This window comes from Chiloscyllium plagiosum, unplaced genomic scaffold, assembly GCF_037043375.1.
Source record: "Chiloscyllium plagiosum isolate Xiang-an unplaced genomic scaffold, Cpla_swu_hap1 HiC_scaffold_6, whole genome shotgun sequence".
Taxonomy (NCBI): domain Eukaryota; kingdom Metazoa; phylum Chordata; class Chondrichthyes; order Orectolobiformes; family Hemiscylliidae; genus Chiloscyllium; species Chiloscyllium plagiosum.
In genome coordinates, this window is record NW_028270144.1 from 70,142,301 (window position 1) to 70,405,996 (window position 263,696).

At 39.7% G+C, this 263,696-nt stretch overlaps 3 protein-coding genes and 1 pseudogene across 8 annotated transcripts; 2 read left to right on the forward strand and 2 right to left on the reverse strand.

The window, feature by feature from the left end:
• Nucleotides 1–1,642: 1,642 nt before the first annotated feature.
• txndc9 (thioredoxin domain containing 9) lies at nt 1,643–9,135 on the reverse strand. Of its 3 annotated transcripts, none has more exons than XM_043691685.2 (5): nt 8,919–9,135; nt 5,809–6,029; nt 5,378–5,496; nt 3,438–3,692; nt 1,643–2,316 (listed from the first exon to the last, which is right to left on the reverse strand). In XM_043691685.2, the coding sequence occupies exons 2-5, from the start codon at nt 5,995–5,997 to the stop codon at nt 2,202–2,204; spliced, it is 678 nt and encodes a 225-aa protein (XP_043547620.1). In that variant the 5' UTR covers nt 5,998–6,029; nt 8,919–9,135; the 3' UTR covers nt 1,643–2,201. The 3 variants fall into 3 exon arrangements, with proteins under 3 accessions (XP_043547620.1, XP_043547618.1, XP_043547619.1); XM_043691683.2 differs by having other exon boundaries at nt 8,892–9,135; XM_043691684.1 differs by lacking the exon at nt 8,919–9,135 and adding an exon at nt 8,690–8,824.
• Nucleotides 9,136–14,899: 5,764 nt separating this feature from the next.
• Nucleotides 14,900–16,928, forward strand: LOC148149783 (uncharacterized; annotated as a pseudogene).
• Nucleotides 16,874–111,682, forward strand: eif5b (eukaryotic translation initiation factor 5B). 2 transcript variants are annotated; one of them, XM_043691680.2, is made up of 24 exons: nt 16,874–16,989; nt 32,582–32,683; nt 32,773–32,869; nt 34,033–34,663; nt 54,142–54,356; nt 56,212–56,362; nt 57,512–57,616; nt 59,535–59,624; nt 62,461–62,535; nt 62,798–63,093; nt 65,128–65,235; nt 68,000–68,110; nt 68,220–68,287; nt 70,427–70,568; nt 76,900–77,031; nt 79,607–79,789; nt 86,235–86,396; nt 89,965–90,096; nt 91,037–91,168; nt 91,261–91,337; nt 94,654–94,818; nt 95,504–95,642; nt 95,817–95,978; nt 106,613–111,682. In XM_043691680.2, the coding sequence occupies exons 1-24, from the start codon at nt 16,955–16,957 to the stop codon at nt 106,718–106,720; spliced, it is 3,618 nt and encodes a 1,205-aa protein (XP_043547615.1). In that variant the 5' UTR covers nt 16,874–16,954; the 3' UTR covers nt 106,721–111,682. The 2 variants fall into 2 exon arrangements, with proteins under 2 accessions (XP_043547615.1, XP_043547617.1); XM_043691682.2 differs by having other exon boundaries at nt 32,773–32,863.
• Nucleotides 111,683–114,229: 2,547 nt separating this feature from the next.
• rev1 (REV1 DNA directed polymerase) lies at nt 114,230–239,716 on the reverse strand. 3 transcript variants are annotated; one of them, XM_043691688.2, is made up of 23 exons: nt 239,587–239,716; nt 223,088–223,154; nt 222,373–222,505; nt 221,939–222,107; nt 213,832–213,978; nt 210,882–211,588; nt 206,337–206,444; nt 193,571–193,678; nt 192,016–192,148; nt 191,102–191,230; nt 184,912–185,066; nt 177,351–177,470; nt 175,248–175,468; nt 170,612–170,784; nt 166,373–166,475; nt 162,173–162,335; nt 157,383–157,567; nt 155,268–155,501; nt 155,015–155,096; nt 151,077–151,264; nt 150,736–150,892; nt 141,910–142,012; nt 114,230–114,670 (listed from the first exon to the last, which is right to left on the reverse strand). In XM_043691688.2, the coding sequence occupies exons 2-23, from the start codon at nt 223,142–223,144 to the stop codon at nt 114,559–114,561; spliced, it is 3,687 nt and encodes a 1,228-aa protein (XP_043547623.2). In that variant the 5' UTR covers nt 223,145–223,154; nt 239,587–239,716; the 3' UTR covers nt 114,230–114,558. The 3 variants fall into 3 exon arrangements, with proteins under 3 accessions (XP_043547623.2, XP_043547621.2, XP_043547622.2); XM_043691686.2 differs by having other exon boundaries at nt 193,562–193,678; XM_043691687.2 differs by having other exon boundaries at nt 193,562–193,678; nt 239,650–239,672.
• Between the last annotated feature and the right edge of the window lie 23,980 nt (nt 239,717–263,696).

The window sequence follows — 263,696 nt, forward strand, 5'->3', positions numbered from 1 at the left end:
ATTTATCTTTTGAGAACAATGACTCTTTTGTATAGGGTTAAGCTAAGCAGCAATAACTAAAAAGGTGTTATAACAACACATTACTGCTTCATCTGCCAATTTTCAAATGCTAGCACAAAATGATAACAGTAGAATTACTAAAAGGTGATTGGCAACTCAGCACAACAGAAAATCTAGACTGGGTTGCCATCATAGAGATTACTACAAATTTCTGATGTCCCATTTGCAACATGATCAGTGGGCATATTCTCTGCTGTTTTTGGTAGTTGAATTGACTGAAATTTGACTTGGCCCTAATCTCCCAGCAAAATGAGATTTCTTATGGTGCAGGAGGCTACAACCCATAATACCTACACCAGCTTTCCAAGTGAGCAACTCCTGTCATGCTGTTCTTCTGCCTAGTCTCCGTAACTGCACATTCTTCCATTTAAGATTAGTCTAATGTACTTTTCAACACAACTTGAACTGCCTTCATCACAAGCTCCCCCTATGATCAGCATTGCTACACTCCTGGCCCAGCTGACATTCCAGCTTCTACTCCCTCTCACCATGCTAACACCAGCTCTGCTTTGATAGTTACTCACCTGAGTACCTCATGAATATATCTCCTGCAACTACTGTGAGGTAGCCTTGACATCTCTACTAAAAAAAACCATTGAGCTTGCATATCCTTAGTCTTTACAGCCAATTTAGATTGGCCAATCTGGGCATTAGCACATCTTTGGACTCCCAGCAGACTCTCATGCAGCTGGGGGAAGGACGTACAAACTGTTACATTCCCTTTTGTTAAAAAGCCACATCCTATTTCTTGCTTAACACATTGTTTAATAGTGTGATGATTGTTATGGGGCCTGCAAACTACTCCCGCCATTTTCTGAACTTTGTTATTCCTAATTTCCATCTTCTTGACCATCTAAACCAAAATCCTTTCTCACTTCTACCCTTGTGTCCTCCTTTCTTATCTGCTCCTTCCCCAGGTTGCCTCAACAGCTGTTACTACAATGGTTCAAGGAGCAGCTCACCCTGTTTGAAATTTCACCACCATTATCTACATTCTGAATTTATTAAGTGTTTTTAAATTAGTTGGCTGCAGAAGGATAAAAAGGAGAATGCAATCCAATTTCAATTTGCAGGTTTTAGTTTGGAATACACCTCCATAGTTGACAGCAATAGCTCAGTATTTATCCAAATGGCTGCTGACAATGAAGCATATTAAAAATATCCTAATGTTAACAATATTCCAGCCCAAGCAGGTTCACAATAGATCAACTACTCATCACAGCTTTTGTTTTGTTTACTCCCCTCCTCAACCAGCTATTGAGGGACTGATCTTGCTCCATAGCATGAACCATGCATCTTACTAAATTGTGTAAGCTAGTGGCATACAAAGTATGTTGACCTATGTTTAAAAAAATAAATCAACATTTAGGAAACACAGTTATGGTTAACCAGCATCCATGGAACATGAAGCAATGTCATTTGACTAGTAAATAATGCAAGTGTTGTGCATTTGTCCATCTATGAAAAAAACTGAATACAATTGCATCAAAATAGATGACTTATTTGTATAATATTTCTACAAGAAAAAAAGCTCAACATAAGTCAATACTTGTCAAAGCAATGCAATAGCAGACAGGAGAAATACATTGCTATTTTTATTTTAATCTAGTCATTCTTTATAAAGGGAAAGCAAAGTACTCGGACAGAAACAGTTTTGACAATGATACTCTCGATAATTAAAAAAAAACTGCTGCTTAATGGCTTAGCTATAAGAATAGTTTTGGCTGGTTGACATCAGATGCCAAACAGTACCTAGAACCCTGTAACCTAGAAAGGCAACAATTCAAAATTTCAAAACATTGGCAAATAAATGATTGCGTCCTTCCAGTTTATTTTGAGTACAATGTTTTACATAAATATTTGACTAGGAAGTGATGCAAGTGTTGTGCATTTGTTACAAAAAATAAATTTGCAACATGATTGCAGCAAAATAGATGGCTCTCTAACATTTCTATAAAGATCTTTTCAACCATCAATATATGACAAAGGCAATGTTTACAGTGTCAATTGTATGTGCAGTTTTATTAAACTACAAAAATTAAAATTTGTCATCTCTTAACATTAAAAAGTTGACAATGAGTAGGATGGGGAAAAAAGGTTGAATTGGAAGCAAAGATTAGGGTCAAGAAATGCACTTCAGTTTAATCATCATCTGAATCTGAATCATTGCTTTTTCCTCTAATTGCTCGTTTCTCCATCTTTGTGATGCATCCACTTCTTCTTTGCAGCTGGAAAGGTGGTTCCATCAAATTTCCACTGAATGAAGGAATCAGATGTTAAATCAGTTGTGTTTTATTATTAAACAGAAAAATAAACATCAAGATGTGTGAATGCTATTTTGCACCTGATGCAAAGTTGCAGCTTAATTTTTGTGAGCAGAGCTACAAGCTGTAGTAACGTTGACTTTAAATAGCCTGACATAGCTGCAGATGTGAACAAATAAAGCTGCACCATTTTCACTCACATCTGTAATTCTTGTTCTATCAGCTGATCTTCCAGTTCAAACTTTCTTTTGCAACCACCTTCAGTCACTGCTACATATAAACTATTGGAACTGCTAGTTTATTACTTGGCATTGTTTTACATACACAACATTCATTAGGGAAATGAGCTGTCTGAAAAATTGTGTAGCAAGTAAACAATGGATTCAACCTCATTTTGCTGGGAGATTAGGGCCAATTGTCACTAAATATCCACATGAACATAGTTGAACATTCTTGGCTCAGTAGTAGCACTCATATTTGAATTCAGAAGGATATGGTTTTTGTCCCACCTCAGAGACTACAGGGTATAAGGCTCATTGTTTAAAATCTGATTGGCAGCAGCAGTCTCAAAAGGTCTTATTGTCCTGTTAGATGGACATAAAGTTTCGTGTTTTTAGAAGGTAAACCCAGTATCCTACCCAACATTTATCTCTCAGTTCACTGCAGTGAACAGCTGAAATGTTCTGTGGATCTTCTGCAAATTGGTTCCTGTCTTTCCTTTAAAAAAAAAAATTCATTAGTTCTAAAGCTCTTCAATAATGTTGGGGAAGGGAGGTGAAGAGAAAAGAGGAGAAAAGAGTATCACAACAAAAAACTGCTTTTATGGAGAGTGGGCAAATAGTATGGTAATGGTATGCAATTTGCACTTATTTCCATAAAGCAGCTAGGGCATTTTAAGAGCCCAAAAGGCCTAACCAATTAAAAAGTTTAACATGGAGAAATAGATTGTGGCTTTTAGAGATAAAACATGCCCAAAGTCATAGGATTTTTTTTGTTAGAACATCACATGTTTCATTCAATCAAAAGCAGTTATGGTTTCAAAGGTACTTTTTGTCTCCCAAATTGACAGACATACTAACTTAATTCATTTAAGTGAAGATCAGAAAGTTTTACCTGTAATTAATGATTGCAGCACAACCCAGTCGCCATTCCAAAGCTTCAGTTGTAAAGTTGTCTGTGCAACCAAGGTCATCAAACCCAACTATGTGGTCTTTAGCTTTTCCATCTTTCACCAAAACCATGGTTGGGATTACTTTGATTCGTAATCTTTCAGAAAGGAAAGGAGCCTTTTCGGCATTTAATTTGATGAACTTGGTTTCAACGTGCTTTTTAGCCAGAATTGCTAAGTGCTTGTCTACTATCTTGCATCTGCACTTAAGAACAAATTAAAATCAGTGAATTATACTGAGCACAGAGAAGAAATACAAAGATGTTATAACGTAATAAAATGATCCAACCACATCACATTTGAATCTTGGAGAAAAAAATGAGTTGCTTTACATACTGAAGAGACATTAACATCTGATTACAATCTTCCAAGCTGAAAATTTTGAATTGAAAACAATGCCAATCTCAAGGTAAGCATAGCGCATGCAGAGAAACATTTTCATACAATACATTTTTGGAATACTTTACCAGAATAGTGTGACTAATGTTAAAACTGTATTTAAATAGTTACTGTATAATTATTTTAAATGATATTTCAAGATGATAGTAAGTAGGGTTCAAAGTTTGTGAGAAGATTTGTAGCTCGGGTGCTCGGTGTTGTGGTTCTGTTCGCCGAGCTGGGAATTTGTGTTGCAGACGTTTCGTCCCCTGTCTAGGTGACATCCTCAGTGCTTGGGAGCCTCCTGTAACGCGCTTCTGTGATCTTTCCTCCGGCATTTGTAGTGGTTTGAATCTGCCACTTCCGGTTGTCAGTTCCAGCTGTCCGCTGCTGTGGTCGGTATATTGGGTCCTGGTCGATGTGCTTATTGATGTGCTCAATCAATAAGCACATCGACCTGGACCCAATATACCGACCACTGCAGCGGACAGCTGGAACTGACAACCGGAAGCGACAGATTCAAACCACTACAAATACCGGTGGAAGGATCACAGAAGCACTTCACAGGAGGCTCCCAAGCACTGAGGATGTCACCTAGGGGACGAAACGTCTGCAACACAAATTCCCAGCTTGGCGAACAGAACCACAACAGTAAGTAGGGTGCTGTAATCCCTAAAGAATTAGCTTCAGAGTCACTTTTTTTCCTAAAAACCAATAAAACTCATACCACTCCATGTTGCAATAAAAGTTTAGGAAACTAACAGGTAATGGGAACCTAGAAAATCACTGTTGCCAGCTTCTTTCACTTCCTCACTCACATCTGTAATTCTCATTCTTCAACAGCTGATCTTCCAGTTCAAACTTTCCTTTGCAACCTGTTTCTTCAGTCACTGCTACATCTAAACTATTGGAACTGCCAGGTTATTACCTGGCAATGTTTTACATACACAACATTCATTAGGGAAATTAGCACATTATTAACTGAATAGCTTCCAGTTTCAAAGTTCATTTGTTACAATTATAATTTTAGAAATTGATGCATTGCCTGAGTGGCCACATGCACTAATGCTGACCTTCAGTGGATCTTGAAGAAGCAGATTGGGAAGGATTGGATTTAGGGAAGTACTGTTGAACTAGACTAGCAGCCGCTGTCATGTACAAATCCTATAATATTCAAGTGGAAATGTTTTTATTTACAATTTTTAACACAAGTTAACAGAGCAACTGTGTAACACTAAGTGATCTTGTCCACAGCAGTGCTAAAAAAAAAGTAATGCTAATTGGATTTCTTTGTTATCCACCAAGTGGAAACTTGGAGGATGGCAGAGAAGAGTCATTTGTTTTTGTACCATAGTACTGAATCTTCTGAAGAATCAGAGGGTAATTACAATTGGCATTATTTAAGTATAAGATCACCAAATCATGTCTGTAACTCAAATACCCTTTGGTTCTTAAATTCAAAATATTCTGCTTTGTTGTCTTGCTTGGAAAAAAAATAGCTCCTCACCTAAATGTGGTATCTCTGTAAAAGTGGCAAACCACATTTTTACTCTCTTTAACCTCTTGAAAAAAATCTTTTTCACTGGGAATCTCCTTATATTCACCATGGCCCTTAGAAAGCCATTCCTGTATTTGGATTTAAACAGAAAATGTTTAAGTACTTTACATCAAAAAATTATACTTAAAACATTGATATATTAGAAGAAAATCAACTTGAAAACAACACTCCAATCCCACAGCCCACTCGAAGAACAAACTGATCAGTAGTTTGAAATCTCAAACATTCACTTGAATTTTTATACTGAAATTTTTCATCGCCATTTAAAAGAACAATAAAATTAATGTCATTTCTCACATGCTTCAAAATAATATCTTGGTTTGCTAATATGGAACAATTTGGAGTTGACAAAAAATACGTTTGCTTAGTGAAAATTTCACCTGTTTCTGATGCTGTGCTTTCTTCATTGATTCAAGCCTCTTTTCTCTGAGTTTTTCTAGTTCATCTGCATCCATCTTTTCAAACTTTTCAATCTCTGTATCTAGATGCTGTTCCACTATCTCAGTTGTTTGGAGCATTTGCTGCTCAAGGACTTTACTGAGCATAGCCACTGAGGGGTTAGTTGCCATTCTTGTTAATTAGGAGTACACTGTATACAATCCTGAAGGAAAATTCAGGGAGACATTTGTTCAAACAAAAATTAACTATCCTACATTGCTAAGCTTATTACTGTCTATGAGCAATATTTCACCAAAATTAGCTGACTGCTTTTAATTCCATAATTCATTAACCACCATAACCATTTAAATTCTCTGTACAGTAAAGCCTTGGTGCACAAAAATCTATTTTCTAAACAATTAAAAGGTAAACTAACTTCAATATCTGCACATCTACAAAAAGAAGTTCCTTTCTTCTAGTGCCCCCATACCCACTTATTCCTAATTCAGTCTCAAAGGGTCCACTGGTTCCACTTTCGCCTTTACCATTCTTTTCACGCTCAGCTGCTTCATTATTATAACTCAGCCCTCTATCAGCAGTTTTTCTTTGTACTTCCGAGGAAAGAAAATCCAAGAAAACTAATAAAGGACAAATTTAAAGGAGATGAAGACAATAAACATTAATGCAAGTAGGGAAAACATATTTTTGTAACACTCCCAATCGTCAGACTTAGCAATTTTCCTTTCATCATGAAGATGGCCTGTTATGAAAACCGCCATAAGTCTTGCAATAATCAAAAACAAAGCCCAGGATGTCAATGTGAAAGTCACTATTTTTCTGTAATTCCCAAACTGAATGTTTAGAAGAACGAGCAGGAATTTATAGAAACATATACACATTCTGAGATGTTTTGACATGGAAGATACTCAGTGTTTGCCCTTATGGCAAAGACTAAAAAATAGAGGATATGGTATTAAAATAACGGGTCTCCCATTTAAGACACAGGGATGAGGCCTTTATTTGCTTTTATTAGTCAAGACATTGAATACAAGAGTAGAGATGTTATGATGGGATTAGTGTAGATAGGTGCTCAATGGCTGATACAGATGCATTGGGCTGAAGGGTCTCCTTGCATCTTATTCAAGTCTGACTATGAGAAATATTTTCTCTTCGCAAATATAAGTCTGTTGAATTCCCTTCCACAGAGTGCAGTTTGAGCACATTAGTGCAGACTTTTAAGCGCCAGATTCTTGATAAAGAGAGTTATCAAGCAAGTAGAGTTGCAGTCAGAAATTAGATCAGCCATGATTTTATCAAATAGTAGAGAAAGCAGGAGACAACAGCTTCGCTTCACTTGGAGGTTGCCACTGATGATGTTACCTAGCCAGATAATGAAACATCTGGATATCAAACCTACAGCTCAACGAGCAAATCTACACCCTAAATAGTAGAGGTTTGAGGGGCTGGATGCATAAACTTGCTCCTAATATGTACATTTGTATTAAAATAATATTAATATCTCCCAAACAGTATTGCAGTTTTGGGTAGCTGGGTTGCGATGCAGGATGGCACCAACAGCACAGGCTCAATTCCTGCACCAGCTGAGGTTACTATTGAAGCTCCTAATTTTCTCAATCTTATTCTTTGCTATCTTCCCTCACCCTCCTCTCTGACCTATCACCTCCATCCCCACCCCCCCATTCACTATTGTACTCTTTGCTACCCCCCCATTTATCTCTCCACCCTGGAGGCTTCCTGCCTCTATTCCTGATGAAGGGCTTTTGCCCGAAACATCGATTTTCCAGCTCCTCGGATGCTGCCTGACCTGCTGTGCTTTTCCAGCACCACTCTGATCTAAACTCTGGTTTCCAGCATCTGCGGTCCTCACTTTAGCCTAACCTCACCCATTGTCTGAGGCATGGTGACCTTCAGGTCAAACAACTACCAGTTGGGATTATGGCAACTTGATCTTTAGGACTGACAATACTTTAAAAGATTGAATTCAAATGTTATCAAAATAATTTTGGCTTAAATTTGAGATATTGGGATTCTTTTCCAATTTTGCTAAGATTCTTGAAGTTTTCTCTCACAATGGTGAGTGAGATAACAATTTATCATTGGTTGTTCTATCTTGAACAGAAAAACAAAACAATAACAGAAATTGCTGTCTCCAATAATTTGTTTTTGTTTCAAATTTCCAGCATCTGAAATTTTGTTTTACTCCAATGTTGAATACTATATGCCAGCATGTTTAAAATCTAATAAGTCCGAATAAAGTAAGTTCAGATTTAATTAAGTTAAATCGGAGTGTTTCTTATTTTAATGAATTGTATATTTAAAATCGGAACTGTAACGGCAAAAGCACATTCCTAATTGTCGTACCTATTCCAGACTGATTGTTTAGGTTAGCAACCACACCTATTTCCGGAAACGAATGAAGGCGGAGATCAAATATTACCAACCCAAAATAGTATTAACGAGTAGGATAAATGATCTATCAAACAGCGCCTCGGCTCTTTACAAATGATGGAAAATTGAGACTGTGAACAATAAAAAAGGGACAACCTGTCATTATTAGCCTTAAACTGTAAGGTACGAAACCTCTAGTTAGCCTCTGATACGGGGAAACATGAAACATGCGGAGTCACGGAGAAGTATTTGAGCAAGTGCTTTGTAATGGGGAGAGTCTTTGGGCACCGTGAACCGACAACTTTCCAACTGCCAACTCCACGCCGAGGCCCTTCCCTTCCTTTCCTTCCCTTCCGCCCAAATAGGCCCCAGCACCAAACAGCGATACCCCCACCCCATATCGCGCTCTCAATCTAAACTCAGTAGCTTCACTCCTCACCCGCGACTGTCAACCCGTCTTCACTCGTTACTTACCCCGATCTATACCGGCCACATTAACCCACCGACTGCTTCCTGTGTCTGTCTGGCTCTGGGGTTAAAGGTCACCGTCTGCTTCCCTGGCAACGGACAGAAATTCGGGGAGGGCTAGGCCGCGGCTGTCTGTTTACCCTTTAATATGTTAGTAATTTATCACTGTACCTCAATTCGACTACGGTTTTGGTATTTTATTGCTTACAAGTAATCGCGTAAATCCCGTTAATACCGAGTTCCGATGGCCGGCTGTGGCTTGTCTCTGTAGTGTCGTGGTTATCACGTTGGCCTAACACGCGAAAGGTCGCCACTTCGAAACTGGGCAGAAACTGCTTTGTTCTTCAACTGCAGCCTTTTAAGCACTACCGCACTTAGGTGGTAGTGTGGGGGTTAAATTAAAAAAAAATAACCAGGAGTCTCCTCGTGGGTCTGCTCCTGGGCCTGGCAAAGAAAAAAAAATACCGAGTTCCGCTCTTTTCCCTGTCCTATGTTAATCTCAGTTTCTGCTGCATGAAAGTCTGGCAAAGCTGCGCTCAAATGGGCGTATTAAATTACAAGTAAAATGGTTTATTATGTGTCATATTTTTAAAAAAATGTTCTGCTTTCCACACTCCTGTGGTGAATAAAAGGGGAGACAATAAAGTAATATTTCCCAGCGGAAAGAAAAGCGTATTTGACTCTACTTAAAAGTGCATCACTATTGAGTACCTTCGATGTAGTAAGACGACCTAAAATGCTTCTCAAAGAAATCAAGCAAAATTTGGCAACGAGCATCATAAGGACATATTGGAACAGTTAGAGTAAAAGACTGGTGTGGGATATAGGTAAATTAATGTTACTTCTGCAGTTCTGCAATTATAATTTCTGATACAAAGTAAATGAACTCACATCAGTGTGTAATTGTTTCAGCCAAGAGCTGAATCAACAAGAATGGAAACTATGTGGAGGAAATATATAATTGTTTTTGTATTAGCTAAAATTGTATGCTAGCATGAAACGTGATTGCAAAACAATGGTAGATATTATGGGCAAATAGATAAGATGTCGTGAGGGGATGAAGTTAAACTAGATACGCCTGTACAAACAGTAGGTATAAACATCTGTTTCCAACTTTTACAGAGACACAGGAACAAACCCTAATTAAAGAGGTCATAGGGATCAGAGTGGCTTCGGGAGAAGCCCAGATGGAAAGAGTAGATACTGATGAAGAAAGAATATGCCTAACAATGACTTGCAGTAGGATGAGGTCAAACGGCCTTGTGAGGCCAGAAATAAGCATTTTGTCACAGACAAGGCCAGATAAGGCAAGAGATGAACAGGAGTGGGGGGACCAGTCTTAGGGAAGTGGAGGATGTAAACAGGGGGGGAACAATGAAATAAGAAAAAAAATGTAGGAACCAAATTATATAAATATCGAGAGTTTGTTGAATTTGGTGTGTGTATGTGCTCTGCCTTGCCTGGCACTGGACATCACACCCACTTGCAAGTGTAAAAATAAAGGACACTACTGATTCAGATTTTGTCTCGGACTGCAATTATTGAAGTGTGTGAGCATTATTTCTCACATTGGTTTTACCGAATCTCTCAGCAGAATGTGGCCCGTGACGTAAAAAGTTTAGCAACGGGCATTCATGTAGATTAGATTAGTTAAAAATCACACAACACCAGGTTATAGTCCAACAGGTTTAATTGGAAGCACTAACTTTTGCTATAAATTCTGTGTCTTACAATTGTGCCCTCCACAACCACCTGATGAAGGAGAGGCGCTTCAAAAGCTAGTGTTTCCAATTAAACCTGTTGGAATATAACCTGGTGTTGTGTGATTTTTAACTTTGTACACCTTAGTCCAACACCGGCATCTCCAAATTTAGATTAGATTAGATTTCCTACAGTATGGAAACAGATCCTTTTACCCAACAAGTCCACTCCGACCCTCTGAAGAGCAACCCACCCAGACCTATTCCCCTACATTTACCCTTAACTAATGTACCTAACACTATGGGCAACTTAGCATAGCCAATTCACCTAACCTGCACACATTTGTAATTAAGTCAAAATTGGAGTGGAACCAGTGGGAAGCTCCTTAGGAAGTACTGTATAGAGCAAAGAACATTTAACATGAAACTGCCACACTCCTGTCTTGAAAGAAATGAAACCATATTGTGTTTTAAGTCAAATTTGAATTTACACATTTTTACAAAACAGGTGAGGGTGTGGCATCATGGGAACAGCAATTAAAAAAATACATAAGGCACTGTGGGCTCTTATTGTGCAGTGATAGTGTCCATAACTTTGGGCCAACAGGTCCGGATCCAAATGCCATCCATGCAAGATGTATGTGGAGAATTGGAAGACTAGAGAGCTCCAAAAGTTGTTGGGTGAGAGAATGAATTGGCAAGGACCAAGTCGTGAGACTTTGCAAAAATTTGGAAACACAATTTTAAAATGGATGCGTTGTCAGACTGAGAAATCAATGTAGATGAGCAAGGGTGATATGCTTGGCAGCAAAGTGATGAGCTCATATTCATATAGGTTAGGAGATGAAGGACTGGTCAAGATAACATTAGAATTGTCAAATCTATGATTTGATGATAACAGCATGAATAAGTTTTGGCAGCAGATGAATTGGTCAGGGCTGAAACTGGGTCATATTACAGAAGTGGGTATAAATGGTGTTGAAGCAGATATGGTCAGAATTTCAACCTGAGTTAAATATGACATCAATGTTTAAAACAATTTGGCTTGGTGCCAGGACAGATGCCAGGGATGTAATTGGTCACTAGAGATGAGAGGTTGTGAAAGGGGTTGCAGGCAAATACTTCACACTTCTAATATTTGATTAGAGGAAATTTCTGATCATCCAAGACTGGGTGTTGGATGAGAAGTAATGACATATCAGAGATGCTGAAGGGGATGACAGATGTTTTGCAGCTCCACCTCAAGCAAGAGTGCTCTGCAGATCTAAACAGATATCGTGTTGAGAGATCACTTGGAAGAATTCCCTCATTCCCAATTGATTGGAGTATTTTTAATTGAATTGCATTGATGACAGCAAGCTCTCTGAACAGCCAATCACATTAAACAATACTGACAGAATCAACCAGAACATGAAAAACACAAATAATGAAAACACGTTTTTCAAAAAAAAATGTGGAGAACAAAATAAAGCTGGGTTGTAAACATAAGGTTAAGATAGAGGGTAAAATATGTATAAATGTTTAAAAAACTAGTTTTAAAAACCTATTAATGAAGATTAACGATTTTAATAACATAGAAGGAGGCTGCTGTAGACCACAATATAAAAGGCTGCAGAGAGATAAAGAGATGGACAGACATTGCTTTTGTCACAATCACAGAAGATATGAATTGTGAGTTTGGTGAGAACCATTTTTATGCTAAAATGACCTGAAAACTTGACTGGACTTTTCAAATAAAGGTATGTGGTTCCAGAAAAAAAAATGGAAAAAATTTGGGAGTAAACATGCTCAAAGACCTGAGGGTGAAGTGAGTTTGGAGATGGAGCACAAAATAAAACAAAAAACTGCATATGTTTAAAATCTGAAACAAAAACAGAAATTGCTGGAAAGACTTAGCAGGTCTCATATCTTTATTGGAGAAAAAACAGAGTTAATATTTTGAGATATTTGAGACTGGTTTTTCTGTATAGATGCTGCCAGACCTGCTGAGTTTCTCTGTTCAGATGCTGCTAGATCTGCTGAATTTATCTAGAAATTTCTGTTTTGTTGGAGATAAAGCAGTTGTTTGTAAGGGTAAGTTAGTTTTTTTTAAGGAGAGGGGTGATGATGGCAGATATTAAGGAGATCAGGACAATACCTGAAAAGAAAGAACCATTATAATTGCTGTTAACATAGGGATCAGGGAAGAAAGTTGATGATCAACGATTTAAAGGAAATAGGACAGAGGGCGTAGGAGTGTAGGATATGGAATGATGTTGCGAGAAAAGTAAATCATTACAATAATTACTGCACAAGATCATAAGAATTTAAGTGTGTGTGTGTGTGTGTGTGTGAATGTTTGAGAGGGGGCATAAAGACAGAGGGCAAAAATGATCAAGGATTGTAAACTTCCAAAAATCAGATTTCTATCTTGCATTGGATACCTCCTATCACCTTGGAAGACCTAACACCAATTTAAAATAGGGATCCTTAAAATAGATGCTGTGCAGATCTGATGTAATTTACCGTTATATGATATGCATACTTATTTGACTTTGGTGCTTCTATCACCACTGGCCTTGCTAATTTAGGATGTGAACTCTGCACATTGCTGTCAAAACAAGAACTCTATCTGATTTTTCTTTGCCTCAATTGGTGGTAAACAAAATAAAAAACTCAGCTCATGTGTCTCAAATTATGCAACTTTATAAGTTTCAGGAGTTATACTTTTCCATTGGTACAAAGATGCTACCCAAAACAATAACTAAACAATGCTCATGGAAGAAGCCAAAGGAATATGGTGATATTTCAAAAGCTGTCCTCCAGTTTATATTGAGTGTAATGAAACACACATCTTACTCAGTGCAATAACTGACACTCAAGAATCTAGCATCTAGTGTTAAGCAATTTTTGAACATCGCATATGCCATTGTACTCAACATCCTTCCATTTCACCCCTTCACCTGTATATAAGGTGATGGTTCTGAAAAAATGAGTGCTCATATTACATTGAGCATCACCATTGTGATGTAGAGACAAGTTCTGCTCTAGTTTTGGAGGGACCAAATGTGCCTGTACAAGTTTTCTATGGTGCTAGTAATTATGCCTGATCAAATATAGTTGCACACTTTGCTATTATGCAATAAATGTTGTTATTGAACAACACAGCCTCTTCTGTAGATAGTCCATGGTGATGAATCCTCCTACCAATAATCACTAGGTAGGAAGACAAAACAAAGGACACTGTTTGCAGCAGACTACCTTGAACAATCCTGACTCAGCAGAACGTACTGTAGAGGTGGTAGTTACCATATGGTATTGGAATAGTCATCTGAGAAATAACACATACCCTTCACTCTCACTTTGTGGCAGTAATGCAGTTAATTGTAAGAAAGCAACTCACTAAGTTTACTTAAGCAATGTTTTCTAATCCTACTACTAATGAGAACATAACAACATAACACGCAGAAACCATCACTTATAGGTTTTCCTCCAAATCACAAGCTATCTTTGTTTTGACATGTACTCCTTCACCATTCTGAAATTTCTTATGGCAACCTCACTACCAAGATATATAAGGCCTCAGAAATCAAAAGATGAACAAAAATGTCACCTTGTTTAAGCATGTAATATCGTGAGAAAAAACTTCGCTAAAATTGCAATCCACCTGTTTTCAGTACTAAATAGTCACAATTTAAATGGAGGAAAGAGTAAATACATTACAACAATCAGCTTGTAACCATTGTTAAAATAAGTAGCAACATGATTTTGTGAATGAGAATAGCATATTGATATTTTAAAAATTATAACATTTACCTGATGTCTCCCTTGATCTATATAGACTTCAGTAAGGCATTTGACAAGGTTCCCCATGGGAAACTGGTTAGCAAGATTAGATCTCATGGAATACAGGGAGAACTAGCCATTTGGATACAGAACTGGCTCAAAGGTAGAGACAGAGGGTAGTGATGGAGGATTGCTTTTCAGACTGGAGGCCTGCAACCAGTGGAGTGCCACAAGGATCGGTGCTGGGTCCACTACTTTTTGTCATTTATAAAAATGATTTGGATGTGAGCATAGGAGGTATAGTTAGTAAGGATCCAGTCCTTCAGAGTTCCCTACATGCCCTTATCCCACGTACTTTTTGCGTAGACAACTTCTACTGCCTTCTGAAGATAGACAAAGCCAACACACCAGGACATCCGATCGTATCAGGCAACGGGACCCTGTGTGAGAACCTCTCTGCCTATGTCGAAGGCATCTTGAAATCCATTGTACAGGGGACCACCAGCCTCTGTTGCGACAATACAGACTTTTTACAGAAACTCAGCACCCACGGACTGGTCGAACGGGAACACTCCTCGTCAGAATGCTACACCAGCATTCCCCACAATGACAGCAGCACAGCAACAGCCTCAATAATCAATATCAACAACTGCTAATCTCCAACACCATCCTACAACTCATCCGCTTTATCCTTGACCACAATATTTTCACCTTTGACAACCAGTTCTTCATCCAGACACATGGAACAGCCATGGGGACCAAATTTGCACCCCAATATGCCAACATTTTCATGCACAGATTTGAACAAGACTTCTTCTCTACAGTGGACCTCCAACCAACACTATACACCAGGTACATTGACGACATTTTCTTCCTCTAGACCCATGGCAAGGAGTCACTGAAAAAATTACACATTGATATCAATGAGTTTCATCCCACCATCAAACTCACCATGGACTACTCTTTACTCTCTGTCTCATTCTTGGATACAAGCACCTCACTCTACTGTAAACTCACGGATAACCTCACAATGCTGCACTTCTCCACCTTCCACCCAAAACATATTAAAACAGCCATCCCCTATGGACACGCCCTACGCATACACAAGATCTGTTCAGGTGAGGAGGAACATGACGGGCACCTGGTGGTACTCAAGGATGCCCGCATAAGAACGGGGTACGATGCTCAACTCATCGACTGCCAGTTCCAACGTGCCACAGCAAGAAACCGTAATGACCACCTCAGGAGACAAACACGAGCTGCAACCAACAAGGTACCCTTCATTGTCCAGTACTTCCCCGGAACTGAAAAACTATGCTATGTTCTTCGCAGCCTCCAACACATTATCAATAAGGATGAACATCTCGCCAAGACTTTCCCCACTTCTCGCCTTTAAACAACCACCAAACCGCAAACAGATCATTGTGCGTAGCGAACTGCCCGGCTTTCAGGAGATCACCATACAACCTTGTCATAGTAGACACTGCAAGACGTGTCAGAGTGTCGACTCGGATACCACCATTAGGCGTAGAGACACCACCACCCACCGTGTACGTGGCAGGTACTCGTGTGACTCAGCCAACATTGTCTATCTCATACCCTGCAGGCAAGGATGCCCTGAGGCATAGTGCATTGACGAGACCAAGCAGAGGCTACAGCAACGGATGAATGGAATACCACACAACAATCAACATACAGGAGTGTTCCCTCCAAGTCGGAGAACACTTCAGTGGCCTGGGACATTTGACCTCTGACCTATGGGTGACCATCTTCCAAGGCATACATCAGGACAGGCAACAATGCAAAGTGACTGAGCAGAGGCTGATAGTCAAGTTTGGTACCCATGGGGATCGCATCAACTGGCACCTTGGGTTCATGTCACACTGCAGGTGACCCCACTGCACTATACACACACAGACTGGCGTACACACACAGACAGATGCACACTTTACAGATAGATCCTCCTATATACACACTCCAACAGAGACACACACACTCCTACAGACCCATACACGCATGCAGACCCTCTCTCATATAGTCACACATACACTCACGCATACACGGACTTATACCTCTTTACACTCATAACACCACCTCCCACCACCACCACCACACACACCCACATAAGCTTGTGGGGTGAATTTGTACTTGCAGAATTACATTTTATTCTGCTCAAAAACTGCATGAATCCTTGTGCGATTTTATAAATCTGTTTTTTAGATAAGAATCAGTCTGAACATCGTGGCACAGACAATCTCACACAGCGTACCTCACACCTTCAATGCATTACCTGGACTGATATGACACCAATTGTTAAAGTTCATATGAGAATGTAACTTTAAAAAAGTTCTGCTATTTACGTATTAAAGAACTGAAACCAACATATTCATTCTGAAAGATCAGAGACAACAGTACGGGTCTTTTTCAATATATAATTTCAGTTACATCACACTATAAACGTTTGTTATAAATTCTGTGTCTTATGATCTTATACTCCACAACCACCTGATAAAGGAGCAGTGCTCCGAAAGCTAGTGCTTCCAAATAAATCTGTTGGAGTATAACCTAGTGCTGTGTGATTTTTAACTTTGTACACCCCAGTTCAACACCGGCATCTCCAAATCATGTACAATACTACTTGGACTTTCTGCTTCCGCACGAATGATTGACAGGCGGCACGCAGCCAATCAGAAGTCACAACAGCCACCGACGCAACACGTCGTAGCGCCTGCGCAGATTCAGGCAACTACCATATGTCTGAAAGAGATTTTAAAAAGTGACAGAGTGAGGCAACAGTGTGAAAAACATGGGGAAAAAACAGAAAAACAAGAGCGAGAATAAGTGAGTGTGCAGCTATTTACCATTTTGTTTATTTGCCGTATATGAGATCGGTTGCTGCGGGCGATGGGAGGAATTAAGGGAGAGGGTTCCTTGACTAGGCCGCTGGACGGATCTGGTCCTCCTGCTCGAGTGCGGAGAAGCCCGTGTCCCTACTGCTGACATGACGCAAGACGGTCAAGTTGGTGTGCTACTGATTGGGGTTAACATTACTTTGTTTTATGGAAATGGGAGGCTCTCTTCACTCCTTTCCTCTATGATCCTACGTTACGTTTTTAAGGAATCGCTTGAACTAGAATTTTGTTTCTACGTATAGTTTTAATCCAGTAGTTTTAGGGTCATGTTAAAGGTACATCACAAATTTCTTGCCCTCAAGATTATGGGCCATAACCAGAAGATATTAATCCGATGCAGACTTTATATAGGTTTGACTCATCATGGATTTTTAAGTATGTTAACAATCCTGTTGAAGTGGCAAAGACAGGCTGTGTGAACATGATGTTACCACCATAACTAATAGATTGAAGATTAGTGTAGAGTATAACTTCATCCTTTATTATGATATCAGTTGCAAATCTTAGTCAAAACGTGGCTGCTTATGTTGCCTTGGCCTTATCCATTTGTTATCTTCTGCTTTGTGAGCCTGGATGATACTGAGTACTGTAAACTAATTGCACAATCAACCTGTTCAGATGTGTTACAACATACCTGTGAAGCAGGTGGGACTTGAAACTGGATGTTCTGGCTCAGAGGTTGGCATACTATTGCTATGCCACCATACCCCTTCCATAATCCTAGTTACAGTCAAAAATAGAACTTACAAGCTTATCAGTGCACTTAGTGAGCCCTTTGCTAACTTATTCATGTTGCAGTATGTATCTAATTAGAGTAGTTCTAGCATCTAAGGATCTAGTTAGATTTGTCTTATTCTGAAGATTGCCCCAGTTTCAGTGATCAGTTTGTCCATTGAAAAGGATATCTAACATTTTCAGATTCTGTTTGATGAAGCTCAACCGTTAGCCAGGAAGGACCCAAAGAGAGAGCTAAGAAGAGCCAGGAGGGGACATGGGAAGTCTTTGGCAGGTAGGATCAAGGAAATTTTCTATAGGTATGTCAGGAATAAAAGAATGTCTAGGGTAAGATTAGGGCCAGTCAAGGACAGTATTGGGAAGTTGTGCTTGGAGTCCGAAGGGAGAGGAGAGGAGAGGTGCTAAATGAATATTTTTAATCAGTATTCTCACAGGATCAAGATCATGTTGGTGAGGAGAATACTGAGATACAGGCTATTAGACTAGGCAGGATTGAAGTTCACAAGGAGGATGTGTTAGCCATTCTGGAAAGTGTGAAAATAGATAAAACCCTTGGGCCGGATGAGATTTATCTTAGGATTCTCGAGCCAGGGAGGACATTGCAGAGCCTTTGGCTTTGATCTTAATGTCATCGTTGTCTATAGAAATAGTACCCGAAGACTGGAGGATGGCAAATGTCCCCTTGTTCAAGAAGAGGAATAACCCTGGTAATTATTGACCAGTGAGCCTTACTTCGGTTGTGGGTGAAATTTTGGAATGGCTTATAAGAGAGAGGAGTAGTTTGATTAGGGATAGGTCGTACCTCACAAACCTTATTGAGTTCTTTGAGAAGGTGACCAAACAGGTGGATGAGGGTAAAGCAGTTGATGTGGCGTATATGGATTTCAGTAAAGTGTTTGACAAGGTTCCCCACAGTAGGCTATTGCAGAAAGTATGAAGGCATGGGATTGAGGGTGATTTAGCGGTTTGGATCAGAAATTCGCTAGCTGTAAGAAGACAGAGGGTAGTGGTTGATGGGAAATGTTCATCCTGTTCAATTTGTAGTGGTGTACTGCTGTTTTAAAAAATTCTCAAGGTCAGGTTCGTAGGAGAGTAGTCTGACACAGAACAAACGACCAAGAGGCGAGTCTGCTAGAATATGGGCATTTTATTCCCCGCAGCGTCGCCAGAACGGGTCTGGCTTATACTCACTCTACATGTTACCAAAACTGGGAGCCGTCAGTTCTCGTAGAGCGGTTGCCAACAACCCACGCTCGGCGGTTAAACGTAACCCCGGAGCAGACTCACCGAACTGGAGACTTTTCCAGCTGATATACTCTTTTCCAGATATAAACATTCATGTGAACAGCAGAGCAAGGCTAAAAAACACATTCCATTCTGGTTACATACAGATAAGAAGATTCACACGGGACTAAGCAACACCTCCATTCCGGTTAGATTCACACATGTATTGGGACATAATTTTTAACCGTTTCACCACATTCCACTGCTTGGAATTTTACACCACAACTGCAAGGAACTGTTTTGGGGCCACTGCTGTTTGGCATGTTTATAAATGATCTGGATGAGAGCGTAGAAGCATGGGTTAGTAAATTTGCGAATGACACTAAGGTCACTGGAGTTGTGGACAGTGTGAAAGGTTGTTGCAGGTTACAGAGAACATAGATAAGCTGCAGAGCTGAGCTGAGAGGTGGCAAATGGAATTTAATGCAGAAAAGTGTGAGGTGATTCACTTTGGGAGGAGTAACAGAAATACAGAGGACTGGCTAATGGTAATGTTCTTGGTAGTGTGGATGAGCAGAGAGATCGTGGTGTTCATGTGCATAGATCCCTGAAAGTTGTCACCCAGGTTGATAGGATTGTTAAGAAGGCGTACAGTGTGTTTACTTTTATTGGTCGAGGGATTGAGTTTCAGAGCAGTGAGGTCATGTTGCAGCTGTACAAAACTCTGGTGCGGCCACTCTTGGAGTATTGCATACAGTTCTGGTCACTGCATTATAGGAAGGATGTGGAAACTTTGGAAAGGGTGCAGAGGAGATTTACCAGGATGTTGCCTGGTCTGGAGAGACGATCTGATGAGGAAAGACTGAGGGACTTGAGGCTGTTTCATTAGCGAGAAGAAGGTTAAGAAGTGACTTAATAGATGCATACAAGATGATCAGAAGATTAGATAGGGTGGACAGTGAGAGCCTTTTCTCTAAGACAGTGATGGCTAGAATGAGGGGGCATTGGTTTAAATTGAGGGATAATGGATATAAGACAGATGTCAGAGGTAGTTTTTTTCCCAGAGTAATAAGGGTGTGGAACGCCCTGCTTGCGATAGTAGTAGACTCACCAACGTTAGAGCATTTAACTGATCATTGGATAAACATATGGATAATAATTGAATAGTGTAGGCTAGATGGGCTTTAGATTGGTTTTACAGCTTGGCGCAACATCGAGGGTCGAAGGGCCTGTACAGTGCTGTAATGTTCTATGTTAACATGAAAAGCTTTGAAAATTAGTTTGCCTGTATAATTAATCACCTGTTCAATGACTATACCTGTATTATGTAATTCCATGGGAATTTTACCTCTATGTTAAGAAATATAAATAAGTTCACCTTTCTATTGATAGGCTGGAATGAACCCGCACATCTTGTGACCTACATGTAGCACTTGGGTGCAGTTCCTTGCACCTTATCAGGTATTCAATCCTGCTATTAACAACATAAAAGTGTTCACACGCAAGTTTTTAAACTTCTGAGCTAGCTAGAAAATTTGATGATCAAAAGGGAGGCAATGGACTGGTGGTATTAGTGGCAGACTGTTAATAAGTTGGTGATCGGAGTTCAAATCCCACTATGGCAAGTGGTGGAATTTGAATTAATTTAAAATCCTGCAATTAACACACTAATGATGACCGTGAATTCATAGAAACAGAGAAACAGGAGGAGGCCATTCGGCCCTTCAAGCCTGCTCTGCCATTCATCACGACCATGGCTGATTATCCAACTCAATCGCCTAATTCTGCTCTCTCCCCATAACCTTTGTCCCGTTTGCCCCAAGTGCCGCCCCTTGAATACATTAAATGTTTTGGCATCAACTATTTCCTTTGGCATTGAATTCCACAGTCTCACCACATTTTGGTGAAGATATGTTTCCTCATCTCCATCCGAAATGGTCCATCCCAAGTCCTCAGACTGTGATCCCTTTTGGACACACCCACCATGGGGATCATCCTGTCTGCATCTACCATGTCTTGTCCTGTTATGATTTTATAAGTCTCTATGAGATTCCCCCCCACCACCACCACCACTCGTCTGACCTCCAGCGAAAACAATCCTAACCTAGTCAATCTCTCCTCATATGTCAGTCCCGCCATCCCTGGAATCATCCTGATAAATCTTTGTTGCACGCCCTTGAGAGCAACAGCATCCTTCCTCCGAAAAGGAGACCAAAACTGCACAGTATTCTATATGTGGCCTCATCAAGGCCCTGTATAACTGAAACAATGCATCCCTGCTCCTGTACTTGAAACCTCTCGCAATGAAGGCCAACGTACAAATACAATTTGCTGCCTTTACTGCCTGCTGCACCTACCTTCAGCGACTGGTGCACACTTCCCTCTCCCATTTTACAGCTGTTCAATCAGTAATCTGTCATCTTGTTTTTGCTTCCAAAGTGAATAACCTCACTTATTTATCCAAATTATACTGCATCTGCCATTGATTTGCCCACTCACTTACCCAGTTCAGATCATGCTGAAGCATCTTTGCATCCTCGTCACAGATCATTCTCACATCCAACTTGGTATCATCTGCAAAATTTGAGATGTTACATTTTGTTCCCTTGCCCTAATCATCAATATCTAAGGTGAATAACTGAGGTCCTAGCACTGATCCCTCTGGCACCCCACTAGTTACTGCCTGCCAATTTGAAAAGAATCCATTAATTCCTACTCTTTGTTTACTCCCTGCCAACCAGTTTTCTATCCATCTTAATACGCTCCCCCCGGTTCCATACACTTTAATCTTGCACAATATCCTCTTAAGCGGGCTTTGTCAAATGCTTTCTGAAAGTCTAAATGTACCTTATCGACTCTAGTAGTTACATCTTCATAGAATTCTAACAGATTTGTCAAGCATGAATTCCCCTTTATAAATTCGTGCTGACTCTGCCACTGCTTTGTAAATGCTCTGCTATAAAATCCTTGATAATGGATTTGAGAGTTTTCCTCACTGTTGAAGTTAGTCTTATTGGTTGAGAATTCCCTAATTTCTCTACCACGTCTTTTGAATACTGGAGTAACATTAGCTACCCTCCAATCTACAGGGATTCTTCCAGGGTCTATAGAATCCTGGAAGATGACCACCAATGCAGCCACTATTTCTAGAGCCACTTTAAGTACTCTGGGATGTAGAACATCTCGCCCTAAGGATTTATCCATCTTCAATCCCATCAATTTTTCCAACACCATTTTTCTACTAATATTGATTTCCCTTAGTTCTTCTCTCTCAATAAGTTTTGCATTCTGTAACATTTCTGGTATCTGATTTGTGTCCTCTTTTGTGAAGACAGAGCCAAAATATATATTCAGTTACTCAGCCATTTCTTTGTCCCCTATTATACAGTCTTCCATTTCTGTCTGTAGGAGACCTACATTTGTCTTCACTAACCTTATTCTGTTCACATATCAATAGAAATTCTTCGTGTCTTTCATTATGTTTCCTGCAAGCTTACTTTCGCACTATATTTTCTCTTTCTTAATCAATCCCTGGATTCTTCTTTGCTGAATTTTAAACAGCTCTCAATCCCCAGACATATTGTTTTTCTTAGACAATCTGTATGCTTCTTCCTTGGTTTGGATACAATCTCTAATTTCCTTTGTAATCCATGGATTGGCCCTCTTACCCATTTTGCTTTTGTGCTGGACAGGAATAAACAGTTACTGCAGTTCCTCCATGCATTCCTTGAATGTTTGCCATTGCCTATCCACTGGCATCCCTTTCAGTAACTCTCCCCAATCCCTCATTCCTGATGAAGGGCTTATGCCTGAAACGTCGATTCTTCTGTTCCTTGGATGCTGCCTGACCTGCTGTGCTTTACCAGCAACACATTTTCGGCTCCAATCTATCAATGCTAACTCACACCTCATATCTTCATAGTTTCATTTATTAAGATTCAGCAGATTAAGATTCTGAATCAACTTTCTCACTATCCATCTTGATACAAAAACAGTGTCAATTGTCAGAAAACCCATCTGGTTCACTAATGTTCTTCAGAGAAGGAAATCTGCCATTCTAACCTGGTCTGGAATTTGTGTGATTCCAGATTATCATCTGTCCTCTGGGCAGTTAGGGAAGACAATAAATTCTGGTCTAGCCAACGGTACCCTGATCTCGTGAATGAATATTTTGGAAAAGTATCATTTAATAGTAGCCATTATATTATATCTGGCAGCAGGGTCGACAGCATATTTCTGTTTTTTAAAATCATAGACGTTGACAACTGCAATTTGCTCATTGATCTATTGCTCAAAGTTATGAAACAAGTCATCATTAATCTTCAGTGACAGAGGTTAAATTCATAAAATGTGACACTGATAAAGATCGATTTATGGTTGTTTGTGTGAGCAGGACTGAGTGTAAGAGGAAGGAATCTTGAGAAAGATTACATTGATGTGTATAGATCAAGAAATCTGAGAGGAAGTGGTGCATGACTGAACAATCTAGACTTCAGGGATTGTAAAATATAAAATGTGCTATGTTTTGAACACAAGCAAAATACTGTGGATGCTGGAAAATAGAAATAAATGTTAAAATGCTGCAAATACACATTAGGTCTGACAGCATTGTGGACAGTAATAGTTAACATTTCAAGTTGTGACCAACATCAGACTTGGAGTCAGAATCATCATAGCTTTCAAGTAGAAATATGAGAGGGAGGTTTAAACAAAACAAAAGGGAAGCTTATTAATTGGAGAAAATCACAATCTCAAAAGAAGTGGATCTTGGTAAATTGTTGGAACTGTGGCCTGTCAAGTGCTTATGCCTTGATGAGCTTCAGCCTATGATCTTAAAAAAAGCAGCTAATGATATAGTTGATACATGAGTTTTAATTTCTCAAAACATCTTTGATTCAGTGGCAGATGAAGTTCAGTTCAGAGAATTTGCATTGATGAACATGGACAGACAACATAAAAGAACTGTGCAAGACTTAAGAGGGTGCTGGAGCAGTGGGATGTGGGTAGATAAATGCATAGAAATTGGCAGGAGAGCAGTTTTTAGAGCAAACAATAATCTGGACTTTATTAACAGGGTTCAAGACTAAAGAGGTTTGGCTGAACTTTTTATATGACACTTGTTAGACTCCGACTGTAATTTCATGTGTAGCTTTGGGTGCCATTCTATTGTTATTGGCAACCACTCGCTAACCAGTATGATTGTCCGTCTAGGAAATTCTGTGCTACTGGTCAGTTACACCACAGGAGTGATGTGAAAGTTTTGGAGAGAATCTGGGAGAGATTTACAAGAGTTGTTTCGGGGATGATATACTTCAGTTAAAATGGTAGATTGGAGAGGTTGGAACTGATCATGAAGAGAAGCAGGCTAAAAGGAGATTTAATAGAAGTTCTCAAAATCATGAGGCTGCATAGAGTAGCTAGGGAGAAATTCTTCCCATTCATAAAAGGATCAAAAATGAGATGGTACAGATTTCAAGTGAATTGCAAAAGTCGTAAATGTGATTTGAGAGAAGAATTACCTCACATGGGTTAAGTCTGGAATAAGCTGCCTAGAAATGTGGTCAAAACTGGTTTAATTGAGGCATTCAACAGCTTTAGATGATTATTTCTATTTTATGTGTAAGGATATGGGAAGCAGGCAGGGGAGAGTGGCACTAAGTCATAATTTTCCTTTGCAAAGTTACTGAAGACGGCATGGGTTGAATGGCCTCCTCCTGCACCATAATACTTCAGTGATTCTGAAGAGAAATATAAAATGGGGTGCAGCAACAAGATATCCTCTGGCACAAAGTGGCAGAGATAGAAATGTGTTTCTTTTAGAAAGATAGCACCATTCAGACGACTAATGAGTGGGTAAGTTTCTTTCAGAGAGGTAAGTACGTTCATTGGAGAATTAAGGCCTGTGCGAGCTTTGGTTTACCAATGCATTTCAGCAGTCTCTGAAAACAGTCAGTGCAAAAGAAAAGTTCTGTGTGGTGAAAGCTTAGGTGATATAGAAGAGAATATTCTACATGGCTGTTGAATGCATAAGTTAAGTGACCCCCTGGTGAGGAATAAATCAATTATGTTAACAGCTTAATGGTCTCTTGAAGAGATATGAATTAGAGACATGGTGTAGAGTGAGTACAGAAATTTGCTGTTAAGAAACCAAGTATAGCCATGCCTACTGAATAAAAGCTTTATGTGGAAACAGGCTAACTCTGAGTTTTAAGGTGAGGATAAGAAGATTGAAACTTCTTGTTGAAACACCCACCCCCAGTCCTGAAGAAGGGTTAGACCCGAAATGTTAACTTCTCCACCTCCTGATGCTGCCCGGCTTGCTGTGTTCTTCCAGCCTCCTGTTTGTCTACCCACGGGCTAATTGGCTAACAAATGCTATATAAATGGGGATCAGGTCTGGAGCCTTTCTAATTTTCATTTTTAAAATTTTGGCTGAAACCGTTATTGAACGAGCTTAGCATTGCAAGCCTTTGGTCTTAATATTGTCATTTATAAAAAGAAACACTTCTTGCACAAAATACATTCTGATATTTTTTGAAGCAGATTTTAAAAAGCTTGACATGGTCTTATTCACCTTGGTAGGTGCAAATGAACATTTCCTTTGGCTACATTAGTAAGTAGAATAAGCAGACCGAGTTGGGGAAAGGTGTAGAATAGGTTCGAGTTTATATTTGTCCTTATTATGACAAATTCCTTTGGTTATTTGTTTATGGAAAGAATGCAGTGGAAGTAACATGCTCCTCTTGGCAGGAGTGAAAAATTTGTAAGTTAACTCATGCTTTATTTTTGCAGTTTGCTACTACAATGTATTACTTTGTGGCTCACTGCTGCCTCTCAGTGCCAAGGACCAGGGTTCAATTCCAGCCTTAGGCCACTCTGACTGTGTGGAGTTTCCACATTCTCTTTGTGTTTGTGTGGGTTTCCTCCGAATGCTCTGATTTTCTCCCGCAGTCCAAAGATGTGCAGGTTATTTGGAATGACTATGCTAAATTGCCCATAATGTCCAGGGATGTGCAGGCTAGATAGATTAGCCATGGGAAATGCAGAATTACAGAGATAGAGTAAGGGATGTGGATCAGTGTGGACTTGATGGCCTGAATGGTCTGCTTCCACATTGCAGGGATTGATTCTGTGATTCTATGATTTATTGACATTACAGAGTATTGTGATAATCAGAAGCTACTGACTTTCATTTTGGCTACAATTTTTTTATTGAGATTCCATGGTGAATGAGGTGGTGCATTATGCTCTTATAAAAGGAAATATTTTTGTATTTAAAAACAATTGGTTCCCATTTTCCCACTGAGCCCATTTTACAGGATAGGTGAAACTTGCTGTTGGAAAATGTATTTAGAAGGCTTTTGAAGGCACAGACAAAAACATGAAGGTGAAATGGCTTTATTAGTGAATTGTAGAGATATGTGACAAAACAAAGCATCATGGCAGAGAGAAAGAAATGGATATCAGAAGAGACCTCAGTGTCCGAGAAGCCATGGTATATGAGTTGGCAGCATCTAGTTGGAGAGGATTGCTCAGAAATGGTAGAGCAGGAATGTGGATGAATTTGACAATAACACCTTGAAATTCATTCATTTGGGGAAGAGAATCAATTACACCAACTTGTATTGTGCCTCTGCTGTAGATGTGCACAATTCACTAAGTAAATATTCCAAGATCCAAACTGACAGAGCTCATCAATAATGTGGATCATGAAGCTTGCATAAGTTGATTTTTAATGGATGCTTGGCCTGAAGTGTGGACATTGGGTAAATTAATCATTGAAATGATGTGTGTGTGAATTAGAAGATTTTTCTCCCCCAATGATCAGCTGACAGTTTTGAGATGTTGAGGAAAAAAAAGAGATTGGTCTCTCAGCAACAAATAGAGTGTTTTAGTAGCTGATAATTTGAATGCTGAGGTTGCACAACTTGTATACACTCCTTTAAAAAAAAGTACCCTTTAGAATAAGGCATCCATTTTAACATATTCGAATACACCTGACAAATAAAAGTTCTTATTAAGGCCTGTGGAGTATTTGAGAGCTAATAAATGAGTCAATTTGAAAGTGTTGAATAATTAGTGAAATCCAAGGTACCTGCAAAGTATGATTAGAAAACATTGTATTTATTCCACCCTTAAAATTATTAAGCTAACTCCAACGAGATTAGTGGGTACAGAAAGTCATGTAAAATTCATTTTATATTAAAATTACTCAGCCTGTTTATATCCAACTAAAATTAGTTTTTTGACTAATTTATTAAGCAATTTGCCAAAATCCTTAAAATGGAATTTGCCATATTTAGTAAAATTATTTTTATTAAATTAAGTTTATTTTATATACTGTTAAGACATCTATTCAGGTATAATTACATACATGATCTAAGATTTTCAATGCAAAGTTTAATTTACTGTTACTAAAGAAGCACTATGTAACAGACAAGCCAGGGTATGTTAACTTCTGTGTTAAGAGTTTACTCATACATGATTTATTGCATGATATATGTAATGTCCAGACCATGGACAAGGTTCCCTAATTCATTTATAGTTACAGATGGGATACACCCAATTATTAAGCTTGAGGTGAAGAGGGATAAACCATCCAGGAGATGGTTTGCTGTATAGTGGGTCATCAGCCTCTCATCTTTGTCATCACAAGAGGTTGCAGTGCAGTCTGTTTAGCAATTTCTTTGACCGTTTTAGTTGATGTGTCCCTTTGATTCCATAAAGAATTTTTTTTAAACTCCTGCAGCTATTGTCTCCAGTAGTCCTCAAAAAAAAAACACTTCGGCATTCAGGGTGACCGTGACACACAGGATGAAATTTATGAAGTGTTCCCTGTTCCCCATTGGCATCAATAATTTTAACCAATGTGCCTCATTGCAACTTTTGGTCATCAACAAGCTCTCAGAGAGGATCTATTCAATTAGTGTGCATTTTGTATGGGGAAAAAAAATTGCCTCAGTCTCGAAAAGTCTAATTAGCAGAATTGGTACAGCTGTACTTTCAAGAAAGTGTTATGTTTTGTCATTAAGCTGGCCTAAATTGTGAAGTTTCTGCCTTCGCCTTTTGATTTTTCAGTTTGGCTAAATAGTCAACAAGATGCAGTCCAAGAAAACACGTACCTTGTTTGCAGAGCACCAATATCCTATTAATTTAGGAATCATCATTCATAGGCAAAGAGAGTTTGATTCAATTTTTTTTCATTTCACAATTCACCATATCATTCAGAATTAGAGCAGACCTCTTGTCATTTTGTCATGTTACAAATTGTAATGGCTAATTGTTGTGGAGCTAGTTCCTGTTTGGCAATTAATGATTTTGACTTGGTTTCTGTTTGGCTGATTTTCTTATAAAAGTCTGCTGAAGGATGCTTACTTTTTGAGAAGTTTGACTGTTTTCCTTCACGTTGTAAGCCAGCAGGATTGCTTTTCAGTACAGCATTCATGTATATAAATGTGGCAAATCTGTTAAATATCTAAGCTGTGCATGAATGCAACTTGAAACTGAGGCGGCAGAGGGTGACCAAGAAGGAGAGGCATCACTTTGGTGCATACATTGCAGTCTGGAAGCAGTCACCTGCACTGGAGGGAGGATCATCTGGCAACAGCCCCCCTGATCAGCAGCAGAAAGAGCATCGAGCACCAGGCAGCTGAGAGGGAGAGGCATCACTTCAGTGCATACATTACAGTCTGGAAGCACTCATCCGCACTGAAGAGCAGAAAGTCATGAGCCTGATATCAAGGAGCTGGATGCATTCAGGATCATCCAAGATGCTGGGCGCTTCATGGATAAGAGTGATGTGGGACACCGTGCTCTATGGTCTGTTCCCCGGGGTGTGAACCGACACGAACATCAACTGTGCCTGGAAGACCATCAACTCGATGAAAGATGCTGTTTGGTCTGCCCGAAACCTGCTGGTCTTCCAGCTCAAGGAGTTGACCCTGATGGAATGTGCCAGTTTGCAACACTCAAAGGTCCAGGACTATGTGCTGAGCGTTGCACTGAAGCTAGGGGCAAGGCACAGTCGGGAAAGACCACTGTCCTTCTGCTGCAGAATAATGGGGATCCGTTCGGTAATTGGGCCCTGCTGGTGCCGCCACTAAATGCCAAGCGGTTGAACAGTGAACATAAAGAATGGTAAATATCAACGACACAATTTGCTCTTGGAAAGTAAAGACAGTACACATCTAAATGGCATCAATTGTACATGTACCAAAATTTTCTATGAATAAAGAATATTTTTGAAATAAACAAATTTTTAAAAAATTAGTGAAATTGTTGTTACATGTGGGACAGGTCTGGCCTGTTCCGCACGACTGTGCAGCGGCAGTCACCTAAGCTATCTTCCACTTCATGTGGAGACCGAAGACGGACTGTGTCCGAAGGGACACCTTTATAAAGAACTGGACAAAGGGGGGAGACAACACATCCATTACTACCCTCATCCTGATGGCCTCCTTTGTATGTGCTGCATCAAGTTGTGTGTGGATCTCCGGTATGCAAACACGTGGGCGGCACGGTGGCACAGTGGTTAGCACTGCTGCCTCACAGCGCCAGAGACCCGGGTTCAATTCCCGCCTCAGGCGACTGACTGTGTGGAGTTTGCACGTTCTCCCCGTGTCTGCGTGGGTTTCCTCCGGGTGCTCCGGTTTCCTCCCACAGTCCAAAGATGTGCAGGGTCAGGTGAATTGGCCATACTAAATTGCCCGTAGTGTTAGGTAAGGGGTAAATGTAGGGGTATGGGTGGATTTCGCTTCGGCGGGTCGGTGTGGACTTGTTGGGCCGAAGGGCCTGTTTCCACACTGTAATCTAATCTAATCTAAACCATGATGAAATGTAGCTATTTAATGAAACTGTCATTTCCTGATTGCCAACTGTAATGTCACTTGTATCTGCTCTTTAGAAGCTCATATTACTGTAAAAAATACATTTAGCAGAAAGATTAACAAAAATCTTTAGTGTTGTCTTTGAAATCTTCAAACGTTTCTTGAAATCCTTCAATGTTCTTGACTAATCCGCTTTTTGTGGCAGAGAATTCAGTAGGCTCACCACTTTCTGGATGAAGAAATTTCTCTTCATCTCAGCCCTAAATTACTTATCTTGTGTCCTTAGATTGTGACTCATGCTTCTGTACTCCTTCGTCATTGGGAACATCCTTCCTATGTTTACCCTGTCCGGTCATAGAGGTGTACAGCACGGGAACAGACCCTTTGATCCGCTTCGTCGATGCCAACCAGATATTCTGAATTTAGGGCTAGTCCCATTTGCCAGAACTTGGCCCATTATCCCTCTGAATCCTTCATATTCATATACCCATCCAGATGAATTTTAAATGTTGTAATTGTACAGCCTCTGCCACTTCCTCTGGGAGCTCATTCCATGCATGCACCAGTCTCGGCATAAGCCTATGCACTCTAGTTCTGGACTCCTCTTGTGGTACCTTTATTGAAAGCCTTCCAGAAAGTCCAAGTAAACCACATCCCCTGGCATGCGTTTATCAGTTCTGCCAGTTACATCCTTTTAAAGTGGACGACACGGTGGCACAGTGGTTAGCACTGCTGCTTCACAGCGCCAGAGACCCGGGTTCAATTCCTGCCTCAGGTGACTGACTCTGGAGTTTGAACGTTCTCCCTGTGTTGCGTGGGTTTCCTCCGGGTGCTCCGGTTTCCTCCCACAGTCCAAAGATGTGCAGGTCAGGTGAATTGGCCATGCTAAATTGCCAGTGTTAGCTGAAGGGGTAAATGTAGGGGAATGGGTCTGGGTGTTTTGTGCTTCGGTGGGTCGGTGTGTGGACTTGTTGGGTGAAGGGCCAGTTTCCACACTGTAACTAATCTAATATTCCAGTGGATTTGAGCATAATTTCCATTTTGTTAATCCATGCTGATTCCGTCAATTAAATGTGTTTAATTGTTACTGATTACAATTTGTCCTGTTTCTGACTGAGGGACCTATGTTTTTCTTGACCAGGCTTTTTTTCTCTGCAAAAGCTTCTGTGGTTATGTGGTTATGATTATATTTTTCCTGTGAGCTTTTGCTCATTCTCTATTTCCCCGCTTTAATTAATACTTTGCTCTCCTTTGCTGAAATCTAAACCTCGTGTTCCCAATCCTTACGTGTGCTTTTTTGGCCATTTTGTATGGCCCTTTTTGTTCTAATACTATCCCAAATTTCCCTTGTTAGCCGTGGTTAGCCATCTGTCCTGTTTTTATTTTTGTGCCAGACAGCATTGAACAATTGTTGCGATTCCTCCATATGCTCTTTAAATGTTTGCCATTGTCTATTCATCATCATTCATAACGTTCACACCTCATGCCATCGTACTTTCCTTTATTTAGATTCAGGACCTATGTCTCAGAATCAACTGTCACCCAACATATTTATTGATGTATATAGATTACATTAATTATGCCCATCAGGGATGGGGATTCAGATTCTGTTGCATTCCCTATTAATATTGGTATTCTTGTGTAAAAATTGGTATATTGTCACCCATCACTGTAGTAGTACCCTGGGAATCAAGCCCTACTGTTCTCAGACTTGTCACAAAAGTTATAGGCTTTATCCACATATGTACAATTCTCCAATTTACCTTTTCATTAGACCAAGGTTAGCAGAAAGCACAGACCAAGTTTTCTTTTCTACCCAACTAGAATTAATATTTATTGCAAATAAATAGGTTCTAACTGCAGGTACGTAACTATGAATTGTTGACATTTAACTCCATGGGATTCACAGATGTGATCGTTTTTCCTTGCTGTTCATCAATTTCTCATCTCCAGGTACTTTACATTTCCTTGCAGGAGTCACATAGTGGTTGGTTCGCAAATTGCAAAATCTTTTAGCTACTGGTTAAAAACTATAAATTTTCCGTCACTGAGGGGAAAAATAAAATGGTTTTCTTTAGCCTTTTGATATTGCTATTTTTTTCCAAAGATAGAATGAGAAACACCATCTTTCCTTCTGGTGTTCTGTTCGCACACCTTTAACTACATAGGAGCCAATCACTCCACAGACCAATCAGCCAAATCTCATTTTTTATACACCCCCAGATAGTAGCGCATCGGTAACTAACCTTCCCGTAATGCATGAAAAAGCAGCAGTGTTAGTTCATTTGTTGCTTGGGTCATAATTTATCGCCCATCCCTAATTGCCTAGAGGGCAGTTGAGTTAATTACAATGCTGAGGATCTGGCGTCATAAGTAGTTTGGAGCAGATCTGATTGGTGGATTTGCTTCCCTAGAAGACATTTGATGAATCAGGAAAGTTGTTGTGACCACAAACAATGGCTCCACAGCCAACATTAGGCTTTTAACTCCAGATTTTTATTAAATTCAATTTCCCAGAACATTATCTTGGGTCTATGGATTTTTCATCTAGTGATGTAACCACTACACCACTACCTCCTTATTTATAATGAGTGAGGGTAACTTTTTTTTAAAAAGTGCAGCAATCTCTTTCACAATCCTTTTTCTCCCCGGCAGTTCTTTTTCCATTTCAGTCCACAATCAAAAATACAGAAAAATAAACAATACAATCTTTACATTATTTGTTTTTGTTCCTAGTGCCAAGGATGATATTGATATTGATGCATTGGCAGCAGAGATTGAGGGAGCAGGAGCTCCCAAACCTAAACCAGTTAGTAAAAAGAAGAAAAAGGATTTTGAGTAAGTATTAGTTTTGGATTGCTTTTTTTTTGTGTTTGTGTTCGCATGTTTTCTTCTGTACTGAGTTTCTCTTTGTTCTCAAATTCCAGGGAAGATGATATACTAAAAGAAATTGAAGAACTTTCTTTAGAGATTCAAGAAACAAAGGGTCATAATGAAGCAGCCAAATCTTCAGCCAAAGTAAAGGTTTAACTTAATTTTACCATTTTGAGAAGGATACTTCCAGAATTGTACTTCTTTAGCTTTTGCCCTGCAGTGTTTATTATCACAAAGGGAGTGACTAATTGGCACTGATATTTTAGTTCTAGATAAACTATATTGTATGTTCTCTGATCTGAAGTTTCTGATCCCATACCCTGTATGTGCCAAATATCATTTACTTCCTTTGTACCATCACCCATTTCCACACCATCTCCAGCTGATTTACTGTGAAAAATTGCTTGTATTGAACACTCCCTTTTAACACTTTAGTTAATTCTAGACATGGATTCTCCAGTCTTCTCTGAATTTGAGCTCACTTAAACTTTATCCATATTGCAACAATTTTTCTTATTCATTGCTCTGTTCTTGCTGACTCATATTGGTGTCTGATATGACATTGTCTGATTTTAAATTCTCATTTATGGTAAGTCCCTCTGTATCCTTAGAATCTACTACATTTGTACCTCTGCAATTTTTCAAGTCTCCTAGAATTTTCTCCTCTGCCCACTGTTGCTCTCCTCCCTTTGTCATCCCCCATTTACCATTCCACACTTTTGTCTCCATAGCTTGCCTACCTGTGTGAAAAAAATTTGGCAGAATTTCAGCACAGGACTATGCTAAGTGCATTGCCCATAATGCGAAATGGGTTTGAATTCTTTTGTTCCCTCTTCATTTCCATTGACTTAATTTTTTCATTCATCTTTAAATTTTCTAGGTTTTACTGTTCTCAATTATTTAGAAATGTCAGAAAAACATTATATCATATAAAACATACAAAAGTCAGCACAAGTTTTTTTCTGATATTCATAAGAGCTGACGGCATTAGTTTGTGTCCAGTTGCAGATGTGTACAGAAATTCCAAAAGGTTAAAAAGTGTGCTTTTTTGAAAATTTCAATTAGACTTAAAATCATTCCTGTACTAGCAGGATGTGTTTAGTCCCTTTTGACTTAAAAGCTGCTTGTAGTTTTAGCCATTTTGGATCTCAAACTGCACTCTAGGTCAAGGCTGAATCTTAATTCTATCTGAAAAAGCCCTTTCTGCTAAATTGAATAAGTTGGCTCAGACAGGGCTGGCATAATTTTCAATTTCACGTTTTGCAATGGAATGAATGTTCAATATTTTATTGAAACTATTTTTATTCTAATAGAAAGAAGAAAAAGATGAATCTGAACCAATCAATAAAAAGCAAGATAAGAAGAAGAAGGGCCAGAAAGTCTCAAAATCTAGTTTTGAAGATGATGAAATGGAAGGTAAAGAGTTTGAGCTACCAAAAACCAAAGGTCAGAAGCAAAAATCTGAGCAATCAGATGAAGAAGAGTTCATTGAGATACCTAAAGGGAGATCCCAAAGTCTTGCACAAAAACTAGAACTTTCAGAAGGTGAGGAAGTTGATACTAAGAACTCAAAAGCAAACTCGGACAGTGATGAAGAATGCAGCGAGTTCCCTCAAAAGAACAAGAAGAATCAAAAAAGTAATCAGGCGAAGAAAGATGAAAGTGAAGGGGAGGATGGAGGAGATTCTGGATTCAAACTAAAAACAGCTGCACAAAAGAAAGCAGAAAAGAAAGAAAGGGAGCGCAAGAAACGGGAAGAGGAAAAGGCTAAACTTCGTAAGCAGAAAGAAAAGGATGATTCTGAGCGACAGAAAAAGGAAAAAGAGCAGGAAGCTAAAACTCAGAAAGCTGAAGCTGAACTTGTTTCTAAAAATGTCAGTGAGAAAATGGATGTTACTCCAACTGCTGAAGTTAAGGGAATTGAAGATACTACAGGTGCAGAAGGTACTGTTTTATATATCTGATTTCTATTTGTAAAAAAACTGGTTGTTGGACCATTTATTTTTACCTTCTGAGCTATTTCCTTAAAGTATTCATTTTGAAAAAGGTCACATTTGGTTGTCAAACCTTGCATTGGAAGCCAAATGGCAATAACATTTCATGGTTTTCAGTTGGTTTTCTTTAAAAAAAAAACTAGTCAATTTCTTCTGTTCCTGTGTACAATAAGGTGAAGAATGTGATCACACTTTACCTGTCACTGTCTTCATGCCCCTTGTTCTTTAATTCTTTTCTTTCTAATCCTGACTCTTTTATTTTGTTTTCTTCTGCATATTTGTTTTTGTGTGTCTGTTTTTTCCATTGTCCTCTCTCTTTTCCTTTTGTTTTTGGCTGATGTTGTGGGTAGTGTGCCATTTTGTTGTAGGAAAAAGGCAACAAGTAGATGCAGGCAACATTAGGAATCGGGATTTAATGGAAGTCAGGCCTTTTCCTCTAATTTGAGGAAATTTTTGCTTGCTAATGTTAGTAAATAGTTAATGATTTAAACTTGAGAATCTGATTATTATTGAAACCACATTGTTGGCTAACCAATAAAGTTAGATTTGCTACCAACCACGCCATGCAGCAACCCACAAGATCGTGCATAGGCCCTATTTGAGTTAATGTTTTTAGGTGAATGTGCACCTCGGGCAACACTTAGAGTCATAGAGATGTACAGCATGGAAACCCTTCCTATTCATATACCCATCCAAATGCCTCTTAAATGTTGCAATTGTACCAGCCTCCACCACATCCTCTGGCAGCTCATTCCATACACGTACCACCCTCTGCATGAAAAAGTTGCCCCTTAGGTCTCTTTTATATCTTTCCCCTCTCACCCTAAACCTATGCCCTCTAGTTCTGGACTCCCCGACCCCAGGGAAAAGACTTTGTCTATTTATCCTATCCATGCCCCTCATGATTTCGTAAACCTCTATAAGGTCACCCCTCAGCCTCTGACGCTCTAGGGAAAACAGCCCCAGCCTATTCAGCCTCTCCCTGTAGCTCAGCTCCTCCAACTCTGGCAACATCCTTGTAAATCTTTTCTGAACCCTTTCAAGTTTCACAATATCTTTCCGATAGGAAGGAGACCAGAGTTGGAAGCAATATTCCAACAGTGGCCTACCAATGTCCTGTACAGCCACAACGTGACCTCCCAACTCCTGTACTCAGTACTCTGACCAATAAAGGAAAGCATACCAAACGCCTTCTTCACTATCCTATCTACCTGTGACTCCACTTTCAAGGAGCTATGAACCTGCACTCCAAGGTCTCTTTGTTCAGTAACACTCTCTAGTACCTTACTATTAAGTGTGTAAGTCCTGCTAAGATTTGCTTTCCCAAAATGCAGCACCTCGCATTTATCTGAATTAAACTCTATCTGCCACATCTCTGCCCATCTGGACCCATCTGGTCAAGATCCTGTTGTAATCTGGAGGTAACCCTCTTCGCTGTCCACTACACCTCCAATTTTGGTGTCATCTGCACACTTACTAACCTCTTATGCTTGCATCCAAATCATTTTTGTAAGTGACAAAAAGTAGAAGGCCCAGCACCAATCCTTATGGCACTCCACTGGTCACAAGCCTCCGGTCTGAAAAACAACCCTCCACCACCACCCCCTGTCTTCTACCTTTTGAGCCAGTTCTGTATCCAAATGGCTAGTTCTCCCTGTATTCCATGAGATCTAACCTTGCTAATCAGTCTCCCATGGGGAACCTTGTCGAACGCCTTACTGAAGTCCATATAGATCACATCTTCTGCTCTGCCCTCATCAATCTTCTTTGTTACTTCTTCAAAAAACTCAATCAAGTTTGTGAGACATGATTCCCAAACACAAAGCCATGTTGACTATCCAGAATCAGTCCTTGCCTTTCCAAATACATATACATCCTGTCCCTCAGGATTCCCTCCAACAACTTGCCCACCACTGAGGTCAGGCTCACCGGTCTATAGTTCCCTGGCTTGTCTTTACTGCCCTTCTTCTTCAGTGGCACCACGTTTGCCAACCTCCAGTCTTCTGGCACCTCACCTGTGACTATCGATGATACAAATATCTCAGCAAGGGGCCCGGCAATCACTTCTCTAGCTTCCCACAGAGTTCTCGAGTACACCTGATCAGGTCCTGGGGATTTATCCACCTTTAACCGTTTCAAGACATTCAGCACTTCCTCCTCTGTAATCTGGACATTTTGCAAGATGTCACCATCTATTTCCCTACAGTCTATAATCTTCCATCTCCTTTTCCACAGTAAATACTGATGCAAAATATTCATTTAGTATCTCCCCCATTTTCTGTGGCTCCGCACAAAGGCCGCCTTGCTGATCTTTGAGGGGCCCTATTCTATTCTCTCCCTAGTTACCCTTTTGTCCTTAATATATTTGTAAAAACCCTTTGGATTCTCCTTAATTCTATTTGCCAAAGCTATCTCATGTCCCCGTTTTGCTCTCCTGATTTCCCTCTTAAGTATACTCCTACTTTCTTTATACTCTCCTAAGGATTCACTCGATCTATCCTGTCTATACCTGACATATGCTTCCTTCTTTTTCCTAACCAAACCCTCAATTTCTTTAATCATCCAGCATTCCCTATACCTACCAGCCTTCCCTTTCACCCTGACGGGAATATACTTTCTCTGGATTCTTGTTATCTCATTTCTGAAGGCTTCCCATCAACAAATTTCTTGTGCATTCCAAAAACAATTCAAGGCTGGGTTGCAGCTCATTTGCTGTAAATGCCACAAGTGGAATTTTGTGGGTAGCATTGTGATCCAGACTATTGTTTCTGTGAAATGTCTGTAGTTGGAGGAGCTTAAGTTTAAATGTGTTGATCTAGAATCCCTCATGTTGTGGGGTTTCAGGGAGTGTGACGAAAGACACCTTTTAACCTTTATATTTAAATAATCTTTAGAATTATTTAATGATAGGGGTAAAAAAAATAGCGTTCCCTCTAATTTTCCTTCCTGCTGTGTGGACCTCTAAGTGGCAGTGACATCCAGAGCCTGAAGTTAGTGCCAATCATTGTGTGTGCAACCTTGGAGCAGGTACCTGTATGCACAGATGCACACCTTAGTCACATCTGTGCTGTGTAGGTACAAGGATTCAGTTTGTAATGGTCGAGTCTGTGCCCTTGATTTTGGCCAACAGGGTATCCAAGGTACTTGGTACCTGCATGAAGTAGAAGAGAGACTAAAGGGGAAATTAACCATTGAATAAGGGTGCAGGAAGCTATTCAGTTGTGGTCAGCATAAAGGTTTGTTGTACTGATAGGAAACTGTATGCAATCAATCCTTTTGTACTGCAATGGTTACATTTTTGTTACAGGCAACATGCATTTTAGAAACAGCGCCCTCACTTAGTCAGTTGCGTTACAGCAAATTCGCATTGATGGAATGCACGTTGTAACGGAAAGGCCTGTACTGCAGGGAATAAATACTGTTCTCTGAAGCTCCATTGGCAAGTTCAGAAGTTTGCTTAACTCCAAAGTGCCGGGATTAAAGATATCTGTTTGTAGATGGGAAGGATTCAGTTGTTGCGGTGCACTTGGAAACCAATGTCATGTCTAGAGTTAAGAATAATATTTTACTGAAGAATAGTAATCTTGGCATGGTTACCTAAATCATAGTCCATTTGACATGGGGATAAACAGATTAACAATTTAAATGCAAGGCTGAAGGAATGGTGTAGAAGACAATGGTTTTGTTTTTAGGCCACACAAAGGGAGCTGTTTTTTTGGGGGGCATAAAATTCACTTAAACTAGGTTGGTACTAGTCATAGTCACAGAAATCATTGTGTTATAGAATGCAGAAAAGGCTCTTCAGCCCATTGACAGTGTCCTGGTGAATTGAATAACTTGGAACAGTGGATGGCGTTTTAAGCTACTTAAGCAGGCTGATGCGTGAGGATTCAGCTAAGAGTGACTTCAGAATGAGCAAAGCAATTATCGTCTTTTGGGGATGGTGTGGGGAAGAGAATCAAATCTGAATGGACACATTCACAACAAATGTAATCTGTTAATAGCATAATCGTTAATTGCTTCGATCTACTAGTCATTTCAGAGACGTGATCGCATGATCACATTTGAAAGTCAAAATTCCTAAATGCTTTCTATTTTAGAAGGGATAGGTGACATTTGATAAGCAGGAGTAGCAGCCCTGGTGGGAAAGAAATGGATAAAGGTGATTGTGAAAAAGGAAAAAAATCATGAACTAGAATCAGTTTTGAGTGGAAGTCGGAAACAAAAGGACAGAAAGTGCTCTACAACCCCAGCCTGTACAGCCTCTCCTTATAGCTCAAATCCTCCGTCTTTAAACGACGGAGTTGTTTAAAGACTCCGTCATAGTAGTTGAGGTGAGGGGAGGAGTAGAAATCTGGAAATTTGAGATGCATGTAGTGAGGGCAATGCAGTAATCGTGGGGGACTTGAATCTTCAAGTAGATTTGGGAATCCAAATTTTCAGTAATCACAAGTACAAGTTTATAATGCGATATGAGTGAGTTTTACAGATAACACGTTGATTCTTCCATGAGGGAACAGGCTATTTAAATCTAGTATGGTATGAAATTGTATTAATATGCTTTTTTGGTAGTGTAATACTTAGATTTTGCTGAATAAAAATTGCATTACTATTCTAATGGATGCCCTAATGAATTCGGAATGAAAAGATTTGACAAAATCTTTCTCTTTCATCACCAAAAGCTTGTATTAAAAGTGTCTCCAGTACTAAAATATAGTAGAATTTCATATTAGGTTTAAATGTGAATGGGTAAATGTAAAACTAGGTTGTTAAATGAAACCAATGCAAATATGTCAGTTTGATGGGGAGGTCATCAGGCAGATTGAGAAAGTAAATTAAAAGACATGACATTAGAATGACTAGCATTTAAAGAATGAAAACATAATTTATAACAAACAGACATGCCTTTTAATGAACTTCCTTGATGCATAAAACCACCACAGAAAAAATTTCTCCAGTTTTAACTAATGAGGCCTGCTTATTCTGATGTCAAAAGGAGTAGTAAACCTCATGATTGTGAATTCTAGAATTGAGAGTCAAGAAATTTGATTACAAAAAGAGAATATGAGATTTGATGAGCAAGAGGCTAGAAAACAAATTGTTAGTACTTCCCTGGTTTGTGAGTGGGAAAAGATTGGTGAAGGTAAATGTGGACATTGCCTCAAGGGGAGGTAGTGGTATAGTGATTGTTATAGCACTGCTAATCAAAAGGTCTAAGCCAGAGGTGGGGAACCTTTTCATGTCGGAAGGCCACATTATGTTAGTTGTCATCTAATAAGGCCGCATCCAAGAATCTTCAATTATATTTTCTTCAAAATTCACATTTTTAAAAATTGTGACGGTCAGTCTGTGAGGATTATTTCGCTGAATTTTCTTTTACTCTCTGGTATTTTAAATACATTCACTTTAAGATTAAAATTAAAAATAATAAAGGATGAAAAAACATATTAATAAAAGATTTGTTCTGCAAAATTTGGATTCATTCAAAAAACCACACACAATGGCCTAGAAGGCCGCAGGTTCCCCATCCCTGGTCTAAGCTAATGGTCTGGGCATGTGGGTTCAAAGCCTAAATTGCCAGCTAGTGCAAATTTTTATGCCCTGCTAAGGTAGTGTGTTGGAAATGATGAAATTATGAACCATTATGTAGCTGTATTAAACTCTACTTCCCTTATAAACTGCTCTCCCCAATCCATGCATGCACATACATAGATAACATCGATGTTATAGTTGGAGGGATGCTACAAGAGCTTTAGCTGAGAAATTATGTCTTGGGCCCAAATGTTTTCAGCTGCTCCTTCAATTACCTTATTTGTCAAAATGTCAGAGGTGGAAATGATTGTTGGTGATTTCACAATATTTAGCACTATTCACGATTCCTCAGATACTATATCAGTCAATGTCCCTTTGCAGCAAGACCTGGATAGTCTCTATGCTTGCACAGATGTTGCTTGCCACTTAAGTGCTAGGCACTGTTATCTCTAATAAACAGTGGCATTGCTATTGCTGAATGGACTACTGTCAGCATCCTTGCTGTTACTATGACAGTAAACTGAACTGGACTAGTGAAATGAATAATATTTACGGTTCAGGTCAGAGGTTCGGCTTTTTGTAGTGCTTGACTTGAGCTCCACTCAAGCAACATTTAAAATTCAGTGTCAGCCTGCAGATTGGCACCCTGTGCACCACCTTCACTCACTCTCTTTAGTTGAAACTTTACTGCTGGAACAGCACAGCAGGTCAGGCAGCATCCAGGGAACAGGAGATTCGACGTTTCGGGCACAGGCTCTTCTTCATTCCTGAAGAAGGGCCTGTGCCCGAAACGTCGAATCTCCTGTTCCCTGGATGCTGCCTGACCTGCTGTGCTGTTCCAGCAATAAAGTTTCAACTTTGATCTCCAGCATCTGCAGACCTCACTTTCTCCTCACTCTCTTTAGCCCTGACACACTGGAAGTTGTCTTTCATCTACAAGGTGCACTGCAAAATCTCTACATGCCTCCTTTGACAACCCATTCTGTGTTCTCACCAACTAGAAGCACAAGGGCATATGTTAACCTCCAAGCCACCATCCTGATTTGTGACAATATTGTAGTTCCTTCACTGTTGCCATGTCAAAACCTTGGAATTCCCTCCTTAACAGCAATGTGGGTGAACCCTACGAATCAAGAACTCTAGTGGCTTAGGAAGAGAACTCACCACTACCATTGCTGCTGTGGTATTTAGGGTTGGGCAATAATCTGGGCCAAGCCAGCAATGCCTGAATTCTGTCAATGAACATTCTTTTTAAAAAAAAAAGACACACCGAGGAGTTAAAATTATAATAGAGTCATAGAGATGTAAGGCATAGAAACAGACCCTTTGGTCCAACTCGTCCATGCTGACCAGATATCCCAACCCAATCTAGTCCCACCTGCCTGCACCCAGCCCATATCCCTCCAAACCCTTCCTATTCATATACCCATCCAAATGCGTTTTAAATGTTGCAATTGTACTAGCCTCCATCACTTGCTCTGGCATGAAAACGTTGCCCCTTAGGTCTCTTTTATATCTTTCCCCTCCCACCCTAAACCTATGCCTTCTACTTCTGGACTCCCCCTATCTCAGGGAAAGATTTTGTCTATTTATCCTATCCATGCCCCTCATGATTTTGTAAACCTCTATAAGGTCACTCCTCAGCCTCCTGACGCTCCAGGGAAAACAGCCCCCACCTGTTCAGCCTCTCCCTATAGGTCAAATCCTCCCAACCATGGCAACATCCTTGTAAATCTTTTATGAACCCGTTCAAGTTTTGCAACTTTCCGATAGGAAGAAGACCAGAATTGGAAGCAATATTCCAACTGTCACCTAATGTCCTGTACAGCCGCAACATGACCTCTCAACTCCAGTACTCAATACTCTGACCAATAAATGAAAGCATACCAAACGCCTTCTTCACTATCCTATCTACCTGCGACTCCACTTTCAAGGAGCTATGAACCTGCACTTCAAGGTCCCTTTTTCAGCAACAGTCCCTAGGACCTTAGCATTAAGTGTATAAGTCCTGCTAAGATTTGCTTTCCCAAAATGCAGCACCTTGCATTTATCTGAATTAAACTCCATCTGCCACTTCTCAGTCTATTGGCCCATCTGATCAAGATTCCGTTGTAATCTGAGGTAACCTTCTTCGCTGTCCACTACACCTCCAATTTTGGTGTCATCTGCAAACTTAGTAACTACACGTTTTATACTCACATCCAAATCATCAATCCTTGTGGCACTTTACTGGTCACAGGCCTCCAATTTGAAAAACAACCCTCCACCACCACCCTCTGTCTTCTACCTTTGAGCCAGTTCTGTATCCAAATGACTAGTTCTTCTTGTATTCCATGAGATCTAACCTTGCTAACCAGTCTCCCATGGGGAACCTTGTCGAATACCTTACTGAAGTCCTTATAGATCACATCTACTGCTCTGCCCTCATCAATCCTCTTAGAGTCATAGAGTCGTAGAGATGTACAGCACAGAAACAGACCCTTCAGTCCAACTCATCCATGCCAACCAGATATCCTGATCTAATCTAGGCCCATTTGCCAGCACATGGCCCATATCCCTCTGAAACCTTCATATTCATATACCCATCTAGATGCCTTTTAAATGCTGTAATTGTACCAACCTCCACCACTTCCTGTGGCAGCTCATTCCATATATGCACCACCCTCTGCATGAAAACGTTGCACCTTAGGTCCATTTTATGTCTTTCCCCTCTCACCCTAAACCTATGCCCTCTAGTTCTGCACTCCCTCACCCCAGGGAAAAGACCTTGTCTATTTATTCTATCCATGCTCCTCATGATTTTACGAACCTCACCCTCTGATGCTCCAGGAAAAACAGCCCCAGTCTATTCAGCCTCACCCTATAGTTCAAATCCTCCAACCCTGGTGACATCCTTTTACATCTTTACTGAATCCTTTCAAGTTTCACAGCATCCTTCCCATGCAAAGGAATAAAAAATATCGTGACACTGAGGAGCTGGTCACTTAAACCCATAGTTTCCATGTCATGTGCTTCGTGTGCACAAAAGTAAATCCGTTTTATACCACTCCCCTATCCCACAACCCTCATTATAATAATCAAACACGGAGTATGATTTGCACTTTTGAGGGCTGTTTCAATTTTACGGTAAGAGTAGCAATCAGATGACGAAATCCCAAACATAAAGCTCCAGCAAAAATTTAGTAAAGTTAACTCAATAAAAGGCAAAGATATCTGCTCTGCTGGTTTTGCGCGCATCAGGTTTATGCGATAAAATAACTGAGGTGCAAACTATTTTAGTGCATATGCTTTGCTTTATACAAGGTTTTGGACAGTTATGTTAGCTAGTTGTGTGCTTCATAACACTGAATATTGTTCCAAGAATTTTAGCAGTTACCTTCTGCAAATGTCTCTAAAATGTAAATTTTCTTCAAATTTTCTCCTCCATCCATTACCCTGCACCCACTCTACCCTCACAGAGAATGAGAATGTTCACGGAGCATCTGCAGTTCATGAATTGCTGATCTCTATAGTTGTGATGAGATGTGGGGGTACATCTCCAGTTGGTCCTCATGTAAAGTGATCATTGTGTTCCTGAAAATCATGAAATCAAATGAAACAATTTAAAGTGAAATATGGCTTCCCATAAAAATCAATGTTAAAGCCCAAGTTAGGTTCCTACAGATAGTCTTTGCTGAGAAAAGACAGTATACATGTATAAATGCTGTACCATATGTTTACTCTCAGCTGAAATAATTTTCAAGTAAAATAAATCACAAAATATAAAATAGTGTACAATCTGGTATGTCAGGGTGTTTCTAAGCAGAAAGCATTAGTTGAGTACATTCCTCAATGTTCATATTTAAATACAATAACTTTCAAAATAAAACTTTTTACATAAAAATACAAAATACAGAGAAAGGTTGATTATCCGAACAACACGGGCAGGGAGTATTTTGTTTAAATAATTGAATGTTTGGATAATCAAATGCCGGAGAACGTAGTTTAGCCAAGCATTGGGACCTTGTGAATTTACCCGGATAATCCAAAATTGGGATAATCAAATGCCAGATAATCAAGGTTCCTCTGTATAGAGGACAATACAAAAGGACAAGTTTAATAAATTAAAGTTAAACATCTATCTGATTATGTTTTAATTGACTGGGCTCCATCTTTTGACAGAGCTATTGTACTCAAGTATACATTTTTGACCACACGCATGTGTGGTGAAATTGTATCAGTTATAATTCTCAATCTCTCAGAAGCTCCATTACAGGTCCGTCTACAAGAAATCTTCTAATATAAGACTGAGTGACTTTGGCATCCGCAATCTTATCAATTAACCATTTAGTTGTTTTCGTGACATTTTTGTAATCTGAATTTAAGTCCAAATCTTTTCCAGCCATAACTTTGCTTTAATTTATCACAGCATTTTGTTCAAATCAAATGTCTTTACAAATAACCAACTAGCCAGCTTTGGCTTTGCTTTACCAATGTGACATTATTGTACCCTGGGCAAGTAAAACAGAAGAAGCCCCATGTCCTTTTCTTCAGTTGCAGGTATTGCTGGCTGGCTTACATTTATTGCTTGTCCGCAGTTGCTAGAGGGGGTGGTGATGAGCTGCTTTCTTGAACCATTGCAATCCGCGTGCAGTTGGTAGACCCACTATGCCCTTAAGGAGGGAATTCCAGATTTTGACTCAGTGATGCTTCAAAAAACTTTATCAAGTTTGTGAGACATGATTTCTCACGCACAAAGCCATGTTGACTATCCCCAATCAGCCCTTGCCTTTACAAATGCATGTACATCCTGTCTTTCCGGATTTCTTCCAATAACTTGCCCAATACCGACGTCAAGCTCACTGGTCTCTAGTTCCCTGGTTTGTCCTTAACATCTTTTTTAAACAGTGGCACCACGTTAGCCAACCTCCAGTCTTCCGGCACCTCACCTGTGACTATTGATGATACAAATATTTCAGTAAGAGGCCCAGCAATCACTTCCCTAGTCTCCCACAGAGTTCTAGGGTGCACCTGATCAGGTTCTGGGGACTTATCCACCTTTATGCATTTCAAGACATCCAGACTTCCTCCTCTGTAATATGGACATTTTTCAAGATGTCACCATCTATTTCCCTACATTCTATATCTTCCATATCCTTTTCCACAGTAAATACTGATGCAGAATGCACGTTTAGTATCTCCCCCATTTTCTGCCTGGTGAATAAGAAAATGACAGAGGCTTTATTAGTCTTCAGGTAGAACATGTAAAAGCATTCTGGAAATAAATAGGGAACCATGGGTCTAGTGCGAATGGTGGATCTTGAAGAAATCAGTGGGAGTAAAGATAATAGTACTGGAGAAATTAATCAGTTCTCTTGGTCTTGACAGCCTGCAAATGAGGGTTTGCATTCATTTTGATTTTCCATAGATCAAAGAATGGTAAAACAGAAACAGAGGGCCAGATGTCCGAGAAGTTTTGAATATTTTAATAATTCCCGGACAGTAGGGGAGTTATCTGACAATTTTCCAGCAATATTTATTTCTTAATTAACATCAAGATGCGGTCTGGTCATTTCAAATTGTTGTTTGAATTTATGTGCAAATTAGCTACCTCACTTTCCTGGTCATGTTCATCACTATACAGTGACTAGAGCACTGAATTGGTTTTAAAATGCTCTGAGACTTTCTAAGGTTTTGAGAAGTGCCTTATAAAAATGTCTTTCTCCTCCTTTGTTATGTGTAAAAGAAGAGGACAGTAGGTATATGGGACCATAAAAATTGAAAGTTCCACTTCAAGTCAGCGCCTTCCTGATATGGAGCTATGTCCACCTTCACTCGTTGTTACTGTGTTTAAATCCTGGAACCTGTCCCTAACATTGCATAAATGAACTTTTCCTAGGGGTTCAAAACTGTGTTCACCATCACCTTCTCTAAAGCAATTGGGGACCACACTAAATACTGGCCTTGTCGGTAATGCTCTTCTCTGTTTCCCATATGATTGACTGTTGAACGGTCAGAAATTATTTAGTAATTTTGGAATGCTCAACTATGGAGACTGATACCAAGTATTTATTCAGCTCCTGCCACTTTGATTCCCCATTGTTATTTCCGTTAATGTTGTTTCCTTTGTTCTGCGAGGGGTGTGTGTTCACTTTAGCTTTTTTTTTAATAGATATTTTTATTAGAAATTTAACATTTTTACAAGTTTACAAAAATAAACAAAACTCTCAGATATAAACATTGATATACAATTAGCTCAAATATACAATAGCCAAAATTTGACAAAAAAAAACAAAACAACAAAAAAAAAACCAAAAAGAAAAAAAAACAAACAAACAAACAAAACTCAACTATCTACTAATCTAACCTACAACTAACCAGGGTGTATATTTAAGTCTCTTACATGCTCGGGATGTGTTAGCATCAGATATGATAAAACCCGTATTTGTGCGGGATTCCTCCCCCAAGGGGCCGCGGACCAGCCAGGTTTGTAATCTCAATTAAATAAAAGCCCTTGTTAGGATAGCCGAAATATCTGTATTTATGTAATTCAAAAAGGGCTGCCATATTTTATAAAATAATTTGGTCTTTCGGTGCACCATATTTGTAAGGAAGTCAAGGGGAATACATTCCATAATTAGTCTGTGCCAATTTGAAAGTCCAGGGGGGCCCTCCGCCACCCAGTTCATCAAAATATTTTTCCTTGCACAGAAAGAAAGAATAGAAAATAGTCTCTTCCCGTACGTGTCCAGGGAGGAAAAGTTCGAAAAGCCCAAGAGGAGAGATACGGGGTCCACTTTTATTTCCGTTCCTAAAATTTCTGTCAGGGTACTTGCTACTTTAGTCCAATATCTATGGATCTTATGACAGGTCCATAAGCAATGTACAAGAGTGCCCACCTCTATTTTGCATTTAGGACACATTGGAGATGCTCCTGCCTTAAATTTTGCCAATCGAACCGGTGCTATATGGGCCCTATGAAGTATCTTCAGCTGGATAGCCTGGGTTCTGTTACAAATAGTAATTCTTCTAGCATTTTCCCAGATATCATTCCACGTTTCTGTGGAGATTTCTAGTCCCAGATCCTGATCCCATGTTTTAAGCAGATTATCCATATCTCCCGATACTTCATCATGTAGTAAATGATAATTATTACTGACGGAAGATACCCCCACTGGTCGTAGGACACTACATTCTCTATCGGATTTATAAAGACCAACTAATAACGTAGTCTTCTTCTGTATATAATCTCGAATTTGGAAGTATCGAAAGAGGTCTCCATTGGGTAATCCGAATTTCTGACGCAGCTGTCCGAAAGACATCAGGACCCCATCTTTAAATAAATCCCCGAGACATGAGATACCCCTGGATCTCCAGAGTTTAAAAGTGGCATCTGTTAACCCCGGTTGGAATCCCCATGCTCCCACTATCGGTGCATAGGGGGATGTTTTATGTGAATTACCCTCATTTTGCCGCATTATATTCCAAGCCTTGATTGTATTTAGTATTATAGGATTTTTACAGTGATCTGTAATGATTTTCCTCTTGTCTGAGAATAAAAGGTTAATAAGTGGGTATTTTACTTGAGAAGCCTCGATGTCCAACCAGATTGATTGTGGATCAGACAAGACCCAATCAGCTATGTAACTTAATAGGGAACTTAATTGATATTTCCTAAAATCTGGGAAGTCCAATCCACCCCTTGCCTGTGGAAGCTGTAGCTTCTTCAGCTTAATGAGGGGCTGCCTATGATTCCAGATAAAGGAACTCAGCCAGCCGTATAATTTACATAAAGCCGTCCTCGGCAGCATCACCGGAAGCATTCTCATAGGATATAGGAGACGGGGCAGGATATTCATTTTGATTAATGCTATTCTACCCAACCAGGAAATTGGCAGGTCTCCCCATCGCTGGAGGTCCTGCCTTATCCTTTCCAATAAATACACAAAATTAGCCTTATACAACTGACCAAATACTGGAGTAATAAAAATGCCTAAATATAAGAAACCCTCCAGGGACCAGCGAAAGGGAAAAAGGGAACCGTCCGCTAAGCGGGGTATCACAGCAAGGCCACCCATTGGCATAGCCTCCGATTTTGAAAAATTAATTTTATAGCCTGAGAATGCACTAAATGTATTAATAACTTGGATTAAGCGAGGTATGGACATCAAAGGGTTACTGAGGAATAGAAGAACATCATCTGCATAAAGGGTAATTTTATGTTTACCTGTACCAATCCTTGGGGCCACTATATTAGGATCAGCTCGTATAGCTTCTGCGAGTGGTTCAATTATTAGCGTGAATAACAATGGCGAGAGGGGACATCCCTGACGGCAGCCCAAACCCACACTGAAGCTATCCGAGCCTAATCCATTGGTAACCACAACTGCTTTGGGATCACTATACAATGTTGAGATCCATTTGGTAAACACCTGTCCAACACCAAACCTCTCCAATGTGTAAAACAAATATGACCATTCGACCCTATCAAATGCCTTTTCTGCGTCTAATGAAACCACTACTCCTGGTATCTTTCCCTGATGACAAGCTTGAATCATATTCAGAGCCCTTCTAACATTATTGGATGATCTACGGCCCTTAATAAACCCCGTCTGATCCTCCTTTATAATATGTAGCAGTATCCTTTCTAATCTCAGTGCTAACGTTTTAGAGAGGATTTTAAAATCTACATTTAGCAAGGATATTGGTCTGTATGATGTACAATCTTCTGGGTCCTTTCCTTTTTTAAGGATAAGAGAGATATTTGCCTCTTTCAGCGAAGGCGGGAGACAGCCCTGACTATATGCATAGTTATACATGTCCATAAGTGGACCAACCAGTATTTCTGTAAATTCTTTATAGAATTCAGCTTGAAAGCCATCTGGGCCCGGCGCCTTACCATTTTGAAGGTGCCTAATTGCATCAACTATTTCTTGGGGTGTAAGAGGAGCATTTAGGACCGATACTTGTTCTGGAGTTAGGTCTGGAAAAGTCAAAGTTTTAAAAAATGACTGCATCCTCTTTGTCCTATCTTCACAATCCTGTGATTTATATAACTCAGAATAGAATTCTCTAAAGGTCGCATTAATCTTTTTATGATCATGAGTCAAAATACCCGTACTTTCCTTGATAGACGTAATAGTCTGAGGGGCCTTTTTTTTCTTTGCAAGAAATGCTAAGTATCTACCCGGTTTGTCGCCATATTCATATAACCTTTGCTTTGCAAATAATATTTCCCTCTTAGCCGTTTGAGTAAGTGTAGTATTTAGAGCTGTCCTAAGAGCTGTAATCCTTTGCAATTTAATAATAGAAGGTCTATCAGTGTATGCTGTTTCAGCCGCTTTTAAGCGGGCTTCAAGCAGACGCTGTTGTTCTCCCTTTAATTTCTTCTGGGTCGCTGAGTAGGAGATGATCAAGCCTCGCGTGTAAGCTTTGATGGTCTCCCACATCATTGACGGGTTGCTAGCTGTACCTGAATTAATTTCTAAAAAAGTTTTAAATTCTTGAGAGAAGTACTTTACAAATTTACTATCTTTCATTAAGAAGGGGTCCATACGCCAATGCCGAGGGGATGTCCCACTGTTCCTCGCCTTAGTTTCCATATATACAGCAGCGTGGTCAGAAATTGCTATATTACCTATTTTACAGGATGATATGGAATTTAAAAAAATCGAGGGGGCAAAAAACATATCAATTCTGGTATGACATTTATGTGGATTAGAGTAGAAAGAAAAATCTCTACCCTGTGGATGAAGACATCTCCATACATCTACTAATCCTAATTCTTTGTTCAGATCCATCAATTGTCTAGATCTGGGAGATACTCCTGCAGTACTCTTGGGAATCCTGTCTATTTCCGGATCCATAATACAATTAAAGTCTCCCCCTATAATTATATGACGGGCATCAAAAGCCATCAATTTTGAAAAGGCTTCCGTTATAAATTTAAAGGGGTGTGCCGGGGGGCAGTACAAATTTAAAATCCCATATTCCTCTCCATTTATGAGGGCTTTAATCAAGATATATCGTCCAGATTCGTCTTTTATCTGCTTTAGGATTTTGAAAGGGAAATTCTTCCGAACAAGAATAACAACTCCCCTGCTTTTTGAGCTAAAAGAAGAAAAAAAGGCCTGATCAAATCCGCCCTGTCGTAATTTCAAGTGTTCTTTATCTGACAGGTGTGTCTCCTGTAGGAGAGCTATATCAACTCTTTCCTTCTTAAGATTTGATAATATTTTCTTCCTTTTAAGTGGCAAATTACTCCCCTTGACATTCCAGGTGCACCACTTAACCGACTGATCAACCATAATCCTCTGGGCCAATCCGAGACCCCTCGGGAGGGGGAACCCTATCCAGAACATCCCGAGCGTGGAACATGTAAAATTTACAAAAATAAAGCCTCTTTAATACACCCACAACAATACAGTAAAAAACTATTTCTAAATAAAAAAAATATAAAACGTATCTAAGTGGAGACTTCAAAATACATATATACACATACACACACATATACATACATCCCTCATATATACATAAAACAATAACAGAAAACAACTCCGGGGGGGGGGGGGGGGAGAGAAAATCAAATCCCTCTCCCCACCCCCCATGATAATATTAAGCAGTAAGGTAAGAAAAAAAAGGGAGGGGATATAAACCAAGGGGGGGGGGGGGGGGGGGAGGCAGGCAGACCAACATCCATTATGTCCTACAGTTTATCTAAGAGAGTCCAAGAATTCCTTAGCCATTTCTGGTGATCCAAAGTTATATACGGATCCTTCATGGTTAAAGCGTAACATCGCTGGGTAGCGTAAGGAGTACTGAACATTTAAGTCCCTTAAACGCTTCTTCGCCTCGTCGAATGCCTTCCTGTTTCGAACCAGTGCCGGGGAAAAGTCCTGAAATAGCATGATCTTGGATCCTTTGTAGATCATAGCTTGGGGGTCTTTTCCGAGATTTCTAGAGGCTTCTGGGAGTATCTGCCTCTCCCTGTAGCTCTGCAGCCGGAACAGGACCGGGCGTGGGCGCTGGTTCGAGCCGGGCCCGCGTATTGCTACCCGGTAGGCCCATTCCACCCTTACCTGGCCTGATCCAGCTTGCAGATTTAAAAGTTGTGGCAGCCACTGCTCCAGGAATGCTGTAAGCTGGCCTTCCTCTTCCTATTCGGGAAGGCCCAGCAAACGAATATTTTTTCGGCGACCTCGATTATCGAGGTCGTCAATATGATTTTCCAAGGTCCGGACTCACTGCTCGAGAGTCCGGACCTGATCCACGGCCGATTGAGCGGTTGTCTCGGAGGTCGCGGCCTTTAGCTCCGCCCCTCCGACTCGGCGTTGAATTTCTTCAATCTCACGGTCGTGCTTCTGCAGCGCGGCCGAGAGCGACTCCCAACGGTTTCTGGATTTGACGATGAAAGCATCGATCTTCGAGTCAAGCTTGGAAAGCATTTCTGCAAGACTTGCTACTGTTGGTAAGTCCCCCGGGCGGCTGTGGACGCCTCTGCTGCAGCTGGAGAGTGTGGGGGAGGGGTTCCTGCTTGCTGAGAGCTGCGGGCTCCCTTCCCTTTAGTCATTTTAACTTAGGATTAAGTTGTTTAAATGTAATATTACACAACTAATTGAGTTACTAAACTATTATAAATGATTTATAAATGATTTGGTGAGCTTGGTAGGGGGTAGGTGTGGTGAAACGGTTAAAAATTATGTCCCAATACATGTGTGAATCTAACCGGAATGGAGGTGTTGCTTAGTCCCGTGTGAATCTTATTACACACCTCCCCGTGTGAATCTTCTTATCTGTATGTAACCAGAATGGAATGTGTTATATCTGGAAAAGAGTATATCAGCTGGAAAAGTCTCCAGTTCGGTGAGTCTGCTCCGGGGTTACGTTTAACCGCCGAGCGTGGGTTGTTGGCAACCGCTCTACGAGAACTGACGGCTCCCAGTTCCGGTAACACGTAGAGTGAGTATAAGCCAGACCCGGGAGTCTGCTCCGGGGTTACGTTTAACCGCCGAGCGTGGGTTGTTGGCAACCGCTCTACGAGAACTGACGGCTCCCAGTTCCGGTAACATGTAGAGTGAGTATAAGCCAGACCCGGGAGTCTGCTCCGGGGTTACGTTTAACCGCCGAGCGTGGGTTGTTGGCAACCGCTCTACGAGAACTGACGGCTCCCAGTTCCGGTAACATGTAGAGTGAGTATAAGCCAGACCCGTTGTAAGTATGAGACCTGGTTGTGGCGACGCTGCGGGGAATAAAATGCTCATATTCTAGCAGACTCGCCTCTTGGTCGTTTGTTCTGTGTCAGACTACTCTCCTACGAACCTGACCTTGAGATTTTTTTAAAACAGTAGGTGACCCACTGTGCCCAAGTCTTGGGAGGAGCACTATAGACTCAGTCTTACTGGGTCGCTGCCATCTTGGATCCCCCCACTTTAGCTTTTGATCAAATCACTTCTTAGCCTCCCAAATTTCAGGAATAACAGTCCAGCTTTGGGTGGTCTTAAAATTTGTCAGAAAAAAATTGAAGTCTTTGCAGACTGTATGTTTAGTGCCTCAAATCTGACTCCATTTTGTTAGTGGATGAACTTTGACAAAGAACATTTGAGAATTATCGTGCCTGCTACTGTCCTTTTTATCATAGTCATGGACATTTCTCATGCCTTGCATTACAAATGCATTAGTATTTGTCTGAATCAGTGGGTTTTTTTCTTACCCATTTATACTAACAATGACCCACATCCACTGGTTGTAACCTTTTATTTTACTCAGTGGTCTAGCAAGTTCTGTGGCTGAGTCAAGCCTTTTCTGTTTCCATGGTGATGACCTAACCCAGGACTCCATGTGTTAGTTTTAAGCAGAATCTGCTTTTTTTTTCTCCCCACATGCTGTACACTAATTCAGGAATAAGATCAAATTAATAAAGTTGTAATAACATGAGAAGTAAATTTGTCATCTTACTTTAAAACAATGAGATATTGAAACTTAGTGCTGAAAATAAATAAGACAGTTGATTAGTTAGCATTCAGTTTACATAAATTTCATATTTCCACAAATTTTAACTAGTTATGAGGTACAACTGAGACAGTTCTAAACCTCCCTCTAAACGTACTGAGTACCTTGCGCTTTCAAATCACCGTAATATTGCAGAACAGTAATTGAAGAAAAGCTTGCATTGTTTAATTTGTGCATCTTTTCAAAAGAAACCTAATATTCTGCCTCTGCTTCAGAGTAATCCAGATTTTCTTTTGCAAATTTCTTTCTTTTTTACCAACTTGCAAAAGCCCTGAGAATCTCTGTTGTATGTTTTTATTTTATGTTTGGTTCCCAATTTATCATTTTGTTTCCTGTCCTTGTTTTTTTTTCTAAACCTTAACAATTCTCAATCTTCTTACTCTTTTACATAGGATGTGGGAAAGATTAGTGGTAAATCAGAGGATTAGCAAAGTTTCAAAGACCAACAAAAGATGACCAAAGACATAATAAAGAGGGAGAAAATAAACTCTGAAGATGCTGTGTGAATTTATCCAGTTAAACTACCAAGTGCTTCTAAAAAGATGTGGAGGAGCCTTATAAAATTGAAACTAACAGCTTGGAAATTGAACTGTCTTCCGTGCTAGCCAAGCAGAAGTTGCTGTGAATTAGATTAGTAATATGAGGATGGGCACTGCCTACATTAGACACCCAGTTGATGTTCAAAAAAAAATTCACCAGTATTTTTGGAGGAAATTATTTTGTTAGAATGTGACAGGGGCAAAATGAAGTTTGCATAATATTTAAGCTGTATAACAATTAGGAAAAAGCAAAACAAACTCTAGATTTCGGTGTCTTTTCTAATGGGTTTCTCCTTGATATGTGAAGGTAATGTTGGGTTGAGCAGTTTGATGAGGATTTCAAAATGGTTCCGCTTATTTTAACTTGCAGGTGAAGAAAATGATGGGGAGAAAAAGAAAAAAGACAAAAAGAAAAAGAAAGATAAAGATGAAAAAGAGAAAAAGAAAGCTGGTCCCAGCAAGGCTACTGTAAAAGCTATGCAAGAAGCACTTGCAAGATTAAAAGAAGAAGAAGAACGACAAAGAAGAGAAGAGGAAGAACGTTTAAAACGATTGGAAGAACTGGAAGCCAAACGTTTAGAACAGGTATATTATTAATTAATTGATGGAATGTTCAAAAATTGATTTTTGCTGAGAGGCAAATGGGGAACATTCCATTTGCTTTCCCTATTAACTGCTGAACTTGGATGCTAGCTTTGTATGATTTGTTCAAAAGGACCCTCCAATTCCTCTGTACTGCAATTTTCTGCAGTCTTTCTCCATTTAAATAATATTAATCTCTATTCTTTCTGTCAGGTTTAAAGTGTCACATCTTTTCCACATTGATTTCCTTCTGCTGAGGTTTTACCTTCTCACTTAACCGGTCTGCATACTGTGTTCAAGTCATCCTCAACACTTGCATTCTCACCTGCCTTTTGTGTTGTCCAGAAATTTGGACATAGTATTTTCATTTCTTACTGCATCCACAATCTCTTTCACCTCCCCCCCGCACCTTACTTCCCCGCTCTCGCTCTCGCTCTATTAAATGAGATACAAGTGTTTCACTGCAAAACTCTGGAAAAGATTAGTCTAATAGGACATGGTATTATCAGTTCAGTAACTTCTATTTGATTGCAATCTGTAGCAACATCAACTGTGATCTCTATAACAAAAAAACTGAGTCTCCGACAGCAACTTCAGGGTTTCTGTATATAACAATACACTCAGAGCCAAGTCATTGTTGTCACCTTTAGAAAAATAGTTATGAGTGAATGCTAAGTTTTCTTGTCGATGTTATCATAAAATCAAGTGGTTTCTGGTTCTTTAAAACCTGCTTTTATTGAAAAAATATGGGTATTGCAGTAATTTGCAGTAGGTGTTCTCAAGAGATGTGTCAAGGTGTGATATTTCTGAAACATATTACCTTTTGAAGGCACAATGCTGCATCCTGGTTACTAAGTTTGTAATACTTAAATAATCACATGCCTGGTAATTCAACAAATGCAGGAAGATTAATAAAACTACTGTATGCAGTAGTTGTGGGTTTGTTCATCGGGCTGGGAATTTGGTTTGCAGACATTTCGTCCCCTTTCTAGGTGACATCCTCAGTGCTGTGGAGCCTCCTTCTGTTGTTTGTTGTTCACGGCAGTGGTCGGTGTATGGACCACTGCAATTAACAACCAGAACTGGCAACCGAAGCATCAGAAACAAAACTAAATAAATTCCAACTGATGCAGTACAGCGGCGCTTCACAGGAGGTTCCACAGTATTGAGGATGTAAACTAGAAAGGTGATGAAACATCTGCAAACCAAATTCCCAGCTCGGTGAACATAGCCACAACAAATGCAACTGACACCCGAGCTACCAATCTTTACGCAAACTTTAAACTACTGTATCTCAACACAGCAAAAACATGGATGCTACAATAAAACAGGGCAAATAGAAAATTCCACAAAGCTGGTGATACTCTGTTTAAAATCTCTGCATCATCAGATATGTACCAGTTGGAACTTTGAAATGTATTTTGGACAGTGAAAATTTCCTCTCAAGCATTTCTGAATGAGAAAGTGAGAGTATGGCCTGCACTCCTAAATTTGCCAGTAAAGCTTTTGAGCATATAACTTTGCTCTGTAAAGTTAGTCCTGAATTTCCTCTGTTTGCTACATCCGAAATTAAAATGTGACTAATCAAAAACCTTGAGACAAAACTGACTTCAACACTGGAAAATCTTTTTGATTCATTCCATTGCTAAGTATGATGAACATGGGCTAAATTTTGAATGGTTTGTTTGAACATTTATAAAGCTGAAAATAAATAGCTACAAGTAGACATTTTGAGGTAACTTCTAAACTGACTATGAAGTGACCTTGTAGCTTGAGGGTTGTGTGCTTCAGATGTAGTGAATCAAGTGTGACTTACTAGTGATCATCTTTAATAATATGCAATATCTTTACTTTGCAGGAGAAACTAGAACAGGAGCGTAAAGAAAAAAAGAAACAAAAAGAAAAGGAAAGAAAAGAACGCTTGAAGAAGGAAGGCAAATTGTTGACAAAGTCCCAGAGGGATGCGAAAGCAAGAGCTGAGGCTACACTTGAACTTCTTCGTGCTCAGGGTATAAATGAAATTGGAATATTTATATTGTTAAAAAATATTTAATAGTATTAAGATAACTGGTGTATTTACTGTAGCACTGAATGTACTTCATAGCTAATGCAGCTAAAACCACAGGAGGCTTTTGACCACTTAGTATAATAGTATATCTTTCTGTGCCTGTGTGCCACTGAAGTGGTTCAGTGTTTTGAGTGGCACTTTATAGCATGTAAGAAAAAAATGGAGTTCAGGCATTATGATCAATATGTGAAATTGTTGAATTCAGTGTTGAGTCCTAGAGGCTGTAAAGTGCCTAAGTTGCAAATGAGGTGGTGTTCTTCAAGCTTGCATTGTACTTTATTGCAACATTACTGCAAACAATGTTAGCATATTAGCGGGAGCAAGGTGGTTTATTGAAAAGGCAAGTAACTTTCTTTCACCACCGGTAACAACCCCCTTGTCTTTTCATTGGAGAAAAGAAGGTTTAGGGGTGACTTGATAGAGGTGTACAAGATGATTAGGGGTTTAGATAGGGTTGACTATGAGAACCTTTTTCCACGTATGGAGTCAGCTATTACGAGGGGGCAGAGCTTTAAATTAAGGGGAGGTAGGTATAGGACAGATGTTAGGGGCAGATTCTTTACTCAGCGAGTCGTGAGTTCATGGAATGCCCTGCCAGTAGCAGTGGTGGACTCTCCCTCTTTATGGGCATTTAAACGGGCATTGGATAGGCATATGGAGGATAGTGGGCTAGTGTAGGTTAGGTGGGCTTGGATCGGTGCAACATCGAGGGCCAAAGGGCCTGTACTGCGCTGTATTTTTCTATGTTCTATGTCTTTTGCATCGGGCCTCCATGCTACCTGTTCCATTGTCTCTCTGCTTCTATTAAAAGTATTTTTTTTTAAAATCCAACCCCTTTCAATTCTGAAGAAGTCATACTGGGCTTGAAATGTTAACTCTTTTTCCAGAGATGCCGTCAGACCTCCTGAGTTTCTTCATGCTTTCTGATTCTGACAAATCAGTATTGTAATTCATGAATCTTCTTGATTCGTGACAGCAAAATGTTGCTTTGTTTAAAGAATGCTGCAGATTATAGAAAAAACATTTATGGATGTGATTGCCACAAGGGAAAAGATTGTCCTGAATGCATTTCTTGACTTTGGTTTCAAAGGTGTTGATGTGCCATCCAAAGATTCAATGCCAAAGAAGCGACCAGTATATGATACCAGAAAAAAGAAAAAACAGCATGAGAGCAAAGAGGAGGAAAACAAAGAAGGTGAGTGCTTAGTCTTCGGGTAATTTTCCCAATCTACAATATTTAATAATATGGATCAGTCAAGCAATTTGTATAAATCAGACATAGTTAACTATGTGAACATTAATGTTTTGAATTAGGTCCCAATGCAAATCTTCAATAAACTTTATTTAAGTTAGATGTGCTATTGTCTCAAAAGTACACACAACATACAACAGTCATTGTAGTGCAGAGAACATCTCCAATTAGGTAAAAGAGGTGAGTTTATTAATTATACATCCTATGCAACAGTCTCTTAGAATTTGCCACTGGAGTGAATGTATTGAGATTATTTCCTAAATTGGTCAACGTTTTCTTTTTGTATTCATTTACATTATTCAGAGAGGGTGGTAGTTGGGGTAATGGTACTTGTGGGCTCTACCATGTCGCGATGAAATAAATCAGATAGATTATGTAGACTTTTCCCTATGAGTTTTCATGAGTTACTTTCTTTCAAGTTTAATAGTGTAATCTTTGTTTTAAATTTAATGAGGATAGTCCCATTTTGATTAATATTTCACATATCAACTCTTTGTCAGGACAAAAGCAACACAAGTCACAGAATTATAGTTCATCATCAGTGACTAACTTTGCAGCATTAGTGACTTATACATTTTCTGAGTGAAAGGTACCAACATATTCTTGCTTTGTCTGTAGAAGCATGTTACATTCTCATTGAATCATTGTTATCTTGGGCAGTCCATTGGCATTGAGGATGATCTTCCACCTGGTTCAGTGCATTTTTATATGCCTGAGTCTGTTGCCAAAGTCCCCTCCCCAAAAGGCAGGTAATCTTTGGGGCAGAAAGGCAAATCAGGTATTTAGGGAGCAATATACCCTTTATTTCTGCATCCTGAACTTGGCCTCCATTCAGTGCCTTCCTATATGTTATTTCTTCATTTTGGGCAAATTACTGTTGACTGCTGGGGAGTCTTTTGCCATCATATGGTTTAGAGTAGAGCAATTGTTCTGAGAGGCTATTGTTAGGTATATGAACAAGATGATCCACCCAACGAGTTTGGTTTTGGGTAAATACAAACTTAATGATGCGAATGTTGACTTAGGAGAAAGCTCTACCATTAGACTCTATTCAATCAACAAATTTGGAGGATCTTATGGAGACAGTGGTTTAGTATTTCTCCAATACCTCGAGGTGGTTTTTGTAAGCAGTTGTGTCTTTGAAGAGCACAGAAGCACCAGCAGCACTGTTGTCCAAAAACCTATGGTCTTAGTTCCAGGTTTTGAAACTTGACTACTTTATTCATCAGTTATCTGAAGGCTAAGCTGATGCACTGAAGGTAGTGTTGCTTTTGTTATCAATGTGTACCTTCTTTAAGATGAAATGTCCGCTACGTGGGAAGTTATCCATATTTCCAGAGCCTTGGATGATCTTGATTAACTGGCAATGATGTTGTACTTAGGGGTTGGTTAGAAGAGGATCTTAATTTTCTGGCTGTTTAAGGTAACTCCTGTCCTTTTATATCCATTGGTGAAAGAGTCAATAATGACATGGCGAGCAGCCTCTGATTGCGCACAAATATGAACATTGTGTGTGCGTGTGTTGATGACTGAAGTTTGAGGGACCTTGGTTTAGAAGTGGAGATGACCAAAGTTAAATAATTTTCTCCTTGATCCTTAAATAAACCTGTAGAGAGCTTGCTTGGAGTTGAGTTGCAGAATTGCAGTAAGAAAGGTGAAGATGATAATTGGTGCAATGACTCAATTAGATCATAAAATGATGCTCATAATTAACAAAGAAAGCCACATCAAAATAAAATATAGAAATAGAACAAATATTTAACTGCATGCTCCAGTACAGGAAATTGATGATTTGTTTAACATGTTTGTTTCCTGGCTTAGTAAAATGCCAAAGTATTTATGGTATTTTATCACTTTTCAGAAGCTTTGGAGGTTATTTCAACACCAGTACATGAAGAGCTTGAAGTAGAGATGACAGAGGCACCAGATGTAATTTCAGAACCCACACCAGGTTAGTTATTTAATTCATGACTTTTTCAGAAACTCTGCTATCAGTTAGGATTTTGCTGCTGCAGACATTTTGTTTGATTTGGTAATGCAAGTCGATCCCAAAAACAATTTGGTTTTATTAGAATTGACATTTACTGTCCTGTATGCACCTGTATGGTAGTAAGTCTGGTAAAGATTTATAATATACTGTTATTATTTGGGAACTTAATTCTAAAGTAGACATTTGTGGGATTTTGGTTTTCAGTTCTGTGAAGGTGAATATTTAAAGATTCAAACTTTTTTTCGCATTGGGTCAAAGCAGTATTTGCAAGAAAGCTTGTGATTTAAATCAAATGACTTGACAAACTACCAGGTGAGATAATCATAGAAGTGTTTACTAAATTGTACTTTTATCACTGAGAAAGGAGGACTAGAGGCCAGAAGCAAGTTCAGTTCAGATGAAAAGATCTTTACTGCTAGATTTGCTGTTGAGCAGTCTCAAAGTAGTCAAAATCCAAAAGGTATTCTGGCTGTGCGCCTTAGCAAGTGCTGAAGAGAATCCTCTACTTAATGTGCAGAAATTTGGGAGATCATAATGCAGCTGTACAGAACATTGGTTAGGCCACTTTTGGAATACTTCTGGTGTCCTTCCTATCGGGAGGATGTTGTGAAACTTGAAAGGGTTCAGGAAACATTCACAAGGATGTTTCCAGGGTTGGAGGATTTGAGCTACAGGGAGACGTTGAATAGGCGAGGGCTGCTTTCCCTGGAATGTTGGAGGCTGAGAGGTGACCTTATAAGAGGTTTATAAAATAGTGAGGGGCATGGATAGAGTAAATAGACAAAGTCTTTTCCCTAGGGTAGGGGAGTCCAGAACTAGAGGGCATAGGTTTATGGTGAGAGTGGAAAGATATAAAAGAGACCTAAGGGGCAACTTTTTCATGCAGAGGGTGGTACGTGTATGGAATGGGCTGCCAGAGGAAGTGGTGGAGGCTAGTACAATTGCACCATTGAAGAGGCATCTGGATGGGTATATGAATAGGAAGGGTTTGGAAGGATATGGGCCAGGTGCTGGCAGGTGAGACTAGATTGGGTTGGGATATATGGTCAGCATGGATGAGTTGTACATCTCGATGACTCAATGACTCTATGTGCCAAAAGGCCAAGCCTGCGAACTTGTCAGTTTAATAAGCATTTAAAGAGTGGTGAAATGCTTCACCTAACAAACCTGTTTTTATTCTGTTTCAAGAGCTTGACATCCTTGTTAGTGTGATTCCCAAGTCTGGATACAGTATTCCATCTAAGGCCCAGATTCAGTATTACTGGCTTGTTTCCTTAATTATAAGGTCAAGTTTCCCTACTTACTTAACTTGTACTACTGCCTTTAAAGATTTGTGACTATCTATCTCCAACATATCTACCCAGTTTAGTAGTATGTCTCTGCTTTCTTCAAGAATTCTCCTAACCTGCTTGCTATTTTATATTAGGAGAAAGTGAGGACTGCAGATGCTGGAGATCAGAGCTGAAAAATATGTTGCTGGAAAAGCGCAGCAGGTCAGGCAGCATCAAAGGAGCAGGAGAATCGACGTTTCGGGCAGAAGCCCTTCTGAAGAAGGGCTTCTGCCCGAAATGTCGATTCTCCTGCTCCTTTGATGCTGCCTGACCTGCTGCGCTTTTCCAGCAACATATTTTTCTGCTATTTTATATTGTCAAGTTTATTATCGTTCCAAGCTTCAAAATTACGCTCACTCCATTTCCCTGTTGTTTACTTACTCCGTGCCCTATCATTCTATTGCACAAACATTCCTACTCTCTTCCCTCCCAAAACCCAACTCACCTTGGTCTTTATTGCATTAATTAAGAACAAAACGTGAACAGTCTGGATAGCAGCTACGAAGATTTCTTTACACAAAAGGCCCAAGTATTTTTGTCATTAATTGCTGCTGTGGTCTTTGTCTTCTGTATCAGGCTACTTTGTCTTCTGTGTAAAGAACTTTCTGGTAATCACTACCCACACTATTAATTTCAAATGGATGATTCCACGTTACTGACCATAAGCAAGAGAAACAGTGCCTTCTTAGTTGCTCTATCAGCACTTGCACACCATTTCTGTTTTGGAATTTGCTCATCTAACCTGACTTGCCATGTTGAAAATTACTTTAAGGTGACTACCTCTATAGTCTCCAGTTGACAGTCACTTTTGTTTGATTTTAAAGGATGGATCAGCTTTACCATTATCACATATTTCTCTCAACATGCCAATGCAAGAAATTAAACCATCAATTAATTGTGAAATTTTAATTGAGATATCAGCAATCATGGACATATCTCAGTTGATAAAATTTGGACTTGTTGCTGTATGCTGTACAGTTGCCTGCCAATACTATTGAAGATCACTTGTACGATTTCAGTAAGGTGACGGGAGAAAACTGGGATAGAAAACTTCTTTTAATATTTGGCACTTTGTGCACCAATTTGATTAGCCAAAAAAATCTGCATTAATATGTTTGGGAAAGTTACTGTACATAGAAGATGGTTCTGTGTTTAAATTGCATTCTTTGAAATTTAAAAACAAACATTATTAGTATAACACATAGGGCTTTTGTTTTTAAGAGTAGTATTTTCATTGACACAAACAAAGGTTATATGGTCCCTTATAGAACTCTGTATTTTCATAAATGTATATATCTTTCTAAATTCCTAACCTTAATAGTTATTGATTATTGAGAATATACTTTTGTCTTTTACTTCCCCCAAGTGCAAAATTCTTGTTAATTAAAAAAAAACTTTGGATGTTCATTGATCATATTTTTAGTTTAAAGTTGAATGTTTAGTTTGTTTGAAATCTTGTTTTGTAGAACATGAAGAAGAAAAAGGTGAGGTTGATCTTGATGATTGGGAAGCTATGGCAAGCGATCATGAACAAGATAAAGGTAAATAAATGCTGCAATTTCTGCAAACCGAAAGACTTCAGTGTGAAACTAGAGTGCATATGAATCTTGTAAAGTTGTAATTCCACAAAGAAAATCTATTGAATCTATTTCTCTCTCAAAATGTAAAACTTGCCCATTTAAAATGATATTTGCCCAAATTATTTTAGGTATTTTTTCACCAAGGATGCCTACATTGTGATGCGATGTTTTGAGATTAAACCATTTCTGTGGTTAATCACAGTAATTTAACAAATCTTTTCAGAAGTGAAAACTGTTCATATTGAAGTACAAGAGGAGGCTGAAGATGAGGAGGAGGAGGAAGAAGAAGAGAGTGATGATGATGGAGCAACTGAGGAAAGTGAGGATGATGAGGAAAAGCAAGTTTTTGATGAAACTAGGACAGCATCACTAAAAATGGAAAAAGAACCCAAAGTGGTAACAAATGAAAAAGCAAAACTGCCAAAAGAGTTTAGCTCAGATTCTGAAATTGAATCTGATTCAGATGATGGCCGAACAAAAGAAGAACGAATTTATGATGAAGCAAAGCGACGTATTGAGGTATTGTTACAGAATTTTCTGTGTGGCCTTAATTAAGTTAAGGAAATGTCTCGTATTCTTCATTCATTTTGCAAGCCTGTTGATACGATTGTTATTTTAAATTTTCTTTGTCTTCTTCCCTCTTTGTCTCTTAAAGATTAATTTATCCAAATGTTTTCAGAGTGAAAATGTATTTGATAAATTTTTCAGAATTCTTACAGCATGAAATAAGCAGAATGGATGAACAGGAACTAGAAAATGTACTGCATTTAGATTTCCTAAATCCACTTGACTAGGTGCGACATGCAAGGTTACTTCAAGACATAGGTGCATGATATAAGACAGTGGGCTAACTAAGCAACTAAGAGGGTCAGGATAAATGGATTATTTTCAGATTGTTGAGCTATAACTAGTCGAGTGCCACAGGAATCGGTGTTGGGGGGACTGTGTATGTGAATCACTTAAATCACTTAGATGAAGGCGCCAGGTGTACTATTTGTTTTAAAATACATTAGGCAGGGGAGCCAATTTTTAAGAAGATGCAAGAAGTGTGGGAATTAATATAATTTGTGGCAAAAATGTGAGCTTATTTATTATGATGGAAGGAATAGAAAAGCTGAATGTTTTTAAATGAATAGAGACTGCAGCAACAAAAATACAGAGCGATCTGGTTTTCTGTACCTGAATCTCCTCAAAAAATAGAATGTAATTACAGCAAATGATTAGGAAGGTAAATGTTGGGCATTTATTGCAAGAAAACTGGAGGATAAAGCTAGGGACGTCTCCCAGTGACTATGCAAAGCATTGGTGCAACCACAACTACAGTATACAGTTTTTGACCTTCTGAAAGGAGGCACTATGTTATCTCTGGAAGACATCAGACAAAATTCACTTGGCTGGCTAGTAGAATGAAGGGATTGTCTTTTGACGTTGGTAGTCATTGTAGATTAAAAGAATGAGAGCTTATCTGATTGTGGTGCACAAGGTTCTGGGGGGATTGGCAGGATAAAGGCTGGGAGGAGATGTCTCCTGATATGGTAATCTGGAACCAAGGGGCGCATGTCAAAATAAGGTCTCACCATTTAAGATGGAGACGGAGTGGGTGTTTTTACTGTTTGGAATTCATTACTTGTTGAATTGTTCAATATGGTTAAAGCTGAGTTACATTTTTGATCTACAATAGATCAAGGATTGAGGGGGATAGCAGGGAAGTGAACTTAATATCATGATGCAATGAAGTGTTGGAGCAGGCCTTGGGGACCAAGTTGCCTAGTCCAGCTCCTCTATCTTATGTTCTAAGGATAATTTGTAAGCTCCAATTAATCATCTTTCACTTATGATGCTTAGCAAATAGTTGTTTGAATTTTCAGCTTTTTGATATTGTCACACTGGGACCTTGCACCCTGTTTACATTTGCATTTCGCATTGAAATGAACAAATGATGATGTAGGAAAATTAATCAGCGATATTAAAAGAACTTTTAGCTTCTCTACACTTATCCTGGCAAAGATGAACTAACTCAGCACGTGCCAGGAAGTAAACTGGAAGCCTCCGGACTCCACTCCGTACTTTTACCGACTAAGTCAATCTCTTTCTTGTTTGCTATTTAGCAGCAGTTAAATAACAAGTCTGTAACATATTGACCTGGACAGTTTTGAAGATAATCTAATATAAGCATCTTTCCTGTATGATGTTTACTGTTGTGGAGAAAGCCAGACCCAGAGCATAAACTTGAAATTAGTGTTTGGTCATTTTGGTTTGATATCAGTTTATAACAAAACGGAAATCTGGAACATATCTAACTTCCAAACCAATCACCACCCAATTGAGAAGCAGTGGATTTTGGATGAAGTAAAATTTTCAGGAATGAGATTGATCATACATTTGATTTGTAAGGGTATCAAGCTATGAAACAAAGCTGGTAAATGTCAGAGGTAAGTGAACCTGTCGCTATTTCTCTTTGTTCATTATAGTCTGCATTTGAGTTATGCATCATAGACTTGCTGACTATGTTGATTGCTTTTCATTTTGGATATGTCTTCTATGCTTTCTCAGAAACGTAGAGCAGACAACATTATGAATATAAACACTGAAAAGCTCCGAGCACCAGTTATTTGTGTTCTTGGGCATGTTGACACAGGGAAGACCAAAATTTTGGATAAGGTATGTAAAATGGATCCTACAAATATTTTCACAATTAGCATAAAAGAATAAGTGAAGCACAGGTTTGAGTCAAATGCCTGCAAGTTGACTGCCCGTTATTACTGCACACAAAATTAAGGCTAAGTGTTGCCCTCGATTAAAGTTCGTTTAGGTGTTTTGAGTATAATTGGACCAGATTCACGGTTATAGTTCAGTTAAAGTCATATATTCTGTAATATTCTAATTATAATATCGTTATTGTTGATTATTAAATGGATGTTTTATTGTAGCACTTGGAGAAGAAGAGTTACTTAAATAGATTGCAGTGTGCATTTACGACATGGGAAATTTATATTGACAGATGTTATTTTAAATATGGGCAAAATAATTTATAAACAACAGCTTGACGGAGGAATAATGTTCAACGGTAAAGTTATTTTGCTTTATGCATGTTCATATTCCTGTGGCCTAGTTCACATTCAGTGAGTTGTAATGTCTTTAGTTGTACTCACCACAAGCAGTGCATTATTGAGTTACTTTTAAATGAAGGAGAATAAGATGTCAGGTATCATTAAGATTCATGCATGAATGAATGAGGTGACCAGGGTAAGTAGCCAAAATTATGGACTGAGCTCTACCATAGAGTTTAAACCCGATAACTTGCCAAAGTTGGATCCCAAACTCCACTTGATTTATTATCACATGTACCTAAGTACTTTGAAAGCTTTACGTGCGAGCAGTATAGCAGATCATAGTAAGCAAGAACATACAGATCATAAGGTGCTTGAACAGAGTGAGTCATGCAGGTTACACTGCACAGGAGGTACGTGAAACAAGATCAACCTTATTTGAAGTCCATTCATCAGCATAATAATGGCAGGGAAGAAGCTGTTCTTGAACATGTGTGTGTGTGTCTGTGTGTGTGTGTCTGTGTGTGTGTGTCTGTGTGTGTGTGTCTGTCTGTATGTGTGTGTGTCTGTGTGTGTGTGTGTAAAAAAAAAAGCTTCTGCATCTTCTGCTTGATGGAAGAGTTGTGGGAAGGACAGTTGGTCTTCTGATAGTACTGTACTGGCTCTGTAAAGTGGCCATTGATACAATCTTCAATTATTGCAAAATATGAAGCATGCAAACACTGATCAACTTCTAGCACCAGTCATTTTCGTTTCAGTCATGCTGACACACAACCCCCTTGGGGTTCACCACTGGAAAAACTCCCAGTGGAAATGTTGTACTTTGGCTTCTGTCTATTTAAGCAGACCTCTTTCCATTACCATCTTCGTTCCTGCCACCTTTGAGCTATTGAAGTCATGCCCTTTGTTTCAGAATTCCATTGAATATGGATGTTTAGTGAAGGATTGGAGAGTGGTCAATGTGTCACATCTTTATGAGATAGGCAATGGGTTAAACATTCTTGGATGTGAACGGGTTGTCTTAAGGGGAAATGCTAAACAGATTTAATAAATACTCACTGGAGTTTAGAAGCATAAGATGAGCAGACTAAAACACATGAGACTCTGAGGGGACTTTGAGGCAAATGCTGGGGCAATTTGTTCTCTCCACTTCTCCTCTCCCAACAATCTTCATAACTGAAATTTATAAACCCAGAAACATTCTTTTAAGTTTCATTTGGACTTTCTCCAATGCATTCACATCCTTGCTGAAGTATAGTGCACAGAACAATACTGCAGCTGATGTCTACCTTGTGTTTATACAAGTTCGGCATAGCCATGCTCTTTTACTCTGTGCCCCTAAATTAAAAAGAAACCCTAGGATCATGTACATTTTATTGATCTTGCTTTCCCTGTATTCTGCCATCTCTTAATGATCTATGCAAATACACTCAGGACGTTCTACTCCTGCACTTGTAAGACTAGTACCTTTTTATTTGTACTGTCTCCATATTCTTTCTACTGTAATGGATCTCTTCACTCTTCTCAAAATGGACCCTGCACTTTGACCCCATCCTGTATTTGTTTTAGCTCTCCCTTCTTTGACACATAATAATAATTAGTGTTATTATTTTTGATGTACCTAATTATTGGCTATATTTACTTGCAAAATTGTTGTAATTTTTACCAACAGTTAAGTCATCACTGTTGAGGCTGTCTGTCTTATAATTATGAGGCAGATGGAGGAAGAAAGGTTGCTTGGGGATGTGCTGTAGTGTATCCACATTGTGTTCTCTTGTAGACAAACCTGTTGGGGTATAAATTGTTCTCTACAAATGTGGCTGTGTTCAGGATAAGGGCAAATGAAGCCTGCACAGTCTTAGCTGCATTTCCTGTAATTTTCACTGTTTGCAGGGCCTACCTCTTTGGTCCACCATTCAAAGCTCGGTAGTGAAACTGCTGAGGAAAATCTTGAGGATTTTTGCAAGTGTTCAGTGCAGCCCCACACAAGTTCCATTGTTAAAAGAAGATATTTCAAGTTTCTAAAAAAAAAAGCACTTCACTGCTCCTTTCTTTCCTTCTGCACCAGGCACTTGACACATGCTCAAACCAATCTCTACCTGTGCCACTCTCTTCTTATAGACACTAGCAATTCCAGTTACAGAGAAATGAACAATCTCTACACATCATTTAGAAAACAATATCAGTCACTTGATTGGTTCATCAATGTATGTTGGTGGATTGTTGACCTGCTGATCAGAATATTTCCATGATGTGTATTAATACAGGGTGCATGATGTCTAGACAGAAATTGCAAATACTCATAAATCTTTTAATGAGGTACATAGTTGCTTATAGACTTTATAGTACGGTATCTTGATTTTCTTTGTAAACAGCTCCGCCATACTCACGTGCAGGACAGTGAAGCAGGTGGTATAACTCAGCAGATCGGTGCAACCAATGTTCCTCTAGAAACCATCAAAGAGCAAACTAAAATGGTGAAAAATGTAAGTTTATCAAATGTAGTAAGATTGCAGTTTCAACTCCAATTTATTTCTAAATGAATATTTGTGAAGCAGTGTTCAAATTAATAACTCATTGATAACTCTCTTTTAGTTTGAGAAAGATGAAATTAAAATACCGGGTATGCTGATCATTGATACACCAGGTCACGAGTCCTTCAGGTAAACCCTTTAGTTTTATTCTAGGTGTTTGATCTTGAGGAGTGATTTTTTTTTCCCCAATTACAATGGAACTAATACAAAAGTTGATCCATAATAAGTAGGGGAACATGCAATTTAAGACTGTAGCAATTTTCTGAATGTATTTATGCTTTGAGCTATGAGGCGAAGAAATACCCATTGAAGTAGATAATGTGAATTGAGCAATGATGTCAAAAGACATCTGACATCGCAACAATGTTTCATGCTGACTAGTATTTGTTTTCATTTGTAATTTCATTTGTAGATGAAACCAAATTTGTTCAGTCGAACAACTCAAGAATAGTTAATTAACTAAGTTTAACATGTAGACACAGATTTTCATACTCAAGGCAGGTCATGCAAGTTGGGAATTTCCCAACTCATGAAATCACCTCAGGAGAGAAACTCACCTGAATGGAATGATCTTCACCCAGGGAGAGGGGAGGTGAATGCAGGATACAACCGGACTCTTGCCTGGATGCAGATCAGACCACAGAAGCTGCTAAGTGCCAGTGCTGTTTAAAAGACCTGCCTTATTTATCAGGACCTTTTTTATTCCAGTTGTTTTATTTAAAGGTAAGGCGTTTCAAACCTCATAACCTATCATATCCCTATCCCCTGCCCAACCATCGCAACCTGATCACTGTGCCTCCTCTCTACTAAGCTAAATTCAATCCATGTTCTCCTAGCAATCTGTATCAGCTCCATGCCAATCCTTTGGATCCGTTTAGCCAACTTGCCAATTTACTGCCAACCCAACTACCATCCTTGGCCTTTTTCAACATTCAAATCATCTCATGTCTACCATGGGCAGGCCTATGAAAATTAAATTAAAAAGTGTCCAAGTATCTCTTCCAACCTTTACTATATATTTTTCAAAAAACAAATTCCTGTTCATGAAAACCAATTCAGAAGTTTCAAATGCTGTTAAGTGTTTAGTCCTTTACATAATCAAGCAAACTTCTAATTATAACCCATCAGCAAAGAGAGTTAATTCTTTAATAACCTCCTGAATTGTCATCAGTGGAATTAGGACCTTATGCTGAAGTTCTTGGAAAGCAACCAAACATTTATAATGTAATTATAAGCCTTGAAGAAATATCAGCAAACTTGTCATTGTGATTCCAAGGACATTTTTTCAGCACTCCTTGATGCAGGCAACTTTTGTTTATATTTTAGAGGGCTGAGGATTTAAATAATAACACAGCATGGCCATTCTACAGAATGTATCTTCCTAGCAAGAGCATTTATATGGTTTAAAAAAAAGCTCTCTAGTTTGTTACAGTAAAAATGGTGTCTCTTTGAACTCTACCAGTCCAGTTGAGTTTAGGTTTCTTTCCTGTATGAGGTGGCCAACCCACGCCCGTACTGATGAAACTGTGGACAGTATTTCCTCATCCCAGACAGTATATTTACAGGTCCACAGATTATTGCTGGTCTTACTTTTTGTTCTTTCTCTAAACAATTTACTGAGCATTTTTGTCAACTATTGATTGACATGTTGTGTCATGTTTGCAAGCTAAATTTAAGTATTTTCTGGTTGTCTTTATTTTTCTGCCCTGAAAATAGCAACTTTAGTCAGACTTGTTTGAAATCCAAGGTGTGGTCTAAAATTCACTAAAAATGTTGTGATATCTGGACAGGTAACTATGATACAGGGTCTGTAGTTATGCTCCATAAAATCTCCTCTCTATTCTTTGCTAATACATTTAATTTGTTACACAGCTGATCAAATAATTGATTAGCAATAATGTAGCTTGCTTTTGCTGAATATTCACCTACATCATTCCTTAGGTCTTTCATCATGGCAAGTAGTTATGAAGAGTTCAATACCTGTGGATGTGCCATGCAATTGCCGCATATGTAATAACTGATTTATTTTGGTGTACTTGAACATTTTTTGATAAAATAAGATTCAAGTGCACTCAGCATGAGAGCTTATTTTTAGTTGTTCCTCTCTTCCAGTTTCAAGGCTAGTAGACACTGATGATCAAACTTTTACATTCTTGAAACAAACATTTTTGTATGACTCCATATCTTCTTTGTGATGCAGATTTTAAACTCTTAAATTAGAGATAACTATATTGAAAATACTTTCTTTTTTTGTTGTTCCTCTTGCAGTAACTTGAGAAATAGAGGAAGTTCTCTCTGTGATATTGCCATCCTTGTGGTTGATATTATGCATGGATTGGAGCCACAGACAATAGAATCCATTAACCTTCTAAAAACAAAAAAATGTCCTTTCATTGTTGCACTTAATAAGGTGAGTAAAGGTTTTAACTTAAGCAATGCAAATCTAGACCATTGCTTTAAGAATGAATTGTAAAGAAAAATGCAATTGAAATCATTTCAGTTTGCAACTTAAACTCTGTGGCATATCTGATAGGTGGAAAGGTGATATTAGCAGAGGAGAAAATTTCCTGAAATTCTCATGCTTTTCAAAAGATCCCTCATGGTTTTGCCCCTGTCTAGCTCCATAATGACTAACTGTACCACCCTTTGATTTTTTTTCTGTGCTCTTTCAATTTTGATCACGTGTACATCCTGAGTTTTCAATGTATCACTTTTGATTGCTGTTCCTTCAGCACTCTTATGGCCATAGTCTGGAAATTATTATATTCCTGCCTTTGTACCTCCTCCTTTTAAGACATAGCTTAAATCCTATACTTAGGTGAATATTTTTAGTCACTTAGTATCTCCATTTGTGCTTCGTGTCAAAATTTGTTCGCTAACATTTCAAGATGAGCACTGGGGCTTTTTAACCTTGTAGTTTAGACATCTTAACAAGTTGTTGTTACTGTTTTTCCAACAATTTTAATTTTAATTTGGCTAAGCAATCCTATAACCAATCTATGGTCTACAATTCTGCCACATCCAATGATTAATGGTGGTGGACAATTAAAAACCTAGCAGCTCCAGGGGGCAGCTCCACAAATAACCTCATCCTGACCAATGATGCATCAGTGCAAAGGTCAAAGCTGAACCTAATTAATTGACATCTCTAAGGTCTCTGAGGAAGCTTGGAGGAGTCTCTACTCAACACACCTGATCAGTCTTCGATGAACCAAGGTTGACCCCTGGCTTGGTTATAAGTTGTATGGTGAAGGATCTGCCAGGCCACGAGGTTCCAGATGAAAGTATATTTTGGTAGTTCTGAGTTGTCAGATTAATTCTAAATTCCTCTTATTTAGCATGGTGTTAATGCCATCAAATATGTAATAAATGGTTTCCTGAGTATGAAAGCAGGATTTTGTATTCATGTGGACTATATGGTCATCACTCTTTGCAGATCTTTCATGGATCAATGCTTTTGTGCCACATGGATTGGTGATAATAAGATCATTTGTGGTTTCCCTTTATAATGGTGTTCTCACCCACTGCTGAAGGGCCAGTTTGGCAGCTTTGTTCTGGAGTAAATGTTAAGAACTACCAGTTTCATTTCTTTCTGATTGAAGTTCATTGCAGAGCAGTGTGAAATTATACACTTTGGTATGAAGGACATGAAGAACCAGGGTAAAATAAAGGATATTATTCTACCCGATTTTCAAAAGCATATAAGTATATATTAGGCATTTGAGGGAGCTGCCAATATAATTTAAAATATTCTAGACTTTATTAATGGGAGAAAAAAAGAGTACAAAAGCAGTAAAGTTATGAACAACTAAAATAGAACTCTAATTATACCTCAGCTGGATGATTGTGTACTGTTCTAAGCATCACACGATAGGAAGGGTGAAGCATTGGAGAGAGTGTAGTGTAGGTTTATTAGAGTGGTTCCAGGGATGAGATATTTCAGTTATGATATAAAATTGAAGAAGTTGGATTGACTTGACCAGAACTTATGACAGCCCTGACAACCCTGCAAAGTTCTCCTTACTAACATGTTGAGGCCAGTGCCAAAATTTAAACACCTCACTCACAGACTAGTCAAGCACAGCCTGATATAGTCATACTCATGGAATCATAACTTGTTAGAGACCATGTCCTATATAATCACTGTCATTAGATATATCCTGTCCCACAGATAGGACAGCCTCACTAGAGATGGTGGCACAGTGGGGGTCCTCAACATTGACTCTGGGCACCATGATGTGTCAGAGCATCAGGTTAAGTCATAGTCATAGAGTTATAGAGACATAAGCATGGAAACAGACCCTTCGGTCCAACCTTTCCATGCCGAACAGATATCCCAACCCAATCTAGTCCCATCTGCCAGCACCCGGCCCATATCCCTCCAAACACTTCCTATTCATATACCCATCCAAATGCCTCTTAAATGTTGCAATTGTACCAGCCTCCACCACATCCTCTGGCAGCTCATTCCATACACGTACCACCCTCTGCGTGAAAAAGTTGCCCCTTAGGTCTCTTTTAGATCTTTCCCCTCTCACCCTAAACCTATGCCCTCTAGTTCTGGACTCCCCGATCGCAGGGAAAAGACTTTGTCTACTTATCCTATCCATGCCCCTCATAATTTTGTAAACCTCTATAAGGTCACCCCTCGGGCTCCGACGCTCCAGGGAAAACAGCCCCAGCCTGTTCAGACCAGAATTGCACGCAGTATTCCAACAGTGGCCTAACCAATGTCCTGTATAGCTGCAACATGACCTCCCAACTCCTGCACTCAATACTCTGACCAATAAAGGAAAGCATACCAAACGCCTTCTTCACTATCCTATCTACCTGCGACTCCACTTTCAAGGAGCTATGAACCTGCACTCCAAGGTCTCTTTGTTCAGCAACACTCCCTAGGACCTTACCATCAAGTGTATGAGTCCTGTTAAGATTTGCTTTCCCAAAATGTGACACCTCGCATTTACCTGAATTAAACTCCATCTGCCACTTCTCAGTCCATTGGCCCATCTGGTCCACATCCTGTTGTAATCTAAGGTAACCCCCTTCGCTGTCCTCTACATCTCCAATTTTGGTGTCATCTGTAAACTTACTAACTGAACCTCTTATGCTCGCATCCAAATCATTTATGTAAATGACAAAAGTGAGGGCAAGAAAATCACCCTTGGTTGATGCATCAAGTACTCCTCCATGGTGAACATGCTTGGATATGGCACTGAGGACGGCAAGGTCACAAAATAAAGTCTGGATGGCTGATGGCAACGTTCAACAGCAGCATCACTGATTGAGCTGGTCGGGTGCTAATAGGCATGGCTGCTAGACTGCGTCTGTGACAAAAAGGAAAAACATGCATGACCACCTTCTTATCAAACTACCCACTGCGCATGTATCTGTTCATGACAGTATTAATCATGACAGACATAAGAGTGACCATGGCACAATTCTTATGGAGACGAAGTCCCAACTTCATATTGAGAATACCCTCCATCTTGTTGTATGGTACTATCACTGTGTTAAATGGAACAGACTTCAAATAGACTTAGGATCTCAAGATTGGACATTCATAAGGCACTGTGGGTCATCAACAATCATACTCCCAACACAACGTGCGTCCTTTTGGCTGGGTTTATTCCCCACTTAATCATTGCCATAAAGCCAGAGGATCAACTCTTAACGGAGCATGCGGAAGGGCATGTAAGGAGCAGCACCGAGCATAGCTGTAAAGGGGGTGCCGACTTGGTGACGCTACCAGAAAGGATGACTTGTGTGCCCAAACTGCATAAGCAGCAAACGATAGACAGAGCTAAGCAATCACACATCACCATCAGAGTCAAACAGTCATAGAGATGTACAGCATGGAAATAGACCCTTTGGTCCAATTCATCCATGCTGATCAGATATCCTAAATTAATCCAGCCCCATTTGCCAGCATTAGGCCCATGTCCCTTTAAACCCTTCCTAATCACATACCCTTCCAGATGCCTTTGAAATGTTCCCTTCACCATTTCGTCTGGCAGCTCATTCCATACAAAAAAAGAGTATAAAGGTTGCCCCTTGGTCTCTTTTAAATGATGTGCAGATTAGGTGAATGGGCAATTTAGCACAGCCAAATGTTCAGGGATGTGTAAGTTAGGTGTTTTAGGGGTAAACATAGGGTAGGGGGAAGGGTCTGTTTCCACACTGTAGGGAGTTCTAAATCTTTCCCCTCTCACCTTAAACCTCTGCCCTCTAGTTTTGGACTCCCCTACCATGGTGCAAATGACCTTGACTATTCACCCTATCCATGTCCCTCAATATTTTGTAAGTTTATATAACATCACCCCTCAGCCTCCGATGCTCCAGGGAAAACAGCCCCAGCCTATTCAGCCCCTGCCTATAGCTCAAACCCTCCAATCCTGGCAATATCTTTTCTGCGCCCTTTCAAGTTTCACAACATCTTTCCTGTTAGCAGGGAGTCCAGAATTGTTCACAGTATACCAAAAATGGTAAAAACAATGACTGCAGATGCGGGAAACCAGATTCTGGATTAATGGTGCTGGAAAAGCACAGCGGTTCAGGCAGCATCTGAGGAGCCGTAAAATCGACGTTTCGGGCAAAAGCCCTTCATCAGGAATACAGGCAGAGTGCCTGAAGGGTGGAGAGATAAATGAGAGGAGGGTGGGGCTGGGGAGAAAGTAGCATAGAGTACAATAGGTGAATTGGGGAAGGGATGAAGGTGATAGATCAGGGAGGAGGGTGGAGTGGATAGGTGGAAAAGAAGATTGGCAGGTAGGACAAGTCATGGGGACAGTGCTGAGCTGGAAGTTTGGAACTGGGGTGAGGTGGGGGAAGGGGAAATGAGGAAATGTCTAACCAATGTCCTGTACAGCTGCATAATAACTCCCACCTCCTACACTGAATGTACTGACCAATAAAGACAACCATACCAAATGTTGCCTTCACTGCCCTGGTTTCCCTTTCCAAAATGCAGCACCTCACATTTATCTAAATTAAACTTATCTACCACTCCTTGACCTATCGGCCAATCTGATCAAGGTTCCATTGTACTCTGATGTAATTTTCTTCGCTGTCCACTACACCACCAATTTTGATGTCGTCTGTAAACTTACTAACCTGCTATATTCACATTCAAATCATTTATGTGAAAGATGAACAGCAGTGGACTCGGCACCAATCCTTGTGACACATCGCTGATCACAGGCCTTCAGTCCAAAAAGCAACCCTCCCCCACCACCCTCGGTCTCCTACCTTCGAGCTAATTTTGTATCGAAATTGCTAGTTCTCCCAGTATTCCACGCGATTTAACCTCGTTAACGAGGTTATCATGTGGAACCTTGTGGAACCTTGTGAATGCCTTACTGAAGTCTCTGTAGACAACATCCATCGCTCTGCCTTCCATCAATCCTCTTCATCAGCAGATCAGATCTAAACTCTGCAGTCCAGCCGCATCCAGTCATGAATGGTGGTGAGCAATTGAAAAACTCACTGGAGGAGGTCACTCACAAATGTCCCCATCTTCAATGATGGAAGAGTCCAGCATATTCGTGCAAAAGATAAGACTGAAGCATCTGCAACAGTCTTCAGCCAGAAGTGCCAAATGGATGAAGTATATGCACAGCAAATGCAAAGAAACACCACCACCTGCAAGTTTCCCTCCAAGCCACCCACCTGGCTTAGAAATATAGCCTTGTTTCTTCACTACCTCCGGGTCAAAATTCTGGAATTCCTTCCGAAGGGCATTGTCGGTTTATCTGCACCACATGGACTGCAGCTGAAGAAGGAAGTTTGCCAGCATCTTTCCCAAGCTGACTAAGGGTAATGTGATGATATTGTGGCTTTAAGAGGTTATATTGTTCTTTTTTATTTTGGAGAGGTTTAAAGGCAGAGGTGGCAAGCAGCATACAGACCCACGAGAGGAAACAACTAGTGAAGCCTTGGGTTTTTTTCAAAATGTTGGAACAATAGAAGCAGCCTGAATGGGTGTGGGCACAGAACCAGAATTTTTAGTTTTAACTTTCAGCAGAATTGTTGGGATCTAGGTTTTACCCTTCTTGCTTATAGCTAAAAGCTCTTCCAGCTGCTGCTGGAGTTGCATGTGAGTATCTGTTTTCTGAATTTACCTTTTGCTAAGGGTGTGTTTGTGGGAGGTTATATATTGGAACAGTTAATTAGTAAGAGTTACAGTATATTATTCTGTTAAGTTTCCAATAGAGTTAAATTATTCCGATTTGTTTCTCTTTTGTTGTATTTTAACTATAGTGGATGAATAAAGTGTCTTTTGCTTTAATTCCAGTAGTTTGCCAATTGAATTGCATCTGGAGTGCAACATCTTACATTTACCTTTAAAATAAGAAATTAGACTGTCTTCTGAATATTTTTAGGAGGTTTGGAATAGCCCATAACAGCGAATGCTGGCCAGCCAGCAATGCCCACGTTCCATGAGTGAATAACAATAATCATCTTCAGCTATGCAGCAGAACAATGGATACATTGATTGCTTTTCCCCTTTGTGACTTTTCTGTCTTTCTGGTGCCCTTCTTATTTGGATTGTTCTGAGGAAGGGTCACCAGACCTGAAACGTTAACTCTGATTTCTCTTCACAGATCCTGCCCATACTGCTGCGTTTTTCTAACAACTTCTGTTTTTGTTTCAAATATAAAACTTCTGGCAGATTGTAAACATTTTGCTGCTGAGTGGTGACTTAATAAATACTTCAGCTCTGTATTTTTTTGTTGCAATAGGTTGACAGGTTGTATGATTGGAAGAAAAGTCCTGATACCGATGTAGTTGCCACGTTAAAGAAGCAAAAGAAGAACACAAAAGATGAATTTGATGAGAGAGCCAAATCAACTATTGTGGAATTTGCACAACAGGTTTTGTGACCTTTTCTGTAGTGTATTACGTTTTTAAAAACCAATTGGCAGGGGTTGGTGTATGGAATAGGTGGAAAATTTCAGCTTAAGTTCAGAATATGCTTTCACCTAAATTGTTATGCCTTTTATTTACTGTGATACAGCAGAGAAAACAGCTAGTCAGTCAGTCATGAATGTATCAGCTCTACGGGGACACTGTCCTACTAATGCCACACTGTTGTTCGTATGGTCTTTCCACTTTGTTCTTGCAAATGTTTATATAATAATCTTTCTCGTGTTACTGTTGAATCTGTTGTTTTCAATTCTTAGACAGTACGTTTCGATTATGTCAGCTCAATACTTAAAAAACAGTTTCTCTTTGCTACCTCTGAATCTTCTGCCAGTCACCATAAATCTGCGTCCTGTGGTTACTGGCCCTTATGCCGATTGAAAACAATTTATTTTTTACTTTATCAAAAGCATTCATGCTTTTAAACAATTTTGTCTTAGATTCTAACCTCTGCTGTAGGAATAAGACCATAAATAGAAGCAGAAGTTGGCTGTTTGGCCCCTTGAACCTGCCCTGTCACTCAATAGGATTGGCTGATATCATATTCATTATGCCCACTTTCCTCCATAATTGTTGATTCTTCTACTGATCAAGAATCTATCTATCTCTGCCTTAGCCTTAACTGTAGGACTCTGCACCACAGTTCTCTGTGGCAGAGAGTTCCAAAACATTCCTCTGAGGGAAGGAGTTCCTCATCATTTGTGTTGCATTGGTTCTTTTCATCCAGAAACTGTGCCCTCTGGTCCTAGTCTCTCCCAAGAGAGGAAACACGCTCTTAGCGTTTACCCTGTCAAGCTTCTTAAGAATCCTACGTGTTTCAATGTGATCACCTCTCATTCATCCAAATTCAAGTGGGTATTTTCCTGCTTTTTTGCTTCCCTCCTATTTTTGAACAGGAGTATCACATTGACAGTTTTCCAGTTCTCTGATATTTCTCCAGAATCTGTGGAGTTTTGGAGAATTACAACCAACGCATCTGCTATCTCTATAGCCAGTTCTTTTATGATCCTAGAATGCAAGCCATCAATATCACAGACTTATCTGCCTTTAGCCCTGTTAGTTTATCCAGAACTACTTCTCTAGCGATGGTAATGGTACTTAATTCCTCCCCCATATTCCATTGTATTAATGAGATGATCAAAGTATCTTCCACCGTAAAGAGTGATGCAAAATATCTGTTTAACTCCTCTACAATTTCCTTGTTCCCCATAAATTATCTTCTCAAATTCATTTTCTAGGAACCTGTGTTTACTTTGATCTCTCTCTTTTTATATATTTAAAGAAGCTCTTATTGTTATAGTCCTTGCAAATTTGTCCTCCTCGTTTATGTTCCCTGTCTTTATTATATTTTTAATCCTCCTTTGCTGGATTGTAAAATTTTCCCAGTCTTCAGGGCTATCACTGAATTTTGTCCCCTTTTAATATGCTTTTTCTTTCTACTTGACACTCTGCTGAACATCCTTGCTTGGCCATGGTTAGTTTATTCCTTTCTCACAATTTTTCCTTCCTACCAGGATATATTTTTGCTGCTACTGATTGTATAACCCCGGCTTCTCCGCTATCTCCACATAACTGATGCCTCTCATCCCATGTTAGCAAATTTCTTCATCATCTTTAGGGCCTTGATATCCTTTTGAATGTTTAAATGCCAGAACTGTATACTGTTCCAACTATGGTCCAAGCAGATTTTATAAAAAATTGAGTATAATTTCCTTTTTACCTCACATGACGCCTCTACCAATACAGCCAAAATTTCGATGTCTATATTTTTTAAGCAGCCTTTTCAGTTTGTTCTGCCAGCTTCCGAAATGTGTGTTATTTATGCCTCAGGTTTCTCTTCCATTCCCTCCCACCCCTTTCAAAATCATGACAAGAAGGATGAAGACAGACCATTCATGCTTAAAATATGTATGATTTTGCAAAACTCTGCATTAAATTTGCCATATAAATAAATGTATGCAGACATATAAAATAGAGCAATGTTTCTTTGGAACACTACTGCATAATTACCTCTAGTCTGAAAGAAACAGCTGTTCACCATTACTAATACAAAGTACTGCTGAAACCAAGCTGGTTTGGTAGCATCTTTGGAGCAAAGCACCAAGTAAATGCTTTGCATCTGATATGACCCCTCTTTTGAACTTAAGCTCTGAAGCGGTCATCCGTTAACTCTGCTTCTCTGTCCACAGATGTTGTTAGACCTACTGAGTTTCTCCTGCATTCTGTGTTTACTAAATACCATTTCTGTTTCTAACCTGGTACATCTTTCTTTCTTTCTTTCTTGTGCTGTTTTCTTTTTAATCCCTTGATTTTTTTTCTTTTAAAATGGACTGTGCAGGGAAAGGATGTCTAATGAGCAATGCCATGAGTCTTCCACAAATATTGGAAGTGATTGGTTTTCATCTGTGTGCCAACTTTGCTTACTATTGTTGATAGGGTGAAGAAATTCTAACTTGATGTCTAAGCTATTTTGCAGTTCGCACATTTATCAGTACATTGCTAATGAGTTAAATGATTCATTTTTAGGGCCTGAATGCTGCTCTATTCTTTGAGAACAAAGATCCACGTACATTTGTGTCATTGGTTCCTACATCAGCTCACACTGGTGATGGCATGGGAAATCTTATTGCAATGCTGGTAGAACTAACCCAGACTATGCTTGCTAAGAGACTAGCATATTCTATGGAACTGAGAGCTCAAGTTATGGAGGTAAGTACTCCTGATCAGTTGTAATTTTAAATAATTTCCAGTTCAACTTAGAAAACATTCTGCAGCAGTGTACAGTATTTCTAACTTTTGTTATAAATGGTACAGATTTTCAAAAAATTTAATGAACAAATAAGTGACATTCCTTCACTTGCCAAACTGAAATAGTCAAGCTCACCAGCTATCAAGTATCTTGCTTGATGTAATGACCATTCATCTACAAACTTAGAAGCTAGCGTTCGAAGACTGACTGTGTAAGTAGAATGGCAACCTACCCAATTCCTGTCACTGGGTCAAAATCCTTGAATTTCCTCCCTAATGGCATTGTGAGTCAACACAGAGCAGGTGGACTGCAGTGGTTCAAGAAGGTAGCTCACTACCACCTTCGGAAGGGTACTAAATGCTGACCAGCCAGCGACAGTAACATCCAACAAATGAATACATTGCAGTCACTGTCAATAGACATGTCTCACTGAAGAGGTTATTGGGTAGCTACCAAGAATAAAAACCTTGTTGCCATATTTTCACCGAGACTCCCTTTTTCCTAGCCTTGAGATTGAGAGGCGAAATTTAGTGTTCTGATTGCTGTCTTAATTGAGTCGTCATAGATCAGGTATTGAACCAGTAGTTTTTCTGGTGTAATAGCACACAATAAGTTTTCAGGGAAGTTCGGGATAATCCTTTTCCATACTATTTATTTTGTTTCATTTTAGAATCTTTTACATGCTTGCTTTCTTTGTTGGTTGGTCAATTTAAATGCACAGTAAAGAGCAGTAATGATTATCAGCAGCTGTCAGTGTTGGGTCAGTGATAGCATTCTCATCTGAGTCTAAAGGTTGTGGATTTAAGCATCACTCCAGAGCTTTCAGGAAACAATCTGAGTTGGAACTTCAGTATAGTCGTGAAGGAATGCTCCATTATTGGAAGTGGCTTCATTCCAGTTGTTCTATTAATTGAGACCCGGTTTTCTTGTTATTTGAGGAACCAGAAGTTATGATTTTCTCCGCAACATTTATCACTCCTCCTGCATTATTGAAACATGTTAGCTGGTTATTTATATGAATGGTGTTCATGAGATCTGTGCAAATTGTCTGAGGTGCCTTTCTATATTACAACAGGGACTGCAACTCAAAATACTTGGCAAGTTGTGGGGCAACTTCGTGTATTTTTCTTTCTTTTTGCTTTTTGTACGAGAAACTCATTTTTGATCGGCATTAAATGCATTTTAAGTTGACCCTATATTTCTGAAAGGCTGTATGAAGCTGCTGGATTTACTTGTCCAAGTGTCCAATCTAGTGAAAGTGAAATTTCATCTTCCAATCCAATTAATGAAGATTAATAACTAAACAATATTCACTGTTGTCCCTGTAATCTGCAAATGCAGTTGTCAGATGGAAACTATGTGTTCAAGTGTTCTATTCAGTTTTTTGTGTCTCAGCATTACAGCATCACTGTCTTGGCTAGCATTTATTTCCTGTTGCTATTTGCCCATGAGAAAGAGGTGGTGAGCAATTGCCTTGAACAACTGCATTTCATGTGCTGTAGGGACACCCACTGTGCTGTTTGGAAAGGCAATGCTGCATTTTTGCTTAGCAATAGAGAAGAAATGGCAATATAGTCAAGATGGTATTTGGCTTGGATTAGAACTTGGGAGTTTGCCCACACATTTGCCCTTGATCTTGTAATAATGAAGGTTGCAGGTTTGAAAGTTGCTGTCAAAAATGCCTTTGTGAGATGTTGCAGTGTGACTTTCAAAGAATTAAGTACCTGAACCCCTAGGTCTCTCTGACAACACTATCCAGGGCCCCACTGTTAACTGTATAAGCCCTGCCCTATTTGTTTTACCAATATGCAGCTCCTTGAATTTATTCAAATTAAACCACATCTGTCACTTCTTACCCCATTGGCTCAGTTGATCAAGATCTCTTTGTAATCTGAGATAACCGCCTTTACTTTCAAATGTACCACCAATTTTGGTGTCGACTGCAAATTTACTACCCATACCTCCTAAATTCTCATCCAAATTATTCATATCAATAACAAACGAGTGGACCCAACACTGAAACCTGCAGAGCACCACTGGTCACAGGCCTTCAATCCTAAAAACAATCCTCCACTACCACTCTACTACTGTGAAGCTAATTTTGTATCCAAATGACCAGCTCTCCTTGAATCCCTAATTTTTCTAATTACTCTAACATTTGAACCTTGTCAAAGCCTTTACTAAAATCCATGTAGACAATGTCTATCGCTCTGCCCTTATCAGTATTTTTGGTTGTGTCCTCAAAAAACTCAGTCAAGTTAGTGAGACATGATTTCCCACGCACAAAGCCAGGCTGACTATCCCTAATCAGTCCTTGCCTCTCCAAATACACTTCTGTTTAAAAAGACTAAGGCAAAAGATGAAAAATTACAGACAGAAAATTAGCCTAACCTTGATCGTGGGTAAGATCCTGGAATCCATTGTGAAGGGCGAGATTTCAGAATATTTGGAAGTGTATGGTAAAATAGGGCAAAGTCTCCTATCTCTTCCAACTTATTCACCACCGATGTCAGACTCAACGGTCTACAGTTCTCAGGCTAGTCCTCCAGAGTTTGTCTTAAATAAAGGCACAACATTAGCCACCTGCCAATTCTCTGGCACCTCACCCATGGCTGTAGGTGAAATAAATATCTCTGCTAGGAGCCCTGCAATTTCTTCCCTAACTTTAAATAAGGTCCAGGTAGACAGGGTAGTTAAAATGGTGTTTAGCATGCTTGCCCTCATTGTTCAGAGCATTGAATGTAGGTGTTGGGATGTTGTGTGGTTGGAAAGGGCGTTGATGTCATTTTTGAAATGCTATGTAAAGTTCTGGTTGCCCTGCTATAGAAACGATATTATGAAAATATAAAATATTTACCAGAATGTTGCCAGAACTGCTGGAGATGAGTTGTAAGGAGAGGCTGGATAGGCTGGGACTTTTTTCACTGGAATATAAGTTGAAGGGGGGGGGGTGCCTTTAGAAGTTTATAAAATCATCAGGGGCACAGATAAGGTGAATAGCAAAGGTCTTTTTCCCTAGGGTGAGGTGAGTTCAAAGCTAGAGGAATATTTAAAAGTGACCTACTGAATTTCTCCAGCATGATTTTGTTTCAGATCTTGTGTTTTATCTGAATGCACTCTGTATAAGATCAAAACTGGCTTGTGGACCAGATCGAAATTGGCAAGTATGACATTGTGGGCATCACGGAGACATGGTTGCAGGGGATCAGGATTGGGAGCTGAATATTCAAGATATACATCTTATCGAAAAGATAGACAGGTGGGCAGAGAGTTTGGGGTTGCCTTATTAGTAAGAAACAAAATGAAATCAAAAGTAAGAAACGAGGTAGGCTCAGATGGTACAGAATCTGTGTGGGTAGAATTGAGGAACCGCAAAAGTAAAAAACCATAGTTGGAGTTATGTACAGGCCTCCAAACAGTAGTCAGGAGCTGTGGTGGAAGATATACCAGGAGACAGAAAAGATGTGTAGAAAAGGCAAAGTTATAGTGATCATGGGGAATTTCAATATACAGGTGGATTAGGAAAATCAGGTTGACAGTGGATTGCAAGAAAAGGAATTTGTGGCGTGTCTACGAGATGGCATTTTGGAGCTGCTTGTGGTGGAGCCCACTGGGGAACAGGCAATTGTGGATTTAGTGATGTGCAATGAGGTAGACTTGATAAGGGAGCTTAAGGTTGAAGGAACCCTTAGGAAGCAGTGATCATAATATGATTGAATTTACTCTGCAATTTGAGAGGCAGAAGATTGGAATCAGAAGTAATGGTGTTACAGCTGAATAAAGGTAGAGCCATGTGGGAGGAGCTGGGTAGAATTGACTGGGAGAGGACCCTAGTAGGAAAGACAATGGCACAGCAGTGGCAGGAGTTTCTGGGAGTAATTCAGGAGACACAGCAGAGATTCATCCTGAGGAAAGAGAAGCATGGTACAAGGGGGATGAGGCAAACGTGGCTGACTAGGGAAGTGAGGGATAGCATAAAAGTAAAAAGAGAAAGCATGTAATGAGGCAAAGAGTAATGGGAAACCAGAGGATTGGGAAGCTTACAAAGGGCAACAAAAAATGAAATAAGGAGGGAGAAGATTAAATCTGAGAGTAAGTTCACCAGTAATATAAGCGAAGACTGTAAGAGTTTCTTTAGATATATATAGGGTAAAAGAGAGGCAAGAGTGGGCATTGGACTGCTGGAAAATGATGGTAGAGAGATAGTGGGGAACAAGGAAATGACTGAGGAACTGAATAATACTTTATGTCAGTCTTCGTGGTGGAAGACATGAGTAATATCCCAAAAATTCAAGAGTGAGGGGATAGAGCTAAGTATTACAAAGAAGAAGGTGCTAGAAAAACTGAATGGCCTGAAGACAGATAATTCACCTGGACCAGATGGACTACACCCCAGAGTTCTAAGGGAGATAGTGAAGAGATACTGGAGGTGTTAGTGGCGATCTTTCAGGAATGACCAGAGTCAGGAAGAGTATCAGAGGACTGAGAAATCACTAATGTAACACTTATGTTTAAAAAGAGTAAGGCAAAAGATGGAAAAGTACAGACAGAAAATTAGCCAAACCTCAATCGTGGGTAAGATCCTGGAATCCATTGTGAAGGTCGAGATTTTGGAATACTTGGAAGTGTATGGCAAAGTCAGCATGGTTTCATCAAGGGGAGGTCATGCCAGACAAATCTTTGAGGAAGTAACAAGCATGATAGATTAAGGAGAGTCGATAGATGTTATCTACTTGGACTTCAAGGAGGCTTTTGACAAGGTTCTGCCTAGGAGGTTACTGAGTAAGATAAGGGCCCATGGTATTAGAGGCAAGGTGCTAGCATGGACAGAGGCCTGGCTGGCTTTAGAAAACTGAGAATGGGGATAAAAGGGTCTTTCTCAGGATGGCAGCCGGTGGCAAGTGGTGTTCCGCAAGGCTCGGTGTTAGGACCACAACTTTTCACTTTATAGGTTAACAATATAGATGAAGGAACTGAGGGCATTCTGGTCACATTTGCAGACGATACAAATATAAGTAGAGGGACAAGTAGCATTGAGAAGGCGGGAGGCTGCAGAAGGATTTGGACAGATTAGGAGACTGGGCAGCGAAATGGCAGATGTCTTACAACATGGGAAAGTGAGAGGTAGGAAGAATAGAAGTATGGACTGTTTTCTAAATGGGGAGAAAATTCAGAAGTCTGAAGTGCAGAGAGACTTGGGAGTTCTAGTCCAGGACACTCTCAAGGTAAACTTGAGTCAGTAGTTAAGAAGGCAAATGCAATGATTGCATTTATTCTGAGGGTGACTTGAATGTACTTCTGAGGATCTATAAGGCTCTTGTCAGACCATATTTGGACTATTTTGCACAGTTTTGGGCTTGATATCTCAGGAATCATGTACCGGCCTTCGTGTTTTCAGAGGAGGTTCATGAGAATGGTCCGAAGAATGAAAATCTTAACATATGAGAAATGTTTGACGACTCTGGGTCTATGCTGGATGGAATTTAGGAGGATGAGTGGGGGATCTAATTCAAACTTTCAGAATACTGAATGGCCTGGACTGAGTGGATGTTGGGAAGATGTTTCCATTGGTAGGAGAGACTAGGGCACAGCCTTTGAGTAAAGGGAAGAGATTTTAGAATGGAGGTGGGGGAAACGTCTTTAGCCAGAAAGTGTTGAATCTATGGAATTCATTGCTACAGAAGGCTGTGGAGGCCAGATCATTTGAGTGTATTTAAGAATGCAATAGATAGGTTCTTGATTGTCAAGGGGAACAAGGGTTACGGGGCGAAAGTGGAAGAATGGGGTTCAGAAACTTATCAATCATGATTGAATGGCATGGGCTGAATGGCCTAACGTCTATGACTTATCATCTTCTCTGCAGTTCTTTGTTTAATTTCACTGTTCTTAATTATGTTGGAAGATGTGTATTGAGAGGATATTGTATTGGAACCAGAAATTTCTGTTCATCTTCAAAAGGTGCCAGAGGGTTTTATTGATGTTTGCCTGAATGAATAATCATGTTCTTGATTTTAAACCTCTGCTGGAAAATGGCCCTTTCCGTTTGAACTATTAATGCACAATGCACTGACCAATCATGAACACATGCCTAGAATTTCATATAATGGGCTGGATCTGTGCTTTTCAGGCATGTGTGTTTTGGCAATTGACTAATATTGATGCATGTCCTCAATAAGATGGTAACCAGATCCAGTTCACCTGTTGGTGCTAATATCTAAGCATATAACCAGAGATGACAAAACACCAGCTGACTGTATATGTTCATTGAACTGTATGATATTATGACTCACCAGTCTTTGAAAAAGGGAGTTGAAGCAAAAGAAATGACCCAACACAGACATGATTGTAACCTCAAAATACATTTTGCAACAGTAAATTTGTGTCTTTTGTTTGAATGTTTCTTAGGTGAAAGCACTTCCCGGAATGGGAACGACTATTGATGTGATTCTAATCAATGGGAACATAAAGGAAGGAGATACTATTATTGTTCCTGGAGTTGAAGGTCCTATAGTTACACAAATCAGAGGTCTTCTATTGCCGCCGCCTCTCAAAGAGCTGAGAGTAAAAGTATGGAGTTTTACTTCTTGTGGAAAGTAATGCTATGTTATAAACATATGTTGATGTTTTACCTAGTATCTGTACTTTGATAAAACTTACTTATGTTAATCTTGTATGGGGCTTTTGTGATCACTGCCAACAAAAAGTTGCAATGCTGTGTCTGTCTATCTCTCCCCTAATACTGACCTATCCTTTATATAATCAAATTTCGTTTTGCATTTTTCAATACCTGTTAGAATAACTTTCAGTCGACCCTTGGTCCATTTCAGTATTAGAGGAACTGTAAAACTGTATCCACATCTGTAAACTGAACACTTGTGACTCTGGAAAGAATTCATTTGTGAAGCTAAATGACTAAATGACTTTCTCTTCTCTGATATCTAATGAATAACAGAAACATTTAGTGGAATCTGTTAATTTTATTGTATGCAATTAAACTTGAAGAAAGTAGTTACAGTATACAATTTGACAACTGTCTCACATTGAAGAATACATACACGTTGGTCATGATTTGGAGAGGAGATGCAAGACTAATAATCTTCAGAATCGGGTATGAAAAAATATAGAATGTTAATCTCCAGAGAACAATTGGAAAGAGATTTGAGGGAATACTTGTTAAAGTATGTAAAGTATTACAGGGGATTAATAGATTGAATTCTCTATCAGAGATGGCTCTGGAAGCTGAATCATTAAACATGTTCAAGACACCATTTGACAGATTCCTGGACATCAATAAACATGGAAAAAACAAGGGGGAAGTAGCATTTGAGGTAGATCATTAGCCATGATCTAATTGAATGGGGGAGCAGGCTCAATGGGCTGTTCCGATGTAATTCAGGTGAATACTTTAAATCAATTCATTTGGATAAGAGACTGCTAATTTCAAGACAATCATAGTTTTAAATTTAATATACAGGAAACAAAACTGCAGTAGTCACACAGGTAATACAGTAGCGTCAAGCACAGGACAAGGAAAGTGTATATGACAAGGTGAGTTGAGTACTAAGTAGATGAAGTTCCCTCAGTTAAAGTTCTTGGCTTTATATTTTCATTTCAGCTATATAGTAACAGCAATTATATTTCAAGAAATGTACTTAGTGATACAAAACTGATATTTCTGGAAATAAGGACATTGGACGGTTCCTATTTATGGTCAAAAGTGTGGTGCTGCAAAAACACAGCCGGTCAGGCAGCATCCGAGCAGCAGGAGAGTCGACTCTCCGCTTCAGCTTATGCTCGAAATGTCAACTCTTCTGCTCCTTGGATGATGCCTGACTGGCTGTGCCTTTCCAGCGCCACACTTTTAGACTCTGATCTCCAGCATCAACAGTCCTCACTTTCTTCTTGTTCCTATTTATGGCTGTATATAATTTTCATTACTATGTGTCTATTTGTTGAGAATATAGTACGTTTGTAGGATCACACTGTTTTAGTGCAGGAATTTCTTTGTGTTACTGGTGAAATATTACTTTATTGAAGAGATGCACATGTTAGTAAGTTAAATTTACTCCTCTTTTATGACAATAAAATCTTCCTTTGATCTTGTTGTGCCATTCAATAAGTTCACAGCTGACCATCAACTTCAATTTTTTTTATGAAGTATGCTCATATTTCTTCCTCTTTGTGTCCAACATCAACTTATTTCTGTTTTGAACATACTGAACAACGAAGTGCCCACGACCCTGTGTGGTAGAGAATTCAAAACGTTTTGGGGCGCATGCCTTGAATTGATAGCTAGCACCTTCCATACCTTGCAAAACAAAAGTTTAAACTGAGTTTGAGTTTTTCTGTTAGCATTATTGAGCGAGCTGACTTTACCCTGTGTGGTTATTACTCATATTAGAGAGAATAAAATCAGACAGCATTATTGCACCTGATCACTATCCTCTAACTACGCTTTCTGAAAGTGAATTGAAATGTTCTTTTTGGTTAATTTGGTTGACACTATTTATTAGGAAATGAGCAGATACTTTGTGTGTGACTCAAAGAAAATGTCATTGCTTTTGTCACCCACCATTGCCACACCCCAAAAATGGGCAGCACAGTGGCTCAGTGATTAGCACAGCTGCCTTACAGTGCCAGGGTCATTGGTTCAATTTTCACCTTGGGTTACTGTCTATGTGGAGTTTGTCCATTCTTCCCATGTCTGCGTTGGTTTCAAAGAGCAAGGAACAAAGAAAATTTACAGTCCAGGGAAAGCCCTTTGGCACTTCAAGCCTGAGCTGATCCAAATCTACTATCTAAACCTGTTGTCCAATTCCTAAGCATCTGTATCCCTGTGCTCCACGCCTGCTCATGCATCTGACCAGACGCATCTTAATGAATCTACCATGCCTGCCTCAACCAGCTCTGATGGCAATGCATTCCCGACACCCACCACCTTCTGTGTGAAGTACTTAAACTTTTCACCTTGAAAGTGTGATCTATCGTTATTGAATCCTTCACCCTGAGAAAAAGCCTATCTCTATCCACCCTATCTATACCCTTCATGATTTTGTAAACCTCAATCAGGTGTCCTCTCTCAATCTCCTTTTTTCTAATGAAAATAAACCTAACCTACTCAACCTCTCTTCATAGCTAGCACCTTCCATACCAGGCAACATACTTGTAAACCTTCTCTGCACCGTCTTCAAAGCGTCCACATCGTTTTGGTAATGTGACGACCAGAACTGTACATAATGTTCTAAATGCGGCCGAACCAATGTTTTGTACAATTTTAACATGACTTGCCAGCTCTTATACTCAATACCCCGTCCAATGAAGGCAAGCATACCAAATGCCTCCTTGACGACTCTATCCACGTGTGCAGCAACCTTCAGGATACAATGGACCTGCACTCCTGGATCTCTCTGCCCATCAACGTTTCCCAAGGCTCTTCTGTTCATTGTATAATTCACTCTAGAATTTGACTTGCCTAAATTCATCATCTCACATTTGTCTGGATTGAATTCCATCTGCCACTTTTCTGCCCAACTCTCCTGTCTGTCTATATCCTCCTGTATTCTTTGACAGTCCCTTATGCTTTCTGCTACTCCACCAATCATCTTGTCATCTGCAAACCTGCAGATCATACCAACAATGACCTCTTCCAGATCATTTATGTATATCACAAACAACAGTGGCCCCAACACTGCCCCCTGTGGAACACCAGTGGTCACCTTTCTCCATTTCGAGAAACTCCCTTCAACTACTACTCTTTGTCTCCTGTTGCTCAACCAGTTCTTTATCCACCTAGCTAGAACACCCTGCACACCATGTGACTTCAGGTTTCCTCCAGATCTTCTGTTTCTTCCCACAAAGATATGCAGATTAGGGGGGTTAGCCATGTTAAATTGTCCCATAACGTTCATGGATATACAGGCTAGGTGGATTAACCATGCAAATTTGGGGGTTATGGGGATTGGGTGGGAACTGGGTCCGGATGGGATACTGTTCGGAGAGTTGGTGCAGACTCAATGGGCCAAATGACCTCTTTCCGCACTATAGGGATTTTATGATTCTATTGGCTCAGTGAAAAAAAAATAGAGTTTGTAATGACGTTTTTACTTTAAGGTGGTTATCATGTTTTTTTTTCCAGAATCAGTATGAGAAACAGAAGGAAGTCTGGGCTGCACAAGGTGTAAAGATTCTTGCTAAAGATCTGGAGAAATCTCTTGCAGGTTTACCACTACTAATAGCCCACAAAGACGATGAAATTGCAGTTCTAAAGGTTTGAATTTTTGTCTGAAAGCATTATCAGTATATAAAACTTCATCTGGGGTCTTGTACAGTGGCAGTGTCTCTACCTCTGAAGTAGGAGGCTTGTGTTCCAGTCCCACCTACTCTGGGAGTTGCGTTGTAACATGTCTGAACAGGTTGATTGAAAATACATGTAAATTTTAAGAATTGCTGAAGTACCTTCAAAATCTTATTGCTATCCATGTGGAATTGATTGTCATTGTAGATCCTTAGAACTCCAATAATGCATTGCTCAAAATGAAGTTTCTGGGATCATAAAAGCATAAATTCAATATTTACTATCAACTAATAAATTTCTCTATATGATAGTGTTTGAAATCTGCACCATTTTCTCCCACCACACATGCTTTCTGTTTTTTTTTAAATCCCGATTATTAGAAGTATTATTCATCTAGATTGGAAATCAGATTGAATAAGAATCTTTTTGAAACATCTGCCTCCATAATTTCTGATTTTCCCGTGTTCATGTAACAAATAGTATTAGTCTACTTCAGTTAGTCATGCTTGAGTTCTTGAATATTCTGTGTCGTAACTGCTGAACTGCTATTCGGAATAATATATGTAATTTCACTAAATAAACTTTTTTTAAATTGTGAATGCTGAGTTTATTTTAAGATTGAAAAGCTTTTAATGGAAAATCAAATATTTTAGTATTTTAGATTTAGCATTTTGTCTGGTCCTTGTTTCCATTGCCTTGTGGACATTGTGTTGATGCTGATGTAAAATTAAGAATACATTTGCAGAAGCATGTGGTGTATCTGGAAATGTACATTTCTTTACAATTTTAATTATCCTTGCCTGTTATTGTACTTGCCTGTTTCTATCTTCAAAAGTAACATCAAACAGTCAATATTTAGTTTGAAAATGTGGCCATAATGTGATTTGAAATCTTGTCACGGTACTGTTGGTAGGATGAACTTGACCACGAACTGAAGCAGACACTGAATTCTATTAAACTTGAGGAGAAGGGTGTTTATGTACAAGCCTCTACATTGGGTTCCTTGGAGGCACTCTTAGAATATCTTCGGGCATCAAATGTGCCAGTAAGTATTGTAGTGTGAAATTTCTACTATTTCTCATTTGTTTGCTTTATTTTCAATATGAAATAAAATCTGTCCTCCTCTTTCTGTTATAGTATGCTGGAATTAACATTGGACCTGTGCACAAGAAAGACGTGATGAAAGCTTCAGCGATGCTTGAACACGATCCTCAGTAAGTTCTAAACACAGCTGTTGCAATAATCCAAACGTTTTTTACATAAAGAAATTGTTGCCTCATGTTGACTTAAAGTGCCGTGCAAAGTTCTGAAATTTGAAACCTTTTTAACTTGTCATTGTTCTACCATTGTAACAAGTTTTCAATGTGGGAGGTGACCTCTAGAGTTCCAGTGGCACTCATGTGCAAATCCAAAGCTCTCATTGTCATTGTCCCTGTTTTTACATACTTCCACAAACCATTCTTTACTGCCACGTTTTCCTGGCTGTCACAGCTAGAAGAGTTTACATAGCAACATAAGGAGCAGGAGTAAGCCATTCGGCCCTTCAAATGTGCTGCACCATTCAGGATGATCAAGGCTGATTCTCAACCTCGATGCCTTTTCCTTTGTTGACATAACTCCTTGGAAAATTTCTAACAGGCTCAACAGGTTGGTGTAGGGACTTTTTTTTTCCCTGTTTGGGAAGTATAGAACCAGGCATTTATGGTTTCAGGATAGGTGTAGACATTTACGACTGAGATGAGAAAAGTCTTTTGGAGCATGGTCAACCTGTAGAATTTGTGACAGAGGCTGGATGCCAGATTACTGAGTATTTTCAAGAAAAAGATTGCAAGTTTATTTAGATAATAAAGGCATGAAAGATTATGGCGAGAAAGGGGAACTTAGCTTTGAGATGGAAGATTAGCCATGATTCTATTGAATGATAGAGCAGGCTCAAAGAGCTGAATGGCCTACTCCTGTTCCTAGTTTGTGTTTACATCCATTCAAGCATTATCGTCGCCATGAGCAATAGCTATTTTGTCAGCCTGATTTTACATTTGAAAATTACCGTAGACTTTAATGTTTTCCCATCAAGGGTGCTGTGAAGTTTGACTTGTCATAATCACAAGAATTGTTTTTGAATGGCTCCACTCCATGGTTTGGCTGCTGGCCAATTTAAATTTGCAAATGTTTCATCCTTATTGCCGACGTGAGCTGATTGATCCTCATTTTTGCTACAGTCTGATGATAAATTGTTGGAAAGTAGGAGTTTGGGGATTCAGGTGGCTTGTCAATCATCAGTTGGGAGTGTCTTTCCAAGTCAGACCTTTGGCTTGGGCCATCATCAGTCCTGTGGGTCTGTTCACTGAAAGTTGAAGGAGGTTTCAGCAGCCATTGCTGTGATGGGTAAGTTGGGAAGTCATTTGTGGGGATTAGAGACAACAGGTTAGGATGCAGCATAGGCAATAGTTGTGAATAGGAACAATTTCTCATAAGGTTGAGATGATATAGCATTTGAAGGCAAAGGTTAATCAAAGCAACGTGGTAATTGATCACACCCCCTGGCTTCAATAGTGGGAAGCAATGCAAAACACGTCAGCATAACTAATCTGTAGACAGGGAGTTTATGGAGTGGGGTCAAGTGTTTTGGTTTTATCCTAACCTTTTATACTTGTTCATCAATAGATAATCCTGGTGAACCTTCTCTGAACTGCATTCAATGAAATGCTATCTTTCCTTAAATAAGTGGGTCAAAACTGCTCTAAGTACTCCAGATGTGATCTCACCAGCATCATGTAAGGTTGCAATAAGACTTCCCTACTCTTATACTCCAACCTTCTTGAAATAAGGGCTGTTATTCCATCAGCTTTCCTAATTACCTGCTGCTCAATCAATCTTTCTATCTAAACTGTTTGCACCCCTCTCACATCTTGCCTGTACACCCACTTGTTTGTCTGCAAATTTGGCTACAGTTTGTTTCCTTCGTCCAAGTCTCAATCAGTTCTGCTCACCCCACCTTCCTCTTTGTCAATAGCATGATGACCATTTATTTCCAGACTCCTTCAGTTTTGAAAAAAGGGCCATCCATTCATTTAACAGAAAACAGCTACAGAAGTTCATTACTTTTCATTTGATTGTATTTCCCAACGGCATTCTGAGGAGTTAGCCATCCTAGGTATGGTTTCTTGATCAGATGGAAATCTTAATCTGTTAGCCATCTTAATAGTTGCACAATCTTTGAAGATCGATGTCACTAGCCATCTCACATGCTTTTGCTCCAGCTGAATTCTTCGTGTCCCATATATCACATACTTTTCATTTTACTGAAATTGACTTTTCTAGCCTTCTGATGGAAATTTGCATAAAATTTGAAAGATTGATCATAGATTTATACAGAATAGGAGAGGCCCTTCAGCTCATTGAGATTATACTGCCAAAAATACACTAATATTTATGCTAGTCCCATAGTCTTGAATGTTATGATACTTCACATCCCTAAGTATTTTGGAAAGGTTGGGAGGTTACCTACCTCAAATACCACCCAGGCAGTTCATTGCAGACCCCACCACCCTCTGGGTGAAATATATTTTACTCCAATCCCCTCTCAACCACCTACCTTTAATTTAAAAGTATGCTCCCTTGTTCTTGACCTTTTGACTAAGGAAAACAACTGCTTTCTACCCCTCTGTCCATGCCCTTCATAATCTTTTACACCTCTATCAGATCCCCTCTCAGCCTTCTCCATCACAGGCAACATCCTGGTGAATCTCCTGCTGTATTCCCTGCAGTGCAATCATACCCTTTCTGCAATGTGGTGATCAGAACTGCACACGGTACTCCAGCTGTGGCTTATCTAAAGTTCTGTGTCCTAACTACAGGCAAGTGTCCCATATATCTCCTCTAATAATCTATCCTGCCACCTTCAGGGATTGATCATTTTGTCTTGAAGTTAAGTTACTTATATTAGAAGTTGACTTGTGCTAATCTCCCAATGACACCAAAATGCAAGTGCAACTAGTATAATTACAATTATACAGTCAAGTTGGTAAGGCCTAAATTGGAAGCCTCGATCTGTTTTGAATATCACGGAAGAAGAATGTATTGGTTTTGGAAGTAGTCTGCTGATACTTTCTGCGGATTTACCTGGGAGAAAGAAACTTAAGAAACCGGAGTTGTGTTTCTTTAAGATTATACTTGTAAATAAAATAATGAAGGAAATGCACAAAGTAGGTGGAAGAAGATTTCTCACTTTAAAATGTGGCCATATCCAATCAAAGCAAAATTTCATTAAAGCACATCTAGGATTTCCCCCCACAGTTAAAAATTTTGATAGAACCTTCCCGGAAGTTTATGAGAGAGTGATAAGAGTACTGATGGATAGAGGGAGAGGACAGAAAATACAGCATCTGTGTCTAACAAAGTGATGGAAGAAGCTTCAAGATGTAGGTTCCTTTAAGTTATAAATTTAAATTTGTATACTGTGACAATATCTGATCTTCAACATTGAATAATGTAATGGTCTAAAGTAACTTCTCATTCCTATTTTTAAAGGTATTCAGTTATCCTTGCTTTTGATGTGAAGGTTGAGCGAGATTCCCAGGAGCTTGCTGATACACTCGGAGTCAAGATCTTCAGTGCAGAAATTATCTACCATTTATTTGATGAATTCACAAAATACAGACAAGATTACAAAAAACAAAAGCAAGAAGAATTCAAGTAAGTTCATGACTTAAATGACTGCTTGGGGTTATACACTCGTTATCATTTAACTTCTATAAAAGAGACACGACTAGTTTTTGATGGTGACTTCTATTGATAGGAGTCATTCCTTTAAAAAAAAATCACAAAATGTTATACATTTTTTTTACTGGGGTGCTCACTTCTTTACAAATACAAACGTGAATGATTGAAACAAAGTTGCATCATAATCTGAAACAATTGGTCCTGCAGACATGGACTGAATTGAAATGAAACAACAAATAAGATCTGATGAGAGAAACACTTTGAAATAGCAAGCCTGGCAGCATCTACATGAGTGGGAAGCAGTGAATGAAATGTTGATCTGATGAAAGAAAGATTACAGGCCTGACAAGTTAACTCTGCTTTTTCCCCATGGATACAATTTGCTTTTGTTTAAGATGACCAGCATCCACAGTTCTTCAATTATATTACTGAACAGTTTCAACATTATCCTATTTTTATTTCAGATTTCTAACATTTGCAGTATTTTGATTTTGTTCCTCATATAAATGAGTCCAGGTTGTTAACTGGGAAGTGATGTACTTAGTTATTTTAAGGTTTGAACATGAGAATTTTTCATACGAAGATCGAATATCCTAGGTCTTTAATTTTTTTGCCTCTAATGTGTGTTTAAATATCTAAATTTTTCTTCCTTTTGTAGACATGTAGCTGTTTTTCCTGCAAAACTGCGCATTATCCCTCAGTTCATTTTCAATTCTCGTGATCCAATTGTAATGGGAGTTTCTGTGGAAGCTGGCCTTCTGAAACAAGGCACCCCCGTGTGTGTTCCTTCAAAAAATGTAAGTTTACACAAGGTTTTGTTTTCCAAGTGATGAAAAAATATATTGTTTTTACTTTTTAGTTTACGTTGATTCGGTTTATATTTTTGAGCAGATTTCAGTTGTTAACATTTGTAAGTCTATCCTGTTTTTAGTCAGACTACTCATATAAGTTAATTATTTATCCTTTTCCAGTTTGTTGATATAGGAATTGTCACTAGTATTGAAGTGAATCATAAGCAAGTTGAGGTTGCTCGAAAAGGCCAAGAGGTCTGTATTAAAATAGAACCCATTCCGGGAGAATCGCCAAAAATGTATGGGCGGCATTTTGAAGCTACAGACTTCATTGTCAGTAAGGTATGATGTTGTTCTATAAAGAAAAATATGCAAGCATATTTTCGTATCTTTCTACAAAATGGATTGTAACTTTATGGTTGCAACTTAGGAAAGCAAGATTAAAAAATAAGCATGTGTTGCTAGATGTATTGCTGGACCAGGATAGAATATGGTGCCCATTAAGTTTAATATTCAAATTGCAGATGCATACATCTGAACAGATGTAATTGTTCACTGACTGGGGTAAAAGTAGAATTCAGTATCTACTTTAGAAACCACTAAACTTCAGCCAAGACATTTAACTAGCTTCTTTACCTTAGAATTAATTATGTTACTGTGCTGGTGGAAATAAACTAATCCATTCTCCTGTCAACTACAACAATGTTCACCATACAAAGTTTTCAAGATTTTCAAATCTAATTGAAATTGTTTGTAGTCATAACCACTTGCAGTTTGTATTTTTCCTGTGTTTTCAATGAATCAGTTTACCTTGGCTGGAACAGCGCCTCATTTTCTGCTTGGGAACTCTTCAGCCTTCTGGACTCCATATCAAGTCCTACAATTTTAGGGTTTGAGCACTTTTTCCCATATCCTTACCCCAACCCTCACACCAGACCTTGTCATCGGCTACTATAAACCGCCTATTGTTAGCTACTAATAGTTCCTGTTAGCAGCTATTCACACTCCTAGGCTGATCTTTACCCAGTCCTTTGTTTGTCCAACAGGTTTTCTCTCTCTTTGGGCTCTATCTCCACCGATCTGCATAAATACCAAACTTTTCCCAGCTACAATCAGTTCTGAAGAAGGATCAGATGCAGCCAGACTTGCATTTTTTCAGCAATTTCTGTTTTTGTTTATAAATCCTTCATTGTTCTGAGGAAACAGCTTTTTGAGCAAGCATATGAAATGTTGTGGTTCTGTTCGCCGAGCTGGGAATTTGTATTGCAGACGTTTCGTCCCCTGTCTAGGTGACATCCTCAGTGCTTGGGAGCCTCCTGTGAAGCGCTTCTGTGATGTTTCCTCCGGCATTTATAGTGATTTGTCTCTGCCGCTTCCGGTTGTCAGTTCCAGCTATCCGCTGCAGTGGCCAGTGTATTGGATCCAGGTCGAAGTGCTTATTGATTGAATCTGTGGATGAGTGCCATGCCTCTAGGAATTCCCTGGCTGTTCTCTGTTTGGCTTATCCTATAATAGTAGTGTTGTCCCAGTCGAACTCCTGTTGCTTGTCATCTGTGTATGTGGCTACTAAGGATAGCTGCTCATGTCGTTTCCTGGCTAGTTGGTGTTCATGGATGCGGATCGTTAGCTGTCTTCCTGTTTGTTCTATGTAGTGTTTTGTGCAGTCCTTGCATGGGATTTTGTACACTACATTAGTTTTGCTCATGCTGGGTATCGGGTCCTTTGTCCTGGTGATTTGTTGTCTGAGAAATTGGGAGAATGTGCAAACTCCACGCAGATACTGGGAGAATGTGCAAACTCCACACAGACAGTTGCCAGAGGTTGGAATCAAACCTAGGACCCTGGTGCTGTGAGGCAGCAGTGCTAACCACTGAGCCATGTATATAAAGCGTACAACAGTACTGCACAGGAACCAGCTGTTTGACCCACCGTGTCTGTACTTACCATGATGCCATTCGAATCTAATCCCATCTGTCTGCACATAGTCCATGTCCCTGTATTCCTGACCTATTCATGTCTGTCTAAATGCCTGTTAAACATTGCTATTGTATCTGCTTCTACCACCTCCCTGGCAACTCATTCCGAGTACATACAACCCTCTGCGTCCAAAAAAAAAAATTTCCCCACACGATTCCTTTACACTTTTCCCTCTCTCATTAAATCTATGCCTCCTAGCATTTGATATTTCCACTCTGGGAAAAAGACTCTAACTATCCACCCTATCAATGCCCCTCAATTTTATTTGTTTTTAGTATTATATACTACATTATGGTCACCCCTCACCCTCCAATGCTCCAGTGAAAACAATAAACGTTTGTCTGACCTCACCTTATAGCTAAAACAATTCAATCTAGGCAACATCCTGCTAAACCTCTTCTGCACCCTCCACCTCCTTCCTATAGTGTGGACACCAGAACTGTAAGCAGTTCTGCAGATGTGGCATAACTAAAACCTTATACAACTGTCAACTTTACACTGTTGAAGTCATGTGTGCCACATGCCTTCTTTACCACCTTATCCACTTATGTTGCCACTGTCAAGGAGCAGAGAACTCGCACCCCAAGATCCCTCTGTATATCCAAAGCGTCCTGTCATTTATATACATTTTGCTTTTGCAGTTGACCTCCCAAAATGCATCATTGTGGGTCGGGATTAAGTGCCTTCTGCCAGTTCACCACTTAATTTTTCAACTAATCTATATTCTGCTGTATACTTTTGATAACATTTCTCAATATCCACAACTTCACCAATTTTCATGTTTTCTGCAAACTTATTAATCAGACCACCTACATTTTCATTCAAATCGTTTATATAAATTACAAACAGCAGAGGTCCCAGCACTGATCCTTGAGGAACACCACTGGTAACAGACATCCAGAAAAACATGGAAGAGGAAGTGAGGACTGCAGATGCTGGAGATCAGAGTAGAGAGTGTGGTGCTGGAAAAGCACAGCAGGTCAGGCAGCATCCGAGGAGTAGGAGAATCGGTGTTTTGGGATAAGTCCTACATCAGGAATAAGCCTCATTCCTGATGAAGGGCTTTTGCCCGAAATGTCGATTCTCCTGCTCCTCGGATGCTGCCTGACCTGCTGTGCTTTTTTAGCAACGCACTCTCAACTTCTGTCTTCTATGACCAAGCCAATTTTATATCCAACTTACCAACACACCGTGGATCTTATGTGATTTGATCTTTTAGACCAACCTACCATGAAGGACCTTGTCTGATGCTTTAGCGGAGTTCATGTAGACAACATCCACTACCCTGATCAGTCATCCTTGTGTGATAAGACATTCCCTGCATAAAGCCATGCTGACTATCCCTAATAAGTCCTGCCCTTAAGAGCTGTCTTTAGTAATCACTAAATGTAAGGCTTACCAGCCTATAATTTTCTGGTTTATCCCTATTGCCCTATTATGTAAAGAAGCAGCATTGGCTGTCCTCCAGTTTCCTACTACCTTGCCTGTGGCTAAAGAAGATGCAAAGGTCTTTGTCAGGATCTCAGCGTTGCCTCCTTCAGTATCCGGGGATAGAAGCCATCAGGCCCTGGGGCCTTATTTTCCTTAATGTTTTCGAAGACACCCACCGTCATCACCATCTTGATATTGCAGGGCAGATCAATATTAACATACTCTTACTATCTTCTGTGTCCTTCTCAATAAATATCAATGCGAAGTACTCATTAAGGACCTCGCCCATTTCCTCTGGCTTCTCGCATAAAGTCCCTCCTTTGTCCTTGAGTAGGTACACCCCTTCTCTAGCTCTTGCTCCTGTTAAACATTCAAAATGCCTTGGAATTTTCCTTAGTCCTATTTGACAAGAATATTTCTTGGCCCCCTTTTAGCCCTCCTAATTCCTTGTTTAAGTTCTTTTCTGCTGCCTTTATATTCCTCAAGGGCCTTATCTGATTTCAGCTTCCTAAGCCTTATATATGCTTCATTTTCCTTTTGGTTCTTGCAGGGAAAAAAAGTCAATAATACAATCAGAAAGAATGCCAAGGTCTGATAGATATGGGATGTCTAAGTGAGATTTGTATTATCTGTGTCAGGTATTTTATGTGGTCACTTTAAGTGTGTCTGAATACTGCTGCAGCTACTGTCAACCACTGGTGCCATACGTGTGAGTAGGATTCATACAATATCCATGGGACTCTGATGATGGATTTGAATGTAGGATTCTTCTGTATCCACAGTTATCTATCTCCTGCAGGGTTATGGATTTTATTTTGCTCTAATATATGACTGTTCCGTTGCCTTGTCTGTACTTTAATGTATGTTCAATGCACTTGTAAAGGCCATGGTTGTTTCTGAGTTGAGGACAGCTGTTTGGTCTGTAACCAGAAATTTTGTAAATGATGTTTCTTTTAAACTTACATGATGTAGTAATCAGTACAGATTCATGCTGTTTGGTGTGCTGTTGAGTTTTGAATCTTAGCAAGATTATTGAACTGACAACAAATGTGTTTGTTAGTCTGCATTAATTGAAGTGAACTTCTATCGATCATTCTCATACCATATGGGATATTTACAGCAGAATTCAAAATGCTGCTCTCTGATTGGTGCAGAGCATTCTTATGTCTTTGCAATGTAATGAAGAACGACACACCTGCATGCTGTCTGTCAACAGCATCAAGCTTGTATGTAAAGTATAATACAACACCGATTTGTTCATAGCCGGCTGTCATGATTGAGGACAGGGAGGTGCATGAATGCTTGCTCGAGCTTCATGGTGGAAACATGCTCTGTTCTTAGATATCCACATTTCTGGAGAACAATTCAGAGTCTCTCAATTTATTGATCCAAATGCTTTAGTCAAGTTGATGATGCAATGAAGAATTCTTGGTGGTGTTCTCAACCTTTTTTTTTTATTTGTCTGGCATTGAAAACCATGTCAGAGGTTCCTTTGCAAGCTCTCAATTCACTCTATGCTTCTGATAGGATTGTTTCACCCACATGAAGTGGACACTCTAGTGGAGTGGAGTTTTAGGATTTTCCCTAGTATGGAAAATCACTCAATAGTTTCCATAGCATGATTTATCACTTTTCTTGAAGTTAGTATAATTCTGGAAGTCAGGGCTGCTTTCTTTTCCTCCCAAATCTGCAGAATGAGTGCACGTCGTCTTGATTTGAGTATAAGGCTGACAGCTTTGAAGATCTCGATTGGGATACCATTATTGCTACAGACTTTGTTGTTTTTAATCTGTTTGCTTGTTGTAGTTTTACTACTGATGAAGTTCCATCCATGGATTTTACCACAGGATACTGGAGGATAGATTGTAAGTTGACTCAAGGTTGAGATGTTGATCTCTCTCTTGAACATTTTGTTCTTATGATGACTTTGTGCTAGGTAGATGTTCATTACTGACGGAAGAAGTCGATCATCTGCTCAGCAAATATTAGTCCTGTGAATGGAAAAAAATGATACAGACATCACTTAACCTTTGACTCAAATAATGGCAGAAGGAAGTTTGACAGCCTACTTTGGCACATCTTCTAGTCCTTCCTTCACTTCAGGTGAGTGGAGGATATCCAGGTGACAGTGTTGAAAGGCATCTCTGTCCCAACACAGACATCTACTGTTAGTGTGTATATTCTTGACGAAGGTTTCCTAGGTTTGCAGACCTGTCCCTGTCTCCAGATCTCATTTGTCACTGATATTGGCAAATACACCCTGGTAAAAGTCAGCTTGTGACTTTGATAACATGGGCACCTTGGACGCCATTGACCATGGAATCTTGATAGGTTGGTGGTCAGATTATTGCCACTGCAGGTTTATTCTGCTTTCACAGCCAGTATGGTGCACACTTTTTGTTTTGGACAGCATTTTGTCTGATACTGCTGTCATGGGTGATCCTATGAGGACCACGACAACATTCCTCAGGGTACTTTTGGAACACAAATATCTCTCCAGTGTGTCAGGATGATGATTTGTAGGGAAGATAACTGATTATAATATCAGTAAGACTTGAGTTATAGCATGAAAATAAATTGTATAACCCTGCTTTGTACTACATGAAATCTGCAATGACTGATATATCTATGCCTCTGATACATGCTTTTACACTATCCTTTGAGTTTTGCTTTACTGTACCCCTGCACTGCCCCCTTGGCTCTGTCCAGAGTGCCTTTCATTAAATCATATTTCCAAAGTTTAAAACTACTAAATTTTGCTACACCAGAACCTTAACTTGTGTAGCTGTCCAATTACAGACATACAAGCACACCACGTCCTTGTTTACTCATTTTGATTGCTAGTTTTGACTTTTGGGCCTGTCATCAGTACTACTTCTGTTATTTAAAAAAACATCATCACTCTGGGGCATTTGACCCTTTTATCACACCCAAAAATGATTACTTGCCTGTCTATTCATAGGAACATAGCTGTTTCTATTTACTATCCTATTCATATTACTTTTTATAATTGTGATTGCTGACTTTATAAATAACCTGCCTATATAGTTTTTAAACCATCCTTTTTAATTGACCAGTTTCCTACTCTATTCTTGTCAGTTGAGGGACAACATTTTTTCCACAGTGGTTTGTGTGTGGAATTAACTGCCAGAGAAAATGGTGTTTGTGTACAGTTGCAGCATTTAAAAGATATTTGGATAAGTACATGAACAGGAAATGTTTGGAGAGAAATGGGCCAAAGGCAGGCAGATGGGACTAGTTTAGTTTGGGAACGTGGTCAGCATGTACTAGTTAGACTGAAGGGTCTTTCCCTGCTGTGTGAGTCTTAGACTATAAGTCTATAACTTGCCTGAAAACCTGCTGATTCCACCAGGTCTAAGATTAGATATTTCAATATTTAACTAGTTTAATGTACCAGCATGTGCATACCTTAAACATTTTACTCTGATTAGGCAAAAGTCACTGGAGAATTCTCTGGTAATTCTATCATGTTGGACTTTTAACTATTTTGGCAATGGAAAAAGATGGGCAATTGAAATGATCATCAACACTGCAAGTTCCCCTCCAAGCTACATATGATCCTGACTTGGAACAATATAACTATGGGCAACAAATGCTGGCCTCGTCAGTGACCCCCACAACTCTTGAATGAAGCAAATTCGCACCCCTTGAATATAGGGAGAAAGACTCAACAGGCAGCAGATTGTCAATCACTTATTGCATAAATGGATTGTGGTGGTGATCAAAGTTTTGCATCTAAGTTTTCCTTTATTGATGTCTACACTAGTTCATCTATCCTTTCAAACTCCTGTGCTGACAGGATGGCCATTATCACCTTGAGTCTCCAGCTACAGCTCTGGAATTATTATAAATGGGCAAGGGGTGTATTTATTCCAGTCCATCCGTCCATAACCAAAATATTTTAGTTGCGTGAAAGAGGGTGTATTTATTAGCTTATGGATGTAGACATGGCTGGCTGGCTAACATTTACTTCCCATTCCTAGTTGCCCTCAAGAAGGTGGTCTGGGCCGCTGCAGTCTTTGCTGTAGGTAGACCCACAATGCTGTTAGGGAGTTCCTGGATTTTGACCCAACAACATGTTTCCACCAATTCCTCTGTCTGTGAAGAACAATTTTTAAATAATTCTCTTTAGGGTTAAATCAAAGTATGGTTTACTTGTACATTTCAACCTGAAATGATTGCAACACTCTTGCAAATGTAATAGGAGAAAATGAGGACTGCAGATGCTGGAGATCAGAGTCAAAAAGTGTGGTGCTGAAAAAGCACAGCCAGTCAGGCAGCATCCGAGGACCAGGAGAGTCGACGTTTTGAGCATGACCTCTTCATCAGGAATGCTTCTGATGAAGAGCTTATGCTCACAATGTCGACTCTCTTGCTTCTCGGATGCTGCCTGACCGGCTGTGCTTTTCCAGCACCACACTTTTTGACTCTACACATGTAATAGTGGAGTAGGTCATTCAATCCCCTTGAACCTGCTCCACCAATTGAGATCATGGCTGATCATCTACCATATTCCTGTGCTATCCTCCTATAACTTTTAAATCTGTTGTCTACATGATCTTGCCCACTTGCCCTGTTTAATTCACTTGAAGCCCCTTGATATCTTCCTCACAACTCTTTCTTGTCAAGTTTTGCATCATCTGCAAACTTTCTGTTGTAATATTATGTAAAGATGTTGGTGATCTAAAATAAAAACAAAGTGCGATAGAAATTCAGCACCAGCAGCATTTGTGGAGAGAAAAAAATCAAGTCTGATATTCATTGTCTTCTGAAATGGAGAAGAATTTTGGTTCAGAAGAAGTCACATTGGACTTGAAATTTTAACTTTTGTTTGTAAATATTTGAGGACCTGGCACTAATCCCTGTGGCATTCCACCAGTTACAGCCATTCTTTTCCTTTTGTATCCTGTTAGCTTAATCCCTTGATCCATGCTGATATCCTTGCACCTTAGTTGAGGAAAACCAGCATGGATTTAATGAAGGTAATCATATTAAATTATTTTGATTGTGTTTGAGGTAACAAAGGGCTGTTGGGTGTAATGTAGTTAATGAGATGTCCAAAGATATTTTAATGAAGATAACAATTGATATGTAAGCACGCTCCAAGCCCATGGAATAAAAGTAACAGCATAACAGGAAGCAGAGATCAGTGGTGAATGGTTACTTTTCAACTTGAAGTAAGATCTAACGTGAGATTTGCGTGCTTCAATATCTCCTTGTTTCTTTGATTATTTTGCATATCAACAATGAAGGAACGTGTTGCCTATTTTCTGATACAATTGCTTGATGGTTTTACAGTTCACTTGGGGAGACTGTAGTACCATGCAATTTTAGGATGTATTTTGTAATATGGAGCTGTGGATGGTGATGTTAAAGCTCCAACTTTTTTTTTGTCACATGTCTGATCAGGAATCTTTTTCATTTTTACCACCCACCATTTACACAAATATTTGGCCACATTACAAATGCACTATTATAGATCATTAAGTTTGAGGTATTGTGATAGGATGACAAATAGACCAGAGTTTCCATGCAAGACCAATTCCCTGCAGCTTGTTTGTTGTGTTCAACTAACTTGTAACTGTGTCTATTATAGAATACTAATTGCCTGGTCTCAGATTTGAAGAATGGCTTCTACTTGAAAGACGGAGCAGCAGATTGTTGCTCAGAGCCATATGAGTTAATTACAAGTTGTTAGGCAGCCTGAGCAGCAATGATAGGACTGAGTTGAACTATAACTTCCAATGAATGTTATCTATAGCCAGTCTTATCTTTAAATACAGAGTCCACATTGTTGTTTCACCAATCCTCGTTTGTGATTTTGCATTTATGTTTAAGAGCTTCTAGGTCAGAGACCATGAGAGTTCCTCTACAATTGCTGTTTTGTTATTTCGGTTATTTTATGTTGCGTGTTAAAAAGGATCTGGATTAATTTGCTGAATGTGCTAAGTAATTGCCATTCTGATTTTAATGCAAATAAAAATAAAATTGCAATAAAATGTGCACAAAATTGTATGTATTGTTTAGTCTATTCCAAAACATTAAGATTTTTTTGTGAACTTATATTTAAACCTTTGCCGATGCTTTAAAAAAAAATCATATGTGGTTACAGATTGGTTATACCAGTGCTTAATGTGAAGCTTTTATCAGTAAATGGACTACAATACTTGGTTGGAGCTCAAGGACAATTTGTTCAAGTCAAGGCAAATCATGCTGGCCTTGAATAGGAAACTGACATTAAATGAAATTTTGAACACGTTGCCTTCAAGCAGACTTTGATGCTTTCAAGAAGATTGAAAGAAAAACCAGGAAAATAACTTAATGACTTAGTAGAAATAGGAAGAAAGGTACCTCTTTTGTCTGAGTATCAGCTATAGAGAAGAAACTTTGAGTGAATAATTTTACTTCAAATAAAGAGCTGGATAGATAAAACAAGTTGTAGGAATAAGTACAGTACAAACAAGAGTAAGCAAATGCTCCATAGAACAAATTTAAATAGAAGTAAAAGTTTTGATTTAATTGAGCCTAATTTTTGACCTTGTGTCTAATAGAGGAGAAAAAGTGTAATCCTTCAGAAATGTGGAACTTGCTTTACTTCATAATTACCATTAATAACAGATTAAATTATTCCTTGTATATTGATGTCAAATGTTAATGCATCCCAATAATCCATCAAATTACATACTTCTTTTAATTAAACAAGGAATCTAGGAAATGCAGCAAGTTCCAACAACATCTGAAAGAGTTGATTTTGCTGCTTTATCCTGGAGTATTACAATAGTTGGACATCACTTAATGCTACAAAGGTTGGGAAAACTGACTAGATCCAAACTAGTATATATGATCCTGACCTTTAACCCTGCTTTATTGGTATCGCACAAGAATTAACATTTTTTCAAGGAAGTAATATAACTGTTTGAAACATCTGTTCCCTGTGGAGCTTCATATAAAAGCAGAATCTGACACATTTAGAGACCAGACAAATGTCAAATTGAGAATTAGGTAAACTAATACTGAGTGCAAGTACATGAACACTCATTGATTAAGTAGGACAGTCTTTTTTTAAACAAAAACATAGCTGGAGAAACTAAGGTCTGGCAGCACTGTGGAGAGAAAGCAGAGTTAATGTTCTTGTGACTCTTCAGAACTGAAGCTTTTATTAATTCAAAGTTTGTGAAAAGATTTGTAGCTTGGGTGCTCGTTGCTGTGGTTCTGTTCGCCGAGCTGGCAGTTTTTGTTGCAAACGTTTCGTCCCCTGTCTAGGTGACATCCTCAGTGCTTGGGAGCTTCACAGGAGGATGTCACCTAGACAGGGGATGAAACGTTTGCAACAAAAACTTCCAGCTCAGCGAACAGAACCACAGTTTTTATTAATATTGAGCAACCACTAGCTGGGGGCAAGAATAGGTGAAATCAAATTTACAACAGTTCTTGTTGGAGTTACTTCTTTGCTCAAAACAATTGTAGTTTTTGTGCACACTGTTAATTTTAAGCCTGCTATTCAATAATTTATTGAACTTTTCACCAACTTTTTTTTTAAATTATAGATCAGCCGACAATCCATTGATGCTTTGAAAGACTGGTTCAGAGATGAGATGCAGAAGTCTGATTGGCAGCTTGTTATGGAACTGAAGAAAATATTTGAAATTATCTAAGTAATACAGTTTGTTTTCATTTAAAACTTCAGCAGTGGGAGGACTGATTGTGATTTATGGTCTGTGCTTGAACTGGACCTATTATTAAGCCACGCTGGAATGCTGAGAATCAGAATCCAGAGTAAAAAGTGGTTATAGTTAGTAAACGTTTTCCATGACAAACCAAAACTCTTGCACTGGTTTGACAGTGATATGTTTTACATATTCGTACAGTTCTCAATGTGCCTGTTCTTTTTCTTCCTGTCCTTTGGCTCCCGATATTGGCTGCTATTGTTAAATTTCCCTTCCATCACACAGAACTTGTAAGCAGCACTCCCTGATTCTAATTTTAACTGTATGAAATAATGAATAAAGTGTTTGAATCCTGTGTGCTATAGTGCAGAAGCAGTGTACAGCCTTTTTGACAAATAATTTCGGGTATGGAGAAGTTTTCTCTGTTCCAGGAGCTGCTTTTCTCAGCTACTTCATGATGCATACCCTGCTTTTGTGCCTATAAATTTTTATAAATAATTAGGTAAAAGGAGAATTCCACCTGCATTGTGAGAGAAATAACAAAGCAACCTTGTAATGGTTGTGACCCACACTGTAAACTTTCAAAGCTGAAATCACAAATAAAGCTGAAGCTGATGAGATTTATATTTCTGATATCATACCTTTTCAAAATCAACTATAATTGATAGCTACCATTTCATAACTTTACCTAATTCATGTGTAAAAGTAAGCACATACTTTTGCAGAAAACAAAAGACAGCCAGATTAGTTATTGCAGTTCAGATAATTTCATTGTGTATCATGCAGGACTGTTCTGTCTGTTCGACTAAGGATGAATCAAAGGGATAGGAGGAATGAATTTAGAATTAATATATTGATTTTAATTTGAGACATTACCTGTAATATCATTGCTTTATGCAGTTTTCTTTCACCATTCTACCCTAATTTTTCTGCTCTTCTAGTCTCTCAACTGTTTAATCCATTTTCTACTTAAAATGGAATTGGATAGAGAAATATTAATTTAACCAAATATTTAGCATTCACTGATTTTCAGGTAGTGTTCCTATTCAGTATGAAGCCTATATCACCTGTGACAATCATTCCCTTCCATTTCTGGAAAGGAATCTTTCTATTTTAGAAACTTTAAAAACATACTGCCTTTTACATTACTTTCCTTTTTTTCCATTTATGCATTCCTGAATCTTCCCCTTGGAAGTTATTTTCTTTTGACTACTTTTTCCATTTTACCCAATGCCATCCAGGTGCTTTGAAATTAATAGCCTAGGTTAGAGCTCTGTTTTGTAACAGATTTCACTATAAGCCAGATTCATGTGATAATCATGATGTAAAATATTTGTATCCCATTTTCATCAGGCTTCTTGGTGTTCTTAACCAATTTTATGTATTTGTGAAGTTGTCAATAAATTAGGTTTCCTGAATCAAAGCAGTAGGCAAACGCTAGGTAATGTTCATGGGACAGATGTGTTTTGTTTGAGGAAATAAGCTATATATTTCCCAGAGATTATCTCAACAAGTGATTTTTGTTTATGGTTAAAATGGTTGACACTGCATGTGTAGTAAAAGGTTCCTGTATAACTGCCTTACTGAATTATATGCTCAAAAAAATTCTTAATAAGTTTGCAAAAGGGAATTGCTGATTGACAAAGGACTTTTCTAAGGGCATTACTAAGACACTCTTCCTTCAGGAAATCCTCATAATTGACATGATTTTACGTGGAAATGGTCTTTGCGTTTAGATGCACATTAATGCCATTTCATGAAGAGAGTTCCATACTCTGACTCACACCATTTTGGAACAGCCTCTCCTGTATCCTAAAGGGTCTAGAGTGTAAAGCTACAAGGCTACCAAAGAAGTTTAAGACAATAGTTCACCCTCAGAAGAGTATTGCAACCTGTTGTTGCTAACACACTTTTTAGGAGGATGTAAAGACATTGGAGTGTAGAAGAGTTGTGTTCTGCACTTGAACAAGTGGGTGCAGATGAAAATTAGCAATGTAATTCTTGTAGACTGCTCAGGCAGATACAGGGGTCATCTTGCATTTCAGATTTTGAGTAGCTGAGACTAGTCAAAGTCTTTACTTGAGCTTGTTGGAAGTGCTTGCTGTCATCTGTTAAAAGCATACTGAGAAGGGTTCAGCAATAATTACTGACATTCAAAAAGCAGAGGTTCAGTTCCTGAATTTTTATAACTGGTTTTAACTTAAGGAAATAAAGCTTTTGCTTTCTGAACTTGATTTAAAAATGAAAGAAAAATCTTTTTTTAATCCATGAGGTGAAAGTGACTTGTCATCAAGTCTATATCAAGTTCCTAGCAAACCTGGAATCCAAGGAGGGAGAAGAAAAAAATGTGCAGGACTTCCTCCGTGTCTGAGGCTCAACCATCTTCAACTGCTTAATAAATAGCCTTCCCTCTAGAATGAAGATCAGAAGTGGAGATGTTCAACACCATTCACAACTCAACATCCTTAGGGTTACTAGAAACGCAACTAGACTCCTCAGTAGCTAGGAATACTGTGGTGAGTGTGTGTGTGTGTGACTTAGGACAAAGCAGCTTGCTTGATTAGCATCATATCCACAAACTTTCTCCTCTTCCACCACTGACACTCAGTAGCAGCTGTGTGTACTTTCTACAAGATGCACTGCAGAAATTCACCAATGCACCATCCAAATCCACAACCACTTCCTTCTAAATGGACTTGGGCAGTAGGTACATGGGAACACCAATACCACCACCTGTAGTTCCCCTCCAAGCCACGTACCATCCTGACTTGGAAATATATCACTGTTCCTTCACTGTCGCTGGATCAAAACCCTGGAATTCCCTCCTTAACGGCATTGGGGAATCAGAAGAATAGAAGTAGGCCATCTGGTCCTTCGAACCTGGTTCACCGTTCAATAAGATCATGGCTGATCTTTTCATGATCTCAGCTCCTGCTTACCCGCCCTCTCACTATAACTCTTAATTCATTTACTGTTCATCTATCTTCGCTTTAAAAAACCTTTGAGGAGGTAGCCTCAACCACTTCACTGGGCAGGGAATTCCATAGATTCACAACCCTCTGGGTGAAGAAGTTCCTCTCTACATCTATTCTTTTCATAATTTTATGTTTCTATAAGATCCCCCCTTTCATTCTTCTCAATTGCAATGAATATAATCTCAGTCTCTCCTCATAAGCCAACCTCAAAGTCCAAAATCAACCTAGTGAATCTCTAATGCCAGTACATTCTTCCTCAAGTAAGGAGACCAAAATTGCACGCAGTACTCGTGGTGTGGCCTCACCAGCACCCTATACAGCTGTAACATAACTCCCTGCTTTTAAACACAATCCCTTTCTCAATGAAGGACAAAATTCCATTTGCCTTAATTACCTGGTGCACCTGCAGACCAACCTTCTGTGATTCACGTAGAAGGACACCCAGGTCCTTCTGCACAGCAGCATGCTACAATTTTTTTGCCATTCAAGTAATAGTTCTTTTTACTGTTATTCCTATCAAAATGGATGATTTCACATTTATGAACATTTTACTCCATCTGCCAGACCTTTGCCCACTCAAACTATTTATGTCCCTCTGCATAGTTTCACAATCCTCTGCACACTTTGCTCTGCCACTCATCTTGGTGTCATCCGCAAACTTTGACACACTACACATGGTCCTCAACTCTAAATAATTATGTAAATTGTGAATAATTATGGTCCCAACACTGATCCCTGAGGCACACCACTAGTCATTGACTTGCCAACCAGAAAAATACACATTTATCCCCACTCTTTGCTTCCTATTAGTTAACCAATCCTCTGTCCATGCTAATACATTGTCCGTAATGCCTTGCATCTTTATCTTATGCAGCAGCCTTTTATGCAGCACATTGTTGAATGCCTTTTGAAAATCTAGATCACCTCATCTACTGGGTCCCTGTTGTCCACCCTGCTCATAATGTCTTCATAGAATTCCAGTAATTAAACATGACCTGCCCTCATGAACCCATGCTGCATCTGCCCAACAAGACAATTTCTTCCTTGATAACAGACTCGAGCATTTTCCCCACCACAGAAATTAAGCCAACTGGTCTATAATTCCCCATTTTTTGTCTACCTTTTTCTTTAATCAGTGGTGTCACATCTGCTGTTTTCTAATCTGCTGGATCTGCCCAGAGTCCACTGTATCGGCCTACAGAATGTGGACTGAAGCAGTTCAAGGCAGCAGCTCACCACTGGCAACTAGATGGTAAGACAATGAATGCTGGCCAGTCAAGGACGCCCATGTCTTAAGAGTGAATAAATATAGATTGAATTTTTTTTTAGTTTATTAACTTGTAAATCAATTAAAGTGGTCATCTTGCCTCATGTCCATATACCTTCATTAGGAGAATGCCTAATGTGAAACAGTAACAAAGAGGTTACCTTATCCTAATCATTGCCCAGAACATTTCAATTGATCAGCGCTAAGCACAGTCTTCAAAGTTTTATGCCATCTTTCCAATGCACCTTAAGATTGTGGATGGTGCACAAAAGATCCAAACGGTTTCATCCCTGAACTCGTAATAATTTCTTTAATTATCTACGTAATAAAAGTTTAATCTTGATCTGATGTATTTCTTTGGGTAATCCATAACTTAATAAAAAATGTAATAGTTCCACTACTATTTTTGCTAAAGGCAGGAAAACTTCAGGAAATAGCTCTAATTTTTAAATGTTATATTTAGACTTATCTTTCAAAATTCCAATGATGGGTCAATTTGATATTTAAGTCACTTGCAAACTTCCGTTATGATACCCAGATGGACACGTGTGTGTTCCTCATTGGTTGGTATTTGAGGTTGTCATCATTTTCTCATCAAGACTTCAGATATTATTTTTGATTCAACTTGACTGTTTTGTATAACTTTTTCAATTGTAAATCTGTTTGTTGCTTTCCTAGTGAAGACGAAAATAAATAATCTGCCTCATTTTCTTTGCCTTCACTCTTATGAATAAAATTTTCAAAAATTAGATCCAATAGCTGGATTTCTAAAGAATCAGCCTGTTTGGTAGACACCTTTTCTTTTTGCCTGATTTTATAAGCCTAACATCTATGCGTAACGGACTGGAAGCTACCAGGAAGTTCTTCTCAGTTTCTTTTACCTCCACTATTTGCTCTACCATCCTTGGTGAAGGCAATAGTTTTCAACCTGTCAGGTCATTTCTCTCTAAAGGGTAAAAGAAAAATATTGTGGATGCTGGAAGTCTGGAAAAAAAGAGACATTGCTGGAGAAAGTCAGCAAACCTGGCAGCATCTGTGGAAACAAAAAGGTAGTTTTGCGTCTGGTACGATACTACTTCAGAATTCTCTATTGGGAATTTGATTTACTATTATAACTACTCCGTCTCCATTTGTCACATCACTATTGTCAACCAGAGTCAGATTACTAATATGTACCTCCAGTTAATATTTTCTCCTTTTTCAACCCTTCAAAGTCAAATAGCATCATCAGTTACCAATCAATGCCTTTGTTCAGTGCTCTGATTTTCCTTGTTCATCTGTCCAAAAAGAATAATTTTATAACTGCCCTGACCCATCTTTACAAATGTGCCAAAATTCAAAGTAAAATAAAAAAAATTGTGAAATATTGGGGATGACATGGGTTAGAACGAACTGAGTTTTAGTTAGCCGAATAAGTAACAATCATTTAAGTTTCATTTTCCATTTATTCAAAGGTAGCCAGGTTGAAGAGAGTTAAAACACACAAGTTCAGTGAAATCTGAAGAATTACTGGACTTGATGCTAACTTGGCTTTTTCTCCACAGAAGCTGCCACATCTGCTGAGTTTCTCTAATTTGCTGTCATTTCAGATCTGCAGCATCCACAGTTCTTTGTTTTATTTAAGACCCTTTACTAGAATAGATAAAGAACTGGTTTATAGAACAGGAAACAGAATAAGAATAAATAGGTCATTTTCAGATTGATAGGCTGTTCCTAGTCAGGTGTTGCAAGAATTCAGGCTGGGTCTTTGGCCAGTTAGAGTCTATTGATGACTCAGATGATTGAACAAATGTAGTGTCAGACATTTGATGACAATATGGAACCATGTTGGAAAGTAAACTGAGAAGGACAAAAGGTTTACAAAGAAACACATTGTTTGAATGGGTGGATAAAAGAATTAACATTTGGAGTACAATCTGGAAAAATTAGTTTCTTATTAAATGGTCAACTTTGCGCACTTGTACTTGAAACAAAGTCAATGTGAAGGTACAATGAGCAATTGGGAAGACAAATAGCATATTAACATTGATTAGAAGGGATTAATGTAAAATTATTGCTGAACAAGATGTTGGAACTAAGTGAACAAAAACAGAAGGTGGTGAATAAACAAGCTTTAAATTTAGGATTTTTTTCAAACTGTTAATTGCTTTCTATCTTGATCTGTATTTATTCAGTGTTGGCATATCATTTACTGAGGAGAAAGTGAGGTCTGCAGATGCTGGAGATCAAAGTTGAAACTTTATTGCTGGAACAGCACAGCAGGTCAGGCAGCATCCAGGGAACAGGAGATTCGACGTTTCGGGCAGCTGAAGAAGGGCCTGTGCCCGAAACGTCGAATCTCCTGTTCCCTGGATGCTGCCTGACCTGCTGTGCTGTTCCAGCAATAAAGTTTCAAATATCATTTACTGAGGCAACTAAACTATTAAATGTTCACTGCCATAGGAAATAATACACAAATGTTTGACAACTGAAGATTTCGGCAGTAATCAAATTAACTACTTTAACTGAGAATATTTCTGGCAGTGATATCATTATCAGTTTGCATTTGAAATGCCTGTTGTGGCCTGAATGATCTGTCTCTGAATCCCTGTATTTAAACCGGATCAAACAAAGTTTGCTCACTCACCAGGAATTTTCCAGCTGGACATATGATGGAGAATCCATCACAACAGCTACAATGTAGCAAACCATCCAGACAGCATAAGAGTGAAACAGCATTAAAAGCATATCACAATTTTTATGGCTTGCATAACTTACAAATTCCATATTCTAGAAAACAAAATATTTAAAGGTCCCGCTTTGTGGTATTACTGAGAGAAGGTAAATGGGCAAGGTGCCAAGTGAGGGCTTAGGGTGGCAGATGAGTCAGGTTGGGTAATCATGTAAGGTTAGGTGTTTGGTGGTAGTGGTGGTTAGGGAGGGAATGTTAGTTTTATTCTAATCCAGAAGTTATGGAAGATTTTAATTCTTCAAATGTTTCCTGGTTAACTGTTATCAAGATAAACCAGTTGGAACCCACCACAGCCTGACTCTAACTCTGTACGGGACTTTGTCAGAGGATTCCAGACATCAGCAAATTGCAAACCAAAATTTTACACATGCCAGCCAATTAAAGTATAGTGAGCTTCCAAGAGATCTTGACACACATATTTCAGGGTACTTCCAGTCTCTGATAGTTTGGAGATGGGAAGATCTGAGTCTATGTCTTTTAATTTCCTACATTCAAAAAAATTAGATCAGAGAGTTCTGTTATAAATTCACGACAAACATTTTTTATTAAATAGAAGTAAACACTAAAAAACAAACTTTATAAACAACAATTTTTTTAAATACAATGTATTCTACATACATGATACTTTTTACAACACAATTATTTACATGCAACTCCAACAAGAATTTGGCACACAATTTTTGCCAAGAAAAAAACCTACAAAATGTTTTTTCAATATCAGAAATGTTTTCATAAAAACACAATGTATTACTACCATGCAAATTTTAAGAGCTTCACAAAGGATTTATGGCACAAGATGGGAGCTCCAGGCTCCAGTGTTTCAGATTTTAAAAATTTCACTAGCGTTGTCCTTTCATGTAAATTTTAACGTGCTTCCATAGATTTGCTGCATCACAACTTGAACATTGTCAAGAATGAAATCAAAAGCCATGTTCCACAGGGAGTCTGCTGACTGTTGGATTAGCCTGCCAGGAAACAGCAAATACATAACTTTCAGAACATAGTTTTTCAAAACTAAGCATAAATTTATTTGAATTACTCTCTCAGTGGTAGCAGCAACTGAATACCACATACACCATATATTACACACTGCAGCATAAAATAGACAAATGCTGAGCTACACCAAATTAGGACGTAAAGTATTATATTAAGAAAGCTTTGCTGTGTGCATATAAAGGCTGGCAAATTAAGTATTAAAAAACAAAATAACACCTCACTGAAATTATGATTTGCTGACAGAGAAAAATTAATGTTCCAGAGGTGGACCTGAAGCCAAAATGTTAATTTCTCTAATGTTTAAGTGCTCCTTGACACACTAAATATCCCCAGTGCTGAAAGGAACTGAATATTTGAAAGAATTCAAGGTCAAAATGATGTTAGTCTGAAATTACTTGTTTTTCCACTTAGGAAACAGGATCACACTATCACTGGTAGCAGCAATCGATTCTGAGAAAGAGAATTTGACAGTTTGACATGAAAATGAATCAAACAAAGCTCTATGATTTCGACTATTTTTCGGAATTACAATACTTTGCAATGATAAACAATTAATAGTCCACAAAAGACCAAATCAGTCTGACAGCCCTTATTGTTATGGCTCTGATGCACCTAGAATATTTTCAATATTGAAAGTGGTCAACTACCCAAGTCAGTGAGACATTAATATATTGCTGCAGTTCTTCCTCTGAAGTCAAGAAATGCAAACATCTTTGTCAGATTTCACCAAAATCCATTTTAGTCTATTAAGAAACCACAGTGAAGGTCCAAAACTCATCATACAAAAGCAGAAAAATTAAGCTATAAGAGCATGATGATCTGGATCAGGATTTAGAGTCATAGAGATGTACAGCATGGAAACAGACCCTTCGGTCCAACCCGTCCATGCAGACCAGATATCCCAACCCAATCTAGCCTCATCTGCCAGCACCCAGCCCATATCCCTCCAAACCCTTCCTATTCATGTACCCATTCAAATGCCTCTTAAATGTTGCAATTGTACCAGCCTCCACCACATCCTCTGGCAGCTCATTCCATACACGTACCATCCTCTGTGTGAAAAAGTTGCCCCTTAGGTCTCTTTTATATCTTTCCCCTGTCATCCTAAACCTATGTCCTCTAGTTCTGCACTCCCTGATCCCAAGAAAAGACTTTGCCTATTTATCCTATCCATGCCCCTCAATTTTGTCAACCGCTATAAAGTCACCCCTCAGCCTCCGATGTTCCAGGGAAAACAGCCCCAACCTGTTCAGCCTCTCCCTATAGCTCAAATCCTCCAACCCTGGCAACATCCTTATAAATCTTTTCTGAACCCTTTCAAGTTTCACAACATCTTTCCGATAGGAAGGAGACCAGAATTGCATGCAATATTCCAACAGTGGCCTAACCAATGTCCTGTACAGCCGCAACATGACCTCCCAACTCCTATACTCAATACTCTGACCAATAAATGAAAGCATACCAAACACATTCTTCACTATCCTATCTACCTGCAACTCCACTTTCAAGAAGCTATGAACCTGCACTCCAAGGTGTTTTTGTTCAGCAACACTCTCTAGGACCTTGCCATTAAGTGTATAAGTCCTGCTAAGATTTGCTTTCCCAAAATGCAGCACCTCGCATTTATCTGAATTAAACTTCATCTGCCACTTCTCAGCCCACTGGCCTATCTGGTCCAGATCCTGTTGTAATCTGGAGGTAACCCTCTTCGCTGTCCACTACGCCTCCAATTTTGGTGTCATCTGCAAACTTACTAACTGTACCTCTTATGCTCGCATCCAAATCATTTATGTAAATGACAAAAAGTAGAGGACCCAGCACCGATCCTTGTGGCACTCCACTGGTCACAGGCCTCCAGTCTGAAAAACCACCCTCTGTCTTCTACCTTTGAGCCAGTTCTGTATCCAAATGGCTAGTTCTCCCTTTATTCCAAGAGATCTAATCATTCTCCCATGGGGAACCTTGTCAAATGCCTTACTGAAGTCCATATAGATCACATCTACTGCTCTGCCCTCATCAATCTTCTTTGTTACTTCTTCAAAAAACTCAATCATTTAAGATTATACCATGTATAATTTGAAATTTAAAAGGGATAGATTCAGAGGGAGCATTCATCACTTTGTAGAAAGTGAGAAGCCTCATGCATTGTACAAGCTTTTTCTTGTATCATGTCGTTTCTTGGGATGAGAGTTACTCCCCACAGATCTAGTAGCTGCCCTGCTACAGTAGCCACAATACTTAAATGGTTGGTCTAGTTACATTTCAGGTCAATGGACTAAGTCTAAAGTTCAATGGCTTGAAGGCAGTAGACAGGGTGGTGGTAGAGGTTGGCTTTGCAGACTGGAAGCCTGAGACCAGTGGTGTGCCATAGGGATTGGTGCTGGGTCCACTGGTTTTTGTCATTCATATAAATGATTTTGATGTGAATACAAGAGGTATGGTTAGTATGGTTGTAGATAGCATCAAAATAGGTTATGTAGTGGACAGTGAAGATTATCTCAGAGTACAACGGGACGTTGATCAGATGGGCCAATGGATCAATGAGTGGCAGACAGAGTTTAATGTAGATAAATGTGAGGTGTTGCATTTTACTAAGACAAATTAGGGTAGGACCTCTCCAGTTAATTGTAGGGTCCTGGGGAGTGTTACTGAATAAAGAGACCTTGGGATGCAGGTGCATAGTTCCTTGAAAGTGGTGTCGCAGGTAGACAGGTTGGTGAAGATGGCATTTGGCATGCTTCCCTTAATTGGTCAGTGCATTGAGAATAGGAATTGGGAGGTCATGTTGTGGCTGTGCAGGACATTCGTGAGGCCACTTTTGGAATATGTGGACAATTCTGGTCGCCTTTTTATAGGAAAGATGTTGTTAAACTTCAGATGGTGCATTAAAGACTTAAAACTGAACTGTTTCTGTAAATGTTTCCATATCTGTGGAACCATAAATGGTGCTGAACACTGTGCAATCATCAGTTAACATTCCCACCTCTGACCCGATGATGGGCAGAAAGTCGTTAATTAAGCAGTTGAAGTTGGTTGGACTGAAACTCTACCTGAGGAACTCTGACAGAGATATCTGCCCTCCAGCAACCACCACCGTTTTGCTCAGAATGATTCCAATTAGCTGCAAGAATTCCCCCAGATTCCCAGAGACTCTAGCTCTTCTGGGGCTACTTGAGCCACAGTTGGATTATCTGAATGGCAATAAATTTGGAAACGGTGAGATGCAAGTTCTTTGTACACTAATCTTTGAAACTAATCAAAGTACAGCAGGCATTCAAGGTGGCAAATATTACGTTGGCGTTCAGAGCGAGAGGATTGGAGTACAAGAGCAGGGATGTTTTGCTGCAATTGTACAAGGCCTCAGTGAAACTACATCCGGAGTACTGTATACAAGGTTTGTAGCTCAGGTTGAGGTTTAGGGTGTAGGTTTGCTCGCTGAGCTGTAGGTTTGATATCCAGACGTTTCATTACCTGGCTAGGTATCATCAGTGGCGACCTCCAAGTAAAGCGAAGCTGTTGTCTCTTGCTTTCTATTTATATGTTTGCCCTGGATGGGGTTCCAGGGTTTGTGGTGATGTCATTTCCTGTTCGTATTCTGAGGAGTTGGATAGATGGTATCTAGATCTATGTGTTTGTTTATGGCGTTGTGATTGGAGTGCCAGGCCTCTAGGAATTCTCTGGCATGTCTTTGCTTAGCCTGTCCCAGGATAGATGTGTTGACCCAGTTGAAATGGTTTTTTGCCTCCGTGTGTAGGGCTACGAGGGAGAGAGGTTCGTGTCTTTTTGTGGCTAGCTGGTGTTCGTGTATCCTGGTGGCTAACTTTCTTCCTGTTTGGCCTACGTAGTGTTTCTGGCAGACCTTGCATGGAATTTTGTACTGTATACAGTTTTGGTCTCTTTGTTTGATGTTCTGGCTATTGAAGGATTGCTGTTAAGGTTTACCAGACTGATATCTGGGACTGATGTACAAAAATAGCCTGGATCATTTAGGACTATATTCACTGGAGTTTAGAAGAAAGATGGGGAACTCTCAGAAAACTATAAAATTCTAAAAGGACTGGACAGGATAAATGCAGGAAGGATGTTTCTGATGACAGGGAAGTCCAGAATCAGGGGTCACAGTCTAAGGATAGGAGAATGGTGAGAAAATATGGAATTCTCTGCCATAGAAAGAGTTGAGGTGAAAAACATTGAAGGTTTTTAAGGAGTTAGCTATCGTTCTTAGGGCTAAAGGGATCCAAGGGTATGGGGAGAAAGAAGAAACATGGTACTGAGTTGGATGATCAACCATAATCATTTTGAATGGCAAAGCAGGCTTGAAGGGCCAATGGCTTACTCTTGCTCCTATTTTCTATGTTTCTAAATCAGCACAGCCAGCTTATGCTGAAGCTGAGGGTGAAGAAGTTCTAAAGATATACTATGTTAAAAATGGAGTTGGAATGAGGAAGTGAAGACATCCTCTCAGATCTGCAGATGAAGAATGGATGGCTGTTCATCAAATAGTGATATTGCTCAGGTTTCGCAAGAAGATATTATGAGTAGTGAAATTCCTTTGACATATAGAAATACAGAAATTGCAGGCATCGATAAACAGGTAGTTTACATGGCTATGACTTGGTTAAGATGTCCAAGGATATACTGCAGTTCTGTAGAGTGTGTCGTAGATGTCACATAGTGGGAAATCTCAACATGCAATCAAAAAAGGATCTTTGACGCAACGTTTTGATGAACCATTTAGTTGTGTATTTACAGACTACATAGAACCATTATTGAAAATAATTCCCAGTGGCTGAAAAACTATGCCACCTTCTTTGCAGCCTGCAACACATTATCAATGAGGATGAGCACCTCGCCAAGACCTTCCCCACACCTCTGCTTCTTGCCTTTAAACAACCACCAAACCTCAAACAGATCATTGTTCACAGCAAACTGCCTGGCTTTCAGGACAACACCATACAACCCTGTCACGGCAGGCACTGCAAGACATGTCAGAGGTTTACACGGGGTGGACAGCACCCACCATGTTTGTGGCAGGTACTCGTGTGACTTGGCCAACATTGTTTATTTCATACGCTGCAGGCAAGGATGCACTGAGGCATGGTACATTGGTGAGACCAAGCAGAGGCTATGGCAACAGATGAATGGACACCGCATAACAATCAACAGACAGGCGTGTTCCCTCCCAGTTGGAGAACACTTCAGCGGTCCGGGATGTTCTACCTCAGACCTTCAGGTGACCATCCTCCAAGGTGGACTTTGGGACAGGGAACAACGAAAAGTGGCTGAGCAGCAGCTGATAGCCAAGTTCAGTACCCATGGGGATGGCCTCAATCGGAATGTTGGGTTCATGTCACACTACAGGTGACCCCGCTACACAAACTCCTACACTCACACATACACACGCACTCTCTCACAGACTTATACCCCTTTACTCTCAAGACACATGCACACTCTCTCACAGACACTCATACTGTCCCCCCTCACGCACATGCACACACACATACACGTTTGTGGTGTCTATACTTGCAGAATTACATTTTATTTTGCTCAAAAACTGCATGAATCTATGTAAGATTCTGTAAATCCCTTTTTTAGATTAGAATCAGTCTGAACATTGCAGCACAGACAGCTTCATACAGGGTACCTCACACATTCAATGCGATATCTGAAATGACATGGAACCTATTGTTAAAGTTCTATTGAGAATGTAACTTTTTTTTTTTAAAAGTTCTGGGGTTTACACAAGAAAGAACTGAAACCAATGTAATTATTCTAAAAGATGAGAGACTTAATAAACAACCTAGGTCTTTTCCAAAATGTAATTTCAGTTGCATCACACTGTAAACCTTTGCTAATAATTGTGTCTTACGATCTTATCCTCCACAACCACCTGATGAAGGAGCAGTGCTCCGAAAGCTAGTATTTTCAGATAAGCCTGTTGCGGACTACAACCTGGTGTTGTGTGATTTTTAACACTGAAAATGAACACAGCACATCAGTACACCCTTAAAATTTTGGATATGACAACAACATTCCCAGAGGCTATTCCTTTAAAGGACAATTACAGCTAGGGCAGAAATAGAAAAGTTAATTCAATTTTTAATTTGTTACAGGCTACCACATGAGATACAATCAATCAATCAGAGTAGGGATCCAACTTCATGTCTATGTTGCTCCAGCAGATCGTTAACATTTTGAATATAAAGCAATTAAAGTCAACTGCATGTTATCCACAAACACAAGAGCTTTGAAGAAAAAATATCAGAATCTCAAAACCATGATTAAGGTCTGCTGTCATGAATATCCACAGAATTGGGGCAAAGGATTAGATTTCTTACTATTTGCTAGTACTCAGAGGTTCCCCGGATGAACTTATTGGATTGCGACAATTTGCGTTGATTCATGGTTGAGGTTAACGGTCCATTAAAGTTGATTAGGGAGAAGTTCTTTAACCAAATAGTTGTATCCTCAATGTTAGATTGCATGTCCATATTTCTAGAAAGCCTGACAAGAGCATGCAAGGTAGCACAAAAGCATTTGAAAGTTTCACAAGCAAAAAAGAAAGAATGGAAGGTAAACATTCGGCAACTAGAATCAGAGTAGTAGTTCTGGTCATAGGAAGAAGAATTGGTTACATCACATATACTGTTAACAAGCCTCATCGTAGGGAAGAAGATAAAGAGGAACAAGTGTGTCAGGTGGCAAGTGTAGTGGAAGATGACAAAGACAATGAGAGAAAGGTGGAAGAAGCGATAAATAGTTCTCAAGGCAAACCTCCTACAATTCAACTAACACACCCAGAAATACTGGGACAGTATTTCTTGATCTCTCAGTTAGAGGAAGGACAACAGGAGGATCTTATACTACTTAGAAAGACTACTTTAGAAGTATAAGGTAATCTGTAGAGATACCCATGGCTGTGCACTACATTAGCTAGGCATGAAATGGATATAGGAGTGTCAGGACTGACAAAACAGCAATCTTTTCAGTTAAGCACAAAAAAGCAAGCTCAGGTGTAAACAAAGGTACATGTTGGAAGATCATTTGGTTAAATGTAGTCAAAGAAGCTAGAGATCACTGGTAGTGTTAGTTCCTAAAATGGATGTATCAATTAGACTATAGATTACAGAAAGGCAAACATGGTCACAAAGACAGAGTCTCACCCATTCATTGAGCAGAAGGCTACACTGATAGAAAGGAATCAGGGACTGCCTATGCTTAGATCAATCTACTGAATGGGTACTGACAGATGCCACTGACATCAAGGGCGAAGTACTATCCCAGCTACTTTTCAAAACCTTATGGAACAAGACTAGATGAGATTCATAACTACGTAGTTTCTCTAAACGATGTAGTGGCACACAGTAATACTTGGGAACAGCATATGAGGCAGGTAGAAGACCTATTCAAGCAATTACAGTTGGCCAGCTTGGTAACAAGTTTAGACAAAAGTGAATACGGAAAAACAATAGCAACTTACCAAGGACACATTGAAGGACAAGGACACGGGAAACATCATTTGGACACATACACCAAACAACCCCATCACCATGTGGCCAACCACTTCAACTCTACCTCCTACTACCCTAATGACGTGCAAGTCCTGGGCCTCCTCCACCACCAAATCTAAGCCACCAAGCAACTGGAGGAAGAACGCCTCATCTTCTGCCTTGGTACCCTTCAATCACACAGCATCGGCATCAACTTCACCAGTTTCCAAATATCCCCAAACCCCACCTCATCCCAGATCCAACCATCCAACTCAGCACCACCCTCTTGAACTGTCCAACTTGTCCTTCCCACCTATCAGTCCACCCTCCCCCAAAGACTTATCACAATTTCCTCCTACCTGTACCAACCTATTGCCTTCCCAGCTACCTTGCCCCAGCCCTGTCCCACCCCCTACACTGTCCACATTCCTGATGAAGGGCTTATGCCCAAAACATCGACTCTCCTGCTCCTTGGATGCTGCCTGACCTGCTGTGCTTTTCCAGTGCCACACTTTTCGACTCTGACTCGCCAGCCTCTCAGTCTTTACTTTCTCCAAGAGATATGTTGCCAAAGGCAGCAAAGGTGAAGACTCTAATAGAATGCTCTGTCCATAAAAACTAAATGAGAATTCCTGCGACCTTTTTGGAATGTAAAAGTTTTTAATTGGAAATTTGTGCATAATGTCAACATGGTAGTTGAACCATAACAATCAGATAGTCTTTGAGAAGCTGAAAGCAATCCTAATAGATGAATCTGTGTTGTTTGTGCTGGATTTTTTCAGACCTTTCAAAACAGCAATTGATCTTTGAGATCTGGGGTAGATGCAGTCTTCATGCTGGATGAGGAGTCTGGACTAGAGAAGTCTCCAAGAAATCCAACCAGGGTTAGAAGTACTCTTGTCTACAAAAGGAGCATTTGGAATTGTTTGGCTCTTTAACATTTTGAAGACTATATCCAACATGGTAACAAGGAATTAATCATACAAACTGATCATAGAGATCATTCAAATGAAGTCTTTTGTTACAACCATTCAATGTAAACACTGTTCACAACTTCACATTGCTGGAAAAGAATCTCATTGCCAATGTATTGTCCTGAGTGTAAAATAAGTTAAAGGTTTAAGAAATACTAGGATTGTATAAGGAGGAAAAAGGATGGATGAATGAATGCAAGTCTTGCGTATTATTGTTTGAGTTTTGCAAATTTTGTGATGAAGCACATTTTCAAGATGGAGATTCATCTTACACAGATGGAGATATGAGAACACTTTCTTTTTTGTTTTTCTGTATCTCTGATTGAAAACTGAACTGGGGAAAGGATTGTTTTGAAAATCAAGCATGTTGAACAGTTCTATATGCTTTTTAGAAACAAACTACCTGCTATTAATTATAAATGCTACCTGCATTGTTTGTTCATGCAGTGGAGGAAAGAATACCGAAAGGTTGGAGCCAGAGGTATGTACAAAGATAGGTTCAGCTGGAAACAAGTAGCTGATTGATTTCTGGTATGGTGACCAGTTGTTGATAACAAAGATTTTCTGCCTGTGACCACTATATGATGAATGCTGGATAGTTGAGCAGCTTATGGGTGTCACTATTTCATCAGAAGCTATTGGATTTTCAAAAAGGAAGGTGCACTTCATTCTTCTGCAATAAAACAAAATCTCAAGCCTGAAGCAAACCAGTTTGTTTCTTTTTAGCAGTTGCTGTATGCTGTAACTTTGAACCAATACGTCAGAGACTTTATAATGAGCCTGCGAAGGAAGTTCAAAGAAAACAGCAATGCTGTACAAGCCAAAAGGATCATCAGAGCAAAACATGCAGCAAGCACCAGTGAAAGTCTTCCCAGTTCTTCCTACTGCCCGTAATGCCCTTAATGTCTACCCAAATGTGCATGTAAGGGGAGTGATATAAAGGGCTTACAGTTTTAACTAGGGGGGGTAAGTGTTAAGGGTTCAAAAGTTTTTACTTGTAGCTAGAATCTACATATTTGTGAAAAATTAGTAATCTTTGTCTGGTCTCCTTATTGGAAGGATGTTGTGAAACTTGAAAGGGTTCAGAACAGATTTACAAGGATGTTGCCAGAGTTGGAGGATTTAAGCTATAGGGAGAGGCTGAATAGGCTGGGGCTTTTTTTCCCTGGAGCGTCAGAGGCTGCAGGGTGACCTTATAGAGATTTATAAAATCATGAGGGGCATGGATAGGATAAATAGACAAAGTCTTTCCCCTGGGGTGGGGGAGTCTAGAACTAAAGGGCATAGGGTTTAGGGTGAGGGAGGAAAAATATAAAAGAGACCTAAGGGGCAACTTTTTCATGCAGAGGGTGGTATGTGTATGGAATGAGCTGCCAGAGGATGTGGTGGAGGCGAGTACAATTGCAACATTTAAAAGGCATTTGGATGGGTATATGAATAGGAAGGGTTTGGAGGGATATGGGCTGGCTGCTGGCAGGTGGGACTAGATTGGGTTGGGATAACTGGTCGGCATGGACAAGTTTGACTGAAGGGTCTATTTCCGTGCTGTACATCTCTGACTCTAAGTACAGATATCTGGCCCATGTCTTCTATTAATCTGGTCGAAAAGATGGGTAAATTGGGGAATTCAGCATACTTCTATAAAATATTTAACTTTTCATAGAATCCTTACATTGCAGAAAGAGGCAATGTAGCCCACTGAGTCTGTACTGACATTTCGATGAGCATCGATTGGCGGAGTGGACTCGATGGGCCGAATGGCCTTACTTCCGCTCCTATGTCTTATGGTCTTATCCCCACAGACCCACCACACACACCATCCCCATAACCTCACATGGAGTTTTGTGACAACTCCCAGAATTTCCAGTACCCTACTCTGGTGAGACTTTTTTTTATAGATTAATTTTATTAAAAAAAGAAAATTTAAGATTTTTTTACAAAATTACAAAAATAATACAAACTAGTTTCTTCCACTTTACAATATATTAACAACACCAATATAAAATAATATAAAAGAAACAAACTACTAATCTATTTTACAAACAACCAAAACATAAAATAGGATATCATACATTACTAACAGTAAACAACAAGGTAACTAAACTAGATACATACTCAAAATAGATTTGTATCAAATCATAATAAAACCAGTATTTATACGGGATTCTTCCTCCTGGGGGCCCCCGAACCAGCTACAACCATCACCATGGCTAAGCAAAAGCCCTGGACAGTATGGCCAAAATATCTGTGTCGATGTAGTTCAAAAAGGGCTGCCATGTTTTTTGGTGCACCATATTAGTGAGGAACTCAAGGGGGATATATTCCATGACTATCCTGTGCCAGTTTGGAAGTCCTGGAGGGGGGGGGGACCTTCGGATACCCAATTCACTAAAATATTTTTCCTCACACAAAAGGAGAGGATAGTAAATAATTTCCTCCCGTATACGTCCAGGGAGGGAAGATTTGGAGAGCCCAAAAGTAGGGATCCGATTCAATCTCAGTACCCAAAATCTCTGTCAAGGCATTCCCTACTCTATCCCAATACCTACAGATCTTATGGCATGTACACAGACAATGCGTGAGAGTGCCAAGTTCTATTTTACATTTAGGACACATTGGGAATGCTCCTACCTTGAACTCTGCGAGTTGTTCAGATGCCATGTGAGCACTGTGAAGTATCTTTAATTGAGTAGCCTGAGTTCTGTTACAGATAGATATCTTCCGGGCATTTTCCCAAACATCCTCCCACATTTCTAAAGAGATTTCCAATCCTAATTCTTGATTCCAGGTTTTATATAACCATTCCATGTCCTTCGATACCTTATTGCATAATGAGTGATAAAGAGTACTGACCAAGGGCAGCCCCATTGGCCAAAGCACTCTCCTTTCCATATCTGATTTATAAGGATCGACCAATAGTGTGGTCTTCTTTTGTGTAAAGTCTTGCATTTAAAAATACCGAAAGAGGTCCTTGCTAGGCAGTCCAAACCTCTGGTGCAGCTGCTCAAAGGACATCATAACCTCCCCATTGAACAGGTCTCACAAACAGGAGATACCTCTGGACTCCCAAGTTTTGAATGTAGCATCCGTCAGCCCTGGCTGGAATCCCGATGTTCCCACTATGGGGGTATAAAGGGGAGACTTTTTGCAGGTTACCCTCATCTTGTCGCATTATTCTCCAGGCTTTGATTGTATTTAGTACAATAGGGTTTTTACAATAGTCCATAATAACTCTCATCTTGTCCATAAATAATAGATTGATGAGGGGACATTTTGCTTGGGAGGTCTCAATATCTAACCAGATTGGGTCTCTTGTGACCCACAATCAATCAGCTACATAAGATAATAAGGAGCTCATATGGTACCTCCTGAAATCTGGAAAGTCCAGTCCTCCCCTTACTTGTGAAAGGTGCAGCTTTTCTCATTTGATAAGGGGCCGTCTGTGATTCCAAACAAAGGAGCCGAGCCAACTGTAAAGCTAACGCAACACCTGTCATGGCAGCATCAAGGGAAGCATTCTCATAGGATATAGAAGACAAGGTAGAATATTCATCTTAACTAAGGATATTGGGAGACCTTCCCAGCGTTGAAGGACCTGCCTTATTTTCTCTAATAAGTGTACGCAATTGGGTTTATATAGCTGACCAAACACTGGAGTAATAAAAATACCTAAGTACAGAAAACCTTCTAGTGACCACCAAAACGGAAAATAAAATCCGTCCGGAAAATTGGACATACTGGCAAGGCCTCCCAACGGCATGGCCTCCAATTTCATAAAATTGATTTTGTAACCTGAAAACATACCAAATAGATTGACGACTTGAATTAATTGGGGCACGGATGTCAAAGGACCACTTAAGAAGAGGAGGTCATCATCCGCATAGAGAGTAATTTTGTGCTTGCCCGATCCAACCCTCGGAGCCATTATATTAGGGTCAGCTCGTATAGCTTCTGTTAGTGGTTCAATCACTAGTGTAAATAATAATGGTGAGAGAGGACATCCCTGGCGACAGCCTCTGCCAATGCTAAAGCTATCCGAACTTAAACCGTTGGTGATCACTGCTGCTTTGGGATCATTATATAATACTGAAACCCATTTAGTAAAGACCTCTCCAACACCAAACCGTTCCAGCATATAAAAAAGATATGGCCATTCTACCCGATCAAATGCTTTCTCTGCATCTAGGGAGGCAACTAAATCCGGTATTACTTCCTGCTGGTAGGCTAGTATCATATTTAAGACTCTTCTAATGTTATTAGTTGACCTGCAACCCTTTATAAACCCCGTCTGGTCATCTTTTATAATGAATGGTAAAACCGTCTCCAGTCTTAATGCTAACATTTTTGAGAGAATTTTAAAATCCACATTTAACAAGGATATGGGTCTATATGAAGAGCAATCTTCTGGGGCCTTTCCCTTCTTAAGAATGAGAGAAATATTTGCTTCTCTCAATGAAGGCGAGAGTGAATAGTTGTGTGAATAGTTGTACATATTTATGAGTGGCCCAGCCAGTTCCCCTATAAATTCTTCATAGAACTCAACCTGGAATCTGCCTGGCCCAAGCGCTTTGCCACTCTGAAGCTGCCTAACCACGTCCTGTGCTTCATGGGTTGTCAAGCAGGCATTCAAGAGCGACACCTGCTCCGAGGTTAAGCTCGGAAGGGCCAGATTTTTAAAGAAAGACTCCATCTTCCTAGTTCTATCCTCACAATCCTGCGACTTATACAATTCAAAATAGAATTTTCTAAAGGCTGTATTGATCTTTTTATGATCACAAGTCAGGGTAGCAGCACTCTCTCTAATGGACATAATAGCTTGAGGAGCCTTTTTCTTTCTGGCAAGGTACGCTAGATACCTGCCAGGCTTCTCACCATATTCAAATAATCTCTGCTTCGCGAATAATATTTCCCTCTTTGCTGTTTGAGTAAGTGCAGTATTCAAGGCTGCTCTAAGGACTGTGATCCTCTGTAGCTTAGTAATGGAGGGTCTATCAACATACGTAATTTCAGCTGCCTTCAGGCGAGCCTCGAGCAGGCGCTGTTGCTCTCCCTTTTGTCTTTTCCGGGTCACAGAACATGAGATGACCAAGCCTTGCGTATATGCCTTAGTGGGCTCCCACATCATCGAAGGGTTACTGGCAGTACCTGAGTTGATATCCCAGAAGGTTTTAAATTCCTGCGAAAACTACTTTATAAACTTGCTATCCTTCAATAAGAAAGGATCCATATGCCAATGTCAGGGACCTATCCCATCATCACTAGTCTTAACTTCCATGTATACTGCAGCATGATCAGAAATAATTACACTATCTATTCTGCAAAACAGTATCGAATTCAAAACGGTTGAGGGGACAAAAAATATATCAATTCTGGTATGGAACTTGTGTAGGTTAGAGTAGAAAGTAAAGTCTCTACCCTGGGAATGGAGACACCTCCACACATCTACCAGTCCCAGCTCCTTGTTCAGATTCGCCAGTTGCCTAGATCTCAAAGATATGCCCACAGTGCTCCTAGGTATCCTGTCCATCTCTGGGTCAATAACACAATTAAAATCTCCCCTTATAAGTGTATGGCTGACCCCAAAAGCCATCAACTTAGAGAACGCTTCCGTTACAAATTTAGAAGGGTGCGCAGAGGGACAATAAAGATTCAAAATCTTGTATTCCTCTCCGTATATTAGGGCTTTAATCAATATATACCGTCTAAACTCATCTTTTATCTGGCTTAACATTTGGAAGGGAAGGTTCTTACAAATAAGATTGACAACTCCCCTGAGTAGTCCAATTGAGTCCTCCAATTGAGCTGAAAGATGAAAAGAACACCTGGCCAAACCCACCCTGTTGCAGCTTCAAGTGTTCCTTATCAAGTGGATGCGTCTCCTGTAAAACAGTTACATCAACCCTTTCTTTTTTAAGACTTGATAATATCTTTTTCCTTTTGATTGGCGAATGGCTCCCCTTGACATTCCAGGTGCACCACCTCAACGAATGGCTAGCCACAATCATCCAGGCAGGCCTGAGACCCCCCAGGAGGAAGAACCCCACCCAAAAGACATTGAATAAAGACCATAAAAAATTCACATATAAAAGAGCTCTTTAAAAGTTAAATCAACACTATTAAGAACTACTCCTAAGTAAAAATAACACAAAACATATTTGAAAGGAGACTTTCCCCCTTGCTCCCAAGGGGCACTACTACCTTCCAATAACCCCACCATAACCTCTCCCAGCTAGGGCCCTGCCCTTGGCCTAGGCATTATAAAATGGAGTAAATAAATTCCAGTATCTTATAAAACAGGACTTAAAAGTGGGCGACCCATCCACCCCCCCCCCACACCATCACCTAGATACGCTTAATAAAACAATACAAGATAGAAATATATCAATTTACGAAATAACAATCATAGCAAGTATTAGGCAATTCAGAAAAAAGAAAGAAAACCCCACTCAAAAACATCCCCAAAAATCAAATAAGCCACACAAGCTATAGATAGGAAACCAAAGAAAGAATAAAGAACAACCCCCGCTCCCCACCCCAAACAGGTAGTGTCACAGAGATGTACAGCACAGAAACAGACCCTTTGGCCCAACTCATCCATGCCAACCAGATATCTTAACCTAATCCAGTCCCATTTGCCAGCATTTGGCCTGTATCCCTCCAAACCCTTTCTATTCATATGCACAGCCAGATACCTTTTAAATGGCTGTAATTACATCATCCTCCACCACCTTCTCTGGCAGATCATTCCATACACGCACAGCCCTGTGTGAAAAAGTTGCCCCTTAGGTCCCTTTTCTATCTTTCCCTTCTCACCCTAAACCTACGCCCTCTAGTTCTGGACTCCCCCACCCCAGGGAAAAGACCTTGTCTATTTATCCTATCCATGCCCCTCACGATTTTATAACCCTCTGGAAGGTCATCCCTCAGCCCTCGACGCCCCACATTCTAAATCTTCCACGTCCTTCCCCACAGTAAACACTAATGCAAATTACATGTTTAATATCTCCCCCATCTCCTGCGGCTCCACACATAGGCCGCCCTGCTGATCTTTGAGGGGCCCTATTCTCTCCCTAGTTACCCTTTTGTCCTTAATGTATTGATAAAATCCTTTTGGATTCTCCTTAACCCTATTTACCAAAGCTATCTCGTGTCCCCTTTTTGCCCTCCTGATTTCTCTCAAGTATATTCCTACTGCCTTTATTCTCTAAGGATTCATTCAATTTCTCCTGCCTATACCTGATGTATGCTTTCTTCTTTTTCTTAATCAAAACCTCAAATTCTCTAGTCATCCAGTTTTCCTACACCTATCAGCCTTTCCTTTCACCCTAACAGGAATACACTGTCTCTGGACTCTATCTCATTTTTGAAGGCTTCCCATTTTCCAGCCGTCCCTTTACCTGCGAACATCTGCCCCCAATCAGCTTTTGAAAGTTTGTGCTTAATACCTCAAAATAATACCTCAAAATTAGCCTTCCTCCAATTTAGAACTTCAACTTTTAGATCCGGTCTATCCTTTTCCATCACTATTTTAAAACTAATAGAATTATGGTTACTGGCCCCAAAGTGCTCCCCCACTGTCACCCCAGTTACCTGACTGAACTGATTTCCCAAAAGTAGGTCAGATTTTGCACTTTCTCTAGTAGGTACATACTAAATCAGAAAATGTTCTTGTACACACAAATTCCTCTCCATCAAAACCCTTAGCTCTATGGCAGTCCCGTACCATAACCATATTCTTACAGATAACGGAAATCTCCTTACAAATTTGTTTCTCAATTTCTTGCTAACTATTGGAGATCTATAATACAATCCCAATAAAGTGATCATCCCTTTCTTATTTCTCCACCCAAATAACTTCCCTGGATGTATTCCCAGGAATATCCTCCCCAAGTACAGCAGCAATGCTATCCCTTATCAAAAACACCACTCCCCCTCCTCTCTTGCCTCCCTTTCTATCCTTCCTATAGCATTTGTATCCTGAAACATTAAGCTGCCAGTCTTATGCATCCGAGACACTTTTCTGTAATTGCTATGATATCCCCATCCCATGTTCCTAACCATGCCCTGAGTTCATTTGCCTTCCCTGTTAGGCATTTTGCATTGAAGTAAATGCAGTTTAATTTATCAGTCCTATCTTGTTCTATGCTTTGTTCCTGTCTGCCCTGACTGTTTGACTCTCTCCATTTCTCAACTGTACCAGTCTCAGATTGAGCTCTTTCCTCACTATTTCCCTGGGTCCCACTGCACCCCCCTCAGTTTAAATCCTCCCGAGCAGCTCTAGCAAATCTCCCTGCCAGTACATTAGGCCCCTTCCAATTCAAGTGCCATCAGTTTTTCTCGTACAGGTCACTTCTATCCCAGAAGAGATTCCAATGATCCAAAAACATGAACCCTTCTCCCCTGCACCAGCTCCTCAGCCACACATTTATCTGCTCTATCCTCCTATTCCAACCTTCATTAGCTCGTAGCTAAGATATTACTACCCTTGAGGACCTCCTTTTTAAATTCCTGCCTAATCTTCTATATTCTCCCTTCAGAATTTCATCCTTTTCCCTTCCTAAGTCAGTTCCGTTTGGCCTTTTGAATGAAAGGACAATACAAACAAGGATTCGGAGGCTTCGAAAGAAAGGTAAACAGGGAACCAAAATAACAAAATGCTGGAAATGCAAGAGCAAAAGTGTCTTTAAAATAGAGTTGAATTTAGAACATCTGATAGTGAATTTGTAAGGGTTACCTACAATGATAAAACAGCTTAGATACTTTGGTCTGATCGTCACAAATCCTATAGGAAGGATGTTTACAAACGAAAACCAAATAGCAGGCACTCCTGAATTAAAAATGCACTGCCAGATGTGAAAGACCGAGTTACGAAATATTTCATTCCAATTGTCTCTGATACAGTTATCATGAAAGTTAAAGTACCAATACGATTGAGAAAAGCAAAGAAATCTTAAAGAATGATCCAGATGGTCAACTTGAAACATAAACAAGAATAGGCTGTTTCACTGAATATGGTTTGTTACAGACTGCCGTACAAGATGTCATATAGATGTCATGATAGCCCAAAGCTGAGATCGATAATATTCATCCTTCAAAAGGATGATCACAGCAAACAAACATGAACAAATCTTCATTTGAAATTGGCGTAGAGAATAGAAGTTGAAAATTTAAACAGAAGGAAGAAGTAACTCCAAGATCTGAAATATAGACTTTAGTGTAAAGCAGCAAATTAATTTTGATGGTAACAGGATGGATTGAGATCTTTAAGAGATGGCCTAGATGTTGAAATTTGAATGAAGTAGGAATAAATACAGTATTACATTTTTGGCCCACTTGAAATCAGAGGCTGTTACAACACCAGACAGATGCCATTTTAAATTCTTCAGTTCCAGTGATACTAAAGAAATTTCAGAAATGAGTAGGATAAGACAACAGAAAAGGACAAGAGTCTACTTAGCAGTCCAAAACTTTTACAACATACAGTAGGGAACAATAACATTTGTTGTTAGATCAGTAATGTTACGATACAGCTGGCTAGCAGGTTATTTTTGCGTCTTGGATCTGGGCTTGAAATCAATCTCAATGATCAGTCAAAAGCTTCTGACTTTTGGTTGTGGTAAATACAAAATAAAATTTGTCAATTTTGACAACTTTTCACCGAACTTTAGAGTTGTTATGATGCAGGAAGAGGCCATTCAGCCCATCAGCTTTATTACTTAGTGGCTGTCTCCTGGCTTTTCCTTGTATCCTTGCACACCACTTCTGTTCTGATTGTTATCTAATGCACTCTTAAATCTGCCTCCGCTAATTTCCAGGCAGTGCACTCCATACCCTAACTACTTGCTGGGTGAAAAAATATTTTTTCTCGCGTCACCTTTCCTTCATTTGCATATCACTTTAAACTTATACCCTCTTGTTCGTTTTTCTTTTGTGAGTGGCATCAGCTTCTCCAATCTAATCTGTCTAACCAGTTCATGATTTTGAAAACCTCTTTCAAATTTCATCTCAGTCATCTTCTCTCTATTGAGACCAACTTCTTCAATTTATTCTCATGACTGAAGTTTTTAATTCCTGGAACTATTATAGTGATGTACAGCATGGAAACAGACCCTTTGGTCCAACCCGTCCATGCCGACCAGATATCCCAACACAATCTAGTCCCACCTGCCAGCACCCGGCCCATATCCCTCCAAACCCTTCCTATTCATATAGCCATTCAAATGTCGCTTAAATGCTGTAATTGTACCAGCCTCCACCACTTTCTCTGGCAGCTCATTCCATATCCCTACCACCCTGTGTGTGAAAAAGTTGCCCCTTCGGTCTCTTTTATATCTTTCCACTCTCACCCTAAACCTATGCCCTCTTGTTTTGCACTCCCCGACCCCAGGGAAAAGACTTTCACTATTTATCCTATGCATGTCAAATCTCTATAAGGTCACCCCCCAGCCTCTGACGCTCCAGGGACAACAGCCCCAGCCTGCTCAGCCTCTCCCTATAGCTCAAATCCCCCAACCCTGGCAGCATCCTTGTAAATCTTTTCTGAACCCTTTCAAGTTACACAGCATCTTTCCGATAGGAAGGAGACCAGAATTGCATGCAATATTCCAACAGTGGCCGAACCAATGTCCTGTACAGCCGCAACATGGCCTCCCAAGTCCTGTACTCAGTACTCCTACCAATAAAAGATAGCATACCAAACGCCTTCTACACTATCCTATCTACCTGCAACTCCACTTTCAAGGAGCTATGAACCTGCACTCCAAGGTCTCTTTGTTCTGCAACACCCCCTAGGACCTCACCATTAAGTGTATAAGTCCTGCTAAGATTTGCTTTCCTAAAATGCAGCACCTCCCATTTACCTGAATTGAACTCCATCTGCCACTTCACAGCCCATTGGCCCATCTGGTCCACATCCTGTTGTAACCTGAAGTAACCCTCTTCACTGTCCACTACATCACCAATTTTGGTGTCATCTGCAAAATTACGAACTGTATCTCTTATGCTCGCATCCAAATTGTTTATGGAGAAAGTGAGGTCTGCAGATGCTGGAGATCAGAGCTGGAAATGTGTTGCTGGAAAAGCGCAGCAGGTCAGGCAGCATCCAGGGAACAGGAGAATCGACGTTTCGGTTCCTGAAGAAGGGCTTATGCCCGAAACGTCGATTCTCCTGTTCCCTGGATGCTGCCTGACCTGCTGCGCTTTTCCAGCAACACATTTCCAGCTCCAAATTGTTTATGTAAATGACAAAAAGTAGAGGACCCAGCACCGATCCTTGTGGCACTCCACTGGTCACAAGCCTCCAGTCTGAAAAACAACCCTCCACCACCACCCTCTGTCTTCTACCTTTGAGCCAGTTCTGTATCCAAATGGCTAGTTCTCCCTGTATTCCATGAGATCCAAACTTGCTAATGAGTCTCCCATGGGGAACCTTGTAAATCACTTCTCCAAGGCATGCACATCTTTCCTATAATGTGGCAGCTAGAACTGGACACTACATTCCAGCTGAGGTCTAACAATTGTCTCATACAACTTCAACATTAGAATCATAGAGTCGTATAGCATGGAAACAGACCCTTTGGTCTTACTCATCCATGCTCACCGGATATTCCACTGACCGAGTCCCATTTGCCAGAATTTGGCGCATATCCCTCTAAATCCTTCCTATTCAAATATTCACCCTGATGTCTTTTAAATATTAATTGTACCAGCTGCCACAACTCCCCCGGCTGCTCTTTAAACCTTTCTCCTTAAGCCTATGCCCTCTAGTTTGGGGCACACCCACCAGAGGAAAAAAGACCTTAACTATTCACCCTATTCACGCTCCAGAGAAAAAGGTCCCAGCCTTTTCAACTTCTCCCTATAGCTCACACCCTCAGTCCCAGAAACATCCTTGTGCATCTCAAGTTTAACTAGATCCTTCCTATAGATTAGATTAGATTACATTACAGTGTGGAAACAGGCCCTTCGGCCCATCAAGTCCACACCGACCCGCCGAAGCGCAACCCACCCATACCCCTAACCTAACACTATGGGCAATTTAGCATGGCCAATTCACCTGACCTGCACATCTTTGGACTGTGGGAGGAAACCGGAGCACTCGGAGGAAACCCACGCAGACACGGGGAGAACGTGCAAACTCCACACAGTCGCCTGAGGCGGGAATTGAACCCGGGTCTCAGGCGCTGTGAGGTAGCAGTGCTAACCACTGTGCCACCGTGCCACCTATAGAAGGCTACATACAGAAGGCGACCAGAATCGTACACAGTATTCTAAAAGTGGCCTTACCAATGTCTGCACATGATATCCCAACTCCTTTAAATATTCTGACCAAGGAAGGCAAGCATGCCAATTGCCTTCTTCACCACCCTGTCTACTTGCGAGTCCACTTTCAAGGAACTACGCACTGGCACCTCTAGATCTCCTTGTTCAGCAACACTCGCCAGGACTGTACCATAAACTCAGTCCTGCCCTGGTTTGTCTTACCAAAATGCAACACATCACAGTTATCTAAATTAAATTCCATCTGCCATTCCTTGGCCCATTGATCAAGGGCCTGGTGTACACTGATATAAACTTCATCACTGTCCACTACACCACCTATTTTGGTGTCATCTTCAAACTTACAAACCACACATCTTACATTCACATTAAATTAATTTACATAAATGATGAAAGTCTACGGAACCAGCTACTGATCCTTTTGGCACATCACTTCTCACAGGATTCCAGTCTGAAAACAACCCTCCACCACTACCTTCTGTCTTCTACCTTCAAGTCAATTTTATATCCATTTGGCTAGCTCCCCAGGATCCCACCTAACCTTACTAAACAAATTTCCACATGGAACCTTATTGAATGCTTTGCTGAAGTCCATATAGATGTTTACCACTCTGCCTTCATTAATCTTCACCTCTTCAAAAAAGTCAATTAAGTTAGTGAGACATGATTTCTCACATACAAAGCCATGCTGACTATCCCTAATCAACCCTTGCCTTTCCAAATGCACGTCAATACTGTCCCTCAGGATACCCATCAGTGATGTAAGGCTTACCTGGCTACAGTTCCCCAAATTTTCCTTAGACCCTATTTCCTTACACTTGTACTCAATGCCCCTATTAATAAAGCCAAGAACATTGCGCTCTCCATCTGTCCTGCCACCTTCCATTATCTATGCACATGAACGCCCAGGTCCCACTGTTCCTGTACTCCCTTTAGGATTTACCTATTTACATCATTTTTCAATATCCTTTTGAGCAAAGTGCATCACCTCACACATCATTGCACTGAATATCATCTACCACCTATCTACCCACTCCACCAACTTATCAATGCTTTCCTGGAGATCCATACTGTCCTTCTTACAGTTTACAATTTGTCTATTTTAAGGTCAGCCGCAAAGTTTGAAATTATCCCTGACACACCAAGATCCAGAACAATAATAAGAAAAACAAGGTCCTAATTCTGACAACTGGGCAACTCTATTTGAAATTTTCCCCCAGGCTAAAAATTATCCTCTGACCATTACACTCTGTTTCCTATCACTCAACCATTTCTGTATTCACATTGCTCCTGCCCCTTTTATATCATGACCTATAATTTTTCTCATTATGTTTGCTGTATATCTCATTAACATTTCTGTTGCCTCATTGTGAACGAGACAAAACACCCTCAAAATATATTAAGAAGATAGTCTAGATGCAAATCTTTTCTCATTTTAAAGGTAAGGTGTTGCATTCTAGATGCAATTCAAACTACTCAACCTTAAGCAAAATAGGCTTTATTTTTACATCACAATTAAAATACAGACAAAATAAAAAGAAAAGGATTGGCTTAACTGTAAATGTATTGAAATGCTTAACAAAATACATATTATTAACTACTAATCAACTGTTCCAATATAATAACATCCCATAAACACAGCTTTGACAGAGGCAAATTCAGTAAAGTTTATTGTCTCAAATGCAATTCTAACAGCAGGAAGAGAACCTCAGCTTTTAGCTATAACAGCTATAACAGAGAGAGCAATAAGAACTCCACATCCGGCTTCAAGAGTCTAGGAACCGCAGAAAGCTAAAACTAAAGATCATGGTTCTGCGGGTGCTTGGCCTCACCCATTCAGGCTGCTTCTATTATTCCAACTTAAAAAATACAAAGACCTCACAAGCTGCTTAATTTATTGTCATGGAGCAGACCAGTCAGCATTTCTGTCTCAACCTTTTTTTTCATAATAAAAACCAGGGCAAATTACACCACTTAAAGCCAAAGTATCATCACACCTACCCTCTTAAAAAATGAACTATATGCAAAGATGGCTTCATTTTTATAAACCTTTAGCCTCACGCTATTAGTACATTATAATACACATACATTATATTGTCTTTAAGCATGCAAACATTCACTACAGTCCATTTCAGTCAGTTTCTCTCCGTCTCTCACCAAAATCTCCATCTCCCTTCATCAAAGTCACGACAATGCGTTGGAAATTACATTCTCTTCTGACACATTTTAATTTTCAAATTGAATGGCTGCAATAATATGCTCCATCTAAATAGTCTGGAATTTCATCCTTAAATTTTTTCAAATCTTTAATGGGTTAGTATCAGTATATACAATTGTCTCAGACACATTACTAGCAATATAAATGTTGAAATGTTGCAATGCCATCACTAAACTCGAGGTCTCCTTCTCAATTGCGGAACTTTTCTGTTGATGGTTATTCAATTTTCTGGAAAAATACCCAATAGGTCTTTCTATCTTCTCATCATCTTGCAAGAATACACTAATTCATAATCATCAGCCACTTCAGCTGCTAATCTTATCGTTTCAACTCTCTGCTCTTCCATGACTTCACACTACGACAGGAAGTGAATTTTTGAACTCCTTCAAAATGCTCCTTTCTAAAAACGTCATATGTTTGATCTATTTTCAATGCCCTTATCCACCTACTAAAGTTACTTTGTTTGATCATTTCAAACTTTATATATGTTTGACTAGGTTTTCTCCTTAGATTCATAAAACATTGTAGGCTTCTGGTACTAGTTCATATGCTCAAGATGGTTTTTTTTAACCTCATCATAGTCCCCAGATATCTCCTCTCATAGTAATGCAAATACCTCACTAGTTTACTTACCAACTTTGTTTGAATCAACAATACTCACACGGTGACCAGCCATTTCACTCGTTTAATCACCTTCTCAAATGAAATGAAAAAGGCTTCAACATTGTTCTCGTTGAACTTAAGCAATACTTGGACAGGCTTAAACGATACCCATCAGGCCTCTAGTCACAATGGGATTGTGTTCTATCACTGTCCTCATTACTACTCCGACCTTTCACCTCTACCTCTACCACTTTAAGTCGACTTCAAGTTTCCAGTTCCAACCTGAAGTTCAAAAAGACCCTTTCTTCTACTAGGCCTTTCCTTTTCTTTTCTTTTTGTTCTGCCAGAACTATTCTTTCTTTTTACTTTTTCCTCTGCTAGAATTATTCTCTCTTTGTTTTTCTTCTGCTTTCAATCGCAATTCAAATGGTTTAATTTCCTTTTCACGTTCAAGCTGCTTCATTTGCAACTGAATTTTAACTAATTCCAATGATTCCGATGGCATTTCTCGCAATCATAAATATTGAGTTGTTGCTGCAATTACCCCCTCCCCCTTTTTGCAAGGACAAAGGCAACCCAAACCCAGCCTTCCTGCCAATTCAAAAAACGTTGCCTTGCTCACTTTCTGCAAAACTCCCAACGTGACTTCTTCCTCCTCCAGGAAACTCTTAGTGACAGAAAGTTAAACTAACTGGTCTATAATTTCTGGGATCATCCTTACAAGCTTTCTTGATCAAGGCCATAATGTCTGCAGTTCTCTAGTCTTCTGGCACCGCCTCAGAGTCCAGGGAAGCATGAAGGATTAAGACAGTCATCCCTGCAATTTCTACCCTCACGCCCTTCATAATTCTTGGATACACCTCACTTAGTCCTAGTACCTTGATGATGTTAAGTGCCAACAATCTATCCAAGATTTCTTTCTTATTAAGTTTGAACCTTTATAGCAATAAGAATTTTCTTCTGTCACCATGACAGGAGCAGCATCCTGCTCTTTTGTATAGTGGGATCAAAGTATTAATTTAATGGTTCTGAAGAGTCACCTGACTCAAAATGTTGACTCCTTTCTTCCCACAGTTGACGCCAGACCTGCTGAGTTTCTCCAGCAGTTTCTGTTTTGTTCATTTAACACCTGAGCCATGCCCACTGCTTCCAGGTGAAAATTCTCTTTTTGGTCTCTAATTGGCCTTTTTCCTCCTTTAATCAGTTTCGTACTGTTTATATGCCTATTGAAAACTTTAGGATCACCTTTATGCTAGTTGTAAGTTTTTTTATAGATTAGCTTCGTTTTTCTTATTTGCTTTTCACCTTTCCCCAAAACCTCATTGATTTTGATTCTCAATGACATCAGTCATAAGACTTGTTTTCTAATCATGGAATCATAGAATCTCCATACAGGGGAACTTCGATTATCCAAACATGATGGGCGGGTACTATTTCATTCGAATAAACAATTATTCAGTTAATTGATTAAATGCCTTTCCTCCGGAGCTTGGAGCTTTTAAAGTCTGCTCCCCATTCAGGAGACTGCAGCAGCACACAACGCGCGAGGCCCCGCACCCAACCCCGTGCAACACCTCTCCCCTCGCCCCAACCCCGTGCAACACCTCCCCCCCCCCAGCCCCCAACCCCGTGTAATACCTCCCCTTGCTTCCAAAACCGCCCCCAACACTGTGCAAAACCTTCCCCCAGCCAAAACTGCACCCTCACCCCCTTCCTCCTCACCCCTCTCCAGGGCGGCTGGACCGGACACCAACAAGAATGCTGCAGCTGCCTTTGTGCGGTAAGTCTCCAAATAGCACACATAGCCACAGCCACACACACACAACTTTTTGACAGGTTCCACCTTTGCCTGTACAGGACAATGGAGGAGAGATTATCTTGGGAAGGGGGGGGTGTTTAGGGTAGAACTCCAGGGAAAGTGTGGGGACAGAGAGAGGGCAGGCAGTCAGTCTTTTGGAGACGGTGCCTGTTTAATCATTGTAAACAAAAGACACGATTACTGTTGGAAACACGCCTTTGATGTAATGTTTCCATCGGGACCTTGAGATCTCCTTCGGATAATCCGATTTTCAGATAATTGAGGTTCCCCTGTAGTGTGGAAATAGACTTTCAGTCCATCGAGTCTATACTGACCCTCCAAACAGCATCTCACCCAGAACCTGCCCCATACTCTATCCCCATAATCCTGCATTTCCCATGGCTAATCCACCTAGCCTGTACATCCCTGGACAGAATGGGCAATTTAGCATGGCCAATCCACCTAATCTGCATATCTTTGGACTGAATTTGAATTACCAAATTAATGGTAATTTCTACCTCCTTTGTCATGCAGGGAATCTGGATTTGTTGATCTTATTTTTTCCATAAAAGGGTGTGTACCTTGACCGTATCCAAACCATCTACTCTTTGAAAGTGGAACACTGTTTTTCCCACCAACCTCTTATTTCCATCAATTCTTCCTCAGCTCGATTCTTGCCCCATTAAACTCAGCTCTCCACCAACAGATTTTTCTTACTTTTGAATGGTGGTAAGTCATTCTTCAACACTGCCCTGAAACTCATCATACAATGTGTGCTGTCTCCTAAATATTTCCTTAACAGGAGTAATTCATTTTTATGGAGTAATTCTATCGCCAAGGAAAGGTCAAGGAAAATATTATATTACTAAACTGTAATGGCTTCCCAAGATTCATCCTCAATCACCTTAGAGCCATAGAGATGTACAGCATGGAAACAGACCCTTCGGTCCAACCCGTCCATGCTGACCAGATATCCCAACCCAATCTAGTCTCACCTCCCAGCACCCGGCCCATATCCCTCCAAACCCTTCCTATTCATATACCCATCCAAATGCCTCTTAAATGTTGCAATTGTACCAGCCTCCACCACATCCTCTGGCAGTTCATTCCATACACGTACCACCCTCTGTGTGAAAAATTTGCCCCTTAGGTCCCTTTTATATCTTTCCCCTCTCACCCTAAATCTATGCCCTCTAGTTCTGGACTCCCCGACCCCAGGGAAAAGACTTTGTTTATTTATCCTATCCATGCCCCTCATAATTTTGTAAACCTCTATAAGGTCACCCCTCAGACTCCGATTTCTTGGAGAAGACTATCAAAAACATGACTTTGCATCTAACTTTACCATATAACTGAGTGCTTGAAGGAAACAATGAATTCTGAAATAGAAATGTTTTCCATTCTGATAGCCTTCAGTAAAGCAAGCATAAGACCACAGAAGAAAACTGAAAGTCTTAAAAAACTGCATCATTCAAGTTTTCTCAACAAAACAATCTGAGCTTATTCCTGTGATGTGCATAGGATATATACAGAAGTGAATGAAGTAACGTATTATTGAAAAAATCAATTAAACATAAAAACATATTTAATTGCAGGGCCAGGATAAATTCAAATCTGGTAATACGAGGAACAATAAAATCTAAACTTGTATTCCTCCATATTCGCCAACCAAGATTAATGCTATTGTCCTACAATGTACAAAAATTAAGAATATTATGATTTGTACACTATGAAGTGTTTTGCAAAGAGAAAAATTATTCTTAAATGGAGTCCAACAAAAAGAAGAAAAACTATTAAACTAGAAATCGTAAAACATAACACACATCTTGAGAGATAAATGTGTTACCTTTTCATGTACTTAATAACCAGATCCAACTTTTCCAGATCTTTTTCTTCAATGAGATCAGTGCAATACTTTACAACCTGCAAAATGTCTTCTTCCACTGGCTCTGAACAAACACAAATGATGCTGCATTAGAAATGAAAATGCTAAGAAGTTCATAAACATTCAATTGCAGTTTTTTTTGTAAAAGATTTTATACACTCCATCGCATTATATCCTTGAAAATACTGCATACCATATGCAATCGCAAACTAAATATCTAAAGTCATTAAAGCTGCTATTTTTAAAAACAAATTAAACAAAATGAGTAACAAGTAACGTCTCCGGTCAAGTGACCCTTCCGCAGAATCAGACCCAAAACATTAACTCTGATTTCTCTTTCCAAATACTGTCAGATCTGCTGAGCATTTCCAGCAATTTCTGTTTTTGATTCTGATCTACATCATCGACAGTTCTTTCAGCTTTTAAACAAAATGAGCAGCTTGCAAATGGTTCCAAATCTGTATCAAATGATTAGCCTAACAACCCAGTAATTCAAATCCATCTGAGCATTGTACTATATGGTTGTTCAGCTGGGTAACTCCAAACATTCCAATTCAATGCCAACTCATGGTCAGCTACACTAAGACAATTGTATGAGCAAGGCATAACTAGTCACTCATACACAGAACCCTTGTGGCTGGTTTCTATTTTCTTTTTCATTTAACAATGCTACGGAAAGGTAGAATAAAACTTCTGTAAGAACAGCTGTACCTGAAAATGCATGATGCAATGAATCTTGAGTAGTTTTGTATTTCCCAATATCACACCAAATTCCAAGACTTAGGAAGATATCAAAAGAGTAAGGTTGCTGAAAATCAATTTGATACAAGGGATAGGAAGGGAGAGTGGACAACTAATAAATTGTTTAAAATTCATTCATGAAAACAGAAGACTTCAGTTTTTCCCTGGTCATTGTCAACAATTATAATTTAAAGAGAAGTACAGATGATTTTGATTCACAAAAACTTAAATTATGAAGAGTCATCAAAATTTATTTCACTTTCACTCTGACCCTAATTTTTTTTGAATACTAAAATAAGAATGTTAAAAATCGCACAACACCAGGTTATAGTCCAACAGGTTTAATTGGAAGCACACTAGCTTTCGGAGCGACGCTCCTTCATCAGGTGATTGTAGAGGGCTCGATCCTAACACAGAATTTATAGCAAATTTTTGCAGTGTGATGTAACTGAAATCATACATTGAAAAATTGATTGTTAAGCCTTTCATCTGTTAGAATACAGTGATAGTTTCACTTCTTTCATGTGTAAATCACAAAACCCTTTTTTTTAAAAAGTTGCATTCTCGGGTTAGCTGTTAACAATGGTGATAGCTGGACAATATGTTGAAGGTGTTAGCCCCCTGTGTTCTCTGTCTATGACCTGATGTTTAGATTGATTCTAATCTAAAAAGTGAGATAACAGAGTTTTACATAAATTCATGCAGTTTTTGAGCTCAGAGTTCTACATGAATGTATGCAGTTTTTGAGCAAAGTACACACAAGGTACATACAGACGCGCACACAGACACCCACACACACCCTTATAGACACACACACTCCCACATGCACCCCCTCACAGACTTAAGACACTGTTTTACTGTTACTTTGATTCAAGAGTTCCCAGATACTTTCCAGAATTTTGAAGGTTCCTTCATTCCTCCTGGAACCAAACCAAGATGAGCCATAACTCAGATACTTGATCCTAGAGGTATGAGATATTTTGGGACCCTTCCATGATAATTTGGTCAGGCAACCCTGTAATTCTCCTTAAGCACCTCATGACTGGAGACACCCCAGTTCAAGTATGGGCTTAATTGCTTTGTCGCTTAGTGGTCTGCCAGCTTTCTCTCGCTCTAGCCCTTTCCAAGCTGTGCCAACTTCAGAGAACTGTATATTTTCTGTGGCAAGACACAGATAATCCCAAAACTAAAGGGTACTTTACTGCAACCCATCTCCATACCTGGGGATGAGCCAGATAGAGATTTCAACTATTTCTCAAACATGTTCTTTGATCTGAAAAGACTAAGATCTTTGCTTGTTTACTAGTTTTCCAACCTTGCTTTGATTTGGGGTACCTCAAATAAGGTGAACCACAATCTTAACAGATTGACAATTTCTATTCCTAAACTAAAAGAGGACCTATTTCTATTCCAGCCCATTTCAGTAAAATAGACCACCCTCTGAATGGCAATTATGTCAGGTCTGTTTACCAATCTTTCACCAGAGGTTTCCACTATCTTCTTTTTAAATACTTCAGTCTCAGGCCAAAAGTTATAATCCTGCAATATATGAATTGTGAAATTGGGTGTTTTTAAAAACATCTTAAACTCTAAACATGGAGCTCATTAGATTTAATTTTGCATTATAACAAAGATGCATAGTTCACTACACTACACTCCTATATGCAGGGTATTGGTTAAAAACAGGATTATCCATTGTGTTATCAAATATATATTTGCACCATTTAGAGTTTTGTATCAGTCTTATTAGTGTGCTCCAGTTCAAAAAATGCAAGTGCTGCAGAAATTATATTCGAGTTCTCCAGTTGCAGCAGTGTAAATCTTTTCTGCGACAATCTTTAGAGAATTCATTTCTTTAGACAAGCAGACACAATAAGAGTGAGGTGGCACACTGAAAATTAGCAGCCTTTGCTGTTAGAGCGAAACGGTTGAGGAATTAGGAAGTAATGCAGGACCACAACACATTGCAAACAGAAAAACAGCGTAAAACAGGAATTAGAGGATGGTAGCGAAAATCTCGGCAATTTTAAAAGTCACCAAATTTGTGGATTAAATGGCAAATGATAAATATGCATTCAGCTCTGATCTCTGCTGTCACTTATAGCAAAGGTATAAAATATAGCAAAAGTAAAAATATGAACTCAGTGAAAATTATGTAAATTGGGATCATTTGAACCGAGGAGCTTCATGCTACCACAGTCTCACGTGTAATGAGGTTGCACCTAGCAAAGTGCTACCAGCATTCTAATGCTACTCAATACAAAGGAATGGTGTAGCCAGTGATGATAAATCCTTGTTAGTGCAAGATATAGACAAGCTGTTATGGAGAACAGGAATGGTTGATATCTTATGACACTATGTTCTTTTCATAATTACACAGGGAGTTAATGAAAAATAGAAGGCACTTAGATGCTTGCAACTGATGATTGTATAAGTATTATGTTAATGGGCTTCTCTTTCTTCAAGATGGAACAATTGAATAGTTTGGAACAAAAATGGATTTGCTGACTGTACTCCTCACAATGCTAGTCCATTTAAATTCACAACTAATCTAAGATTAGTATGAAATTAGCTACTTTACTGACAACCTTGCAGGATAGCTCCTCTGATCATGTCGCTGGCCAACCACTGCCTTAATCTAAAATGTGAGTCAAAAATACTGAAATGAGAAGGACAGACAGTAAACAGACTAAAAGTCACGTGGCATAAAGAAAATGTTAACCAAAAAATTTAGAAAACAAAACTCAGTGATGATGATGCAATCTGTGGCTTCTTAAGGAAGTTAAGGAAAGTATTAGATTAAAAGTAGCAAATTGTAACATGGTCATGAACAGGTGCTGGCCTGAGAATTGGGAGTGTTTGAGAAACCAAGAGAAATTAATAAAAAGGGAAAAATAAAATGATTGATTGATTTATTGTTGTTACATGTATCAAGACAGTGAATAGTGTTTTTGTGCTACACAGGCAGACTGTACCATACAAAGTACATCAGAGTAGCAGAACAGAGTGCAGAATACAGTGTTACAACTGCAGAGAAGGTGCAGAGAGAGAGAGATCTGAATTAACACTTGAGAGGTCAGCTCAAAAGTCTGATAACAGCGGGAGAAAGCTGTTCTCAAACTGGTTTGTACAACTATTCAAACTTCTATATCTTCTGCCCAATGGAAGAGGGTGGAGAGTAAAACCAGTGTGGGAGGGGGTCTTTGATTATGTTGGTTGCTTTCCTGAGGCAGAGGGAAGTATAGATGGCATCAATGGATGGAAGGCTGGTTTGCATGATGGACAACTGTGTTCATGACTCTGTAGGTTCTTGCGGTTTTGAGAAAAGCAGTTGCCATACCATGCTTTCTATGGCGCATCTATAAAAATTGATGGACGTGCCAAATTTCCTTAGCCTTCTGAGGAAGTAGAGATATTGATGTGCTTTCTTGACTGTTGCGTGAATGACCATCATTCCCAGGAACTTGATGATCTCAACCATCTCCACCTCAACACCACTGATGCAGATAGGAGAGTGCCCTCCATTCTGCTTCCTGAGTGGAATGACCAGCTCCTTCATTTTTCTTCCACTGATGGAGAGATTAACATCTTTATACTGTGCTGTTACACACTTGCTTGCTTTCCTGTACTATGCCTTGTTGTTGTTTGAGATCCAACCTACAATGGTGATGTCATCAGCAACCATGTAAATGGAGTTAGGGGGTGGAATTTGCCCACACAGTTATGAGAGTATAAGGAATATTTTAGGAGGCTGAGTATGCAGGGCACTGGTGTTGAGGATTATTTTGGAGATGTCGTCGCCTTTTACAGATTGCGGTCTGTGGGTCAGCAAGTCAAGAATTCAGTTACAGAGGGGCCAGCCAAGGACTAGATCATAGAGTCATAGAGATCTACAGCACGGGAACAGACCCTTCGGTCCAACTCATCCATGCCGACCAGATATCCCAACCCAATCTAGTCCCATCTGCCAGCACTAGATCCATACTCCTCCAAACCCTTATTATTCATATACCCATCCAAATGCCTCTTAAATGTTACAATTGTACTAACCTCCACCACTTCCCTCTGGTAGCTCATTCCATACACATACCACCCTCTGCGTGAAAAGGTTGCCCCTTAGGTCTCTTTTATATCTTTCCCCTCTCACCCTAAACTATGCCCTCTAGTTCTGGACTCACCCATCTCAGGGAAAATACTTTGTCTATTTACCCTATCCATGCCCCTCATGATTTTAGAAACCTCTATAAGGTCACCCCTCAGCCTTTGACAGTCCAGGCAAAACAGCTCTAGCCTATTTAATCTCTCCCTCTAGCTCAAATCCTCCAACCCTGGCAACATCCTTGTAAATATTTTCTTAACCCTTTCAAGTTTCACAACATCCTTCTGATAGGAAGGAGACCAGAATTGCACGCAATATTCCAAAGTGGTCTAATCAACATGACCTCCCAACTCCTGTACTCAATATTCTGACCAATAAATGAAAGCGTACCAAATGCTTTCTTCACTATCCTATCTACCCTGCAACTCTACTTTCAAGGAACTATGAATTGGCATTCCAAGGTCTCTTTGTTCAGCAAAACTCCATAGGAACTTACCATTAGGTGTACAAGTCCTGCTCTGATTTGCTTTCCCAAAATGCAGCACCTCGCATTTATTTAAATTAAATTCCATCTGCCACTTCTCAGCCCATTGGCCCATCTGATCAAGATCCTGTTGTAATGAAGTAACCTTCTTCGCTGTCCACTACACCTCCAATTTTGGTGTCATCTGCAAACTTACTAACTATACCTCTTATGCTCACATCCAAATCATTTATATAATGATGAAAAATAGTGGACCCAGCACCGATTCTTGTGGCACTCCACTAGTCATCGGCCTCCAGTCTGAAAAACAAGCCTCCACCACTACCCTCTGTCTTTTACCTTTGGACCAATTTTGTATCCAAATGGCCAGTTCTCCCTGTATTCCATGAGATCTAACCTTGCTAGCCAATCTCCCATGGGGAACCTTGTCGAATGCCTTACTGAAGTCCATATAGAGCACATCTACCGCTCTGCCCTCATCAATCCTCTTTGTTACTTGATCAAAAAAACTCAATCAAGTTCGTGAGACATGATTTCCCACGCACAAAGCTATGTTGACAATCCATAATCAGTCCTGGCTTTTCCAAATACGAGTAAATCTTGTCCCACAGGACTCCCTCCAACAATTTGCCCACCACTGACATCAGGCTCACCGGTTTTTAGTTCCCTGGCTTTCCCCTACCATCTTCCTTAAACAGTGGTACCACATTAGCCAACCCCCAGTCTTCTGGCACCTCACCTGTGACAATCAATGATACAAATATCTCAGCAAGGTGCCCAACAATCACTTCCGTAGCTTCCCACAGAGTTCTATGGTACACCTGATCAGTCCTGGGGATTTATCCACCTTTATCAAGACATCTAGCAATTCCTCCCCTGTAATATGGACATTTTTCAACATGTCACCATCTATTTTCCTACATTTTATATCTTCCATGCCCTTCTCCACAGTCAACACTGATGCAAAATTCTCATTTAGTATCTCCCCCGTCTCCACACGTAGACCACCTTGCTGATCTTTTAGGGGCCCTATTCTCTCCCTTGTTACCTTTTGTCCTTAATGTATTGATAAAATTCCTTTAGATTCTCCTAAACCCTATCTGCCAAAGCTATTTCATGTTCTCTTTTTGCCCTCCTGATTTCCCTCTTAAATATACTCCTACTGCCTTGAGACTCTTCTAAGGATACATTCAATCTCTCCTGTCTACACCTGACATATGTTTCCTTCTTTTACTTAAACAAAACCTCAATTTCTTTAGTCAACCAGCTTTCCCTACACCTACCAGCCTTTCCTTTCACCGTAACAAGAATATATTGTCTCTGGACTCTCGTGATCTCATTTTTGAAGGCTTCCCAATTTTCAGTCTTCCCTTTACCTGCAAACATCTGCCCCAGTCAGCTTTTGAAAGTTCTTGCCTAGTACTGTCAAAATTAGCCTTCCTCCAGTTTAGAACTTCAACTTTTAGATCTGGTCTAACCTTTTCAATCACTATTTAAAAACTAATAAAGTTATGGTTACTAGCCCCAAAGTGCTCCCCCACTGATACCTCAGTCACCTGACCTGCCTTATGTCTAAAGAGGAGGTTAAGTTTTGCATCTTCTCTCGTAGGTACAACTACATACTGAATCAGACAATTTTCTTGTACACACTTAACAAATTCCTCTCCATCTAAACCCTTAACAGTATGGCAGTCCCAGTCTATCTTTGGAAAGTTAAACTCCCCTACCATAATCACCCTATTATTCTTGCAGATAACTGAAATCTTCTTACAAATTTGTTTCTCAATCACCCGCTGACTATTAGGGGGTCTATAGTACAATCCCAATAAGGGGATCATTCCTTTCTTATTTCACATGTACACCCAAATAACTTCCCTGGATGTACTTCCGGGAATATCCTCCCTAAGTACAGCAGTAACATTATCCCTTATCGCTTGCCTCCCTTTCTATCCTTCCTGCAGCATTTGTATCCTGGAACATTAAGTTGCCAGTCCTGTCCATCAAAGTCACGTTTCTCTAATTGCAATGATATTCCAGTCCCATGTTCCTAACCACGCCCTGAGTTCATCTGCCTTCCCTGTTAAGCCTCTTGCATCGAAAGAAATGTAGTTTAATTTATCAGTCCTATCTTGTTCTCTGCTTTTTCACTGCCTGCCCTGACTGTTTGACTCGCCTCTTGTCTCAAGTGCACCAATCTTAGATTGATCTCTTTCCTCACTATCTGCCTGGGTCCCACTCATCCATCCACCACCCCCCGCATCGCACCCCCCCCCCTCCAATATCCCCACCTTACGAGTTTAAATCCTCCTGAGCAGCTCCAGCACATCTCCCTGCCAGTATATTAGTCCCCTTCCAATTTCGGAGCAATCCATCCTTCTTGTCCAGGTCACTTCCACCCGAGAAAAAACTCCTATGATCAAAAATGTGAATCCTTCTCCCATATACCAGCTCCTCAGCCATGTATTCATCTGCTCTATCCTCCTACTCCTACCCTCACTAGCTTGTAGCACCTGGAGTGATCCAGATATTACTACCCTCTAGGGCATCCTTTTTAAATTCCTACCTAATCTTTTATATTCTCCCTTCAGAATCTCATCCTTTTCCCTTCCTATGTTGTTAGTTCCAATGTGTACAATGACCTCCTGCTGGGCCCTCTCCCCCTTGAGCACATTATGCACCCTCTCAGACATCCTTGATCCTGGCACCAGGGAGGCAACATACTATTCTGATTTTTCGCTGCTGGCCACAGAAACATCAGTCTGTGCCTCTGACTAGAGATTCCCCTAACACAACGGATCGTTTGGAACCCGACATACCCCTTTTACATTCGAGCCTGTCGTGAAAACAGAAACCTGGCCGTTCGTGTTACATTCCCTTGAGAATTCATCACCCCCTACATTTTCTAAAACAGCATATCTGTTTGAAATGGGGATGGTCACAGAAGAATCTTGCACTAACTGCCTAGCTCTCTTACCTTCCCTGGAGTTAACCCATCCATCTGACTGTATCTGTGACTTTTCTGTCTTCCTATAACTGCCATCCATCACATCCCTTTGCTCTTGTAAATTCCTCATTGAAGTTGACCCAGCTTATGTCCACAAATTGACACCATTAGTAAGCTATGTCCACCAGACAACATCATCCAATTCCTTTGCTTAGGCTTTTATTATTTCCGGATTTCATTATTCTGCTCCTGATTGGGCTTCTATTTTCAAACCTCAAATTTAAACTGATTCAAATTTCTGCACACATATCTGAACTTGCATCAAGTCCCACTCACCTATTACCTCTGCGCTCACTCACCTAACACTAGCTCCCAGTTGAGCAATACCTCAATTACATTCGCTTTTAAATGGCAAGTTGTTGCTGTCTTTCAGTTAGCATTGTATTTCTATTTCGATTCTTAATGGCTATTTTGAAAGCTGTACCTTAACCTAAGCTATCATAAATAACTTAGACCTACCCCCAATAGTTGTAACCCATTCTTTCAGAAGTGATTTTACATCTTTCAATTCATAGGCTCCAGCGAGGTTAGCTTTTAAATAAACTGAGTCGGTGCTAATTTCACCCTGTGAGGACAGTTTATGTTGTTGGTCTGAAGTAGAAATACCAGGGTCAACCTGTAAGGAAATAAAAGGCAATCATTTAGAATAATGATTGTTACTAATATTGAAGTATTTGACATTCAATAACATTACCATAATGGAAAGCGATCTTCTTAACAGAAATGAATGGTATTACAGTTACAATTAAGACACTTGGCTGCATGATGGCATTATAATGGCAGAACTTTAGTGTCTCTACCTGCAGCTTTTCTTCAACTTGGTGTTCATGTCGGATCAAGTCAGGCAACACTTTATGTGGACTAATCGTTAGCTTATTTTTAAGAGGATTCTGAACTTTAGTGGGACTGGTCTGATTCTTCTTCTTGAAACGTTTCTTTGACTTTTCAGGAATGGTACTCTTTAACTGCAGCAATGGATTCTTCATGCCTAAAACAGTAAAATATGGCTTTTAATCCCATTGTGAATTACTTCTCCCTTTATAAAAACACTAAACTTTAAATTACAAAGGTCTAACAACATTCATATACATATGTTCCACACACACTCTTCATACTATGTTTGTTACTTTTGAAATTTATATGCCCTGACTGAACTCATCATCACATAAGCAATTATCACACATCCACTTCTTTTTAATTCTCATTTTTCTGCCCATTTTCTCCCCTCCACGATTCCCCATCTCTGTCCTTCATGTGTGAAACAAAGTGGATTGAATAGCCAGCCCACTTATGTTCTCTATCTAAACTTTCAACACCAGAACTATCTCCTGGAGAAGGCACTGAATTCTGACTAGCATTTGAGGAAATGGGAATATAAATTATTCTCACTTTGAATTTCCTCAGTGGCATTTGCAGTTCACTACTTGGTGCCTCCCTACTAAAGTGTAGTTAATATCACAAACTTAATACTTGGTTCTGGGTCAGGGATGCAAGAGAGATGGATGTGAGAAAGAGGGAAGTGGAGCAGATTCCATTGGTGCAAGCCTCCTCTTCAATGTAGCATAGTGTGAATCATATGGGCTAAATTATTCAAGACTTATTCATGCACATTCCACTCAAAGGTTTCTAGAGTTTTCTGAATTTTTGACAGAATTTAATTTCAGAATTAAATTCTGTTCTAGGAATCTAACATTTAGGTTGAAAATTAAGTACTGTCTACAAAATAAATGGAAACACTCGACTGAAAAACTAGCAAACAACCCTGAAGTTTGTGCAATTCAAACAAAGCTGAGGTAATTAAACTTCAAAGGAGAAAGATAGGTCAAAGGATGGTGAGAAAAGTATTCATGTCGAGTATTATAGTAGCTATTTTGGATTTAGCTGGAGAAGCCAATTTGCCTCAAGATATCTTGGAAAATGCTTTGAAGTGAAGTTTAAACCGGAGAGATTTAATTTATTCATGTAGGTTCCCCAGATGTCAAAAAAGTTAAAGTCAATTTGTAAAGTTATCTTCATTAGAAATATAATTATTCATGTCAGTGCAGAAAGCAGCCATTTGGCCCCATGTGTCAGCATCAGCTCATTACCTGAGCAGTGTTACCAAATGCCAATCTCCTGTTTCTTCCACATAACCTTACTAATTACTTTTACCTAAAAAAAATCATCCAATGCACTCTTGAATGCCTCAATCAACTCTGCCTCCATCACACCCCCAGGCAGTACATTCCATACTAAGTCGCTAAATAGAATGGAAGTTTTTTTCTCACTTCACCATGGCTTCTTCTGCATATCACTATATCACTTTAAATCTAATGTTAATCTCCCTGGTCCACTCAAGATTCTGAAAGCCTCAATTAGATCTCCTCTTAGTTGCCATTTCTATGGGAAGGACAGTTCCAACTTCTTCAATCTGTCTTCATAACTGAAGTACCCCGTGGACAACACACCTTTTGGAGTTCTTCCTATAATGTGGCACCAGTATTGCACACAACACTACAGCTGAGGTCAACAAGTGCCTTTACAAGATCAGCATCACCTCTGTGAGATACTGTGTTATGACATATTGTGATATAGAATCATAGACCCTTTGGTCCGACTCATCCATGCCGACCAGATATCCTAACCTAATCTAATCCCATTTGCCAGCACTTGGTCCATATCCCTCCAGACTCTTCCTATTCACATACTCATCCAGATGCCTTTTAAGTGCTGCAATTGTACCAGCCTCCACCACTTCCTCTGGCAGCTCATTCCATACACGTACCATCCTCTGCATGAAAATGTTGTCCCTTAGGTCTCTGTGATTGTTGAATAAGAGAGACTATTTTCGGCACTCACCGATTCCTTTCATTACTTTAACACACCTTCTTTCTCTTGTACTCTCTTGCCCTATTTTTGGTGCCAAATGTACCACATGCTTCATTAAATGCTTTTTCTCCCTGTTCTGCCACTTTCAATCATATGTGTACATATACAAGCAGGAGCTGTATACCATATCTCATGTTGCCTTTCAACATTCTTCCAATTAAAATGCATCACCTCACATTTCTGTTTTTAAGCTCATCTACCACCTATCTGGAGTTCGACACTGTCCTCACAGTTTACAAATTCTTTCAAGTTTTGTGTCATCTGCAAACTTTGAAATTATTTCCTGCATATCAAGATCTAGGTCATTAATATCTAAGGAAAAGCAAAAGTCCCAGTATTACAAATATTACAAATCTTCATCCATCCTGAAACATATACATTAACCACTCGGTTTCATATTACATAGCCACTTTTGTATCTTTTATTTCATGAACTATAATTTTCCTCAAGTCTGTTGTGTGACAATGCATCAAAAGACCTCAAAGAGCATGGACACCAAATCTTTTGGAGTATAGTTCTGGTCACTTTGCAATAGGAAGGATATTATTAAATTGAAATGGGTATAGAAAAGATTTACCAGGATGTTGCTGGAACTAGAAGGTTTGCATTATAGGGAGAGTCTAGATAATCGCAGAATTCTTACAGTTTGGAAACAGACCATTTGGCCCAACAAGTCCACACCAACCCACCAAACAGTATCCTACACAGACCCAGTATCCTATCCAGACCCACTCCCCTACCCTTTTACTCTACATCTCCCCTGACTAATACACCTAACCTACACAACCCTGAACACTATGAGCAATTTAGCATTGCCAATTCACCTAACCTGCACATCTTAGGACTATGGGAGGAAGATGGAACACCCAGAAGAAACCCATACAGACATGGGGAGAATGTGCAAACTTCACACAGACAGTTGCCCGAGGCTTGAATCGAACCCGGGTCCGCGGTGCTGTGAGACCACCTTATAAATTGGGAATTTTCTCACTAGGAACTTGAGGGGTAACGTTATAGAGATTTATAAAATAACGAGGATAATAGATAAGGTGAAAAGCAAAGGTCCTTTCCCTAGGGTTGGCGAGTTCAAAACTAGAGGGCATAATTTTAATGTGAGGGGAGAAAAATTTAAAAGGGACCCATGGGGCAATTTGTTCTACACAGATGGTGGTTTATATGCCAGAGGAAGTGGGAGATACGGGTACAATTACAACATTTAGAAGAAATTTGGACACATTGCAGCTGTATAGGACACTGGTTTGGCCACTTTTGGAATGTTGCATGCAATTCTAGTCTCCCTCCTATCGGGAGGATGTTGTGAAACTTGAAAGAGTTCAGAAAATATTTATAAGGATGTTGCCAGGGTTGGAGGATTTGAGCCGTCAGGAGAAGCTGAATAGGCTGGGGCTGTTTTCCCTGGAGCATCGGTAGCTGATGTCTTCAATTGTAAGTGCTTAGAGAATTACAAGTTAGCCTGTCCAAATACTAGCCAAAGAATCTTACAGCTGGATATTATGTCTGTGAATAGTTGACTGCAGGAGTAAAGAGTAAAATTTCTAATACAATTGTGTTCATTATTTTAAAATTTATGCTGTTCTGTAGATTGGAACAGAATCAACAGCATGTAGTAAAACCAAATTGTTACACCTAAGTCTACTTAAGAGTCTGTAAAATTCCCAAGCTTTTGTCTTTAAATTCATACATTAGGAATCACTCCCATCAAATATTATTATAACCTATCATTGTTTCTCTCTATTAATTTCTCCCTTATGTATTTATCTATTTATGAAGCTAAGTTCAGCAACTTCAGAATTCTGAGAGTTTCTACTATGAGGGTGTCATAATAATATGAGGGTGTCTCATATTCTACCTTGCCGATGTCTTTGATCATAAGCAGCTCTCAATTCTTCTTGTACATCAGTGGGCAAGGCTGCAAAGACTTCAGGGTCAACCTGGATTTAGAAACAAGACATCCTGAATAGTAAACCCTCTTTGTATGATTAAAATTCCATTGTTTATACAATTACAATAATGTTTAATCATGATTAGACACTTATTACCGAATTTAAACATGATGTATATAATAAAAGGAACACAAGGAGGATAAACAGAAGATATCTTACCTGTGAAAAAGCTGGGAGGGCTACAACCATTCCAGCAGTGTTGCTTGGCTCCTGAGGTCCAGGTAATTCAAGAATCACTGTCGCCATTGACACAGGTACTTGTCCAGTAACAGTGCCTTTCACTGATTCTTTGACAGGGGCAGCAGTAAAATTAGGCTGTTGTTGAGCAGCATACGTCTGTTCTACTTGTTCTCTAATATCTGGAGGGAGTGCAGCCAAAACAGAAGGATCTATCTACAATGAGAGTGTAAAACAAAGCATTATCCTTCTTAAGTATTTTTTCCCTAAGTGGGTGTTCTGGAAAGTTTAAGTTTTCATTTTCTTTGGTGTATAAGTAGCAAGAAAATAGAGTGCAAAATTACTCGTACTTAGAAGCTGTGTATCATAGACACATATTAAATTTCATAAAACATCACTAACTGAATTATTAGCACAATACTAAAATATCCCTGCTCGAAATAACACAAAAAATTATGCAGCTAACTTCCTTCAAAACTGGCCTTTAATTATTGCTTTAACACAAAGCAGCATTTCATCACCAAAGTAAATACAAACAATGCAGTTTTAACAATTCACTCTTTTTCATGATTCCTAAAACCCATTTGCCATTCAAAGTAAAACGTATGTAGAAAATAATTCTTTGTAAACTTTTCAGCAGAAATTATGCACACAGTACGTTGCCAAGTTTATTCAGCAAAAGGTTAAATCCACTCTCTGCATGTTGAATGATCCTTAAGTTTGGTTTAAAGGTATATTAGTGTATACTGGAAGTACCTATCAGCACCTTGGAAGAAAGACGGCCTGGATTCCACCTTCCAAAATGTACTGGTGAAGCAGTTGGAGTTACGTGCAAATGTACAGAAAGGAAAGGACAGAATGAGATTTTATATGATACTCCAACAGTTCAATAGTGTGTCAGTGCTTCTCTTTTTCAGATGAAAAACAGCCACTTTGGCAAAGTACCCAGGGAACTGCAACCTGCCAAGGAGTTAGTTGGTTGCTCCAGGTAAAATCAAAAAGGGGAAAATGATGAGAATTTTAAAAAAAAGAATTACTTCTTTCTACTTTTGGAAGGCACTAAAAAGGTTACAACAAGAATGTGCATCCGAATATATGAGGTGGAATGGAACTTCATGAAATTTTTATTAAGTAGGGTGTCATAAATAGGAATTCCATACATCTAACATTACAACGTACTTTTTCAAAGTTAGGCACTCCAAGGAAATAAAAATACCCATTTAGCACCCTTAACATAATAAATCAGCCCCAGGTGATTCACTAGAGTGTTATACAGCAAAATTAGACCACAGGTCAAAGAAGGCAGCAGCCAAGCGATTGGTAAAAGAGATTTTTATGGGAGAAAGTTGAGGTACAGAGGTATAAGGAAGGAATTCCAGTGCTTCGGTTGAAGACTCCTCATTTGAAGACTCAGCTAACAATTAGAATTGAAGGTGCACAAGAGAACAGAATGGGATGTGAATCTTGGAGGATTGTGGGGCTGCAGGAGATTAGAGAAATAGGGAGGGAAAAGGCCAGGCAAGTATTTGAAAACAAAGTTGAGAATGTTACAATCAAGACATTGTTCGACAGGAAGTCCAAGTAGGTGAATGAGTATTGGTAAGAGTGAACAGCACTTGGGGAAAACAAGGATATGGGATAGCAGAGTTCCAGATGTTGTCCAGTCTACAGAGGGTGAAATGTGGCAGGCCAGCCAGAAGAAAGTTCGAATGGTCAAATCTACAGGTCAAAGAAGAATAAATGAGGGGTTCAGCAGCATATGAAATCTCATTTAATGATCCAGACAGATATGCTGCTTTTCAAACCTCTCAATGCTGCAAAATTTAAAACAATTGAAGACTTTGTTGCATTATTACCTTAAAAAAGAGCCAGTGTGAAATTAGTTATGCATTACTTTTGATTTAAAATCAACCATGGTGAACATGTATATCACGCAGTCTCCTACTGAGCAGGAAGATATTGCTAATCTCTTGACATGAAGTTATACAAATGTAGGCTTAAATTCAAAAAAGGAGTCACCCAGTTTGAAGACTCATCATACTGTGACTACTGTATGTGCATAACATCAGGAACTTGTTTACACATTGATCTTTGTACCTGAGAAGGGGATGGCACTTCAATACTAAGGTCACGTCGGAGCTTATGGATAACTGTATTCTCAGGGGTATGTGCCCCACCAGCTTTTATTGAGATGTCTAAACCATTGAAATTTGTATCTTGATGAGGTGGAAGCAAAAGAGAACCTCCTGCTTCTGCTGTCTTCTTCTGCATACATTCTGGATCTGCAATCAAATTTAAAAAGAAAACACAGTAATAACAATGTTATAAGTGAATACTGTCCAGGAAAATAAAACACAATTGACATCGTACAAGTATGAAACGTCACATAATTTATAATAGTAGCAGTATTCAATAAGTTGTGATTTTTGTAAATGTCTTTCAAATGGTCTCATGTGAATCAACTACATTTATGCATTATGAGCAGAACAATTTTCCTTAGTATCATGCAATATTTGACACAGAAGTGAACATCTAAAAATAACAAATTGCATTCCACTAACTATTAACAGTGAATCAGATGTAATGAGAAACAAATTAATTCTTCTCATTCCCTACCTTATACAGCACCAAAAAGACATTTAAAACTGACAGATAAAATTGCAAGAAACTCAATCTTTCATCTAGGAATTGACAGGAGTGATTGCAATTTCCTTGAAATGTGGTCCCATTTTAAGTATGTTGAACACATCTGTTGGTAACTGGACAGAGTTACCAGAGAAAATATGAAAATCTAGTCTAGTTTGGTCCAATTGTCAAAGCAAAGCAGTTTTGATATTGGCATCTCTAATTCTAATAGTAACAGATCCCAGACAGAAGAATGTTCTAATTAGTTTTGTTGTAATAGTCTGGTGACTGGTGAAAAAAAATTCAAGAACTACCAAATAACTTAATTTATTACAAGAATATGAAAACTATTCACACGTGCTTGATTAGCAACTACTTTTGAATATAATGATTCTTTAAATTTAATCTTATAAATATAAATTTCAAAGGTACTTATTAATCTTTTTTTTTACAAATTGGTGAATCTATTGGGAGTATTTGAAGTTTCAGGCCAGGGGCCTTTGTCAGGGCCCCCGCCTAAAACGTCGACTCTCCTGCTCCTCTGATGCTGCTGGACATGTTGTAATTTTTCCAGCTCTACATTTTATCGACTCTGACTTTTCAGCATCTGCAGACCTCACTACCTCTAAGCATTTGAAGCTAGCTTTCTCCAAGTGCGTTTGGGAAGAAAACGGTGATAATCCGTTAAATTTTGTGATTCATGAAAACAGAAAACTACCATGTAATAAACTAAATTACAGTATATTTGAGCAGAGAAGTTGCAAACTTTTTTTTCCTGTTATAATGAAGAGTTCATTAACTTTAACATTTAGAAAAAAGGTTGCAATTCTTAGCCTTTCAATTACTTGAGCTTGTAGTAAAATTCATGGGGCAAAATATTATGAATTTTACACTGAAATGGAGGGATTGAAAAGTGCTTTGGGCTGAATAATGTATTCTTGTTCCTAATTTATAGATAGCAATGTACTGTTATTGTGAAGTTTTGTTTTTCAACCAGCTGCATATGGGCATTGGTTTATTTATATGAAGGGATTTAAACTTAGCTTGGTCACTCTTTCCCAAACTATGATTTTAAACCAGTACATGTTGTGTTCATGGAAGTTTGCTGATGCTGTGAGTGTTTACAACAGGAAAAAGAATTCATTGCAAGATATTTGCTTACTTTTGGTTTGGAATAATCAAGGAAAGATTTTAACATAGAAATAATCCAGAGACTGGAGGCTTTTAGGCAGTTGGGGGAGACCTGACTAGGATCAGATGCCATAATCATTTATAGAGTCATTGAGTGATACAGCACAGAAACAGACCTTTCAGTCCATCTCATTCGCACCGAACAGATATCCTAAATTAATCTAGTCCCATGTGCCAGCATTTGCCCCATATTCCTTCCTGAAGAAGGGCTTATGCCCGAAACATCGATTCTCCTGTTCCTTGGATGCTGCCTGACCTGCTGCGCTTTTCCAGCAACACATTTTCAGCCCATATCCCTCTAAGCCCTTCCTATTCATGTACCCATCCAAATGCCTTTTAAATGTTATAATTGTATGCGCCTCCACTATCTCTTCTGGCAGTTTGTTCCATACATGCACCGTACTATGTGAGAAAGTTGCCCTTAGGTCCCTTTTAAATCTATACCCTCTCACCTTAAACCTATGCCCTCTAGTTTTAAACTCCCTTACCCTGGGGAAAAAAACCTTGGTTATTCACCTTATCCATGCCCCTCATGATTTTATAAATCTCTGTTAGGTCACCTCAGCCTGACACTGCAGGGAGAAAAGTTGATCAAGGGATCGCTTAGCTCTGCCTATCACTTGCTGCTTTTGCTGTTTGGCATCAAGGTGGTCCAGTTCTGTAGCTTCATCAGATAGATAACTCATTTTTCGTTATGCCTGGTCAGGCTCATGGCATGCCCTCCTGCATTCTCTATTAAACCAGATTTGATGATAATGATGCCGTGAGGGATAGTCCAGGTCAAGAAGTTGCAGATTGTGTTGTAGTATGATTCTGCTGTTGTTGATGGCCCACCATGCCTCATGGATGCCCAGTCTTGACTTATGAGATCTGTTTGAAGTCTCTCGCATTTAGCGTGATGATAGTGCCACACAAAGCAACGAAGAGTGTTCTCAATGTGAAGGCAGGCCTTTGTCTCCACAAGGACTGTGTGGTGGTCAGAGACAGCAGGCAGATTGGTAAGGATGAGGTCAAGCATGCTCTTCCCTCTGGTTGGTTCCCTCATCACCTGCTCAGAGCCAATCTAGCAGCTACGTCCTTCTGGAACTGACCAGCTCAAGCTACAGTGTGGCCACTCCACTCAGAGTATATTTTGTGCCTTTGTCACCGTCAGGGCTACCTCCAAGTGTCGGAGGAGTACTGATTCGTCAACCAAGGGACAACAGTACGTGGTAATCAGTAGTACATTTCCTTGCTTATGTTTAACCTGATGCCATGAGACTGCATGAAGTCCAATGTCAATGTTAAGATTTCCCAGGGCAACTCCCTCCTAACTGTATACCACTGTGATGCCACCTCTATTAGGTCTGTCTTGCTGGTGCGTTAGGACATATCCAGGCATGGATTGAAAATGCCTCGGACATTGTCTGTAAGGTATGATTCCATGAGTATGACTATGTCTGGCTGTTGCTTGACTAGACTGGGAGATATCTATCCCAGTTTCTGGTGTCCTCACACATGAATCACTTTATAATTAGTGTACCAATTGCCCTATGCCTCTTGCAAAGAAGTAAAAGCTGGAGAAGGTGGCCAGCGAGCAGAAAGTCTTGGGAAGCAAAGAGTATCTCATCCAAGTCTATGGACTGGTCCTCGGTTTTCCCAGTTTTATTTTTTCCTCTACCAATATTACCAATTTTTTTTTTGGGTCTGTCTCTGGGTCTGTCAGGGTTTTAAAAGCGAGGTTAAAATTTTAGTTAGCAAGAGTTATAAGTAGATAGTTTGTAGTTTTGTTTTGACAGCAGTTCGTATTTATTTATTGGTAATAGAAACATAGAAAACAGGAACAAAAGCAGGCCATTCAGCCCTTCAAGTCTGCTCTGTAATTCAACATGATCACCCAACTAAGTATCCTGTTCCAGTTTTCTTCCCATACTGCTCGATCCTTTCAGCCTTTAAGCATTATCTCAAACTCCTTCCTCAAAATATTCAATGTTTTGTCGTCAACTACTTTACATGGCAGATAATTCCACAGGTTTGCCACTCTCGAGATGAAGAAATTTTTCATTTTACTCACCCTGTATCCTTAGACTACGGCCCCTGCACTGGATTGCCCGCTCATTGCGAATATCCTTCCTGTGTGTACATTGTCTAGGCCTGTTCGAATTTTACAGATTTCTAAGAGATCACTCCTCATTTTGCTAAATTCCAGCGAATATAGTCCTAACTAATCCAGTCTTTCTTCATATGTCAGTCCTGCCAGCCCAGATATCATTCTGGTAAATCTTCATTGCACTTCTTCCATAGTCAGAAAATCCATCATTAAATAAGGAGACCAAAACTGCATACCAACTTCGATGTGTGGTCTCACTAAGGCCCTTTGTAATTGCAGCAAGTCATCCCTGTTCCTGTACTCAAACCATCTCATTATGAAGGCATGGTATTTGTCTTCTTTACAACCTGCTGCACCCGTTTGCTTACTTTCAGTGAATGGTGTACAAAGTCACCCAGGTCTCACTGCACCTGCCTCTTTTTCGATCTATCGCCTTTCAGATAATCTGCTTTCTTGGTTTCTTTTTTACTATCCCAAGGTGGATAATAAGTAGTACTGTTGTTAAGTACAGGAACCTAGTCAGTACTTTCTGGTAACTTCTATTCCATTAACAGGTTAAATTGGGATCTTGGTGTACTTGATCAAATCATTAACCTTTGTGGTTACCCCAGGAGCTGTGCAGCTCAAAAATTAGTGCACTTTCCCAACTGGATTGTAATAACAATTTCAATATATTCACCATCTTTCTTGAAGCCTTGTTTCCTTACCAATTTTCAAGTTAAAATCTCCCAGTAAATCACTTTGCTGTTACTACACGCTCCTCTAATGCTGCAATATACCATCTACCATTCAGAGGTGCTACCAGGGAACCCACACACTATTTCTTCATTCTCTTTCCCACTACTCCTCTCTCGGCATCTCTCTCATTCCCACCTTTTTTCGACTTTCTCTGTCGACTTCCCCCATTGTTCTCTCCCTCCTTTCCAACAATTCCCTCCTTCGGTTTATGCAAGGTATCTCATTTTTATCAATATTTCCTAACCTTCTGAAAGCCTGTTTTCCATAGCTTCTTTGGTTCTTGATGCCTGAAAAATGCCCATCTTTGAACACGAAGCCCCAATAGTTGAGTTATTTTGCACAAATGAAGACATGGGAGCAAAAGAAGCTTTAGAGTCTGGGATTAAATGATGCATCTGAATTCCAACCTAAAAAATAAAAAGAAGAAAAAAAACTAGATTCCATTCAAATACATTCCCATATGATTAAAATAATTATTTCACATTTCATTCACTATTGTTTTAAAATTTACAATATATATCTTACAAGATGTATATGCATTCCTCAATTCACTCTAATATTGCAGTTCATTGTAACTGAAGCCAAACCATAAAATGCAGTGAACAGAAAAACTGTGTAACAAACAACAAATAAATTAAAACAAATATTATACAGGGTAATTCAAATGATTTGTCATATTGAGTTCACTACATCATGTGAATACTGAAGCTCTGCGGGGTACATTATGTATAATGTGAAATACTAAACTTATGGTAATTAAAACATGACTTTTAGTTATTAGTCAATTATACTATTACCATCTTGTAAAACTCGACAAAAGCTCTGATATTATTTAACCTACTCTTTTCTCTTTCTTAAGGAGTTTCAGTAATGTATGTTCAACTGTTTTGCAGTTACACTCACTAGTTTTATGAAAAGAGAAACTAACTTTTAATTATATTGTGCATTGTCAATCAACTTGAAATTCATTGCAATTGTTTCTGTTTAATGCATTTGATTAGATTAAAGGTAGAATGTTGTTTTGCAGAAAAATACTTTGATAGCAAAAACAGAAGTTTCTACTGGCATTAATTACTGTAAACTGTAGTCAGATTTTTAGTTTTATCCATTGCAGTAAAGAGATTGTAAATCCATTAAACACATCACATCCAGTATATTGAGTTGTACACATCTAGAATATTTCACCTGTTAATTAAAAGTCTATTCCACACATTACTTTGGAAATGACATCATCATTATGGTGATAATAAATAGTCCAGCAGGTAATTATCTTTAATTAGGGACAGAACTGGTCAAGTAAGAGGGGAAATTTGTTGCTTCAATTAGCTAAGCATTTATTGCATTACAATAGATTTTGCATTATTTATGAATATATCATTATGATTCTATGAAGGCAGATTTTATTAATGACTAAGTAGAGAAGGAAAAAGTGAAAACTCAACTTTAAATGCAATCCTGCCACATTATATTGATAATGACACATTTTAATTAACGCTTATTGGCTGTCTGATGGATCTCTAGCAAATAATCTGGCAAGTTAGGTTAAAAGGCTGTCCATAAGAGATAAAGTGGCAGATGTATCAGGGATAGTTCCGAACTCAGAATCAGTACATCCTGTTGAAAAAGGATATTTCCAAATTTCTCACCTTCAGTGGTTAACTAAAATGTTAAAGAGAATATTAAACAAAGAAAAAAAACATATAATTACATGAATTTAGTTGGCATGTCAGGAGATCGAATAGAGCAATAGAAAAGCAAAGAATGACAAAAAGGAAGGAAATTACAGTATGAGAAAAATCGAGGAAACAAACGTACGTAATGAAATTTAAAAATGAAAAGTATTAACTAAGTGAATACTGTTCCTATAGAAAGTGAGCCTGAGAATTTATAATGGAAAATAAGGAGATGGCAGATGAACTGAACAGCTATTTTGCATCAATCTCTACTGTACAAATTACAAGTAACATCACAAAAATATCTGTGAATTGGAAAATGCAAGGGAAGGAGGAACCAATAAAGTTATACTGAGAGAATTGTTGGAACTGAGAGAATTGTTGGAACTGAGAGAATTGTTGGAACTGAGAGAATTGTTGGCAGGTCCCAGGTCCTAATAGACTTCAGCCTATGATCCTAAAAACGGTGAGTAAGATACTTGTTGTATTGGCTCTAATTTTCGAATTTCCCAGATTCAGGCAAGTTTCTATTGGACTATAAGTCAGCAAACGTAACTCCTTTATTTAAGAACCATCAGTCATCAGGAAAACGTCAGCAGCTATCATGAAAGCAGGGTACTTAAAAAAAAATTAATGTAATCAGACAGAATGAACCTAAATCATATTTAATAAATTACTGGAACTTTTTGAAGGAAAGAAGAATGCTGTGAATAAAGAGGAACTGGAAGATGTACTGAACTTGAATTTCCGAAGCATTTAATAAGGTGCCACATGAAAGGGTACTGTGAAAAATAAAGGCTCATCATATAAGCAATAACATATTAACATGGACAAAAGACTAACTAGCTAATGGGAAGTAGTGAGCAGACATAATAGACATTTTCCTGGTTAGTAAAATGCAACAAACTGTGTGCCACAGGGATCAGTGCAGGTGCTTCAACATTTTACAATGTATATAAATGCTTTTGATGAAGGGACAAAAATATGGTTGCCAATGTTGCTGATGGCACAAAAGAAAGAACTAGTTGTGAGTGAGACAAAGATACAAAGGGATATAGATAGGCTAACTGAATGGGCAAAGATCAGGCACATTAAGTATAATGCGTGAAAATGCAAAAATTGTCCATTTGCACAGTGTTATATAGCATGGAAAGAGACACTTTGGTCTACCTCATTCACACTGGCCAGATATTTTAAACTGATCTAGTCCCATTTACCAGCATTTGACCCACATCCCTCTAAACCATTCATATTCATGAACCTATCCTTTTAAATGTTGTAATTGTACCAGCCTCCACAAATTCTTCCAACAGCTCGTTCCATACATGCACCACCTTCTGTGTGAAAAAGTTGTCCCTTAGGTCCCTTTTAAATCTTTCCCTCTCACCTTAAACCTATGCCCTCTAATTTTGGACTCCCTCACCCTGCGGGGGAGAATCCTTGACTATTCACCCTATCCATGTCCCTATGATTTTATAAATCTCTGTAAGGTCACAGTAAAAAATAAATAGAGCAATTACCTAAGTAGTGAAAGATTGCACAGCTCCGAGGTGAACAGTCCAACTGCATGAATCACAAAAGACTAATACCCATGTTCCAGAAAGTAATTAAGAAAGCTAACAGAATGTTATTGTTCACTGAGAGCAGAATAGAATATAAATGTAGGAAAAGGTTCTTGTGATGCAATGAGAGTGTGCCTACCTCTGAGCCAGGAGCACAATTTCAACTCCCACCTGCTCCAGAGGTGTGCAATAACAATCTCTGAACAAATTGATTAGAAAATATCTACAAAAGTAGGGAAGTTATGCTTTAGTGAAACATAGCATTGGTGACACCACATCTTCAGTACTATGTTGAGAACTGGTCTCTTTATTTAAGGATGCAGATAAAGACATTGGAAGCAGGTGAGAAAGTTGAATATTTAATACCTGGAATGGATGGGGTGCTTTATGTGGAAACGTTCAACAGGCTTGGTTTGCATCCACTGAAATTTAGAAGATTAATAGGTGACTTGATTGAAACATACAAGATCCAGAGTGAGGGTGGAGGGGAAAGAATATTTCATCTTGTAGCAGAATCTAGAATGAGGGGTCAGTGTTAAAAGGGCTGCCCATTTAAGACAAACAGGAGGAGAACTCTACCACCGCTCCCCCCACCACCAAGACCTCTTGTCTTGGTATAAAAGCAATACCTTTTTATTTTTCTTTGCTTTTCATACTGAAATGAGAAGGAGCTGTTAAAAACCACAGATTTTATAATGCTTTGAAAATAAGGTATTTAATACCTATTGTGAACCCTCTTTGTGTAGCTGTCTAGTGTGGACTAGTGGCCAAATATCAATGGCAGAAGTCCTCTGCCTGCCAACAACCATGTTATTTTTTGTCAGGTAGCTAAACAGCTTGGGCTGTAGATAAGATGGACAGAAGCTGGTCAGACCAGAGCAAAATAAGGAGTGCAGCAACCAAAAACTGAGTTCTCTGCAGTAACCCATTTTAAACCTGAAGATAACTAGCTTACCTTACTGTCAGCAGATGCTGCAAGTGGATCTTTGAACTGGACAACTCAAAAGAACTTTCATAAAGTTAAAGACCCAGTGGTTCCTGCACATCTTCGGATCAGCAACAACCAACCCAATAAATATTGTGAACAAATTCTATAAAATAGTTTATCACAAGCACAGATTCAGCTAAAGGATATTGAACAGTTATGGGTTTGATTTCAATGTGGGAGATTTATTTGATTAAATAATGAAGTCAAAATTTTAAACTCACCCCTCTCAAATCTGTCACATTCAGCTTCATCATATGGAACATGCGCAGTACCTCTCTGCTAATTATTTTTCCATTGCTTGTTGCGTGGTCCAATGTGACACTTCTGCACAATCCAAATTTTGAGTAGTCATTAGGATAAAAACCCAAAACAGGGAATACCAGAACATATTTACTGATTTATGACAAAATAATTTATATAATATTACAGATAGATATGAAAACCAACAGTAAAAATATATTGTCTCAGAATTCTATGCTTATCATGTAGTGAATTAAAAATGAAATTAAAAAGACTATAAAGTATTTGTTATATTAAAGATGCAATTTTTGAAAGGTTAAAAGAAATAAAGTAAATTTGTGTTTCACAATGATTTCATTTGAGTCACAAAAGTAATTGTGTATTTCAGAATATTTCAGAAAGCAAATTCTAAACTAATTCTTCAAAGGACCTCCAAAGTGCCGTGGCTTACTTAAAAGATATGATTAAATTTAAATACTGCTCTATTGCAAGCAGAAAGCTTTGCACCTGCTGGAAAGGAGGATGAATTTCTTCTGATGGTACTAAATCTGGAATTTATTTTAACCAGAGAGGATGATAGAACCTACATCATTAAGCATATTCAAGTCTGAAATAGATAGATCAGAGAATGAATCAAGGGCAACAGGGCAAAAGACAGGTAAGGATTATCAGATCAATCATTCTCACTGAATGGTAAAGCAGACTTGCAAGGCTTACTTCTACATCAAGGGTCTTTCATAGATCGTCTTTGCTGTTAGTTTTTAAATGTTACAAAGCAAAGTTGAATAGCGATGCACGTTAGTTTGGTATAAAATATGTAATAATTGCATATCAAATTAAGCAAATTTAGATTCTTAGCATTCAAAATATTATATAATACATCAAAAAATTCAGAATTAGAAGAGGGAGCTTGACAACTGTAATTTCATTTTGAGCGTATTTTCACATTTTTCCCTTCCCCAGGTTGATTGTTAGATTTAGATAACCTGAAGGATACATTGCAAATAAATGAAACATGCGTCTCTTGTTTTTATACACAACAAATCAAGTGAGATTTTAATTTAAAGAGCATGAAATTTAATAACTCAGGAAAATGGACACAGGAAACAGAATGAGTGATCAAACTGCACCCCATGCTATTAATGGAGCAAGCAAATTTCATGTCGCTTCCTGATTTAATTTATTTCAGTATGTCGCTGTATTTTACTGTTAGTGACTCAACACCTGAGCAGGGAACACAATTGTGAAAAGTTGCCAAAAGTTCAAACTAATTTAGTACATAAAGCCAGTTTGTATCTCGAGAAGATCCACAATAATTCTGAGAATTAAGAACTATGTATAGAATAGCTATTTAGCCCCCTTGCCCATTTCACTATTCATGAAATCGTGGCTGATGTGATTCAATTCCTTTGTTCCATCTTCATTAATTCTTGTGCATGGAAATCTATTAATCTCCAATTTAAATTATCTATTGACATAGCATACATCTTTTTACAAATTGAGTTTCAAGCTTTAACTCTCTGTGCATGTAGAATAGTTCCTAAGGATCAGCTTTAAATTTTATGTTATGATACCTAATTCTAGACTCCCTCATTTGCAGAAAGATAATATTTCAAGATAAATTTTCAAATCATGGTGATAGCTTGAAACTTTTCACAAAATCATCTCCCACCTTCTAAATTTGAGGGAATACAACCCTAGTTTGTGTAATCGTGCCTCAACTTAATCCTTGATATAATTCTGGGAAATTTGCTCTGCATTTCCTCCAAGACCAACATATCCTTCCAAAATTGTGGTCTACAAGTGAATACCGTACGCTAGGTATGATTTAACCATAGTTTTGTGCAGTTGGAAGTTCTAACCCTTTGCATTCTGGCGTTCCAGATATAAAAATCAATGCTCCATTAAACCTTCTTGATTGTTCTCTGCATCTCTCCCTGAAAATACATCTTTTCGAAAATAAATAGAGCAGCATCAGATAAATAAGAGTAAGAAGATGCCAGTAGCTCAGTGCATGCAACTCTAAGTTGGTACTGCAGGATGTCAAGGTATGATTCAAACATCTTCTGGTCAAATAAAGAAAGCTCTGATGATTACTTTCAAAGTTGAAATAGTCTTCAAATCAGTCAGAACCTTCAGATTTCAGAAATTTTAATTTCCCCATGATCACAAAAATATACATCTAGAAAACAATTTTTAATCCACCATTTGATTCTCTACATCACACAAACCATTATTGAGGGACTCTTTGGGGAGCTTTGTAGGAGTTACACTTATTCACTATTTTCATTTTATTGATATTGTCTGGGTACTATACCCATCAGGCAACACAAAACGTAGCTGAAATTCATCATCCAGGGAAGTGCATGTCCTCTAAAAGCCCCATAACATTGCTTTATTTAAATATCCTCAAATTGCATTCATACAACTATTTGCAGCTAAACCTTGTTTATTTGAGCTTAGTTTACACAATAATTTCATACTTTATTCTTAATATTTTAATTCCAATCTACTTAGTCCGCATCTATTATAGTGTATTTTGGTTTCATAAAAACTGTTACAAAACTGATTATTCGCAAAACAAAATAATGGTAACATGCGTTGATTCTCATTTGAGTTTGTGTGTATAAAATTCAATCTTTGAGTAAAACTGCTAAGAAAAACTTGGAATTTAAAGTAATTCATCTGTGCATTCAGCTTTTATGATGCCTATCTGAAGTATTATTTCTAATTGGCATTATGTAATAGATCTTGTTTTAGAAATGATCAATTGTTGCCCCATATTCAGTAGTAGCTAAAATGCTACAGTGAATTATAAAGGATAACATAACAGGATGCTTGGAAAATATCACTGGGATTAGAAAACGCTAACATGAATTGATGAAATTAAATTTGATAAACCTACTGGTGTTTTCTGCAGACCTAACTAGTAGAATAGATGAGGCAGAACCAGTAGATGTGGCACATTCAGATTTTCAGAAAGCTTTTAATAAAGTCCCATCTAAGAGGCTAGTGTACAAAATTAAAGAAACAAGGTTTGGGAGTTGACAAACTGGCATGCATTGGTAATTAGATAGCAGAAAGGAAACAGCAGGAATAAATGGTTTTTTGGGAGTGTAACACAGTGACTAGTGGAATTCTACAGGGATCAAAACTTAAGTTTCAGTTATTTACAATATCTACGAACAATTTGGACGAGGGAAACAAACGTGACATATTCAAATGTGCTAATGAAACAGAATTAGGAGGAATTGTGAGCAATGAGGTGGAAGCGAAGAAGCTTCAAAACATGTTTAACAAGTTGAGTGAGAGGGAAAATACATGGCAGATGTGGTATAACATGGAGAATTGTGAAGCTGTCTACTTAAGTAGGAAAACCAGAATGGTAGACTATTATTTAAATGGCGATAGATGAAGAAATCTTGATGTACAAAGGAACCTAGGTGACCTTGTACACCAGTCACTGAAAGCAAGCCGAGAGGTGCAGCAAGTGGTTCGGAATGCAAATGTATACTGGCTGTCACTGCAACAGAATTTTAGTATAAGAGAAAGGATAGCTTGCTGTAGGTAAGCAGGGCCTTGATGAGAGTACACCTGGACTATTGTATGCACTTTTCATCTCCTTACTTAAAAGACACATTGCCATAGAGAGAGTACAGGGAAGGTTCACTAGATTGACTCCTGGAATGGTAGGTTTGTCATGCGAGGAGACTGGGCTGACTAGACTTGTATTCAGCGCTGAAAATGTGTTGCTGGAAAAGCGCAGCAGGTCAGGCAGTATCCAGGGAACAGGAGAATCGACGTTTCGGGCATAAGCCCTTCTTCAGGGCTTGTATTCACTCAAGTTTAGAAGAATGAGGGAAGGTCTCATTGAAACATATAAAACTTTGACAATGCTGGACAGACTGGATGCAACGATGGTGTTCTCCCTTACTGGGGGATCTAGAACAAAGGCTCAGGACAGACGTGGACAAATCTTATATTCAGATGGCAAATACGTTGATTTTCTACGACATGGCAATGGAAGCCATAGTACTCAACATACTTGGGGAAGAAATAGATAGGTATCTGAATACTAAAGTTGTTAAGGAATATGGGGAATGATTGGGAAGGTGCTGAGATAGAGGATAAACCATGATCATACTGAATGTCTGAGCAGGCTCAATAGGCTAAATAACATTCTCTTGCTCCTATTTTTTTATATTTCTAATTCACAATACCTGGTAAAATTGTCACAAATTCCATGTCCACCAAACTTAGCCGGTTCCGTTGGAGCACCAGCTTTTCTCGTCATTACTTTAAGAGTTAGACGCTTTCCCTTCATATTAGATATTTCCAGTCGTCGTTGGATCTCCTCTGCAAGGTTGAAAAGAAACACCTCAACTTCTTTATTCTGAAGGGGGGAAAGGAAACAAAGGCATTACCATTCAAAACTTTCAAATTTAAAAAACCTTGCACACCACAAGCAGAAAGCAAACTCATAACATGCAATAATCTGTCCACAGCTTCAAACTTTATCCAAAATATTAAACATAGACAATTATTGTGAAGTGTTTCGTGAGTGCATGTGTATTATATGAAGACATATAATTGTTTAAAGTACACGCAAAGACAGTATGCTATGACAACTGTAGACAATTGTAAAAATTTACTTCAAAATGTAATTTGAAACACACAAAACATTAATTACAACTAATTATAAAGATACAATGATAGCTCATTTTGTATATTCTGTTTTACACAGGGGTTTCCCCTTTCCATTTACAAGCTTTTCTGTTATGCTGAAATTGATACCTTTCATTCCTGTCTCAAACTGGCTACAAGCTTAGCAGAAGCAGTTGTGAGAGAACCAATGTTGACGCTTCACATCAATGAACCGAAACTTAAACCCAAAGATACTTTCCTATTATTTATGGGATGTAGGCATCAGTATTGTTGCAGATTCTTAACTGTTCTCAAAAATGTACTGGGGAACTGCTTTCTTGAACCAATGTTGTAGGCTCACCAGCAGTACTGAGCTATTTAGAGTTGTAAGATTTTGATTCAGTGACCATGAAGGAAAAGTAATATGGAACATAGGACTGTGCAGCACAGTATTAGGCCCTCTGACCCACCATGTCTGCACCAAGCATGATACCACTCTAATCTAACCCCATTTGCCTGAACATGTCTGATGTCTCCTAGTTAGAACTGAGAGATCCTTGGAGGGGAGCTTATATGTAATGCAATTTCCATGCCTTATCCTTCTGGATGATTGTGGCTGCCCCAGTAGAAAATGCCTTAGGAGGAATCTTTGAGAGTTATTTAGATGTAACTTTCAAATGATACCTAATGGTAGGGACAAAGAACATTCATGGTGACTGATAGGGTGCTAGGCAAGATGCTTTGTCTTGGATTGTGTCAAACCTCAAATGTTGTTGGAGATCATTCCAGTAAATGGGATATATTCCATCACATTCTTGACTTTTTGGCAAGGTTTGTAGCTCATGATGTTACCTAGCCAGGTAATGAAACTTCTGGATATCAAACCTACAGCTCAGCGAGCAAACCTACACCCTAAACATTCTTGACTTGCATCTTGTACATGGTGGACAGGTTTTCTTTAGTAAAGGAAGTGAGTTAATTTTCACAAAATATCTTCAAACTCTAAGATTCTCATGTAGCCATGGTATTTATGTAGCTGGTATGGTTAAATCTTTGGTCAATGGTGACCACTAGATGCCAATGGTGGTGTATTCTGCAATGGTAATACTGTTAAATGCCAAGAGAAGATGGTTAGATTCTTGCTTATTGGAGATGGTCAGTGCTTGGCACTTCTATGACATGAATGTTGCTTGCCATTGTGATCATGCTGCTCCTTTAACAAGGTTATGTTGTCCTTGGTCTTTTCTGCAGAAAGTCGTAAAGATGCAGGCTCCAAAAAGTCTGGGGTTGAAGTGGTTTAGGGCCAATTTGATTATAGCTAATAGATACTGCCTCAGACAAAAGGGCTTTTAAGTTTTGAAAAACACTTGTACAATGAAAGGGAAGTAGCCAGTTCTCTGAGCTCAGCTTTTCTCTGGTTTGGTCTGGTCTGGCTAGTCACTGAAAACAGTCAGGCAGTTTTAAAAGCTGCTGGACCCAAATTAGCAGGTCCATGTTGATGCCCACTCTCTCCGAAATCTCTCCTGTAAGACCCTGGGTTTGATTTTACCTTTTGTGCCAAGGGGTGTTTAGAGGAATAGTTACAAGTATTTGGAACAGCATCATTAAGTTGGTATAATCTGTTGGATTTTCGGATACGTTAAAATATTCTGTATTCTGTTCTCTTTTGTTTTGTTTCATTCGGTAATCTTGTAAATAAATTATTTTGTTTAAAAATAAGTGGTTGGACCAGCTGCATCCTTCCTGGAATATCCACATTACACCTGCTTAAAACAACTAGCAAAGTTACTTAGAATGTTTTGAGGGTGTCTGGCCTAATCCAAAACACCATTAATGGAGCGAAGTCTTGCTGCATACAATCAAAAATTGTCTCATTACATGGGGGGTTGAGAATGACATTGAATGCTGCGCAATCATCAGAGATAGCCCAATTCTGACCTTATGATGGGAGTGATGTCATTGATGGAACACAAAGTGTTTAGACCTAAACACTGTTCCGAGGTGATCCTGCAGCAACAATCTAGAGTGGAGGGGACTAACCTCCAACATCCACAAACACCTTCCTTTCTGCTGGATGGGACAGTAACCACCCTTAATCTCCCCATGCCCCCATCCACTCTCAGAAATTCCACTGATCTAATGTTGCCAGGGTCCCTGATTCTACATTTGCTCAAATGCTGCCTTAATCTCAAGGGCTGTCATACTCACCTCGAGAACTCAACTCCTTTGTCCATGCTTGGATCCAGGTTATCCTGGCAAAAGCTCAACTTAGCCTCTTTCACTGGAGAGTTACTGGACTTGAAACGTTAATACTGTTTTTCTCTCTACAAATGCTGCTAGAACTACTGAGTTTCTCCAGCATTTCCAGTGTTTGTTAGCCTCTTCTTGCACAAATAACTCAACTTGCTATCCAACATTTTGTGTTCACTGTTACAAAGATTGTTCTTTGAGAATTTGGATAAAGCAATTTTGCTACTATGAAAGTTGTAGAGGATATATTTGGAGGAATGCCAACATGAAGCTGTGAGTGAGAAATAAGAGAGAAGCATTTACAATATAAGCTGGGAGAACAAAAATCTGAGAAATAACATTGGATCTCCTCCAATCACACCACTGTCGGAGATAGCTGCTTTCCATTAATCAAGAATCCTTCACACCAATTGATCTACCACTGGTAGCTACGCTTTCAGCCACCTCAGTCCTAATCTCTCATTAAGGCTTTGGTCCAAACTTGGGCAAAAAAAAGGCTAAACCCATATGTTGAGATAAATATTACTGCCCTTGACATCAAGTATTTTCCCCAAAAAAGGTATCAAGGAGTTCTAGCAAAATACAATCAATGGAAATTGAGGAGAAAACTCTTCACAGCTTGGAGTCATACCTAGCACAAAGGAAGATTGTTGCGATGTTAACAGGTCAACCATCTGAACCATTTTCAGCTGCTTAAGCAATTGCCTTCTCTACACCACAAGGTTAAAAAAGAGGCTATTCACTGATAACTGCAGAATGTTCAATACTATTTGACGCCTCAGACAGGGATGGCTGGTTTGCAACATCAAGAGTATAGGTTTGATTCCCACACTGGCTGAGGTTATCATGGAGAACTCTTCTTCTCAAATTCTCCCCATGCTTGAAGTGTAGCGACCCTCAGGTTAAATTATCACCAATCACCTCTCTATTAAGGGTGCAGTCCTATGGTCCGGTAGGACTATGGTGACTTTACTGTTACTCCTCAGTTACTGATAATGTCCATATTATTGGATATTACACTGGATATTATTCAGGCTTCAACTGAATGTAAGCGGTAACTTACATTCACGCCAACAAGCCAGGGAAAGATATCTCCAATAAGAGAATCAAGCTTTCTTGGGGAGTGTGAGGTGGAGGTGGGGACCATGACCATTTACCAGAAACTGAACTAGGACAGCCAAATAGATGGTATAGCTACAAATTGCTGGGAATGCTGCGGTAACTAACACCTCTTGACTTGATTAATATCCATCCACTATCTTGAAAATGGCATCCACAGTCGCAGCAGCTTGTATTGTCTACAAGATGCACTGCAGAAAGTCATCAAGGTTCCTACAGTAGCACCTTCTAAACTCTCAACTATGCATGAAGTTGCAAAACTACCGTCAGCAATGACAGAATAAAGAAAATCTTCCCTAACTCCCTCTCTTTAGCTCACTTTCCTCCTTTAAGACACTCCTTCAAATTTGATGTAGCTTTTGTTATTTGTTCTAATACCTTTTGCTGCAGATCTTTGTTTTATTTAATTTGTTTCTTTAATTGCCCTGTGAAGTGCCTTCGGATATTTTCTATATGTTGTTACAGAAGCTCTTCACGGACTCAGATGTAAACGATATACAACATTACTGATCCACTTTCATGCTTTTTGTTTATTTGCCTGGATTGATCATAAGTAATGAGGAAAAGTCCAATTTTGAGATTCTGATTAGGCGAGCTTCTAATTGTAGCTATTCTATCACACAAAGTATGCACATTTTTTTCTTGTAAAGGAAAACACAAAATTATCAGAGTACTAGTATGCCTACACCAACAAAGAGAAAAAAGTGTTAGACTAAGTTACATTTTCTCATTTCAACTGGTTGTTACCACCCTTCCATCTATGCTTAGTTTTGCAACCAAAGTGTATACACGTGAAACTCAGGTTGAAGTGAGAAAGTACAACAATATTCACGAGTACCTTACCTGACTAAACCGGATGCCATAGTTGATCTCTGCAGATACAGATTTGCGTTCTCTCTCTGTTCGAACTGGCCTATCGTCTAGACCACGGCAGAATCTGTAAAGCATTTGACCTGTTTTAGGCCCAAATTCCTTTTGAAGTGTAGGCATCAAAATCTGCTGGAGTTCTCCACAGGTTTTAACACCAATGGATGCCATTCTATTTTCTAAAGTCCTTCCAACTCCTAAATACAAAGAGAAGTAGCAATATAAATATAAGCTGAAAATGGAGAGGGCAGTGTGATGAGAAGAATGTTTAATATCATATTGCAGAACTTGCCAGATACCTTGCTGTCTATAAACAAATAAATCATTTATAGCTGAGTTTGACTATTTTATGGTCCTGATCACTTCTGTCAAAAAAAATGCTCACACTCAATATTTAATTAATATAAATATTGCTCAAAAATAGCATATCCTCTATATAAATTTAATAATTTGAATATCTCGTCTACACAAAATAAAATTCATTTACCATGATCTTTATAAATTTTCCTGACAAAATTGTGGTTTAAATAACGAACAGTGGACCTTTCAAGTTTTTTTTTCTGACTTTTCTTCTGCTAAACTCTCCCATTAGATTTCTCTAAATTTTCTCATTTTCATCTTGAATAAATTCTGAGGCCTTCTTGATTGTATAGCCAGGGGTCTACATTTCTTTTCTGGCCCTTTCACTGCTCTTTGCAGCTTTGCCTCTTGAAGCCTAATGTCAACTGCAATGATGCTCATCGTGAGCATCTCTTTTACACTTGGCTGCTTCTCTTTTCTGGGCTTTGCATTATTTTTCACAGAGTTATTGAATTTTTCGGGGGGAGGACCATTTGACCTCCAACTGTATCTCCTGGATCATTCAGCTGCTCATTATAGAATCTCTTTTGCTAAGGACCTGTATTTTCCAAATGTGGCTAGCTTCTGTCTCTTCTACTAGCCAACTCTCTTGGCTCACTGCATTTTGAGTGCTGAGCTTACCTTTCTGCCGCTTCCATTGCATGCTGTTTGCTTTCTCTGGCAAAAATTGCGTTTCAACTACTGATTAACTGTCTTCTTTAATCGTAAATGTCTGAAAGGGCTAAACTCACTTGCTTCAAATTTATTTTTTTCTGTCACTTCTGGATTTGTTCTTTTCATGGTTGGGATCAGATCCGCACCACTTTTATTAAGTGGTATTTTTCTAGATGCAGGAACTTTGTGATATTTGTCACTTCCACCTGTATTTGGCACTGCGTAAAGATCATTTGCAACAGCTTGCTATCACAAATGGGTCCATCTAGTGGTTAGTGGCAGAAGATGCATGACTATGAAATACTCATTAAAAAAGCATTGTGCTTAGACAACAATGAGGTTTTCATTGTTTGATTGCAATAATACAACTACGTTTGGTCAGGCACAATTACTAGCTTAGGGAGTGGTACAAATACCTGTCTGAAAGCTAGAGGAGAACTTTTTGTCACATCTACTAAGTGTGATATCAGTAGAATCAGTAGAGCCTATGTAACAATAACATTAACCCCTTCAGAAATATTATCTTATGCAAAATGGTGCTTCCAGGCCCTGCCACACCTCAATTCTAAAATTCTCCTCGCTTACAAATTTCTTCAGTGGCTTGCCTTCCCTATTTCAATAACCTTCTCCAGTCCTAGAACCTTTTAACCATCCGCGCACTTGTCCAATTCTGACTCCTTGCATTTTTCCATTTTGAACTGACCCACAATTGGTGGTCATCAATATTGCTGCTCAGAAGCTGGAAATCCTTTCTTAAATGTTTCTGCCCTTCACCTCGCCATTCTCCTCAAGACAATTCTTAAGATCTACTTTTTTGATCAAGCTTGCTTCTGGAAGTGTGTGGAACATTTTACTACTATAAAGGAACTACATTAATACAAGTTATGTGCAAATTAGCAATTGCATTTTCCTTTATTAAGATAGTGATTTCAAAAGCACTTAATTGACTAATAAATGCTTTAGATTATAAAAGCATTACATAAATTCAAGTTCACTTTTTAGGGTTGATTGCATTTCCAAGTTAAGTCAATTGTCAAAATCATCTACATTAAACACTCATATTACCTGGCAGATTGCTCACAAGTTGATCTCTGATAAAATCATCAACTTCCTCTGGTTTTAAATAATACTGTCCATCTGGTTTAGCCTTACGGGTGGCCATTCTGGCCAGCAGAATGTTTGATCCTATTCAAAACATCAATAACAAAGCATTATAGTACTCATCAGGAAAGCAACTCTTAAAAATCTTCCACATTTTAGTTAATTTTGTGGTATGCTTTCCTCTCTTAAAAGCATCAGCCCACCTTATGCTTCATGCATAAATTGAGACAGTGAGTGGTTTCTATTCCAGGACAAAACAACAAACTCAACTCTGTTCTATCTTCTAAACATAAAACTTCCAGCATCAGACACTGGATAGTATTAAGGCACTGGCTGATCATGTTCCATCTGGGTCAGGGCACTGAGGTCTATTCCAATACCCAAGCTAAATCAATCTCTGAAATCTCACCGCACACCAGCAATCAAAGCTGATGTAATAATGAACAAATGAAGTAAAATTTTAATTTCAAAACTGATTAAACATTTTGGAAACTTTTCAACAATAACAGGTTAAGAATATTTTGCCTCAGTTTTCCCACTGAAGGTCACTGAAGCTATCCCAGGAGTAACAAGAAATACCGAGGTTACAAAAAAGTAGGAACCTAAACCAATCACCTCAATAGGAAAAAAGTACTGAGCAATCAATTGGGATTAGAGGCAGACAAGTCTCCAGGGTCTGATGGCTTACATCCTAGTATCTTAAGGGAAGTAGCACCAGAGACAGCACTGGTTATAATATTCCAAAATTCCCTGGATTACATTACATTTACATTACATTACAGTGTGGAAACAGGCCCTTCGGCCCAACAAGTCCACACCGACCCGCCAAAGCGTAACCCACCCATACCCTTACATTTACCCCTTACCTAACACTACGGGCAATTTAGCATAGCCAATTCACCTGACCTGCACATCTTTGGACTGTGGGAGGAAACCGGAGCACCGGAGGAAACCCACGCAGACATGGGGAGAAGATGCAAACTCCACACAGTCAGTCGCCTGGATAAGTTCTAGTGGATTGGAAAAACATTAATGTAACACCCTTATTCGAAAGAGGGAGGCGGAAAGTAGGAAGCTATAGACCAGTTAGCTTAATCTATTGTTAGCAGATTGTTGGAATTTATTATTAAGTGAGTTGCAAGAGGACATTTGGAAAGTCCAAATGCAATCTGTCAGCCAGCATGGTTTTATTGAGGACAAATCACATTTGACTAATTTGCTAGAGTTGTCCAAAGATGGAACAAGCAAATGGGTCCTGTAGATCTATTTTATCTTGACTTTGAGAAGGCATTCATAAGGTTCAGTACAAAAGGTACACAAGGTACGATCACACAGAATTAGGGGCAATATATTAGCTTGAACAGAGGATTGGCTAAATAACAAAGCAGAGAATTTGGATAAATGAGAAGTGATCTATTTTGGTCGGAAGAATATAAAAGCAACTTATTGTCTAAATGGAAAAAAAATTCAAAATGCTTCAGTGCAGAGAATGGTGCATTGGGTATCATTGTACATGAATCACAGTAAACTAGTATGCAAGTGCCCTAGGTAATAAGGGAAAAGAGAATTTCGGTATATATTCCTAAAGGAATGGAGTATAAAAGCAGGGAAATGTTGTTCCAACTGTATAGGACATACAGTTTTGGTCCCTTCACATCAGGAAGAATGTAATTCCATTGGAGAAAGTTCAGAGTAGGTTCATTAGATTAACTCCAGAGATGAAAGGCATATCTTATGAGAAGAGATTGAACAATTTAGGCTTATGTTTCCAGCATTTTGAAGAATGGAAAAAAATCTGATTGAGGTATAAAAGATGCTAAAAGGGATTGACAATGTAGACACAGAGCCCCTTCTGGGGCTTTCAGAAACTAGAAGTCACTAACTTCAGAGGTCCACACAGCAACAAACACAACTAAAGGGAATATTGAGGAGACATTTTTCTCTCACAGAGCAGAAAGTCTTTGGAACTACCTTCCTAGAAAGGTGGTGGTAACAGAGTCTTTGAATATTTTTAAGGCAGAGGAATACAGAATCTTGATTAACAAAGGGATGAAAGGTTGTTTGTGTACCTCGAAACGTGAAATAATCAGATCAGTCATAATCTTATTGTATGGCAGAACAGGCTCAAGAGGCTGAGTGTACTAAACCTGCTCCTAATTCATCTGTTATGCTGATTAACATATACAACCATTCTTCAGTACCACTCCAACTTGAACACCACTTGAAAGATGCACTGAGGAGAGTATACTATAGTGAGGGACTTCAATGTCCATCACCAGGAGTAGCTCTGTAGCACCACGTGGTGGTGCTGGCCATGTCCTGAACATCATGACAGCCAGACCTGCCCTACAACAGGTAGAGAACACCAGAAGAAAGAAGCTAGTTTAGTTCATCTTCACCAACCTAACTTCCATAGATACATATATTCATGACAGCATAAGCTAGCAGAGAAGACCAAGTTTTACCTCCACATTAATTGCACCTTCTATCGTGTTGTGTAGTATTATAACTATTCTAAATGTAACAGGTACAGAACACATCTGGTAGTTCAAAATTGGGAACTCATCAGGCACCAATCAGCAGCAGCAGAATCACTTCCACCACAATCTGTAAACCACTGGTCTAGCATTTTCCCATTTTATCAATAGCATCGAGAAAGGATTCAATGAGGAGAGTGGAAGGGCCTGATACAGTGCCAGGCATACCAAAATCTTGGGAAGCTAGAACAAGGAATACAAATATTTTAACAGCAGAGTCAATATGTGAACCAAAAGATTATAAAGCTGTGCTGTCTTATCAAATTCAGTTGTGAATGATAGTGAACAATCAAATAACTAATTGGAGGCATTACCTCCATAAACATCTACATCCTCAATAACAGTGGAACGCAGCATGTCAGTGAAAAAAACATAAGTGAAGAATCTGCTACTATTTTCAGCTAGAACAGCCAAGTGAATGATCCATCTTGGTCTCTTCCAGACATCATCAATCTTCACCCAATTGGATTTGTATCACGTGACATCAAGAGATTGCTGAGCACATGAGATCCTGGCTATGGTGAAGACATGTTCCAGAATGTGCAATGGTCTCTAATCAAGTTGTTCCAGTACAGCGAAAACACTGGTACTTAGTCAGACAAGTAGAAAATTGCCCAGATGTATCATCCACAAAAAGCTGGCCAAATTTAATCCATCTGATTAGTGCCCCATCAGTTCACACTCATCAGCAGCAACTGATGGAAAATGTTGTTGACAATGCCATCAAGGACAACTTACTCACCAACAACCTGTTCACCGAGGCTGAGATTAGGTTCTGAAGAACACTCAGCTCTCAATCTTGAAGCCTTGGGTTCAAACATGGACTAAGTAGCTGTATTCCAGAGGTGAAGTGAGAGTGACTGCCCTTGACATCAAGGGAGCATCTGATTGAGTGTGGCATCAAGGAGCCCTAGTAAAAGTGAAATCACTGGGAATCAGAAGGAAAACTCTTCACTGGCTTGAGTCATATCTAACACAAAAGAAGGTGATTGTAGCTGATGGAAGCCAACAATATTGATCCCAGAACACTGCTGCAGCAGTCACAGAATCAGAGATTTTACAGCATTGAAAAGGGCCTATGGGCCATAAGTGTTCACATGGCTCATCAAGCATCTATGTATTCCAATTCTATTTTCCAGCAGTTGACCTGTAACCTTGTATGCTGTGGGTTTTAAATGTTCTTTTAAATACCACGTTTTATACAGTGAGTTCCTTATACACATAAATCTTTGGGTGAAAAAAATTTCCTTAATGTCCCTCGAAATCTTGTGCATCTTACCTTCGAATTCTTATTAATTTTTAATGGGAAAAATTTCTCCCTATCTGATTCCCCCTCAACCTTCTCTGGTCAAAGGTAAACATCCCCAGCCTATCTAGTCTCTCTTCATTGCTATATCTCTCTAGCACAGGCAACATTTTGATAAATCTCCTCTCCACCGTCTCCAGTGGGATCTCATTCTTCCTATAATGTGGTGACCAGAACTGCACACACGACTCCAGCTGTGCCTACAGCTCCATTATACCCTCCTCACTTTTGTACTCAGTGCATTGACTAATAAAAAGTAAGAACACTTTATCAATCTGTTTTGTTGCCTTCAAGGATCTATGGACAAGCAAGCCAAGGTTCCCTTGGTCCTACCATTCATCCTGTACGCCCTTGCCTTGTTAGTCCTGCCCAAATGCATCTCTTAATTTTCAGGGTTAAATTCCATTTGCCACTGTTCAGCCCACCTGAGAAGCCTGTCGATATCACCCTGTAGCCTAAGGCTTCTCCTCATTATTTACCACACCACCAATTTTCATGCCATTTCCAAATCTACTGATCACACATCCTACACTCACATCTGGACCATTCATGTACATAACAAATGGCATGGTATTCAGAAGCAAACTGCGAGATACACCACTGGACACAAGTTTCCAGTCATAAAAACACTGACCATCACTCACTTCTTCTTGCAGCTAAGCCAATTTTAGATCCAAATTATCTTGGAATCAATGAATTCTTAGCTTTTTAAGCAGCCTCCCATGCATGACCTTGTCAAAAGCCTTACTGAAGTCAATCCAGACGACATCAGCTGCACTATGCACATCCATACACCTAGACACTTCCTTAAAAATCATTAAACATGATCTCCCCCTTGACAAAGTCTGTTTGACCAAAACTCTTCAGCACTGTGGCCTTGGTAACCATCTTTAGCTACTTCATCAATAATCTTTCCTCCTTTATAAGAGAAGTGGGAAAACTCACTATCGATTGTATAGGTTTCACCTCTGTTTTCAATTGCTCAGATAATGAAGCATTCCACTTCCACATAAAGCAAGACCTAGATAACAGTCAGGCTATATCTAATGACTATCTCCAACAAGGAAGAGTCTAACCATTTCCCATTGCCATTCAATGGTGTTACCGTCACTAAGTCATTGACTCATAGAAATGGACAGTGTGGAAACACTCCCTTTGGTCTAACTTATCCATGCTGACCAGATATCCACTACTCAGACCTCTTGCCATCATGGTAGCCCACAAACCCACCAACTCACTAAAACAGCAGCTAATGAACTTAAATTATCCTATACAGACAATAAGCAAAACGAGTGTCATTTACAAAATACGTTGCAAGAACTGTAACAAACACTACATTGCACAAATAGGCAGAAAACTAGCCACCAGGATACATGAACATCAACTAGCCACAAAAAGACATGACCTACTATCACTAGTATCCTTACACACAGATGATGAAGGACACTACTCCAACTGAGACAACACATCCATCCTAGGACAAGTCAAACAGAAACATGCACGACAATTCCGACAAGCATGGCATTCCAATGGAACTCTATCAACAAACACAGAATTGGACTCTAATTACCATCCTCTGAGAAAAAGAACAGGAAATGACACCACCAACCCAAGGAAACCTAAACACATAAACAGAAAGTGGGCCATGACACCAGTGCTTCACCGGAGGCTCACTGATGATGTTACCTAGTATGGTGGTACTGAAATGTCTGAAAACAAACCTTCCGGCTCAGCAAGCAAACTTACATCTAGATATCCTAAATAAATCTAGTCCCATTTGTCAGCATTTCTCCCATGTCCCACGAAAGCCTTTCCATTTATATACTCATTCAAATGCCTTTTAAATGTTGTAATTGTACCAGACTACACCACATCCTCTAGCAGCTCAATACAACCCTCTACACAAAAACGTTGCCCCTTAGGTCCCTTTTAAATCTTTCCCCTCTCACCTTAAACCTGTGCTCTCTAGTTCTGGACTCCCCTACCTTGGGAAAAAGGCCATGGCTATTCACCCTATCCATATCCCTCAGAATTTTACAAATTTGTATGAGATCACTCATCAGCCTCCAACACTCCAGGGAATATAGCCTATTCAGCCTCTCCCTATAGTTTAAACCCTCCAACCCTGGCAACATCTTTGTAAATCTTTGCTGAACCCTTTCAAGTTTCATAACATCCTTCCTAGATCAGGGAGACTAGAATTGAACACAGTATTCCAAAGTAGCCTAACCAATAATCTGTACAGCCACAACATGACCTCTCAACTCCTCTCCTCAATGCACTGACCAATAAACGCAAGCATACCAAACCCCTTCTTCATTATCATCTCTACTTACAACTCCATTTTCAAGGAACTATTAACCTGCACTTCAAGATGCAATTGTTTGGCAATGTTCCTCAGGATCTTACCATTAAATGCATAAGTCTGTCCTGATTTGCCCTGCCAAAATGCAACACCTCATATTTATCTAAATTAAATTCAATCTGCCACTCCTTGTTCCAGAGGACCATCTGATCAAGGTCCCATTGTACTCTGAAGTAACCTTCTTGGCTCTCCATTACACCAATTTTGGTTTCATCTGCAAACTTACTAACCATACCTCCTATATTCACATCCAAATCACTCAATCCTCCACCATTCAAGGGGCTACCATAAACCATAAGTTTAACTGGACAAGCAACATAAACATTGTCACTACAAGAGCAGCTCAAAAATTACCCAAAGGTTTTCCACAATTAGAAGTGTGGTGAAATACTCTCTACATGACTGGATGAGTGCACCTCTACCAATACTGAAGAAACTCCACATTATTCAGCCTGCTTGACTGACACTCCATTTATCACCTTAAACATTAACTTCTTCAATCACTGATATACCTTAGCTTCTGTGTAGATCATTCTCAGGATGCACTGCTTCAACCTGTCAAGGCTTTCTTGACAAACCATCCAACCATTTGACCTTTCTCACCTAAGAACAAGGGCGATTGGCACAAAAAAAGTCATCCATCAACTCAAAGTCAGTTTTCCATGTCTATATTGTATATCTCTGTTCCTTCAACATCAATTTACCACATCAATGCAGTAGTTCAAGAAGGTGACTCATCTCCACCTTCTCAAGGACAATAAGGAATGGCCAAGAAATGCCAACCTTGCTACTGATGCCCACTTCCCATGAACAAAAGAAAATTCAACTGTTCTTTCTTGACAGATGTTCTTGTCTTAGTGCCAAAAATCTAGTAGCCTCAGTCTTGAATATATTTATTGACTAAGCAACCAGAGCTCTCTGAGATACACAAGTCTCGAGATTCATACCTGGCTGAGCAACCAAGTTTCTCATCTCAGTCTTAAATATCCAGACCTTTATCCTGAGACTATAACGTCTATTTGTAGATTCCTTCACCAGGAGGAAGCCTCAGTTTCTGCTCTTTAAAAATTCCATACATTTCAAATCAGATGATGTCTTAATGTCGTAATGTCAAAAGTAAAGTGGCTCATTCCAGTTGATCTCACTGTATTGAGCACCTCTTATCTAGAAAACCTTTAGTGCATTACCTCTTAGAAATGTATAATTTTACTATTTTAACTCATTTTAATATCTTACTATTCTTAAATTGAAATGCTCTGAACATATTCAACTTCACACGCAAATTAAAGGCACAATTTGTATTGCTTAGCTACATACCCATTCCAACGGATGCAGTGCATTTTGTTTTCTCTTTGATCTCAGAGCGAATCACAGTTGCTACCTCATCAGGTGTCAATCCAGTTTCAGCACAAATTGTGGTTACATCTACAAGAGCTTCATCACAGCTGACAGCTTCAATGTCACAAGTATAGCTAAATGCAGAGGAGATAAAAGAAATGAGTCAAGCTTTGGAACAGTGGGAAAAAAAACTAAACAAATATAACAGATGTTTTTGTTCATTGCTGGGATTCAGGTTGCAATCCAGAAGAGACAGTCAAGATGCAAATTTATTTGGTAGATGGAATTAATAGCTGTGCCTATGGTATCAACATTTGAGAGACATCTAGTTATCTATCCTTCAGCTTTCAAGATATAAAGAGAACCAGTCTGCTTGTCTTTTGATGACAGTTTTGACCTTGGATTTACCATTTTCATATGTTTCCTTGCACTCTCTCTGGTAACTTATATATTATATCACTGACTTTTTATTATAATAACCAGACTGTACACAGTATTGTAAATGACACCTAACCAAAGTTCAAAAATGAATTTGACAAAGACTTCTACACTTATCAATTCTTTCCATCTAGAAAGTATATAAATTTTATTCCACAGACCATGGAGAACTTTATAAGTATTCCAACCACATTTGAAATCCAATTAGAATTTCAAAGAAAGTTCAGTTCAAAAAGATCTGCATTCATACAATAAGTTAGTTTAGACTAGAAAAAAAATCTATTACTCAGAACTCAGTCAGTCAGGACAGAAAATAAATTATTAGCATGCACCAAGATGTCAAATCTTACCTATTTCCTGTTTTTGCTGCACATTTTCTAATTTACTTGTTTTCAGGATTTGTTTTTCATTTAATTTTTTCCACAAATTTTGAAACACAATTTTCTAGTTAATTCCTTTGTTAAATAAAAAGTAAATAACATGTACTTGTGCTGTGATCACCCATACGGAGTGCAATGTCAGATTATGAATTTGAAACTATAAATTGACTCATGGTCCTAATTTATCCCAAGGGACCGAAATAACTAAACCAAAAACTAAATACATTGGAGTAACGCACTTAAACAAATCTGAATGGTTTAAGAGGACATGTAAACAAACATAGGTGGGTGGTCTGAAAAGGCAGTGAAATTATTTCAAATGATTTACTAAGAATGGGGACAAAAACAACAATGAATAAAGAATGAAGACAATGATTAAAAATTTAAAAATTACACAGGCTAAAGATTTATGTTGAAAAACTGTCCCAGCGCTACTTTTGTTAGGTTTGAAATTCCTCCATCATCAAACTTGAAATAGAATTAAAATTACAATTTAAAAATCTGTCCAATTTTCTACTTTATAAACAATAATCTTTGAAAAAACTATTCACCCGAAAGAGAACAACTTCCAAATATTAATGAATGATCAACTTCTGGAAGATTTAACTTATTAAGTTGGGTTCTCAAAGTTTTTCCCTTCCTCAGTGTGAACAAGTTGCTCAGCCTTTGTTTCTGTGGCTGTCACTCATGTCATAACAATTCCACAATTTTTCAAATCACCAATATTGTGAGTGGAGTCTTATTCCACTCATACCAAACACAGGTTCGCAAATGGGACATCACAGAAATCTAAAAATATACTAAACTTGTGGAAAAGATTTGAGAATCATATTTGGTTATACTCCTAAGTGTTCCATGGCGTTCTATGGGCAGGACAAACTACAAAGCATTTCTGGTTTCCATGAATAGAAAATTTCTGAGCTTACTGTGGAAAAGTGACCAAGGTAGCAAAGTTTTCACCACAAAAAATGCACCCCACAAAGAGATATATCTTTGTAAACCTATGGAGAGCTCAACATAAATTAAGGCGGCTAATAAAAATACTAATACTCACTATATTGTAAAGTTAGAGAGAAGGATCATAATTCCCTTCTAGACTAAAACTGTCTTCACTTATAAGACCAGCATCCCTCATTCCCTGCCTATTCATGCATTTGTCGAGGTGCTTCTTGAATGCTGCTACTGTTTCTGTTTCAACCAACGCATCCCAGGCACTCGCCACGTCTTGCGTCGTAAACTTGCCTCATACATCTCTTTTAAACTCCCCCCACCCCCCTATACACACACACACACACATACCTTTAACCTATGTTCCCTATTTATTGACCCCTGCACCCCAGGAAAAGCACCATACGTTGCACTCTAACCAGGCCAATCACAATCTTACAAAAATTAGGTCATCCCTCAACCTCCTACATTCCAGTGAAAACAAACCCTGTCTATTCAACCTTTCTTCATAGCTAAACACCCCCCCCCCCCCCAAACCAGGCAACATCCTGGTAAACCTTTTCTGTACCGTTTCCAAAGCATCCATATCCGTCTGGTAGTGTAGTGACTGGAGTCTTTGCCATCTTTTAATTAAATGTATTCCATAGTTACTCTATGATAAAAGAATGCTCATCGGTTATCAACCGACAGCCCCTCACTTTTAAATAGTTTTCACGAGTTTATGAATCGCCTACAAAATGCAACATCCTTTCCACATCCACTGCCTTCAGAATAGAGTCATAGAAATGTACAGCATGGAAACAGACCCTTCAGTCCAACCAGATATCCCAACCCAATCTAGTCCCACCTGCTAGCACCCAGCCCATATCCCTCCAAACCCTTTCTATTCATATACCCATCCAAATGCCTCTTAAATGTTGCAATTGTACCAGCCTCCACCACTTCCTCTGGCAGCTCATTCCATACATGCACCACCCTCTGTGTGAAAAAGTTACCCTGTAGGTCTCTTTTATATCTTTCCACTCTCACCCTAAACCTATGCCCTCTCGTTCTGGACTCCCCGACCCCAGGGAAAAGACTTTGACTATTTACCCTATCCATATCCCTCAATTTTGTAAACCTCTACAAGGTCACCCCTCAGCCTCCGACGCTCCAGGGAAACCAGCCCCAGCCTGTTCAGCCTCTCCCTATAGCTCAAATCCTCCAACCCTGGCAACATCCTTGTAAATCTTTTCTGAACCCTTTCAAGTTTCACAACATCTTTCCAATAGGAAGGAGACCAGAATTGCAAGCAATATTCCAACAGTGGCCTAACCAATGTCCTGAACAGCCGCAACATGACCTTCCAACTCCTGTACTCAATACTCTGACCAATAAAGGAAAGCACAAACGCCTTCTTCACTATCCTATCTACCTGCGACTCCACTTTCAATGAGCTATGAACCTGCACTCCAAGGTCTCTTTGTTCAGCAACACTCCCTAGGACCTTACCATTAAGTGTATAAATCCTGCTTTCCCAAAATGCAGCACCTTGCATTTATCTGAATTAAACTCCATCTGCCACTTCTCTGCCCATTGGCTCATCTGGTCAAGATCCTGCTGTCCACTACACCTCCAATTTTGGTGTCATCTGCAAACTTACTAACTGTACCTCTTATGCTCGCATCCAAATCATTTATGTAAGTGACAAAATCATCTTATATTTTTTAAATCAATCAGTGTCTTTATCTTCTAAACATCAGTGGATACAAGCCTAACCTTTCTAACCAATCCTCATAAAACAACCTGTCAATTTCAGGTAAACTTTCTCTGAACTGCTTCCAATGCACTTACACCCCTTCTTAAATAAGGAGACAAATACTATGCACAAATCTCCAGAAGGGGACTCATCCATGCCTTGTTTTGTTCAAGCAAATAACCTCTCCACATTTGTATTCAATTCTCCTTGCAACAAAACAATAACATTCTATTAGCCTTCCTCATATTTGGTGTATCTGTTTGCTAACCTTTTGAGAGTCGTGGACTTGAATACCCAGATCTCTCTGCATCTCAGAGCTCTGCAATCTCTTGCTATTCAGATAATTTTTGTTTTAAATTATCCTGACAAAAATGAACAATTTCACATTCTCCTATTTTATACTATAACTCTTTGCAGTCTCTTTACGTCCTCTTCACAACTTACTTTGCTAACTATTTTTGTGGCATCAGCAAAATTTATCAGCCATATCTGATCAGCACTGGTTCAACAAAGAGTACAGTAGTAGACACCAGGACCAGCACTAGACACACCCAAAAGTGAGATGCCAACCTGGTGAAGATACACCACAGGTCTACTTTCATGCCAATCAGCAAAAGTAGGATAAGACAGACAGAGCTAAGCACTTCCTTAACCAACACATCAGATCTAAGCTCTGCAATCCTGTCAATTTCAGCTATCAATACTGGAGGGCAATTAAACTCATTGGAGGAGCTTGATCCATAAATATTCTCATCTTCAATAATAGGGGAGCTGAGTATATCAACAATAAAAAAGACAATACTGAAGCACTGCAAACACATTCAGCCAGAAGTACTGAGATGATGATTCGTCTTGGTCTCCTCCTGAGATGATCAGCAGCACGGAAACTAGTCTTCAGCAAAATGCATTCACTCACATGATAGCAAGAAGTGGATGAACATAATGTTTACTGCAAAATCCTGACAAAATGTCAGCCATAGTACTGAAGACTTGTGCTCAAGAACTAACCAAAATGTTCCAGTATAGCGACAATACTGTGATTTTCAAAGAAAGTCTAGATATGCCCTGTCCGTTAAAAAAAAGTTCAAATTCAAACCAGTCAATTACTGCCCCATCAATGTACTCAATCAAAATGAAGGAGAGATCACTGAAAGTATTGCCAATCAGCACTTTTTCACAATAACCTGTTCACAGATGCTCAGTTTGGTTCTGCTCAGGCTATTCAGCTCTTGACCTTGTTGAATGGTTGAATAAGTTGATTTCCAGAGGCGATGTGAATGTTTTTGATATTAAGACTCATTTGACTGAGTACGACATTAAGGGTAACTGCAACCAGTGGTAATATGGGGAAGACTAGATGGAGTCATACCTTAGAACAAAGGAGGATGGTTCTGATTCTCTGTTTGGGACATCACTACAAGAATTCCTCACAATGGCATTCTAAACTCAACCATCCAATGATCTTTCTCCATCATAACGTCAGAAGTGGAGACTTTTGCAGACAATTGCACAATGTTCAGCACCGATCATGACTCCTCAGATACTTACGCAGTTTGGGTCTATATGCAGTAAGAATTAAACAATACCCAGGCTTGGGCTGAAAAGAAGTCAGTAGTCTTTGCACCACACAAGTGCCAGTCAATGACCATTGCCAATAAGGAAAAACTAACCATCGCTCTTTGACATTCAACAACATCAACAGTGCCAAATGCCTTTTATTAACATCTGGGGATTATCATTAACGAATATCTGAACTAGAAGAGCCACATAAATACTCTGGCTACAACAAGTTGGAGACTGAGAATTCTGTAGTAATTCTGATTCCTTGAAACCTACCCATTATCTACAAAGCACAAGCTAGAAGTGTAATGGAATACTTTCCTTTTCCCTGGATGCATTCCACTTCAACAACACTCAAAACCTTCAACACCAACCAGGACAAAGCAACCCACACAGTTGGCCATAATCCGAAAAATTCACTCCCTCCACTACTGATACACAGTGACAGCAGGGTGTACTTACAAGATGCACCGCAGAAATTCATCATGGCTACTCTGACTGTGTCCTTTAAACTCATAACCTCTACTACCGAGAAGGACAAGGCGCTCCACAAATAGATGTACCATGACATGCAGGTCCCCCTCCAAGCCACATACCATTCAGACTTAGAAGTAAATCAGTGTTATTCCACACTGTTGCTGAATTCAAATAGTGGAACCCTATTTCAAACAATACTGTGAATCTACTCTCCATGGAGTACAGCAGTTCAAGAATGCAACCTCATCACCACGTTCTCAAGGAACAGGTAATAAGTGTTGGTTGAACCAGCAACATCTACATCACTTAAACAAACATACATAAAAAATAGAACTTCTACCTAGAAGTAATTAGGGCACTATGATTTGGCATAAAACTAAAAAACTTCAATTATGCACAGCAGACATATTGGTAAGCAGGTGTGCAATATGTAAAATTGACCTTCTGGATTAGAGATAACAACCTTTATAGAAATGAAACCAAATATAATTTAGTCACAGGGAAGCAGAAAATGAGCAAATGTATTCTTTCATGCTCTAACTAATCGTGATTTATTTAGTGCAATGTTTAATTCACTGGTAGAATAATAATTTTCATTAATTTTATATGCAAGAATAAACAACAATACCTTGCCAGCGTTTCATACAAAACTGATGCCACTTCTTTGTAGGCTTTGAAGTTATAGCTGACAGCCTGAAGTTCAGGGCACAGTTGCTTTGCTTGTCCAAAAAACATGCCATTCTTAATTCCAATCCGTCTGCAGTAAAAGAACGATAAAATCAATGACATACATACTTGTAATGAGCAAGAAGATCTTTCATAAACTTAAATGCAAATTTTTAAAGGAAGAATCTGTTCCTTTTCTGCCAATTTTTTAAGTCCAACTGATAGTCTACACTTCCAGATACTTTTGATCTTTACAACATCCGAGTGGAACACCAAAGTTCTGTTCACTTAGGTTCAGATTTAAAACTACGAGATGGGACCTTTACACCTTTTCAGGGCTATGAGAGTGGTCAATGAATCTATGAAATTAAAATACCATTTAAAAATACAATTACACCCCAGTCAAAAATGTCATATGTTCAAGAGTTTTTACAGTAAGGTTAACAATGTAGAGAAATTGATGATTCATCAGATTGTAGCTGCAATAGAGGTAGCAGTCCATGGGGACTTCTACAGTGCACCATTTGGAACAATGTAGAATCACCAACAAAATCTGAATTTAAGTTATTTTGCACATGAACAGACTCTCAAAGGTAACAGTTTCAGTGGTGTAATGTTTTATTGTTATCACTTCAAGATCTAAGCCACAGAAAATGAAATACACAAACATAAAAGTATACATTTTTAGAAGAAATATCTTGCGAGTCAAACCAGTATTTTATTAAGTTAAAAATCACACAACACCAGGTTATAGTCCAACAGGTTTAATTGGAAGCACTAGCTTTCGGAGTGCCGCTCCTTCATCAGGTGGTTGTTGATTTTTAACTTTGTACACCCCAGTCTAACACAGGCAACTTCAAACCAGTATTTTATTACCTTGCTTCATAGCTACAGGATGCAATTTCTGCCATTGACAAGGCCATCACATCCATGCTAGTACCATTCACACAGGCAGGATTTGGATTCTCCCAGGTACTGACATCTAACTTCTCAGGCACTTTTTTCTCTTCTATAAAAATAATGAAATGTACAATGCTAAACTTACATTTGATTTGAGTTATATCCATGTCTCTCTCCCATAAATTAAAATTCCATAAAAGCTACGGGCCAAAGTTAAGCAAATCAATAACCACACACACTGGCATTAAGGCTTCACAATCACCCCTATACCCATCCCAATAGTATTTTCAAACAGGTTCATTCTGCGCACTTTCTGATTAACACATGTTCTATGCAAAATCACTCAAAGATAAAGTATATTAAGTCTGGGATACTAGAATGGAATTTTGCGACATATTCCTGTACTTTTTGATAAAGCCAATAAGGTGCCAACTCCAAGAGCTTCATGCTACAGTCTTTTCTTCAATAGGATAACAGCTTAAAATAAATTAAATCTGGATGAGAGTAATATTGTTGATTAGGTATGCAGTGAGAAAACTATCGTGTGCAAAGGAAAACTTTACATTTCTGCTTACAAACTTGTCAGTGTTTCTATTTTTAATCTCTGCATGCACAGCTGGAAAGGAATGTCCATGCAAAACAACATGGTACCAGGGTGTTCACAGCACAAAAGGATGGCATTCAACTTTTATTGGCAAGAAGCCAATAGTGATAGCAGATCTTACACCTATTATACAACTCAACTGATTATTTTCATTTGAAACATAGAATAAAAATTAAACCTGTCATGAAACAGATAAATTTCTCACTATTTAATACCTGGTTTCTCCAAGCGCTGTTTATGAATAAAGAGATGTGTTCATGAATTACTCACTTCTGTTGAACTTTAATGCTTGGTTGTGTGGAATTATACAGTACAGAAGATGTCCTTCAGTCCATCAAGTCTGCACCATCACTCCGTTAACTCTGTACTCATATCAGTTTCCAGCACTAGATCTATTGTCTTAAATATTATGACATTTCAGGAATTCATCTAAGTACTTTTTAAAAAGATTGAGGTTATCTGTCTCAACTACTCTCCCAGGCACCCTCTGGGTGGAAAATATTTTCCTCTAATTCCCTCTAAACCTCCTTCCTTCCACTTTAAATGTGTGCCCCCACATTACTGACACTTCAACTTAGTGGAACAGCTGCTTTCTACCCAACCAATCCACACCTCTCAATCTTATATACCTCTATCAGGTTCCCCCCTCATTCTTCTTTGCTCCGAAGAAAACTTTCACAGCCTCTCTTCATAGCTTAAGCACTCCAACCCAGGCAATATCCTGGTGAATTCCTTCTAGTGCTTTTGTTTGGGTAAGTTGTCTTAGAAATTGACCCTTAAACATAATCCCAAAATTCCTTCAATGTAACCAGATGCAACGAGAAATCACAAAATTTGACATGTACAATAATTAAAAGCTACACATTTTGTTGAATTAACAGAACACGAATACACATTATAAGAATGATAATTCCTCACCTATCTTACCTTTCATTAGCTTCTTTTGGTAATACTGCATTTCAAACTGTTGGTTAGTGTTTGGTCGGACAGGCATGTGACCATGGCCTCTGTTGTGGGTGACAGCTACTGGCTTTCCTAGAAGGCAGAAAATTAAAAACTTTGATTGTTTATTTTTCTGTACTTCACATCAAATCATACACAATTCATTTGAATTGGACTCGGATGAGAAAAAGGCAACAAACACAGAAAATGTAAATTTTGGAACTCAAACCAAAATGTTTGAAAATAATTAAGTTCTAAATGCTTCTAGATTCTATGATATTATTATTCAAATAGAAACTCCCTCAGGTAGTTTTCACACACAGGCCTCGTAGAACTTACTGATAGCTGTGTAGAATAACTGGTTTGTAACAGGATGAGCAAATTCAATATTTTTGAATGTGTTTTTAATTACATCTTGAATGGCTCAAGCAATTTTATGCAACTCACTTATATTTATTCTTACATGAAATACAGGCATCGCTGAGAAGGCCAACATTTGTTGTCCTTTCCCAATTGCCCTTCTACAGAGCATCTGATTAAAGGATCTAATAGTATTGTGGGAGGATCTCTATCCCAAGGACTGCTTCAGCTCGAGATGACAGCTCAACACCACATTCTCCTGCTAATTAGATGTGGGCAATAAGTGTTCGCTTTGCTAGTGATGCCCACACACTGTGAATGAACAGAAGTTAAGAATTAACCTTAATGTGGTTAACTTGGAGTCGCATACCTGCCAGTCCAGTAAAGGAAAGCAGATATTGTTCACTACAGGATATTAGTGAACCAGATGATGGGTTGCTACAACAATATATTGTAGTTCCACAGTCATCAAAACTGGGATGAGTTTTGTTTTAATTTTCGATTAATGAATTAAATTTAGTGATAATTCAACAGGATCTTCAGAACATTTTTTAAAAATTCACTCATAGGATATAGATATCACTGCCTAGGCCAGTCGTTACTGCCCATCCCTTCTTGCCCTCGAGAACATGATAGTGAAGATCACAGAATCGCTACAGTATGGAAACAGGCTCTTCGGCCGAACAAGTCCACACTGACCCTCTGAAAAGTATCCCAGACAAACCCATTTCCTGACCTTGCTACTCTACGTTTACCCCTGACTAATGCACCTAACGTACATGTCCCTGAACACTACGGGCAATTTAGCTTGGCCAATTCACCTAACCTGCACATCTTTGGATTGTGGGAGGAAACCAGAGCACCTGGAGGAAACCCACACAAACATGGGGAGAACATACAAACTCCAAACAGACAGTTGCCTGACGCTGGAATTGAACCCGGGGTCCCTAGTACTGTGAGACAGCAGTTCTAACCACTGAGCCATCATGCCGCCTTATTGGTCTGTTGCAGTCCGTGTACTGTAGGTACACTCACAAAGCCAGAGGGGGAGTTTGCCTTGAAAGCTAGTTTACTAGTCAAGTGACATTAATCCTACTTCACCATTGCCCCATTAATTATTCCCACTTGCATTGAATGTTGAAGGCTTGCAGCCACTGAAAACAGCACCTGTTCAGGAAATTCCCCATGAGGCTCCTATTTCTGAAACTTGTCACTAATGCTCAGTTCAGTGTGCATTTTCCTTTCCTTCTGATATAATATTTCAACCCAATATCTTCCATAAGACACAGAAGCAGAATTACGCCTTTTGGCCCATTGTGTCTGTTCAGCCATTCGATCATGGCTGATGTTTCTCAACCCCATTCTCCTGCCTTCGTCCTGTAACCCTTGATCCCGTTACCAATCATGAACCTATCTATCTCTGTCTTAAACAGACAGAATGATTTGACCTCCAAAGCCCTCTGCAGCAATGAGTTTCACAGAATTATCACTCTCTGGCTGAAAACTTCCTCCTCATCTCAGTTCTAAAGGGTCATCCCTTCACTCTGAGCTGTGTCCTCTGGTCCTAGTCTCTCTCTTAATAGTGGAAACACCTTTGCCACATCCATTCTATTCAAGGCAGTCAGTATTTTTTGAGAGTTTCAATCAGATTCATCCCTCCATTATCCTTCTAAATCCCTTAGAGTACAGACCTAGAGTCCTCAACTGCTCCTGTTCCTCATATGACAAGTCCTTTATCCCCAGGATCATTCTTGTAAACATCCTCTGAACCTCCTCTAATGTTAGTACATCCTTTCTTAGATACAGGGCCCAAAACTGATGACAATATTCCAAATGCGGTCTGACCAGAGCCTGAGACAGCCTCAGCAATATATCTATACTCGTATTTTCTAGCCCTCTTGAAATAAATGCTAACATTGCATTTGTGTTCCTAAGTTCCAAATGAATCTGCATGTTAAACTTAAGAGAATCCTGAACTCGGACTCCTAATTTCTTTGTGCCTTAGATTACCGAAACATTTTCTGGTTTCTTCTTACCAAACTGTATAACCTCACATTTCACTCCATCTGCCACTTCCTTGCCCGTGCTCCTATCTGCCCATGTCCATCTGCATCCTCCCTGCTTCCTCAACACCACCTGTGCCTCCACCTATTTTTGTGTGATTTACAAACTTAGCAACAAATGCCTCAGTCCCGTTGTCCAGATCATTAACATCTATTGTGAATAGTTGTGGTCACAGCACAGACTCGTGCAAAATTCTACTAGTTACTGGCTTCCATCCTGAAAAAGACCCCTTTATCCCTACTGCCTTCTACCAGTGAGCCAATCCTCTATCCACACCAGTACCTTGCCCCTAACACCATGTTCTCCTCTCATCTTATTTAGCAGCCTGCTTGTTCGATGCCCTTGGTAAATCCAAATAGATCACGTCAAATAGCTCTTCTTTGTCTAACTTGCTCATTTACTCTTCAAAGAATCCTAACAGATTTGTCAGGAATGACCTCCCCTTAAAGAAGCCAGACTGACTCAGCTCTATTTTACCATGTACCCTCAAGGACTTCACAATTTTATCCTTAAGAATGGACTCTAAATCTTATCAATGATTGACATCAGGCTAACCAGCCTATAATTTCATGCCTTCCGCCTCCATCCCTCTGAAAGAGAGGTGTTATCGATTTTGAGAAGGTTTGTAGCTCAGGTTATATTACCCTCCTTGACTCAAGTGATTCCAGAAAGATGCCTCCATAATCTCTTAAGCTATCTTTTTCAGAATTCTCAGGTGTAGTTCACCTCGTCCACTTTCAGCTTCCTCAGCACCTTCTCCTTAGTGATGGCCATTACATCCAACTCTGTCCCCGACTCTCAAAGTTCTAGTATGTTGGGTTTTCCATTGTGAAAACTGATGCAAAGCACCTATTTAGTTCCTCTGCCATTTCTTTGTTCCCCATTACTATTTCTCCAGCCTCATTTTCCAGCAGTTCAATGTTCACTCATGCCTCTCTCCTACCTTTTAGATATCAGAAAAACTCTTGCACTCTTCTTTTGTATTACTAACTAACTTACTCTCATATTTCATCTTCTGCCCTCTTATGGCTTTTTAAAAAGTTAACCTCTACTCATTTTTAAAAGCTTCCACTAATATTCATCAAACTGAATGTTTTTTTCTTTTGCTTTTATGCTGTCCCCGAATTCCCTTGTCAGCCATGGTTGCTTTGTTCTCCCCTTAGAATGTTTCTTCTTTTTAGGGGATGAATTTCTGCTGTATCTCCCGAATTACTCCCAGAAACTCCTGCCATTACTGCTCCAGCATCTTCCCTATGAGGCTTCCCTCCCAACCAAAATTCTCATGTCTTTGTAGATATCTTTATTCAATTGTAATACTGTTACATCTGATTCCAGCTTGCGCTTCGCACACTGCAGGGTGAATTCTATCATATAATGATCACTGCCCCCTGCTGGTTCTTTCGCCTTCAGTTCCCTCATCAAATCTGCTTCATTACACATCACCAAATCCAGAACTGTCTGTTCCCTAGCAGGCTCTGTCACAAGCTGCTCCAAAAACAACCATCTCATAGACATTTCATAAATTCTTTTTCTCGAGATCTGCTACCAACCTGATTTTCACAGTTCACCTGCTTATTGAAGTCCCAATGAGTATTTTATTCAATATATCAAATAAATTTACCAGGACCAATACCATATAACTGATATTCTGATAACCAGGTAGCCATTGTCGCAAGATAGACTGGACAGTAAATAGGGTAGTGACACTACCACTGCACAAGACTCTAAATCAGACATAATTGTGGATAGCAGTAAATACTTCTTTTCAGTATTATAGTCACTGCAAATAGCAGTCTCTTTACAGGCATTCAAGTAACGATGCATATAGTTATTAACAGTTTTCAACCAACTTGTTACAGATCTCCCAATAACTCTTTGATGCAGTGATAGTGCCCCAACCAATGTCTAGAAGGTTTGGTTCAAGTCCCACCTACTCCAGAGGTTGTCAGACATATTTAAACTGGTAGATCAGAAATATCAGGTTTGCTTGCAATTGTTTAGATTACCTTTTCCATTCTAGTGACAATAGTATTATCACAGTTATGCTATTAATCAGATGCTGTATTTGACCCTACACTTACATTCTGGCTCCAGCCTAAGTATTAATCCAGGATCCAACCTCAATGCTATCCTGAAATTTCACTTATAGAAAAGCTGTACCCACTTCATACTGGAAACTGACCTCTGCTTAAATCATTATTCCAACCCAGACCCTTCCTTCTGAAATGTGCAATCTTCACTTCTGAATAACGACTGCCTAACTATGTCATTCCGTCCCTACTATATAATTATGGCTGAACTATTAACTACAACATTTTAAAGCCTTTCAATTTAGCACTATGACCATGAATGTGTCAGTGTAGCCCATTATGTGGAACGCAAAGGGAAAAGTTGAAAAATTCTTTGTAGCATAGATTGTGTAGATTGATTTGTTCTTCATACCTTACAAACATACAAACTGGGAGCAAGAGTGGGCCATATGGTTCTTCAAGCCTGCTCCACCATTCAAGAAGATCATAGATAATTTGACTGTGTTTTGAATTCCACATTCTCATCTAACTCCAATGACCTCTGATTCTCTCGCTGAACAAGAATCTACCAGTGTCTACCTTAAACATATTGTGGAAGTGCAGGTGCTGGACTGAGGTGGACATAGTCAGAAATCACATGAACCACTTTATAGTCCAACAGGTTTATTTGAAATCAGACAAGCCTTTGAAGCGCAGCCCCTTCGTCAAGTGGTGAGAGAGCAGAGCACACAGATACAGAATTTATAGGCAGAGAAATCAACAGCAGCCAGGCCAAATGATCATACAACTGGTGCGAGTGGAGTACCAGACAATACATCTCTGCAGCTGATAAAGAGTGTTAGATGACGTGCAAAATGTTTATAAAATCAATGTCGGTACTGTGCTATCATTATAATCAGGCAGAGCGATAGGGATATACAAAATGTGACATCTCAGGTCAGATACTGTAGACGTGAGGCTTTGTTCAGAATCTGTCTCAGACTTTTAACCTGGAACCTGACTGGTCTCTGCCTATAAACTGTGTCCATATGCCCTGCTCTCATTGCATGTGATGAAGCGGCTGCGCTCCGAAAGCTTGTGTGATTTCAAATAAACCTGTTGGACTATAACTGATGTTGTGTGACCTCTGACTTCGAAAAATATTTGATTGCTCCACTCCACCACCTTCTGAAGCCGAGAGTTCCAAAGATGCATAACCCTCAGAACAAATTTCCCTTTGTCTACCTGAATAATCCTGCTTTTAAAACAGCACCTCCTAGATCTAGACTAATGCACAAGAGGAAACATCCTTTCCACATCCAACTTGTCAAGACCATTCAAGATCTTATAAACATCAATCCAATACTCCATCACTCTTCTGTAGTGAAAACAAACCCAGGCTGTCACCAATTCCCTGTGAAACTGAAACATAAAATCTTTAGTTTTGTCTTCAATTGCTCTCATAACAATGGACAGGACTCCATTAGCTGTCTTAATGACTGGCTGTTCTTGCATACTAATTTTCTGTGACAGGTGTACTAAAGCACTAAATCCCTCTGCTCCTTTGGAAATATGCTGTCATTCTCCACTCATATAACAACTTCCATTATTCCTGCCAAATTGAGCAACATTAAACTCCATCTGCCAGATTTTTGTTCACTCACTCAACTTATCTATATCAGTTTTGCACCTTATGTTGTCACATCCCACTTTCCGACCTACCTTTGTGTCTGCAAATTTAGCCACTATATCTTCAATCTCCTTAACTAAATAATTTCTATAAATTTCAAAAACGTTGAGGGCTTAGCAGAGACCCCTACAACACACTACTCATCTCAGTCTGCCAAAGATCCTTTTTTACACACTGCTTTCTGCCAGGCAGTCAATCTTTTATGCATGATCATATGCCAATCCCTACTCCAAAAGCTCCGACACTGCAAAATAACTGAGTCATTAAATGCCTCAAGGAACTCCAAGTACGGTATATCAGTTGTCTCCCCTTTATCCGTAGTGCATGTTACACCTTCAAAGAATTCCAATGAATTGATGTAATAACTTCCATGTCACGAAACCACGCTTACTCTTCTTCAGTAATTTGCATTTTTCCAACTATTTGCTTACAACCTCCTTAATAATCAATTCTAACACACTCCCTATGATAGATGTCAAGCTAGCCAGTGTATAGTTTCCTGAGGTCTGCCTCACACCTCTTGAATAAAGGGGTTATATTTTCCAGACAGGACATTTGTTGAACCTCATGAATTTTGGAAAGCTAATACCAACACAACTACTACCTCATTAGACAGCATTTTTAAACCTGGGGGGGGGGGGGGGGGGGGGGGGGGAGAGGGTCCATCAAGACCCAGAGGCTTTTCAATCAGCATTGCTTCCCTTGTGATTGTAATTTCACCATTTCTATCATCAATAGGTGACGTGCCGGAAGACTGGAGATTGGCTAACGTGGTGCCACTATTTAAGAAAGGTGTTAAGGACAAGCCAGGGAACTATAGATCAGTGAGCCTGATGTCAGTGGTGGGCAAGTTGTTGGAGGGAATCCTGAAGGACAGGACGTAGATGTATTTGGAAAGGCAAGGACTGATTAGGGGTAGTCAACATGGCTTCATGCATGGGAAATCATGTCTCACAAACTTGACTGAGTTATTTGAAGTAACAAAGACGATTGATGAGGGCAGTGTGGTAGATGCAATCTATATGGACTTCAGTAAGGCGTTCGACAAGGTTCCTCATGGGAGACTGATTAACAAGGTTAGGTCTCATGGAATACAGGGAGAACTAGCCATTTGGATACAGAACTGGCGCGAAAGTAGAAGACAGAGGGTGGCGGTGGAAGGTTGTTTTACAGATTGTGACCAGTGGAGTGCCACAAGGATTGGTGCTGGGTCCATCATTTATATAAATGATTTGGATGTGAGCATAAGAGGTATAGTTAATAAGTTTGCAGATGACACCAAAAATTGGAGATGTAGTGGACAGCAAAGAAGGTTACCTCAGATTACAACGAGATCTTGATCAGATGAGCCAATGGGTTGAGGAGTGGCAGATGGAGTTTAATTTAGATAAATGTGAAAACAAATCTTAGCAGAACTTATACACTTAATGGTAAGGTCCTAAGGAGTGTTGCTGAACAAAGAGACCTTGGAGTGCAGGTTCATAGCTCCTTGAAAGTAGAGTCACAGGTAGATAGGATAGTGAAGGCGGCATTCGGTATGCTTTCCTTTATTGGTCAGAGTATTGAGTACAGGAGTTGGGAGGTCATGTTTTGGTCAAACCAAAAATCTGGGTCCGCTACGTGGATGACACCTTTGTCATCACAAAACGAAACAAGATAGAAGAGACATTTAACATCATCAACAACACCCTCACAGGCATAAAGTTCGCCAAGGAGGAAGAAACCGACAACAAACTCGCATTCCTGGACGTCACAGTCGAAAGAAAGGACAACGGAGAACTATAAACCTGCGTATACAGAAAACCGACAAACACTGACCAAATACTTAACTACACCAGCAATCATCCCAACACACACAAACGAAGTTGTATCAGAACACTATTCCAACGAACCGCATCACACTGCAGCACAGACGAACTTCGGAAAATAGAGGAGAACCACCTATACAGCGTATTCAAGAAGAACGGATACTCAAAAAACAATCCGCAGATTCCTCAAGAACAAACCACGACAAGCAGACCAAACAGCCAGAAACCCTAACCACCTTACCATACATCAAAGTAGTTTCAGAAATGACAGCCAGACTGCTAAGACCCCTCGGAATCCTAGTAGCACACAAACCCACCAACACTCTCAAACAAAAACTAACAAACTTAAAAGACCCAGTACATCCCATGAACAAAACCAACGTCATCTACAAAATTCCATGCAAGGACTGCCAGAAACACTACGTAGGACAAACAGGAAGAAAGTTAGCCACCAGGATACACGAACACCAGCTAGCCACAAAAAGACACGACCTCTCTCCCTCGTAGCCCTACACACGGAGGGAAACAACCACAATTTCGACTGGGACAACACATCTATCCTGGGACAGGCTAAGCAAAGACATGCCAGAGAATTCCTAGAGGCCTGGCACTCCAACCACAACGCCATAAACAAACACATAGATCTAGACACCATCTATCAACCCCTCAGAAAATGAACCGGAAATGACATCACCACAAACCCCAGGAACTCCATCCAGGACAAATATATAAATAGAAAGCAGGAGACAACAGCTTCACTTCACTTGGAGGTCACCACTAATGATGTTACCTAACCACGTAATGAAACGTCTGGATGTCAAACCTACAGCTAAGTGAGCAAACCTACACCCTAAATCTGGATGGGTATATGAATAGGAAGGGTTTGGAGGGATATGGGTCGGGTGCAGGTAGATGAGACTAGATTGAGTTGGCATGGACGAGTTGGACCGAAGGGTCTGTTTCCGTGCTGTACATCTCTATGACTCTAAGTTCCTTGCTGTCATATACCTCCTCATTTATAGGTAATTCTGAGCTGTTTTTTGTGAAATATATATAGTGAAGATAGAAGCAAATTATTTATTACCTTTATGTGCTATTTCTTTATTATGAACAATTAACATCCCATTATTGGCAGAGGACCACCTCTCTCAACTATTGTGATTTGTTTTCACAATTTTAACTAGCTTCCTATCATGCTCTAATTCATTTGTCCCAATTAATCTTTTAGACTTTCAATACTGTTCATTGTATTCTGACTAGTCATCTGACCTGCCATTCATCTATGCATAATTGTGTTTTTCCTTAAGTTTAATGCTTTCCTAAACTTCTTTAAGCAACCAGAGATGGTTGGTCCTGCTGCTTTCTTTTTGTATAGTCCTTGTTCTAAATAATCTGAAATATCTCTTTAAATGTACATCATTACTACTTTACTGATCTATTGCCTAGCTGAATATCCCAGTTCACTTCAGCCACCTCAGCTTGCATGCCCTTCTGCATAGTTGCCCTAATTTAAGGGTAAAACACCAGTCTTTGAACTATCCATCTCCCTTTCAAACTGGAGATAAAATGCAAGCATATTATGATCACTAATACTCAGAATTGCCTTTACTGTGAAATCATGAAATCACGTTACACAAAACCAATGTTAGTATGGTCTGCTCTCTAACAAAAACAGACAATGCTGGAGAAACTCAGCAAGTCTGGCAGCATCTGTGGAGAGAGAAACTGTGCTAATGTTTTGAGTCCGCTTAGACCTTTTTTTTCCACCCCTCACAGAAGCCTGTAGTTATCCCACACTGTGTTGTTGCAAGAAACTCTCTTTGGCATTCTATGGACTCTTCATCAAGGTTAATATTACCAATATAATTTTTTCCAGTTTATATGTGGATTAAAATCACCCATGATTATTGCTGTACCTTTATCACAGGCTCCCAGTATTTCTTGTAAACTTACTGCCAAATCATGGTTACTGCGAGTGGGAACCTGCAGACCACTTCCACTATAATTACTTACTTCCCTTACTATTCCTCATCTCCACCCAAACCAATTCAATATCCTAATCTTCAGAATCAAGATTATCTCTAATACTGCACAATACCATCTTTGATTAGGTCACTGGTGAAGCAGCTGAAGATGGTTACCCCTTGGACACCCTACTATCAGAAGTGGAAACGTTTGATGAAAGTGACAATTAACATTCATGCCATACAAGTGCAAGGCAACAACTACCCCACAGTCAATAATCTAACCATCTCCCCTTGAAATTTAGCAGCATTAGCGTTTCTGAATCCCCTCCATCAACAACCTAGGAGTACCACCAAGCAGAAACTGCACTGGACCAGCCATATAAACACTTCAGGTACAAAAGCAAGTCACAGGCTAGGAATCCTGCCAAGTGGAATTCACTAAAGTCTGACTGTCTATAAAGGACCAAGTCATGAGTTTGGTGGAATACTCTCCACTGAAATTCCACACCATCAGGATAAAGCAGCACCTTCTAAACCCACGACCACTGCTACTTACGAGGGCATGGGCAGTAGATACATGGGGATACCACCTCCATGTTTGACCCAAAATCATTGCCATTCTGATTTGGAAATACATAATCATTTTTTCAGTGTTGCTGGGTAAAAATTCTGAAACCCTCTCACTCATGGCATAGTGGGTCTACCTACAGCAAATGGACGTCAGCTGTCCAAGAAGGCAGCTCATCACCACCTTCTTAAGGCAACTATGAGTGGCAATAAATATTGGTCCAGCCAGAGATGTCCAAATGCCAAGACTGATTAAACAAATACACTAATTCCAGCACAGTTCAGACATACATTGCTCCAACAATACTGATAATTGTTTCCCCTACACTGGTGGCAGCAGTGGCCCACAAATCAGAGCTCACTTGTCCCAAACTAATCCTTAAGCGCCACATTAACTTAAATGTGGTTCAGGTAGTGATCCAGAGATTATTATTATTGAAAATTTGTTTTATAATTTAGCAGTTAACTTCTCAGATACTTTCAGTAGAACCTTTCTCCTAGTTCTACCTATGCCTTTGGTGATTACAACTATATCTTCCCCTCTCTGACTGCAAATTATTTTCCAGCTCAGAGCAGATATTCTGAACTCTGGCATCAGATTGACAACAGTGGTCTAGACATTGTTCTCAGCAGCAAAGAACACATGTCATTTCCTGCCCGAACTCACTGCACACCCCTACCATTAAAAACATTTCTGTTTACTCTCCCTCTGAATGGTTCCCTGCACCATGGTGCCATGGTCAGGTAGCTCATCCACCCTGCAACCCTCAACTTCATGCAAACAAGCTGAGGAAACACACAAACCTGTTGAACAATTGCAATGGCTGAGCTTCCTGCACTCCTCTTACCTGCCTTATTTGCAGTCATGTGTTTTTGTTCCTGATCAAATCAGAAGACCCCCATCCCAAAGAGTATGATTGCATCCTCAAATGATGTCCAGCAACCGTCCCTGTCCCTGATGTGTCTGCAGCACGGATTCCAGCTGTAAGTCACTCAGCCAAAGTTTCTGTAGCTGCAAGCATTTACTGCAGACATTTGCACCCTGTATCACACTGGCATTCAGAAGCTTCCATATTCTGCAATCGTAGAAGAGCACTTGTCCTGCTGTCTCCTATGTGCGCTAATTAATCACAATTTGATTTGTAATTAATAAAGCCTACACCTCCCAATAAATGTTACCACTGACACTAAAGTTTACAATACTTATAAAACAATATCATTCTTAGAATCCTGACAAGGTTATAGATTTTAATTATACAATTACCTGCTCTTGTTCAAAATTGGAGATCAAATACTACAGACTGACAAAGAGAAGAACAAAAAGCATCCCCGCACTTTATTGAACTGCTTACTCAGTACACTTCACTTGCAGTAAATCTTACTTCAGGCACCAAATTCTGACTCTGAACCAAATTCCCAGGTATACTCAATAAAAACTAAAAGAATTGCGGATGCTATAAGTCAGAATCAAAAACAGAAATTGCTGGAAAAGCTCAGCCGATTTGGCAGCCTCTGAAGACAAATCAGAGTAAATGTTTCAGGTCTGGGGACCCTTCCTCAGAACATGAAGGGTCCCCAGACCCGAAGCTCTGATTTCTCTTCACAGATGCTGCCAGATCTGCTGAGCTTTTCCAGCAATTTCTGTTTTTGAACCGGATATACTCACTTGGCCTTGATCTCACTCATACGGGCTCTTTGATACTAACCATGCACTCTTAGAGGGGCATGGATAGGATAAATAGACAAAGTCTTTTCCTTCAGGTTGGGGAGTCCAAAACTAGAGGGCATATGTTTAGGGTGAGAGGGGAAAGATATAAAAGGGACCTAAGGGGCAACTTCTTCACGCAGAGGGTGGTATGTGTATGGAATGAGCTGCCAGAAGTGGTATAGACTGGTACAATTGCAACATTTAAAAGGCATTTGGATGGATATATGAATAGGACGGGTTTGGAGGGATATGGGCTGGGTGCTGGCAGGTGGGACTAGATTGGGTTGGGATACCTGGTCAGCATGGGTGGGTTAGACTGAAGGGTCTGTTTCCGTGCTGTACATCTCGATGACTCTATGAAATGAAAACCAGTGGATACCAGTGGTCAAGAACAGTGAATACAGCAATAAATCAATACAGTATTTAACAAAGTTCAGTTTCCGAAATCTCCAAAACAGCAAATAATGTGCTTCAAAATTCCACACCAGCCTTAACGAGAGTATGGTCCCATACAGAGTACACAGCTCACACAGCAATTCAACAATTCAACCACTTCTAATAGTTCAATGTATACAAACCTTTCAAGTCTGGACGATCACGAATGCCCACTGATACAAAGAAGCAGTCCATATCAACATGCATTATACAATTCTGTTTTCTTGATGGATTTATAGTATTTGCAGTGCCTGAAAGAAAAGAAAATTGTGAAAATGGAGTAGGCATTTGTTTACTAAAAGGTTCCCAAATCTTTCAACATGATGGTTAAGTAAGTGGCCATTGACCGCATGGAGCCCATCCCCACAAAACTGGTAAAATCTAAAAAAGTGCTTGCAGCACCCACACATGAAAATGGTATTTTCAAACAATTAACTCATGCAATATGTGACTCTGGATGTGGAGGATGGTTTTGAAGAAACTTAGCAGATTGCTGCAGTGAATCTTGTAGATCAGGTTTGACCAACTTCTTTCTATTCAGGAGTGGGGAGCAGGGAGGAATAGGATAAGGTTCACATTTCAATTTCTGTCTCACTTCGGGGATGGTGAGAAAATTTCAGAAAGATACATCTGGCACAACAGTAAATACGAATTTCATTTTTAAAATAAAAATTGATCATTTAAATGAGCAACCTGTAAGTAATCTAATCTAAAACTTCTAAGTAACAGACTTAACATAATCAAAAAGACAAAAGTAAGAGTTTAAGAATTAGTCCCCAAGTCCTAAGCATCAAGGAACAGGAGGAAACTAAGGCTAAGGAGTTAGTAGCGTACACACCGAGCTGACCGAGGCAGAATTCATAGTTTGGGAGGGGAGCACAAGGAAGTGATCATAAGCAAGCTGCCTCGCACCTGAGACTGACTTTACGTTTGTAGTGTGCATGTAATGTAAGGGGGTGGTGAGTAATGGGAGATGTGTGATGGTGATGGTGGTGAAGTGGGAAGGTGTTGGAAGGAGGAAAGGAAGCGGGCAGGGAGAAAGGGTAGTTTTGTTTTGGATCTTTCTCACTTCTTATCCCATGCCCACACCCTCACATGCTGCATCATCTTCCGTTGCACACGCATGATTGCCATTTCCCATCCCATTTACACAAGCCTGTTCCAATCCCATCCCAAATATCTGCATCTGTCATAGTATCAAAACAAAATTGAGTCACAATTGAATCCTTGTTTCCATTATCTCCTCCAGTCTTAAAATCCTCTTGCCCATCCTCACTTTTTAATGCTCCACCAGTGGCTGACATTTCTAAAACTACTTGGGATTCAAGCTCTGAAACCCTCCCCTACATCTCTTGGCTTCTATACTTTGCCTTTTCCTTTATGACACTCCTTATTAATGACACAATTAACAGAATGTTTAGTCACCTGTCCTTATTTCCTATAAGACCATAAGACAGAGGAGCAGAAATTAGGCCATTTAGCCCATCGAGCCTGCTCCATCATTCAATCATGGCTTGATAAGTTTCTCAATCCCATTTTCCTATTTTCTGCTCATAACCCTTGGCCACTTGGTACTCAAGAACCTATCTATCTCAGTCTTAAATATAGTCAATGATCTGCCTGTCACAGCCTTCTGTGGCAACGAATTCCACAGATTCACCACTCTCTAGCTGCAGAAGTTCCTCCTTATCTTTGTTCTAAAAGATCTTACCTTTGCTTTAAGGCTGTGCCCTTGGGTCCTAGTCTCTCCTACCGATAGAAACATCTTGCCAACATCTATTCTATCCAGGCTATTCAGTATTCCGTATGTTTCAATTAAATCCACCGCCCCCCCCCCTCCCCCAACCAAACCTTCCTTCTAAACTCCAGAGTATAAACCCAGACAATCCTCATATGTTAAGCTTTTCATTCCTGGGACCATTCCAGTGAACCTCCTCTGAACATGCTCCATGACCAGTACATCCTTCCCAAGATATGGGACCCAACACTGCACACAATTGTCCAAAATGTGGTCTGGCCAAAGCCTTATAGAGCCTCAGAAGTACACCTCTGTTTTATATTCAAGTCCTCTCAAAATAAATGCCATCATTGCATTTGCCTTCCTAACTAATGACTCAACCTACAAGTTTACCTTGAGAGTTCTAGCCCAGGATTCTCACATGTCTCTCTACACTTCAGAATTATGAACTTCCTTCCGATTTAGAAAATAGTTCATGCTCTAGTCTTCTTATCAAAGTGCATGAATATACACCTTCCCTTGTTGTACTCCATCTGCCACTTCGCCTAATCTGTCCAAATTCTTCTGCAGCCTCCCCACTTCCTCAATGCTACTTATCCCTCAACCTATCTTTGTATTGTCTGCAAACGTAGGCAGAACACACTCAGTTCTTTCATTTAGATCGTTCAAGTAAAAAGTTGCGGTCTTGTCACTTGTCACCAGCTGCCATCCTGAGAAGGATCCTTTTATCCCCACTCTGCTTTCTGCCAGACAGCCAAGCTTTTGTCCATGCTAGCACCTTGCCTCTAACACCATGAGCCTTTATCTTACTCAGTAACCTCCTGTGCGGCACCTTGTCAAAGGCCTTCTCGACGTCCAGGTAGATAACATGCATTGGTTCTCCTTGGTCTAACCTGTTTGTTTCTTCCTCAAAGAATACTAGAAGAGCCCCTTATGCAGCTCAGTGTCATTTATCATTTAATAATGCATGTGACTTTTCATCGCATCAAATGGGATAGGGTGGGATCCTTAAAAAATCTAGTTGGGTAAGCTGCAACCAATAAGGGAAGAGTTACAAATAAATTTACCTAAATGTGAAGTCAGTGCTCTTTCAAATCCAACAACCATCACTGTTCCAAATAACAAGTCTTCTTCCTCCCACCTTCAATGACCAATCATACTCCTACTGAAATACTGATCAACCTCTTCCCTCAAGCATCTACCAATTACCCTACACAGTTATCTTCCTTTCTTCACTTAAGTTATGATTCCAGCTGATGGCAATACTGGATAAGTCAAATCCCAGCTTGAAATGTAACCTGGCAGGGCCCAAATTTGATTTTTACAGTTGGCTAGTCAATGAAAATATTCACACAAGAGTGACACTGTTCTCTTAAAACAAGAACATAAGTTTATCAAACAAAGGAGAAAACAATACAAATGTATATTATAATAAAGTCAACATGAAAAATCTTAACACAAAGTAAAAACAGCAATATCCTTTGTAGATATGCAATTCCAGTGAAATGTCACTTCTATCTTAATTAATTTTGTTTACTTATTTAACTCTTACCAGCTTTTCTTCTTGGACTGCTGACAGTTTGAAGACATCTTTCCAGTTCTGATAACTTGAACTTGTTTCAGATTATTTTTTAGTTTAATAGCTGAGACTTTTACAAACTCTCAACCTGGAGATTCTACGAATCTAACAAACTGCTCTGCAGTTCAGATAAAATTGCTCTCCTGAAACAAAAAGCCTTATTTTTCAGCTAGAATGAAACTGAAACCAGGTTCCTCTGAACTGAACTCAAACTAAGAGTGGCTCTTGATCATTTGTTTTCCAGAACGTCTTGGGGGAGGTGGTGGAGGAGTTATACTGTCACTGAACTAATAATGCAGACACAGGCTAATACACTGGGGACATAGGCTGGAATACTACTATGCAGATGGTGAATTCAACTAATAAATCTGGAACTAAAAGCTTGTCTAACACTGACCATGCAACCCTGTCAATTATTGTAAAACCCATCTAGCTCTCTTTAGGAAAAGAAATCCGCTGTTTTTATCTGGTCTGGCCTCTCTGTGACACTAGGCATACTGCAAAGTGACTGACTCTTAACTGCATTCCGAAATGGTTTAACAGGCCACTGAGTTCAAGGGACTCAATTAAAAATGGGCAACAAATTGCCAGCAACATCCACATCTCATCAAAGAATTAAAGAAAGTATAAAGATTTCATTAACTAACAACACAGGTATCTGTCTAGGTATTTACTATGTCATACGCTTTCTTGGAAATTATGTATTTAGGTTGTTGTTCCAAATGACTTTCGCATCTCAAAAACAGTTACTTCCATTAAGTCAAAATCCATCTGCCTAAATTTTAAAAATCAAAATTCCAATGCACGATACACTTTATCACAATTACCCAAGGATCACTGGTAACATGCACCACCCCAAACTTCAGTGATACTTTGAGTCTCTTAATCTTACAGGGTTTGTGCCTCATGAAAACGATGCCTAATAACAAAAGTGCCTTCAGCCTCACCATTCTGGCGCAGGTAGCAGAGTCTTTACCTCGGTATGCCCACAAATGGACATGTCAGAATTTCCAAACTTAAGATTTAAGTGGGACCTGCCAGGATGAATATGTCCCAAAATATTATGAACAAAAACGTCATTACAAGCTCATATCTTATTCAAAAGAACTTTCCTATTGAATTTGCAAAATGGATAAAGACTTTATAAAACCTTCCACCAAAGCAACAACTACACTCGTTAAAAAGTGAAATTAAACCATACAAGGGACAATGGTTTATAAGTAAAACTCTGATACATTCTCTTTGAACATAAAGTTAATAAACTTATCTTATTAACTGTCAATACTGTTTAAAATGAGTGCAATCTCTAATGTGATTGTACACTAGAGTTAGATAAAAAACATAATGTGAAACAAGTTAATACAATCTTACCAGAATGGTTAGTTTCAATGGGATTTCTTTCAAACTTGCCCATGTTAATCCTTTTTAGTTTCTCTCTGCCTGGGTAAATTCCATTACTTTGTCTCTGAAGTCTGTTTACATATTCTGCAAACTCACTTTTCCACGTTGAGATGTGATGCAGTCTTGAATGGGCATAAAACTCAGATATAAAACTCGGGTCTGCCGGTTTTGAAGACCAATGGGAAGATACCTTGATGGGTAAAGGCTCTGAACTGCTTTTCATTTTTGGAATTCCTTGAACAGTAGAATGGTTAGCCCCATTTACTTTAAAGCACTCATTTAATGAAGATGCTGTAGCAGTCCTAATATGATCAGGCAGCAAAGCGTTGCCTTCTGCAAACTGCTTTTCACAGTTCCTGAAATGCATTTCACAGTCATCATTTTCTTCTTCCAGCCTTTCAGGAATTTCAATTTCCTTTTCCCACGAACTTTCACAGCAATGTTTTAAGTAATCCTGCTTTTTTAAGGCACTATAAGAATTGGGTTCATTCCTTTTATGAAGTGAAAAATGGTCTCTATAACTATGAACGCCATTATGATTTATATTAGGAAAAACATGCTCCAAGTCTGTTAGCTCAAAGTCTTCACTTTTTTTGTCACATCCATTCATTCCATTGTTGGTCTGGTTTGAGTTCTCCTTGTATTTGGCATTCTCTTGGTTGTGAGAGATACTCTTTCTAGAAGTGAGCATCAGAAATCATAAATTTTATTCTTTGATATGCACAATAATGCACTGTATCAACACAAATATCGCCACATATTAGGCGCATGTGATAGACCAAGGCTGCATAACAAGAAACAAAAACAGATAACACTGCAAGTATATAATAGTTCCTACTTAGGTTAAAAGGAAATAAACTTAAAGAGTGGCTTTTGAACTATAAATTCATAGTGTCCCATGGGAAGAATGGCACAGAAGTTGAAACAGATATTGAGAATATTGGGAAATGAGTAGCAGAGCAGGGTATCAGTTTCCCAAAATTACAAAAGCATTAACAATGGGATGCGGGGTGGAAAACAGGAAGCAGAGAACATAGGATTCTGCAGGCCATACGCAAGATTTGGTCCTGTGAGGCTTCTACACAAATGGCTTTCACTCCTATTTTCCACTAGCTCAAAATCTATTAACCTATAGCTAAACTACTTTTTCCTCAACCAGCAGTTCTCTCTACTGTTCAGTTCACCAAAATTTCCACTGTTGTAGATAAATTGTGTATATGACTCTTGGTCACAACCATCTTCAACTAAGAAAAAAGCCTGCATCTCCAAATTGAGTTACTTAACATTCTCTGATTATACTAATGAGATCAATAGATTTTAATATTGGAAATGCCAAATAGACCTTGACTGGAAGGGATAGAAAGAAGAGAGTAAATAAACAGGTAAGATTAGAGGTTACAAAAGTAATGAAAAGACAAAACTAAAGGCTCAGTATTTGAATGCACATAGCATTAAGAACAAAACAGATGACCTGAAAGTACAAATACAAATAAATAAGTACAATCCGTTAGCTATTGTGGAGACATGGCTGTAGGGTGACATGGATTGGGACCAGAATACTGAAAGGATATTTAGAAAGGATAGGAAGCAGGAAAGGTTAGAAGGTGATTTTGTAAATTAATGGTAGTGCTACCAGAGAGATGGATGACCTAAATTTAAGAAACCAGGAAGTACAGCAGTTCAGGTTGAAACGTGAAATGATAAAAGGTAACAAGTCACTTGTGGCAGTGGCAAACAGGGGCCCGAAAAGTTGCCACACGGTGGGATGGAGTATAATGTAAGAGATAATCGGAGCTTGTCAAAAAGGTACACAATCAATCATGGGGGATTTTAATCTGTATGTTCACTGGAAAATCAGGTGGGCAAAAGTAGTCTAGTAGAAAAGCTTATAGAAAGTTTTCGAGATAGATTCTTGGAACAGCATGTACTGGAGCCAACCAGACAACAATCTAATCGAGAATACAGCCCATTCCATCACACATATCAGCCTTTCATCCACGGATTCCATCTAAACCTCCCACTGCCTCAGGAAAGCAACCAACATAATGACCCCTCATACCCTAGTTATACTCTCTTCTGTCCAGCAAGTTTGTATATACACACGAACAGATTCAATAACTTCTTCCCTGCTGTTATCAGACTTCTGAATGGACCTCTCAAATTTTGAATTTAATGTTAACCTTGCTCTCTATGAACCTTCTCTGCAGCCGTGACATTATATTCTTCGTCCTGTTCTATTACCCAATGCGCTTTGTAGGTATAAACTTTTCACTGTACCTTGATACATGTTACAATAATAAATCAAATCAAACCTAGTATTGAGGACCAATAGGATTATTTAATGACCTCCAGGTCACAGCAATTATGACTGAATTCTACACACAGTTTGAGGAAGGAGAGTGGGACCAAGACCAAGATTTTAAACTTAAGTAAGAGTAACTAATGTTGGCTAAAGTGAAATGGCAATTTAGATGAAGAAATTTTTAAATTAAGATAGCATAGTGACATTAAAGGGAACATCTCAGAATACACAGAATGGATACATTTCAATGAGAATGAAAAATTCCAAGGGGAGAACCCATCAGCAATTGCCAAAAAGGTTCAAGATTGCATCAAACTCAAAGGATGTATATAAGTGGGCAAACATGGATGACAGGTCAGATGACTGGATACAATTAAAAGAATAAATAACAAATAAAATATTAAGAGGGGAAAAATTACAACACAAGAGAATGCTTGCTAGAAATCTAAAAACAAATAGTAAGAGGTTCTACAAACATTTAAAAAGGAAAAGAGTTAACGTGAATGTTGTTGCTGTAGAAAGCAAGTCTGGAGATGAATAACTAAAAATAAGGAAATAGCAAGTGAAGAGAAGAACATTAAATCAGAATTTAAATACTGATGTCGCTGAATTACTTACATGTTTCTATTCAGTTTATAAATATTGCTCGGGCCTGGCATAGATTCTTCAGGCTTGCTCACAGTGAAGTTCAATCCTTTTTGAACACTTGACTGCTTGGTATAGAGCTGATAGGGAATGTAGGATAAGAGATATCCAGCTTTTATACTGCAATCCAAACAAAAGGATCAAACTGAGTTAACATGTTATCTCCAACAACACAGCTCTGCAAACAACAGAAAACTGTAAATTTCTGGGTTTTATTTAATTGGAAACCTAATAGATAGAGCAGGAACATTTTCAAAAAAGATCATTTACCTAAATAAAATTGGTCTGATTAAGAACTGTACAATATGAGTGTAAAGAGAAAAGCTACAGACAAATGGATTATAAAATACCTGCAACTTTGATGTTTAAATCCTGAATGGTTAAATTCATCTTACATCTGATTTCATTGCAGCAGAAGAGAATCATATTTGTTCGAAATGCTATTTTTTTCACAATGTGGAAGTAAATGCATGTTCACAAATGCAACAGATTAAGAGTATTGAATATTATCAACTCAACTTGTAGTGTATAAAAGTTCATAACATTAATTGTCTACCACACAGACTCAATTTTCTTTTTCTTTATTCTTTCACAAGATGCAGGCATGGCTGGCATGACCATCATTTCTTGCCCATTCCTAACTGTTCTTGAACTTAGTTATTTATTTGATATTTCAGAGGGCAGTTAAGAGTGACTTGACTGGGCTTGGAGATACATTAGGTCGGACCACGTAAGAATGACAACCTTCCTTCCTTAAAGAATATTAGTAAACCAGATTTTTATTTTTAACTGATTTTTCACTATTACTGATTGTAATGCTTTTAAATCCAGATGGAATTTAAACTCAATAAATTTAGAATCAATCACTCCTCTGTGGGGTTTGAGTTCATGTCTCCATAGCATTACCATAGGCCGCTGGAAAGTCAGTCAATAAAACGTGGAGCTGAAAAAAACACAGCGAATCAAGCAGCATCAGAAGAGCAGGAGAGTCTATGTTGACTCTCCTGCTCTTCTGATGCTGCTTGACCTGCTGTGCTTTTTCCCCTCCACATTTTATTGACTCTGACTTTCCAGCATCTACAGTCCTCACTATCTCCAAGTTCAGGGATATTACCACCATCTTACTCTTGAACTTCAAATTTGTGACTGGTGGGATAGGAAATAGTCTAGCGCAAAAAAAAGGGAAAAAAAATTTACTGGCATAACCATCTCTCTCACTTAGAAATCTGAGAAATTTTATTTTTCAGTTTAAGATCATACCTTTCAGCACCAACGAAATGTAAAGATGAGGACAAATTCAAAAGCTATTACACATATATTTTTGAAAGCACTGTACAATGTGACAATTTGGAAATACTTAAACTTGTGATCCAGATGCTAATAGCTTGATATGAGTCATATCTAAGTGTGTTCCTAAGGCAACTGGCTGCAGTAATGTCAACCACTGCTCCATTTTACTAGATCACAGTGCATCCAAATGAGGAATTAGTCACTGTTATAGATCTTATGATCCTTTGGATGAAGAAGCTGGTGGGATGGAAAAAGATGACCAGGAGGACCCTAGTGGCACTGTGGGAGAGAAGACAAGAGGTGAGGGCAGAAGTGCAGTAAAGGGTCAGACATGGCTAAGGGCTCTATCAACCATGGTCACAGGAAATCCTTGGTTGAGGAAAAAGGTGGACATTTCTGAGGTCTTTCCCTGCAAAGGGTGGCATAATCAGAATAGATGCATCGGAGCCAGAGAAACTGGGAGAATGGAATGGAGTCTGTCCAAGAAGCAGCATGAGTGAATGTGTTACCCTTGTAACTGTGGAAGACAGTGGGTTTGTAGTGGATATCGGTGGCCAATCTATTGCCAGATATGGAAACAGAGATGTCAAGGGAAAGGAGGAGTGAGGGATAGACAAGGTGAGAGCATGCTGGAAATTAGAAGCAAACTTGATAAATGTATCCAATTTTGAATAAGAGAGGAAAACAGCACTGATGAGCTCGTCAGTGCACCAGAGAAACAGTTGTGGGGAGGGACCTGAGTACAATGGAAAGAGGAATGTTCCACATACCTCAGCATAACTGGAGCCCATGGCTACACCTTTGATCTGAAAAATGTGAAAGGAGTTAAAGGAGAAGCTGCCCAAAGTGAAGTCTGAGGGACTGAGGAGTGGCAGATGGTGTTTAATTTAGATAAATGCAAGGTACTGCATTTTGGAAAACCAAATCAGAGCGTGGCTTATACACTTAAATGGTAATGTCCTGGGCAGTGTTGCTGAGCAAAGACTCCTTGGAGTGCAGGTTCATAGTTCTTTGAAATAGAGTCACGGGTAGATAAGATAGTGAAGGCGGCATTTGGTATGCTTTCTGTTATTGGTCAGAGCATTGAATGTAGGAGTTGGGAGATCGTATTGCGGCTGTACAGGACATTGGTTAGGCCACTTTTGGAATATTGTGTGCAATTCGGGTCTCCTTCCTATCGTAAGGTTGTTGTGAAAAAAGATGTACAAGGATGTTGCCAGAGTTGGAAGATTTGAGCTATTGGGACAGGCTAAATAGGCTGGGGCTGTTTGCCCTGAAGTATCAGAGGTTGAGAGGTGACGTTATAGAAGTTTATAAAATCATAAGGGACTTGGACAGGACAAAGACAAGGTCCTTTCCCTGGGTTGGGGGAATCCAGAACTATAGGGTATAGGTTTAGAGTGAGGGTGCCAGATAAAAAAAAGGGACCTAAGGGGCAACTTTTTCCACACAGAGGGTGGTGTGTGTATGGAATGAGGAAGTGGTGGAAGCTGGTACAATGACAGATTTAAAAGGCATCTGGATGGGTATATTAATAGGAAGGGTTTAGAGGGATGTGGGCCAAATGCTGGCAAATGGGACTAGATTAGGTTAGGATATCTGGTCAGCATGGACGAGTTGGACTGAAGGGTCTGTTTCCGTCCTGTACATCTCTATGACTCAAAGACAAGATCGGTCAGGCGGGGAAGGTGGTGGTTAATGGGGACGGTTCAGGCCTTCATTTCAGAAAGTGAAATAATCCCCCTGATGGGGGATGGATGTGTAAAGAGACTGCACATCCATAGATGAAGAGGAGGTGGCTGGATCTAAGAGCACAGAGTGCAGTCAGGTCAAAGGGAGACAGGTTTGAATGAGTGAGAGAGACAGAGAAATTAAGGTGACCAATGTCACATCGACAACTTTCAATTAACAGGTTGAGGGTAGGTGAAAGGCCAGAGGAAGGGGTCCAGGAAGGAGAATACTGCAGGCAGGTGAAGGGATCTGTGGGACGGGGTAACAACTCTTATCTAAAGCAATAGGCATGGAGGCGAAGGTGCCAGAAGAAGAGTTTGTTTTGTTCTAGACCATCATTTCTAAACAATTTTCTCCAACTGAGGTTAAACCACTGGTTTATATTGCTGGGCTTATCTTATCTCCTTTTTGAACAAAGATATTTCACTTACAATTCTTAAATCCCCTGGCAGCAGTCTTGTATTTAAAAAGGGTTGGACAATTAATGACTCCCAAATCCCTCTGTTCTGTAGCTTTCTGCAGTCTTCCGCCATTTAAATAATATTCAGCTTCATTCCCATTTCTGAACGTTCTCATTTCTGACCTTATGATAGGGAAAAGCCAATCATGAATCAGCTGAAGATGGCTCAGCCTAGGACACCATCCTGACTATTTTGCACTGATGCCCTGAGGCTGAAACAATCCATCTCCAATAACCATAACCATTTTCTTTTGTGTTATGAATGAATGGTCAGATTATCTAAAGTTAATATTAACATGGACCTAGACATTGCTGGCAAGGCTAGAATTAATTGCCCAACTCGGCTGACCCTGAAAAGGTGGTGGTGGTATTTCATTCATGAATTATATATGAATGTGGGGTATGCTTTGTAGCAGTTTGATAAAACAAAGCACAACACAGAGGTGGGGTTAGGGACGTTGGGAAGTGGTCGGAAACAAAGCTATAAAGGGGTTTGCAAACAAGGATGAGAATTCTTCCTTGTTATTAATGACATTGATCTTACATTATGAAGGATCGAGCTGTTACTGAAAAGATAAAAAAGGAATTTGCATCTAACAGCATTTTTTAATCTCTTCAGGACTGCCAATAAATTACTTTACAAGTAGAGTCACTGTTAATATTTGGACAAAGACAGCAGTCAACGTGTGCGTAGCAGGACACAACAACCAACAGTTAGTACGTTTTAGCAATATTGGCCAAAGGAAATCCTTTTGCACTGTTTCAATTTAACATTATAGAGTCTTTCATACCAACCTAAATTGGCAGATAAGGGATCAGTGTACTCTCTCTTCTGAAAGACAACATCTTTGGCAGCATAGCATTCATGTGCCAGTCATTAGAAAGTGCCCTATTAAATGGACCATAATTTGAGTCTGACTCAGAAATAAGTGTTCTCTCACTGAACCAAGGTTAAAGTAATTTTTAAAAACATTCATTTTGTGATAATTAAAACATGCGGCCTGATTTTAACTCTGAGCAAGTGCATAGGTTTCGAGTGAGTTAAAATCTCATTAATTGTGTCAAATGTTAACGTAAGTGACAAGATGGAAAATGGACATCATTGGTGGATTGCTGGATTTAGGCCTACCTGACTTACCACTGACTTTAATGGAGAAAAAAACTTGATAAGGTCCAATCATGAAATTGCACTTGGTCCGGTCAGTTTCCCAGCCGCTAGGTTAGGTTTAAATTGCTGCCCATATTTCACATTTTCCTCAGAAATTCTGCTCAACATAGAGACTAGTAGCTGCAGAATATGCTGAATCATTATTATAAGTCCTTAAGGCGTAGGAGCAGAAGTAGCCATTCAGCCTATCAAGTCTGCTTCATCATTCAATGAGATAATGACTAATCCGGTAATCCTCAATGTCACTCTTCTTCCTTATCCCTATAACCCTAGATTCCCTTACTGATTAAAAATCTGTCTATTTTAGCCTTATTAAGTATACTTAATGACCTAGCCTCCACAGCACTCTGCGGGGTAAAGTGTTTCACGGATTCACTCTAAGAGAATAAATTCCTCTTCATCTTTAATTGAGTAACCCCCTTACTTTGAGAATATGCCTCTGGTCTCTCACACACTCAAGGGTAAACAGCCTCCCATTTACCCTGTCAAGCCCCCTAAGAAACTTAAATGTTTCAATAAGTTCACCTCTCATTTTTCTAAACTTTATTGGGTACAGGCCTAACTTACTCTTTGTAAGAAAGTTCCTTCATACCTAGTGAGTGTTCTCTATACTGCATCCAATACCAATAAATTGTTTCCGGTATTCTAGGAGTGGTCTAACAAGTGCCTTGCATAATTTTAGCAAGATTTCTCTATTTTTATAGATCATTACCATTAAAATAAAGGCCAACATTCAAGTTCTGATTCCTGAAGAAGGGCTTATGCCCGAAACGTCGATTCTCCTGCTACTTGGATGCTGCCTGACCTGCTGCGCTTTTCCAGCAACACATTTTTCAGCCAACATTCAAGTGCCTTCTCTATTATACAATGACCTTGGACCTAGTTTCCCTAGTATGTAGAACATGTCAATAATTTAGGGCATATTGAGATTAAGGGGGATTGGTATTGGATATCTTGAAAAAGTTTGAGAAAACTCAAGTAGTACATTTATTACCTCTGCTGCTATCTCATTTTAGAATTCTAGGATTGAGCCATGGGTTTTGAGGGATTTTAGAGCCATAAGTTTCTTCAATATGTTTTCTCTTTTAATATTAAATGACTTTCGTTCCTGATTCTTTTTAGACCCATTGCTACCATCTGTTTCTCTCTAATTTGTGTCTTCTATTTTGAAGATAGACAGCTCCTCTATTAAACTTGCATTGTCCAGAGTACAAGGAACTTTATTGTAGATCAAGTCATACTGTATATAACTGAATAGGCAATAGAATCAGAAATGTACAGCACGGAAACAAACCCCGTGGTCCAACTCGTCCATGCCAACACAGCCTAAATTAATACAGTGCCATTTGCCAGCATTTGGCTCATATCCCTCTTAAACCCTTCCTATTCATATGTCCATCCACATGCCTTTAAAATATTGTAATTGTACCAGGCTCCACCACTTCCTCTGGCACCTCATTCCATACACGCACTGTCCTCTGCATAATAAAGTTGCCCATTAGGTCCCTTCTAAACCTTTCTCCTCTCACTTTAAACCTAGCCCTCTAGTTTTGGACTCCCCTATCTCAGGGAAAAGACCTTATCGATTTTCCCTCTCCATGCCCCTCATGATTTTATAAACCTCTATTAAGGTCACTCCTCAGCCTCCAATGCTTCAGGGAAAATAGCCCAGTCTATTAGGCCTCTCCCTGTAGCTCAAATCTTCCAACCGTAGCAACATTTTTGTAATTTTTTCTGAACCCTTTCAAGTTTCACAACATCCTTTCTATAGCAGGAAGACCAGAATTGCACACAATATTCCAAAAGTGGCCTAACCAGCCACGCAACACGACCTCCCAACTCTTATAATCAATGCACTGACTAATAAAGGCAAGCATACCAAACGCCATCTTCACTATTCTACCTATTACAACCCCATTTTCAAGGACTTACGAACTTGCACTCTAAGGTCTCTTTCTTCAGGAATACACCCCAGGACCTTACCATTAAGTGTATAAGTCCTGCCCTGATTTGCCTTTCCAAAATGCAGCACCTCACATTTATTTAAATTAAACTTCATCTGCCACTACTCACCCATTGGCCCACCTGATCGTTGTACTCTCAGGTAACTTTCTTCACTGCCCACTCTTCCACCAATTTTGGTCTCATCTGCAAACGTACCAACTGTGTCACCTATGTTCACATCCAAATCATTCATATAAATGATGAAAAGCAGTGAACCCAGCACCAATCCTTGAGGCATACCACTAGTCACAGGCCTCCAGTCTGAAAAGCAATCCTCCACCATCCTCTGTCTTCTGCCTTCGAGCCATTTCAGTATCCAAATGGCTAGCTCTCCCTGTATTCCATGTGATCTAACCTTGCTAACCAATCTATGTATACATCAAAATATGGGAATAAATCTTCCATTATCCAGCACTAACAAAAAAAAAACTGGAGGGAAACATTTCTGAAGTGCAAACAGTTAGTCTGCTTCTGGCTCACGAGCACACCAAACTACCTTCTAAGCAACAATGAACACACTAAAGATAAGTGACCCCAATTAATGTATTTAAAACTGCTCTTGCAATTGAAAAAACAGCACAAATAAAGCAGGAGCAATCTGGATGGCTGCTTGACGCTGCTCCACCATTTAATAAAATCATTGCCAATTTTTGATTTCAAACATACTTTTGCACTTCATTCCCTCAAGTCCTACCATCTACTGATCTTAATATACTCAACGACTGATCATCCACAGCAATTTTAAGTGGAGTATTCTAAGTATTCAGAACCTATGGAGTAAGAAGTACCTCTAAATGCTCATTCCATTTAACAAGTGTTTTCTTTACAAAGCTCAGAGATTGTAAAAGCTCTAGTTTACAGATTAAAATAGTATAAACAAGAAAATAGTTAAGAAAATTTGCTGTGAAAGATATTTTACTTTCAGTAAGATGGATACAGAACTTCAGCAAAATATTTTCGGAGATCTTTTCAAACGTGTAAATGCGCCAATGCAATCTGACGCTTGTGCCACACAAAAACTTAAGTCATTCAGATATCCTACTACCATGAACTGCATGTGACAGAACAAATTAAGACAAAGCTCAACTAAAACAAAAATACAGCAACACTGAGCTAACTGAATTTGCAATTTTAACAATATACAATTAGATTTAGGGTTACGCAGTGTAACAAATATTCACTGGATTTTTTTGTCCCCTTTTTACAAAAGAACTATATCTTAAATCTAAACTCTTAGTACTGGTCAATACTATTACCAAGTTGGCGGTTCACAGCTATCCAGGTCAGAGTCACACTGCCACTGAGTAAATGACAATCTGAGAGCCAAACTCTTAAGGATCAGACACGTGGGCTTTACTGTAATTAGCAATGTCTCCACTCGTCAAAACATAAATGGGAACAACAATAACCATTATATTTTCACTTACCTGTCAGTTATCCAACTGGGGCGAACAACTTTCTCTTCCTTCAGTTCTTTGATTTTTGAATTTGGAAGGTTAGTGGCAATAATGTGAGTAGTTTTAGATCTCGAATAGTACATATGATACTGGCCTCCATGCAGCATCATCAGCCGTCGCAGCTCATCAGCCGTTGGCTCTGCAACACAACACATCATTTACAGGTGAAGTAAATCAGGACTAATTTAGCATCCAGGCCATGGCAACTACACAAGCATGAAATATTTTATTTATCCTGCCAGCATTATACCTTTCAACAACTCATTGAAATTCATTCAACCCCATTCTACTAGATGAATAATCATTCAACTACCTACCTAGTGACATGAGGACAGATTAAATTAATTCCAGTGTTCTGAAAGGATACAGCTAACTCTGAATAAGATTTATAAATCACCACATACCTGTGTAACCATTGACAAAAATTGAAACACCTCTGAAAATACAAGATACTGTCCCTTCATTTTGTTGTTGAAGAGAAGTGTCTGATTTGAATTGTCTTTCTAGCTTGTCCATCTTTGCTGCCATGTATCCACCCTACGAGAAAATTCAGAAGACCTTATTACTCTGCACTGACTTATTTCAACACTTATCTAACATAAATCTCCTTGAACAAAAAGGAAATATTTAATTTACATAGCCCTTATCATAAGTCTTCAAAATGTCTCATGGCCCTTTACACAATTAATTACTTTGAATATGTAGATAAATATATACAATAGGATCCTGTCAATTAAGAAAATCTTTTTTCTCTGTTGGCTAAGGGAAATATACATTATGACATAGAGTTCCTTATTGCATGGGATTTTGAGTATCCACTGAAATGATCAGAAGATACAGGTGGACAATTAATCTAATATTTTAGCCAAAGGATGATGTTTCTGCCACATGCATCACACCTTCAATATTGATTTTACATGTTGGCCTTTTGTATTCAAAGGGCCTAGACTTAAATCTACAATGTTTGGAATATTAACAACTCAGCCACACTGGCAAAAAAGTAGAACTGTAGTGTGATTGTAAGTTTATTCAATTTGTATTGTGAGATGGACAAAATGAAACAAATATATTTACAAATAAAAATACAGAAAGTTTAAGAGTAATGTGTGCTGAACAAACCCATTCTCTCCAACCGTCCCCTTCGCTGGCACGTTTCCTCCATCCTCCACGGCTCATAGTAGGTTCCCTGAAATTTAATGTCGAATTGTCCATTTTAAAACACAATCACTCAAATTTATTATGAATTACATACAAAAGAATAATTACTTACTCTTAAAAGGAAGTTTAAAAAGGTTGCCAAAATTGCATTTCACCTTAGCAAAACATGAAGTCAAAACTGTGCCTATTAGTTACTACATGTGAACAAATAACAAAATGAATTCATGATTCATAGCACTGGCATTTTAGGAAGCTTCATTATGACACACTACATGTTATTACTTTAAAATAAGTATACCTACATAATGAAAACAGAAACTATTCAAAATTCACGAGTTGATTACTTGATGCTAAACTAATTAAGCAAATACTTCAGTTAACATGTTTCTTCTGAACCACCAAGAACATATTGTCTTAAACACTTCTCATATCTAACTTGCCTCTAGGTATTACCAGTTTAATGCACAGTGGCTTGGTAATACACAATTTCAGTAATGCTTGAAAAACAGACTTGCTATCACAACGTTTTGGTTTTCATTCATTAGGATCGAAACAATAATGCCAAATTCTAAAGGGAGCATCAATTAGGCTGCATGAGTAAAAGGTATTGACTAGTTTTGTCAAGTTTGACTGATTGGTCAAGGTATTGCCTTAGAGAATACATCAGGAAAATATTGTCCTTCATGCCTTCGTTTAATTCAAAAAAGACACAATGCATGCACATGTTCTTTTTTCCTGCAGAGAACAGGTTGTTGCCTGTGAAAATTTATAGCTTCTAGCAAGCATAAGCGAATCACATTGTGAGCCTGATGACAAATTTGAATTGGTCATAGCACGTTTGAGATTGTTCAGCAAGGGCTGTCCAATTCAGGATTTGCATATAATATTAGACATTATGTTGAGTCCTGCGAGCATGTCCTGGTTTGAGTGCAGTTGAAGAGATTGCTGTTAGATACAATCTGCCATCTGTCAGGACAGTATGTACTGAGAATTCCACCAACACTAAAATATTTAAAATCTCGTTGGATGCTCAGATTTTGAGAAACTGCACCTAATAATTCCAATTGTGATTACATCTAAACAAGATCTATAGAATACATTACATGCATTCATTAGCAATTTCTGTCTGGAGAGTAATCCTTGAAAGTGCGTTGAGGCAGGAATAAACTAGGGATTGGGATAATGAATTAAATGGTGCAAAGTGAACTGAACCTCAAGAGTATGATAGCATTTCAAAATATGTATTTCATAATCCATATGGTTTTGTATTATTAACTACAAATTTTCCTACTGTGGGTGATTCAATTGTTTTCATTCTTTGTAACCGCCAACATTGGGGCAGTTTAGCACTTTGTACCACTTAGCAACATAACAACTGTGAAAAATTTTGCATTATATAGTAAACCAGAAACACAATGGGGTCAGGTAAAAGGAAAAGGCAGGTTTATTGACTATAATGTATTGCTTTCCAGGTATTTGTGTGTCATCTGCAAATCTGGCTATAGTTCATTCATTTCCTTCACTTATAGGTTCGCATTTTTGCAATTCCAAAGGTTATATCACCTTCTCATTCTGTGAATCTATTTAATTCTGTCTAGAAAAGGAACCAGCTTGTGTGGAAAATCATGCCCCACTCCTCCTTCCACACAAAATCTTTGTATGAGCTGTATTTGCACTTGTGGATTGGTACAAATAGCAAAGAAATTTAAAATATGCATTTAAGCATATCAGTCAGCTTCAGATCTCTTACTGTAATCTCTATGACAATGACTGCATGTTCCCTACCTTATCTCCAACTCCATCAAAAACCTCTTTCACTTCTTGATTCAAATTCTCCAAAGCCCTTCTGGTCAGTCTCCCAACATCCCCTCTCCAAAAACTCCAAATAAATCACAAATCAGCTGTGGGTTACCCACTCTTGACAAAGCTCCACTTACATATTCTCTAATCTCTTGCTGGTTTAATTAATCCAAAAATCATGTTACAAATCTTTTTGCTTCTTCTACCTAATCCACCACAGCCCTATACATATTAAAGGACAACTTAAGTTGCTACTACGAACCTCTCTAGCCTTAGGTTCTTTCCAGTTCACCAACACTGCAATTCAATGAAATCCTTCCTGTACAACAGCAACCAGAGTTGTACATAATATTCCAGAAGTGTAGTGTACTGTATTCTCCAAACTTTGCATCTCGCTTCTCTACCACATCCACTTTGGTGGTAACATCTCAACCTGACTCTTCAAAACACTCAACTTTTTAAAAATTCATTCGTGGGTTGTGGGTGTCACTGCATACCTAGTTGTCCTTGAGAAGGTATTTGTGAGTTGTCTTCTTGAATCACTGCAGTCCACCTTCTTTAGGGCATTAATGAAGAGTTTGTTTAAGGAATGTATTTAAGGAGGAAAGATGGGTGGAAATGGTACAGAGTTATTGTTAAATTATATCCACGGGGGGATCCATGATGGTAGCAATCTAGGAGGATTGCGTTGCAGAGCTCCGCACCACAGCACAAGCGGGATGAACTTCTAATCTACCCAACCCGGACCACTGCAATATCCTGGGACTCTGGAAAGGTCAAGGAGTCCCAGAAAATTGTGAATATTCATCAGATCTGCGTGTTTGACCGTCCGGAGATACCGAAGGGAGGAGCAGCGTATGAGGCCGGGCCTGCAGCCCAGCCTGCAGGATCCTCGGACTCGATTACCTACCGGCCCTGGTGAAGGAACTCACGAAATCTTGCGAGATGTTGGGTAAGCAAATTGAGGAGAAGCTGGCCCCGATCTCTACAATGCTGCATAAGCATGAACAGCAGCTGGGAGACCTGGAGAAAAGGACAGATGAGGCTGAACACAGAGTCGCAGTAGTGGAAGCTGATACCTGTTCCTCCAAGGATAGGATCCAAGCCCTGGAGATACAAGACTGTAATTTGCGTGACCAAGTGGATGATCTTGAGAATGGGGCAAGAGAAAAAATATTCTGATTGCCGGTCTGCTGGAGGGTAAGGAAGGTCAGCGCATGGCGGAATTTATTGAGGACTGATTGCCAAAATTCCTTAACTTGGAAGCTGGAATGAGAGGCTTGAAGATGGAGAGGGCTCACCAGGTCACAGTGTGGAGGTCAGTTATTGGAAAAATGTCCACATCCTCTCTTGGTGCGGTTTCATCATTATAGTGATAAGGAGAGAATTGTGGAAACTTCCAGAATCCAGGGGAAGGATCCAAAGGCCCTAATGTACAAGGGCTCATGCTCTTCCAGGACTTCTCAATGGTGGTGATCCAGAAAATACTATTACAGCATCAAGAGAAGACTGAGGGAGCTTGAGATCCAGTACTCTGAGGTATCCGGTGGTGCTTCAGGTCACCTTAGATGGATCCATACATCTCTTTGACACGGAGAAGGCAAGAGATTTTGTGGACAAATTAACCTAATCTGAACAATTTAGTATGTACAAATAGTAGTGCTGTTTGGGTATGTCTTTATATTTTTCTTTAAAAAAAGAGGAAGCCCAGTTGGGGCTTTCTTTTTTTATTGGTAATAATCTGGTTTAAACTATGTTTGGCAGCAGTTGAGATGTATACTCTCAATTTCTAAGTTATATTAAAGGATGGGTGGGGTATTTACTCCCTTTTTGTTTAAAAAAAATTATTTATTCACATTGCTATTCCATGGTGTATTTTCTTTGTTTTCTGCTTGTGTTTGTGGTGTGACTCTAGCTGGGATGAGGGAAAATGGTTGGGATGGCTAGATGCCTACTTACAGGCAGTTTATGCCTGGTTCAGCTATTTAAATGTCTGGGCTGCAGTCTTGGCAGCGGGATGGGAAATTGGGTTTTGGGATGGGTAGTTGCTCCCTTTGGGCAGGGGTTGAATTCCTATATACAGCACCGTTGGCACTTTATATGTTGGTTAGTTTTTTTTCATTTTTGTTGTATATAATCTTTAATAGCTTTGTAGGTTTGTTAACTGTAGTGATTTTAGTTTATTTAATTGTTATGTTTGATGGATGTTGTGACACTAAGACTTGGCGATTTGTGGTTCGAATTCCTCCTATCTGGAATTTAAATGTCATTACAGGAGGTTAAGGCTAATGATTAAATGGTGTACCTGGAATATCAAGGGGAGTCACTCACCAATTAAGAGGAAGGTACTTTTGAGTCTTAGGAGGTGGATATTGCTTTGTTACAGGAGGCACACTGGTATGATAGGGAGCACTTGAAACTACAGCAGAATGGCTTTGACCGGGTTTACTTTTCTTCTTTTAATACCAGAAGTAGGGGAGTGGCTACACGGGAGGTTTGTAATTCTCAAAGCCTTGATAAATACGGAAGGATATGGTGTTTTAAATGTTTATTGCCCTACGGCCCACCCCCTCAAATTTTTGGTCGATGCGTTCTCTAAACTGACCAGTCTCGACTCCCAGTATATCATTATAGGGGGAGGTTTTAACTGTCTCATGGATCCCACAGTGGACAGGTTGCCCAAAGGCCCCCCGATACCTTCTGTACAAACTAAACAACTGGTGGATCTGTCTGTGGAGTTACAGTTGGTGGATGTCTGGAGGCGTCTCCACCCTGCAGGCAGGGATTTTATGTTTTTTTCCCAATCCACATAGATGTCACACTAGGATTGATTATTTTTCTGACCCCTGTGGCAACCCTGGACTTGGTGGCATCTTGTACAATTGGTAATATTACCACTTCCGATCACGCTCCAATGTACCTGTTGGTTAAGATTAATAACGTTACAATAGGTTCGAGGCACTGGCAAATGGACCCCTTTATCCTCAAGGATAATAAGCATTCCTAGACATGAACTCAGACTCGGCTAGTAGCCCATTTGTCCTCTGGGAAACTGCCAAAGCCTATGCCAGGGGATTAGTTATTTCCTACTCTGCCAGTAAGAAGTGGCAGAAGGGTGAGCAGCAACTTCTCCTCCAAGCACAGTTGAAAGCAGCCAAGAAGGTTTACTTTGACAGGCCCTCAATGGGCAAGCTACAAAGGATTATGATGCTGCGGTCTGCATTGAATTCCGTACTCTCTCAGACAGCAAAGAAGGAGCTTTTTTTTGCAAAGCAAAGGTTATATTAGCATGGTGACAGGCCAGATAAATACTTAGCATTTCTTGCCAGGAAAAGGAGCTATTATGGTGATTAGGGATGGGTCTGGGAACCTAACATGTGACTCCAAAGATTTTACTTTAAGTTATACCAATCTGAGGGTGGTGAGGAGGGGCAGGTCAAAATGGAGTCCTTTTTCAAGGATCTGGAGATTCTGGGCGTGACCCCCGAACAAGAGTCTTTTCTCAATGCCCCCTTATCAGAGCAAGAAGCAGCTTCAGAGTAGAAAGGCACCCGGTCCTGATGGACTTCCCAGCTAATTCTATAAGGAATTTATAAACATATTGTCAGGCCCGATGCTCGACATGTTAAATGACTCATACAGCCATGATTGTCTCCCTCTGAGAGGCCAATATTTCACTTATTCTTAAGAAAAGAAGGTCCTAGAAGACTTTGGTTCATACAGGCCCATTTCACTCTTAAATGTTGACTTTAAAATCCTCTCTAGATTCTTGCATTAAGGCTGGAGACTGTGTTAACTTCTGTTGTTAAAGAGGACCAGATGGGCTTCATAAAAAGCCGCAGATCCTCCAATAATGTAAGGAGGCTTAATGTAATTCAAGATTGTCAACAACAGTCAATATAGGGATTGGTGATTTCTCTAGATGCAGAGAAGGCATTTAACAGAGTTGAGTGGCCATACCTTTTCTATACTCTGGAGCAGTTTGGCTTGGTCAAAGTCTTTATAAGATGGGTAAAGGTTCTCTACAGTGACCCTCTCACTGTGGTCATCAATGGGGTGCAATCAAGCAATTTTAACATTTTTAGGGGCAGCCAGCAGGGCTGTCCCCTTTTGCCACTGCTTTTTACGTTGGTGATTGAACCATTGGCGGAGGCCATTCGTAGGGATCCCAATATATCAACTCCAGAAGTGAGGTCAAAATTACATAAGATATCATTGTACGCGGACGATGTCGTAAGTTTTTTGAAAAATCCAGCAATTTTGGTGCCTCACCTGATACAATGCATCAGTGTATTTGGCACCTTTTCGAGGTACAAGATTAATTTTGCAAAATCAGAGGCTATGCCTATGGGTGGTCTTATGAAGGTGTTAGGTCTTGAGGTGAACATCGATTCCCATTTAAGTGGTCACAGGGGGGTTGTATGTATTTGGGTATATTCATTATTCCAGCTCTGGATCGACTGTTCAAAGCTAATTTTGTTCAATTATTTGACAAAATCAAACAAGACCTTTAAAGATGGGAGGCACTTCTGGTCTCGTGGTTGGATCAGCTAGCACTTATTAAGCTGAACATTCTCCCCCGTTTGTTATACCCTTTCCAGATGCCTCCCTGATTTTTGATAAGTAAACATTCAGGAGACTGAATGGCTGGTTCAGCTCTTTTAATTTGCACAGTAAGCGGCCCCTCATTAAATTAGCTAAATTGTAATTGCCTCACAGTTTGGGGGGAGTGGATCTCCGGACATTAAAAGCTACCAACTAAGCTCGCTTTTATCCTACGTGAGTGATTGGGTTTGTGGGGATTCTCTTTCAATATGGTTAGATATTGAAACCTTCCAGGCAAGGTGCCCCCTTACCAGCTTGCTGTTTTTGGAAAACATTGCCATAACTCAATAGTTACCAATACTGATAAAGCTTCGAAGGCAATTCGGCAGAGCGAAGGTACTATTGGCAAAACATCTTCTCTTATACCTATAATGAGTATATGCCAGATTTTCAACCGGGGACGATAGTTTCGCAATTCAAACAGTGGGCAACCAGGGGTGTGTCTTGCGTGGGCAATCTATTTGAGGGAGACACAATGGTGTCCTTTGATCAGTTAGCACAGAAATACGAGCTATCTAACTGGGACCTCTTTCGTTTTTTTCAAGTTAGGGATTTTATTCAAAAAAAGACTGAACTTGTGACTGATCCCTACAAATCTGACATAGAGAGGAGGGTGCTCAGTGCTAAGAGTACACTTTCTGACAGTACTTTATATCAACAATTGGGGGGGTCCCCCCTCAGATTGAGTTTGATCGACTCTGTAGGGTGTGGGCAAGAGAGCTCAGCATTGATATTTCCTCAGAGGCAGAGCAAGATATTTGGGAAAACGCAAGAAAGATATCAATTTGCAATAGGACCCATGCTTTACAGTTGAAGATTCTCCACAGGGTCCACTTGGCTCCAGACCGTTTGTCAAAATTTAAAACAGGGATGTCTTCAACATGTCCCAAGTGCACTCTTACCCATTGTCTCTGGCCTTGTGGTAGGTTTCAAACATACAGGAGCGCTGTGGCAGGTGCAACGGAGAGGATTTTGGGTGTAAGGACCATGATCTCTCTTCTTCTTGGCCTGCCCAGTGTGTTCCCTGCAGATGTGCATAAGAACAAACTTTTCAATGTCCTCACTTTCTGCGCAAGAAAGAATATCTTACTAGGTTGGGTATCCAAACCCTCGCGCCTGTCAGGTGGCGTAAGATTGTTATAGAGCATATCCCCTTGGATTTTCTCACAAGTATGGTACACCACAAAACTGAGAATTTTTATAAGATGCGGCAGCCCTTTTTGGAATACCTAGACACAGATTTATCTGCCACACTAATAAGGGCTTTTACATAACCATAATGATTGTACTTTACGAGTCCAATATCCAGGGAGGAGGAACTACAAATGTATGAGTGTCTTGTTTGGCTGAGTTGAGTTATTACTATTTATTAGTTTGTTATTGGTTAATATTTATTTAGTTAAATAGTTAGCTGGGTTTTTTAAATATATATTTTTCTATATATATTTATACATTTGTACAAGGGTGGGTTGTTTTTCTTTACATTGTGTCCTTCCTTTGTATTGTTTTGAACTGTATTGTTTTGTATTTGTTATAATAGTAAAAAAAATTTTTCAATAAAACAAGAAATCATTGAAATTCTTTACAAACATGTCCAACTTCTTGAACAAGGGCAGGACTTATACAGTTAATGGTAGGGCCCTGGAGAATGTTGCAAAACAGAAGAACCTGGTGATTCAAGTACAAGCTAATTGAAAACTGTGCCTCAGATAGAGACAGTGGTCAAGAAGGCATTTGGCATGCTTGCCCTCATTGGTCAGATGATTGGGTATAAGTGTAGGGATGTCATGCTGTGGTTGTACAGGATGTTGGTGAGGCTGCTATCGGAATACTGTTTACAGTTCACGTCACTTCTCTAGGAAAGATATTACTAAACTGGAGAGGGTACAGAAAAGATATACAAAGATATTAGCAGGACTGGAGAGGCTAGACAGGCTGAAACTATTTTCACTGGAGAATAGGAGGTTGAGGGGTGACCTTATAGAGGCTTATTAAATTATATGGGGCATGGATAAGGTGAATAGCAAAGATATTTTTTCCTCAGGGTTGGGAAGTTCAAAACTTGAGGGCATAAATTCAAGGTGAGAGAAAAAAAATTTGAAAAAGACCTGAGGGGTGTTTTTCTTCATACAGAGGGTGAAATGAACTGCTAGAAGATGCAGTAGATGCAGATACTGTTACTATATTTTAAAAAAGTACTTGGATAAGTACTTGAACAGGCAAGTCTTAGTCGGATATGGACCAAACCCAGGCAAATGGGACTAGTTTAGTTCAACAAATCTGGTTAGAATGGATGAGTTGGACCAAAGGGTCTGTTTCCATGCTGGATGACTCTATAAAGATAAACCTATAAAGCATCGGACTCAATTTACACCTCTCTTGAACAAAAGGGGTAAATGAACATCCTTGAAAAGTGACATCACAGTTTTAATGTGCAAACAGGTGAAGTAACTTGGATGAAAACATCCAAATTCAAAAAGTGAATTTAGTTTTCACATTTAATGTCACCATGTCATTTGTTATCTTCTCACCAGATCAAACGATCTGCATGCATCTAAGGTATCCATTCCTTCATAAATTGATAATTAGAATGGTATACATGCACTTCTTCACATGACATGCTTTATCCACAGACTTTTCCTTTATTCCGCAGTAACATTTCACTCCACGTTTGACTCGAGCAAACGTTCATTCTATCCTTCCCGGAGTTTAAGAGCAAAATACAAATTTCAAACTGCACTTGAGAAAAGGCAGCTGATTTTCATCTTTGTTCAATACAAGATATTTTAAGAATAGTGGTTTGAAAAAAAGATTGCTGAATATCAAAGAAATCCTTCTATCTTAGGTATTTTATACTATGCCCACCTTGTTTTGTGTTTCGCATTAGAATACAAGAAAGATTGCTTCCTTTCAATGTTGTAAATTTTAAAAAGCTGTTATTTATATTTGATTATTTTGGTGCCTTCTCAAAACATAATGCTGTACCTATTTACAATCCCAATATTGATTGATCACAGGAAATGCACTTGCTAAGGGATGGCTGCCGTTACACAAATGCTTTGCCAAGACAGATGCAATGAATCAAAACATAATATGGACAAAGTCCACAATAAGCACTGAACCTAAATCTCTACATCTACTTTTGCAATTGATTTCCTGCTCAATATGACCAGTAATGAGCTGTTAAATTCTCCTGACATTAAACACAACTTTGTCAGCAAAACACTGGCTTGCACAGATATTATCTACAATTATATTCCCGAAAAAACAAGATGAACTAACCATAATTATCAATGCTCTCTCCTCCCTAACTTTTGAACTTCATAACAAACAGCTTACTCCCACTATGTAAATGCTTATAAGGCAGGACCAGGTCAAATTTTTAAAAAGACCCTATCTAACACAATTCCACACAAATTGCAAGTTTTCAAATCATAAACATCTAACAATGAACTCTAACCTGGAAAGCAGATGCACTTGATTACTGTTTCCAACTAAATGCTGATGCTGTTGAATGAGGAGTATCCAAAACCTAAACTTGAATTCAGGCTCATTACTGGTGTAGATGTCCTCTTATATCCATTTATTCAGGATTGTATCACTTACAATTGTGCTAATTAAGTTCCAAATTTTAGACAATCAGTTCTGCATAACATAACAAAGGCGTTTAATAAGGTACTGCATACAAGGTTACTTAATAAGAGCCTATGGTATTATATTAGCATGCTCAGAGGATCGGCTAACTAACAGAACAGAGGTTAAAAGGAGCATTTTCAGGTTTGCAGCCTGTAACTAATCGAGTGTTACAGGGATAACTTCTGGTGCCACAATTATTTGCAATATATATTAGTGACTTGGATGAGGGAAGTGAATGTACTATAGCCAAGTTTGTGGATGACACAAAAGCAGGTGAGAAGGCAAATGGTGAGGATGACACAAATAGTCTGCAGATAGACACAGGCAGTTTAAGCACACGGGCAAAAAAAATTGGTAGATAAAATACATTGTGGGTAAATGTAAGATTGTGCATTTGGCAGGAAGAACTGCAGCACAGAGGGACTTGTGGGTCATCATGCAAGAATCACAAAATCAATCAAACAAACAAACTCAGCAGGTAGTAGGGTAAGCACGTGGATAATTGACCTTTATTTCAAAGCGATTGGTGCATAAACGTTAGGAAATTTGCTAAGACTATAGAAGGACTCATCAGACAATACCTGGAGTACTGTGCAGTATTTGGTCCCTTTATCTAAAGAAAGATGCATGAGCCATAGAGGCAGTTCAGTAGGTGGACCTCATGTAGGGAGGATTGCCTGTTGAGAAGAGGTTGAGTAGGTTGGATCTGTACTCACTGGAGTTTAGTAGAATGGAAGGCTACCATATTGAAGATTCTTAGCATGCTTGAAAGATCATTTCCCATTATGACAGTGTAGAACCAGAGGGTATAATCTCAGTATAGGAGGTTGCTCACTTAAAACAGAGATGAGGAGAAATTTCTTTACACAGGTGGTGGTGGTGGTGGAACATGTGGAATTCCTTACCACAGAGACTGGGTCATTAACAATATAAAAAGCTGGGATAAACAGAATTTTAATCAGTTAAGGAATCAAGAGTTTTGGGGAAAAGGTAGGAAAGGTGAATTAAGGATTATCACATCAGGCATGATCTCACTGAATAGTGAAGCAGTCGATGGGCTGAATTGCCTACTTCTGCTTCTATGTCTTATGGTCTTGTATGAAAGGCATGCTTCTATTTTCAAGGAAGCATTAAAATAAGAGTTGTTGTGGCCACAGCAAAAATAGCTGGAACTTTGAGATGGAAGGGTGATTTCACACCTTACTCAAAAATCTGGGGTAAGAGGTCCTCAAGGTGGCAGACAGAAAATCTAAGGGAGGCATATAAAGGAGGAGATTTTTTAAAATTCATTTGTGGGATGTGGGTGTCACTGGCTGGCCAGCATTTGTTGCCTGTCCTTGGTTGCCCTTGAGAAAGTGGGTGGCGAGCTGCCTTCTTGAACCGCTGCAGAAGTAAGGAGGTGCCTTCTCTGCCATTCAATATGATTATGGCTGATCCATTATCTAACATCACATCCCTACTTTCTATCCACACCCCTTTGATGCCTTTAATATATAAAATTTATCATTTTTTTTCTTGAATACAACAGACATAGCAGGGATTAAACAATAAGCTCGGGGAACTTTGCAAATCAGTGTGCAGGTGTACTCGACACCTCAACTCCTCCCAAAATCCTTTTCTTTTCTACGTCTGTCTTTGGTTGAGTTTCCAAGCATCTCTTCTAACTCATCCAAGAAGGCCCAGAAAATGTTTGACATACTTAGCAGGCAAGGAAGCATTTGCAGAAACAGAGTTAATGTTTCAGGTTAATAACCATTAATATGATCATGAAAAGGCATTTGATGGATATCATAAAATTTAAGTATATCTACAGGCTGGGAATATGGAGAGCAGGAGAACAAAAGGGTAGTTCTGAGATACTGAGATACAGTGAAAGGCAGGAAAAGATTAAATGGCAAAATAAATAATGATGCTATTTCTGTTGTGCCATCATCCCTTTTTGTTCCTTAATCTCTCTCCCCTTTCACTCTATCACAGATCTTCTCTTTTGCCAGACATGCTGGATTTCTCAGCACTATTTGTATTCAAAATCTCCTGCTTGCATTCATCTCGCCTTTTGCTTTTTCCTTCCCTTTCTCTGCCTCCAGACTTGCTTAGAAATTGTTACAGTTCTAATTTTTGCAATTCTGATCAAAAGTTTTATATAGTAATAGAGCAAGGAAACAGATCCTTTCGTCCAACTCATCCATGCTGACCACATTTCCCAAACTAAACTAGTCCCATTTGCCTGTGTTTGGCCCATATCTCTCTAAACCTTTCCTATTCATGTACCTGTCCAAACGTCTTTTAAATATTGTAACTCTACTTGCATCTACCACTTTCTCTAGCGGTTCATTCCACACACAAACCATCCTGTAAAAACATTGTCCCTCAGGTGCCTTTTAAATTTTTGTTCTCTCACCTAACAAATATGGCCCTGAGTTTTGAACCCACCCCATCCTCGGAGAAGACAATTGCTATTCATCTTATCTATGCCCCTCATGATTTTATAAATCTTTTTAAGGTCACCCCTCAACCTCCTATGCTGCATTGAAGAGAGTCCCAGCCTCTCCTTATAAATCAAACCCTCTCGTGACAGCAACATCCTTGTATATCTTTTCTAAATCCTCTCCAATCTAATAAGATCTTTCCCAAGGCAGGGCAACCAGAACTGTACACAGTACTCCAAAAGTGACCTCACTGCTCTACAGCCTCAACATGATGCCCATCTCTTTCCTGTACTCAATGGTCTGGGAAATGAAGGCAAGTGTGCTAAAATACTTTCTTAATCATTCTGTCTACTTGCAACACAACTTTCAAAGAACTATGCACCTGAACCCCTCGGTCTCACTGTTCAATAACACGATCCAGGGTCCTACCATTAACTGTATAAGTACTGCCCTTGTTTGGGTTACCAAAATGCAACACTTCGCATTTATCCAAGTTAAACTCCATCTGCCTCTCCTCAGCCTATTGGCCCAGTTGATGAAGATCCCTTTGTCATCTTAGACAACATTCTTCACTGTTGACTATTCCAACAATTTTGGTGTCACCAACAAACATACAAACCATGCTTCCTAAATTCTTATCCAAATAATTTATATAATTGATAAACAACAGTGGACCCTGCACTAATCCCTACGGAACACCACTGGTCACAGGCCTCTAGTCTGAAAAATAACATTCCCCACCACCTTCTACCTCCTACCGTCAAACCAATTTGATATCTAAATGGCAAGCTCTACCTGAATCCCATGTGATCTAACTTCATTAATCTGTTTTGACCTGAAATATTAACTATAAAACTCTCCACAAATGCTGTCTGACCTATTGAGTAGTTCCAACATGTGTGGTGTTTTACTTGAGCATCATGGCACAATGTCTCTTCCTTTCAATCTTCATGAAGTACATGGGATTGTTTGTTTTTAAAGGGGCTGTATAATTTGAAACTTTGAATATTCCGATGGGCTTCTGGCTGGTCTCTCCACAAACTAAGGTCATCCAAAACTCTGCTACATGTCATGATTTGGAGATGCCGGTGTTGGACTGGGGTGTACAAAGTTAAAAATCACACAACACCAGGTTATAGTCCAACAGGTTTAAGTGGAAGCACGCTAGCTTTTGGAGCGACGCTCCTTCATCAGGTGATTGTGATTGCCTCGGCCCCAATTTCTGAATCCTTTCCCTCTCTGCCTTGATTTCCTCAAAAACCTATCATTTTGAGCAAGCTTTTGATCATCTAATCTAATATCTTCCGAAGTGGGTCAGTGTTATACGTTGTTTCGTAATGATCCTTAAAAAGGCCTTGGGACGTTCCATTGCGTTAATATGGTTTGTAACTTGTCATAATGTCTGTCTGAGACATAGCAACAAAACATGTTACAGCAAAGAATAAAAGCAAACAATTGACAATGCTTACACTAGTTCTCTGAAAGAATAATGCACTGTATTTCAATTCATCTTACCCTGTATATGAACACAATGCCATGCCAGTTTTAGAAAGCATACTGTTCAGTTCACCTTGTTACATATATACCAAACCAAGTCATTGGTATAGCTTAACTTGTTGAAATGGGTTTGCAGAGAGAAATAAGATAAATATTTTTCTTTCCACAGTGTCTCAGTTACAAGTATTACAACAGAAGCTAATGTAAGAAACAAATGGGCAGTACATGTTCCACTATCAATTTGATGCACAACTAGACAAGGGGGCAATGATATGCTTTGTAAGTGGCGTCAGCCTTCATCACTTGACAGAGATTGCCAAACTGAGCAAAGGATCAATGGGTGTGACTATACCTCAGATTTTTCCAGTAGTAATTATGTATTTGTTACGTGCCTACATTTTATCTAATATATATTCCACAAAGCAACAATTGAAAAATTAACATTTACCAACCGAAATCTTACTAGACCAGTTCAATCCCAATGGGACAGCACTGGTTGCCTTAAATGAGAAGTGTCTAGACATACATAATTTCACCTTAGAGACAAGACAGAAATTAAGTGAATTCTGAATTAAGAGAGCAATAGTAGACAAGAAACATTCAAAATAAAGGTAAACAGTTACAGCTCTATCCCTTGAGGAAAGAATGTTTTTGTCATGTATATATTCAGAAAGAGAAAAACAGCAGATAAGGAGAAGTCCAAAGGACCATTACTTTTCTCTTTTCCCCCTGCCCAAGGCACCATGTGAATAACCACTCGTTTCAATTCTATGTTTGGCTTTGCCTTCAAATGGCAGGGGTCTTGTGCCATTAGCTTGGCTGAAAATGGGACTCTAAAATGGAGAAAGATTCAACATGAAATAAAAAGAAAGGAATCAGTACTTCTTTCAATATGTTAAACTGAGCATGAACCACAGCAAACTGTGAAAGACAAGAAACAGCACCTTGTATCTGTTCTGTCATTCAATAAAATTGCAGTTGACCTGATCTCGGCCTCATCTCCACTTTCCTGCCTGTGTCCCTTAAAACTGGACAATCTGCCTATCTGAGCTTTGATTTCATTGAGTCCACCTTCACTCTTGCTGCGGTAGAGATTTCCAAATATTCATAACATTCAGAAGAAATTCCTTTTCATCTTTGTCTTACAGTGGCAACCCCTCATTCAGGAATAATGTCCCCAATTCTAAATCCAACCATGAGGTAATAACACCTTTTCAGCACCTTCTGTCTTTCAGCATTATGGGGACGTCTCCTAGAAACGTGATCAAGAAATCCCTGAAGGGACCTTGACAGCAACATGATTAAGAAAAATAAAAACAAAGAACTGTGAATACTGGAAATCTGAAAAACAAACTGAAAAGACTGCAAAAAGTCAGGTCTGGCAGCATCTCTCAAGAGAGAAGTGGAGTTAATGTTTTAAGCCTGGTGACCTTTGGTCAGAATACTTGGTATATGGAGTTCCAAATCAAAATGGTATCTTAAAATGAATGGACCATAACTCCCACCCCACTCCACCATCAGAATGCACAAAAGATTTTTCTGTGCTAGTGTTTCACTTCAATTGCTTGCACAATCGTAAAAGAGCACCCCATTCCCACACAGGAGGGCAGCAATACATACCACAAAGAATATTTAACATAAGCTTGGTAGCTATATCTGTTTTACAGCAAATTTGATATTTCCAGGTGCAAAATTATAATTTTCTTACATATATTTGAGGAAAATCTAACAAGTGAACTTATTCATAAGTTAGTTCAACTGTCACCAAACAAGGTATTTCTCAACAGATGTTGACGGGGATGGGGGGTGTGGCTAAGAGGGATAAAACACAGCATTTGCTAGAGGAACAGACATTTGTGGACATAAACATGAACAGAACTTTACGAGAATAGGAAGAACAGATCTAAAGTCTGACCAAAATCCCCATTCGTTCTTTACAGAGAAATAAAATCACAACATAATCTGCGCAACACTATTATTTTACCGCGAATTACAGTCAGTCAGTTTTGGAAAGGAGGCTATTGTATAAATACTGTTCAGAAAATTCAAAACAATTGGGAGGCAGCTTTCTAACAGGTACGGGGGAGGGGGTGATTACACCATTCTCCTCCTAGATTAAGGTGAAAATCACCTGGATTATGGGGAAAACCTCCCCCTGCTGTTGGATTGAAGGGGAAGCCTCCTCCTGGAGATGATGGGGACGCCTCCTGCAGTCTCCCGCCCCCCGCCCCCGTCTGGCGATGATCCTCTGCTCCGGAGCCAGGCAAAGGGCTCCCAGGGCAGTAGGGTCTGTCCTCACGCAGGACTCCGGCTCTAAGGCTCTGTCCTATCCCCTGGGGTGGCCTCGGCTGGAGAAAAGCCGACATTATGTGTGTCTGAGGCCAGGGTTGCAGCTTCTCAGCACCGAGACCCGGAGCCCCCGGAGGAGAGAGACCGGGCCGCGCGCTCTCTCCGTGCCGGTGCCGCCAGTCACGTAACCGGGTACGGGCTCACCTCTCACGGCCTAAAACTCATCCCGACCTCGGTTACCGTCCGTCTCCCGGCTTCTATTATCACCGTTTGTATATCGGGCCGCTGGCCTCTACCCCTCACTCCGGTCTCCGGCTCCGTGATCTCTCCATTCCCGTTCCACCCCGCCCCGTCCGCCCGCTCCGGCACCGCCTGCAACCACCCAGTCACAGCGACACCGTGGGCTGGAGGCTAGTACTACACCCAGTCATAGCGACACTGTGGGCTGGAGGCTGGTACTACACCCAGTTACAACGACACCGAGGGCTGGTACAACACATTCACAGCGACACCAAGGCTGAAGGCTGGTATTACATTCAGTCACAGCGACACCGTGGGCTGGAGGCTAGTACTACACCCAGTCATAGCGACACTGTGGGCTGGAGGCTGGTAATACCCATAGTGACAGAGATACTGGGCGATGAGAGGCTGTAACTGAACTATTTCGTGATGGGGGTGTGATTGTAATCACACATTATTGCAACTGAAGAGGGGTAGTGCAAAGCTGAAACTACATTGAGTCGCAGCGACACCCAGGATAGGATATTGTACCATGTCGAGAGTGGGGTGCTGGAAAAACACAACAGGTCAGGCAGCATTGGAACAGCCGGAGAATCGACGTTTCGGGCAAGTGCCCTTCATCAGGATCCTGATTTGGGGATTCCTGATGAAGGGCTCTTGCTTGAAACGTCGTTTCTCCTGCTCTTCTGATGCTGCCTGACCTGCTGTCCTTTTCCAGCACCCCACTCTCGACTCTGATCTCCAGCATCTGCATTCCTCACTTTCTCTCAGTTGATATTGTACTATACCCAGTCACAGTGACACCCTCAGGTGAAAATGTGTAACTGCGCCGTGTTACAATGACACCGGGTGGTAAGGACCTGTAACTATAGCCATATCACCATGATACGTGGTGTTTCACAGTGACACCTGGTGGAATCGTGAAAAATAATGAGACGCTTATAGCGAAGTTTACACTTTGTTCGCACATTTATTCTGTCTCTGATATGTGTCGGGGTCTACAAAGAAAATCTTCCACCATACCATTGCTTGATACCCTATCCACTGAACAAAATCTGCCAGTCTTCCTTCATAGGTTGGACTACTGCTGGTGACCATGATGTGGAGGTGCCAATGTTAGACTGGGGCAGCCAAAGTCAGAAGTCACATGGCACCAGGTTATAGTCCAACAGGTTGATTTGAAATCACAAGTTTTTTTGGAGCACTGGTCCTTCACCTGATGAAGAAGGAGCAGCACTCGGAAAGCTTGTGATTTCAAATAAACTTGTTGGACTATAACCTGGTGTCATGTGACTTCTGACTTCGGTAAAACAGCGAAATGGTTAAGTCAAGATTAGAGTGTTGTTGGAAAAGCACAGCAGGTCAGGCAGCATCCGAGGAGCCGGAAAATCTATGTTTCGGACAAAAGCCTTTCATCAGGAAAAGCCCCGATGAAGGGCTTTTGCCTGAAGCGTCCATTTTCCTGCTCCTCAGATACTGTTTGACCTGCTGTGCTTTTCCAGCACCACTCTGATCTCCAGCGTCTGCAGTCCTCACGTTCGCCCTGAAACCCTTATGTGGTCATTCTGAGCAGGCAAGGAAGCCAATTGTCTCACTGCTGCCTATAAAATTCCAGAAAGGTCAGGGATTGAACAGTACACTCAAGAAGGCCACCTGCTGGCTTTCCTTCAAATGTACCTATAGTGATATTAAAACAGCAGAACTAAAACTTTGTCATAAGATTGGGGAAGTGACAACCAGTGATACTGTCATTAAACCGGCAATCCAGAACCCCTGGCTAATGCTCTGAGGATACGAGTTGAACAAAAATCTGGAATTAAAAGCTAGCCTAATGGGTTTGTAAAAGGCAGATTGTAATAATGTACCCAATCTAGTTGAATTTTCTGATTAGCAACAGAAAAAAAATTGATGAAGGGTTTTCAATAGAGATCATCTATACTTTAAATAATTGTTTGCCAAACAAAATTGAAGCCTGTTGAATAACTCGATCAGTATCAACTTAGATAAAAATTAGTTGAAGGACAGAAAATAGCAAGTTGTGATTCATAGTTGTTTTTCCAGACAGGATGATGATAGCTATGGTGTTTCCCTATGCTGGAATTACTTTTTTTAAAAAAATCTATACACACTTGCTTTATCTTTTAGCTTTTCTCATGTTATATAAGGTGAAAGCAATGCTGGTTGATCACTCTTCATTTCAAATTCTTTTAGGATTCATTGGGTGGTTTTACAGCTGAATGTTTTCCTGCTTCCAATCCTCCCTGTTTAGCCAGGCTGGGGACTGACATCGATATATGCCTGCACTAGTGAGATCTTCAAAGGCCATTGTTATGACCAAGATTGGAAGATGTACTGTCTGTTTCTAGGCCTACCCCTGATACAGTGAAAATTGTACATTATATTAGGTTCAGAACATAAAGGGCCAAAGTTTGTGTGAAGATTTGTAGCTCGGGTGCTCGTTGTTGTGATTCTGTTCGCTGAGCTGGAAGTTTTTGTTGCAAACGTTTCGTCCCCTGGCTAGGCGACATCATCAGTGCTTGGGAGCCTCCTGCGAAGCGCTTCTTTGATGTTTCCTCCGATGTTTATAGTGGTCTGTCCCTGCCGCTTCCGGTTGTCAGTTTCAGCTGTCCGCTGTAGTGGTTGGTATATTGGGTCCAGGTCAATGTGTTTGTTGATGGAGTTTGTGGATGAATGCCATGCCTCTAGAAATTCCCTAGCTGTTCTCTGTCTGGCTTGCCCTATGATAGTAGTGTTGTCCCAGTCGAATTCATGTTGCTTGTTGTCTGCATGTGTGGCTACTAAGGATAGCTGGTCGTGTCGTTTCGTGGCTAGTTGATGTTCATGTATGCGGATAGTTAGCTGTCTTCCTGTTTGTCCTATATAGTGTTTTGTGCAGTCGTTGCATGGTATTTTGTACACTACATTAGTTTTACACCAGAACGAAGGACCCGATACCCAACGTTTGCAACAAAAACTTCCAGCTCAGCGAACAGAATCACAACATAAAGGGCCATAAACCAGGTTTATTTAATGAACAAAATTATTGGTTATTATAATCATAAAACTATTTGATAAAAATGCACTAATACAAGTTTGATATATGGAATTGTAACTTCGAACTAATCCCAACAGATATGCACAAGTACAAATTAAAGAAAATATGAAAAAAACTTGCTATGCAGAAATTAACATTGGAAAAAAAACTTTGGCCAAAACCAGGTCAAAAATCAAATGACACCAGGCTATAGTTCAACAGGTATATTTGAATTTGCAAGCTTTCAGAGCTCACTTCCTTCCTCAGGTATGGTTTGTTAATTCTCTAAGAATAAAATTGTGAGATATGAAATATTCCAGATTGCTTTTAGTCAAACACACTTTATCGTGTAGACTGGACAAACAGACTCAGATAGTGGTCAATAGACATATGCAATTGTTCCTCTAGGGTATCTCTTGAAACAGTTAATTCGGGATGTCTAGAGGGTGTCTTTAAGAAACCTTTCAGGAAGAACAGATACTTTGGCTTTTAAGCTCCCATACAGAGTTCTGAAGAAGGTTTCTCATAGTCAGCATTCCCTGTAATTTTCTTTCTTCTGTGAGGACCTCCAAGACCTGAATGTGGTAACAAATTTGGGAACCAGATGCCAATGCATGGAACTACAGAGTGACTGCTTAAAGGGAATGTTGTTCACAACCTAGACAAAGGAAGAATCATGGACCTAAAAATCCATGGCCACAAATTAAGGCAAGTTTAGGAAACCAATGTGGAATAAGTAAAATCCTCTGAATTGAAATGACCATTTTGTCAAAAATGTTGAAAAGTCAGGCATCATGAAACTCACATCGCCTATTTAACTTATACTGATATGTTAAGTTGTACATGTTGGAATTGAAAGGGTTGCCTGTGATTGTCCAGCTTGGAAAGACAATGAAGCCAGACTCAAGACTACAAATGCAGTCATGCATAAATGCATATTTCAATAGCTGCTTGAAAAACCAGCAGATAGAGAGAAAGTAAAATGGATTGATAACAGCAAAGGCTGGAAGACCCTCTCTCTCTCTCCCTGTTTCCTTTTCATGATCTGGAAAACATGCACCAGCAATTAACCAAATCGGCAGACCATCTATTCACCAACAATTCATCAAGAATTTGACAAATTTCACTCCAGCTGGCAACATAATACAGCAAGTAAACAGCTGTGGTCTCAGGTTCGATCACAAGGGCTCCAAGAATATTTTAAAGTGCACAATTTTTATCTCCCTACTAAGCACTCCCTTGTTTTTAAACTTTTTCCTGTTTTTCTAAGAGTGTTGGATGTTGTGCTTTAATAAAATTTATTTTTTTGTTCACTAAGAAAGCCTCTCAATTGACTCCTTAGTTTTGTTTCAGTGAGTAAGTCTTAATTGAAGGGCGAAAGACCGACATGCTATAAAGCAATAAAGCTCTTCATTATGGCCAACTGAGGGGTTAAAAAGATTGGAGCCAATTCACCCCTCCTGCTCATGTCATACAATTGAAATAGAGGATAAAAGCCAGTGATGGTGGCTCAGTAGTTACCACTGACACCTCACAGTGTCAAGAACCCAGGTTTGATTCCAGCTTTGAGTGAGTGACTGTATGGAGTTTGCACATTCTTCCCGTGTCTGCGTGGGTTTCCTCTGGGTGCTGCGGATTCCTCCCACAGACCAAAGATGCGCAGTTTAGATGGATTAGCCATTCTAAATTGCTCTGTAGTGTGCAGGTTAGGTGGGTTAGCCACGGTTAAAAACCCCATGGAGAGGGGATCCAAGATGGCAGCGACCCAGCAAGTCTGAGTCTATAGTGCTCCTCCCAAGACTTGGGTAAAGTGGGTCACCCACCCCCACCACACTCACCAAATCATTCAAAATAGCTGTTTAATTTAATTAGTTGCTTAGTATTAAATTTAAACAATCTAATCTTTAGTAAAAATGACCAAAGGGAAGGGAGCCTGCAGCTCTCAGCAAGTAGGAACCCCTCCCCCACCCTCTCCAGCTGCAGCAGAGGCGTCCGCAGCCGCCCCGGGGGACTTACCTACAGTGGCAAGCCTTGTGGAAATGATCTCTAAATTGGATGCGAAGATCGACGCTTTCATCGAAGAATCCCGAAGTCGATGGGACTCACTCTCGGCCACGCTGCAAAAGCACGACCGAGACATTAAGGAAATCGAGCGCCGAGTCGGAGGGGCGGAGCTAAAGGCCTCGACCTCCGAAACTACAGCACAATCGGCCGTGGATCAGGTCCGGACTCTCGAACAGCGAGTCCGGACCTTAGAGAATCACATTCACGACCTCGACAATCGAGGTCGCCGAAAAAATATTCGTTTGCTGGGCCTTCCCGAATGGGAAGAGGAAGGCCAGCTTACAGCGTTCCTCGAGCAGTGGCTGCCACAGCTTTTAAATCTGGAAGCTGGATCAGGCCAGGTAAGGGTAGAATGGGCCTACTGGGTAGCAATACGCAGGCCCGGCTCGAACCAGCGTCCCCGCCCGGTCCTGTTCCGACTGCAGAGCTATAAGGAGAGGCAGATACTCCTAGAAGCCTCTAGAAATCTTGGAAAAGATTCCCAAGCTATGATCTATAAAGGATCCAAGATCATGTTTTCCCCGGCTCTGGTCCGAAAGAGGAAGGCATTCGATGAGGCGAAGAAGCATTTAAGGGACTTAAATATTCAGTACTCCTTACGCTACCCAGCGACGTTACGCTTTAACCATGAAGGATCCGTATATAACTTCGGATCACCAGAAAAGGCTAAAGAATGTTTGGACTCTCTTAGATAAATTGTAAGAGATAATGGATGTTGGTTTGCCTTTCCCCCACTCCGGTTTATATCCCCCCCTTTTTCTTTTTTCTTACCTTACTGTTTAATATTACCTTGGGGGGTGGGGAGAGGGATTTATTTATTTGTTCTCTATTTAATGATTTTCTCCCCCCCTTGGGGTTGTTTTTTTTTAAATTATATATATATATATAAGCCAGGGGGTTTAGTTAATGTTGGTGGGGGGAGGTGGTTACCTTATTCTATTTTACCTCTGTCTCTAGGAGCGGGGTTGTTTTCCCTTATTATTTTGTATTATTATATTTAATTATTATTTGTCGAGGTTGTAATTTTAATTTTATAGTTATATATGTTTATACATGATATTAACACTACCAAATATATCCAGGTGTTGGTGTCGGTGGGGGGGGGGGGGGGGAGGTAGGGTGTTCACTGTTAACTCTAGCTTTGTATTATATCTGAATTCTCCTCATTCTATTGAGGAGTGCCTGGGTCAAGGGTGGGGCATTGGTTAGGAGAGGATACGATGGATCTTTGGAAAGGAAGTGACACCCCCTGGGAACAAGGGGGAAAATCTCCATTTAAATACGTGTTTTTTTATTATTTAGAAATAGTTTTTTATTATACTGTTATGAGTGTATTAGAGGGCCTTTATTTTTGTGAATTTTATATGCTCTATGCTCGGGATGTTCTGGATAGGATTTCCCCTCCCGAGGGGTCTCAGATTTGCCCAGATGATTATGGTTGATCAGTCGGTTAAGTGGTGCACCTGGAATGTCAAGGGGAGTAATTCGCCAGTCAAAAGGAAGAAAATATTATCAAATCTTAAGAAGGAAAGAGTTGATATAGCTCTCCTACAGGAGACACACCTGTTGGATAAAGAACACTTGAAATTACGACATGGTGGATTTGATCAGGCCTTTTTTTCTTCTTTTAGCTCAAAAAGTAGGGGAGTTGTTATTTTTGTTCGGAAGAATTTCCCTTTCAAAATCCTAAATCAGATAAAAGACGAATCTGGACAATATATTTTGATTAAAGCCCTTATAAATGGAGAGGAATATGGGATTTTAAATTTGTACTGCCCCCGGCACACCCCTTTAAATTTATAACGGGAAGCCTTTTCAAAATTGATGGCTTTTGGTGCCCGTCATACAATTATAGGGAGAGACTTTAATTGTATTATGGATCCAGAAATAGATAGGATTTCCAAGAGTACTGCAGGAGTATCTCCCAGATCTAGACAATTGGTGGATCTGAATAAAGAATTAGGATTAGTAGATGTATGGAGATGTCTTCATCCACAGGGCAGAGATTTTTCTTTTTACTCCAATCCACATAAATGTCATACCAGAATTGATAGGTTTTTTGCCCCCTCAATTTTTTAAAATTCCATACCATCCTGTAAAATAGGTAGTATAGCAATTTCCAACCACGCAGCTGTATATATGGAAACCAAGGCGAGGAACAACGGGACATCCCCTCGGCATTGGCATATGGACCCCTTCCTAATGAAAGATAGTAAATTTGTAAAGTACTTCTCTCAAGAATTTAAAACTTTTTTAGAAATTAATTTAGGTACGGCTAGCAACCCGTCAATGATGTGGGAGACCATCAAAGCTTACACGCGAGGTTTGATCATCTCCTACTCAGCGACTCAGAAAAAATTAAAGGGAGAACAACAGCGTCTGCTTGAAGCTCGCTTAAAAGCAGCTGAAACAGCATATGCTGATAGACCTTCTATTATTAAATAGCAAAGGATTATGGCCCTTAGGACAGCTCTAAACACTACACTTACCCAAATGGCTAAGAGGGAAATATTATTTGCAAAACAAAGGTTATATGAATTTGGCGACAAACCGGGTAGATACTTAGCATTTCTTGCAAAGAAAAAAAAGGCCCCTCAAACTATTACGTCTATCAAGGAAAGTACGGGTATTTTGACTCATGATCATAAAAAGATTAATGCAATCTTTAGAAAATTTTATTCTGATTTATATAAATCGCAGGATTGTGAAGACAGGACTAGGAGGATGCAATCATTTTTTAAAAATTTGATCTTTCCGGACCTAACTCCGGAACAGGTATCGGTCTTAAATGCTCCCCTAACAGTTCAAGAAATACTTGGCGCAATCAGGCAACTTCATAGCGGTAAGGCACCTGGCCCAGATGGGTTTCAAGCTGAATTCTATAAAGAATTTACAGAAATATTGGCTGGTCCACTTATGGACATGTATAACTATGCATATAGTCAGGGTTGTCTCCCGCCTTCGTTGAAAGAGGCAAATATCTCTCTTATCCTTAAAAAAGGAAAGGATTCAGAAGATTGGACGTCATATAGACCAATATCCTTGCTAAATGTAGATTTTAAAATCCTTTCTAAAACATTAGCATTGAGACTAGAAAGGGTACTGCCACATATCATAAAGGAGGATCAGACGGCGTTTATTAAGGGCCGTAGATCATTCATTAATATTAGAAGGGTTTTGAATATGATTCAAGCCTGCCATCAGGGAAAGATACCAGGAGTAGTAATTTCGTTAGACGCGGAAAAGGCATTTGATAGGGTTGAATGGTCATATTTGTTTTACACATTGGAAAGGTTTGGCATTGGAAAGGTGTTTACCAAATGGGTCTCAACATTGTATAGTGATCCTAAAGCAGTTGTGGTTACCAACAGATTAGGTTCGGATAGCTTCAGTGTGGGTAGGGGCTGCCGTCAGGGATGTCCGTTCTCGCCATTGTTATTTGCGCTAATAATTGAACCACTAGCAGAAGTTATACAGGCGGATCCTAATATAACAGCCCCGAGGATGGTACAGGTAAACATAAAATTACCCTTTATGCAGATGATGTTCTTCTATTCCTCAGTAATCCTCTGATGTCCGTACCTCGCTTAATCCAAGTTATTAATACATTTAGCACATTCTCAGGCTATAAAATTAATTTTTCAAAATCGGAGGCTATGCCAATGGGTGGCCTTGCTATGATACCCCACAGTGGACGGATCCCTTTTTCCCTTTCGTTGGTCCCTGGAGGGTTTCTTATATTTAGGCATTTTTATTACCCCAGTATTTGGTCAGTTGTACAAGGCTAATTTTGTGCATTTACTGGAAAGGATAAGGCAGGACCTCCAGCGATGGGGAGACCTTCCAATTTCCTGGCTGGGTAGAATAGCACTAATTAAAATGAATGTCCTGCCCCGTCTCCTATACCCTATGAGAATGCTTCCGGTGATGCTGCCGAGGCTGGCACTACGTAAATTATATGGCTGGTTGGGTTCCTTTATCTGGAATCATAGACGGCCCCTCATTAAGCTGAAGAAGCTACAGCTTCCACAGGCAAGGGGAGGAGTGGACTTCCCAGATTTTAGGAAATATCAGTTAAGTTCCCTATTAAGTTACATAGCTGATTGGGTCTTGTCTGATCCACAATCAATCTGGCTGGACATCGAGGCTTCTCAAGTAAAATACCCACTTATTAATCTTTTATTTTTAGACAAGAGGAAAATCATTACGGATCACTGTAAAAACCCTATAACACTAAACACAATTAAAGCTTGGAATATAATGCGGCAAAATGAGGGCAACTCACATAAAACATCCCCCTATGCGCCGATAGTGGGAGCATGGGGATTCCAACCGGGGTTTACAGATGCCACTTTTAAACTCTGGAGATCCAGGGTATCTCATGTCTTGGGGACCTCTTTAAAGTTGGGGTCTTGATGTCTTTTGAACAGCTGCGTCAGAAATTCGGATTACCTAATGGAGACCTCTTTCGATACTTCCAAATTCGAGATTATATACAGAAGAAGACTACGTTATTAGATAGTCTTTATAGATCAGATAGAGAATGTAGAGTGCTATGACCAATAGAGGTATCTTCTGTCAGTACTATTTATCATTTACTACATGATGAAGTATCGGGAGATATGGACAATCTGCTTAAAATATGGGATCAGGATTTGGGACTAGAAATCTCTATAGAAACATGGAATGACATTTGGGGAAAATGCTAGAAGAATTACCATCTGTAACAGAACTCAGGCTATCCAGCTGAAGATACTTCATAGGGCCCATATAGCACCGGATCGATTGGCAAAATTTAAGGCAGGAGCATCTCCAATGTGTCCCAAATGTAAAATAGAGGTGGGCACTCTTGTACATTGTCTATGGACCTGTCATAAGATCCGTAGATATTGGACTAAAGTAGCAAGTACCCTGACAGAAATTCTAGGAACGGAAATTAAAGTGGACTCTGTATCTCTCCTTTTGGGCTTTTCGAACTTTCCCTCCCTGGACTTGCACGGGAAGAGACTATTTTTTATTCTCTCTTTCTGTGCAAGGAAAAATATTTTGGTAAACTGGGTGGCTGAGGACCCCCCTGGACTTTCAAATTGGCACAGATTAATTATGGAATGTATTCCCCTTGACTTCCTCACAAATATGGTGCACCGAAAGACCGAATTATTTTATAAAATATGGCAGCCCTTCTTGAATTACATAAACACAGATATTTCGGCTATCCTAACAAGGGCTTTTATATAATTGAGATTACGAACCTGGTTGGTCTGGGGCCCCTTAGGAGAGGAATCCCGCACGAATACGGGTTTTGTTACATTTGATGTTAACACATTCCGAGCATGTATCTCACTACTCAATTTCTATGTTATTTGTTGTTTTTCTGGAGGGTCTTTCTGGAACGCTGATAGGGGTGGGGACGGAAATATATCCCTGGTGGTGGGGTCTGTTTGGGATCTTCCGCAGCTACACTGGCACCACCCCCCCCCCCCACCTTTTCCTCCACTACATCGATGATTGTATTGGCGCTACCTCGTGCTCCCACGAGGAGGTTGAACAGTTCATCCACTTTACTAACACCTTCCACCCCAACCACAAATTTACCTGGACCGTCTCAGACTCCTCCCGTTCCTAGGCCTCTCCATTTCTATCTCGGGTGATCGACTCAACACAGACATTTACTACAAATCGACCGACTCCCACAGCTACCTAGATTACACCTCCTTCCACCCTGCCCCCTGTAAAAACGCCATCCCATATTCCCAATTCCTTCGCCTCCGCCGCATGCTCCCAGGAGGACCAATTCCACTACCGAACAACACAAATGGCCTCCTTCTTCAAAGACTGCAATTTCCCCTCCGATGTGGTCGACGATGCTCTCCACTGTATCTCCTCCACTTCCCGCACCTTCGCCCTTGAACCCTGCCCCTCCAGTCGCCACCAGGACAGAATCCCACTGTCCTCACCTTCCACCCCACCAACCTCCTGATACATCGTATCATCCTCCGCGACTCCCTTGTCAGGTCCACACACCCCCACCAACCCAACCTCCACTCAGCACCTTCCCCTGCAACCGCAAGAAGTGCAAAACCTGCGCCCACACCTCCCCCCTCACCTCCTTCCAAGGCCCCAGTAGATCCTTCCATATCCGTCACAAATTCACCTGCACCTCCAAACACATCATTTACTGTATCCGTTGCACCCGATGTGGTCTCCTCTACATTGGGGAGACAGGCTGCCTACTTGCGGAATGTTTCAGGGAACACCTCTGGGACACCCGCACCAACCAACCCAACCGCCCCGTGGCTGAACACTTTAACTCCCCCACCCACTCTGCCAAGGACATGCAGGTCCTTGGCCTCTCCATCACCAAACCCTGACCACACGACGTCTGGAGGAAGAGCGCCTCATCTTCCGCCTAGGAACCCTCCAACCACACGGGATGAATGTAGATTTCTCCAGCTTCCTCATTTCCCCTCCCCCCACCTTTTCTCAGTCCCAACCCCCGGATTCAGCACCACCCTCTTGACCTGCAATCTTCTTCCCGACCTCTCTGCCCCCACCCCCTCTCCGGCCTATCACCCTCACCCTCACCTCCTTCCACCTATTGTATTACCAGCGCCCCTTCCCCAAATTCACTCCCCTCTACCCTTTATCTCAGCCCACTTGGCACACCAGCCTCATTCCTGAAGAAGGGCTTATGCCCGAAACGTCGATTCTCCTGCTCCTCGGATGCTGCCTGGCCTGCAGTGTTTTTCCAGCACCACATTTTTCAACTCTGGTCTCCAGCATCTGCAGTCCTCACTTTCTCTAGAGCATTATGCCCGGTTCTGGGCATCACATTTTAAGAAGAATGTGAGGGTTCTTGAAGAACTGTACAACAGAATTCTTGGTTTAGTTCCAAGGAGTTGTTAGGGTTGTTCTCCTTGATGCAAAGTAGGCCGAAGAGATGTATAACATTATGTCAGGTGTAGATAAAATAGACAATGAAAAGCTATTGATTATCAGATGGTTAAAGAACTAGCAGACACATGTTTAAGATTTTGGGCAAAAGGCACAAGGGCATGTCAGGAAGAATGTTTTAATTCAGTGAGGGTTAATGACACATAGCACATTGCGTATAGAGGTGATTGAAGTGGAGACATAAATGTTTCATAATGAAATTGGACAGACACTGAAATATACATGCAGAGTTGCAGAGCTGGGGGATAAATGGAGGAAAGAGACTCCCTGGATTTTGTTTTCCCAGAGAGCTGATGATCTTGCTGGAATGAATGGTCCTCTTCTGTGACATAACAATGCTAAGTGATATTCTGGCACAATGAGACAGCTAAGAATGGAGCAAATGGTGGAAGTATCAGAGAGAGTTGAGGAGAAATCTTTGCACCCAGAGAATTATCGGGACTTGGAATTTATTGTCTGCAAGGTTGGTCAAACCAGAAACCCTTATTGTATAGACAATTCTTTTGGATATACAGCTGAAGTCTCATAACCCACAGGGCTATAGTCCAACAGCTGGACAATGACATTATCATTGAAATTATCATAGAATCATACAGCATAAAAATGCATTCAGCCATCATGCCATATGGGCTCTTTGTAAGGATTATCCAAAAGACTCACTACCCCTCCCTCACCTGGATCTTATCCTTTTCAACAATCTTTCCAATTCCCATTGAAAGTTACTAAGAGGACTATTTTATTTGCTAAATGCAGATTGTTTGCTGATTTTGCATGTCATTGGTGGCAGTCTTGGAAATAAATGTTGTTTGTAAGCTCATTGGTTATGTGTCAATCTTGGTACTAAAGCATTTCTCCTCAAGCCAAGGAAGATTATTCTGGACTTTCAACTGCAGCTCTTAATAAATATAATATCTGAGATACAGTATGTTACAACTACCTTTCGTGACCACTCCAGAACAGTTATTTCTCTATTATGGTAAGCAATGCTATTAGAAACCCCCAACAATTCTAATCTAAGGTACTCTAGTTGTTCAAGCAAAGTAAAAGTTGGAAACAGAATTATTGTAAATGGAAATTTTGTGATTTGATATCAGATTAAACAATGATGATTACTAAGCTACATGAATCAACAACAACTGTAATCTCACCATCCTGAGTCTAAAATTTTTCCTCAGTATCACAAGGTCAAAATCTTAAAACTGTCTTTGTAAGGACATTGTGGGCGTACCTATACCAAATAGACTACAACTGTTCAAGTAGGCAGCTCATGGGTAACTAGGGATGGGCAATAAATGAATGTCCAGCCAGAGATGTCCACATCTCACAAGTGAATTTAAAAGAATACCAAAAATGCAGATGAAACAATGTATTAAATTTTAAAACATTTGAAAATATTAATTTAAAATAAATACTATTCATCTTTAAGAATCTTACTACCACAGATGAAGCCATCCACAGAGTGTCAGTTTCAAACCAGCAAACTGGGCTGTTGGCAAGGAATGGGAACTAAGTTGCAAGATCCACAGAGGAATGATTTATTAAGACACAAGCGATCATACTGCTATTCTCTTTATCACAAAATTGTGTCTCTGTGAATGAGATACACAGGTCTGTACACCTAACCTCAAACCTGTGCTCTTGATCAACAAATTCAGTCTGCATCTCTTGGAAAACTACAGAAGGCTTACCTTGATGGGTCAAATTACACGTATTCTGTGGATCTGATAAACGTACCTGAGCTGAAGTTACACGCATACAAAATACAGTATGTAGTCAATTTGGGATGACTGAAATTCAGAGGAATGTCTGTTTCTCCAACAAATGCTTGACAGCTGGAAGTATTTGAGATTTTGTACACCAAACTTCACAATTTGGAGCTGCTCTTTATTGCACGACCACTCCTCAGAAAGGTTTGTTCCTCGGTGGTTAAGGGCACGGTGTAGGGGGATCGTGAATGAGTTAATCAAAACAGGGAGGCTACCGAGTGAAAAGCTGTTTAGGGGTTTCCTGTAGAGAATGGACCAAGATAAAACTGCCATAGCTAAACTGGGAGTGATTAACAGAACTTTGGTATATTTGCAACTCTCAGGGGACAAGAAGACATACAGATCCACACCTGACAATCCATTTCAAAAGCAGGCAATCAGTCCTGTTGCTTGTGTGCCACTTTTTTTTATGATAAAGGTAGAAGCCATATGATTAGCAGATCATATATAGGTCCAGCCCTTACACAGGTAAATTTGATCAGCAAAGGATTGTTTAGGAAAATGAACATTTATTTCTGTTTACGGCATTTCTCTTTTTTTTATCTCAAACATATTTTCATTTCTTAGAGTAGTGCACTGATTGTTTGATAATATTGAATGTTTCATAAGGAAATTCCTGAGGCAGTATCAATGGGTAAAACTTAATGTTACATAGTTAATGTTCAGTGGAAGATGTGAAAGTAGATGCCATTTCTACATGGGATGGGGTGGGAGGAGGATGACATTTCCCCCATGATCATGCAGTTGGCTGTCTGTTACGTGTATACACTCAGCAAATTGTGTGGAAAGTGAACATCGTTGCCTCATGAGGTGAATTGTTTTAGGACGTTATTTAGGACAGCCAATCATTCACTGTCAGGCAAGAGTATCACATCAGCTTTTGAGTTTTCCCCCACCTCACTGTCATAACACCCTACCCACTCCCCTTCACACACCCCATCCATCCAAAGCCTGATGGAGATGTCTCAGTCCAGATGAGACATGTTCAACACCTTACTGTGAGTTCGCTTCCAACCATCTCTATATCTCAAACACTCTTGTGTTAGAGAGGTCCACACTCTATTCACTCTCAGAATATAGAGGACTTACACAAATTGGTTGTTGTATTTATTGATGGCTGTATTAGATTTGACGCCCTTAGTTTTTGACTCCTGCACGTGCAAAAAAAAAGGATTGAATCATCCCAGGCCATGAACAATGTGGGCAATGATGAGTCAGCCAGAAAATATGACAAAATTGACACAAATGAGATCAATACACTGAGAAAAAGGATTCCGATTCTGCAATCAAGTTTTGAATGGTGAGTTTAGAACCTCACGAGTGAGCATTTTCATGCATTACTATTTAACTTTAGTGCACTGACAAGCATTTTCCTATTCCTTCATACGCCATATAGAAAGTAGACAGTGACAACTCCCGACAGGAAAATCAGAGTGGGTACTTAGGCAAGTTTGTCGCTTGCTCCTCTAGGCGTCCATTATTGAACAGCAATCCCCAACACCTCAGGCTATGCTTCATGGGCACTGACCATGACATGGTAAGTTGGGAAGCGACACACTTATTAGTCATGGGCCTGTTAATTCATCAGACAGGTCTGCCTCTTGAAGTTAGTCATTGGACGGGCCATGGTCAGTCTTGAACATCTGTCCACTGAAAGTCAAGAGAAGTTATTGGGCTGCTGTGGTAGGGAAGCTGACAAACTTAATTGTAGGGATTGGAGGCTGCAGAGGGGCTAATAATTGTGAAGGGGACAGCTCAACATATAAGGAGTGGAGGCGATAGAATGTGGCATGACAATGGGAATTATGGGAGAGGGGAATCATTGATGATGACCACCTAGCCTTGATGGGGGTCAATGTACTACTGCGTCAGGTATGATTATTGCGGCCGAATGAGCTGCCCAAAATGATAAAGTTTATGATGGATTTGGTGAAAGGACTAAAGCATGCTGGGAAATGAAAACCAGCCTTGACCAAAGTGACTATGCTAATCAACAGGCTGCAGCTACCAACAGACAGCTTGCAACAAACCTGGTAACTGCAGACTCTACAAAACACATCTGAATTTTGGTTTGAATGGAGTCAATGAAATGTCATCCTCAGGGCGATTGGAAACATCAAGGTGCATACGACACATGGGTGCACCTCACACCTTTATTTGGAGGAGGCAACACGTGCTCAGCTCCCCCAGGAATGGAGGCCTAAGGACCACCCTGTCATCAACATGCCAACGCCTAGTTGGGTCTGATCAGTCAGGGTGATCAAGCCTGATTGAACCATTGGTGAATAGTGAAGACCCTCCCAAAAGGGCACGAAGACTTTGGAGTATAAGAATCATCACAGCTCCATGCTCAACGCGGTAACTTGAGCACGGTAACATGATAGCAGTAACTGGAGAATAGCCACCAAGAAGAGAAGGCACCTCTGAGATCATTGGGAAAAGGCCAGACACCATCACCATGTGGAGCAAAGTCAGGTTTTAGTGTGGTGGTATATGATCATCCAGAGTTAAATTAAAGCACAGATGGATTTGTAGAGTAAATTGTTAGTTTTTAGTATATTTTATTGTTATAATATTAATTGTGTTACATGAATAAATATTCTTGTTTATTATTATTAAGAATTGACTCAGTTATTTTGCTGGTATAGGAGTTAAAACACTCTGTGTGGGCAGGTGTAACACTAACAGTACACCTAGGGTTCAGAGGGTAAATTGGAGAAATGTACAATTAAATAAATGGATGGGAAGAAAGGGAAGATCAAAGCCGATGGGGTTGACAGTGAGGGCTTGTAAGAACAGCTTATGAAGATTTGGGGATCATCTCCTTAGTTGGTAGGATTAGGGAAAACCCTAAGGCTTTCTATAGGGCACGAAGACTTTGGAGTATAAGAATCATCACAGCTCCATGCTCAACGCGGTAACTTGAGCCCGGTAACATGATAGCAGTAACTGGAGAATGTCAGGAATGTCAGGAATAAAAGAATGACTAGGGTAGGAATAGGTCCAGTCAAGGATAGTAGTGGGAAGTTGCGTGTGGAGGCTGAAGAGATTGGGGAGACACTGAATGAATACTTTTCATCAGTATTCACTCAGGAACAGGACATTGTTGTCGATGTGAGTACCGAGTCACAATTAAGTAGAATGCATGGCTTTGAGGTATGTAGAGAAGAGGTGTTGGAAATCCTGGAAAGGGTGAAAATAGATAAGTCCCCTGGGCCTGATGGCATTTATCCTAGGATTCTCTGGGAAGCAAGGGAGGAGATTGCAGAGCCATTGGCCTTAATTTTTATGTCCTCATTGTCTACAGGAGTAGTGCCAGAAGATTGGAGGCTAGCAAATGTGGTTCCCTTGTTTAAGAAGGGGAGTAGGGATAACCCTAGTAACTATAGGCCGGTGAGTCTCACTTCTGTTGTGGGTAAAATCTTAGAGAGAATTGTAAGGGATAGGATTTATGAACATCTGGATAGGAATAATGTGATCAAGGATAGTCAGCATGGTTTTGTGAAGGGCAGGTCGTGCCTCACAAACCTTATTGAATTCTTTGAGAAGGTGACTAAGGAGGTGGACGAGGGGAAAGCAGTAGATGTGGTGTATATGGATTTTAATAAGGCGTTTGATAAGGTTCCCCATGGTAGACTACTGCAAAAAATACGGAGGTATGGCATTGAGGGTGAGTTGGAGGTTTGGATTAGGACTTGGCTAGCTGGAAGAAGACAGAGGGTAGTAGTTGATGGCAAAGGTTCATCTTGGAGTGCTGTCACTAGCGGTGTTCCGCAAGGATCTGTTTTGGGACCACTGCTGTTTGTCATTTTTATAAATGACCTGGAGGAGGGGTTAGAAGGTTGGGTGAGCAAGTTTGCGGATGATACGAAAGTCGGAGGAGTGGTAGACAGTGAGGAAGGATGTGGCAGGTTACAGCGGGATATTGATAAGCTGCAGAACTGGGCAGAAAGGTGGCAAATGGAGTTCAATGTAGCTAAGTGTGAGGTAATTCATTTTGGTAAGAGTAATAAAAAGATGGGGTACTGGGCTAACGGTCGGATACTTGGTAGTGTGGATGAGCAGAAAGATCTTGGTGTCCATGTACACAAATCTTTGAAAGTTGCCACCCAGGTAAATAGTGCGGTGAAGAAGGCATATGGCGTACTGGCTTTTATTGGTAGAGGAATTGAGTTCCGGAGTACTGAGGTAATGTTGCAGTTGTATAAGACTCTGGTGCGGCCGCATCTGGAGTATTGTGTGCAGTTTTGGTCCCCATACTATAGGAAGGATGTGGAGGCACTGGAACGGGTACAGAGGAGGTTTACCAGGATGTTGCCTGGTATGGTAGGAAGATCGTATGAGGAAAGGCTGAGGCACTTGGGGCTGTTTTCATTGGAGAAAAGAAGGTTTAGGGGTGACTTGATAGAGGTGTACAAGATGATTAGGGGTTTAGATAGGGTCGACAGTGAGAATCTTTTTCCACGTATGGAGTCAGCTATTACAAGGGGGCATAGCTTTAAATTAAGGGGGGGTAGGTATAGGACAGATGTTAGGGGTAGATTCTTTACTCAGCGAGTCGTGAGTTCATGGAATGCCCTGCCAGTAGCAGTGGTGGACTCTCCTTCATTATGGGCATTTAAACGTGCATTGGATAGGCATATGGAGGATAGTGGGCTAGTGTAGGTTAGGTGGGCTTGGATCGGCGCAACATCGAGGGCCAAAGGGCCTGTACTGCGCTGTATTATTCTATGTTCTATCAATGTTCTATCTCGACTGACAGGCTAAGCATGCAATTCACTCCGTGAAGTATGACCTCTGATTCCTTCCAACTTCATCCAAATTGCAAGTCCTCAATGGAAGTGAAAATGGTTGCCAGTGCACCCAGAGGGGATGGAATAAGTGTTTTATTTTATGTGTGAGGGGTCTTTACTTTTTGCATGATGAGCTATAGCATTAAACAGACGCCCACACATTAGAGGTGAAAGACACCTGTTTTCACAAAATGCTGTGTGTTGACCTTGACCAACTAAATAACACGGCCCAAGTACCCTTGACCATATCATTTATTATTATTAATCAATCCTTCTAATGGCTGTGAGGCATAAGCAATGGTCTTGTGGCCTGGAAAGATCCACCCTAGTTGCCAAAATAGCAAGCATCTTCCAAGGTCTTATAGGCCATACTAGATGCAGGAACTGCTCACTTCACACCTTGGACTACAAAATGCCCATAGCTTTATTGGATATGCAGTGTTGTCTCTCTGGATACTGTGGGGATAGGGAGTAGCAATAGAAGTTTTCACTATGCCAATATATGTGTGCCAAAAGGTACATGTTTGAATCTGGGCAATAGTGTGCTGAATCAATGTCGAGGCATCCCTCTGTCTTCCTTGTTTGGGGCCTCCATGTTCTGAGAATGCAGTTAAAATATTATTTGTATGTAGTGCAATGATGGAATGATCACAATTGCTTTATTTCTGATGTTGTTCCCATGAATTGTCCTCAATGGATACAGGCACAGAAGCTGTGGTGGTCATTCCTGCAGCTGTTGCACTAAGAGCTGCTACCCAAATGGATGAGAAGTGTGATTCTATAGCCCACAACCATCATTACCCTCCAGCTAGTGTGGAACAAACACCTTCTACACAGCTTCCAGCTATAGACACTTTAATGGTGCAGTGAAATTGCAAGAAAGCCACACTCACTCATCATCCATAGAATGTTGTGCAGATAAGAGTGGGGCAGTGGCATTATACTCCATCCAGGGGTAGAGGTCAGAACACTGTGTAACTCTGTCCAGTGTTTCCTTTTCTATTGGAGTCATTGAAAGTCATAGGATAGTCCCTCCTCATCAAGTTTTCATGTAGCTCATGCTTGCACCTTTATACCAATACTATCCACGCAGAGGATGCAGCTTGATCAGCCAAATCTCTGCTCCCAACAACTGGAAGACGCAAGGGTATGGGATGGACACTAATGATTCGTGAGAGCTGCAATATTGTTCTGGGTAAGAAGATAAAGATGTTGTTCAGAGGGAACAGCACCTTCAGTATCCTACAGCAGAGCAGAGCCAGCCAAAGCAGCACAGACAGCATTTCCTTGTGTACTTCATTCAATGGTACTGAGATTTGTGAACTCATCTTTCAATAGCTACAAATGTTTGACGCCGCTGAGGCCAGCATCACCTGTTTAATCACGACTAAAGGTAAGCTTAATGCATTGATTTTTACACATATTCCTTGCTGTTTAATAAAAGTTAAGGTTGTAAAAGGATGGAAGGCTTCCCAACAGCTAATGCTCCCTCATTCAATCGTAACAAAGTTTCCTGTTGGTATGTGTACTATTGAAAGGATAACTGTCATTCAGACAGGGTTATAACACCAGCTAGTACTAACATTCACTCACATGGTTGATGATCAAAGGTGAATGTGTATTTTAAAATGTGATAATGTACTTACAATGCCATGCCACTTATATGCTCGCTTGTGCTTTGCCCTTTCCATCCTATAGGTGCCACCATGGCGTCCACCTATTGGCCCTGCTGACAAATGATTCAGGGGACAAATATGGAGAGAGAGCCCAAACGTGCTGAGTCCGTCCTACCCAGGTGCAGGATCACACCCCCACTGCTCCAAACCCACACCTCTGCTTTAACTCCGAAAGGGTTGAGTGTGGCAGGCAGAGTGGAGATAGAGGGTCTGGTCACATCTGGACTGTCCTGAGAGGCGACCTCCAGTGCATCTGTATGTGACTACTCCTCCAGTTGGCTGCTTACTAGCACCACCCTCTCACCTTCTGAGGAAGGGGCACCTGGGAGTGAGGTCAAGGACCCTGCCTCCCCAAGCAGAGCACCAATGACCACAGTGATGGAGTTCAGGTCTGTGCATATATCCAGCAGACACTGAATATGCTATACGCTAGCTCTCTAGGGCAGCTACCAATCTGGCCGTGGAGGCACCCAAGTAGTCACATGTTAAATACAGTATGGTACAAATACTTGGTGGAATCCTTCAATCATCAAGTCAACTTGCCCAGTGCCTTCCATAAATCTGCTTGCTGCTCCTGTGTCAGCTTGTGCATTATGAATTCACGATGAGGTCTCCTGAGGAAAGAGGATGGCCCCTCCTCTGTACCATCCTGTCTACCAAGACCTCTAGATATCTGCTGCTGTAGATAATTGTGTGCTGTAGATAAAGAGTAACCAGTGGATGTATTTTATTTAGATTTCCAGAAGGCATTTGATAAAGTGCCACAGCAAAGATTATTGTAGACAATAACAGCTCATGCTACAACGTGTTCATATGTTCGGGGGGATAGCATATTGTTAGAGCTAGAACATTGGCTGGCTAACAGGAAGAAGAGAATAATAATAAATGGGTCTTTTCCAGGCTGGCAGGATGTTATGAGTGGTATACCACAGGGGTCAGTGCAGGAGTTTCAATTCTTTACAGTTTATATAAATGACCTGCATTAAGGGATTGAAAACGTCACAGCCAAATTTGCTCACACTACAAATTAGATAGGAAAGTGATCTGTGAAGAGAGCTTAAGCAGCCAATAAAAGGATATTGATAAGTGAAGTAAGTGAGTAAAGATCTCATAAAGGAGTAAGATGTTGGTAAATGTGTAATTGCCCATTTTGGCAATAAAAAATGTTATCTAAATGATGTGAGGTTACAGAGTTCTGAGAATGCAGAGAGATCTATGTGCCCTAGTGCCTGAATCACAGCTGGTTAGTATGCAGGTACAGCAAGTAATCAGGAAAGCTCATAGAATATTATGTTATATGGGGATCAGGCATTCTTCAATTATGCAGGGCATTGGTGAGACCACATCTGGAGTACTGTGTACAGTACTGGTCAGCGGACTTGTGGATGTTAATGCTTTGAAAGCTGTTCAGAGAAGGTTTACTAGACTAAGACCTCAAATCTTTGGATCACCTTTGGACAAAAGGCTAGAAATGAGTTTAGAAGAGTTGACAGTGACTTAATTATAACATATATGATTGAGGATACTTAATCAAGTCGATGTTGAAAGGATGTTCCCTCTGTGGAAGAATCTAGCACTAGGGGTCACAGTTTAAAAATAAGGGTGCGTCCACTTAGACAGAGATGAAGAAACATTTTTTTCTGTCAGAGGGTTATAAGTCTTTAGAATTCCTTTCCTAAAAGGACAGTAGCTGCAGAATTTTTAACTATTTTAAGGCAGAGGTAGATAGATTCTTGATTACCAAGCAGATAAAAGATCATTGAGAAATGTGCATGAATGTAGATTTGAGGTTAAAATTGGATCAGCCATGATCTTATTGAAGTGCGGAGCACGCTTGAAGGATCCAATGACCTACTCTTGTTCCTTGTTCATATATTCGTGAAACAGGGAGCTAACTTGCCTCTGTCAGCCACTTCTAGGGCAATTCTACACACAGGGAACTCCAGACTGATAGCATTCATTCTGGTGCATTAATATGTTTTAAATATGGTGCCAGTTCCAGGAATCCAGGAGGTCTTAGCAGTGACGAATGCTTTAATCTGTGGTGAGACGGAAGATATGACGAGCAGGATTCTGTAGAGGCATGGTGTGAAGGTAATAAGGCGAGTTTTGAAAAACAGCTCAAAAAGTTTTGTTAGGACAGAGAGAAACTCTCCTCAAAAACTCTCCAAAAATTGAAAATGAGCTTATTTCAAGTAAAATTCAGCTGTTTTCTCTAAATCTACCTGCCAACCCCTTTTATGATTCTAATGATCTCTATCAAAGTACAGGAAAAAGAGTGCTTAGCAGCTCAAATAAAACAATTTTATGCAATTTATTTAATTATATGAATAACTGGCAGTTGGTTGGAACTGAGCTGAAAATTAGATAAATGCATCAAATCCTAACATTTTTGGTGGGTCCCTAAACATTGTTTGTATCGAAATAAGCGTATCTCACCTTGTGAATCTATGATGCGCAATAAGCCTATTTTCTGACCAGTGTTCATCATTTATTCCTCTCCGTAATTGATGCAATAAAGTTGAATTTTTAAGTTAAATTTTTGCCACATGTTCAGATATGTAAAGAAAAAACAAGTAAATAAAGGATAACACTGAAATATATAGATACATTTTGATCAAAAATAGAGAAAATGTTATTCTCACTGTGCACAGAGGAAATTGTAGCAATTTGAAAATCCTATGTCCTTTCACTTTAAGTGTGGTTTTATCTCTCAGACTTATTGGTGAATGAGACTTCATGCATTCTCAGTGTGCGGCTAGCCACAAGCAGAAATCAGGTGGCTGCCATGAATACCAATCAGTTGTATTTGGACAGATGCATGTGGCCATTGTTCTAAGGTTGCCAATCTTCCAGAATTAGGCTGGAGTCTCCTAGAATTGAAGATGGATCTCTAATCTGCTGCGAGCAATTGTGAAAATGAATAAATTTAAGAACATCAAAAAGATTAAACTCTTCTGTATAGTCATAAAAATATTGAAGATGGAAAAGAGGCTGTTTGACCTACAGTCAGCATTCACCCAATTTGTACAATGGTGAGTATTGTTGCTTTCCATCTGGTGTGGGAAGGCAATGTGTCATAGGGATGGATCTTCTGGATAATCAATGGCAGCAATAACAATGATTGTTGGGGATATGGTGGGGAAAAGGTTGAGAGTTGTTAGGAAAAGGACTTTAACCTCACACCTTCAATGCATTTTCTGAGCTGACAAGGCACCTATTGTTAAAGTTCACTGGAGAATGTAACTTTAGAAAAAGTTCTGGGATTTATACATGAAAGAACTGAAACCAACATGGTCATTCTAAACGATGAGAGACTTAACAAACAATCCAGGTATTTTTCAATATATAATTTGAGTTGCATCACACTGATAACATTTGCTATAAATTCTGTGTCTTACGATCTTATACTCCATAACCACCTGATGAAGGAGCAGTGCTCCAAAAGCTCGTGCTTCCAATTAAACCTGTTGGACTATAACCTGATGTTGTGTGATATTTAACTTTGTACACCCCAGTCCAACACCGGCACCTCCAAATCATTCTGACAAAAGACAGACATTGGAACTCTCCAATTAGTATTTACTTTTTCATTTAAAGTGCTGTCATTAAAAGTTTTAAAAAACATCCAATTGAGCTCCATTAACATTAATGTGAACAAATCAAAAAGCAAGAATCTGCAAAAATTAAACTTGAAATGAAAATGCATTTTTTAAATTAATAATTGTAATTGTTTTGATCAGGCTATTGTAATATCTACATATTCATGTTCATGGTACTGTAAACT

Bases quoted from the DNA above. Each gene is read 5' to 3' on its own strand.
- txndc9 (XM_043691685.2), bottom strand. From the start codon at position 5,997: ATGGCAACTAACCCCTCAGTGGCTATGCTCAGTAAAGTCCTTGAGCAG. The intron at 5,497-5,808 runs GTGAAATTTTCA...ATCCAAATACAG, and splicing joins AAGCACAGCATCAGAAACAG to GAATGGCTTTCTAAGGGCCA. The intron at 3,693-5,377 runs GTGAGGAGCTAT...TCTTAAGTGCAG, and splicing joins TACAGAGATACCACATTTAG to ATGCAAGATAGTAGACAAGC.
- eif5b (XM_043691680.2), top strand. From the start codon at position 16,955: ATGGGGAAAAAACAGAAAAACAAGAGCGAGAATAA. The intron at 65,236-67,999 runs GTATGTAAAATG...CTTTGTAAACAG, and splicing joins AGACCAAAATTTTGGATAAG to CTCCGCCATACTCACGTGCA. The intron at 90,097-91,036 runs GTTTGAATTTTT...TACTGTTGGTAG, and splicing joins ATGAAATTGCAGTTCTAAAG to GATGAACTTGACCACGAACT.
- rev1 (XM_043691686.2), bottom strand. From the start codon at position 223,144: ATGAGCCGTGGAGGATGGAGGAAACGTGCCAGCGAAGGGGACGGTTGG. The intron at 166,476-170,611 runs GTATTGTGAATT...TGGATTGTGCAG, and splicing joins ATTTGTGACAATTTTACCAG to AAGTGTCACATTGGACCACG. The intron at 162,336-166,372 runs GTGAGTTTAAAA...TTTATTTTTTAG, and splicing joins ATGTGACAGATTTGAGAGGG to GTTGGAATTCAGATGCATCA.